The sequence below is a fragment of the Convolutriloba macropyga genome, chromosome 13, assembly GCF_964194025.1.
Source record: "Convolutriloba macropyga chromosome 13, txConMacr16.3, whole genome shotgun sequence".
NCBI classification, from domain to species: domain Eukaryota; kingdom Metazoa; phylum Xenacoelomorpha; order Acoela; family Convolutidae; genus Convolutriloba; species Convolutriloba macropyga.
In genome coordinates, this window is record NC_134480.1 from 18,275,571 (window position 1) to 18,563,928 (window position 288,358).

The 288,358-nt window shown below is 37.7% G+C and overlaps 7 protein-coding genes across 18 annotated transcripts in view; 5 read left to right on the plus strand and 2 right to left on the minus strand.

The window, feature by feature from the left end:
* Positions 1–92,920: 92,920 nt before the first annotated feature.
* LOC142352073 (aconitate hydratase, mitochondrial-like) lies at positions 92,921–103,476 on the plus strand. The gene is made up of 4 exons (XM_075404429.1): positions 92,921–93,494; positions 93,611–94,014; positions 101,507–102,142; positions 102,482–103,476. The coding sequence occupies exons 1-4, from the start codon at positions 92,924–92,926 to the stop codon at positions 103,181–103,183; spliced, it is 2,313 nt and encodes a 770-aa protein (XP_075260544.1). The 5' UTR covers positions 92,921–92,923; the 3' UTR covers positions 103,184–103,476.
* Positions 103,477–106,337: 2,861 nt separating this feature from the next.
* LOC142351986 (small ribosomal subunit protein eS25-like) lies at positions 106,338–235,254 on the plus strand. 2 transcript variants are annotated; one of them, XM_075404281.1, is made up of 4 exons: positions 106,344–106,348; positions 233,678–233,828; positions 233,974–234,099; positions 234,760–235,254. In XM_075404281.1, exons 2-4 carry the CDS (start codon positions 233,684–233,686, stop codon positions 234,858–234,860), a joined length of 372 nt encoding a protein of 123 aa, XP_075260396.1. In that variant the 5' UTR covers positions 106,344–106,348; positions 233,678–233,683; the 3' UTR covers positions 234,861–235,254. The 2 variants fall into 2 exon arrangements, with proteins under 2 accessions (XP_075260397.1, XP_075260396.1); XM_075404282.1 differs by lacking the exons at positions 233,678–233,828; positions 233,974–234,099; positions 234,760–235,254 and adding exons at positions 115,973–116,159; positions 121,932–122,267 and having other exon boundaries at positions 106,338–106,348.
* On the plus strand, positions 107,635–110,665 carry LOC142351985 (tRNA-queuosine alpha-mannosyltransferase-like). Its single transcript, XM_075404279.1, has 2 exons — positions 107,635–109,548; positions 109,979–110,665. Exons 1-2 carry the CDS (start codon positions 108,979–108,981, stop codon positions 110,558–110,560), a joined length of 1,152 nt encoding a protein of 383 aa, XP_075260394.1. The 5' UTR covers positions 107,635–108,978; the 3' UTR covers positions 110,561–110,665.
* On the plus strand, positions 128,764–143,699 carry LOC142351762 (adipocyte plasma membrane-associated protein-like). Its single transcript, XM_075403909.1, has 5 exons — positions 128,764–129,000; positions 129,379–129,644; positions 139,418–139,691; positions 140,161–140,379; positions 142,816–143,699. Exons 1-5 carry the CDS (start codon positions 128,769–128,771, stop codon positions 143,127–143,129), a joined length of 1,305 nt encoding a protein of 434 aa, XP_075260024.1. The 5' UTR covers positions 128,764–128,768; the 3' UTR covers positions 143,130–143,699.
* LOC142352000 (FACT complex subunit SSRP1-like) lies at positions 153,537–195,824 on the minus strand. The gene is made up of 15 exons (XM_075404316.1): positions 195,764–195,824; positions 195,267–195,650; positions 195,007–195,203; positions 194,617–194,752; positions 194,441–194,544; positions 193,608–193,736; positions 184,484–184,679; positions 183,911–184,068; positions 180,647–180,664; positions 179,485–179,752; positions 178,893–179,138; positions 169,954–170,012; positions 166,677–166,893; positions 154,264–154,412; positions 153,537–153,984 (listed from the first exon to the last, which is right to left on the minus strand). Exons 1-15 carry the CDS (start codon positions 195,815–195,817, stop codon positions 153,897–153,899), a joined length of 2,403 nt encoding a protein of 800 aa, XP_075260431.1. The 5' UTR covers positions 195,818–195,824; the 3' UTR covers positions 153,537–153,896.
* Positions 235,255–238,649: 3,395 nt separating the features above from the next.
* Positions 238,650–257,968, plus strand: LOC142351511 (uncharacterized). The gene is made up of 2 exons (XM_075403569.1): positions 238,650–239,329; positions 251,780–257,968. Exons 1-2 carry the CDS (start codon positions 238,879–238,881, stop codon positions 257,482–257,484), a joined length of 6,156 nt encoding a protein of 2,051 aa, XP_075259684.1. The 5' UTR covers positions 238,650–238,878; the 3' UTR covers positions 257,485–257,968.
* Positions 257,969–265,163: 7,195 nt separating this feature from the next.
* LOC142352289 (high affinity choline transporter 1-like) overlaps positions 265,164–288,358 on the minus strand; it is a 119,714-nt gene continuing 96,519 nt past the window's right edge. For all 11 annotated transcript variants that reach the window (XM_075404792.1, XM_075404798.1, XM_075404791.1 and 8 more), the window contains exons 5-10: positions 285,814–285,960; positions 285,104–285,261; positions 282,588–282,713; positions 274,441–274,597; positions 268,946–269,169; positions 265,164–265,873 (exon numbers count right to left, since the gene is read on the minus strand). In XM_075404792.1, the coding sequence (XP_075260907.1) occupies positions 265,253–265,873; positions 268,946–269,169; positions 274,441–274,597; positions 282,588–282,713; positions 285,104–285,261; positions 285,814–285,960 (1,433 nt within the window). In that variant the 3' untranslated portion in view covers positions 265,164–265,252. The remainder of the gene's footprint in view (positions 265,874–268,945; positions 269,170–274,440; positions 274,598–282,587; positions 282,714–285,103; positions 285,262–285,813; positions 285,961–288,358) is intronic.

The following is a 288,358-nucleotide window of genomic DNA, read 5'->3' on the forward strand; positions in this document are numbered from 1 at the left end:
TGATGGATCTATGACACGACTAAGTGTCAATGAAGCTTGTAGGAGGCGCCTACTGGAGCTGGCGATGGCAGCTGGGGTGTGGGAGTGCGTTGGCGCACGGTTGATGGAGCTATGTCACGAGTAAGTGTCAATGATGTCAGTAGGAGGCACCTACTAGAGTTGGCGACGGCAGCTGGGGTGTGTGAGTGCGTTGGCTTACGGCTGATGGAGCTTTGACACGACTAAGTGCCAATAAAGTTGGTAGGAGGCGCCTACTGGAGCTGGCAATGGCAGCTGGGGTGATGGAGTGCGTTGTGGAACGGCTGATGGAGCTATGACACGACTAAGTGTCAATGAAGTCAGTAGGAGGCGCCTACTGGAGCTGGCGATGGCAGCTGGGGTGATGGAGTGCGTTGGCGCACGGCTGATGGAGCTATGACACGACTATGAGTCAATAAAGTTGGTAGGAGGCGCCTACTGGAGCTGGCGATGGCAGCTGGGGTGATGGAGTGCGTTGTGGCACGGCTGATGGAGCTATGACACGACTAAGTGTCAATGAAGTCAGTAGGAGGCGCCTACCGGAGCTGGCGATGGCAGCTGGGGTGATTGAGTGCGTTGGCGCAGGGCTGGTGGAGCAATGACACGACTATGAGTCAATGAAGTCAGTAGGAGGCGCCCAATGGAGCTGGCGATGGCAGCTGGGGTGATGGAGTGCGTTGGCGCACGGCTGATGGAGCTATGACACGACTAAGTGTCAATAAAGTCGGTATGAGGCGCCCAATGGAGCTGGCGATGGCAGCTGGGGTGATGGAAGGCGTTGGCGCACGGCTAATGGAGCTATGACACGACTAGGTGTCAATGAAGTCAGTAGGAGGCGCCCAATGGAGCTGGCAATGGCAGCTGGGGTAATGGAGTGCGTTGACTCACGGCTGATGGATCTATGACACGACTAAGTGTGAATGAAGTCAGTAGGAGGCGCCTACTGGAGCTGGCGATGGCAGTTGGGGTGTGGGAGTGCGTTGGCGCACGGTTGATGGAGCTATGTCACGAGTAAGTGTCAATGATGTCAGTAGGAGGCACCTACTAGAGTTGGCGACGGCAGCGGGTGTGTGAGTGCGTTGGCGCACGGCTGATGGAGCTTTGACACGACTAAGTGTCAATAAAGTTGGTAGGAGGCGCCTACTGGAGCTGGCGATGGCAGCTGGGGTGATGGAGTGCGTTGGCGCACGGCTGATGGAGCAATGACACGACTAAGTGTCAATGAAGTCAGTAGGAGGCGCCTACTGGAGCTGGCGATGGCAGCTGGGGTGATGGAGTGCGTTGGCGCACGGCTGATGGAGCAATGACACGACTATGGGTCAATGAAGTCAGTAGGAGGCGCCCAATGGAGCTGGCGATGGCAGCTGGGGTGATGGAGTGCGTTGGCGCACGGCTGATGGAGCTATGACACGACTAAGTGTCAATGAAGCTTGTAGGAGGCGCCTACTGGAGCTGGCGATGGCAGCTGGGGTGTGGGAGTGCGTTGGCGCACATTTGATGGAGCTATGTCACGAGTAAGTGTCAATGATGTCAGTAGGAGGCACCTACTAGGGTTGGCGACGGCAGCGGGTGTGTGAGTGCGTTGGCGCACGGCTGATGGAGCTTTAACACGACTAAGTGTCAATAAAGTTGGTAGGAGGCGCCTACTGGAGCTGGCGATGGCAGCTGGGGTGATGGAGTGCGTTGTGGCACGGCTGATGGAGCTATGACACGACTAAGTGTCAATGAAGTCAGTAGGAGGCGCCTACTGGAGCTGGCGATGGCAGCTGGGGTGATGGAGTGCGTTGGCGCACGGCTGATGGAGCAATGACACGACTATGAGTCAATGAAGTCAGTAGGAGGCGCCCAATGGAGCTGGCGATGGCAGCTGGGGTGATGGAGTGCGTTGGCGCACGGCTGATGGAGCTATGACACGACTAAGTGTCAATAAAGTCGGTATGAGGCGCCCAATGGAGCTGGCGATGGCAGCTGGGGTGATGGAAGGCGTTGGCGCACGGCTAATAGAGCTATGACACGACTAAGTGTCAATGAAGTCAGTAGGAGGCGCCCAATGGAGCTGGCGATGGCAGCTGGGGTGATGGAGTGCGTTGAACCACGGCTGATGGACCTATGACACGACTAAATGTCAATGAAACTTGTAGGAGGCGTCTACTGGAGCTGGCGATGGCAGCTGGGGTGTGGGAGTGCGTTGGCGCACGGTTGATGGAGCTATGTCACGAGTAAGTGTCAATGCTGTCAGTAGGAGGCACCTCCTAGAGTTGGCGACGGCAGCGGGTGTGTGAGTGCGTTGGCGCACGGCTGATGGAGCTTTGACACGACTAAGTGTCAATAAAGTTGGTAGGAGGCGCCTACTGGAGCTGGCGATGGCAGCTGGGGTGATGGAGTGCGTTGGCGCACGGCTGATGGAGCAATGAAACGACTATGAGTCAATGAAGTCAGTAGGAGGCGCCTACTGGAGCTGGAGATGGCAGCTGGGGTGATGGAGTGCGTTGTGGCACGACTGATGGAGCTATGACACGACTAAGTGTCAATGAAGTCAGTAGGAGGCGCCTACTGGAGCTGGCGATGGCAGCTGGGGTGATGGAGTGCGTTGGCGCACGGCTGATGGAGCAATGACACGACTATGAGTCAATGAAGTCAGTAGGAGGCGCCTACTGGAGCTGGAGATGGCAGCTGGGGTGATGGAAGGCGTTGGCGCACGGCTAATGGAGCTATGACACGACTAAGTGTCAATGAAGTCAGTAGGAGGCGCCCAATGGAGCTGGCGATGGCAGCTGGGGTGATGGAGTGCGTTGACCCACGGCTGATGGATCTATGACACGACTAAGTGTCAATGAAGCTTGTAGGAGGAGCCTACTGGAGCTGGCGATGGCAGCTGGGGTGTGGGAGTGCGTTGGCGCACGGTTGATGGAGCTATGTCACGAGTAAGTGTCAATGATGTCAGTAGGAGGCACCTACTAGAGTTGGCGACGGCAGCGGGTGTGTGAGTGCGTTGGCGCACGGCTGATGGAGCTTTGACACGACTAAGTGTCAATAAAGTTGGTAGGAGGCGCCTACTGGAGCTGGCGATGGCAGCTGGGGTGATGGAGTGCGTTGTGGCACGGCTGATGGAGCTATGACACGACTAAGTGTCAATGAAGTCAGTAGGAGGCGCGTACTGGAGCTGGCGATGGCAGCTGGGGTGATGGAGTGCGTTGGCGCACGGCTGATGGAGCTATGACACGACTAAGTGTCAATGAAGTCAGTAGGAGCGCCTACTGGAGCTGGCGATGGCAGCTGGGGTGATGGAGTGCGTTGGCGCACGGCTGATGGAGCTCTGACACGACTAAGTGTCAATGAAGTCAGTAGGAGGCGCCCAATGGAGCTGGCGATGGCAGCTGGGGTGATGGAGTGCGTTGACCCACGGCTGATGGATCTATGACACGACTAAGTGTCAATGAAGCTTGTAGGAGGCGCCTACTGGAGCTGGCGATGGCAGCTGGGGTGTGGGAGTGCGTTGGCGTACGGTTGATGGAGCTATGTCACGAGTAAGTGTCAATGATGTCAGTAGGAGGCACCTACTAGAGTTGGCGACGGCAGCTGGGGTGTGTGAGTGCGTTGGCTCACGGCTGATGGAGCTTTGACACTACTAAGCGTCAATAAAGTCAGTAGGAGGCGCCTACTGGAGCTGGCGATTGCAGCTAGGGTGATGGAGTGCGTTGGCGCACGGCTGATGGAGCTATGACATGACTAAGTGTCAATAAAGTCAGTAGGAGGCGCCTACTGGAGCTGGCGATGGCAGCTGGGGTGATGGAAGGCGTTGGCGCACGGCTAATGGAGCTATGACACGACTAAGTGTCAATGAAGTCAGTAGGAGGCGCCCAATGGAGCTGGCGATGGCAGCTGGGGTGATGGAGTGCGTTGACCCACGGCTGATGGATCTATGACACGACTAAGTGTCAATGAAGCTTGTAGGAGGCGCCTACTGGAGCTGGCGATGGCAGCTGGGGTGATGGAGTGCGTTGGCGCACGGCTGATGGAGCAATGACACGACTATGAGTCAATGAAGTCAGTAGGAGGCACCTACTAGAGTTGGCGACGGCAGCGGGTGTGTGAGTGCGTTGGCGCACGGCTGATGGAGCTTTGACACGACTAAGTATCAGTAAAGTTGGTAGGAGGCGCCTACTGGAGCTGGCGATGGCAGCTGGGGTGATGGAGTGCGTTGTGGCACGGCTGATGGAGCTATGACACGACTAAGTGTCAATGAAGTCAGTAGGAGGCGCCTACTGGAGCTGGCGATGGCAGCTGGGGTGATGGAGTGCGTTGGCGCACGGCTGATGGAGCAATGACACGACTATGAGTCAATGAAGTCAGTAGGAGGCGCCTACTGGAGCTGGCGATGACAGCTTGGGTGATGGAGTGCGTTGGCGCACGGCTGATGGAGCTATGACACGACTAAGTCTCAATGAAGTCAGTAGGAGCGCCTACTGGAGCTGGCGATGGCAGCTGGGGTGATGGAGTGCGTTGGCGCACGGCTGATGGAGCTATGACGTGACTAAGTGCCAATGAAGTCAGTAGGAGGTGCCTACTGGAGCTGGCGATGGCAGCTGGGGTGATGGAGTGCGTTGGCGCACGGCTGATGCAGCTATGACACAACTAAGTGTCAATGAAATCAGTAGGAGGCGCCTACTGGAGCTGGCGATGGCAGCTTGTGTGATGGAGTGCGTTTGCGCACGGCTGATGGAGCTATGACACGACTAAGTGTCAATGAAGTCAGTAGGAGGCGCCTACTGGAGCTGGCGATAGCAGCTTGGGTGATGGAGTGCGTTGGCGCACGGCTGATGGAGCTATGACACGACTAAGTGTCAATGAAGTCAGTAGGAGCACCTACTGGAGCTGGCGATGGCAGCTGGGGTGATGGAGAGCGTTGGCGCACGGCTGATGGAGCTATGACACGACTAAGAGACAATTATGTCAGTAGGAGGCGCCTACTGGAGCTGGCGATGGCAGCTGGGGGGTGGGAGTACGTTGGCGCACGGCTAATGGAGCTATGACACGACTGAGTGTCAACGAAGTTAGTAGGAGGCACCTACTGGAGCTGGCGATGGCAGCTTGTGTGATGGAGTGCGTTTGCGCACGGCTGATGGAGCAATGACACGACTAAGTGTCAATGAAGTCAGTAGGAGGCGCCTACTGGAGCTGGCGATAGCAGCTGGGGTGATGGAGTGCGTTGGCGCACGGCTGATGGAGCTATGACACGACTAAGTGTCAATGATGTCAATAGGAGGCGCCTACTGGAGCTGGCGATGGCAGCTGGGGTGATGGAGTGCGTTGGCGCACGGCTGATGGAGCTATGACACAACTAAGTGTCAATGATGTCAGTAGGAGGCGCCTACTGGAGCTGGCGATGGCAGCTGGGGTGTGGGAGTGCGTTGGCGCACGGCTGATGGAGCTATGACACGGTTAAGTGTCAATGAAATCAGTAGGAAGTGCCTAATAGAGCTGGCGATGGCAGGTGGGGTGATGGAGTGCGTTGGCGCACAGCTGATGGAACTATGACGTGACTAAGTGCCAATGATGTCAGTAGGAGGCGCCTACTGGAGCTGGCGATAGCAACTGGGGTGTGGGAGTGCGTTGGCGCACGGCTGATGGAGCTATGACACGACTAAGTGTCAATGATGTCAGTAGGAGGCGCCTACTGGAGCTGGCGATGGCAGCTGGGGTGTGGGAGTTCGTTGACGCACGGCTGATGGAGCTATGACACGATTAAGTGTCAATGAAATCAGTAGGAAGTGCCTACTGGAGCTCGCGATGGCAGCTGGGGTGATGGAGTGCGTTGGCGCACGGCTGATGGAGCTATGACACGACTAAGTGTCAATGAAATCAGTAGGAGGCGCCTACTGGAGCTGGCGATGGGAGCTGGGGTGACGGAGTGCGTTGGCGCACTGCTGATGGAGCTATGACAAGACTAAGTGTCAATAAAGTCAGCAGGAGGCGCCTATTGGTGCTGGCGAGGGCAGCTGGGGTGTGGGAGTGCGTTGGCGCACGGCTGATGGAGCTATGACAAAACTAAGTGTCAATGAAGTCAGTAGGAGGCGCCTACTGGAGCTTGCGTTGGCAGCTGGGGTGATGGAGTGCGTTGGCGCACGGCTGATGGAGCTATGACACGACTAAGAGTCAATTATGTCAGTAGGAGGCGCCTACTGGAGCTGGCGATGGCAGCTGTGGGGTGGGAGTGCGTTGGCGCACGGCTAATGGAGCTATGACACGACTAAGTGTCAATGATGTCAGTAGGAGGCGCCTACTGGAGCTGGCGATGGCAGCTGGGGTGATGGAGTGCGTTGGCGCACGGCTGATGGAGCTATGACACGATTAAGTGTCAATGAAATCAGTAGGAAGTGCCTACTGGAGCTGGCGATGGCAGCTGGCGTGATGGAGTGCGTTGGCGCACGGCTGATGGAGCTATGACACGACTAAGTGCCAATGATGTCAGTAGGAGGCGCCTACTGGAGCTGGCGATGGCAACTGGGGTGTGGGAGTGCGTTGGCGCACGGCTGATGGAGCTATGACACGACTAAGTGTCAATGATGTCAGTAGGAGGCGCCTACTGGAGCTGGCGATGGCAGCTGGGGTCTGGGAGTTCGTTGGCGCACGACTGATGGAGCTATGACACGATTAAGTGTCAATGAAATCAGTAGGAAGTGCCTACTGGAGCTCGCGATGGCAGCTGGGGTGATGGAGTGCGTTGGCGCATGGCTGATGGAGCTATGACACGACTAAGTGTCATTGAAATCAGTAGGAGGCGCCTACTGGAGCTGGCGATGGGAGCTGGGGTGATGGAGTGCGTTGGCGCACTGCTGATGGAGCTATGACAAGACTAAGTGTCAATAAAGTCAGTAGGAGGCGCCTATTGGTGCTGGCGAGGGCAGTTGGGGTGTGGGAGTGCGTTGGCGCACGGCTGATGGAGCTATGACAAAACTAAGTGTCAATGAAGTCAAAAGGAGGCGCCTACTGGAGCTGGCGTTGGCAGCTGGGGTGATGGAGTGCGTTGGCGCACGGCTGATGGAGCTATGACACGACTGAGTGTCAATGAAGTTAGTAGGAGGCGCCTACTGGAGCTGGCGATGGCAGCTGGGGTGTGGGAGTGCGTTGGCGCACGGCTAATGGAGCTATGACACGACTGGGTCTCAATGAAGTTAGTAGGAGGCGGCTACTGGAGCTGGCGATGGCAGCTGGGGTGATGGAGTGCGTTGGCGCACGGCTGATGGAGCTATGACACGATTAAGTGTCAATGAAATCAGTAGGAAGTGCCTACTGGAGCTGGCGATGGCAGCTGGGGTGATGGAGTGCGTTGGCGCACGGCTGAAGGAGCTATGACACGACTAAGTGTCAATGAAATCAGTAGGAGGCGCCTACTGGAGCTGGCGTTGGCAGCTGGGGTGATGGAGTGCGTTGGCGCACGGCTGATGGAGCTATGACACGACTAAGAGTCAATTATGTCAGTAGGAGGCGCCTACTGGAGCTGGCGATGGCAGCTGGGGGTGGGAGTGCGTTGGCGCACGGCTAATGGAGCTATGACACGACTGAGTCACAATGAAGTTAGTAGGAGGCGCCTACTGGAGCTGGCGATGGCAGCTTGTGTGATGGAGTGCGTTTGCGCACGGCTGATGGAGCTATGACACGACTAAGTGTCAATGAAGTCAGTAGGAGGCGCCTACTGGAGCTGGCGATAGCAGCCGGGGTGATGGAGTGAGTTGGCGCACGGCTGATGGAGCTATGACACGACTAAATGTCAATGATGTCAGTAGGAGGCGCCTACAGGAGCTGGCGATGGCAGCTGTGGTGTGGGAGTGCGTTGGCGCACGGCTGATGGAGCTATGACACGATTAAGTGTCAATGAATTCAGTAGGAAGTGCCTACTGGAGCTGGCGATGGCAGCTGGGGTGATGGAGTGCGTTGGCGCACGGCTGATGGAGCTATGACACGATTAAGTGTCAATGAAATCAGTAGGAAGTGCCTACTGGAGCTGGCGATGGCAGCTGGGGTGATGGAGTGCGTTGGCGCACGGCTGAAGGAGCTATGACACGACTAAGTGTCAATGAAATCAGTAGGAGGCGCCTACTGGAGCTGGCGTTGGCAGCTGGGGTGATGGAGTGCGTTGGCGCACGGCTGATGGAGCTATGACACGACTAAGAGTCAATTATGTCAGTAGGAGGCGCCTACTGGAGCTGGCGATGGCAGCTGGGGGTGGGAGTGCGTTGGCGCACGGCTAATGGAGCTATGACACGACTGAGTCACAATGAAGTTAGTAGGAGGCGCCTACTGGAGCTGGCGATGGCAGCTTGTGTGATGGAGTGCGTTTGCGCACGGCTGATGGAGCTATGACACGACTAAGTGTCAATGAAGTCAGTAGGAGGCGCCTACTGGAGCTGGCGATAGCAGCCGGGGTGATGGAGTGAGTTGGCGCACGACTGATGGAGCTATGACACGACTAAATGTCAATGATGTCAGTAGGAGGCGCCTACAGGAGCTGGCGATGGCAGCTGTGGTGTGGGAGTGCGTTGGCGCACGGCTGATGGAGCTATGACACGATTAAGTGTCAATGAATTCAGTAGGAAGTGCCTACTGGAGCTGGCGATGGCAGCTGGGGTGATGGAGTGCGTTGGCGCACGGCTGATGGAGCTATGAGAAAACTAAGTGTCAATGAAGTCAGTAGGAGGCGCCTACTGGAGCTGGCGTTGGCAGCTGGGTTGATGGAGTGCGTTGGCGCACGGCTGATGGAGATATGACACGACTAAGAGTCAATTATGTCAGTAGGAGGCGCCTACTGGAGCTGGCGATGGCAGCTGGGCGGTGGGAGTGCGTTGGCGCACGGCTAATGGAGCTATGACACGACTGAGTGTCAATGAAGTTAGTAGGAGGCGCCTACTGGGGCTGGCGATGGCAGCTTGTGTGATGGAGTGCGTTTGCGCCCGGCTGATGGAGCTATGACACGACAAAGTGTCAATAAAGTCAGTAGGAGGCGCCTACTGGAGCTGGCGATGGCAGCTGGGGTGATGGAGTACGTTGGCGCACGGCTGATGGAGCTATGACACGACTAAAAGTCAATGATGTCAGTAGGAGGCGCCTACTGGAGCTGGCGATGGCAGCTGGGTTGTGGGAGTGCGTTGGCGCACGGCTGATGGAGCTATGACACGATTAAGTGTCAATGAAATCAGTAGGAAATGCCTACTGGAGCTGGCGATGGCAGCTGGGGTGATGGAGTGCGTTGGGGCACGGCTGATGGAGCTATGACACGACTAAGTGTCAATGAAGTCAGTAGGAAGTGCCTACTGGAGCTGGCGATGGCAGCTGGCGTGATGGAGTGCGTTGGCGCACGGCTGATGGAGCTATGACACGACTAAGTTTCAATGAAGTCAGTAGGAGGCGCCTAATGGAGCTGGCGATAGCAGCCGGGGTGGAGTGAGTTGGCGCACGGCTGATGGAGCTATGACACGACTAAATGTCAATGATGTCAGTAGGAGGCGCCTACAGGAGCTGGCGATGGCAGCTGTGGTGTGGGAGTGCGTCGGCGCAAGGCTGATGGAGCTATGACACGATTAAGTGTCAATGAATTCAGTAGGAAGTGCCTACTGGAGCTGGCGATGGCAGCTGGGGTGATGGAGTGCGTTGGCGCACGGCTGATGGAGCTATGACAAAACTAAGTGTCAATGAAGTCAGTAGGAGGCGCCTACTGGAGCTGGCGTTGGCAGCTGGGTTGATGGAGTGCGTTGGCGCACGGCTGATGGAGATATGATACGACTAAGAGTCAATTATGTCAGTAGGAGGCGCCTACTGGAGCTGGCGATGGCAGCTGGGGGGTGGGAGTGCGTTGGCGCACGGCTAATGGAGCTATGACACGACTGAGTGTCAATGAAGTTAGTAGGAGGCGCCTACTGGAGCTGGCGATGGCAGCTTGTGTGATGGAGTGCGTTTGCGCACGGCTGATGGAGCTATGACACGACAAAGTGTCAATAAAGTCAGTAGGAGGCGCCTACTGGAGCTGGCGATGGCAGCTGGGGTGATGAAGTGCGTTGGCGCACGGCTGATGGAGCTATGACACGACTAAAAGTCAATGATGTCAGTAGGAGGCGCCTACTGGAGCTGGCGATGGCAGCTGGGTTGTGGGAGTGCGTTGGCGCACGGCTGATGGAGCTATGACACGATTAAGTGTCAATGAAATCAGTAGGAAATGCCTACTGGAGCTGGCGATGGCAGCTGGGGTGATGGAGTGCGTTGGCGCACGGCTGATGGAGCTATGACAAAACTAAGTGTTAATGATGTCAGTAGGAGGCGCCTACTGGAGCTGGCGATGGCAGCTGGGGTGTGGGAGTGCGTTGTCGCACGGCTGATGGAGCTGTGACACGATTAAGTGTCAATGAAATCAGTAGGAAGTGCCTACTGGAGCTGGCGATGGCAGCTGGGGTGATGGAGTGCGTTGGCGCACGGCTGATGGAGCTATGACACGACTTAGTGTCAATGATGTCAGTAGGAGGCGCCTACTGGAGCTGGCGATGGCAGCTGGGGTGTGGGAGTGCGTTGGCGCACGGCTAATGGAGCTATGACACGATTAAGTGTCAATGAAATCAGTAGGAAGTGTCTACTGGAGCTGGCGATGGCAGCTGGGGTGATGGAGTGCGTTGGCACACGGCTGATGGAGCTATGACGTGACTAAGTGCCAATGATGTCAGTAGGAGGCGCCTACTGGAGCTGGCGATGGCAACTGGGGTGTGGGAGTGCGTTGGCGCACGGCTGATGGATCTCTGACACGACTAAGTGTCAATGATATCAGTAGGAGGCGCCTACTGGAGCTGGCGTTGGCAGCTGTGGTGTGGGAGTGCGTTGGCGCACGGCTGATGGAGCTATGACACGATTAAGTGTCAATGAAATCAGTAGGAAGTGCCTACTGGAGCTGGCGATGGCAGCTGGGGTGATGGAGTGCGTTGGCGCACGGCTGATGGAGCTCTGACTCGACTAAGTGTCAATGAAATCAGTAGGAGGCGCCTACTGGAGCTGGCGATGGGAGCTGGGGTGATGGAGTGCGTTGGCGCACTGCTGATGGAGCTATGACAAGACTAAGTGTCAATGATGTCAGTAGGAGGCGCCTACTGGAGCTGGCGATGGCAGCTGGGGTGTGGGAGTGCGTTGTCGCACGGCTGATGGAGCTGTGACACGATTAAGTGTCAATGAAATCAGTAGGAAGTGCCTACTGGAGCTGGCGATGGCAGCTGGGGTGTGGGAGTGCGTTGGCGCACGGCTAATGGAGCTATGACACGACTGAGTGTCAATGAAGTTAGTAGGAGGCGCCTACTGGAGCTGGCGATGGCAGCTTGTGTGATGGAGTGCGTTTGCGCACGGCTGATGGAGCTATGACACGACAAAGTGTCAATAAAGTCAGTAGGAGGCGCCTACTGGAGCTGGCGATGGCAGCTGGGGTGATGGAGTGCGTTGGCGCACGGCTGATGGAGCTATGACACGACTAAAAGTCAATGATGTCAGTAGGAGGCGCCTACTGGAGCTGGCGATGGCAGCTGGGTTGTGGGAGTGCGTTGGCGCACGGCTGATGGAGCTATGACAAAACTAAGTGTTAATGATGTCAGTAGGAGGCGCCTACTGGAGCTGGCGATGGCAGCTGGGGTGTGGGAGTGCGTTGTGGCACGGCTGATGGAGCTGTGACACGATTAAGTGTCAATGAAATCAGTAGGAAGTGCCTACTGGAGCTGGCGATGGCAGCTGGGGTGATGGAGTGCGTTGGCGCACGGCTGATGGAGCTATGACACGACTTAGTGTCAATGATGTCAGTAGGAGGCGCCTACTGGAGCTGGCGATGGCAGCTGGGGTGTGGGAGTGCGTTGGCGCACGGCTAATGGAGCTATGACACGATTAAGTGTCAATGAAATCAGTAGGAAGTGCCTACTGGAGCTGGCGATGGCAGCTGGGGTGATGGAGTGCGTTGGCACACGGCTGATGGAGCTATGACGTGACTAAGTGCCAATGATGTCAGTAGGAGGCGCCTACTGGAGCTGGCGATGGCAACTGGGGTGTGGGAGTGCGTTGGCGCACGGCTGATGGATCTCTGACACGACTAAGTGTCAATGATATCAGTAGGAGGCGCCTACTGGAGCTGGCGTTGGCAGCTGTGGTGTGGGAGTGCGTTGGCGCACGGCTGATGGAGCTATGACACGATTAAGTGTCAATGAAATCAGTAGGAAGTGCCTACTGGAGCTGGCGATGGCAGCTGGGGTGATGGAGTGCGTTGGCGCACGGCTGATGGAGCTCTGACACGACTAAGTGTCAATGAAATCAGTAGGAGGCGCCTACTGGAGCTGGCGATGGGAGCTGGGGTGATGGAGTGCGTTGGCGCACTGCTGATGGAGCTATGACAAGACTAAGTGTCAATGATGTCAGTAGGAGGCGCCTACTGGAGCTGGCGATGGCAGCTGGGGTGTGGGAGTGCGTTGTCGCACGGCTGATGGAGCTGTGACACGATTAAGTGTCAATGAAATCAGTAGGAAGTGCCTACTGGAGCTGGCGATGGCAGCTGGGGTGATGGAGTGCGTTGGCGCACGGCTGATGGAGCTATGACACGACTTAGTGTCAATGATGTCAGTAGGAGGCGCCTACTGGAGCTGGCGATGGCAGCTGGGGTGTGGGAGTGCGTTGGCGCACGGCTAATGGAGCTATGACACGATTAAGTGTCAATGAAATCAGTAGGAAGTGCCTACTGGAGCTGGCGATGGCAGCTGGGGTGATGGAGTGCGTTGGCACACGGCTGATGGAGCTATGACGTGACTAAGTGCCAATGATGTCAGTAGGAGGCGCCTACTGGAGCTGGCGATGGCAACTGGGGTGTGGGAGTGCGTTGGCGCACGGCTGATGGATCTCTGACACGACTAAGTGTCAATGATATCAGTAGGAGGCGCCTACTGGAGCGGGCGTTGGCAGCTGGGGTGTGGCAGTGCGTTGGCGCACGGCTGATGGAGCTATGACACGATTAAGTGTCAATGAAATCAGTAGGAAGTGCCTACTGGAGCTGGCGATGGCAGCTGGGGTGATGGAGTGCGTTGGCGCACGGCTGATGGAGCTCTGACACGACTAAGTGTCAATGAAATCAGTAGGAGGCGCCTACTGGAGCTGGCGATGGGAGCTGGGTTGATGGAGTGCGTTGGCGCACTGCTGATGGAGCTATGACAAGACTAAGTGTCAATAAAGTCAGTAGGAGGCGCCTATTGGAGCTAGCGAGGGCAGCTGGGGTGTGGGAGTGCGTTGGCGCACGGCTGATGGAGCTATGACAAAACTAAAGGTCAATGAAGTCAGTAGGAGGCGCCTACTGGAGCTGGCAATGGCAGCTGGGGTCATGGAGTGCGTTGGCGCACGGCTGATGGAGCTATGACACTGCTAAGTGTCAATGATGTCAGTAGGAGGCGCCTACTGGAGCTGGCGATGGCAGCTGGGGTGTGGGAGTGCGTTGGCGCACGGCTGATGGAGCTATGGCACGACTGAGTGTCAATGAAGTCAATAGGAGGCGCCTACTGGAGCTGGCGATGGCAGCTGGGGTGTGGGGGTGCGTTGGCGCACGGCTGATGGAGCTATGACACGATTAAGTGTCAATGAAATCAGTAGGAAGTGCCTACTGGAGCTGGCGATGGCAGCTGGGGTGATGGAGTGCGTTGGCGCACGGCTGATGGAGCTATGACACGACTTAGTGTCAATGATGTCAGTAGGAGGCGCCTACTGGAGCTGGCGATGGCAGCTGGGGTGTGGGAGTGCGTTGGCGCACGGCTAATGGAGCTATGACACGATTAAGTGTCAATGATGTCAGTAGGAGGCGCCTACTGGAGCTGGCGATGGCAACTGGGGTGTCGGAGTGCGTTGGCGCACGGCTGATGGATCTATGACACGACTAAGTGTCAATGATATCAGTAGGAGGCGCCTACTGGAGCTGGCGTTGGCAGCTGGGTTGTGGGAGCGCGTTGGCGCACGGCTGATGGAGCTATGACACGATTAAGTGTCAATGAAATCAGTAGGAAGTGCCTACTGGAGCTGGCGATGGCAGCTGGGGTGATGGAGTGCGTTGGCGCACGGCTGATGGAGCTCTGACACGACTAAGTGTCAATGAAATCAGTAGGAGGCGCCTACTGGAGCTGGCGATGGGAGCTGGGGTGATGGAGTGCGTTGGCGCACGGCTGATGGAGCTATGACAAAACTAAGTGTCAATGAAGTCAGTAGGAGGCGCCTACTGGAGCTGGCGTTGGCAGCTGGGTTGATGGAGTGCGTTGGCGCACGGCTGATGGAGATATGACAGGACTAAGAGTCAATTATGTCAGTAGGAGGCGCCTACTGGAGCTGGCGATGGCAGCTGGGTGTGGAAGTGCGTTGGCGCACGGCTAATGGAGCTATGACACGATTAAGTGTCGATGAAATCAGTAGGAAGTGCCTACTGGAGCTGACGATGGCAGCTGGGGTGATGGAGTGCGTTGGCACACGGCTGATGGAACTATGACGTGACTAAGTGGCAATGATGTCAGTAGGAGGCGCCTACTGGAGCTGGCGATGGCAACTGGGGTGTCGGAGTGCGTTGGCGCACGGCTGATGGATCTATGACACGACTAAGTGTCAATGATATCAGTAGGAGGCGCCTACTGGAGCTGGCGTTGGCAGCTGGGTTGTGGGAGCGCGTTGGCGCACGGCTGATGGAGCTATGACACGATTAAGTGTCAATGAAATCAGTAGGAAGTGCCTACTGGAGCTGGCGATGGCAGCTGGGGTGATGGAGTGCGTTGGCGCACGGCTGATGGAGCTCTGACACGACTAAGTGTCAATGAAATCAGTAGGAGGCGCCTACTGGAGCTGGCGATGGGAGCTGGGGTGATGGAGTGCGTTGGCGCACTGCTGATGGAGCTATGACAAGACTAAGTATCAATAAAGTCAGTAGGAGGCGCCTATTGGAGCTGGCGAGGGCAGCTGGGGTGTGGGAGTGCGTTGGCGCACGGCTGATGGAGCTATGACAAAACTAAAGGTCAATGAAGTCAGTAGGAGGCGCCTACTGGAGCTGGCAATGGCAGCTGGGGTCATGGAGTGCGTTGGCGCACGGCTGATGGAGCTATGACAGGACTAAGAGTCAATTATGTCAGTAGGAGGCGACTACTGGAGCTGGCGATGGCAGCTGGGGGGTGGGAGTGCGTTGGCGCACGGCTAATGGAGCTATGACACGACTGAGTGTCAATGAATATAGTAGGAGGCGCCTACTGGAGCTGGCGATGGCAGCTGGGGTGTGGGAGTGCGTTGGCGCACGGCTGATGGAGCTATGACACGATTAAGTGTCAATGAAATCAGTAGGAAGTGCCTACTGGAGCTGGCGATGGCAGCTGGGGTGATGGAGTGCGTTGGCGCACGGCTGATGGAGCTATGACGCGACTAAGTGTCAATGAAATCAGTAGGAGGCGCCTACTGGAGCTGGCGATGGGAGCTGGGGTGATGGAGTGCGTTGGCGCACGGCTGATGGAGCTATGACAAGACTGAGTGTCAATAAAATCAGTAGGAGGCGCCTATTGGAGCTGGCGAGGGCAGCTGGGGTGTGGGAGTGCGTTGGCGCACGGCTGACTGAGCTATGACAAAAGTAAGTGTCAATGAAGTCAGTAGGAGGCGCCTACTGGAGCTGGCGTTGGCAGCTGGGGTGATGGAGTGCGTTGGCGCACGGCTGATGGAGCTATGACACGACTAAGAGTCAATTATGTCAGTAGGAGGCGCCTACTGGAGCTGGCGATGGCAGCTGGGGGATGGGAGTGCGTTGGCGCACGGCTAATGGAGCTATGACACGACTGAGTGTCAATGAAGTTAGTAGGAGGCGCCTACTGGAGCTGGCGATGGCAGCTGGGGTGTGGGAGTGCGTTGGCGCACGGCTGATGGAGCTATGACACGATTAAGTGTCAATGAAATCAGTAGGAAGTGCCTACTGGAGCTGGCGATGGCAGCTGGGGTGATGGAGTTCGTTGGCGCACGGCTGATGGAGCTATGACAAAACTAAGTGTCAATGAAGTCAGTAGGAGGCGCCTACTGGAGCTGGCGTTGGCAGCTGGGGTGATGGAGTGCGTTGGCGCACGGCTGATGGAGCTATGACACGACTAAGAGTCAATTATGTCAGTAGGAGGCGCCTACTGGAGCTGGCGATGGCAGCTTGTGTGATGGAGTGCGTTTGCGCACGGCTGATGGAGCTATGACACGACTAAGTGTCAATGAAGTCAGTAGGAGGCGCCTACTGGAGCTGGCGATGGCAGCTGGGGTGTGGGAGTGCGTTGGCGCACGGCTGATGGAGCTATGACACGACTAAGTGTCAATGATGTCAGTAGGAGGCGCCTACTGGAGCTGGCGATGGCAGCTGGGGTGTGGGAGTGCGTTGGCGCACGGCTGATGGAGCTATGACACGATTAAGTGTCAATGAAATCAGTAGGAAGTGCCTACTGGAGCTGGCGATGGCAGCTGGGGTGATGGAGTGCGTTGGCGCACGGCTGATGGAGCTATGACACGACTAAGTGTCAATGATGTCAGTAGGAGGCGCCTACTGGAGCTGGCGATGGCAGCTGGGGTGTGGGAGTGCGTTGGCGCACGGCTGATGGAGCTATGACACGATTAAGTGTCAATGAAATCAGTAGGAAGTGCCTACTGGAGCTGGCGATGGCAGCTGGGGTGATGGAGTGCGTTGGCGCACGGCTGATGGAGCTATGACGTGACTAAGTGCCAATGATGTCTGTAGGAGGCGCCTACTGGAGCTGGCGATGGCAACTGGGGTGTGGGAGTGCGTTGGCGCACGGCTGATGGAGCTATGAGACGACTAAGTGTCAATAATGTCATTAGGAGGCGCCTGCTGGAGCTGGCGATGGCAGCTGGGGTGTGGGATTGCGTTGGCGCACGGCTGATGGAACTATGACACGATTAAGTGTCAATGAAATCAGTAGGAGGTGCCTACTGGAGCTGCCGATGGGAGCTGGGGTGATGGAGTGCGTTGGCGCACGGCTGATGGAGCTATGACAAGACTAAGTGTCAATAAAGTCAGTAGGAGGCGCCTATTGGAGCTGGCTAGGGCAGCTGGGGTGTGGGAGTGCGTTGGCGCACGGCTGATGGAGCTATGACAAAACTAAGTGTCAATGATGTCAGTAGGATGCGCCTACTGGAGCTGGCGGTGGCAGCTGGGGTGATGGAGTGCGTTGGCGCACGGCTGATGGAGCTATGACACGAATAAGTGTCAATGAAGTCAGTAGGAGGCGCCTACTGGAGTTGGCGATGGCAGCTGGGATGATGTAGTGCGTTGGCGCACGGCTGATGGAGCTATGACAAGAATAAGTGTCAATGCTGTCAGTAGGATGCGCCTACTGGAGCTGGCGTTGCAGCTGGGGTGATGGAGTGCGTTGGCGCACGGCTGATGGAGCTATGACACGACTAAGTGTCAATGAAGTCAGTATGAGGCGCCTACTGGAGCTTGCGATGGCAGCTGGGTTGATGGAGTCAGTTTGCGCACGGCTAATGGAGCTATGACACGACTGAGTGTCAATGAAATTAATAGGAGGCGCCTACTGGAGCTGGCGATGGCAGCTGGGGTGTGGGAGTGCGTTGGCGCACTGCTGATGGAGCTATGACACGACTAAGTGTCAATGAAGTCAGTAGGAGGCGCCTACTGGAGCTGGCGATGGCAGCTGGGGCGTGGGAGTGCGTTGGCGCACGACTGATGGAGCTATGACACGATTAAGTGTCAATGAAGTCAATAGGAGGCGCCTACTGGAGCTGGCGATGGCAGCTGGGGTGTGGGAGTGCGTTGGCGCACGGCTGATGGAGCTATGGCACGACTAAGTGTCAATGAAGTCAGTAGGAGGCGCCTACTGGAGCTGGCGATGGCAGCTGGGTTGTGGGAGTGCGTTGGCGCACGACTGATGGAGCTATGACACGATTAAGTGTCAATAAAGTCAGTAGGAGGCGCCTACTGGAGCTGGCGATGGCAGCTGGTGGGTGGGAGTGCGTTGGCGCACGGCTGATGGAGCTATGACACGACTGAGTGTCAATGAAGTTAATAGGAGGCGCCTACTGGAGCTGGCGATGGCAGCTGGGGTGTGGTAGTGCTTTGGCGCACGGCTGATGGAGCTATGACACGACTGAGTGTCAATGAAGTCAGTAGAAGGCGCCTACTGGAGCTGGCGATGGCAGCTGGCGGGTGGTAGTGCGTTGGCGCACGGCTGATGGAGCTATGACACGACTGAGTGTCAATGAAGTCAATAGGAGGCGCCTACTGGAGCTGGCGATGGCAGCTGGGGTGTGGGAGTGCGTTGGCGCACGGCTGATGGAGCTATGGCACGACTAAGTGTCAATGAAGTCAGTAGGAGGCGCCTACTGGAGCTGGCGATGGCAGCTGGGGTGTGGGAGTGCGTTGGCGCACGACTGATGGAGCTATGACACGATTAAGTGTCAATAAAGTCAGTAGGAGGCGCCTACTGGAGCTGGCGATGGCAGCTGGTGGGTGGGAGTGCGTTGGCGCACGGCTGATGGAGCTATGACACGACTGAGTGTCAATGAAGTCAATAGGAGGCGCCTACTGGAGCTGGCGATGGCATCTTGTGTGATGGAGTGCGTTTGCGCACGGCTGATGGAGCTATGACACGACTAAGTGTCAATGAAGTCAGTAGGAGGCGCCTACTGGAGCTGGCGATAGCAACTGGGGTGATGGAGTGCGTTGGCGCACGGCTGATGGAGCTATGACACGACTAAGTGTCAATGAAGTCAGTAGGAGGCGCCTACTGGAGCTGGCGATGGCAGCTGGGGTGTGGGAGTGCGTTCGCGCACGACTGATAGAGCTATGACACGATTAAGTGTCAATAAAGTCAGTAGGAGGCGCCTACTGGAGCTGGCGATGGCAGCTGGGGGGTGGGAGTGTGTTGGCGAACGGCTGATGGAGCTATGACACGACTGAGTGTCAATGAAGTCAATAAGAGGCGCCTACTGGAGCTGGCGATGGCAGCTGGGGTGTGGGAGTGCGTTGGCGCACGGCTGATGGAGCTATGGCACGACTAAGTGTCAATGAAGTCAGTAGGCGGCGCCTACTGGAGCTGGCGATGGCAGCTGTGGTGGTGGAGTGCGTTGGCGCACGGCTGATGGAGCTATGACACGACTAAGTGTAAATGAAGTTAGTAGGAGGCGCCTACTGGAGCTGGCGATGGCAGCTGGGGTGTGGGATTGCGTTCGCGCACGGCTGATGGAGCTATAACACGACTAAGTGTCAATGAAGTCAGCAGGAGGCGCCTACTGGAGCTGGCGCTGGCAGCTGGGGTGGTGGAGTGCGTTGGCGCACGGCTGTTAAAGCAATGACACGACTAAGTGTCAATAAAGTCAGTAGGAGGCGCCTACTGGAGCCGGCGAGGGCAGCTGGGGTGTGGGAGTGCGTTGGCGCACGGCTGATGGAGCTATGACAAAACTAAGTGTCAATGATGTCCGTAGGAGGCGCCTACTGGAGCTGGCGATGGCAGCTGGGGTGATGGAGTGCGGTACATGGCTGGCGCCAAAGAAACATCATGCTCGTCTTGGTATTGTAGTCTTTGAAAAATTTCACAGGACCCGAATGATTCAAATTTTTTTTTTAATGACAACAACTACAAAATTATGTCACCAATAAGACTTTGTTTTTGCAACCTAGTTTTTTCTCGAAAATTTAAGCTAAAAAACGGTCTTCAATTTGGCATATAGTTCCTCAAACCAATATTCGAATTGTCTATCAGTCAGTTCGTTTTTTTAACCCACTACCAACTTACAATAGGCCCCGAAGCTTATTTTATAGTTCACCGTGAAAAAACGGCTTATACATTTTCAACTTTCAAATTGTTGCTTCCTCCTGGCCTTGAAAATGAGCAAACCATTTGACTACTTCCCGACTGTTATTTTCAATGTTTTGTACTCACAGAGTTGACGTTGACCAAAAAAAAGTTGACCGGTTACCAACAGTTGTAGCACTCCTATAACACATTGATGAAGAACCACTTCCTTGTTGTCTCATCTCCTTGAGGTAAACTTGCTTCATTTGTTGGTGGAATTCATCGAAGCGCCAATATGATCACGACGTTGTCTTTCCTTTCTTCTTTGTCGTATCATGTCTCTTTTGTTCCCATTATTATAAGTTTCAATTGTTTGGTTTACTTGTTTGGTTTCATGACATCAAAAGTTACAACTCATTTTCCTTTTACATGACCTTTCAAAACCTATTAACATAACAAAGTGATTCAGAATCAACAAAACAGGGCATGCACTTTACACAAATTAATGGAGAAGTTAATACTGGGCATTAACAACATATATATATATATATATATATATATATATATATATATGCGTTTGTGTGTGTGTGTGTGTATGTGTGTGTGATGTGATTAAAGAAGAACCATTTGGTGAAAACCAAGTTTAATACACAATAATAAATATCAATTCTTATGATAAAGAAGTAATCGCAGCCGGAACAATTCTATACTGCGACCTTACATGAGTCAATTAAACCAGGTAATTGTATTGGTTAACTAGTGGCTTTTCACAATATCAAAGGATGAAGGAGCATGGATGATTAATACATTATCAGCAAGATTGAGCAATAAATTGCAAGCAATTTTTGCAATGTAAGAAGTATGTTAATGAAACAATTCTGCTTGATCCATAAATTGATAATTTAAAAGAAACAGCACATTTTGGTTGGGTTAAAAGGCATCTTAGAAAATTTTTGTCAAGCATTAGAAAATAGGGTCTAGTGAAAGTTCGGTGTACGAGCTAATGTTTTGAGCCAAAGTCAAGCTGTTCGCTGAAGTCGAGCTTAAATCATTTTATGGGCTTTTTTCGGGTCAAGCAGGGTCCTTTAATGCCATTTTTCTATTGAACAGGGTTTAATCATAAATCTAGTCTTAAACAAGGGTATCGTTTCCCATCGTGTCAAATGATTATAGTGCCTATATTAATGGCACAAATTATACATAGTAATACAATCGGGGTGAAAATATAAAATGATGAAATGATAAGGGGTTGAAAAGATAGAGTGGTGAATTGATAAAGGGTGTTAACAAAAAAAAGTGGAAAAACGGGACACTCATTGGTTACACTCCTGTACGTCGCATCCAAATTTGCTCAAGTTTGTGAATTATAACTTATGATTTAAGATTGGCCATAGAATATTAAATTGAGTTCAAGTCACTGTGTTTGTCTAATAAATTTAATTTCTTCTTTCGTTTTTCTTATGTGTTCATGTGTATCTTTTGGACTCTACAAATATCACAGAAAATCAAAATCAGTAATTTAAGAAATTTAAGTAATTTAATCAGTTTTAAAGTATGGAAAAGTGATATGAATAACTAGGGCAACTGATTGCCTTATTTTTGTCATATTCAACAATATAATATGTTGTAGTAATTTTTCATCATGTTATTTACCAATCATTGTCGTTTACTTGACGACATGTTTTAATAAGCGCTCTCTATAAGGAGAATTTTTCATAACACTTACGAAATTTTGAACTGCACTTGTTATTTTTTGCAAGTATTTTTCAGTTATATGACAAAAAACCCTTTGCCCGAATACCCAATTTTCTAGTATATCCATCGCCATTATGCTTAATTGATTCCTTTTTGATCTTTTTGTTCAGTAATTCAATAAAAAGTTAACACCCGCGATTACAAGCATACCTTGATTACAAGAGCTAATAAACATGGCTTGTCACCGGAACTCAGAGAAATTATAAATCAAAGATAACTTTTGGAATGTAAAGGCAATAATAATTTGGCATATAAACTAGACAATTTTTTGTGCCTCTTTTCCATTTTTCGTCTGTCATCAACAGTATTTAAAACTTTTGATTACAACATTTATCTCCGCGATTGCAGTAGCTGATTATCTTTCTGGTGTGCATAACTTGTTACAACAAACCTACTTGATTTTTTATTCAAGAACTGCCTAACTTGCTTCTTCCTTTGTAAGACTAACTATAACTTCCAACAATTACTAAGGAGAATCGTGAAAATTAGGGTTAACTGCAATTGCTGGAGCCTTAAATTTGAAATCAACACACTACAATAAACCTACCACTGTTTTGCACAATTTTTACTGCTTATGGTTAAAGAGAAATCAGTGCTCATGCATTTGAAATTTTTCAACACAGAAAAATGGTCAAGTGTCGCTCAGAGGGTGAAAAATGTTTTCATGATATGTTTACCTAGTATGTTTTTTTTAAAAAAAATTTTGAGGTTGTTTTGAATTTCAGAATCAACAGACTTCTGATTCTTTGCTAATTACTTGCAGCGTTGAAAACAGAGAACTTTGCAATTTCTACAGGAAATCAAGACACATTGCAGCAACACTATCAATACCAGACAGATATTATTGTTCCAAACAACAGCAAAAAAGGTTGAAATAGAGATTACTCGAACACTACCTAACATCCTTACTGCGACAAGATAAACTTACAATATTTATTAAAAAATTCTTCGTTGTGAAGACAGAAAATTATATCAGTGTAAAAATTATTCGTTGTGAACTGAAAATTATAACAGTTCAAGCAAAATGATTCAAATTGTAGTATAAAAACTGAAACTAAGCACGTGTGAGGACCGTTAATGGTATCTATCAATTTTGACCAATTGATGGATGCTAAATGACCTCAGAAAATCATAACACTAAAAAGGATTGTGTTTCAAATACAATAAAGAGAGATGACTCTATCTCTATCAGTCCAAGAAAAAGAACGAATAATGCCGATAGGTCTTTATCAAAAAAAGTTTTGAGCTCGGGACAACTTAATTACCGAAAGGCAAAATAATTCAGGAAAATTTTTTAAAGCAAAAAATGGCACTGCAATTATTTTTGTTAAAACTTCCTCGAAAACCAAGTCAACAGATAGAGATATTAGATTTCCAGTCAATCAAAATGACGAGAGAGAAAGTTTGGCAATAAAGAAAACAAAAATATTCGTTAATTATTCCTTGCAAACAGAATTTTGACAATATGAACTAGATATCAGCCCATGAACAAGAGAGTAATATCTAAATCAAAAGAAGTCCCAAGAGTATCTATAAAACTTGTCACGAAGTTTTTGCAGCCCAGTAGCCACACTTTAAGTTTGAGAGCTTTGCGTTTGAGCAAGAACACTAGGATTTCAAGCTGGAACTAGTCCGACAAGCAATGATTTACGGGGGAAAATGTCCAACTGTCAAAGTATCAGCAAAATACAACCCTGTGACCAGGTGGGAAAGGGTAACGATCGGCGACTGTTCACATCATAATTTCGAATAAATTAGTACCGTCATAACATGTACAAAAATTGCTCACGTGAAATCAAAAGCAGAAAAATGCATTTCTTACACAAAAACAGAATTAAGGGATATTGCGATAAATTAATTACATTTAAAGTAAGACAAAATTACCTTAACAAGTTAAGCTGAAAAATTTTCAGCTACACTTACACGAAATTTTCAGGTAAACACAACCTTACTGGAAATCCACTGAAATCAATGAAGATAGTGAGAACTTGTCGGAAATATTTCCTCTTATTAGTTTATCAACCAACTATTGAGGAAACTTTTTCCAGTATTTTATAATTCTTAAGTGAATCTCAGCCGAGTGTGCACAGAGTACACAACTTATACAAAACCGCCAGCAAGAAGGCGTCCACTAGGATGTACAGAAGAAAGATGTTCAAAGTTAACAACCCTCGGCAAGTTAGTCTGCGAGGTGTAAAGTTTCCCGTATAGCACTCGAAACCGTTTTTGGAGACTAATTTACATGCCGTTTGAATTTGATTGGTCCATACTTGTTCTTTGAGAGGATGCATATTATTTACCCTACTTTCCAGTTTTAACGAGAACCAGTGTCCCATATTTCAGACACATTTACGAAATATTCAGAATTCAGATTGCGTTTGTTGACAAAAGAATCCTTTCCGTTTGTCCCCTCCCCCTCCCCCCAAGACGCTATGCAACCCCCAGTTAGAGAGCACGCGCTATTAGTAAATTATCATTTAAAAACAAAGAAGGAGCCGTCGAGGTGGGGTGCAAATAATATGCACCCAATGAGATGGGAGGGGGGCAAAAACGGAAAAAGATACGAAAAAATTGATCATAATATTGTTTATAATGTTTCAGTTTTACTTCAAACCAGAGTTGTGATGTGAAACCTTTCTCGCAAATACAAATTGGCAGATTTCTCAACAACGGACACTTTCATTTCACACCTCATCATGAATTTGCGAAGAAAGTTCTAGAATATTTCAGAGACACATATGACCCAGATAGTCCACTAATGGTCCATATTTATGGCCCAGTTGCGAGTGGAACTGTCTTCAAAGAAATGTACAAGATGCCCGAGGTCATAAATGGAGTATTCGAGTTAGGGCAAGGTAACGTATAATTTATTTTGCTTTTTTGTTAAGGCTATAACCTAATATATGAATTACAGACGTACTGAAATTTCAATTGGAGTTAATTAAGAACTTCTAAGAAATTCGGGATCTTTTCCATTTGTGCCCCCCAAGCTTAGTGGGCGCATATTATTTGCGCCCCCCCCCCCCGACACACGAGCAATATTTTTACATGATGATTTACTCTGTAATGACACGAGCTCTGTAACCGGAGGGATAACGTACTGGGGCGCACAAACGGAAAAGATCCGAAATTCGGCACGTGATCAAAATTTTGCTAACGTAGCAAAAAATTTATTGTCAGTTTTGTTTTTCGCTCACACTCAGCTAGGGATATGATCGAACGGGTATATGAAATAAGCCATGACGGAAAAAACTACCGAAATAAGCCCCAACGGAAATTAACACCCCATGTAAATATAAAAATTCGGTCGTTATAAGTTGCTCGGCTGTGATAGTTTCGTTTCAAGTCGCATGGGCTCGAAGTCCTGGCAACGGCCAGGAAAGCATGGCCAAATGCGCTACAGCGCAGCTCTTTAACATTCAAACAGGGAAGGGGGTTTCATTGGGGGTATTTTTTTCTTACTGGTATATTTGCTATCTAAAAGAGGGTTTCTAATTTTTGCGCCATTTGACTGATAAAAAATAAGATTTTGAGTTAGGTCTCAGAAAGATATCCTCTACAACTACAGTAGGGGACTGTAAAGTTGTAAAACCACTCTTTCATATAGATTTAATTCACTCAAAAACGATATAGTCAGTCTGTTATAAAGCAACGTATGAGCTCATCGATGACAGCAACAAGTGAGAGTTTAGACGGTAAGGTTTTTTTGATGCTCTTTTACAGGTTTTTTGTCTGATGTTATTGACGTCAGAATCGGTTCATATTTGATCAACATTCGTCTAAACAACCTAAAAACATTAAGCCAAAAACCACCTTAATCCGTTCATATCATGGTTATATTTACTCAAAATTAGGTTATACGAACCTTTTTGGAACTTTGCATGTATATTAGAACGTATTTAAATGCGTAGAAATTCTCGTTTCTGATTGGATAATAATCTCGCGCTTTACTCAGTAACATCCTCTGGCCCTGACGAAGATGTTGGGAGAATCGGTACTAATTTCACAAGTGGGCGAACAAGAGATCCTGAGGACGTGCGCAATACGACGGAGCGTGCCACGCTGTCTGAACCGTAACAGAGTTCAGTGATCCGAGCGGTAGGGTAGTATCCCCTAGGATTGATCTCCTCAACTACCCAAAAGAGTCACCAGTCTTTAAGTGTTGCTTGGCAGGCGTTTGCCACTTAGAACGTCGGTTCAGCGCCTGTACGTACTCTTTGAGCCAACAATAGCGTTAGCGTAAGACTATGCGCGGGCGTAACGCTTACTGTGATCAAACTCATCTACGCCAATGATGGAAGGAAGACTGCTTGCTTGGTTACCGAGGAGAAAATGATGAGGTGTTAATGCGTCTAGGTCGGACGGGTCGGCGCTTAAAGGTGTTAACGGACGTGAATTAAGTGCATGATCGACCAGACAAAACGTTGTACTTAAAACTTCATCTATGAGGCGACGTGTTTCAATGATTGTGTAATGTACGCGCTTTAAACTACGTACTAGCCTCTTCCAGAGGCCACCTTGGTGTGGCGCACTGTGCGGAATGAACCTCCACGTAATGATTTTGTGGGCAAGTTCCACGGCGATGTTGATGGTCTTCCACTTTTCGATGTTCTCGCGTAGTTCTCTTTCCGCAGCAACAAAGTTAGTACCGTTATCAGATCAAATAATGGCCGGTGTACCCCGACGGGAGACGAACCGCTCCACTCCCATAACCCAAGAACTGGCGTCCATGAACGGAACAATTTTAACGTGAACGCCACGAATAGTTAAGCATGTGAAGAGGAAACCCCACCTCTTCTCGGTAGTCCTACGTTCAGTAACGTAAAACGAGCCAAAGTAGTCGACCCCGGTGATCGTGAAGGGAGGAGACTGGTATGCGAGTCTTTCTACTAGGAGGTCAGCCATGATTGGTTGGATAGTCGCAGCTTGGAACTTTCTGCACGTGACGCAGTTGGATTTAATTGAACGCAGTGAGGATCGCAATTTGAAGATGGTTTAACTTTCTTGTACTTTAGCCCGCAGGTAGTCATTACCTTGATGACGACGTTTAACGTGGTTGCGCCTAAGGAACAACTTTACAATTGCAAGTCAACTTCGACCAACCATTTGATGCGGCCGGCCGATCGGATTAGACGATTTGGTCCAATAAAGGAAGAAAACGGAGCAATACGGCTACTCCGTTTAACGGGTATGTTTTTGAGGAGATTTTTTTCTCTCTGCGTTGAATGACTCTCCTTGAACAAGATACTGGAGATGACGCTCGGCTTCCTCAAGCTCTGTAGGGTCTATCATGCTACCATCGCCATTACGCTAACATTCGTGAGAAGGTAAGGAGCGCAGTGCGTACGCTGTTATCCGTAGCAACTTCTGATAAGAACTGTACTTATCGACGAAATTAGTTGCGGGGGCGGCTCTTTAGTTGACTGGGTTACGGATGCAGCCAATAATGTAATGGTTTCGTCAATTTCCTTAGCTACCTAACCAAGTTTGATGTTTTTAACTACTTCGGTGCTTGGACTGAACTGGAATTCCATGATTCTTAAGAAATCTGAACCCCTCGTCCGGCTACTTGATTGCAAAACCTCAGCGGACATACCACGAGTACTGGCATCTGCCGGAGTATCGCTTGAGGCAACGTGGTTCAATTCGTCAACGCTAGCGCTAGTGTGTTATAAAATCTCGAATACACGGTTTGTAATAAATATTGGCTTGCTTGTGGAGTGAAGCCACTGTAAGACAGTAGTGCTTTCAGTCCACATAAAAACTTTGTTAACATGCACGGTAAGGGCTCGACAGGTGTCTTGTTTCAACCGAGCGGCCAGTAAAGCAGCTGGGAGCTCTAGCTTTGGAATTGTCATCACCTTTATAGGAGATTTACCCAAGACAAATGCAAGCTCTGTTTTTGGCCCATTAGAAGTGTCTACCTGAGCTCAGAGAAATTCAACAGCGCTAAAGACCTCTTGAGAACTATCGCCAAACATGTGTAACTCCAAGTGTTCAAAGTTTTCCAAAAAGTAGCTCCTCGGTATAGTGATTTCGGCAAGCTTAGGTAGTTCTGCACTCCATTCGAGGAACCTTTCAACAGTGTCTTGTGGTAATTTTTCATCCCAGTGCTGCCCGCTGACACGCCAGATGTCCTTTAGTAACAATCGGGCACCAACAGTAAGTGGTGCCACTAGGCCGATGGGATCAAATACCTTAGACAATAGGCTCAACACAATAGGCCGTGCGTTGCAATGAAGTTAGTTAGCGCATAAGGGCGAGTCTTTAGCCCCTAATATATGGCGCGTATAGTGATACACTACAACATTTGTTGTGGGGCCCTCTCGCCGCAAAAATCAAAGTAATGGCGTCACAGTCAGGGACACCCACTTGGAGGAACACACTCTCGATATCTGCAGACACGGCGAATTGATGTTGACTGAACATAAGTGGTACTTGATTTAGGTTTCGGCGCAGGTCGGGGCCAGTGAGCAGAGATTTATAAAAAGTACTGTGGAACTTTGCTGCACCATTTAATACCCTACGCACTTTCTCCTGTTTGGTTAGGCACCACTCTTTATCCGACCACTACTCGACCTTGTGATTATCAAGGACTGTAATTAAGTAACCTGTTTCCAAGTCTTCACGGATGGAATTAGCATAATTTTCGTTTAATTTTGTGTTTCTCGAGAGCCGTTTTTTGAGAGATTTGAGCTGTACCAGTGACGAAAAATAGTTATATGGGAGCTGGATGTTGTCATCAGCCCATAAAATACCGACAACGTATCGTTGGTTTTTATGAAAAGTTGTTGTTTCAAGTAATTCATGCGCGTGAGCATCCGCTGCGGATCGTGGGTCAACCTGCTTGAACTCGCCGTACGATTCCATATCATACCAAGACTTAACCTGACAAGCTAATTCATAATCTTGTTCGTCATTGGCCTTGAAACACATAGTGACTAAACTTGAACTTGAGGGAAGTGGACCGCTTAAAAACCAACCTATGGGCAAGCCAACGCGAACGGCGAACACTTTTCGTCGGCTGCAAAGTACTTTAACGGGAAGATGGCAGGGTAGACATCCTGTCCAAGTATCATCTCAAGTTCCCATAGCTATACTTTACTGGATCTAGGACGGCCAGATGTGGGTAAGTTTCTTGCACGGACTTGACGTCAATGATGCCGGAAGCTACGTTTAATGTTTCCCTCACATAGGGACGAACAGTGAATGCTTCGAAGTCTTGATCTTTATGAGGTGTGACAGTCAATTAAGCCACCTTTGTGTCGATGAGTTCTTCCGTGTTTATACCCTTCAAGGTCAGTTTTAATGCGTTACCCTGCAAACCGAGCCTTGTTGCGAGACTATCGGACACCCAACAGTTACTGCAAGAGGCATCGCATAAAACCAACGCCGTAGTACTAGCACCAGAAGAATTAATCAGTTTCAATATAGTGTCCTGAAGGAGGCTCCTTTGACATCCGTCACAGAAGACAAAGTGGTTGTTTTGCTTGGTTGCTGTTGACCGGTAGTTGGCCTACTAGTACCTGCATTCGACTTCGAAGTATTGATGTTGTTGTTTGTTGAGGGTTTAGCTGGAAAAACCGTTTCAGCTCCGTGAAGTAAGGTGATATGGAAGCTGTTGCAACCACCTTTCATACATTTACGGGAACGTGGGAATTGCCTGAACATGTGTTCATCACGCAAACAAGAGAAACAGAGCATTGCTTTAGCCACGGCCTTGGCTCTCTGCGTGGGGGTTTTTTCCTTAAAGACACGGCATTCCCACAGCCGGTGGCTGCCTTTGCATACAATGCAATTAGAGATTGATGTTGACGGAGAACTCTGTTGCGGCTTAAGGTTACTCTTGTGTTGCGTATTTGCAGCAAATGCCTTCAAAGCAATTTTGATCTTGTTACTGAGTTGTTGGTATCCTCAGTCCTTGCTTTAGTTGCGGTATTCTTCATTAAACTGTGCGCTTCGGCCTTCTCTTTTAACCAGTCGTTGAAATCAAGAAGAGTAGGTTTCACCCAAAGGTTTTTGACCATGACTCCTTCATATTGGGTGGTAGCTTCTGTACGGCAGTGTTGAGAAGCGCAGCACTCTTTAAATCCGAATCGTATGACAGCGATATACATACCCTGCCAAAACTTGAAATGCACCCCGGGTAGATAATGATGTTATCGCTATTGTGTATCTTCAATGGTGGAAAGCTGTTAAGTTTTTCCAAATGGGCACTTACGACCGCCTGTGGTTGGCCAAATTTACGTTCTAAGGGCCTCAGTGCGTCTTTGTACATTGAGCCGCAGTAGGCGAACTCAGCTATAGCTGTTTTAGCTTTGCCTGTTACGAGGGTCTTAAGGTATGTCAATTTCATATCATCAATTAAGGACAGAGAATCAATTGCGCTCTTAAATTGACCATTCCATTCGTGCCACTGTAGAGGATCCCCATTGTATTGGGACAACTTCCATTGGGGTAGGGGGTCATTCCTCTTGCTAATTAAGGCGTCAGTTAATGCCTTAATCAAGCTTGCATTTTCAGATGCTGGCTCTGGAGGCGTGGGATGTGGTGGACCAACCCAGCACAATGGTATCGGAGCAGTATGCCCGTATGTTGGATGTATAACCGGCTTGACAAAAGGTGGCGTGATGTTAGTAGTTGTACTAAAGGGGTTAACAGGTATGCTTCAGGTTGCTGCGTGGTTGCTATTAGGATTTTGTTGTGCATTCATTTGCAAGATGGGATGGCTGATGGTGGGGTTAGCTGTCCTTGGGGGTAGGTACGGTTGAATGTTGTTGAAGACGGTTGCATTATTTGTCGCCTGGTTTACTTTTGGGGATTTATTCTGAGGAAAACTCCACAAATTTAGATCAAGTTTACAGTTCAGGGGAGGTATTTTCGCGGTAGGACACGGTACCAGGCGGGCTTGAGGCGATTGGACAATTTTTTGCTGTGGAGTGTTTGGGACGTGTAGGTAGTTTGTTGCGCTCACTGGAATGGGCGACGGAATCACGGGAGGCTGAAGATTAGGTAGTTATTGAGGCGGGATTACGGGTGGCGGGTTCACGATTGGGTTTATAGGTTGACGGACATTATGCGGGAAATGGGCAATAGGGAGTTTTTTTTGGTGTGCAATGTTCTTTTGAGGTGAATTCTGTTGTTGTGGAACTTGATGGATGGACAGATGTAATTGACCAGGCACACTGGAGGTTTTTGGACCCAAGAACTGATTTACCTGTGGGTTTTTTTGAAAAATCAGGTACAAAAATCGAGTTCGTTGGTGCCATAACGGGTGTCGGTAGCCGGGGATGTTACATAGATGGCTGAAGTAGTGGGAGTGCAACATTTTGTACGTCGACTGGTATTTGTTTCACTGGGTTCACCTTACAACAGCCTGAGGGACTGTGTGCCTGCTCGACCCGTTGATTACTGGTTGATTGCTGCAGTTGAGCCTGGAGATATTCTCGATACAACGCTTCTTGCTGAGCAACAGAAATTGCGATTCCCGGCCGTGTGTACTGAGAAAGCATTTCAAGGTGATTCAAGTTACCGGCAACCTTACTTGTGTTTTCTGAAGGATTGCTAGGGGGCAGTATCTTGAACAGGAGGGTCAGCGGTTGCTGAACCAAGACGAGAAAAATTTAACTCACTTGCAGCACTCAGTGAATTACCTGTTGAAAACGAATTTACACAATCCTGAGCAAGTCTCCGACTTCTATCTGATCCCCTATCTTTAAGCAAATTCAGTTCATTTGAGTGGTGACTAAACAATAAACGATTGCCCATTAATTCAGCCTCATCTAGTTTAGCTGCGGCAACACGCTGGCAGTCGTCTTCCTCTAATTCTTGAAGTGCCATCTGCTCTATTTGTATTTCAAGCTCCTTTTTTCTCATGGCGACTAGGTGTTTTTGTTTGGCGAGGCGCATGGCAGCTTGTTCTTGGTTCTCAGCCTTTTCGGTTTTTAGTTTTGGCACGAGAAAGTCATGTTTACGCTGGCTAGACATTGATGACGTTGTTTGTCGTGAACTTCTCTTAGACTGCACTTGAGGATTAACCCCCTCGCATACGGTGTCTCGGTCAGCAACTGAATCAATATAGCTTCCTGCCGCAAACAAGAATTTATCATTGTTCTTAATTACATCATCCAACCATTGCTCAAGGACAGGATAAATTGAATCTGAGTTCTTGGTTTTACTGGCCTAGTCAAAAAGTTCTTCATTTTTCTGCACCAGTTTACTGAAAACATCCTTCAACTTAGAAACCAAGCGTTCAACTTTAACCCTCCTGTCTTGTCTATCTATGGCATCTGTGATGTCCTTATGGATGTTACGTAACTCAGATTCTAGATTAGATCGTGCATTAAAGAGTTTTTTCAATTTCTCTTGCTGTTCGGCCATGATATTGGAATGGCTTTTTTATATATGTAGAACTTCTTTCAACCAAACACGTGGAATGAGGGTTATACCGAACCCAAACGACGGCGACTTGATAATCAAGACGTCGAACAGCAGGAAAGAAGTTACCGAGTTACGAATTACTCGGCAAAAGTGAGTAACGAATGGGAGAGGGCATCTAACGTGCTTCTTAGCAACGTGAGACTAAACAGAAAGACGGGCAAACGGCGAAAGAGGACCGGGTAGTTGAAGCACGACGAAACGGGAAACGAGACGGACGGGGCTGGAAAGACGGGCAAACGGCGTGCAACGCAACAGGAGACGGAACGGAACTGGCAAAAAGGCGAGTAGAAAACGGGCAACGCAACGGAAGGGACAGAAACGCTGAACAAGCGACGCACAAAGAAACGAGAGACGAGACGAACGGAACGGAAATGTCGTGCGACGGGTTCACGACGCGACAGGAAAATGGACGGTTAGAACGGAAGAGTTAAACAATTAGCGCTTAACGAAACGGAAAGACGGGAAAGAACGGGCGAAGACGATTATGCAGCGAGCGGAGACTTTGGGAAGTACTTTGCTAGCAGACCACAGCAACAAACTCAGCCAAACAAACTAGCCGTAACTCCAGAACAAACTTAAGTCACACCCCTGGGTTGAGGAGAGATGCTACTGCAACACAAAAACTAGTACAAGCCATTATATGGCATAACATATGAAAATAACAAACTAATTTACGGCAAAACAGTAGTATGCTAAAAAGATGAAAAGAGCAAGAAATTTACTTGCCGTGACTCTTAAGAATAAACTTAAGTCACACCCTAGCAATATTCAAACCTAAACAACCGATCAGCATACCAAAAATATTAAACAAACTACAGCAAAAGTTAAGTAATATGCAGTGTTTTTGTAGTCTATGAAAGCTGGAAAAGTTAAGAAACAATCTAGTCGTAACTTCAGAATAAACTTAAGTCACACCCTAGAAGGCAAAAACCCAAACCAACTAACAATCATAGAATTACACGCAAACATACAGCAGCAAAAATCAATATACTACAACAGGGGAGCTAGTATCTTAGTAAAGTTAAAAAAGTCAAGAGACACTCCAGCCGTAACTCATGAATCAACTAAGTCACACCTTAAAAAGCTACAAGACCAAAACAACAGACCAGCATACCAGCATAATCAACATACTTAAACAAAAACAGAAACATACTTCATCACATATGACAACATACTACATCAAAATCTGGAAAAGTAGACAGAGAAAAGCAAATTTTTGGGAGAGCAACGTTATTGAAAAAAACGTAACACGGAATGTTGAAGAGTGAAAGGACGAAAAAGGCGCGTACGAAACGGTACATAAACGAGCGACGAGAAAAATTAACTGAATTCGATAATTTTAGTAGGCCGGAGGTTGTGAGTTTTTCACAACTTTTTGTGTGTGTTGAGTTTCACTCAATTGACGAACCTTCTAGTTGAAAAAATCGTATTTTTGACAAATTTGTCAAAATTTTATGCTTTTGTCTTTTTTTCAAAATTGAACATTTTAGCATAATGTTCTCTCATTAATCTTTAAATCAGAGGTCATTTTTTGTTATGCAAACCGACTTGATCTATTTTTTCCAATTTTTTACAATTTAACCAAAAACTTCCAAAATCGATGGTTTTTTCCAAAGAATTTTGTGGGGGTAAATGGTGACTGATTGCCATATTAAACCATTAATTTATATGCTATATAACTCGTTTAGAAATTTTGACTTGTTTAAAGGGATGGATTTTTTTGCCGTCTAAATTTATCGATATTAATTCACAGCAAAAAGAAGACTAACAAAGCGTTTCGGTTCTGTCGTACATATTTTTTGTGGTTTGTTTGTAGTCAGTGGTCCACCACACTGAATGTCAGACTCTACTTTTTACATCGAATTGTAGCAGCATGCGTCTAGTTGGATTCCGGAACCCAGCCACAAAGCCACGTGCACCCCCTTTTTAGTAAATTCTTAAAGTTAACAGCTCCTCAGCCTTGATTTGCTTTTGCCTCGAAGATGTTTGGTTTTGATTTCGATTGCCGGCACCTCTCGTTTTATATTAATATAGATTTCCTGTATTAATGTAGATGTAGTTTCGTCGTCATTCGGAATAGTCTAAACTTCAAAGCTATTCCAAGATCAGAGCAATTTTGAATGGTATAAACCATCGTCGACTCCACTGTTAAACTCAGACGATCGTTAATATAAATTAGTAAAGTGATCGACAATAGTGACAATGCTCAAAGAGTTGGCTCGTTACGGAATGGCTCCAAATATAAAGGTGTAAAACCACTCTTTCGTATCGATTCAATTCACTCAAAAACCATATAGTCAGTCTGTACAAACAATATAAAGCAACGTATGAGCTCATCGATGACAGCAACAAGTGAGAGTTTAGACGGTAAGGTGTTTTTGATGCTCTTTTACAGGTTTTTTGTCTGATGTTATTGACGTCAGAATCGGTTCATATTTGATCAACAATCGTCTAAACAACCTAAAAATATTAAGCCGAAAACCACCTTAATCCGTTCATATCGTGGTTATATTTACTCAAAATTAGCTATTACGAACCTTTTTGGAATTTTCTATGTATATTAGAAAGTTTTTAAATGCTTAAAAATACTCGTTTCTGATTGGATAATAATCTCTCATTTTACTCAGTAACAGGGACAGTTAAAAACTAAAAGAATAACATAATGTAAATTTCAATACATTTTACAGGCCAATACAATATTGGCTTCAAGACAAATTTTTTTATTTTTTGTAAATTGAGGTTCTTGAATGAAAAATGGTTTAAGCAGCTCTAAGGTGTTTTTTTTGGAATCGAATATTTGTCTGAATAAAATTTAAAGTACTTAAATTTGTTCAGTTATTTTTAGTGCATATCAGAAGGAACACAATGGTTCAAAAACTCGGAGCACAAACTGACTGACGTGAAAACTTTTCTGATCGCTTAGTGCTTTGGTGAATGTTATTTTACTAACAGAAAACAACTTTTGGTTTTCTATCAGTTTTTGCGATATGAAGGTGAGTATTGGATTTCGGTGGGTGTTTTCGTGTTTTTTTACAAAACAAAAGTAAAAATTTATTTTTTATACATCTTTTTTTTCAACTCGAAGAAGAGTATTAGTTTTATACACGTTCTGACGGCTTTTTTTAGCTCAATAATGTTTACTCTTGACTTGTACTTCGACTTTTGTTTACCAACACGGACTTTTGTTCTAGCATATTGACCTTCTGTTTTCAAACATTGGACTTTAATTGAAGCTTAGTTAAATGAAATTTGTAATAATAAACTGCTAGTTGTACTGAGGGTGCAAAAGTCATTTTGAGAAATGTTATTCCCATGGCAATTCCCCCTCTCTTTTCCGTATCCAAACTACAGACACCCAACTGCCACCTAGTTGTCAAACGCTCTAAGTTTTGTGGAAAAAATGTTGTAATACCTTTCTTTTATTTCAATAACTTTTTATTTTGTTAGTTCTTTTCTTTGTGATATTTTTATGACTCTTGCAATTTTAGTTTTGATATTATACTGCAGGAGTCTTTGAACCGTTTCCTGTATTCTGCCGCGAGCTTTCCATTTTCTAAACCAGTATGAGCTTCATCGGGCATTCGAATTAGATGGGTTACCTGAATTACTTCACACCATGATTTACTTCAATCGGAAATTTGACTTTTCAAAAGCTAACCCAATTTCAATTGAGGACAAAATGTCGGCAATGTTTTTGATAAAAAGGTAAGCTTAACGAGTTCTTGATCTTTTTTCAGCCCCTGTTTTTGTATTGAACATACCCTCATCTAAACCCCCCAACCTACTCCAAATATCTGCTAAGCTTCCACCTAAACACCCCAAATATCTGCTAAGCTTCCATCTAAAATAGAGAAAATCAAGCTCGATTATGCAATTTTGCTTTCTATTTCAAAGAAATGAGTTTTATGATGGAATGATAGCTTTTCGGAAACTAATGTCAGTCATTGGAGTTTTGTTGGCGTTTTCTTTCTCAATTGTTTTTTGTGATATATTTACTTTGGGCTCTCCGGTTTTATTTAACAATTTAATATCAGTTACTATCGTTAAAGTTTTACACAAAAGATAAAATAGAGTCAATTTTCGTACTGATTCTTAGTTCAGTTCAATGTTATCGCAGCAGACTTATTTCGTGAAAGCTGATGTCAACCCTGGATTCTCAAAAAAGTTATTGATTTCTTATAGTATAAAGATATGTCGAAATTTGTGAGGTAGTGCGAACTGTCGGCTCGTTTTTAGCGTATGGTGCGCAATTTTTTATCTAAAATCTGAAATTTGGTTTGTAATAACAACCAAAAGCGGCATTTGATGCCTATCTGTAAACATATTGCTTCTGACCACAATTATTCTATATCAAAATATTTTACAAATCTCATCTCAGCAAATTACAATCCAATTGAGTAATCAGAGATCAATTGGTCCGACGTTGTAAGCTTTGTTTTCAAATTGTAAACACCAGGTTGGATGATAATAACATTGTCCCCTGAGTGATAAAAAAAGTCTTGATTTCCTGCTTTGTGCTTTCAACCCGCACTAAAAAAGTAGGGAATTGATAATTTTCTAAAACATTGTGCAAAATTAGCCATACATGCAGCGACATTTGGTAAAATCAAATTCTGCATTAAGAATGCATGGTCTTTTATGGGAGTCTTGCATTATTCTATACACAAAATTGTTTCGGACTTCGTCATTTGACGTGGTGATTTTCATTTTGTTTGCATTTTCCAACGTTATTATGAAACTCTAAGCTTCTGCAGCAGCTTAATTACATCCGATTGGCTTTGACAAAGAGGTAGGCAAATGTTTCTGAACGTCTCAATTTTTGGATAAAAGAGGACGCATCAAAAATTTCCTGATAGTTTTTGCCGCTATCCGCCTTTCAAAGAAAAGGCGGATAGCGGCATTTCTTTGAAAAGCATATCCCATATTAAATTGAAAAGCATATCCCATATTAAATTTGAACAATTTTTGACTGATAAATTTGCCTCTTTTCACGTTTTTTTTATACGTGCAATTTTTTCTCATAAATTTTATCGTTGTTATTTGTTGTACCTTTTAACAATATGACGGTTACAGAAACAAACAATAGACAAAGACAGTGTTTTAAAACATTTTTGTTGTAAAATGCTTGTTTAGCGTCTCGGTTAATCTCCAATAATTTGAGTAAGAATGCATGTAGCAGTTTCATAAAAATAATGTCAACAAGTTAGTGTCAACAAGTTATATAAAAGTGATACATTTTTTAAAAAAAAATTACAAAAATCTTCCATTTTGTACGCCTTTTTTCTTTGCTTAGTTGTCATCAGCATTGATTTAAACAGAAAAGATTTCTATTCCTGAATAATTTTGAAAGCCAAAAAAGTCAAAAAATTTTAAGCTAAAATATGATGATTTTGTACAACATTGTACAAGGATTTTTTCGAAAAATAGAAATCTAACAAATGATCTGTCCTCCGGTAATCAGTTTCTTCATTGAGCATTAGCATAGAGATAAGTAACTGAAGATAGATATCTGTGATAAAAAATACTAATTTTTGAATTTTATTTTTTATATATTTTAAGGTTTATGTGCTAATTACACGACTGATCCTCCTTGTTCAAGAAAGCAGCCCCTTTGATTACAAAAATTACCATGAATAATTTTTTAAAATGTGAGGATTTATAAGATCCTGCGACGTCATTACAGTGTCTCAAACAAAAATAAAGTAAATTCTTGACGAAGAAAGCTAAAGCAGAACTTGCAACACATAGCAACTTAGTCTTCAACCCAACATTAAATTAGTCAAATTTAGAAGATCAGTTTAAATGTCATTAAACTATATGAGAACAATTTCCAGCGTCAAATAAAAAGGTAGTTGGTTGTTTGACTGATTATAGGCAGACTTTATGGAGGGCGTGGACAAAATTTTATATAGTTTTATAAAACGAACGTTCCTGTAACTTAGATTATTCTACTTTTCCACGTTAATTGCTCCGCAGAATGTACAAAATTAAGTTTCGTAAATTTTGGTACAGTGATTACTTTCCTAACAACTCGTTATATTTCGTACAATTAGTTATCTCGTGAGCTAGGTATAAAAGATATTTCAAGTCAAAAAATCACTTTCGGGCAGTCTTTTTGCGGGCAAGAGCTGATACGACCCTATGCGATAAAATATTGTTGATGTAATCAGAGTTTGATAGAAAAAAATATGACAGTTGCAAAAAAGTTGGTTAAAAAAACTTACATTTATTAAAGTTATTCATCACCACCCAGGTTGAGGTGCCAGACCGAGAGTCGATATGTCCAGACCAGAATGAACGCACAAGGGGGTCGTCGTGTTTTCAAAATTACACGGTGTGAGAACCGGAAAAGAACGCACGATATTCTGGACATAGGTAACTCTGAACGCACGAAAATCCAGACATAGGCAACTTTGAATGCACGACAGTGTAATCATGAACGAACAAAAATAATTGTGCGTTCGTCATCAGAATATCGTGCGTTAAAGTTCCATGTGTCCAGACTTTCGTGCGTTTAAATTTGGGCCGGATTTGAAAAACTCTCTGATTCGTTAAAAAATCAGTTTTTAAAATCGGACATTTTTAAGGTTTCCGAATTTTTTTAAGAATATCTGAATTTTTTTTCTAGATGAGCCAGAACAAAAATTCGCGTTTCAGACTTCAATTACACTGGGGAACTTCAACATCAAGTTTAGTTCGATTTCAATCACTCCTCGATCTGATCGAAAATTAATTTTTAAAAGACATTATTCGCTTATTTGAAACTAAAAAGAGACACCTAACTTTTTTTTCCAAGTGAAGCTAGACCAAAAATTCTTGCCGTTTGAAACTGCCGTTAAATAGGGTCTCTTGGTATCAAGTTTGCAAAATGTTGATATCAGCCATGGTTAAGTTTGAAAAACTCATTAAGGATCCAATAAAAGTCATTATTTTGGAGCGCACGAATTTTTTGTGCGCACGAAAGTCTTGACATCGGTAACTTTGAACGAACGATAGTCTGAAAATGAACGCACGGAAATTTAAATTTGGAGCGCACGATTTTGAGTTTGGAGCGCATGAAAATCTCGACATAGACACTTTTGAACGCACCAATGTCTGGACACACGATTAATTTTGAGCGCATAAAAGTCTGTACATAGGCACTTTTCGTCTGGGAGGGTCTGGACATAGACATGTAGACATGTTCCCTCTGGGACGGTCTGAATATATCGACTTTCGGTCTGGCTCCTCAACCTGGGTACAGCTGTTATTGTAATCATATCAATCAAAATTGCGATACCGGATTTAAATTTACAAAACGTATTTGAATAATAAAAATAGTGTTGACTGAATAATATATTATTCAGTCAACACTATTTTTATTATTCAAATACGTTTTGTAAATTTCAGCTGTGCCCAGGTTGAGGAGCCAGGCCGAAAGTCGATATATTCAGACCGTCCCAGACGGAACATGTTTATGTCCAGACCCTCCCAGACGGATTAACCTTATTCTACCAGAACCTGCACTGCATTATGTCTGACTGAAGTAGACGAACTAATGTAATGACAATGGAATAGTTATAACGTCCTCTGTGAGAAAATCATCGAGTACTGAAACAGAAATATTTTGACATTAGTTTTCTGATTCAGTTCACTGTGGTCTTTTCAGTCTCTCTCCGTTTCAGCTGGTAGAGAATTAAACATTCTGCCGGACTTCACTTTCATGCCAGTGCACTGGTCGGAGGTCGCAACCAAGCTCTGGACGAGGTATGACGTGAAATCACCAGAAGAGCATTGGAATAATCTGTTCAGGTGTAGCCCGGCTGTTCATTTTTTTAACTCCCAGTCTCGAAATATACCAGTCACTGGCAACCCCTTCAGAAAGGCCTACTCGTATTTGGGACCTAAATATTGTCCTAGAAGCTTTGTCGACTTCAAACACTTTTAAATCTTGTCTGAATCTGACTTGCGAAGCTTAAAAAATATGTATTTTTGACGACATTTTTAGAGACAATTGTTCAGAAACCAAAGAATTCCTTTGTATAAGATTAAATTGTTTTGTATAATGTTAAAGAATTTAATAAAATATTTTTACAAAAAATTAATGTAATAAATTGTCGACTTGTGAATTAGTTTTCTGTTACACACGTACTTGAAAACAAAGTGTTTCGCGGGTCGAGGTTTCAGAGGGCTTAAGCGGAACGTTGTGCAAGAAATCAGCTTAATTTGCATAAATTAAGAAAGAGGTGTGCTGAATGTGTTGACGGTTTAGTTTCAGGTGCTGAATAATTTTAATAAAATTAAGTTCAGCAATTTTCAATGCCTTCCTTACAGAAAATCAGCAGATACATAATTTCAGCATTTCCAAAACTCCTCAATTCAGCGCTTTTATCCAAATGTTCCTTACAAAGTTTTAACACAATTCTCACAAAACTCTCACAAATTCAGTTCTTTCTTCCAAAAAAATTTGCATGAACTTCAAATATAGAATATTGTACTTTGCTTATGCTGACTAGCGGGGGACGGACTAGCGCCCAAAACTCTAACAAAGCGAAAAGGGGGTTTAATGGCTCTGAGAGATCTGTTGGAGGGCTGTTTTGTCCCCCACACTACTCTTGTATGCTCCTGTCGGCCTTTAGAAACTCAAGTTGAAAAAATGAATTGATTCAAGTAGTCAAATAACATCCAATTGGTAAATGAGAAAAGTACAAAAGATGGTTTGCAAAAGATCTCTTTATTACAGAAGATGGTTCAAAATTCTATCTTTATAAACAAATTTACTGAGCTGAGAGCTACTGCTCTTTATCTCTTACTGCTCTTTATCTCTTAATCTCTCTACAAGTAACTCTCAAAAAATCCGCTTGATCCAAACGTAGCTCTCCGGTGTTCTCAATTTGCTAAATTTGATCACCTCCCTCAACAATGTTTTTGGTTTTCGCAACTTCTCTACATGGCAATTCCTATGCTACAGCTCTGTTGCGGTACTTCAATTGTATTGTAATGGTTCTACTTTTTAGTTACATATGAAGCAACAACGTATAATAATGGTCAAACAATAGGTATTGTTCACGTCGCAACTATGGACTAATTTATTTAAGCATTTCTTAGTAAATTTTGCTATGACTCCACACGAACAATCAACACAATTTGAACGCCTTCTTCATACATTGCTGATATCTATTCAAGCTCTTCAAACTCAACAAAAGGAGTTTTAAACTTTTTACGATACCAATTAATCAATCGTTGGAAATCCCCCAGGGTCCATATAAATCAATTTTGCCCAAAGTGACAACAAAGAAACTTGCCGACAATATGTATTTACTCTCTGCCAAGCTTGACCAGGCTAACGTAAATACCGGACGATAACTGATTTTTATAAATTTGATCCCTCTCAGAACATCTGTTTTGCACTCGCTCAACTTCTAAAGCCACACTATTCTATTCCACATAAATATCGTTCGTGAAATGGCATTGAATTTCAAGCGAATAGTCTTACCAACAATTAGTTGGTAACCGATTGTCGAAGTTCAAGCTTTATCGTTGCCAATTGCGACACTTTGTCATAAAGAGCCTCCTCTCCAAATTCTACATCAAACAACGCTAAGTTTTCAGAACAATTCAAAATTTTTACCATTTCAAAAAATATCACATAATTATAAAAGAAATATCGTTATTTTTCCTACATAAATTAAACACCTGCTTTGATTGAATAAGGAGAGTCTTTATAATATGTAATCTATAAGCGCTTGAAGTTGTGCACAGAAATGGTAGAAAACATAAAACACAGGGCTGCAAAGTGCTATAACAGTTTAAACAAAATGAGAATATATAAGGTAAATGCTGTTGGGTGTTGAAATTGTAAGAAAAAAATGTTGCAAATAATTAAGGTAAGTCTTGATACATTGCTTTAATGGTATAAAGAAAGTGCTGAAAAACTCAAAAAAAATGTGATGAAAGTGAGATTATGTAAGACTGAAAGTACTGAATTTGTCGGAAAAATTTAATGAAACTTCTGAAAATTGTTAAATTTCTGCACGAAATGTACTGAAGAAGCATTTTGAATCACCCTATTTGCCTGCTGACGACAATTGTGCTGAATCCATTGAAATCAAACTGATTGACCTGAAATGTATGTTCTAGAAGAATTCAATTTGTTGTCATATCCATCGTTCATATCTTATCCTCTTGGGTATTTTTGACAAATCAATTTAAGAATGTTGACAGTAACGAGTCTATCAAGTATGTTTTTAGTTTATAGTTTAAATATATATCAGACTATCGGGATCGTACAATGATCAGCTGGTGCAGAACTTTGAGTACTTGCGATCAGACTTTTAAGACTGCTGACTCTGTCGCTTGATCGTTATTTATCCCTGCTGTGATAGTTATAACCGCAATCCAAGTTGGTCTGATTAGAGCCAGATTGAATTCCATTTTTGCAGAAAAATCATTTTTAATCCGGACAATGAGTTCTTTTCAAAAAATATTTAAATTTATTCTCAGAAGTACAATTCAGCATAGCAGTCAGGCATTTTTTTAATCCAAACATTTCTCATATTATTAGAAATCAGTTCATAGGAATTAAACTGCAATTTCTAATCATAACTTTTGGCCAGAGTGGTGGACTGGAAAGTTCAAAAAAGTGGAAGACGAATCTAAAATTTTTTAATGAAATAACGAATTAGAAAATCGGATAGTTTTTGACTTAATGGTAAACTTAGTGTGGTAATTACCTATGTCAGCTAATTTTCCTTCATTTTTAATCTGATTCACTCAAAGATTATAATATTTTATTCAGCACAGTTTTCGAAATAGCCTCGCGCTAAGTTTCTGATGATTATTAGATCGTTCCCCCTCATAAATTTTCTCGCAGAGACTCTAATGAATCGATTTTGTGTCCTGTATTTTTTCAAAATTTTTGGTCATCATTCTTTTGTTCTTCCTTCAAAATTTTTCCAAAGACACGCAATATTGCTTTAGTGAAACTGAGTTCAGAATTGGTTTCTGATAGGATATATTCAATATGTTAATCTAATGAATCATTAGCATATTTTGAAACAATTATTCGCGCATCTTCGCAATGCTCTTCACAATAGAAGAATTTTGGTATTAGTAAAGAATTTCATCGCAGTAGCAAATAAAGCTTTTGTATTTGTGATGAAAAAAGTCCGTATTTTTTGGCCGTAGCAACCAAATAGAAGTATTAATTCAACAATCATTAAATTTCGCTCGCTGGGAGTATTTTTAATTCATTGCAATACATACAGAAATGTCAATGAGAAATAGAATTATCAAATAATAGAAAAAGTTTTGTTCAAATCGTCTTCAAAAGTTTACTTTTTAGTCTATTTGTTTTAATTTCAATTGAGAGCAAAGGAAATTTTACACAAACTTGATGAAACTCGGTTCAAACAATACATTTTCTAATTGAATCAAATTTTAACCTAGAAGTTGAAAAGCATGACTACCCCAGTTGAGAGGTCGACTTTTTGAAAAGACTTATAAAGTCGACATGGGGGGTAATTTCCCTACCTTAAATACACGGTCGACTCCCTTAGTGATATTCGACCTAAAGACTTTTCATAAGTCAGCCAACGGTCTTTTCATACCAATAGTCTGTTCATATCTGATATCGTCGACCTAAACTCTTTCATCAGTCGACCAATGGTCTTTTCATATCCAGTACGGTCGACCATAAGTCTGCTCATAGGTCTTTTTTAGCAAATGCTCGGTGCATTTTTAGGGGTTCATGGGTACTTTAAACTGAGTGTTGAGTACCCCGTATGTACAAAGATAGCATCAAAGGCACTAGAAACATGTCAATGATATGAAATAGAAGGACAATATCTTGGCTCGAAAAAAGATTTAGAAAAGAATTGCCTTTGGCCATAATTTTTTGCAAACTGAAGTAAAACAATTAACACCTGAAACTACATTATATGCAAAAACGTATGTGTCAAAACTCAAAGTCGACCACTGCCGTATCGGTTGACCTATAGTCGACCATGACCATAAGGGCAGACATAAAGTCGACCAAGACTATTAGCGTCAACATAAAATCATTTCATGCCCAACATCGGTCGACCATTGTCTTTCCATACCCGATATTGGTCGACCACGGTCTTTTCATAATTCAACGTCTCAACTGGGTTAGAGAAATAAACAGCTGGTTGTCTCGAAAAAATTGAGATAGTTTCAGCTTTGCATGAATGAAAAGACGTTTTAGGTTTGGTAACTCAATAGAATCTTACTGAGGAACTAATTTGACCAATTGTAAAATCAAAACTTATTGGGAATGTCATCTGAAAAGGGTGGTCTCACGACAAATTGGAGCGAAGACATGATAGAGCGCTGTTTCTCTACACTTTGCATTTGTCTTTCATTTGAATTGTTCAGGAAAAAATGAAAGCGATGAAAGCCCCATGAGAGCGACAAAATGAGAGCGACAAAATATCGTTCTTAGCATTTTGCAAGTTTGATGGTCGAGATTGTTCAAGTCTTTAGGTTTTGATAACTCTGTCTAAACATATTGAGCACAGTTTTTAAAATAATAGCACAAAAAAACCCGAAATTGATTTTGATGTAAATAAATATCCAAAGAAGTAATCAAACCGAAAAAAACTCTGAAAAAACCTTTTTTGGACAACGTAACTACAAGTAAAACAACTAAAAATTTAGTCTTTTAGAAGTAAAACAGCTGAGAAATTAATCAAGACATTATGTTCGTTCCAAAGAATCGCAGTCATATCTAAGAATTCAGGAAAACCCATATCAAAATATAACACCATTTGTGGCAAATCAAAAACAAATATCAATCTCAAAGGATGGAACAACAGAAATCCTTCTGATTGGTGACTAATTGTCCAGCAAAATAGAAAAAATTAAACTGGCCAGCTTGTTCAGAACAAAATCGTCGCTGGAAAAAATTTGTTAGTTCTCTGTAAGCGTGGTTAAACAACAGTGAACGAAAAAGTCAAATTTTTATTGTTAATAAATGTTCCTACAACTGAACTAGATCCCAAAATTCTGATATGAAAATTTTTAAATGCTTCATACGAGGAACGTATAATTACATTTGAGCATTAAAATAACAGAAAACAGTTTTCGATCTGCAACTTATTACCTCTCAAGATTTTAAGAAAAAAAAATTGGTATCAGTTTGAACGTTTTCAATGACAGATATGTAATTACACAGCCGAATTCAAAAACTTACAATTGATGCATAAAAATGAATGTGATTTAGTTGATTTATTAATTCCAAAGATTTTATTTTCCTTAATTTGCAAAAACAAGATGGCCGGCTTGCAAAAATGAGAAAATGTTAAAACTATAGTGGAATTTATCCGTGCAGTTCTAGTTCAACTCAACTGTCTTAAATGACTGAGCTGTAACAACGCTAACAAAACAAACCAAGCATCAAAATTAACCTCACAAAAACCATGTTTGCAAGTTTTCTAAATTCTGTGTCTCTGAATGGAACAACTTTCTGATGAGGTTTTCCTTTACTAAGCACCAGGCTTCAAGTTTACTTGACAGAAAAATTATTTAATTGCAAGTGTTTGTAGAGTCATAGGATGGCAAACTTCGGCAGAAACTGAACCAAATTAACACAGCATTAACACTTTTTCCAATAGTTAGAGTTGTAGAATTGCTGAGTTATTGAAGCCGATCTTGTCTAGCTACCGTTTTCAATCGTTCTCTTCACTATTCTCGGTTTCTTGTACGCTGCTGGCAATCCTCCTAGATGACACTGGTTGTGTTTGCATGAATTCTTGTAGCCACTCCCCTCCATTCAATACAGTTAGCGTCCCTGCCCCGCTCGTAGTAGGTATTCTTTGCAACAGCGTGCTGGCTGTTAAGGTAGTCTGCGCTTGAAAAATCTCCAGAATCACCCGGGGCCTGGAGGACAGTACTTCTGGTGTTTCTTTTTTTCACATCCCGCCAATTTGCTAGCAACAGTCAGCCCTTGATCGCAACAAGTCTTCCACTGCAATGTTGTTTCTCGACCGCACACCTCTGTTGCTCCCCTGACCAACCACTTACTCGTATGCCCAGCTGTGTCTCGTCTGCTCAGCTGGGGTGTTGGCTCCGGTCCTCACCTCTGTGTTGCTCAGCCAGCAACTTCCTGTGTCTTGCAAAAGTCGTCGCCTCGAATAGAAATCCCAGCTCTACTTCCGCTGACTATTTCCTCTTTGTGTCTCTGATTGTTCCCCCGCCGCCTCCTCCAACATACATAAACAAACAGCGCAAAAGATGCCCTCCATGGTGCATCGATTTCCTTGACCTGCCTCTCGCTGCCTTGTCAGTCCACACCACTTGGCCTTCCTGCTTCTGTGGTTGCTGCTAAAGAAAACAAAAGAGAAAGAAAGATTTAAAATTCAAAAGTTGAAATTTGTGTGCTAATACTATCCTTTCAAAAAATACGATCGTTTATACTCATTTGCCATATGTTAGATTCTCGTGGGAAGAGATACGAACCGTCAGCCAATCATACCATCTTAACCGTTGTAATAATTGCATTTTACGTCTTTACTTAGTTCATAGTGTACAGATTGGATCTTTTAACGAAATCTTTTCAGCATATTGATACTAAGACATATTCTTTATAAACTGCTCAACTAAAATGTATCTTTTTTGGAAGATGTACGTTGTTTCCACATAAGTGAGTTTGTACAGAGGAAGGAAATTTCATGCCTGGCAAAAATTGATAGTTTTCGTGATTCACTGATTTTTGATGCTCCACCAATTTTGCGTTCCATTTTTGCACGGTATTTCAAAAAACTCTCATTGGAAAAAGCAAACTACAACAAACAAAAACGTGACCGATTCAGGGAGGATCGCTGAAATATTCTTCAAATGTTACCAACTTTCTCACACCCTTGTTCTCTAGTCCAAACTATTTTGTGCAATAGTTCAAAATGTATAAAAAAGAAAAAAAGCGGACACTAACCACTAGGCCTATTACAGTCTATTATGTCTGAAAAGATACAATCGTCCTGCATATTCGCTGCCCCTTAGCTCGTTTGCGGCTCCTCATCGGCTCGCCGTATTTGGAGTGCGAAATAGGTCGTTGCCAACGCCCAATTGCATTTTTTTTATTCTTGTACCCTGATAGTTTCCATCTTCTGTACTCGGTTTCGGCTCGCGACACGACAGTTGACAACACTGGAAAAACAAAATATTCTTATTCTTCTATAACACTATCCCAACAGTAATCCAAACCACTGCCTGCATTGACAAGAAAGAGCTAGCCGTTGTCCCAATTTTCTACACCGAGTCGCAGGAGTAGCTCATGATACGGTTGTTCTTCCTCGATTATTTTTATCATTCAATGGTTTTGCCAAGTGGATGAGCAATTCATCATCCAGATCGTCGTCGCTCAACTCCTGGATATGTAATTTCAAAACACCGAAAAAAATCTAGGCGAATATATTCTCTGTTCAAAACCAATCGCATCCCCGTTCTGCTCGTCAAAGTGGGTAGATGTTTCTCGCATCAATCTGGCTGACAAAATCTCTGTTATGTCGCTCGACTGGTTTTCACAATGGCCTGGATCCGGATACAAAATCAAGCCTCATGTTGGTAAATTTTAATGACCATTACAGTTAGGTTTTATCAAGCAAGACCGGCAACCAGGTATTGGGACTGCGTTTTTGTTGCTTTTGTTAATGTCCGAGAAAAAATTTATTGTGTTTAGAGGTTAACAGGAACGTCGAATGCTTTAAACATTCGGCTGCTGAATTTGTAGGCAAGGGATCAATAACTTGTGGGCAGAGTCACAAAAACTCGACAGACAGGTTCTAACTTTGAGTTGAGTTTTTTAGAGCAATAGGTGTTTTGCAGAATCTCAGTTAGCTGAACTCCCTTAATTGTGAAAATTGCTGGTTTTTCAGCTCACAAACGGAATCGTTGTATTGTGAAGCAACAAAGTACTTCTTATTGAATTTTTAGGAGGTAGCAGTGCTCGCGCCTTTGATTGGTGGATTTCTGGCTATTACCCTGAGCAAAATAAGCCTTCGATCAGTGTAGCGAATGGATTATGCAACTCAATGTTCACGCCGTTTTGCGTTACTTGGGCTGTCGTTAACAACTGGAACTTGTACTAAGATGAAATCATGATCGTTGGGATGATTGGAGTTTTTGCTGGTTTATTAATTAAATTGAGGTGATCTCCACAAGCTTCGAATGTGGTAAAAGTTTTGCGGGAGTTACGCTCTTCCCTAAAGCTACTATAGCATCACAGGGTTTAGCCCAACTCAATCAGCAAAGTTCTTCCGAAAATGATTACCTTTTTTATTGCGTCTACGTGTTGTTTGAGCTGTTGAACAACCTAAATGAAGTTTAGCCCTGCGTCGTCCGAAACAAGTTTCCTATGTGTTGACATGCGAACTGTGTTTTGAGGAAACAGATGCAAAGAGTCGTTTAATTGTTGTATCGCTTTCAGAAATTTTGCAGAATTGTGTTTTGTTTGCTGTTGAATGTGGCGCATAGTTGAGCGAGTGAAAAACTCCTCGGCAACCAGCACAAAAACATCGCGTCCCGTTGCGTCCTTGAACCACCGGTGATCTTACTTAAATTGTGTGTTTGCGAATGTAGTTTCTCGATAGTTTTTTTATCCCGATGATGACACCCTCCAAATACAGACAGGAACTTACATCTGATCGCTAAATTGTGGCTTCTAAAAAATCAAGGGCCGACACCGCAGCGAAACCCACATGACGTCTTTGTCGGGTGTCGGGGGGTTCTGCCTTGTGAATTTAGTAAAATTAACACGTCTTTCTCGGAATTGAAATCGTAATTGAAATCAGCAATTACTGCTTTGTGACTCTCTTCGAGACTTGAAATCATCTTTTCAGTCAAACTTCTGTATAACTGGGTAACTCATCTTGAGTGCTTGGTTCCCTTGGACAACTCAAACCTCATTGCTGTGACACCGCTTGTCTTGACTTCTCACACGGATCTTTGACAGCTCCATTTGAATTTCTGAGTAGTCGTGGATAAGGGAAAAAATTTAAAATAAGCCTTCCATCAGTGTAGCGAATGGATTATGCAACTCAATTTTCACGCCGTTTTGCGTTACTTGGGCTGTCGTTAACAAGTGGAATTTGTAATAAGATGAAATCTTGATCGTTGGGATGATCGGAGTTTTTGCTGGTTTATTAATTAAATTGAAGTGATCTCCACAATCTTCGAAGGTGGTAAAAGTGTTGCGGGTATTACGCTCATCCCTAAAGCGACTATAGCATCACAATGTTTAGCCCAACTCAATCAGCAAAGTTCTTCTAAAAAGGATGACCTTTTTTATTGCCTCTAGGCGTTGTTTGAGCTGTTGAACAACCTAAATGAAGTTTAGCCCTGAGTCGTCTGAAACAAGTTTCCTATGTGTTGACATGCGAACTGTGTTTTGAGGAAATAGATGCAAAGAGTCGTTTAGTTGTTGTATCGCTTTCAGAAGGTTTGGAGAATTGTGTTTTGTTTGCTGTTGAATGTGACGCATAGTTGAGCGAGTGATAAACTCTTCGGCAACCAGCACAAAAACATCGCGTCCAGTTGCGTCCTTGAAGCACCGGTGATCTTACTTAAATTGTGTGTTTGCGAGTGTAGTTTCTCGATAGTTTTCTTAATCCCGATGATGACACCCTCCAAATACAGACAGGAACTTACATCTGATCGCTAAATGATGGCTTCTAAAACAAAATCAAGGGCGGACACCGCTGCGAAACCCACATGACGTCTTTGTCGGAGGGTTCTGCTTTTTGAATTTAGTAAAATTAAAACGTCTTTCTCGTAAATGAAATCGTAATTGAAATCGGCGATTACTGCTTTGTGACTCTCTTCAAGACTTGAACTCATCTTTTCAGTCAAACTTCTGTATAACTGGGTAATCCATCTTGAGTGCTTGATTCCCTCGGACACCTCAAACCCCATTGCTGTGACACCGCTTGTCTTGACTTCTCACACGGATCTTTAACAGCTCCATTTGAGTTTCTGAGTAGTTGTGGATAAGGAAAAAAACTTTGAGTGACTTTGCTTCTGAGGAACTAAGGATGCTATTTTCAATGGCAAAAACGACTCCACTTTCTTAAAGCTCAGGTTCCCCCAGTACTGAGTGCTTAAAAAAACAAAAATTAAAGAATAATATTTGAAGTTAAATTTTAAAAAACCAACTTTTTTCTCTAGAATCTCAAAACAAAACGAAATTGGTTCAATGTTCCTCAGTAAAAATATGACCGACGGCAATTGTTTTATCCCATAGAATGGTACGCTTTTGCATTGATTTAGAAAAACGTTAATTTTTTAGTTACTAGGGGCACCACAAAGTATTTATATTTTTAAATTAAAGTATCATAACCAAAGAACCCATCACTCCTGTTTTATAAGAGCATTTTAATGGGTAACAGCACTCCCGAAGAATCTCATTGGATTTCAAGACCTCTTTTTTCTCACCAGATTGCCTCTCTTTCCATTGCCTAGTTGTATTTTCTAAGTATGTATTCAAATTTTTCTGGATCAAAGCCGGGGCGGAGCTGGTGGTTCGAGGGGATCTGCTTGTTGGACGACTCCCTCGAGGTCTTCGGCTAAATCAATATCTTGCCATGGGTCTTACTGAGCCGGCCGTACACAGTGAGGTTTTGCAGGCGGTATTCTTCATCACTACTTTGACCGTTGTCCAGTTCTTCCGAACTACGAGGTGCTGCTGCCCTTTTGAGTGGCCTCTGTTCCGGCAGTGGGCTGTCCTTGTTTGCCAGAAAAGAGTTTCAGGTCACTTTAGTTCACAATTTGAATTTTACCTCTGTGTTTCACTTCCTCGATTTTGTAATTCGTCCCTATAAATCTCTTTTTGCTCAGATAGTGTTACTGCCGAGATAAGTAAAATTTAAGTGATGTTGCGCTGTAGGGAGAAACCTGACACAATTTGAATTCTTCACTGAAGCTTTGTCCATGTGTTTTCATAAAGCACGCATCTTTCTGGGGTATTTGAATGTTTCCCGGCAGTTGCCGTGCATGCGAATGAGCGTCATAAGATTGACGTTCAAGCCAGTCAGCAAAATCAATTTTAACTACCTATTTATCGGGAAATTTGAGATAAAGCGGATCTATAGTGAATTTTGCTTGCTATCCAAACACCAGAGCAAACGAGGTGCTCGCTGTTGTCATATGCACTGCTGTTATACACATCTTCTTCATACGGTAACGTAGAGCTCCATTCGGCCATTTTTATTGAACAGTTTTATGAATTTATGTCGGGTATTACCTTATAATGATTCTCTTAGCTTGCCCCTTGCTGTGGGAATGATAAGGAGACGTCCTTGTTTTTCGATTTGCACTAATTTTCACAAGTCTCTAGTAGATTACTGCAGAAGTTAGCACCTTGGTCGGTGTGGATGCTATCGTGCACTGCGAACCTCAGTGCCCATTTTTCCACAAAATCTCTCGTCCCGTCAGTTGCACTGGTCTGCTTCGTAGCACTTGTTATAGGATGAAGCTCGGCTCGAGGAGATCTACTTGTCACACATCTTGCAGCAATTTCTCGGCCGGATTCAAAGTATTTTTCAATATCGCAACTGATTCCTCCCTGGAATATATTAGTAGTCCCTATCTTCCACTCCTGTAAATCTGCTCTTTGCACAGCCGCCAGGGTGATTGCCCTCTGATATGCATTCTCCAGGGTGTCGGGTTCCTCTCTCAAGAGATATTCCCGGATCTTCAGATTGAGGAGACCTCCGATGAAAGCTTCCTTGTATTGACTGTTTCTGGCTCCTTGTGGTAAATCTGAATTTTCTGTATCGTTTATTCTTTGAACTCGGCGGTATTAATATTGATTGCTCTTATAGTTCCCATGTATGAGAACCTTTGATTTGGAACTCACCCAAACAACCACACAAGGCGTTTATCAACCGTTCCAAAGTAGGTAGTGGTTGTACATTCACCACTGTTATATAGGGGTTTGGCAATGACTAGTATTAATCTATTATGCGCTTTATCAAGCAAATAGGTAAGGCAGCCGTCTTTTGTTGATCAATTCAGCCGTTCGCTTGCTTAATGACATTAAGGTGCCGCTAATATCTACCAAAATAATTGAAGAAATTTTTAGGTAGATATGCGCGTCAGCTATCTAACTAAAGATTTGAAGAATTTCTTACTGGGAAGTTTACATGGGGATTGAGCCGGGTTATTAGGGCCTTCCTGATTGCCCTGTTCTGCCAAGTAGCTGAAAATTGGTAAGAAGTGACTCTCTATGGCCGCAACTGAAGAGTTGCTGAGTTTCAAAAGCCGATCGTGTCGAGGGCAAATCTACTGAGAGTACGCTACCGTCTCTCACTCATGCTCTTCACTCTCCCCAGTTTCTTGTACGCTGCAAACAACTCTCCTAGTTGACTCCTGTCGAAGGACTTCTCGTAGCCACTTCGCTCGGATTAATACAGTTCGCTTGCAACAAACTGCTGGCTCTTCTGGTACTCTGAACTCAAAAAGACTCCGGATTCAATCAATAACTGGAGGAACGCACTTCTGGTGTATGTTCCTCTCGATATCCCGCCACTTTACCAGCGACTTTCTACCCCAACAAATCTCTCCCTCACCTGCAATGTTGATTCTCGACCGCACACCTCTGTTGTCCCCTGGCTAATCACTTACTCGTCTGCCCAGCTGTAACTCGTCTGCTGTTCTGGGTTGTTGATTCCCGTCCTCGCCTCTATGTTGCTGACCCAGCAATTTCATGTGTCTCGCGGAAATCGTCTCTTCGAATAGACGTCCGAGCTCTGCTTCCGCTGACCATTTCCACTCTGTGTCTCTGCTTTCCCCCGACGCCTCATCGAAACTACGCAAACAAACAACCTGCAAAATGCCCTGTTTGGCGCACAGATTTCAATTGCCCAAAGACCTCTACATTACCATTTAATCCTGTAGAACAAAACAAGATTACAGCGCAGAAAATAAGAAAATAATCTGCACCTGAATTTCAATGACGAGTATTATCTTCGCCAATCACGGAAAAAAAGCAAAAAAGAGTTTTGTGAAACTGTTTAAGAAATCAATTTAAGTTTTCCGGAAAACATCATTTAAAATTGAACGCCTAGGAAAATAACAAATATTTGTTATAAATATGTAATAGTCCCAGACTAGTCTGGAGATTTTGTTGGACAGCAAAAAAATTTAAAAAGAAAATTTTAGAGATTAAATTAGAAGTTTTTGAAATACATTGAAGGTTAAACGAAAACAAAATTATCCTGATAACACAGGAGCAAATTGAACTGACTCAATTGAGCTTCAACTCTGCTCTCGTTTGAAAAATTTTGCCTTGTCCATCTTATCAACACCTAGGATCTTATCTCTGTAAATTGGTTGTAAAAAAATATCTTTCTTTACAAATATTAATCTTCTCTAAATCTGCGATTGGAGGAAAAGATTTTTGGAATTGAAAGCAGAACCCATCAGTTGTCATTGAAATACATCCGAAAATGCATAATACTCGAAAAAAAATTTCAGCTCTTCATCTGTATTGTCAGGTGGATTTTTAATTGAAACGTTTTTATAGTTTTTGAAGACCACGGGTCTCTGTTTTTAGAGCCATCTATTTTTCCTAAAACTTAAAATTAAATGGGCTATAATTGTTTTAGATCTAAGAAATTTCTTAACGAAGTATTTAGGCTTGCGAAAAAAAATCTCACAATTTTTCAAAATCGGTTATTTTTTAATGCAAATTCATTCGGTTTTAACAAATGGCGTGAGTTTCTTTTAATACCTAATGTTTCAGCACTGCAATTAACCACTTCTTTAATTTTTGTAATATAACTATTTAATTGTTCCGAACCCCACTTTAGTGGGGAGGGAGGAACTATATACTCAACTGGGTTTTTTTTGTTTAGAAAATTTTGGCCGATCGATATATTCGTCGTAGAGAATTGTGAGTGGTATCATTAAAAAGCACGTACATCCTAGAATATGGAATCTATAAAATTTTTTCGATTTTCGTTATTTACAGGGAGTTTCGAGGTTTAAAATTTTGTGAATATTCGACCGTTTTCATTCACATTTTCACTAATTTTTAGTAAAGTTTGGCACAATTTCGCCAATAAAATTTTGAACAAAATAAAATTTTTAACGGTAGAGTCTTATTGTTACGATTAGAGATAGAATGATTTGATTAAAGTCTTTTTGGGTGAAAATTTTGAAACAATTTTCAAAAATTGATCTTTTTTTTTCATCAAAAATAGCACAAAATATGTTCTTTTGGTCCTCTTTGTTGCGATTTGCCATACGTAGTGACATAGAAACATTGACAAGGTCTCAGTAATCTTCAAAACAACCCTATTTGTAAATAGGTGCCCTATAAAAGTCTTCTGGAGTTAAATTTTTGCCCTTTATTGTAGGTTTAACTCTATAATTGTACAATAAAAATCGTTGTTTTTTTAATATTTGAAGAATTTCACTAAACAAAAGGTCTAAATCGCAAAAATTTGGGAAAATGGGGTGGCTTTTTGGGCCCCGGTAAAATTAGGGGTAGGTTTGATATTATCATGGATTCTTAGAATCAGAAACTTTTTAATTTTTATTTTGGAAACTTCAGCCTTTTTTCCAGATTTTTTTCAAGGTATTTTGTTTTGTTTTCTTTAATGTTAATTAATGACACTATTTTTCACAGCTCCCATAATGACAGCTCCCACTTAAGTCAGCAGGAGGTTGGATGTAGCAATAGTTTGTTTTCAGAGAACCAAAGGGTTTTTATGGCTTTGAAAATGTGTTTTAGCAAATTTTGACTGTATTCTTGTGTTTTGCCTTCCATTGTTATTCTTTTTGCAGTCAAATTTTTCAATCTAATTATTCAAAGATCTAAATGGCTTCCTCACGAGGGTTAAGTGAAGTTTTACCATGCATTCGGTTGTTTCCTAACGTCTCTTATGTTATCGAATTTATTTGTTTTTAGGAAATTTATGTAATTTTTTGAACTTGTCGTTTTTTCAATTTCAATTTAGTCAAGTTTTGCTTATTCTCAGTAAATGGAGATCAAATTTTCTTGATTATAGAATACAAATGCTTTTGGTACTACGAGTATTTATACAAAGTATTCGTCATTTTTGTGCATAATTGACTATTTTGCTGCTGTTTTAGTTTCTTTGCTAATTTCTCACTTTATCTATCAATCTCAGTGAACAAACTTTACAAAATTTAGAATTGAAAATAATTATTATTTTGATAACATATGGTTTTAAGGGCTGCGACTCAGTTCGCTTGCAGAATTCGGTAGAGTTTTTTTATTTTTTCCCTATTTGTTGTTAATTATTGTTGTCGTATACCAAATGTTGGGTGTTTAAAGTCTCAGTGGCTAACTGTAGATAAAACAAAAGAAATTATAACTGATATTCGTAAATAGCTAATAGTTTTATTGACTTTAAAACTAAACTTAAAAAGAGTCTAAAAGTATTTTTCATTTTATCCCCTCTTGTTCTGGTTTGCGTTTTGTTCCTACATTACATTGTTGTATCAATTTTTTGTAACTTAACCTTATTTTTGAGAGCTCTTATTAAAGTTTTGTTGAACCAAACTAAATTTTCTGTTGTTTAAACGTTTTGACACATGTCTGCAGGGCTTAGACAAGTTGTTTCTGAAGAATGTTTCTGAAATCTTTTCATTTTTTGTCGCTCTTTTTGCTGCCCTTGAGTGACAGTCATTTTACAAAAAGAAAAAAAGAAAAAAGACTTTAGCATGACTAAAGGAGAAGCAAAAGAAGATTTTGTTTACCTGCGTTTAATATTTTTTATTTTATTTTTTTACACTGTGGTTTCGTAAAGTTGTTTGTAAAGTTTTTTAAGTTCAGCATGTATTTAATGTTATTTCATAGTCTTGTGATTCAGTCTCTAATAACAGGCCAAATTAGATTTTCAAATAATTGTAAGACAAACTGTCTTAATTGCTGTTTTTGTCGAAAGTTTTTGTTGGCTATGAATTATGAAAATTTTTGTTTTTTAGGAAAAGACTATAGATTTTTTGGATTTGCCAATCCCATTTCTGTTAAATTGTAGCTTAGCAAATCTATAGACAAGTAACATCATTTATCTATTGAAATACAAATTGCTCTTCATTACGGTTTTCTTTTTCTCCAATGGTCTTTGATCTTGGTACAACCATTTTTCAAAAAATATTCGCGTTTTTTGCATATTCGCCTCTTTTTTGTAGTTTTCTTTTTCACAGTATCACAACAATGGGCGTCGTTTGATTTATAAATGTTGTCAATTGAAAAAACGCAATCAAAGTTTTTTAATGTTTAATTGGCTGGGACACCGTTTTCGTGAAATGTTTCGTAGATTTATCTGATGCCATTTTGATTTGGTTTTTAATTGTTTTCAAAACTGGACAACGACATTTGCTTGCAATTAATATTTGTAACTATTTGATTTTTGTCTGATGCCATTTTGATTTGGTTTTTAATTGTTTTCAAAACTGGACATTTTATCTGATGCCATTTTGATTTGGTTTTTAGTACTTTTCAAAACTGGACAGCGAGATTTGCTTGTAATTAATATTTTTAACTATTTGATTTTTATCGCCGTCTTTTCTGGTAGTCATATTATGGTACTCACAGGTCTCATAGGCGCTCTAAGGTAGATTGTTTTTACTCATATAGTAATTTGTTGAACGAAATGTTGATTAGCTAATTTTTAAGTGCTTTTTTTCTGTTTCTCTTTTGGTACACAATTAAGAGAAAAACGTAGATGAGAGGGGTCGCAACTTAATGTGCGAACGCAAATTACCGAGCCTCCTTGTTTTCTTCAAAATTCATATATTTAATAAATTGAATGAGATCAAGGATCCTTCATTAAATCACACAAATGACTTCTCAGTCATAAGTACGATTTAGGCAGTCAATTGCATTGACCAGTCTGATTTGTTTTCACGAATGCACAAGACAAAACGTGTGGCAGCGTGATTGAAAGTGCCATGAGTTTGAAAATGAATCTGGAAACAGAGCTAGTTTTGGATCTGCGCGTTTTAGCTAGTATTGCAAATTCCATCTACCAGAAATGGTAACAAAATTTCATGATTTGGTATCGAAGTTGTTCCCTTTAAATAGATTTCCTTTTAACGTATGTCTACTTCATGCATCTTACGGGCAAACATAATTTGTTTTCTTTTTTATTCCCGTATAAACGACATCATTGTAATCGCCCGCACAAGCCAAGTCATTTTTGAACAGCAAAGCCAAACACCTTGCGCGTTTTAAAAAAAGAACACTTTATTAACCATAACAGTCATAACAATTAACAGAGGGTTTAACAATTGTTATAATACTGCCCGGAGTGTGGTTATTTATTTTAGTACATTAGTGTAATTAAATTAAATTTAATTAATTCTTAGCTCGACCAGTTAGTGTTGATTCTTGAGTCATGGTTTAGTAAAATTTTTTAAATCTGATAGATTTCCAACTAACCGACCCATAAGTTGTATATTGTTTATTATCAAAAAAAAATTTAATATAAAATTTTTTCAATTCTTTTGGGAAAGTTTTTTTTTCAAACCCCTTAGTTCTTTAGGAAGTGAATTCCAATCCTTTGATGCAGTTTTTATAATTGAACATTCTAATCTTTGAGTGTGACATATAGAGTCAAAAAATATTTCACAGCTTCTAAGGTTTTGCCTGATGCACCAAGTGGGCAAGGATTCAACACCGGGGGCATCTAAAGGATTAAACGCGGTTAAAAGACAGTTTCTCAGTTTCCACATATAAGTGGTTCTTTTCAATTTGATTAAATATTCAACAGGGAGAATGGAAAGCTTTATCTTGAGATCTTTTGTTGAGTCCATTCTATTTCTAGAGTAACAAACACGAATGGCCCAATTTAGTTGTTTTTCATGCGATATAAGCAGATTTTTGTCTATTGATTAAATTAACAGTAATGAATAGTGTAGATGGCTGATAACAAACGCGTTCAGAACTGTGTTCATTAGAAAGGTTGGTTTACGATTACGGAGTGTATAAATTGTTTTAATTCCACCCGCCATTTTCTATAAAAGACGCTTCTTTTCGTCTTGGAAACTGAGATTTTTGTCAATATGTACCCCAAGATACTTGACGCTTTTGGACTCTGTAATAATTTCGTTCCCGATTTTTATTGATTCAGATTCGCTGAAATTTCTGTTGCGGCTGAATAGTATGAATTCAGTTTTTGATAGATTCAATTGTAGTTTTAGACTTGTGAAAAACTTGGTAGGCAAAATTACATTTTTTTTCTATAATTGTTTTTCACTCTCGTTGTATAGAAGCGGAAGCAAGGAGTAATGTATCATCTGCATACTGTACCATCTCGCAGTTTTTATCAATTTGATCTCGCAGATCGTCAATATAAATATTAAACAATAGAGGACCAAGCACTGTCCCCTGAGGCACACCACGTTCTAGAGTAATCTCATCTGAATTTACGTTATTAATCAGAACTCTTTGTTTTCTCTCCGAGATGAAACTTTCTATTAGTTTTATGGTTTTAGAGTCAACACCTAATCTTCCTAGCTTTTTTAAAAGGATAACATGGTTTATTGAGTCAAATTCTTTTGAAAGGGCTAGAAAGGCAGCAGCTACAATTTTGTTTTGATCTGTTTTATGTCTTATAAATTCAGTAGTGTAAACGAGAGCGTCAGTTGTAGAGTGTTTCTTCCTAAATCCGCATTGAGAGCGACTTAGTAGTTTGTTTTTTTTGTAAGTACTCTCTCAGTTGCTCTTTGATTAAGATTTCAATAACTTTTGAAATGCAGGGTGTTATTGATATAGGTCTGTAATTGTCTGGTTCCTCGGGGTTGTTCTTTTTAAAAATTTGTGTTACATCAGCGGTTTTTAGAATCTCAGGGAAGGTAGAGTTGTTTATGCATTCATTTATAATGAAACATATATGTTTATTGACTAAAAAAACTGCATCTTTTAAGGCCCAGGGGGTAGCGCTGAGGGTCCCTGTGGTTTGTTTCTATTGCGCTTCTTAATGCACTGTAAGCATTCAAATTCTGTAATACATCTAATCGAAAAAGTTTTGGCTGATCTACCCGCAAAGTCTTCAATATTTTCGCAAGTTTCATCTTGTAATATGAACTTTCCTAGCTGTAAAAACCTGTAATTAAGAAGGTTTGCATTTTTTTTGGGCTCGGTGACATAATCATTGAAGACATTTTTTAGACTGTAGATATGGCTTCTTGTTCTAGTTGAGTTTCTTATTTCCTTCATAAGGTTTCAACGTTTTCTGCTATTATTAGATGACATAACTAATGACTGATAGAATTTATTGAAATCACTGTTAAATGAGCAGAAAAATTTCTGTTTCAATTCGGAGAAGGTTTTGAAATTTTTCGATTTTAAACTAGAGTCACACTCTTTTTGTAATTCTTTGTTTTTCTCTTTCAACCAAGTTTGTGAACGAGCAAAGCATGATTTGTCGTTTCTGATGAACACATTTTTTGTGGCGCGTGTTTTTGCAGTACTCTAGTGAATATTTTGTTTGGTGAAAGATTTAAGCATTTCATTTGCATTATTTTTGTTGGTATATGACAGACCAGTTTACTTTTTTCAAATCATCAAGGAATTTTTTTTGTTATATGTATTTCGGCCACAGATTTTTTTCTTCTCTACCAATTTTAATGGGTTTGTTTCTTCTTTCAGTATAGTACACAGGGCAAAATGATCAGATAGAATTGGAGTGTCGCACACAATGGTTTTTTTGACCTATATATCGGAAACAAAGTAATCGATTAACGTTGCAGTCTTGCCCGCCTTGCAAATACGAGTTGCCTCAGTTTTGATATGTATTTTTTAGATGGTATGGTAATAAAATTTTTGTGTTATAGATGGAAATAAAATCCCTTGAGTTCAGATAATTATTGTTGTAATCACCCATGAGTATTATATTATGACCTTTGACTATTGCATTATCAATGTTTGTAGCCAATTGTTCCAGAAAGATGTCCGTTTTGTTTTTGTTGGGAGAATAAGTGACATTAGGTAAGATTGTGTTTTGAGTTTTCCGGTTGTTTACTTTTATTTCTGCCCATATACTTTCAAAGTCAACTGAGAACGTTTTTAGATCCTTTCTCAATTTTGGGGAAAAGATTTTTGGTATAAGCAGCATTACACCTCCACCCTTTTTTGAAATGCCCTCTTTCGCTGGCTCAAATCTAAAACACACATACTGGTCTTTTTTATAGGATTATAAAAGTCATCATGATCGTCGCTAGTGAGCCATGTCTCTGTAAAACAAAAAAATAGTGTTCTCTGGCAGTTCTCCAACAATTTCATTTAATGCCCGTCTTTTATTTACAATGCTTCGACAGCTAACCTGGAAAATTTTAAGGTTTTTTTGTCCGCATTGCATTTTGTTTTAGCCTCTGCAAACGACACAATTGGGCCGGGATTCAACTCTATGTCGCCACAGCTGATCAGTAAGATTAGGATGAAGAATTCGTACAGTATGTTGCAGTTTATTACTAAAAGAGTAAGCACTTCTATTGGAAATCTTTTTTTCAATGCCAATGCATTTTTTAAGCTTAGCGTTTTTGAATTGTACTCGTGTTCCTCTGTTCTTATTGCTGTCGCGGGAAATCTTGAGGACAACAATAAGAAACAAAGGGAAATAAAAATTTTTGGTCGAGCTAAGACAAAGAAAGAAAGCATTTAAAAATACAATATTGTGCGGTTACCTACATCATAAACCAATCAGATACTTTACACTAGAAGCCATAACTGCTGTTAGAACCATTGAATTTATAAGCATAAGAGTTAGCGCGATAACGCAACTGATTATTGTAAGGATTATTATGAGAGTAATTTACTGCTCTTTAGAAAGGTTGGTACCTGTTTTGTCTGGTAAATTGAGCTCTTACAAGTCTCAATGGTTGCCTCGCTTGCGTATTATCAGTGGCTCCTGATTGAGGAGCCCCATAGGACTGAGCAATTCGACCATTGGATGATTGCAACAAGTGAGAAGAAGCCAGTTTTTCAATGAAGGAACGCCATGCTGATAATTGAAATGAACATTGTCATAGAACAAATAAATATAGCTCCAGTTTTTATTGCAGCGCTTTTAACATAATCCTTTAGGGGCAAAATTTTAACCGATCAACGTTGTCATAGTTATCATGAAGTAATGAATTAAATTTATCTATAATAATGTTTTTCTGAGTGTTGTGTTCAAGATCCTTTAAAGGTGGTATTTCACAGAGTACAAATGTTTCTGGTGTGAATTTTTCAACGCAAAGATTAACCAGATGTTTGAATTCTTCAAAATTTACTTTAGCAGATTTAGACGTATGTTTCAGCACGTTATTGGTTCCGTCTTGTAAGACCAAAGTTTTCAATTTTTTGCCTCGTAATCCTTCAGTGCTCTCAATTTTTCATTTGTTGTTGACCCCCGATAAACATGCACCCCAATATGAGCAGGTATTGTTGTATCTTGCTCTAGTTTTCCAATAATGCTGCTCCCAATAACTAAACTTTCGTTAACGTCCTTAATTGAAATTTTTTGGAAATCTCTTACTTGTTCATTGTTGTCTGTTTGGATAGCTACTTCGACCATAGCATGTTCCCTATTGTCTTGACCACTTAGCACCTTGTTGTCCAGTAATTTTTCCGCCAGCTGAGTGATAACTTTTCAGATAAACGTGTCCTTTTCTTGTAATTTTTTGGAAATATCAATATATATTTTGTACATGTCTTGTTTATTTAACCTCAGGAAAGCTTTTTCGTCAAGAAGAGCCATAGCTTTTTAAGTGTTATAGTATCGTCCGTTTTCAGATGTAGGAAAGTTTTGCTAAAAGCTTGTTAAACATTCAAAGATACGTTTAAAGATAGGGACTAATCTTCAATAGAGAAGTTTGCGTTGGTGACGTAATAAACGACTGTTTTGAAGAACGCTTTGTTGAAGAACGCTCTGTTGAACGCTTTGTTGAAGAACGCATAAACCTATTTAATAATTTATCACAACAATTAGGCATCTCCAACAACTCGAACATCGTTAAAGTCATCAAACAGAAACGGCAAATATTTTTTTGGGAGTCTAGATTTGATCAAGCACAAATTTTATGTAAAATTATGGTTAAAATAACTCACCGTTGCGTGAAACGTTCCCATGCTGAGGTCCCAGACGGAAAGTTGATATGTCCAGACACATATGAACGCACGGTGGGAGTGTCGTGCGTTCAAATTTACATAGCCTCGATACACGGAAAAACGCACCAAAGTCTAGACATGAACGCACGAAAGCTCTAATGAACGCACGCGAAAGTCTGTTCCCGGATGTAGGCTGATATTCGAATTGTCAGACCGGCTTGAAAATTCATCATTGCGGAGAGGGGGAGTGCTCATGCGGAGCAGTTCAAGATTCCAGCATGAAATCCTTGACAAAAAGCAACCCATTAACTGCATCTTGACAAAGTAACGTACAGTTATTTGAAATTTTATGACTCAAACATTAGATCTTGAGATTCGGGAAAAACACACTGACGATGGAAAGTTATATGAAAAACAAAGTTGTCATTAAATTGGTACACAAAAAATCTGCGTGAGAAACCGATAGACACAGGGGTTAAAAAGTTCATTGGATTTTGATTTTGAGAAATCAGAAATCATTAGCTGTATTGCTTGATGTGTTTGGATTTTTTGTTATGGAAATGACAACACAATTTGAAACGAAAAGAGACCCTAGGAGCCAATCAATATGAAATATCGTAGTGGGGAAATTGACGTTCTTATTATAAAAATAGAGAAACAGATCGACAGCATTTGGAAGCAACTGATGAAGCAGGAAAAATATAGTTTTAAAAAATTCTTCTGAGGTTTTTGACAACTGGATTGCAACCGGTCAGATTTCATGGACTCGTTAAAATAGACAAAAAAGAAACTCTTCAATATGCTATTCTGTCGCAGTAAGCTTGCATGTAGCAGCTACAGGAATCTGAATAAAAATCAACCTTCTGTTTTCTAGAGTTCTCAAATGCAAATATTGAGAATAACTCAAACGATGCATTTGCCGCTTTAGAACATATCACTAAAGAAGTTGAGCAAATTGTTTTGCTCGCTACCAAAAATTTTACCAATGTACTTATAGCCGAAGCTGTTTAATTTACTCTTGAGATACTGTGCCCTTAAAAGCTGATTACGTTCCGGTGATTCAAATATCAACTATTAGGAACAATTTAAGAGTAGCTGTAACGAACATTTCTTTTAACTGTCCTAACAATTGGTACGAACACTTCAACGGTTCAGCCCTGTGTGCTTCGGTGTCCATAATTCTGTAAGATTGTGTCTGAAATCATTTTGAAAAGTCCTACAAACAGCGGATGAAGAAGGGAACAGTGAATCTCTAAAAAGAACTGTGCAATAAATTCAATCGAAGCGTTATTTTCAGCGGGAATTTGTCAAGTAGAAATCAATTAAATGTAAATTTAAAGAAAGTTAAAAGTACATCAAGGAGATGAATTCACTTGTGTAAAATTGGTCATATTAGACAAAAGTGGTACAACAGAGGATAAATGTGATATGAAATTGCTTAAATGGTTTTTAGATGAAACAGCGGGCACTTTAAAACAGGATCCTCAGTAGCATTTTCTGTCTAGAAGTTCACTTCACAAAACTTTTAATTCACTTTTCAGAATTTCGACGAGAATGGAAACAAGGACTTTGTAGATCTGATAGTAAACGCAAGTGAATGCAGGAAAATAGAGAATTATTGCTATTAAAAGCCTACTGATACAGGCATAATCTGTATTTTTTAATCTGTGCACAAAATTCTTGCAATTTTTTAAAAAAAATTAGAAGACTTGGACAGAAAGCCAGTCTCCAAGTGAGTTGTGATCTTTTAATATTTATGAGACTACGGAAAAAACAATCACAAAAAATTTATTGCAACAAAACCTTTGGAGAAAAAGCAACTTCTCAACACATACAAAATTTTCAAAAAATTAGCATAAGCTGAAGTTTGATGTTTAATACAGACTAACAGCACTAATTTTTTTTGCGATTAGCGCAAAGAATTAGACCAATATTGAAATCCATTTCACAACGAGAAAATTAAGATCCTGCTTGCCCTCATTGATATCTACTCATTATTAGAACTTTAATTTGCATGTGGTGTAAAATGTTAAATAAATTAAATTAAACTCCATTTGTGTTGGTTGAAACAGCCAACTTGTACCACTAGATCTTACGAGCATCAAGCATAAGATTTTCCGGGTCACAGTATCTGACTTATTAGTGTGGTTCAGCAGATCATTTTGAATCGGACTTACTTGACGCACTTCGCAAAGTTAGAAAAAAATGACAGTTGAAGCGATTGTTATCATTAAGTTACAATGGCGACTATATACGCTAACTGAATACCGGGGCTCAAAATGACATTCAAATAATAGTTCAACTGAAAGATGGTCTTTCCATTATTAGAAACGAAAATTTTTCTCCTCGTTAATTGAAAAATTTATCCCAAAAACCTCCAGGACAATAAAACAGATTTGAGGACCAAAAAACAGTCCAAGAAAAGAAAACAAGAACTGAAACTTCAAGCAAATCTGAAAAAATTTTAAAATTGGATGCGTGTTTTTAAAAGTAACTGAAGTGTTGAAATTGAAGCTTAAAGTGTAAATAATTATAGAAGTTCATTGTTTTTGTAACTGATTTTGCAGAATTGGAAAAATATTGTCAAAAAATATTTTAGAAAAATGAAACAATTAGAAAAATTTTGTTTTTAAATAACTTGGTAAATAGTTTTATTCAGTTGCTCATCAATTTTATGTCGATGCATGCAAAGCTCAAAAATTGACAATGAACGTAAAATTCGAAAACATTGCTGCTTTAGTATCTATTGTTTTCAAGCATGGATTTCAAGAAGTTCCAGGTGAAAAGAACTTAAAACACTCAAAAAATTACAATATGGTTCTAATTGGAAAGCAGACATATAAGCTAGTAGAAATATAAGCTGGTTTTCACACCAAAATTGTTCGCTCTGTTTTCATAGCGAATTCCCTGACTTAGTTCTTATTGCCTTAAAAGAAAATTAATATGACGTCAAGCTATTACTTCTAGAATATGATCAGGTAAGTGTTACCCGTCAAGATAGCCAACGAGAACCACACATTATCAAAACGAATGTGCAAGGACTGACGAAAATTTCTTCCACAGAATAAAAATTTTGTACAACCTAGTGTTTGAAATCTTTTCTTAATAAGAGAAATGATTGTATAAAAATGTCTTGTAATTTTGTTCCATTATTATATTTGCAGTGGCTACGTAGAGAAAAAAATGTACCTAGCGCAATATGCAAAATTAGAAACTTCAACAGCAGTCAGAGTTTGAAAAACCTGGAGAGTTGAATGACTGCTAGACCCTGAACAACGAAGTTGAAATCCTATAGAACTAGTATTAGTTGCAAATAGTTCTCAATGTTCATCGATTAGAGTTGCAATTTGTTGCAATTTCCATTTCTGGCACTGGTAACACTTGCAACATATTTATTGCAAAAGGGAGCCAGTCGAATATCTGGAAAAGCACGGTCTCTGTATGCTCGCAGATTTATCAGTAGTAATTTAGTGCAATGGATAAAATTATTTATGTTTTGCTAGTTTGTTGATTGCTCGATCTGCAGCCCTTTTGATTGTCAATATTACAAATAATAAAGGAACAATAGAATAATTTGCTATATCCTACCTTCATTATTAAAGAAAATGATTTATCACTTAAAAATTAATTATGAATTTTAAATTTTAATTTCGAATTTGACGTCCTTTGTCCGGTTAAAAATGTTTTACCGGTTAAATAGGTGAAAGATAAAAAAGAAAAATCAAATAAATTTGTCTCAGCCCACAGTGAATTAATTTTCAGGATATATCTAAAAAAAACAAATATTGAACATTCTTTACATAAACTCAACTTTCAGCTTACTTGAAACTTCATAATTTTATCTGCTGTAATTTTCCTTGAAACTTATCTAGTTATTCTATTTCCAGGAATAAATCAATGGTTGATTTTGTATTTCTAGAATATTCTTATGATGCTTTTGTATTTCAAGTATAATTCAGGATGGATTTTTTGCACTTAGCATTCATCCTGTGGGTGCTTTACAGATTTGGTTTGGCATGCACTGAACATTTATCCCTGTTCATTATTATTCTGTAAAAATTACTTTTTTAATTGAAAATTTATCGTGAGTTCCTGCCCTGATATTCTTCGCATGTGTTTAGCATTGTTTTGAAATTGCTGACATACATAGATTGGATGGCAATAAGTTTTTCTATCGTGCAGCTTTCTTACAGAATTTTTCTTTATTTACTTTTTTTATATCACGTATGAATTGCAGGTTTTTTTTTCAAAAAGTGAATTCAGAGTGGTGATGCACAGCCCTTTTTTTCACGATGCGAGAATGATTTGCAAGGCACGTAGATTTTTTATTGTGCTTAGAAACATTTTTGTAAGGTTGCCTCTGTATAGCAGAAAATTGTTGGTTTTTCCTGAGATCTAGTCCCGTTCTCTTTGATGCTATTTTGGTTTTTTTATTTGGCTTCTACTGCTGGTTTTTATCTTTCCTAAAATGTGGTTTACTATATTTGAAGACCATTTATCTGGGACACTGTTTTTTTGGCCCAGCATCTACTGTTATTTTCGAGCAACCGATTGAAGGCCAGACAACTAAGGATCCTTGGATTCGGCCCCTGAATTGCGTTTTTCTTTAATTGAAGCGATGCACAGATGCAGAAAATCAGTATTATTTCCGGTTTGGTTGGTTTTTGATGCCAATGACAGGTAATTGTATCGTTGTTGCTCACCTTTGCGTTGATACCAAGAAAAACCATGTTTCCTGTGTCGTTGAACTTTTTTCAGATGAATTGCATGTATTTGTGTATCAAATGCGCAAATTTTAAGTTTTTGTCCAAGTCTCCACGAACAGTGGAATTAACGCGAACCCCATACATTTGTAACTTTTTTCTCTCATTTTCATCCGCTGTGGTTGGTTACTGCAGTACGTACAGATCCAAACAACCTCCTGCCTAATGGCCATTTCCCGTTTTTTTTTTCATTTTTTGGCCTTTAGCTTGAAATCACTTTTTGCATAACTCATATTCTATATTTTTTCCTCAGAAATGCAGTCTCTTGTTGCAGATATCACAATGCTTGAATTGATCACTATTAGAAAGACTTTTACGGAGCACTTGTTTTTGCAGCGACGCATCAAACGACTAAAACCAGATCTTTGCTGTTGTTTTAGCCACTGATGCAACCATAGCTAGACCACTTGTATCTACATACCAGATGCGCTCAAAACTATAATGAACATTTGTAACTCCAAGCCTAAACAAACTTTTCATTGCAGAGGGACCTTCGGATCTCAGGAGCCTGGGTGGCTGGGAAGAGTTCACTCAGAGCAATATCTATAGTTTACCTTAATGGAACATTGGTTTACAAAATTTTTTCGCGTCATCATAAAGAAACATAGACTCTAAAGCTTTTCTCGCTTCTCGTTTAATGGTTTAATCAGACCATGCTAGACACTAATCATTTCCTTGTGCCCAGACAACCCTTTTCTTGCGTTTTTGGTAGCAGTTTTTGGATTTGTGTTAGACAAATAACCAGAAATTGATTACACTCTCCCTTAATTTTGATTCTTTCTTGATTAAGGGAAAAAAGCTAGGGCGTGACGAAGTGAAATCTTTAAAAAACGCTCTTGCTAACAGTTTAAAACTTTCAGAAATTTAAGCTAATAGCCTTTTAATAGGCTCTGATTTCAAACGATTGACAAATAAGTGATGTAGGAGAAACTGATTTGCCAATTGAAATATAACGAAGATTTCTTTACACAGAGGTTTTTGAAATTTGCGTTCATCGTTCAGTTAAATTTTTCCATGAGTTGTTAAGAAATTAAATGAAAATGTATTTACATTTGTGTGAGACCATAATTTAAACAACTATAGGAAATATCAAATTAAATATATTTATTTTTTTTACGTTTTTACAAAATTCATGAGCTTCTCCTTGTTAAGTATCAGCTGCAATTGTGTTTAATTTTTTGCTTCTGAGTTTTTACTCTACTTCCTAGCCCCCTCCCAGTATGTTACGCACCCTAGCCCCCGTTTTCAGAGGAAGAACGTGCCAATATTTAGTTACTCATTGTATGCAAATGGCACATGCGTCGGGGGGGGGGGGGTGCTGCAGATATTATGCACTCGTTTCACTTAGGACTCAAGGAGAAAAGATCCGAATATTTCTATGAATTATATTATAAATTTACTCAAACGAATAGCTCTGTCGTATTTATCGTTCTTTTCGATTTATTGCCACTGTTAGTCTTCTAGTTGTTATGGTCCTTATAAAATTGTAGCTCAACAGATTGAAAAGGCATTTTTTGTGAGGCACACTTTCTTCAATTTGTTTTTGTTTTTAGTTGCTGTAAAGATGCTGCCAAATCACTTTATTAAAACTAAGGTAATTTTTAATTTTTTTGTTAAAACTTTTAAGTAGTTTCATGTCTGTTGTGATCTTCGTGATGTTGGCGCACTATCAAGATGATGACTCACTTTTCTTTGACCTGAACTCAAACCCGCAACAAGCAATGACCTCCGACAGACATCATTTTGTACCCTCTTGAAAAATATAACTCTTTGTTTTCGAAATATAATTAGACATAAATGAATTCAACTAAAAATATTTTTAGTTTGCGTTTTCTGCTCTGTTTCAGTCTAGTAGTGCTTGAACCATTTCAAGTCAAGAAGATACCAAGGTGATCAAAGAAACTTGTTTTAGGAATCTCCCGAAGAGCGTTCCTGGCACCCTTAACTGAGAAGTCTTGTTTTCAATCATACGGAGGATTTTGCTTGAAAGTCGTCTAAAAATTTTCTCGCAATAGCCTTCTCAAAAGCTGAAGACTGCCATTGATATCGCAAGTGTTAGGGATTGCAGAAGTTCTCATACTGAGTTCACGAGAGATCCATATTGTGTTTTGGATTAATCATAAATATTAATGTCATTTCGTCAAATGTTACTTTTCCCGATACTAGTTTTTCTTGTAATCAAACCCACATCAACACGAAGCGAAGCTAAACGTCCTTTCTTCTGATTTAGAAGAATTTCTCTTTAATTTTCCCCTCTGTTGATAGCAATAGTTTTAACTACAATTATTACTTCAAATTATTGTGGAAAAATGGTGGACAATTTTTATTTTCTGATAATCAATTATTTTGGAAGAAAATTAATTTCCTGAATCAATACACAGCTCTTTTTCAAACTTCGCAGCTCCCCCGCACAATTATTTGGTTAAAATGTGAGTTTGAGTCTGCATATAAACAACTCAATGATCAGTCAGCGTGTAGTGCTTCCTGGAAGAAGCTACGCAACGGCGGTTTACGACGAAGCTCTTGCGGATGGCTTCAAAAAGGTTTTTGCAGCCTCAAGCATGCATTTGACCGCCTTCCTATGTTACATTTTCTACGTTGTCAACATCGACATCTCTCAAACCACACTCGAGCAGAACAGCCCACTACACAACTTCATTCGCTTTCGGATGCCAGATCTGCAGATCATATTGAAGAATTAGACACAGCAACCAACACTTTACCGCAAATAACCTTGCCAAGAGATGAAACCCTATCCAATGATGTTAGCGATTTCACCCGCGATGGTTAATTTCAGCAAACTTATAAAAGTCTTTGTGATTGGAGAACAAACTTCATATTTTCTCAACAAAAACAAACCGGTGTAAGAATTTGTTGATTTTCTGGACAAAGAATTCAAAACTTTTGCAGAGAAAGCAAAATCTGCAGGATTATCATTAGAGGTCACAAAAAATTTTCCACGTTTAATTCTCAAATAAGTGAATGCTGTCAAAAAATGCTTTCTGAGGAAAACGCTAACCAGGCTGTATCAACAGTTGTCAAAAGGTCAACTAGTTGAATCTTTGCCTGAAACCAGAGCCTTGCAAAACAGCTTTTGTAGAAGAGGCTCAACCGGAAAGCAAGATGAGCTAAAAAAATCAACAATATTATGAAAACACGTAAAATTGAACGTAAATAATTGTGTTTAACAGGAGAAATCTCATCGCAAAATCTTTTAATGGAGTTCACAATCAACCAAAATACTGTACTTGAGATACTCAAACAAAAACTGTTTCTAGGCAATTCTAACTCTGCTGTTGACCCCTAAGCATTCAATTCTATTCCACACTACAGGTCTATATTTGAAAATGTAATCGCAACGAAATTATGAATATTGGGCGTGAAAACAGATGGCATCCGCCCAAGACCATGGCATTCAGACCAATCGGAGTTAGCAAAGTCTGGCGCTCGTTTCTGAAAAATGTACCATTATACGCTAGAAAAAGAACTGCGGTTTCTTGGAGGCAATAGGCAGCTCTGGTTTGGCAAAAAAACACTGTAGAGAACGTAGAGAAAAAATTTTTAGTAAGTCTTTTTGCCACACTTCTTCGACTTGTCCGTCGCCAATTGTATTTGCTACCAACCTGGGAAGGTGGAATCAACATTAGGGAGCCAGCCTAATAAGAATTTGGCTACGCTATATCAATCGCTGCGTTCGAGTTTTTTGAAATGAATATTTCAAGAAACTCACCTCATTCTGGATTGGATTACACAAGACAAACAAAGCAACCGACTTAGGAATTTGGAAGCTCGTAAAACAGATTTTTCCTGCACGTTACCAGAGACAAACGTCATATTGTTGGCTTGACATTAGAAAAAAAAATTTTCGAACAGTCTCAGCCTTGCCACTGAAACGCTACCATTCTACGTTCACAAAAGCGGAATTACATGACGGTTTGTGCTTTGGTGCAATTTTGAAGCAATATCCTCATAGATTGTCCTTGCTATGAAGTCGAGCTTGAACAATTGCTTCACTTGCTGGAACGCTTAAATTTTACAAATCTAGCAATGACGACAACGATTGATTTGACAGCAAACGGCTTGTAGGGGCCGATTCAGCAGATCTTGCATTGTCGTGAAAATTTTTTATCCACTGGCCAAGTAATGCAAAAAAAGCCAATGAAGCCTAAAATTGTTTCGGGGCAATTAATGTTTCAAATATGAACGACAGAATTCTGAAAATTATAAAAACTGTTTTCGTTTCCCACGTGTTCTCTCGCCTGAGATGCCAAGTGCCTGCTGCAACACGAATTACAGAGCAAATAGCAATGAAAATTTCTGGAAGGAAGAGACGACACATTCCGACGCAGTAACATAAAATCGAAGGAAGTTAAATTTCACATTCCTGTGTAGCGGAATCGTTTGTCTCAAAAGCTGCTGTGGTACTAAACGTGTAACTGAGGTTCAGAATTCGAATAAAGTTGAGTCCTAATTGGTGCAGTATTATTTCAACTCTCAGACGCGGCTCCTAGCGCCTAGCATATCGATATCAGTTTAAAATACAATTGGTTTTTTTTTGAACGCCCCGAAGTGTCAATTAATAGTAAAAGATGCACCAAAAATCAAACGTCCTCAGTTTGTTTGAGGGGACGGCAACTGAAATTGCTAATTGATGCCGCGTACAGGGATCTGTAATTGGCAATGAGAAAGCCTATGAGAACTCTAGTGTAACCACAGCTGGAAAGGGTTCCAAATTGTTTAAAAAGCAGGAGCAGGTAGCGAAAACATCCCTTCAGAATGCTTACGGTTGCCCCAAAAAAGGCGTGCAACAAAAATTATATTTGTTGTCACGGACAACGCCAGACTCAAGGAATATCTTCACAGACGCAGAAGCAAACGTCCAAACGCACGTCCTACCGTCGTTCTTTAACTCTCCGTTGTCTCAATCAATGCGGCGATTGTACTCGCTACCAACCCGGGAGGCCGGACAATACATCATGGAGCCAATAGATTAAGAAACGGAGGACACTGCTTCGCTGAGCGCATGCGCTTCTCTTCAATATGAGGATCGAGTAAATTCTCATCTCACCCAAGAACGCATGACGCACGATTAGCGAATTGCACTCCTGAATATCATTTGATCGCGTAAGAAAGATCTTATGGAAAGCCTTCAGACTAAGCAACGCCACGTAATGGAAATGGTTCCGGAAAAAAGGAGCCTCGAAATGACTAACAGTTCGACCGCTGAAACTCTACGGTTTTATTCTATTAAATGTCGATTTTAGAGACGGGCTTGGCCCTAGATATAACACTAAGGCCAAAATACACCCAACAATTGTCCATATGGTGAAAAGTTTACCCTGTCAAACGCTCTCAACTTTTCTCGCTAACCTAATAAAAAACTGGCTACGCTGCATCGCTCGCTGTGTTTGGGCTTCTTTGAAATGAATATCTCACGGAAACCACCTCATTCGGGATTTGATTAAGCAAGACGAACAAAACGCTCAACTTAGGATTTTGGAAGCTCGTAAAAAGATTTTATCTGCACGTTGTCAGAAGACAAACGTCACATTGTTGTCTTGACATAAAAAAAAACTTTCGAACTGTCTCAGCCTTGCCAGTGAAACGCTACCGCTCTACGATCACAAAATCGGAATTCTTTGATGTTTTGTGCATTCAATACAATCTTGAAGCAAAAACCACATCGACTGTCATTGCTATGAGTTCGACCTTGAGCAATCGCTTCAGTTGCTGGAATGCTTAATTTTCACGAGTCTAGCAATAAAGGCAACACTTGACTTGACATCAAACGGCTTGCTGGCATTGATTCAGTTGATCTTTCGTCGTTGTGAAGATTTTCAACCCATTGGCCATGTAATGCGAAAAAAGTCGTGGAAGCCTACAATAATCTCGAAGAAAACGTTTTTTGAAAATATGATCAACATAATTCTTGGAACTAAAAACAATTATTTTGATTCCGCTCTTGTTCTCCTGCGTGGGAGGCGCAATGCCTGCTGCAACACGCTCTACAGAGCAACTAGCAACAAAAATATCTAAAAATAGGAGACGACACATGCAGACATATTGAAATACAATCAGAGAAGAATGAGATTTGCACTCCTGCGTAGCGCAATTGTCTGTATCAAAGGTTGCTGTGGTACTAAGCGTGTAACTGAGGTTTATAATTCGAATAGTGTTGAGTCCTAATTATTGTAATATTATAACAACCTTCAGGCGCGTCTCCTAGCGCCTAGCAGATCGATGTCAGTTTAAAGTACAATTTGTTTTTTTATTGGACGCCCCGAAGTGTCAATTATTAGTAAAAGAGGCGTCAAAAATCAAATGTCCTCAGGTTGTTTGAGGGGACGGCAACTGAAATTGCTAATTGACGCCGCGTACAGGGATCTGTAATTGGCAATGAGAAAACCTATGAGAACTCTAATGTATCCACAGCTGGAAAGTGTTTAAAATTGTTTAAAAAACTGGAGCAGGTAGCGAAAACATCCCTTCAGAATGCTTACGCATGCCTCAAAAGAAACGTGCAACAAAAATTATTATCGTTGTCACGGACAACGCCAGACTCAAGGAATATCTTCACAGACCCAGAAGCCAACGTCCAAACGCACGTCCTACCGTCGTTCTTTGACTCTCCGTTGTCTCAATCCGCACGGCAATTGTACTCGCTACCAACCCGGGAGGCCGGACAATACATCATGGAGCCAATAGATTACGAAACGGAGGACACTGCTTCGCTGAGCGCATGCGCTTCTCTTCAATATGAAGATCGAGTAAATTCTCATCTCACCCAAGAACGCATGACGCACGATCAGCGAATTGCACTCCTGAATATCATTCGATCGCGTAAGAAAGTTCTTATGGAAAGCCTTCAGACCAAGCAACGCCACGTAATGGAAATGGTTTCGGAAAAAAGGAGCCTCGAAATGACTAACAGCTCTACCGCTGAAACTCTACGGTTTTATTCTATTAAATGTCGATTTTAGAGACGGGCTTTGCATTAGATATAACACTAAGGCCAAAATACACCCAACAATTGTCCATATGGTGAAAATTTTACCCTGTCAAACGCTCTCCACTTTTCTCGCTAACCTAATAAAAAACTGGCTTCGCTGCATCGCTTGCTGTGTTCGGGCTTCTTTGAAATGAATATCTCACGAAAATCAGCTCATTCGGGATTTGATTAAGCAAGACGAACAGAACGCTCAACTTAGCATTTTGGAAGCTCGTAAAAAAGATTTTATCTGCACGTTATCAGAAGACAAACGTCACATTGTTGGCTTGACGTCAAAAAACAAACTTTCAAACTGTCTCAGCCTTGCCAGTGAAACGCTACCGCTCTACATTCACAAAATCGGAATTCTTTGATGTTTTGTGCATTCGATACAATCTTGAAGCAAAAATCACATCGACTGTCATTGCTATGAGTTCGACCTTGAGCAATCGCTTCAGTTGCTGGAATGCTTAATTTCTACGAGTCTAGCAATAAAGGCAACACTTGACTTGACATCAAAAGGCTTGCTGGCATTGATTCAGTTGATCTTTCGTCGTTGTGAAGATTTTCAACACATTGGCCTAGTAATGCGAAAAAAGTCGTGGAAGCCTAAAATAATCTCGAGGAAAACGCTTTTTGAAAATATGATCAAAAAAATTTTTGAAACTAAAAACAATTATTTTGATTCCGCTCTTGTTCTCTTGCGTGGGAGGCGCAATACCTGCTGCAACACGCTCTACAGAGCAACTAGCAACAAAAATATCTGAAAATAGGAGACGACACATGCAGACATAATGAAATACAATCAAAGAAGGATGAGATTTGCACTCCTGCGTAGCGCAATTGTCTGTATCAAAGGTTGCTGGGGTACTAAGCGTGTAACTGAGGTTTATAATTCGAATAGTGTTGAGTCCTAAATATTGTAATTTTATATAAACCTTCAGGCGCGTCTCCTAGCGCCTAGCAGATCGATGTCAGTTTGAAGTACAGTTTGTTTTTTTATTGGACGCCCCGAATTGTCAATTATTAGTAAAAGAGGCGTCAAAAATCAAAAGTCCTCAGGTTGTTTGAGGGGACGGCAACTGAAATTGCTAATTGATGCCGCGTACAGGGATCTGTAATTGGCAATGAGAAAACCTATGAGAACTCTAATGTATCCACAGCTGGAAAGTGTTTCAAATTGTTTAAAAAACTGGAGCAGGTAGCGAAAACATCCCTCAGAATGCTTACGCATGCCTCAAAAGAAACGTGCAACAAAAAATGTTATCGTTGTCACGGACAACGCCAGACTCAAGGAATATCTTCACAGACCCAGAAGCCAACGTCCAAACGCACGTCCTACCGTCGTTCTTTGACTCTCCGTTGTCTCAATCCGCACGGCAATTGTACTCGCTACCAACCCGGGAGGCCGGACAATACATCATGGAGCCAATAAATTACGAAACGGAGGACACTGCTTCGCTGAGCGCATGCGCTTCTCTTCAATATGAAGATCGAGTAAATTCTCATCTCACCCAAGAACGCATGACGCACGATCAGCGAATTGCACTCCTGAAAATCATTCGATTGCGTAAGAAGGTTCTTATGGAAAGCCTTTAGACCAAGCAACGCCACGTAATGGAAATGGTTTCGGAAAAAAGGAGCCTCGAAATGACTAACAGTTCGACCGCTGAAACTCTACGGTTTTATTCTATTAAATGTCGATTTTAGAGACGGGCTTGGCCCTAGATATAACACTAAGGCCAAAATACACCCAACAATTGTCCATATGGTGAAAAGTTTACCCTGTCAAACGCTCTCTACTTTTCTCGCTACCCTAATAAAAAACTGGCTACGCTGAATCGCTCGCTGTGTTCGGGCTTCTTTGAAATGAATATCTCACGAAAATCACCTCATTCGGGATTTGATTAAGCAAGACGAACAGAACGCTCAACTTAGCATTTTGGAAGCTCGTAAAAAAAATTTATCTGCACATTATCAGAAGACAAACGTCACATTGTTGGCTTGACATCAAAAAAGAAATTTTCGAACCGTCTCAGCCTTGCCAGTGAAACGCTACCGCTCTACATTCACAAAATCGGAATTCTTTGATGTTTTGTGCATTCGATACAATCTTGAAGCAAAAACCAAATCGACTATCATTGCTATCAGGTCGACCTTGAGCAATCGCTTCAGTGGCTGGAATGCTTAATTTTTACGAGTCTAGCAATAAAAGCAACACTTGATTTGACACCAAACGGCTTGCTGGCATTGATTCAGTTGATCTTTCGTCGTTTTGAAGATCTTTAATCCATTGGCCTAGTAATGCAAACAACGCCATAAAAGCCTACAATAATCTCGAGAAAAACGATTTTTAAGAAATGATTAACATAATTCTGGGACTTAAAAAAAATAATTTTGATTCCGCTCTTGTTCTCCTGCGCGGGAGGCGCAATGCCTGCTGCAACACGCACTGCAGAGCAAATAGCAACGAAAATATCTAATAACAGGAGACGACACATGCAGACGCAAAGAAAAACAATCAAAGAAGGATAGGATTTGCACTCCTGCGTAGCGCAATTGTCTGTATCAAAGGTTGCTGTGGATCTAAGCGTGTAATTGAGGTTTATAATTAGAAAAGTGTTGAGTCTTAATTAAGGTAAAGTTATATCAACCTTCAGGCGCGTATCCTAGCGCCTAGCAGATCGATATCAGTTTAAAAAACAATTTGTTTTTTTATTGGACGCCCCGAAGTGTCAATTAATAGTAAAAGAGGCGTCAAAAATCAAAAGTCCCCAGGTTGTTTGAGGGGACGGCAACTGAAATTGCTAATTGATGCCGCGTACAGAGATCTGTAATTGGCAATGAGAAAGCCTATGAAAACTCCAATGTAACCACAGCTGGAAAGTGTTTCAAATTGTTTAAAAAACTGGAGCAGGTAGCGAAAACATCCCTTCAGATTGCTTACGCATGCCTCAAAAGAGGCGTGCAACAAAAATTAAATTTGTTGTCACGGACAACGCCAGACTCAAGGAAAATTTTCACAGACGCAGAAGCCAACGTCCAAACGCACGTCCTACCGTCGTTCTTTGACTCTCCGTTGTCTCAATCCGTACGGCGATTGTACTCGCTACCAACCCGGGAGGCCGGACATTACATCATAGAGCCAATAGATTAAGAAACGGAGGACACTGCTTCGCTGAGCGCATGCGCTTCTCTTCAATATGAGGATCGAGTAAATTCTCATCTCACCCAAGAACGCATGACGCACGATTAGCGAATTGCACTCCTGAATATCATTTGATCGCGTAAGAAAGATTTTATGGAAAGCCTTCAGAACAAGCAACGCCACGTAATGGAAATGGTTTCGGAAAAAAGGAGCCTCAAAATGACTAAAAGCTCTACCGCTGAAACTCTACGGTTTTACTCTAATAAATTTCGAGTTTAGAGACGGGCTTTGCATTAGATATAATACTAAGGCCAAAATACACCCAACAATTGTCCATATGGTGAAAAGTTTACCCTGTCAAATGCTCTCCACTTTTCTCACTAACCTAATAAAAAGCTGGCTACGCTTCAACGCTCGCAGTGTTCGGGCTACTTTGAAATGAATATCTCACGAAAAACACCTCATTCGGGATTTGATAAAGCAAGACGAACAAAACGCTCAACTTAAGATTTTGGAAGCTCGTAAAACAGATTTTCTCTGCACGTTATCAGAAAACAAGCGTCACTTTTCTGGCTTGACATCAGAAAGAAGATTTCGAACTGTCTCAGCCTTTCCCATGAAACGCTACCGCTCTACATTCGTAAAATCGGAATTCTTTGATGGTTTGTGCATTCGATACAATCTTGAAAAAAAACCACATCGACTGTCATTACTATGAGGTCAACCTTGAGCAATCGCTTCAGTTGCTGGAATGCTTAATGTTTACAAGTCTAGCAATGAAGGCAACACTTGATTTGACATCGAACGGCTTGCTGGCATTGATTCAGTTGATCTTTCGTCGTTTTGAAGATCTTTAATCCATTGGCCTAGTAATGCAAAAAACGCCATGGAAGCCTACAATAACCTCGAGGAAAACGTTTTTTAAAAAATGATCAATATAATTCTGGGAATTAAAGAAAATAATTTTGATTCCGCTCTTGTTCTCCTGTGCGGGAGGCGCAATGCCTGCTGCAACACGCACTACAGAGCAACTAGCAAAGAAAATATCTAAAAACAGGAGATGACACATGGAGACGCAATGAAATACAATCAAAGAAGGATAAGATATGCAATCCTGCGTAGCGCAATTGTCTGTATCAAAGGTTGCTGTGGTACTAAGCGTGTAACTGAGGTTTATAATTCGAATAGTGTTGATTCCTAATTATTGTAAAATTATATCAACCTTCAGGCGCGTCTCCTAGTGCCTAGCAGATTGATATCAGTTTAAAATAAAATTGTTTTTTTATTGGACGCCCCGAAGTGTCAATTAATAGTAAAAGAGGCGTCAAAAATCAAAAGTCCCCAGGTTGTTTGAGGGGACGGCAACTGAAATTGCTAATTGATGCCGCGTACAGAGATCTGTAATTGGCAATGAGAAAGCTTATGAAAACTCCAATGTAACCACAGCTGGAAAGTGTTTCAAATTGTTTAAAAAACTGGAGCAGGTAGCGAAAACATCCCTTCAGATTGCTTACGCATGCCTCAAAAGAGGCGTGCAACAAAAATTAAATTTGTTGTCACGGACAACGCCAGACTCAAGGAAAATTTTCACAGACGCAGAAGCCAACGTCCAAACGCACGTCCTACCGTCGTTCTTTGACTCTCCGTTGTCTCAATCCGTACGGCGATTGTACTCGCTACCAACCCGGGAGGCCGGACATTACATCATGGAGCCAATAGATTACAAAACGGAGGACACTGCCTGGGTGACCGAATGCGCTTCTCTTCAATATGAGGATCGAGTAAATTCTCATCTCACCCAAGAACGCATAACGCACGATCAACGAATTGCACTCCTGAATATCACTCGCGTAAGAAAGATTTTATGGAAAGCCTTCAGAACAAGCAACGCCACGTAATGGAAATGGTTTCGGAAAAAAGGAGCCTCAAAATGACTAAAAGCTCTACCGCTGAAACTCTACGGTTTTACTCTAATAAATTTCGAGTTTAGAGACGGGCTTTGCATTAGATATAACACTAAGGCCAATATACACCCAACAATTGTCCATATGGTGAAAAGTTTACCCTGTCAAATGCTCTCCACTTTTCTCACTAACCTAATAAAAAACTGGCTACGCTTCAACGCTCGCAGTGTTCGAGCTACTTTGAAATGAATATCTCACGAAAAACACCTCATTCGGGATTTGATAAAGCAAGACGAACAAAACGCTCAACTTAGGATTTTGGAAGCTCGTAAAACAGATTTTCTCTGCACGTTATCAGAAAACAAGCGTCACATTTCTGGCTTGACATCAGAAAAAAGATTTCGAACTGTCTCAGCCTTTCCCATGAAACGCTACCGCTCTACATTCATAAAATCGGAATTCTTTGATGGTTTGTGCATTCGATACAATCTTGAAAAAAAACCACATCGACTGTCATTACTATGAGGTCAACCTTGAGCAATCGCTTCAGTTGCCGGAATGCTTAATTTTTACAAGTCTAGCAATGAAGGCAACACTTGATTTGACATCGAACGGCTTGCTGGCATTGATTCAGTTGATCTTTCGTCGTTTTGAAGATCTTTAATCCATTGGCCTAGTAATGCAAAAAACGCCATGGAAGCCTACAATAACCTCGAGGAAAACGTTTTTTAAAAAATGATCAATATAATTCTGGGAATTAAAGAAAATAATTTTGATTCCGCTCTTGTTCTCCTGTGCGGGAGGCGCAATGCCTGCTGCAACACGCACTAGAGAGCAACTAGCAAAGAAAATATCTAAAAACAGGAGATGACACATGAAGACGCAATGAAATACAATCAAAGAAGGATAAGATATGCAATCCTGCGTAGCGCAATTGTCTGTATCAAAGGTTGCTGTGGTACTAAGCTTGTAACTGAGGTTTATAATTCGAATAGTGTTGATTCCTAATTATTGAAAAATTATATCAACCTTCAGGCGCGTCTCCTAGTGCCTAGCAGATTGATATCAGTTTAAAATAAAATTGTTTTTTTATTGGACGCCCCGAAGTGTCGATTATTAGTAGAAGAGCCGTCAAAAATCAAAGGTACTCAGGTTGTTTGAGGGGACGGCAACAGGAATTTTTGATTGATGCCGCGTACAGGGATCTGTAATTGGCACTGAGAAAGCCTATGAGAACTCTAATGTAACCACAGCTGGAAAATGATCCAAGTTGTTTAAAAAACTGGAGCAGGTTGCGAAAGCATCCCTTCAGAATGCTTACACATGCCTCAAAAGAGGCGTGCAACAAAAATTATTTTTGTTGTCACGGACAACGCCACACTCAAGGAATATCTTCACAGACGCAGAAGCCAACATCCAAACGCACGTCCTACCGTCGTCTTTTGACTCTCCGTTGTCTCAATCCGAACGGCGATTGTACTCGATACAAACCCGGGAGGCCGGACATTACATCATGGAGCCAATAGATTACAAAACGGAGGACACTGCCTGGGTGACCGAATGCGCTTCTCTTCAATATGAGGATCGAGTAAATTTTCATCTCACCCAAGAACGCATAACGCACGATCAACGAATTGCACTCCTGAATATCACTCGCGTAAGAAAGATTTTATGGAAAGCCTTCAGAACAAGCAACGCCACGTAATGGAAATGATTTCGGAAAAAAGGAGCCTCAAAATGACTAAAAGCTCTACCGCTGAAACTCTACGGTTTTACTCTAATAAATTTTGAGTTTAGAGACGGGCTATGCATTAGATATAACACTAAGGCCAAAATACACCCAAAAATTGTCCATATGGTGAAAAGTTTACCCTGTCAAATGCTCTCCACTTTTCTCACTAACCTAATAAAAAACTGGCTACGCTTCAACGCTCGCAGTGTTCGGGCTACTTTGAAATGAATATCTCACGAAAAACACCTCATTCGGGATTTGATAAACCAAGACGAACAAAACGCTCAACTTAGGATTTTGGAAGCTCGTAAAACAGATTTTCTCTGCACGTTATCAGAAAACAAGCGTCACATTTCTGGCTTGACATCAGAAAAAAGATTTCGAACTGTCTCAGCCTTTCCCATGAAACGCTACCGCTTTACATTCATAAAATCGGAATTCTTTGATGGTTTGTGCATTCGACACAATCTTGAAAAAAAAACCACATCGACTGTCATTACTATGAGGTCAACCTTGAGCAATCGCTTCAGTTGCCGGAATGCTTAATTTTTACAAGTCTAGCAATGAAGGCAACACTTGATTTGACATCGAACGGCTTGCTGGCATTGATTCAGTTGATCTTTCGTCGTTTTGAAGATCTTTAATCCATTGGCCTAGTAATGCAAAAAACGCCATGGAAGCCTACAATAACCTCGAGGAAAACGTTTTTTAAAAAATGATCAATATAATTCTGGGAATTAAAGAAAATAATTTTGATTCCGCTCTTGTTCTCCTGTGCGGGAGGCGCAATGCCTGCTGCAACACGCACTAGAGAGCAACTAGCAAAGAAAATATCTAAAAACAGGAGATGACACATGAAGACGCAATGAAATACAATCAAAGAAGGATAAGATATGCAATCCTGCGTAGCGCAATTGTCTGTATCAAAGGTTGCTGTGGTACTAAGCGTGTAACTGAGGTTTATAATTCGAATAGTGTTGATTCCTAATTATTGTAAAATTATATCAACCTTCAGGCGCGTCTCCTAGTGCCTAGCAGATTAATATCAGTTTAAAATAAAAATTGTTTTTTTATTGGACGCCCCGAAGTGTCGATTATTAGTAGAAGAGACGGCAAAAATCAAAGGTACTCAGGTTGTTTGAGGGGACGGCAACAGGAATTACTGATTGATGCCGCGTACAGGGATCTGTAATTGGCAATGAGAAAGCCTATGAGAACTCTAATGTAACCACAGCTGGAAAATGATCCAAGTTGTTTAAAAAACTGGAGCAGGTTGCGAAAACATCCCTTCAGAATGCTTACACATGCCTCAAAAGAGGCGTGCAACAAAAATTATTTCTGTTGTCACGGACAACGCCACACTCAAGGAATATCTTCACAGACGCAGAAGCCAACATCCAAACGCACGTCCTACCGTCGTCTTTTGACTCTCCGTTGTCTCAATCCGAACGGCGATTGTACTCGATACAAACCCGGGAGGCCGGACATTACATCTTGGAGCCAATAGATTACGAAACGGAGGACACTGCTTTGCTGACCGCATGCGCTTCTCTTCAATACAAGGATCGAGTAAATTCTCATCTCACCCAAGAACGCATAACGCACGATCAACGAATTGCACTCCTCAATATCATTCGATCGCGTAAAAAAGATCTTATGGAAAATCTTTAGACCAAGCAACACCACGTTATAGAAATGGTTTCGGAAAAAATGAGCCTCGAAATGACTAACAGCTCTACCGCTGAAACTCTACGGTTTTATTCTATTAAATATCAATTTTAGAGATGAGCTTTGCATTAGATATAACAATAAGGCCAAAATACACCCAGAAATTGTCCATATGGTGCAAAGTTTACCCTATCAAATGCTTTCCACTTTTCTCGCTAGCCTAATAAAAAACTGGCTACGCTGCATCACTCGCTGTGTTCGGGCTTCTTTGAACTGAATATCTCCGAAAATCACCTCATTCGGGATTTAATCAAGCAAGACGAACAAAACGCTCAACTTAGGATTTTGTAAGCTCGTAAAACAGACTTTCTCTGCACGTTATCGGAAGACAAACGTCACATTGTTGGCTTGACATCATAGAAAAGCTCTCAAATTTGCCAATAAAACGCTACCGCTCTACGTTCACAAAATCGGAATTCCTTGATGGTTTGTGCATTCGATACAATTTTGAAGCAAAAACCACATCGAATGTCATTGCCCTGAGGTCGACCTTGAGCAATCGCTTCAGTTGCTGGAATGCTTAATTTTTTACAACTTTAGCGATGAAGGCAACACTTGACCTGTCAGCAAACGGTTTAGCGCTGGCCAAATAACGCAAAAAAGCCATGGAAGCCTACAATAATCTCGAGGAAAACATTTTTTAAAATATGATCAACATAATTCTGGGAATTAAAAACAATAACTTTGATTCCGCTCGTGATCTCCTTCATGGGAGGCTCAATGCCTGCTGCAACACACTACAGACCAACTAGCAACCAAAACATTTAAAACGAGAAACCACACATGCAGACGCAATGAAATACAATCAAAGGAGGATAAAATTTGCACTCCTGCGTAGCGCAATTGTCTGTCTCAAAGGCTGCTGTGGTACTAAGCGTGTAACTGAGGTTTATAATTCAAGTAGTGTTGAGTCCTAATTAAGGTTAAATAATATCAACCTTCAGGCGCGTCTCCTAGCCCCTAGCAGATCGATGTCAGTTTAAAATACAATTTTTTATTGAATGCCCCGAAGTGTCAATTAATAGTAAAAGAGACGTCAAAAATCAAAGGTCCTCAGGTTGTTTGAGGGGACGGCAATTGAAATTGCTAATTGATGCCCCGTACAGGGATCTGTAATTGGCAATGAGAAATCCTGTGAGAACTCTCATGTAACCACAGCTGGAAAGTATTCAAATATTCCAAATTGTTTAAAAAATTGGGGCAGGTAGCAAAAACAAACCTTAAGATCGCTTACGCATGCATCAAAAGAGCCCTGCATTTGATGTCACGGACAACGCCAAACTCGGAATATCTTCACAGACGCAGAAGCCAACGTCCAAACGCACGTCCTACCGTCGTTCTTTGACTCTCTGTTGTCTCAATCCGCACGGCGATTGTACTCGCTACCAACACGGGAGGGCGGACATTACATCATGGAGCCAATAGAGTACGTAATGGAGTACGCTGCTTCGCTAACCGCATGCGCTCCTCTTGGAGATGAGAATTGAGCAAATGCTCATCTCACCCAAGAACGCATAATGCACGATCAACAAACAGCACGCCCTAATATTATTCTTTCGCGTAAGAAGAATCTTTTGGAAAGCCTAAAGACCGAGCATCGCCACGTAATAGAAAAGGCTTCGGAAAAAGGAGCTTCGAACTGACTCACAGCTCTACCTCTTAAACGTTATGGTTTCACTCTAACGAAGTCCAAGTTTAGAGACGGGCTTGGCATTGGATATAACAATGAGGCCCAAAATACACCCATTATTTGTCCATATGGTGAAAAGTTTACCATATCACATGTTGTCCACTTTGCGGAGGGGGTATACACACATTAGACAGAACGAGATCCGAGACACCTTTGCTAAATCATGCATGAGGTTTACTACGATGTCGAAGTTGAGGCGACTCTTCAGTTGCTTCAAGGCGAGTCATTTACTCACAAAACTACTAGCACTGTTGAAAACGCGCGACTACCCATTAAAGCGAATGGCCTACGGGGGTCGAGGTTCAGCCAATATGTCTTCGACGTGAAAATCTTTAACCTACTTGCCAAGTCATGCCCGAAAAACTCAGTAGAAGCGTACAAGTTTCATTAGCCGTTGAAGTACCTGAAGTATGAGCAACGAATACTTGACGTCGAGAAGTGTAACTTCGTTCCGCTCGTGGTTCCTGCAGGGGGGCGCAGGACCGTCCGAAACGCGCATTAATAAACAACTAGCGAGCAAAATTGCTGAAAAGAGGGACGAATCATACACCGACGCAATATTGTACTTACGCACGAAAGTAAATTTTGCTCTTTTACGCGGCGCGATCATATGCCTCAGAGGTTTCCGTGGGTCCGACATTGATAGTTCTTGCAGTGCCTTAGTGTGGGAGGGGAGACTAGATTCATAACAAATTAGCTTATGTAGAAAATCTATTCTTTTGACGCAGCTCAAAAATTTATAGTGCCTTGTCTTTAAAATTATATACGATGCAGGGATGTTTATATTTCTCATGACGCATCTCTAAAAGAGATGTATTGCTTTGTCTTTGAATCTACATACGATGCAGTAATGTCTCATACAGGGGGATCAATACTCATCCATTGGATTGTCCTACGTGGCTTAAGAACAAATCCCCTTTTGTTTTGTAGAAAAAAAGATAAATAAGAAATTTGTTTTTGCTGGAACTTTAAATACGCTGCTGTGATGTTTCGTAATGGGGGCTCACTGTTCCTTTTATTGGGAAAACGCTCGACTACATATTAAAGCGAATAGCCTACGGGGGTCGAGGTTCAGTTGTTATTTCTTCGACCTGAAGATCTTTAAACCACTTGCCATGTCATGCCCGAAAAACTTAGTGGAAGCATACAAGTATCATAAGTCGTTGAAGTGCCTGAAGTATGAGCAACGAATACTTGATGTCAAAACCTGTAACCTCGTTCCGCTCGTGGTTCCTGCAGGGGGGCGCAGGACCGTCCGAAAAGGGCACTATTAAACAACTAGCGAGCAAAATTGCTGAAAAGAAGGACGAATCGTACTCCGACGCATTATTGTACGTACGCACGAAAATAAATTTTGCTCTTTTACGCGGCGCGGTCATATGCCTCAGAGGTTTCCGTGGGTCCGACATTGATAGCTCTTGCAGTGCCTTAGTGTGGGAGGGGAGACTAGATTCATAACAAATTAGCTTATGTAGCAATTCTATTCTTTTGACGCAGCTCAAAAAAAGTTATAGTGCCTTGTCTTTAAAATTATATACGATGCAGGGATGTTTATATTTCTCATGACGCATCTCTAAAAGAGATGTAGTGCTTTGTCTTTGAATCTACATACGATGCAGTAATGTCTCATACAGGGGGATCAATACTCATCCATTGGATTGTCCTACGTGGCTTAAGAACAAATCCCCTTTATTTTGTAGAAAAAAAGATAAAGAAGAAATTTGTTTTTGCTGGAACTTTAAATACGCTGCTGTGATGTTTCGTAATGGGGGCTCACTGTTCCTTCCATTGGGCAAACGCTCGACTACATATTAAAGCGAATAGCCTACGGGGGTTGAGGTTCAGTCGTTATTTCTTCGACCTGAAGATCTTTAAACCACTTGCCATGTCATGCCCGCAAAACTTAGTAGAAGCATACAAGTATCATTAGTCGTTGAAGTGCCTGAAGTATGAGCAACGAATACGTGATGTCGAAAAATGTAACTTCGTTCCGCTCGTGGTTCCTGCAGGGGGCGCAGGACCGTCCGAAACGGGCACTATTAAACAACTAGCGAGAAAAATTGCTGAAAAGAAGGACGAATCGTACTCCGACGCATTATTGTACGTACGCACGAAAATAAATTTTGCTCTTTTACGCGGCGCGGTCATATGCCTCAGAGGTTGCCGTGGGTCCGACATTGATAGTTCTTGCAGTGCTTTAGTGCAGGACGGGAAACTAGTTTCATAACAAATTAGCTGATATAGAAATTCTATTCATTTGAAGCAGCTCTAAAAGAATTATAGTGCCTTGTCTTTAAAATTATATACGATGCAGTGATGTTTATATTTCTCATGACGCATCTCTAAAAGAGATGTAATGCTTTGTCTTTGAATCTACATACGATGCAGTAATGTCTCATACAGGGGGATCAATACTCATCCATTGGATTGTCCTACGTGGCTTAAGAACAAATCCCCTTTATTTTGTAGAAAAAAAGATAAAGAAGAAATTTGTTTTTGCTGGAACTTTAAATACGCTGCTGTGATGTTTCGTAATGGGGGCTCACTGTTCCTTCCATTGGGCAAACGCTCGACTACATATTAAAGCGAATAGCCTACGGGGGTTGAGGTTCAGTCGTTATTTCTTCGACCTGAAGATCTTTAAACCACTTGCCATGTCATGCCCGAAAAACTTAGTAGCAGCATACAAGTATCATTAGTCGTTGAAGTGCCTGAAGTATGAGCAACGAATACGTGATGTCGAAAAATGTAACTTCGTTCCGCTCGTGGTTACTGCAGGGCGCGCAGGACCGTCCGAAACGGGCACTATTAAACAACTAGCGAGAAAAATTGCTGAAAAGAAGGACGAATCGTACTCCGACGCATTATTGTACGTACGCACGAAAATAAATTTTGCTCTTTTACGCGGCGCGGTCATATGCCTCAGAGGTTTCCGTGGGTCCGACATTGATAGCTCTTGCAGTGCCTTAGTGTGGGAGGGGAGACTAGATTCATAACAAATTAGCTTATGTAGCAATTCTATTCTTTTGACGCAGCTCAAAAAAAGTTATAGTGCCTTGTCTTTAAAATTATATACGATGCAGGGATGTTTATATTTCTCATGACGCATCTCTAAAAGAGATGTAGTGCTTTGTCTTTGAATCTACATACGATGCAGTAATGTCTCATACAGGGGGATCAATACTCATCCATTGGATTGTCCTACGTGGCTTAAGAACAAATCCCCTTTATTTTGTAGAAAAAAAGATAAAGAAGAAATTTGTTTTTGCTGGAACTTTAAATACGCTGCTGTGATGTTTCGTAATGGGGGCTCACTGTTCCTTCCATTGGGCAAACGCTCGACTACATATTAAAGCGAATAGCCTACGGGGGTTGAGGTTCAGTCGTTATTTCTTCGACCTGAAGATCTTTAAACCACTTGCCATGTCATGCCCGCAAAACTTAGTAGAAGCATACAAGTATCATTAGTCGTTGAAGTGCCTGAAGTATGAGCAACGAATACGTGATGTCGAAAAATGTAACTTCGTTCCGCTCGTGGTTCCTGCAGGGGGCGCAGGACCGTCCGAAACGGGCACTATTAAACAACTAGCGAGAAAAATTGCTGAAAAGAAGGACGAATCGTACTCCGACGCATTATTGTACGTACGCACGAAAATAAATTTTGCTCTTTTACGCGGCGCGGTCATATGCCTCAGAGGTTGCCGTGGGTCCGACATTGATAGTTCTTGCAGTGCTTTAGTGCAGGACGGGAAACTAGTTTCATAACAAATTAGCTGATATAGAAATTCTATTCATTTGAAGCAGCTCTAAAAGAATTATAGTGCCTTGTCTTTAAAATTATATACGATGCAGTGATGTTTATATTTCTCTTGACGCATCTCTAAAAGAGATGTAGTGCTTTGTCTTTGAAACTACATTCGATGCAGTAATGTCTCATAGAGGGTGATCAATACTCATCCATTGGATTGTCCTACGTGGCTTAAGAACAAATCCCCTTTATTTTGTAGAAAAAAAGATAGAGAAGAAGTTTGTTTTTGCTGGAACTTTAAATACGCTGCTGTGATGTTTCGTAATGAAAATCTTTAACCCACTTGCCAAGTCATGCCCGAAAAACTCAGTAGAAGCGTACAAGTTTCATTAGCCGTTGAAGTACCTGAAGTATGAGCAACGAATACTTGACGTCGAGAAGTGTAACTTCGTTCCGCTCGTGGTTCCTGCAGGGGGGCGCAGGACCGTCCGAAATGCGCATTAATAAACAACTAGCGAGCAAAATTGCTGAAAAGAAGGACGAATCGTAGTCCGACGCATTATTGTACGTACGCAGGAAAATAAATTTTGCTCTTTTACGCGGCGCGGTCATATGCCTCAGAGGTTTCCGTGGGTCCGACATTGATAGTTCTTGCAGTGCCTTAGTGTGGGAGGGGAGACTAGATTCATAACAAATTAGCTTATGTAGCAATTCTATTCTTTTGACGCAGCTCAAAAAAAGTTATAGTGCCTTGTTTTTAAAATTATATACGATGCAGGGATGTTTATATTTCTCATGACGCATATCTAAAAGAGATGTATTGCTTTGTCTTTGAATCTACATACGATGCAGTAATGTCTCATACAGGGGGATCAATACTCATCCATTGGATTGTCCTACGTGGCTTAAGAACAAATCCCCTTTATTTTGTAGAAAAAAAGATAAATAAGAAATTTGTTTTTGCTGGAACTTTAAATACGCTGCTGTGATGTTTCGTAATGGGGGCTCACTGTTCCTTTCATTGGGAAAACGCTCGACTACATATTAAAGCGAATAGCCTACGGGGGTCGAAGTTCAGTTGTTATTTCTTCGACCTGAAGATCTTTAAACCACTTGCCATGTCATGCCCGAAAAACTTAGTAGAAGCATACAAGTATCATAAGTCGTTGAAGTGCCTGAAGTATGAGCAACGAATACCTGATGTCAAAAAATGAAACCTCGTTCCGCTCGTGGCTCCTGCAGGGGGCGCAGGACCGTCCGAAAAGGGCACTATTAAACAACTAGCGAGCAAAATTGCTGAAAAGAAGGACGAATCGTACTCCGACGCATTATTGTACGTACGCAGGAAAATAAATTTTGCTCTTTTACGCGGCGCGGTCATATGCCTCAGAGGTTTCCGTGAGTCCGACATTGATAGTTCTTGCAGTGCCTTAGTGTGGGAGGGGAGACTAGATTCATAACAAATTAGCTTATGTAGCAATTCTATTCTTTTGACGCAGCTCAAAAAAGTTATAGTGCCTTGTCTTTAAAATTATATACGATGCAGGGATGTTTATATTTCTCATGACGCATCTCTAAAAGAGATGTAGTGCTTTGTCTTTGAAACTACATTCGATGCAGTAATGTCTCATAGAGGGGGATCAATACTCATCCATTGGATTGTCCTACGTGGCTTAAGAACAAATCCCCTTTATTTTGTAGAAAAAAGATAGAGAAGAAATTTGTTTTTGCTGGAACTTTAAATACGCTGTGGTGATGTTTCGTAATGTGGGCTCACTGTTCCGTTCTTTGGGAAAACGCTCGACTACACATTAAAGCGAATAGCCTACAGGGGTTGAGTTTCAGCCGTTATTTCTTCGACATGAAGATCTTTAAACCACTTACCATGCCATGCCCGCAAAACTCAGTAGAGGCATACAAGTATCATTAGTCTTTGAAAAGCCTGAAGTATGAGCAACAAATACTTGACGTCGAGAAGAGTAACTTTGTTCGGCTCGTGTTTTCCTGCATGAGGCGCAGGACCGTCCGAAACGCGAACTATTAAACAACCAGCGAGCAAAATTGCTGAAAAGAAAGACGAATCATACTCTGACGCAATATTGTACATGCACACGAAAATAAGTTTTGCTCTTCTGCGTAGCGCTATCATATGCCTCAGAGCGTGCCGTGGGTCCAACCTTGATTGTTCTTGCAGTGCCTTAGTGCGGGAGGGGAGACTAGTTTCATAACAAATTAGCTTATATAGAAATTCTATTCCTTTGACGCAGCTCTAAAAGAATTATAGTGCCTTGTCTTTAAAATTATATACGATGCAGCGATGTTTATATTTCTCATGACGCATCTCTAAAAGAGATGTAGTGCTTTGTCTTTGAAGCTACACACGATGCAGTAATGTCTCATAGAGGGGGATCAATACTCATCCATTGGAATGTCCTACGTGGCTGAAGAACAAATCCCCTTTATTTTGTAGAAAAAAAAGATAAAGAAGAAATTCGTTTTTGCTGGAACTTTAAATACGCTGCTGTGATGTTTCGTAATGGGGGCTCACTGTTACTTTCTTTGGGAAAACGCTCAACTACACATTAAAGCGAATAGCCTACAGGGGATGAGGTTCAGCCGTTATTTCTTCGACCTGAAGATCTTTAAACCACTTACCATGCCATGCCCGCAAAACTCAGTAGAAGCATACAAGTATCATTAGTCGTTGAAAAGCCTGAAGTATGAGAAACGAACACTTGACGTCGAGAAGAGTAACTTTGTTCCGCTCGTGTTTTCCTTCATGGGGGGCAGGACCGTCCGAAACGCGAACTACTAAACAACCATTGAGCAAAATTGCTGAAAAGAAAGACGAATCATACTCTGACGCAATATTGTACATGCGCACGAAAATAAGTTTTGCTCTTCTGCGTAGCGCTATCATATGCCTCAGAGCGTGCCGTGGGTCCGACATTGATAGTTCTTGCAGTGCCTTAGTGCGGGAGGGGAGACTAGTTTCATAAATAATTGGCTTATATAGAAATTCTATTCATTTGACGCAGCTCTCAAAGAAATATAGTGCCTTGTCTTTAAAATTATATACGATGCAGTGATGTTTATATTTCTCATGACGCATCTCTAAAAGAGATGTAGTGCTTTGTCTTTGAAGCTACATACGATGCAGTAATGTCTCATAGAGGGGGATCAATACTCATCCATTGGAATGTCCTACGTGGCTTAAGAACAAATCCCCTTTATTTTGTAGAAAAAAAGATAAAGAAGGAGTTTGGTTTTGCTGGAACTTTAAATACGCTGCTGTGATGTTTCGTAATGGGGGCTCACTGTTCCTTTCTTTGGGAAAACGCTCGCCTACACATTAAAGCGAATAGCCTACAGAGGTTGAGGTTCAGCCGTTATTTCTTCGACATGAAGATCTTTAAACCACTTACCATGCCATGCCCGCAAAACTCAGTAGAGGCATACAAGTATCATTAGTCGTTGAAAGCCTGAAGTATGAGCAACGAATACTTGACGTCGAGAAGAGTAACTTTGTTCCGCTCGTGTTTTCCTGCACGGGGCGCAGGAAAGTCCGAAAAGCGAACTATTAAACAACCAGCGAGCAAAATTGCTGAAAAGAAAGACGAATCATACTCTGACGCAATAAGGTACATGCGCACGATAATAAGTTTTGCTCTTCTGCGTAGCGCTATAAAATGCCTCAGAGCGTGCCTTGGGTCCGACATTGATAGTTCTTGCAGTGCCTTAGTGTGGGAGGGGAGACTAGATTCATAACAAATTAGCTTATGTAGAAATTCTATTCTTTTGACGCAGCTCAAAAAAAGTTATAGTGCCTTGTCTTTAAAATTATATACCATGCAGTGATGTTTATATTTCTCATGACGCATCTCTAAAATGGATGTAGTGCTTTGTCTTTGAATCCACATACGATGCAGTAACGTCTCATACAGGGGGATCAATACTCATCCATTGGATTGTCCTACGTGGCTTAAGATTCAATCCCCTTTATTTTGTAAAAAAAAGATAAAGAAGAAATTTGTTTTTGCTGGAACTTTAAATACGCTGCTGTGATGTTTCGTAATGGGGGCTCACTGTTCCTTTCTTTGGGAAAACGCTCGACTACACTTTAAAGCGAATAGCCTACAGGGGTTGAGGTTCAGCCGTTATTTCTTCGACCTGAAGATCTTTAAACCACTTACCATGCCATGCCCGCAAAACTCAGTAGAAGCATACAAGTATCATTAGTCGTTGAAAGCCTGAAGTATGAGCAACGAATACTTGACGTCGAGAAGAGTAACTTTGTTCCGCTCGTGTTTTCCTGCATGGGGGGCAGGACCGTCCGAAACGCGAACTACTAAACAACCATCGAGCAAAATTGATGAAAAGAAAGACGAATCATACTCCGACGCAATATTGTACATGCGCACGAAAATAAGTTTTGCTCTTCTGCGTAGCGCTATCACATGCCTCAGAGGGTGCCGTAGGTCCGACATTGATAGTTCTTGCAGTGCCTTAGTGCGGGAGGGGAGACTAGATTCATAACAAATTAGCTTATATAGAAATTCTATTCATTTGACGCAGCTCTAAAAGAATTATAGTGCCTTGTCTTTAAAATTATATACGATGCAGTGATGTTTATATTTCTCATGACGGATCTCTAAAAGAGATGTAGTGCTTTGTCTTTGAAGCTACATACGATGCAGTAATGTCTCATACTGGGGGATCAATACTCTTGCATTGGATTGTCCTACGTGGCTTAAGTTCAAACCCCCTTTATCTTGTAAAAAAATGGGATCTTTTCCGTTTGTGCACCCCCAGCTTAGTGGGCGCATATTATTTGCACCCCCCAGACGCACGTGCAATATTTTTACATAGTGATTTACTATGTAATGGCACTTGCTCTGTAACTGGGGGGTGCATAACGTACTGGGGGGGAACAAACGGAAAAGATCCAAAAAATGATAGAAAAATTTGTTTTTGCGGTAACTTTAAGTACGCTGCTGTGATGTTTCATATTGGGGGCTCACTGTTCCGTTCATTGGGTAGATCATACCCCTTTTTTAAGAAGAGAGAATATGAAAATTAGATATTTAAATAACGATTAGATTGCCAGTAGCAGTTACCAAATACCGCATTTTAGATAATTATGCTAGGACATGTACGGTTTCCACTCTACCTTCGGGCTCCCAAGCGTGCCATGGCAAAAGTTGCCATGAGTCGACATGAACCTCACACTGAACTCTCGTTTGACAAGCTACAGAAAAACCTCGAAATTGTGAAACATCGCTTGGCTCGACCCTTAACGTATTCTGAAAAAGTTCTCTATAGTCATCTTGATGACCCTAGTGGTCAGGATATTGAAAGAGGCGTTAGCTACCTGAAACTCCGCCCAGACAGGGTTGCACTTCAAGATGCCACAGCGCAGATGGCTTTGCTGCAATTCATATCAAGTGGGCTTCCAAAAGTGGCCGTTCCTAGTACCATTCACTGCGATCATTTAATTGAAGCTCAGCTCGGTGGAGCAAAAGATTTGGCAAGAGCTAAAGATATCAACAAAGAAGTTTACGATTTTCTTGCTTCCGCAGGAGCAAAGTACGGACTCGGTTTTTGGAAACCAGGCTCAGGAATTATTCATCAAATTGTACTGGAAAATTATGCCTTTCCCGGAGCGCTGATCATTGGAACTGACAGTCACACTCCGAATGGGGGTGGTTTGGGTAGGTTTTCATTTAAAAAAAGTTGACTACTGAAGTTCGAATACGCTGCTATTATGCTAGTTTATGGCGTATAATTATTGCTGTTTAAGATTTTCAAATTCATTACGCAATTTCAGGAGCTCTGGCCATTGGTGTTGGAGGTGCCGATGCCGTCGATGTGATGGCAGACATTCCGTGGGAACTCAAGTGCCCGAAGGTCATTGGAGTTCACTTAACAGGTGAAATGTCGGGATGGACTGCGGCTAAGGATGTCATTCTGAAAGTTGCGGGAATTCTTACGGTCAAGGGAGGTACTGGTGCTATCGTTGAATACTTTGGGCCAGGTGTGAAGAGTATTTCATGCACTGGAATGGGAACTATTTGTAACATGGGTGCCGAAATTGGAGCTACTACCTCGGTCTTCCCTTACAACGAGAGAATGGACGAGTACTTAAAGGCTACTAACAGAGCCGATATTGCCAATTTAGCAAGCGACAACTACAACTTGCTTTCACCAGATGCAAACTGCAAATATGATGAGGTTAGACGCGTTTCCACAATGTTAGCGATAACCATAACATTTCCGTTGATGGAGGGAGGAACTAACCAAATACTGTATTTTTGCTCAGTCAGTTTGGCCAATCAATATATTAATCGTAGAATGAGTGTTGTATCTAGAAAGTCCGTCAGGCGAAGAATATTTTCATGGCGTTTTCAAATTTCGTCTTTTTCTCGAGGAGTTATCGAGGTTTAATTTAAAGCTTTTGTGAACATTACTTTGTACGCTCTTTTTGTTCACTGAGAGATTTTTGGTCACTCTTGCTTACTTTTGAAAATGAACAAAATTGGGTTAGATCGACCTATATGAGCAAAAAAAATGTTAAAACTGTTGTTCCAGGTTTTAGAGCAGTGTTTCTGAGAAGTACTAAGATTTTAGCAAAATTTTGCAAACTAAGAGCAGAATTTAGCAAAATTTAGCAGAATTTAGCAAAATTTACTAAGAGAAGTACTAAGAGCAGTGTTTCTGAGAAGTACGAAGTTTTTCAAGTCTTGCAGATGGGTTACTTGATTTTAGCAAAATTTACTAAGAGCAGAATTTAGCAAAATTTAGCAGAATTTAGCAAAATTTACTAAGAGAAGTACTAAGAGCAGTATTTCTGAGAAGTACGAAGTTTTTCAAGTCTTGCAGATGGGTTACTTGAAGTAACTCAGGAGAGAAAAAGCAGTTTTGGTCACTCTTGCTTACTTTTGCTTATTTAGGACCAATTGTGTTTTTGAATTCAGATGAAAAGTGTGGCTGATTTTCTCTACTTTTTGTTTTTTCAAACTTTTTGCACTACCTTTGTTATTTCGCCAAAATAAATTAAAATGTGCTCAATGATATGTTATAATTTTTAACAAGACAGGCGTGTTTAATCTTCCAATTTGATATTTAGCCGGAAAATTTTGCTAAAATCTTAGTACTTCTCAGAAACACTGATCTAAAACCTGGAACAACAGTTTTAGTATTTTTTTTTTGCTCATATAGGTCGATCTAACCCAATTTTGTTCATTTTCAGCATCATTTGCATGCAGTCTTTTAGTTTTTTGTTAATTTTTGGAAGAATTACGTATTTTTGATAACCCCCCAGTGATAGTGGGGGTATTATTGATCTATTCTTGGCTGTCTTCTAACCAAATGGTTTGGATTAAATATGACTTTGACACTATGTTTTCATATAAGGTTCAAATATTTGAGATTTGCCAGTATTTTTTTAAATTGCACCAAAGAGAAGCAATTATTGTAAACGTGTCTTTTTATGCAAAATGTTTGCTTGACCGTTTTTTGACTTTTCGGTTGACGTTAACGCCCTTAAATTTCTGCGTTTTGCGTGATCTAAAGTTTTCTCTCATTCACAATTTCAGCTGAACTCAATTGGTGCCAGTTTAATACTAACATAACCGACTAACGTCGGGCGAATTGCTCTCAAACGACCGGCGAGCAGTTGGCTTCGTCAGTAGCTAGCCAAGGTTTATTGAAGCTAGCGTTAGCTGGATTCGGCTCTACAACTTTTATTTTTCTAGCTTTGTTAGTAAACAAATCAAATAGAAAACTGATTTAAAAAATTTGCAAAATTTAAAAGAAAAGCTTCCAGATTTCGCAGTGAAAATGTTAAAAACTGCTTTTTCTCTCCTGAGTTACTTCAAGTAACCCATCTGCAAGACTTGAAGAACTTCGTTAGCCAGTAATGATAGTTAACCTCAGAAGAGGACAAAAACACTCAAAAATTTAAAACAATCGCAATTTTTAAAATCGTGCTAAAATTTAAGACATTAAAATCTTCAAATTCATTTCATTGTCTCAAGAGACTATACAGAATCACCATTTCAAGCTTGAAGTAGTTTTCCCGGCTCAAAAAGATCCATGAACTTGGAAATTGATAAAAAATTTTTCTTTAAATTAAAAAAAAATTAAATTTTATCAAAAAAAGTGCTAAAGCTGGAGTCATTAAAATATTGATAACCATTCCATTAATCTAGAAACTGTGCGACAGCTTATCATAAAGCTTTGGAGGATGTCCATAGGAACCTGGTATCGGAAAAAAGTCAAACAGATTCAAAAAACTTGAAAAAGTTGCAAATATTTTAAAAAATTGATGATCTTAGTCTTGAAAAACCATGCAATACATCATGAAGCTATCCAAAAACCTATGCTCAAACTCTAGAGTGGCTGTTGAGGTTGGAGAAACCAATAAATGACTAAAAATTTTGGACAACTTGAAAAAATTAGAAGTTGTAAAAAAACTGCTAAAATTTGACAAAAGTTGTAACTAATCCATGGTCAACAAACATTTACCAGTAACTTATTTTTGTCAAAAAATTTTGTCAAAAAAAAATGCTGAAATTCGTGGTGTTGAAATCTGGAAAAACAATTTATTACCTTTACAAATTATACAGTACCTTTTTTTGAACCCTAGAGGAGGTTTCTCGAGTCTTGAGGAGGCTGGAGAAACCTTAAAACCGACAAAAACTTGAAAAAAAAAAACAAGTTTTTTTTAATAAAAATGATAAATTTTGTCATATTAAAAAATTGAAAGCTATTCCATGACAAATAAAAATGTATCAGTTACTTATTATCAAACCCTTATTAACGTTTTCTGGCCCCTGCGTCTGGAAAGATGATAATGAAAAATAAATGACAATAAAATTGAAAAAATTTGCACGTTTTGTCAAAAAATGCTAAAATTCGTGATGTTAAAACGTTGAAATTATTCCACTACCACTAGAAACTATGCAGTAACCTAATTTAAAACCCTGGAGGAGGTCCCGTGAAAAAACTCAAAAAATGACAAACATTTTCAAAAAGCTTGAAAAAATTTGTGAAAGTTTGTATAAAATTTTGTGTTTGCGATCGGTTGTTCGTCAGTTGGAGGCTGGGGGGGGGGGGGGGGGGTGAGAGTACACCAAGGGTCTGATGGGGAGGAGGGTGGGCAACAGTGGGATGGTTGAGGGCGCGGTGGGGGTTGAGGGCAATGGGGGGGGTCAACAGTGGGGGTGTCGTCAACATCTAAGAACCGCCCTTCACAACTTAAGTGTAAGTCTCCAGAACAGTTTGAGCTGAAACAGAGCTGAAAGGCTCTCACAGCACTAAAAGCCCGCTGGGCGCTACCTGCTTATCCCGTTTTTGAGGACGAAAAGTCAAAAGCGTCAGACGAAAAATCGGTCAAGCGAAAAATCGCTTAAAAAAAGACCGACACGACTAATATAATTGCTACAAACTTCGTTTGAGAGCAATTAATAAGTCAAATGATAAGTACGACGAAAGTGGTGCCATGTTTTTACTTTAAAGCTTAACAGTGGTATATATTAACCTCTAATGAGGTTATTTGTAGTTCCTAGTGATTTTCTTAGTCCCATTCAGGCTACACTCCTCTCCCCCTGGACCGAAACAGGCCGCAATTGATTAGAGCTCCCACTATTCGTTCGAGAGTATTTCTTCCGACGTTAGTCGATTATGTGCTTATTTTGTCTAATCTCATAAAATCTAGGTTCTTTTGAAGCTTTAACAAGGTCCTTCTGCCTAATGAAACCCATTTAATGTTTTTTATGACTTATGGTATATGGCTTTATCGCTATGTGCATTCATAAAAGTTTTCGGGGTTTTACCCGTAGCTGTTGTTTTTTTGTTAGTCTTGTTGTAGTCTTATGTTTTAGTCTCCCTGCGAAAAGGTCTCTTAGCTTTTCTATAGAAGCAAAATTTAACATGTAGAATAATTTCAGTTAAAAATAAATTCATTTTATTGTCAAAAACTATAGAGTTTTTGTTTTTTTGCCCCTGTTTGTTCTTTTTGTCGAACCGCAACTTAGTCTTCTTAATGACAGGTCCCATCTGTTTATTAGCAAACTAAATTCGAATCTTTTTGATTTGACTTTTTAATCCAACAATTTTTCGACTCTGATGCCGTTTTTTAAATGAAAAAGTCGACTATTTAGATTTTTGCCGAAGTTGCTAACACAGGTATGATTCTCAACTGTCACAGATAATATTGGCCATATCTTGTAGCCTTTCAGTGTTAATGAGTGTTTTCAGTTGACACTTAATGTTGTTTAATGAGATGTCATTTATCTTCATTTTTAATTGCTCTCAAACGAAGTTTTTAGCAATTTTTCTAATCCTGTTTGTCTTTTTTATGCAATTTCGCCTGACCGAATTTTCATCTGACCCTTTTGATGTTTCGTCGGCAGAAACGGGTTAAAGAGGTAACTCCCAGTGGGCATTAAGTTCTCTTAGAGCCTTTCAGCTAACTAGTATCCAGTTATACGATTCACGGACTGTTTTGGAGACATACTTATGGTGTTGAGACCGGTTCTTAGAAGTGGACCCCCCACCCCCACAATGAGATGACCCACCTCGCTGCGGTCACCTCAAGCCACTTCAATTAAGCTAAGCTAGCCTCACTAAACCGTGGCTAGCTACTGACGAAGCCAACCGGTCGTTTGAGTGCAATTCGCCTGACGTTAGTCGGTTATGTTTAAATCTTTCCCTCATTTGCTGCTCTTCATATGCCTTGATGTTTTTGTCATTTTGTGTAGTGTAATTAAAAAACGATGTTGGCCGTTTTTTTAACTTGAAACTAATTTTGATTTATGATGACGTTTGTTCTTTTTTTGTTTCCTTGTTTCTCATTATGTTTGTTAACGAAGCTGGCTTGTGATATTTGCTGCGCTCACCTCACGCCCATTCAATTAAGCTAAAGCTCGCCTCATTTAACCGTGGCTAGCTACGGATGAAGCCAACCGGTCGTTTGAGAGCAATTCGCCCGACGTTGGTCGGTTATGTTTTTGAATCTTGCCCTCATTTGTTGCTCTTCATATGCCTTGATGTTTTTTGTCAATTTGTTAGTGTAATTAGAAAACGTTTTTGGGCGTCTTTTAACTTGAAATTAATTTGATTTATGGTTACCTTTGTCCTTTTTTTATTTCCGTGTTTCGCAATTTTTTTTAACGAAGCTGGCTACTGATTTTCGCTGCGACGCGTATTGTGCACATCATATTGTAAATATGATGTTATTAGTATTGATAAATAGAACAATACTAGTTTTTTTCTGGAGTAATAGCTAGTTTTCTCTGGAGTTATATGCTTCATGTACAATCATCGGTTCTAGTTGCTTTAGAGAATTGGGCTCTCTAATCATCAGTTTCGCCAAATTGTTTTTTTATTCAGGAGTTCCTCGTAGTATTTACAATAATCTGATTGCAAGAAATCAGAGCCACTCTTTTTGGCGGCTTCTACCAGCCATCAAATGAATTTATGTGCATGAGGGTAATTGTTGATGTATTCTGTAGACGAATGTTCTGTAACCATTATACTTTTTTTGAGCCTGTATTAATTGCCTCACTAAAAATGATCTCTGCACCCACTTCTATAATCTGTATTGGGATTGTAATTTTTTGTCGCTTGGTAATTCAGTGGCACTAATGACTGGTGTTGTCTGTCTTCTAGAGAACAATACCTGCATCTCTTTGGTTGTTTTAGCTTTAATCTAACGTTTTTACTTTTGTTATTAAAAAATAGCGAATTTTTAAGTGTTGCTGTTTTTTGTTCAGATTTAAATATGATAATTAAGACCTCATCGGCCCTCTAATTAAGCGTTTTTTAGTTGAATTAGTGTTTTCATTGTATAGCTAATGTTGTTTACTACAAGACCATTATTTTTCGAACACGTTAGGTGATTTTTTATTTGCTTTTCGTTATTTTTCATATGCCTTGATTTTTTTTCGTGTTGTTGCTTAGTGGAGTTAGCGATGTTAGCTGCTTTTTACCAATGAATGATTTGAAATAGTTTATGATTTTTTTATATAGTTACGTGTGCTTTCAACTCTGACGTCACTAATTTTTGAAAACTTGCTGAGTTTTGCAGTGCCCATTTTTGTTGTTTTCTCAAATTTTTTGCACGCTTGGTGTACGTTGTCTGAAGTTATGCTATTGGAATTTTTTAAGCTTGTTGTGTTTGGTTGATTCTGTTTAAACAGCTTGTTTTCAAAAAACGGAGATTTTTTCAGTTTTTTTCTGCTTGCTTCCGTTTCTTTCGCTTATTTAGAATCATTTGATTTGTTGAACACCTAAGAAAGCTATTACCAAAAAAGTGCTGTTTCGTTTTTTGGCAAAATTAGCCGTTCACTTTCTCATTTTTGTTTTTGGCAAAATTAAGCGTTCACCTGCTAAATTTTTTTCTGCTTGATTGATTGTATTAGTTTTTCTTTTTTGAACAAATTGCTTAGGTCACCACTTTGTACGTGCAAACAGTTCAACCAAGAAGTGTGCTTCCTTTTAAGGATCAGCTGAGGAATCTGTGAAGAAAACGTTTTTTAGTTATTCTCAGACGAAATGTGAAACGGTTATTGTAGTCGTGTGCTACAATCTTACGTGCTACGTTTTTGCATGACCGTTAATACTGGTCGAGTGGCTTTTTTTAATCACGCTTGACTTTTTCATTTTTGCGTGATCTAAATTGCTCTGTCATTTACAATTTTAAGTTGAGACAAGATTGGTATTATGTTTCCCTTTAAATCTTACTGGTTGCCTATATAAGCTGTATATAAGTATATGTGAAGAGTATAGTTCTGGGAAGCCTAAGTCAATTAGAGCTCAAAGCCGAGGGCGCTTGCGCCCGAGGCTGAGCTCGAATTGCCGAAGGTTTCCCAGAACTATACTCTAACTTATTTACACCAATTCAATTAAAATTTATAGTAACATTGCAATTCTCGTTCAGCGAATCAATCCAACAATTGAATAATGGTGCAACCCAAATAATTTTTTTTTCTGAATTCCTTTATATTATTGTAGGAGCGAATGGATCGCAGAGGTCGTCAGCCGGCTCTGTTGTGTCACTCTCATTGTCACTCTTTGTGGTTTTTAGAAAAATAAGCAATTTATAAAAATTATCTTAATTTTCTTAAAATTATAGACCTTAAAAAAGTCCTCTTTGCCGAAGTTGTTATATTTTGTTTTCAACTATCCGCTTTAATTATCTTTGAAAAGTGTATGCTTTGTCTGAGAAAAAATAGGGCTTCCAATAAAATTTTCCAAGAAACATGCCTTAAGGCTTCCAAGAATTTTTTCCAAGAAGTTTTCTCAGTTGATGCTCATTTTATACCATTTTGTAAGGTTGAACTCTTCGAGACAATTGTGAAAAGTGTGCGAAAAACTGATTAAGTTCAAAGTCTAGTGTGATATGAAACGTTAAATCTTGAAAAAAAGTGGGACGCTTGAAAAAGTATGAAATAATAACTTCTTGCTTGATCAACTTTCAAAATTAGTGATCGAGCCTAACTTTATTGTTGATTTTCTGTAACAGCGAAATTGAGGTCTGATAACATCATTTAAAGCTTCATGAAAACATATTGTCTCACTACTACCCCTAAGAAGCTATAAGGGAATCAAGCCCACTTCAGGCGTTCAAGAGCAATTCCTCAAACATCAGTCCGTTTTGTTTGTAATTGAAATTAGACTCCTAGAGAGGAAAGAAATGCGGAATGTTTTTACATTTAAGGTTATTGAGATCAACTTGAGCGAACTCGAACCCCTCGTGAATGGACCGTTCACGCCAGACTTGGCGACACCAATTTCAAAGTTGGGCCAGACTGCCAAAGAGAACGGCTGGCCACTGGACATCAGCGTCTCATTAATCGGAAGCTGTACGAACTCGAGTTACGAAGACATGAATCGGTCGTCAAGTATCGCAAAACAGGCTTTGGACAAAGGAGTCAAGTGTAAAACTCATTTCACTGTCACCCCTGGATCTGAACAAATTAGAGCGACTATTGAAAGAGACGGACAGGCAAGCTCCTTGTCTGAAATAGGAGGCGTAGTACTAGCTAATGCATGTGGACCTTGTATTGGCCAGTGGGATCGTAGTGGAACTGATGGAAAGAAAAAGGGCGAGAAGAATACTATTGTGACGTCATACAATAGGAACTTCACGGGAAGGAACGACGCGAATCCGGCTACTCATTGTTTTGTGGCTTCCCCTGAGATTGTGACCGCTTTGTCATTGGGAGGGAGTCTGGATTTCAACCCGATGACTGACGACTTAACCGCAGCTGATGGCTCCAAGTTCAAATTGCAACCTCCGAGTGGTGAGGGTCTACCAGCTCAAGGGTTTGACCCCGGTGTTGATACCTACCAGGTACTGTCCTAATTGTTCAATTGGGTTGCTACTGAAATTAAGTCAGCATACGACTAAACCTTCACATGGTTAGTTTGTAAAAGCGGTTTTATATATCGGCTCAAAGATTCATTGGAACACGCTCTAGATAATTGTCTTTATGACAAGAGAAGTAGAATTTTTGGTCAATAAAGTAGCGAGAATGTTCTTGGAATCCTGAATAATTATCGCAGAAGCATTTCGAAATTAACTTTTTGAAGATGCTTGCTGGCTGAAAACCTGGGTGAGTTGATAATTCAGTGCTAGAGCTGATTCAGAACTATTTAGTTGTATAAATTAACAAAAAATCCAACATTTTAGGGACCTCCTGAGGACGGTTCAGACTTGACAGTAGACGTAAACTCTGAATCACAGAGACTGCAACTTCTATCCCCGTTTGACAAATTCAGTCCCACATCCTACGAAGACATGACAGTCCTCATCAAAGTCAAGGGGAAATGCACAACTGATCACATCAGTGCTGCTGGACCTTGGTTGAAGTACAGAGGACATCTGGACAATATCTCGAACAACTTCATGATTGGGGCTATCAACTCAGAGAACGAAGAGGCAAATAGTATCAAGAATCGACTGACAGGAGAATTCGGAGCCGTGCCAGATACTGCTCGAGATTACAAAGCCAAGGGGGTAAACTGGGTTGTCATAGGTGACGAGAACTACGGCGAAGGTTCCAGTCGAGAACATGCTGCATTGGAACCACGACATCTCGGCGGTCGAGCTATCATCGTCAAGAGCTTTGCTAGAATTCACGAGACCAACTTGAAGAAGCAAGGTCTTCTACCTCTCACATTTAACGATCCAGCTGATTATGACAAAGTCAAGCCCGATGACAAAGTTACGTTTTTGGGTGTTGAGAATTTAACCCCAGGGGAGCAAGTAGAAGCTGAACTTAAACACGCTGATGGAAGCAAAGACGTGATCAAATTGAACCATACTATGAATGCGACACAAATTGAGTGGTTCAAAGCTGGTTCGGCGTTGAACAGGATGGCCATGAAATAAAAATCGGAGTTTTTTTTGTTTTGATACCCGGAATTCACATTCAAATTAATAATGTATATTGTAACTAATTACTAAGCTGCGTGAAGTGCATTAGTAACTGATGTATACTAACGAATGGTGACGCTCAGAAGGCTAATATTGGCCACGTAATACTTAGAACTGTACTATTAAAGAGTGAGCTAACATCGAGTACCCGTGTCACAAAGCTCACAGTCAACTAGTCGTTTTAATGAATAAACCATCACAAATTGACTTTATATTTTTAGCTTTGAATTAAAGATTGTTTTCGCCAATCTTTTGCAATAGTGAATAAACGCACAGTTAAAAGCAGGGAAAGAAATTCTCTCATCTTGTCTCATTTTTTCCTTCCGACTCGTGAATGACTATTCTCTGTGGTTACGAGGATATGTCTTGGTTATAGCAGCGACGCGACAACTGAGCAAAGCTCTGTTGCGGTTTTCTTGGCTTCTATTTCTCGAAGAGGAGAGAAGATATGGCACTAGCCAAAAGAAATTTTTTTTATCACGTGCGGCTTTTTGAAAGCGATTTTTAAGTTTTGTTTAGTCGCCTGACGCTCTTTTTTTGTTTTATATTTGTTCTAGAACACTCTGTATTTCATTTCATTGTCTGTTTGACGCTTGATTTCTTGCTGTGTTGCGCTAGACTTCTTGTTTTTTGATTGCTCTTGAACGAAGTTCATAGCAATTATTATAAACGGGTGTGTCTTTTTAATGCAAAATTTTCGCTTGACAATTTTGACTTTTACGCCCTTGACTTTTTTTTGCGTTTCGAGTGATCTAAAATTCTCTCAATCACAATTTCAAGCAGCTGAACTCAATTGGCGGCAATTTAATACTAAAAGTCAAATGAAATGTGCGCCGAAACTGGTGCCATTTTTTTCTTTAAATCTTAATAGTGGTATATGTTAACCTCTAATGTGGTTATTTGAAGCTCACTATTCAACTTCTTAGTCCCATTTAGGGTCCCCCTCGCTCCCTCCCCCATACCCCCTCCGACTGAAGCAAGCTGCAATTGATTAGAGCTCCCACTAGTCGTTCGAGAGCAATTCTTCCGACGTTTAGTCAGTTATGTTTTTGTGAACTCAATTGCTCGCATTCAGAAAGTATGTGTTGCTAAAGCAAAATGAATTCTTAGATAAACGGAGGAAAGGTGCAAATAGCCGAGTGGTTGATCCTTTTGATTCTTACTCTGGGGTCGAGTTCAATCCCATCCGTTGTCGGAACTTTTTGCGCCCAAAAATTTTCTCATTGATACGCCCACTTCAATTTAAAATTTTTAAGGGGGCCGCGTTAACTTTTTTCCAACTCATTTCTATATCTGTTTCTATCTGCATTTTATGGCACGCAAGTTATTTCGCAGCTATTCGGGTAGTCTGCCGGCTATGTTTTTAAATCTTCGATTTTTTATGCATTTGGGGCCTTCTTTGGTTGAGCGGTTGAACTTAGTTTTTCTAAGTGTTTTGGTTATCTTTCGGTTTGATTGATATTGATTTAAGGCTGTGTTTGCTACAAAAAATGGAGTAATTTGGAACATATCTTGGCCCATTTTCGTCTGTTTTTTTAAAGAATTTTGCCTATTTATTCTTATTTTGAGTTCTTCGCTATTCTTGTTACTATTTACTTCAGAACTATTCAATTGGTATTGTTACTAAGAGGTGACACTATAAGGTAATACAGGGCCTTCACTGAAATATATGGTACAAATTTGTAATTTTTCAAGATTTTTCATTGTTTGCTTTTTAATATTTGGTTAGTGGATGTGACAGGCATTGGGATTAATTGTTTTTCAAAATAATTGTTCATAAGCACCGTTGGGCAATTTGCTGGGATTTGTTTTCAAAATAAATTTTGTTTCCTTTTTGTTTATTAATTTTGATTGTACCGTTTTTGTTTTGTTCTCAATTAGTAGTCGTTTCTCAAGTGCTCTCGAACCAAAGTTTTGCGTGACTGTTTTTTACAACATTCTTTCGATTTCATTTCTCGAGTGTTTTTTTTTCACGCTTGACTTCTAAATTGATTTTAAGTAGTCAGCGTTGAGCATGCATAGCCTTCTAGCGAAAAAATTAATTTCTTTCATCCGAGGGTGCGAACCCCTCCCTAGTCAAGATTTGCACCATAAAAGTTTCTCTGACCTATGTCCCCTTATAAAAATCGGTTTATTTTTTGAATGAGATTTTTTATCAGTTTTTGAAAGATTTGGCTTTTGTCATGATGTTATTTACTGTTTGAAAATGCTATTTATGATTGAGCAGAGGCGAATTTATATTAGAGAGTAGGGTGGTGAGGCCTTAGTGAGTATTTAATTTGAGTGGTTGCAGGAGTCTGGCGGCTTTACAATTCAAAGAATTTGAATTGTATTGGTGCGCTGTCTTTCATTTAAGATCTTTCCACTTTTCTTACTTTGTTGTCAATGAGAAGTCAAATTGGAGTAGCTATTTTAATCACATAGGAGTATGAACAGGAGTGAGAAGCGAGTAGTTTTAGGTCATGACATTTTTTCAAGCTACTTTCAAAGTTATGCCAGAAAATGTTGTGTAAAGAAATTTCGGTTTCGATGAGCATTTTTCCATTTGCTGCGATTTGACTTGTTTCCGCTGGTTTTCTCATTCGTTTCAAAATTTTATTTCCGTGAAAGAATATCCCATTTAATAAACAAAATCTTTGTAAATCCAGTTGAATTTTAAAGCAAAGCTTTAATGAAATCCCCTATGCTCTTAGAATTGCAGTACCAGATCAGCCTTTAAACTTCCGCACTCAAATGAGAAAAATTATTTCAAATTCGATTGTGACCTGAGTGTCGGAATAAATGATTAAAAAAATTTTAATGAACCTGTCAAACGGAAAATTTTTTTCTATACCTGATGTTGACTACATACTTTGGAAAAACCCTTATCTGTTTCAAAAATTTTCTTGTTACCTCGCTTCCATCTTTGCCAATCGGTTTCAAAATTTACGTGCTGAACAAAAATTATCGAAAAGAAAGTTTAGAAGAATTTAGTTTTTTGAAACCTGATAATCATTACAAGTATGATAGTGCGTTACCCTGTCATCATATGTTGACAGAGCAGAAATTTAGGTCCGCCCGCCTGTGAAAACTATGTGGGATGGGATATTTCATCACGGAATATGTCTGTACTTATTAAATCGTCAAAATTTATTGTAATCTTGTCAATTTGTAGTCTTGTAGAAGTCTCCGACAGTATCGGAAATAAGCGTTTAATAGCTACACGGGTTCTTGCTGGTGTTTTGGGCAATTTTTCTTCAATGTCATTAGTTTGTTGCTTATATGCTTGCAAAAATTTGCTCATATTTAGTTGCGAAGAGATATTAGAGAGCATACATTAACTCGAGAGCAAAATATAAACTTAATACGTCAAAAGCAATCAAAACGACAGCAACTTTGTTACGATTATGTACGCGTTTAACTAGATCAATTTTTAACGAGTGAAATGAAGACCATGAAGTTTGCATTGTAACATTTCTGGTGCTACGTGAATTATTTGTGACTTTTAAAGGTGCAAAATTTCACGTTGGGTCATCGCCATCGGGTTTTGTTTTTGCCTAGTTTGAGAACCATACACAAAATAACATTTCAGAATGATAACACAGTTTCAAATGATTGCAAGAAAATTAGTTGAAAGCAATTGGTCTACTTGTCAGCAAAAAAAAAAACGATTCAACAAAACAAAAAGAAACATTTCAATAGAGCTGTTAATGTATTGTTTCCGATAAAGGAAGGATTTAAATGATCGCAAAGCTATTGGAGGAGGCCATTTTTGTTTGAATTGATTTTGACTGCAAACTGATGAAAAAAATTTAGCAAATTGACTTCTCAATTTAATGTTCAACTTAAAAATTATTAAAGCAAATTATAAATGAAAATGTTTTAAATTTTAATTGTAATTAATCAAAAATTTATTGATCATGTACCTCAGACAAATTCTTTCGACCCTTGACGTCAATAGTTCGAAAGCTGGAGAGTTTTGTGAATTTCACCTATTATTTTTTTAAACAATTGAACCAAAAAATTTGATCGAGTCAAATCAATTATTCATGCCTGCAACGTTGCATCTCTGAATAATTGGCCAGCACGTCATATGTATAAAGCTACAGATTTTCAACCAGAATTTTTTTAGTCCTAAATTTGGTGCGCCTTGAAGTTTTGATGCCGTTGATATCTAACAAAATTGTTTGCTTAAAAATTTCGGATGTTTATGTTTCAAACTTCATATTCACCTCAGTGTGAACCAAATCACAATCACTGATAAGAAAATGGTTACAGTTAAAATGATAAAGCGGTTGGACAAATTGGAAAACCTTGATTGTAAAAGTTTCTTTGTTTTACAACACATGTACCGAATCTCCCTTTCATTATATTCATTTAGGTTTTATATAAAATTTAAATGAAATTAGACCCCCAATTTCAGTTTTGTGGTCTATGATTGCGAGCAATTTCTGATCAAAAAGATTTTCAGTTATGAATTTGTTTTGGAGGACAAAATCGGATGCTGTCGAAAAACCGTCTCGACAAAATGTTTCATCACAAACAACTGAAGAACAACAAAACTTAGAAAGAAAATTAGTCACTAATTTATCTGAAAAGAGACAGCCAACTACACAAAATAGCAGCAATGTTAATGGAAAACAAAATGAAAGTTTGAAGAGCGGAAACACATCTTGGTGGAAATTTTGGCAAAAATTGCCAAACAGTACCATCAGTAAAGACACAAAAGAGCCTAGCGGATATACAGATTCAAAACTGGGAACATCTGAACCTGGGAAAACTATTTTAGACACGAAATCGGAAGAGTTAATGAAGGCTGAAAAGAAACGTTTAACACTTGAAGACGTTCCAGACGGTGAAATTGTAAATATGATATTAACCCATATTGGGGTTACTACTGCTGTTTTTGTACCCTTTTCTTACATCACTCAGAGATTTATCAAATACAAAGAAAGCAAAATGAAAACACCTTTCACACGCATGAACAAATTCTTGTTGTTATCTGTCAACTTATTACCTGTGTTGGGGTTTTCTGCAGTGTTATCGGGTGCTTACATTTTGTACAAGTATGAATTTGAAGAGAAAAGTACAAAAATTGGAGAGTATATGAGGCAGGAGAAATTGTATGATGATTACATGGGAACTTTGATCTGGCCCATTGAGATTCCGAAGAAACATCCGGTTAAAAAGGATAATTAAATTTTACCTCTCTCTGCTTGCAATGTGATCCATTTTTACGAATTTAATTTTTCTATATCGAATCATTTGTGGCATAGAATGCTTCATCGAAAAAAAAACTGTTTCTTTTAATAGAAGAGCTTCTATTGCTGAATCAGTATGTGAAAATGAAGTCTCATAACACAAGCTAAGGTTCGTCAAATAACTTCATTAAGAACTGATTATGAAGTACTGCATTGTCAAATTTGGCCTGTCACAGCAGAAAAGAGATGTCTCATTTGCCCGCAATCAAATCATATACGCAATTTTGATTTTTTTTGTTGCAACATTCTTATGATCAATAACAATGCACTTCATTGTTAAATGCTGTTAGATTTTATCTGTATAGGCAATGTCATGCGTATCTATGCAAACCAGCAAATATTTTATTTACGACGGAAAATAAAACATCCTAAAATACAACATTTATAATAGCTATCATAATGATATTTTTGTTGTGTTCTGTTAGCATTTCGCATTCTGTTATTGGCTGTGAGAAAAACTGATTTTCTAACTTAACTTATTGTTTAAATTTCAGAGTATTTTGTTTATTGATGTCTTCATCTGCAGCTTCGTTGTTAGTGCTAGAAGCATTCTACGGCGGATCTCACAAACACCTTTTGAGTCTGGTTCTTAATCTATTTCCCGACAGTTACTACTGCCTGTTGACTCTGCCTGCTACTAAATGGCATTGGCGATCGCGTTGCAGTTCGCTTTACTTCGCTCAGAAAATCCCAACAGATCACAAATTTAAGAAAGTGTTCATTACATCATGCACAAATTTGGGCGAGTTAATTGGTCTGAGACCCGATTTGTCCCAATGTGAAAAAGTTTTGTACTTTCATGAAAACCAACTCGTTTATCCGCGAAAGTCGGATGAGAAAGATCGTGATTACCAGCATTCGTACAATGAAGTCGTATCAGCTTTGGCCGCTGATAAAGTTATCTTCAATACATCTTATAACATGAGGTCGTTTTTGGACAATTGTGACAGTTTGCTGAAGAAGGTCCCAGAAACAAGCTTTGAACCAATCAGAGCGCAGATTGAAAAGAAGTGTGATGTTCTACCAGTTCCAATTGACGTTAGGAGCCTTTGTGGACTGGTTGGAAGGAATTTAGAACAGGTTGTTCTGCGATAAATGTAAGATCTTTAGTTAGTGGTTCGAACATAGTGGCATTACTGAGATTAGAGATAACCATTTTAAAAAGCAAACTTTGCTGTGATTGCTTTTAGCAAAATTCCAGAAGATTGCTTTTTGGTAAATGATAGACTCTTCAAAGATTCGAACGTTTCTTATGCACTCTATTTAGTATTTCACAATTGCTCATTTGAAAACATCTAATTTACATGTGATCTACTCGAACGGATTGGATTAAGAGGTACTGCTTTTTTGCTTAATAGTCTGCGTATAAAATGGTTCTTGTAATTGAGCTAATGTCAGATCGGCTAAATTTGTTCACTAGCAAGAATGTTATTTGAAAGTGAAATTTTGGCAGCTGTGTTTTCATTGTTTGTCTTATGTGCACAGCTGTATGAATCAGGTGACTGTTTAGGTTCAAGCCGATGAAGGAGTGGCGACAGAGTCCAGAGGATCTTCAAATGATGAGCCAATCAGAATTGTGTGGCCTCATCGTTGGGAGCATGACAAAAATCCAGACTTATTTCGAGACATCCTATTCGAACTTGAAAACAGAAATTGCGACTTCCAAGTTTCCATTTTGGGCGAGAAAACGACTTCGATACCGGAATCTATCAGTGAAATTAATTCGAAGTTGAAAAACAAAATCATTCATTTTGGGTTTCTGAGCTCGAAAGAGGAATACTATAAAGTTCTATCTAAAAGTGATATTGTCCTATCAACTGCGAATCACGAGTTCCAAGGCTTGGCAGTTATGGAAGCGGCCATTTTAGGATGCTACCCGCTTTGCCCGAATCGATTGGCTTACCCCGAATATCTTCCTGAGAAATGTCTGTATAACACACCGTCACAAGCTGTTAAATTTTTGGCAAACGCGTGCAGAAATGCGACCGCTTTCAGGAAAAGAAGTCCAACTGTTGATCTTGAGCAGTTCACTTTCAATAGCTTGTCTGCTCGATATGAAAAACTGCTTGGAAATGTAGATTTCAAGAGATGATTTACTTTGAAGATAATTGTCTTTCAATGCTGTAATATGTCAAGCGAGAAAGCTTTTGACCTAATTTGGACCTTCATGTTTGACTATATGACGTCTTCTTTGTTTTCTATCTAACCCACTGCCAACGTGATTCTTGAGGTAACATACAGGGTGTAGAGTCAACTTGAAGTTAATAGCATGAGTAGTGACATGTCTTTCCGTGAATACTACATGGGGACATAAGTGTATTTCAGTAAATATTACGGGGCAGGGTACTTTATATTTCTTTCCCTTATTTCCACTACCAAGCATGAAACTAATCTTGTGACACCATTTTATTATTTCTACCGCTTGCGCGACTGGGGTGTCACTTTTGCTTTTAAACGAATTTAACTTACTGCTTTTGCTTTGAAATTTAATCCGTCAAATGTCTGCATCAGGGTTCTTTAATTATGTTTTGGTATTTATTTCAACAATTCTTTCACTTAAAAACAGAAACCACTCACTACAATCTCACAAATTCAAATGGCACCAAAACGAACATGTCCTTGACAGATTGCCTAGTTTGAAACTCCAAATTTTAAAATTTGGAATATCCTTTTATGAATTTTGAAGAAACAAACCACAGCCAGTTCAAATATCAGTGAAAAATGAAATTCTGGCGTTTAACTGATACAAGATATCACCGCTGTGCAAATTCAGATATTTTTGCGTCCCCTCGATTTTTCGTGTTATAAGGTGTAAAATTTGCATGTGAAAACAACAACATGGAATGACAAATCATGTAAAAACTCAGTCGTAGTGGTATCCCAATAAAACGACGTTTCTTTTGTATAAGGAAGCTTCAATATAATGAAGTTTTAATTTTTACAGTGAGTTGAATTTATTTTAATCTGAATAGTTCAAACATTTTATTCCTGCACTTAACTACATCTACACGAAGTTCAGTTTTCTTCGCTGCTTGAATTGTATATTACAAGACGTCTGCGTTTTGGCAGCGGTTGCATTTTAGGACTACTTCTTGAAGATAAAGCAGACATAACATTGCTGCCTGATTCAAATTCAATTGCTTGTAAATCTTGTCAAGCGCTGGTGGGGATATAGCGTAGAGAGGTACTGATTTTGGCAAAAATTGTTTTTGTATTAAAGTCTTAATGTGAGCTATCTGCTTGTATATGTGAGATCAACCGAAGACATTGTGCAGCATTGCAAGTAAAAAAAAATAAGCACCTGTTTGTTCTTATGCCTTATTTGAACGAGCTGTATGAATGAGTTATTCTAGAGTTATTAAACTATTCAGGTTTTAAAATCCAGACCTACCGAGAGACATCTTATTCGAACTTGAAAACAGAAGTTGCGACTTTAAAATTTCATTCCGGGCGAGAAAGATTCCCGAAACAATTTTTGAGATCAATTTAAAGCTGAAAATTAAAATAGTTCACTTTGGGTTTCTGAGCTCTGACAAGAATACCAGATGCCACACGCTTTGGCGTACCTTGGATATCTTCCTGAAAAATGTCTGTATGACACACCATCGCAAGCTGTTTTTTGGCAAATGCGTGTAGAAATGCGCTTTCAGGGAAATAAGCACAATAGTTGTTCTTGAGCAGTTCAGTTTCAATAAATACGAAGAACTGCTTAGATTATAGATTTCAAGAACTGATTATGATGTTGCTTTTGATTTCTATAATGATTATCATTGAATATTGTTGTTATCAAGCTTGAAAGCGTTCGACTTAATTTGGAGATTTTTTTCTTTGGTGTCATTTTCGTGCGCTGATTCTAATCCACTGCCCATTTTCGTGTGCTTTTTATAATCCACTGCCCTCGTGATTCTTGATGTAATCTCCAGGGTGTCGAATTAACAGGATGCCTGAAGTGATTTCTAAATGATTTTTTTTACGTGAGGCGCTTGGATTTCTGTTTTCAAGTGTTTCTTTTCAGTGCTTTTATTATTATTATTATTATGTATATTTGTTCTAAATACGCCAAACTCATCGGAGGGCAGCTAGGTCTTTTTATTACTTTGAAGCTATTTGTTGTCAAAAAAACATTAGGCTATATTTATTTTCTTACTTTTTATTTGTGTTGTCTCATCATTTAGTATAATTAATGACAGCTCTCATTGGTTCCTACTGAGGTATAAAGGAACCTATTTAATGGTTCGAGTTCTTGGCTATTTGTTTCCCTGACTTAGACAGTTTTTGTTCTCAAAAACTCTCTATGAATTTTTGAGGTTTGCCAGTTAATCTCAATAGGGACAGGTCTCATGGCTTGCTGAAAGGGATCGTTTTTATTTTTTGTTTCAGTTAAGGTAATGCTTTCATTGAATTTGACACTAATGGCTTTCAGCAATTTGAACGAATTTTTGGGTTGCGCAAGTTTTATTGCTCACTGTGTTCTATGTCATTGTCTCTAATGACAGATCTCTATCTGTTGTTAAGGAAATTTAATTTAATCGATTTTAGCTGAATTTAATAGTTTTAGCTCAAAGCTATCGGCTATTGATTCCTATGAATTTCACTCTGTTCGTTTCGTGGAACTGTTCGTTAATAGCGATCTTATCACGTAGTCTTCGTTAATGACAGATCTCAGTGATTGCTAATATGAAGATTCGTGTAGTCAAATTATTGGGTTCAGTCCGTAGCTCTTGCTCTCTGTGACTTCTTTCTATTCGTTGTTCTTCTCGTTGTTTTAACTAACAGTTCTTATTGAACCTTTTTGAGGTAAAGTTGGAAGATTCGTCTAGTCAAATTATTGGGTTCAGTCCGTAGCTCTTGCTCTCTGCGACTTCTACTGTACTCGTTCCCAAAATCATTAGCGGGTTCATCATTTAAACACTTTTTGTAAAAAAAAACATAACATGGTTTTTTAGTCTTGCATTCTTTCGTTGTTTTATCTCTTAGTCTCCAAACTAACAGTTATTATTGAACCTCTAGAGTGGTGTATTTCTGTCCAGTTTATTCGTTCCGACATTCTCAGGTAATGTTCAAGGATTTTGGTTTTTTATGAGGTATTCTTACTTTGACGCTACTATTCTGATTTGGCCATTTTTTTTTAGTTTTTGCTTTTTGCTTTTTTAAAATCATATTTCGATTTCCTCTAGGTTTTCGTAATGTCTACTCAATCTAAGGATGCATAGAGTCGATTTTTTTGAAGTGTTATCTTCAGTAATTCTCAACAATTTTAATCTCGGAAAAAGAAGCTTTCTCATTTTTAATTATTTTGTTCTTTCGCGCATATAAGATGGGTCAAGAGCTTTGCTGTAAAATTTTTAAAAATGTTTTTAGTAGCTGCAAAGTGTTAGCTGAGCCTATTATTGGACTCGTTTTCGGCCTTTTATCTCGTCAAGATTTTCATTACGACCGTATGGCGTCACGATCACTTCAAATATACTTTGGTTTTCGTTCATGCAATATTAACTGAATTACGTGCTTGACGTTATTTTTTACTCTTAGTGGCAAGAGTTTTTCTTCAGTCGCGTGATATTTTGGTCACTTTTCACTTCCTCACTCACAAAAATGACTTCCTCTCTGAAATTGACTTTCTTTAACTTTAATTAAGAGATTAGGTAAAGTTAGTGTGTTTCACTATAATTGAAGGATATTTGAGGGCAGCTATTAGAGGCAGCAATAACTTAATAGCAGCAATAGTAGGTTCTTTATCAAAATATAACATCTCAGCATTTAGAAATGTTTCCTTTGTGGTCTCTTTTTTTTACTATCTTTCGAGATCCGTATCTACGAATCAACTGCGGTAATCTGACAACTATATTCAATTTTTGGCGGCTCTAATTAAATAATACTTCGTAATTCTTCCTAGGGCGTTTTGTCAGATAGCAATATTTTAGATTTTGCTGTGGACATATTTCCTTTGTTGGTTCACGCTAATAGCTTTCTAATCTTATTGAAGGATTATAGAACGAGGAAGCTTGTACCTTTATGTTCATCAAGTTAAGAATGCGTGACTTAAATGATTTGTCGTGGTCGATAACACGGGTCAAAAGAATTCAATGGTTTGAATTTTAAATTAAAATTGGAACTGGACATATACAAAATTTAGCTAGTATTTATAGTACTTATCTATGGGAAAATATACAGAAAATGTAGATTAGCTAAAAATTACTAGATTGTCATGTGAGTTTCTAATCCCGGACGTGATCTGTTTTCATCAACATTTCATGAGAATCATATATGGTCTTGATACAAACGAGTTCATTAGTTGGAGGTCGGTGGATGTTGGAATCTGGTTTTTATGGGTGGGAGAATTTACTTCTGGCATCTGATTGATAGGCCAATAAGATAATGATAGCGCCAAAACAAAATTAGAATCGAGTTTAGTTTTTTTGGCCATTATTTATCGACACCACGGTAGAGTTAGTCAGGCACGTTCTTCTTTCGTTTTTTCATACTTTAATAGAGAAAACTTCTAAGTTTCTTGATGTTTCTTCGAAACCATCACATGATTTTTATTAAAATGTATAAAATTTGAAATAGTTTCCAGTTTCTGAGTTTTTATAGAAGTTTTTTTAATCAATTTCAGGCAGATTTGCAATTTTTCCTAATCGTGATTTAAGCTTGTGGAAATTGATAAATTTTCCAGGTTCAGAACAGTGTCATGATTCCAACTGCCTCGTTTACAAAATTTTATATGACTTTTTTTTACTTTTCACGTTTTATACACTTTTTAAAATAAATTTTCGTTAATTTGTTAAGGCTGGCAAATTTGATCTGAAACATAGGCAAGGGCACTCAAAGGTACAGTCGCATGACTTTACCGGCCTGTTAGCCGGTAAATAGAATGAAAAATAATGTCACATTTGTATCCAATTTACAAGAAATTCTTCAAGAACCAGCAAAATTTTACCTATTTTCTGATCACTAATCTAATTTCATATATATTCAATAGCAAACCACCTTTGAAGTTGAAATACTTTTTGATTTATCGGAAGAGACCTTTCTATTTTACTTCGTGCTATTGTAATTCTTTCTGGAATTTAATCCATCAATTTTCCAGTAATTTAGAATTTGATATATAGATTGGGGGTGCTTTTTTCAAGTATTTTGAAAATAGGGAAAAATAGTTTTCATTTTGCTGCCTATAAAATTTTGCCAATTTGTGTTGGAAACCTTGAAGATAGCCAGGACAAGATAATGTCAACTGGTTAGCTATAGATGGTGTTTCGTTTTAAGCATTTAAAGTATGTTTTCCCCTATCTCGTCTGGCCCCAAACCTAAGCTCTCATATTTTCAATCTCAAGGAACTTTTGAGGCTGAAGAACGTTTTTGGTTTTCCTGTGCACTTTTACCTGTTTTTGGAACTTGTCGTGAGCTTTTTGCCTGTTCCGCCAACTGAGGTCTGTCTGATCTGTACGTCTATACACTTAATATATACCACTATAAGGTGTAAATATTGTGTCCTATATTTTTCTTCAGATATTTTTTGAGTGATGCCTCCCAAGAAGCAGCCTGCGAAGAGTGACCCTAAGAAGTCTCAGAAGCCGACCTCAAGTGGAGGAGGAAAGGCCAAGAAGAAGAAGTGGTCCAAGGGAAAGTCGAGGGATAAGCTCAACAACAGTGTCTATTTTGACGAGGAGACTTACGCCAAGTTCAAGAAAGAGGTCAATTCTCTTTGACTAATTGTGAAAATATGATCAGGATCTATTCTGTCCCCCTTCCTCCTTGTGACGTTTATAACCCCACTAGGTTGAAATTTTATGTATCGTTACAGTATGTGAGCGGTGGGCGCGAAAAATGTATAACCATTGAAAATGGAAGAATCAATCAAATGTTCTGCATTGAAAGTGCTTGGAGAAATGTTACCAATGGCTACGCGGTAATTTTTATTTTCCGGGAAACTTACGCCTAAATGGTGAGTGATATCGAGAGATATAAGAATCGCTTTCAGGCATTTGAGTTTCCTGGCTGGACTTTAATAGTCATGAGGCGTGAGATTATGTTAACATAAAGAATTTGTCGTTTCTTAAATCTGATAGTCAGCATTTAATTGTGAGAGGGGACATTTCTGGAATGTATTCTCTTATTCAGTGTTTTTTGATACCCAATTAGTCTGTTATGCTTGCTCTGCCTTTTACAATAAAATTTACGCGCTCTTCGTTTAATAACTATTTTTTTGAGAAATATTCAGAAACTGATTTGTGCCATTAGACGTTTTTGAGTACTCAATTTGTCTGAAAAAGCGCTCTAACTCTTCAGGCATAATTTTAAAATAATACAATAGGCCATGCCGGTTTTTGGTTTTCTACACGTGCAGATACTACTTGTGTTTTAGTTCAACGTGTCTTACAAACTCATTTTCAAAAGACTTGTGCTGTTTGTTCTGTTTTGAATATTTGAGGTTCAATTGAAGGTGGTCAATCTAAGAGTTTGGCGAACTTTGACCAAAGCTATACAATTCTCAAGCTTGAATTGTTTTTTGTTCTGTCTTAATGACTTAAACATGTTTCGAGATCGTAAATTTCAACGAAGATCAATGCATTGAATATTTTTATAGCTGCGAAGCTGAGCGGAGCTATATTGCGGTGCTCTTGGTTTTCTTACGACTGGAAGTATTGGTTTTCTTAAGTTTTTTTCCGGAAGTACTATTTGTTCAGGCGGCGTTTTGACCTAATAGTGAAAGTGAGAAAAATTGCCGTGTCAACTAACTTTTTCTGAGAGAAATTTTTTGTTCATGCGATGCGTTCAGCGAAGGACTTTTTGACTTTGAATGAAGTTTTCGAGAGATTGGCGCAAATTTTTTACTGTAACTTGGTTTGTTGTAGATTTAAATTTTGATCGAATCTTCAACCATCTGAAATCGATACAACAATGTTTCTGAAAGCTTTATAATGCGTTTCAAGTGCAAAAGTTGGCCAATATTTCTCATTTTTTTAGTCAATTGTTGTCTTTTCATTAATTTCTTCATTTTTGGCTCTTTGAGCGGCGTCTTGTTGATAATTCCTGAATTGGATGCCTCTTTTTGACGTAAGTTGTTTTTGTTTCATAAAATTGTACACAATAATACGATTTTGACGGTTTTTGTCAAAATTTTCTAAGTTTTTTGTTTGTATTTTAAGTTTATTTACCATAAAAAGTCTTTTGGTGCTTCATCGGTGTTTTGGTTTCGTTTTGTTGTTATTTGATTTGTTTTTGGCAATAACTCTTTGAAATTCAGTGAAATTTTTTCTTCCATATTTTCAAATTGTTTTTTGCTGTTTCGCAATTGCTGTTTTACCTTCTTTCTGAGTCTGAGACAGGAAGGTGGCTATGTAATGTTCTTAAAACTCGCTTGCTTAATAAGAAAAATCCCTGTTTATAACCTCACTTTTTCATTTTGATTTTTAATCGAGTTTCCTATTTAGTTTTGATTTTTCAGAAATTGTCGATAAGTTTTTATCTTTTTCACAATTTATATATTCTCCACATTCTAGCATATTTCTTTCTAACATTCTCCTAAGACCTATAGATTTATTGGCCCTGCTTTTATTAAATTGAAAGTTATCGATTTGAACTTATAGTTTTTGTCTTTTTCATTTGAATTTCTTTAAGATTTTTTTGCTTTTTATTTAACATAATACGGCACTGAGTTTTTGCTAGCTTCATTTTTTACAAATTTTGAACAATACTCTTTTTGCGAATGCTCTTAGAGCTTTGTTTGGGCAACATATGAATTTATGCGTTTGAATATTGTTCTCTTTAGTTTTTTTTTCATGATTAATTTCGATTTGATTAGTTTTTGTCATTGTCTAGTTTCATCGCTTTCATTGTGATTTAAAGAGACAAGTAACGTTTATAGTTAAACCGACGAAGTTTTTTCAGCTATGACTGATTACTGTTTTTATTTTGTAAAATAGTGTTTCGATTGAGAACACTTACGGAAATTGATAAATCGTGTAACAATTTTTTGGCCATTTTTTGATTTTTTGCAGTATTCAGTTTTTTTCTTCAAAAATAAATTTTTGGGTGCTTTACATGACCTGGCTTTTGCTGCTCTTGTACTTTGATATTTTCGATTGCGTACAAAAATTTGGCTTCTTTTATGTATATAGGAGTAATGTAATTTTTTTAGTTCAGTTGGTTTTGTTGGCTGTCTTCATTTTTTGATTGATTTTTTTTTGTTTTAGTGGTAGGAACGAGTTGATTTAATAGGTAATTTTTTCACGATGACGACTCTTCGAGTCGTTTCCGGAATTCTTCCGGCTGTTTTTTGTTTTGTCGTCTGACGCTCTTTTTTGTTTCACATCTGTTCACACAAAGCTGAAAATGTCAAATTCTCTGAATGACTTCTTCCTCTCACTCACGGCATTTGCGCGCGTTACTGTATTTCTCACTCTCTCTCACAAGTGTCTTACCTCACGCAATAAAATTACTTTTGCACTTCAAAATTTAAGATTACTTTGAATTAGTTTAAGGTCAAAGGAACTCATATGTGCAGTAAAGGTCCCTAATAAAAGCTTTCTGCGGAATGATTTTATCAAGTTTTATTAATTTATCGCTGATTGTTTCGTACATAGCTTTTTGAGTGGCGTCGATTTTTTTCAATTTAGATCTGTATCTGTTTCTATCTCTATTATACGGCACACAAGTCTCTTCTTTTGCAGCTATTCCGGCAATCTGCCGGCTAAGTTTTTTTTTTATGTCGCGTAGGTTAGGTTTGGTGATTTAAATACGATTTTTTTTATCGAGAACTGATAAAAAGGTTGACCCGTGAATTAAACTTTTCAGTTTATTATTCTCCCAGCTAAATGAGTCAAGAATGTATAGTCACCCAATTACAGTAAAATTACTTAATTGGTCGCTATTTTTGTGGTGGTTTATAATCAGGAATTAACCAAAAGAATGATTTTGTAGTGGCTGGCAAGCTGCGTATGATCTTAACAGGATCTGCTGTTCTCAGCAATTCACGTGGCTGCATTTTTATTCTATTTTTTCAATAGTTTTATGCAAACTATGGAGTGAATGAGGTGACTGATCGCGCTGCGTGAACGCGCTTCTCACTCCATCTGTTTGGTGGTTATATCGTGGGCGTGGTCTTTCTTAGTTTTGACACTTATTAATGTCCATTTTTCATATTTCTAAAAGTGTATTGGTTTGTCTCGATTTGATCTGACAAAAATTCGGGTTCAATGAGAGCTCTGCAGCAAGTGATTAATTGCTATCAAACGAAGTCTGTAGCAATTATATTAGTACTGCTGGTATTTTTTGTATGCGATTTTTCGCTTGACCGATTTTTTGTCTGACCCAATGGACCCTCAAAAACGGGATAAATAGGCAGCGCCCAGCGGGCATTAAGTTCTGCAGAGCCTTTCAGCTCACATGTCTCAAAGTATGCGATTCACGGACATTGTTTTGGAGACTTAGACGTATGGTGTGAAGGGCAGTTCTTAGGTTGACCCCCCCCCCCCCCGATGCACCCCAGCGCTGTGCTCATCTCACGCCACTTCAACTAAACTAAAGCTATCTACTGACGAAGCCAACCGCTCGCCGGTTGTTTGAGAGCAATTCACTCCGACGTTAGTCGGTTATGTTTTATTTTGTAAACTCACATATACTTTTTGTCCGAATTGATTTATCGACAAATTTTTCTGTTCTACACGACGCAAGAATGACGCTAATAAAATATTTACTTGGATATCAGTGGTTTTTGGGATTTGTTTTCTGGTGCATTCTTTTAAAGTGGATGAAGTCACATTTCATTGGTAATTTATTATTCGTGTCAATTAAATCCTCCTTTTTGCCATCCCACTTCAAATCTGAATAATTTTTTCAGATTAATTGAAAAATGTTAGCTCTCAGTGAAATTGAATCAAGGTTATTCGAGCGGTATAAGTATAGAGTTGTTATACTTAAAAGTGTTTGCAATTTGATTTGAAAATAAAGATAATTAAAGTCGCATCTTTTATTAGGAATCGCAGTTTTGTCTTCGTTATTAGTGATTGCTTTTACCTAGGGGCCCTCAACAGTATTTCGCGGCTATTGTCCGACAATGTTCCGGCTGTGTTAAATCATACACTTCCTCATTTCCAAATTGATCTTTGCTTTTTTTTTAGTTTGCGGAGTCAGTGCCAAGCGAGGCTAGAAACTAATTGAAGCGTAACAAAAACACTATAAATTTAATTTCTTAGGTAAACTGTTTTCATTGTAGTTGAGACGTTGCATCAGTTACCCAGAAACGTGTTCGTGCTTAATTTTCTCAAGTTTTTTCAGTGTCTCGGTGTTGTAGGTCTACAAATCAGTTGCCGCTATTTTCTAACAATCTACCAACTATGATAATTCGATAATTTTTGCTTGATCGTGTTTAAATGCGCTCAAACGAACTTTGTAGCAATTATAGTCCTGTCGGTCTTTTTATGCAATTTTTCGCTTGACTCATTTTTTGTCTGACCCATTCGACTTTTCGTCCTCAAAAACAGGATAAACAGGTAGAGCCCAGTGTGCATTATGTGCTCTTAGAGCCTTTCAGCTCACTAGTATCCAAGTATGCGATTCATAGGAACTGTTTTGGAGACTTATAAGTATGGTGTGAAGGGCGGTTCTTAGAGGTTGACCCCCCCCCCCCCCACCTCCCCGCATCAGCCCTCCTTCTCACTTCACCCGCCCCACAATCCCTACCCCTGCACATCGTTCAGGCCGTTAGGGTCCCGTGCAGCCAACACCCCTTACCCCCTTAGGAAGTTTTACCCCCCTCCCCCACTAGTTTAATCCCCGTGCCCAATTTTTTGCATCTTACGGGGCAATGTTAATCTCCGTAAGCTAAAGCTATCTACAAATAAAGCAAACCACACTCTAGTCGTTAAAGCAATTCGTTCGACCCTATTTAGTAATGTTTTCAGCCGTCCCATAATTGGCAGTCAGCCAATATGACAATTGTTTTAAAAAATAATCCATTAACAATTACCAATGTCTTTAGAAAGTTTGAAAGAGTATTGTCCCCTTGCAGCTTGCTTGGGGCTATTACTTGCTCTCAAATGAAGTTTTTAATAATTACTACAGTTCGTTTGGTCGTTTTATCCAACCTTTTATTCACTGATTTGACTTCTTTACCAGTGACTTTCTTTCTTCGCACTGTTTGTTGACTGTTGGGGAATTAAAGTCACCTTAATTCAAAATATTATACAGATGATCTCAACTGCGTGCTACGTGTGGACAATTTACAACTGCTAGAAATCAAGTCAAAATTTCATCACTACTTAAATCAACTAAATGAATAGCAATGATCTCTAGCTTTCAGCGTCTTAGCGCCCTGTGGGAATGCACACTGGTAGGCAACTGTCTTGAAGACCTGTTGCTTAATGAGATTACGCTAGAATCTTTAATCAGGGCCAGTAGAATCTTTATTTGAGAGCAAGATTTTGTACCCACAAAGAGGCAATGTAATCGGAGATTTTTTTCAGGTGCCTAATTACCGTCTCATCACTCCCTCTGTTGTGTCTGAACGAATGAAGGTGCGAGTACCACTTGCCAAGAGGGCTCTCAGGGAACTGGAGAGACATGGCCAGATCAGACTGGTGTTCAAACACGGAGCTCAAATTGTCTATACAAGAAATACCAAAGCTGCTGCCACTACAGGTGCTGTGGAGGCTTAACTTGACGTCACGCGATGGGAAGAATTTTCCGGTGACGTGGCTGACAGTTGATGATAGTTGACTGATTGGGGACGATGCAAGCATAAATATTTGTAAAGTTTGATGTCCCCGTTTATTAACTTCTCAATTTAAGCTTCATCGGAACCTTTTTTAATGCAAGAGAGAACGATAGACTTGAAGAACAAGCCCTAAAGTTATCATATTTTTTCGTAACTTAATAGAATCCTGGATTCCTCGATTTTTGTGTTCATAGGTCTGACCTATAATCAAACCGAATTGTAAGAGTAGTAAAAGTGTATAAGCGAGCGATGCTATATTGCGTTGCTCTTGGTTTTTCTTTTCATCGTCTGACGCTTTTTCGTTTGAAATTTCTGCACGCCTCAAAGCTCAAGAGAGCGGTTTCTGATCACGTTTTTATGCCACTTTCGCGGTTTTTATGTGCACGACGTCATTTAGCGGTAGATTTTCATTAGCGGTTTTCTCGCTCATTAGCGGTAGGTTTTCAGTGAATTGTGTGATTAGTTTTATCATTACATCAAATTATTTACTTTAGACTTTTTACATTCTTAATAACGTTTTAAGGCCGCTTGAGGTTACTCTGAACCATTTCAAGGTAATTAAATGATAACCGCTTAATGAAGATTGGTGACTGAAAACCTTCGGGATTGAATTGAATAAGGAATTCGAGGTTTTCGCCAAAATAAAAAAAATTATGTTTTAAAATTGTTTTAAAAAATTATGTAAAATTTGTTTTACAATTCTATCAGTTTGATTCAAACATGCGGCTATGAACATTATTTGGCGAGTAAATCCATTTCACAGCTTGTTCATTATTCTACTGGATATGTTTATTTTAAGTCTGTTAGCTCGATTTGATAGCACCTTGATTGACATTTCAACAAATTCATTGACAGCTTCGAAATTGATGAAATTCATTGACCGCTTCGAGTTTAAGCCTCTTCGTCGAGATTATGCAAATATGTCAAATTTCTACAAAAATAATATTGCCGGGCTTCCTTTTTCAGAATCAAACGGCGGAGCTTGTTTTCATATCCTTAAGGATTTATTAAAACTTCAGATTTTGCTACGAACAGCCAAGCAAGTTTTTTTGCATATTTGCAAAAGGCTAAATTGATTTGCTGCGATTTAGAAGCATTGAAAGCTTGCTATACTCAAAGATCTTTGCCGATACGTTTTTGATTTTTTTGAGGATCTTTTGATTATTTACAATAGTTTTTTGTGGAACAATAGTGTTCTGAAATTATTTGGTTGGAAACATAAATGGTCTTCCGCTATCACTTAACTTACTCTATATTGATAATATAAACTCTTGTTGAATTTAAATAGATGTCACCTGAAACATGATGATTAGAAAGTTATGTTGCTTGAATGACATTCGTGTAGAGAATTTGACATGACCATAAATAACTATATAATTTGAAATCAGAAGCATTTTTGATATGCAGATTTTTTGCTTGTCTTTTTGAACTAGTGATCTCAACGGTCTATTTTCGTGGCTATTCTCTGGCCCTTTATAATTTTTGATGGTTTGATGCAGATCGGATAAAAAGGTTTTTTTCAGTTGAAGTGTTTGAACCAGGGGCCTAATTTTTACGTAAATTTTTATCAGACTACTACTTCAATTTTTATTCGGTTTTTGTCAATAGTATTGGAGTAGGAATTGGTTGTCTTTTCTGACGAATGGTAATTTTTGAGATTTAAAAAGGTTGTGACAAACTGTTGGATTTATCTCTGTCAAATTTGCTTGGTTGTTATGTCCTCATTAAAAATAGTCCAGTTTTTCACTTTTTTGAATCCGTTTGCATTATTCCGAATTGGAGTTGTGTTGTTTTTTTTTAAAAAAAAATTTGGTTATACATGAAGTCACGCGAACCGGATTTTTTAGTTGTGATTTTTTTTAAAGTAGGGAGAAAACTGTGTTTGAAAAAATGTGCAATTTTCATTCTAATTACGTGTGTCTTGATCTCGTTTTTTAAATAGTTTTCTGAGTCCGTCCCTTGTCTTTTTGAGGTCCATAGTTTGATTTTTGAATGAAAATTATTTGAAATGTAAGTAAGGACTTGTTCTGCTATATTTCGTCGTCTACTGTAGTGGCGTCACGTTCACCGTCGACTCTTTTTTTCATTTATTCAATTTGTTGACTGAATGCTTGCGTGACGTTATTTTCAATTTTTATTGGAGCATGTTTTTATTTGCGTCGGTAATTTTTGGTCACCATTGCGACTTACCCTTCTCTCAATTGAATTTTTATTTACTTTACCGCGATTATATAAATTCAAGTAGGGATATCTCACTCTAAATGGAGGTTAATCGATGGAAGTTGTGCGATACACAAGTCTAAATTAGTCGAATATATCGCAACGATTAGTAGGAAAACGGTTTTTTCATTTTTAAGGATGTTCTCAATTTTTCCGTTGTACTTGGAAGTTACAGGTCTGCGAAGCTACTGATCTTTTATGCTATTGCAGCTATTTTCTGGCAATCTACCAATTATGTTTTAATATATTAGTGCATCTACATTTAATCACCATACTTGTGTGTTATTGGTGTGCACGTCAATGAAGACTTTGATTGATTGCTTGGGAACTTATCTAATGTGGTAATAGATAAGTAATTCAATAAGGTCAGTAAATCAATTGAATTTTAAACTGGTGTATAATTCAAATTTGTGTCTTGTATCGAATAATTCTAAATCGTGGTAATTACTATTTGTCCTGAAAACTTGGTTTTGTCTGTGGCGCGAGGTAGTGGAAATAGTTTATTTCTGTAGCTCCTTGAGCTGTAGAAATTAAGTTTGTTTTTTGTACAGTCCCAGGAGATGTTTTTAGGAAAATTTCGGCAATTAGTTGTTTCGCACAAGTGAATGGCCCTAGACATGTTGTACTTGTTTTGCTAATCCGACTGAAAACTGTTTTCTCGGATGGCCATGAGGCAAGTGCGCATGAGGGTAACTTTTGTTCAACCGTTTTAATCCACTGCATTTTGTTGCAAATACTAGCGTTTGCTATTCAAAGTTCTTCAAAAACACATAACACCAATCTATGGGGTCATTGTCATACTCGTTTGAAAAAGGCGTATTTTTGTTCAGACCTTCCAGATTTTTTTTAGTGGTTAGGAGCTTTTCGCCAGCCTTACTTATTTTGTTCAGCCAGTTTTGGCTGATCGATATTTTTTGAGTACAAATACAAAAGTGGCATCATTCGAAGGACCTTTAAAATCTGATTCAATTATTTAAGTGATAATTTCACTCTGTTCGTGGTTTAAAGTTATCAAAATTGTCAGTTTTCTTGCCTTTTCCCGTTCAATTGCACTAATGTATCGAACACATAACGGCAACTTGGAGATAAAAAATTAATTAGAGAACTGATGATACCTGCCATTAACAACATAAACGACAACATAAACAACAAAATAAAAACAGCCGGCATTACTTACGAACAAAAATGACTAACTATTTTTTTCTTAAAAAACTTAATGAAAAAGTCAAAATAGCATCAGGTAAAACAAATATATTAAACCAAGTGATTTGCACTTTGTCAGAAAACATAAGGGATCTGTTGTTTTTTATAATAAATATCAATTAGACAGAAAACAAAAAGGGCAAAGTTAGAAAATGCGTTTACACTTTTTGAAAGCAATTAATTTTAAAGTCATGAAAGCAATTATCTCTCAACCGAAATCATTCAATGGAGCAATTATAGCCTTAATACAAAACCATGGATACCTGTCCTTATGCCGAATGTCATACGAGTACAAAATGAACAACTACACGCAAAAACCAAAAATTCATTTCATTTTTTCGAGGTAACGTTGTGGAAGCCTATAAGATCAAAATCTTTTCACCAATCGTATTGAAAATAATCGATTGCACCTTATTCCAACGCAATTAATGTGATATGCGACTTGTCATTTAATGTGCCACGAATATGATGAGCGGCCAAGATAGCAAAAGAGAACCTCAATAATTTGAAACTGTCAAAAAAAATAAAATTTTTGAAAACTCTTGGCATCAACGCCAAAAAAGTTATTTAAATAATAAAACAGCAATAAAGACTGCAATATAATTCAGTTGATAGTGAAGACGACCTCTCTCTTTGCTGGGACTACGCTAAAAAGTTGAATGAAGAAGTTTTAAAAAGGCAAATCTCAAAAAAGAAATTTTAAAATAATTTTAAAAGCGTAAGACTTAAACGAAAGCTTTCAAAAAGGTCAAAAGTTTAACTTTTTAGTGCTCAAAAAGCCTTTGTTGATGTCATCAGTGGGACTAATTCAAAAGACTACGCCTCAACATTGAATACAGTCAGAACTCAAAATTTAACGAACGATTTCATGCAATTGGAGTTGAATCCAAAAACTGCTTTTCGATTAACCTATTATGAATCTTCATTGGACTCCCTTTTCATTAATTGTCAAGTCGCAATAATTATTGCTTGATGAAAATCATAAAAAGCAGATTTTATGAGACATGAAAAACGGGCAAAGCTTTTTCAAAAAAAAATATACAACGCCCCATTACAATCCGAATAAATTTGAACTTCATTTACACAACTAGACCAACACTAGCCGTACTCTTGGTGCTTTGCCACTTAAAATGTTCCAAATGTTACCGAATTGACTAATTTGACTAAAAAGAAATATAACAAAAATAAAATGAGTTTTGGATACTTATGGAGTTATGTTACCAAAAAAGCAAGTATCAAGTGAAGGCATTAGAAAGTTTTTTACTAGCTTACGAGAAAACGAGTTAGACATTTGATTAATTCGACTCATTCTTACGATTACAAAAAGATAATCAAATGCTGGTAAATCTGAAAAATTCATTAAAAATTTAAACATTTTGTCGGAGCTATAAAAACCATGAGTTACACTCATAAAACTCAATATTGGTTCATTAGACCTTATTGGAACATAAAAAGACCACTTTTTAATTGATTTCTCAAGTGAAAAAAAACTGTTTTGTGATTGGGATGAAAATGCAAAAAAAAATGTTTTAAAAAGACAGACCCAAAATGAAATCCGAATCTTTTTTCTTTGTAAAAATCAACGATGAGACCGTAAACTAGCCTTGCTATCGCTGCGTGGCTGTTAAAAAACGCACTTTTTCTTTTAGATTGCGTAATAGTTCATTTGGCGAACGAAAACTTCATTTATCAAAAATAAACTATGCGTTTTTAAATTAAATTTAGGTTAAAATTAGCGAAAGACCGCGAAGTTGTCACCAGAATAGTGTCTTAGGAACCCGAGGTACAATTAATCCATATCTGAGTGAAAGAAGATTGTGTCAGCAGTTTTATGTCAGCATCACCGATCAAAGTGGGCCAAATAGGCTTATTTTATGCCAATTTTATGGGAAAAGGAATGCTGCTTTTTCAATATTTTAGCTGAAAATTTTAAACGTAAAATGAATGAGACCATCGTTAACAATTTTATCTGATTTTGATCAAAATTTAAGCAAAAGTTAACAATCTCCGCAAACGTTGAACCTCCGCGATTCCCCGCCAAAACCGACATTCAAAAAAAAATTGTTATTTCAAATTCAGCGCTTGACAGGCTTTCTAATGATGCCACTCAGAATCCTGTACGATGAATATATCGATTGGCGGAAATTGACCGAACAAAAAAAAACTAGTTGGGTATATTGTTCTTCCCGCACTAAAGTGGGTCGGAACAAAAATTCTAACTTTCTAGAGATTTTCTTATCCGAAACAACTGGTATCATTTCAAAATTCTTTTTCCAAGTTTTTCAATTTTTTTATCATTTCGATTTGTTTTATCATTCTACAACTCAAAACTTTCGTTTCAAAAAACTAACTTTTTTGGCGAATAGTTTAGAGGAATTTAGGGGAATAGTTAAGCTCAAAACTTTCCGTATGTTTTCACTTTTCTCTATTTTCTTGACGTCAGACCTCTGAACTCGCATAGTTAATTTAAGATGCTTCAAATTTCACCATTTTTTCGTTTTTACAACTATCGAGCTTCATTGAATAGAAAATTAATAGAGATTCATATAGAAATAGAGATAATAGAGATTAATATAGAAAATTAATACAGTGAATTCCTGATATTTTCTGATGCAGTGTTTGCTTTTCTTTGTGATCTAAGTAAAAAATTTTGTCTAGTACAGTTTTTGTCAAGCTAGACTTAAAGTAACTTTGACAAAAACTTTCATTTTTTTCTCTATTACATATATGGTTCGCTGTCAGAGATATTGAATTTTTCAGTCGGCATGCATGTAGCAGGTTTTTGAAATGATTTATGTGGTTTCGTTTCGAAAGTTTTGTCAGCTCCAGTTGTCTGGAAAGAAGAATGCAGCGATTGTTCTGACTCATGGAGGTCATTTTTTAATTCTGAATTTGCATAAATGAGAACGCACATTTTTGATAAACATTTTTTTCTTAACTTTAATTTGTTATAACATTATTTTGTGCGAACGAACATTACCGAGCCTCCTTATTTATAATTACCCTCCTCGTACGTATAGAGAAGCGACACATTTTTTCTCTACTTTCCTTGAAACGTGAGGTCAAATCAGTAAAGGCTTTCTCGTTATTGGTTTGACAACAACACTATTGGTCTCTCAGTAACAAATCAATGCAAAAACGTGCTGTTCTTCAGTTGTGAGTTATGAAAAGTGCCCGGGCTGCGCCCAGGAAACACATTGTGTCTGCCAGAATCAAACCACCAAGTGAGTCATCCTCCGAAGGTAACAGAGGGTTCAAGTATCACCTGTGGAAAGCAATCAAGAGGACTGTGTTGAATGTTCTACTGGTGGTGATCCTGTTTGTTGTGTTGTTCTTCACTGATGGCTTTTGGTTATGCGAATCTCCATTCCAAATCTCTCCAATCAATCTATCAGGCATCTCATTTTTAATCAAGGAAAGTAATGGGATTGAGTTTCTTAGTTCTCTAATTGAAACCAAAAATCATTTGTAATCTTATGGGATGTAAACATGAATAAAAAGAATTGATTTTACTCCTTGTAAACTCAATAACCCTTCTAAGACGGAGTCTAAAGCTAATGATAGCCGCAATTAGTCAGCATGCTGTTTTTAATTTACTAGTGATCTCACATTAGGGCATTCTTAAAATAGTGCTGGAAAAATGGCCCATTTTAGGCTTTACATTACTTTAAGCTGATTAGCTCGAGATTTTTGATTGTGAACCACCAATAATGGATCTTTGTTCTCTCATTTTTTTAAAATCAAGATTTATAATGAGATGTATGATGTGAAAGATGTCGAGAAAACTACTACGTCATCAAAGTCAACGAAAAAAGACGAGTCCTCTCCTCCAACTTCTGCAGCGGGAGAGAACTTCGAGCTAATGTTTGTGGATCATTTGTTTGAGAATGTAGTGAGTGGGCCCGAGAGCTTTGCCTTCTACGGAGACTATCTGATTACTACCTGTGCAGATGGAAAAGTTCTCATGCTCAATCCGAATAACCAATCAGAGCCACCGACTGTTCTGTACAGTAGATGTGACACACCTGTCTCTGAGAAGGTTAGAACAGTTGCAGTAATATCAAAATGTCAGCTGGGGAGAGAACCTATAGTGTAAACTCGTATTTTTGTCCAATCGATTTTTGACAATTTCGACCCATCGATATTTTTACTTCATAGTTCTGGTCCAACACTTAATGTCTTCAGTATTGCGTAGTATAGTAACTACTTTACATAAAGCAAATTTGCAGAAAACTTCAGTTATTAAACGTTAACATTAGTAGGAAGCTGTGGGTGATATCATTAGAAATCCTTTCAAGCTTTGATTTTAAATGGCAATTTTAAGTAAATAGTTACAAAGTTCTTCCGCATGTACGAATTGATACGGGCAGAGTTAAAACGATGCGCCACACCAATCAAAGAGTCAGTAAATCTATTCGAATAAGCTAAACAATGAGTTCTCAAAACTATTTTTTTTGTCTTTCTGAGGAACACAGGAAACTCTCGTGAAAACGGTCGGACAGAGCTAAGTTGCTAACCCGAGAATTATTGAAAGCTGTATTAATTAAGTGGGGGTAGAAAATAAATCCAATTTTAAATTTTAGGTTTAAAATATGTGAACTTAGGAATTTTGGGGACATTTTATGGAAATGTTCAGCCGTCAAGTAATTGCACAAAGGTACAACTCTTATTGATTTTACCCGGGATGAAGAGTTTGGAAACACAAACCCTACAAAAATTTAAATAGAACAGCGCACGTTGGCAATATGTCTCCACAAATGTTGAAGTTCACGATATAAATTTTACTCTAATCTAGAGTCATCAAGTACCGATGTAAAAATTGCCAATTATTTTTTACTCGTCTGAGAGTACTCTTGTTGAAGGATGGCAAAGTCATTGAAGTATCTTGGAGCTCTATTGTTTTGTTATAGAACTCATTAACCTTTTATTTAGCTGGTCTAATCATATTTACATAGTTGTAAGGTTATGATTATACCAAAAGTTAGTTTACTAAACCAATCTTTCTGCACCTGTGATGAAGTTGCTTGCTTCATTGTTCCAACCCCCACTTTAGTGGGGAGGGAGGAACTATATACTCAAATGGGTTTTTTGTTCAGTCAATTTTGGCCGATCGATATAATCATCGTAGAGAGTTGTGAGTGTTATCATTAGAAAGCCAGTCCAGCGTAGAAAAAGGAATTAAAAAGATTTTTTCATTTTTCGCTTTTTATAGGGAGTTATCGAGGTTTAAATTTTTGTGAATAATTGCTGTTTTTATTCACATTTTCAGTATTTTGACCAAATTTTTGTCATCAATTTTGCTTAAAAAATGTAAAATTTGTTAACTGTACTGCTTTTTATTTCCTCTCTAAAGATAAAAGAGGGTTTCTGAGTTGTTCGATCCGAGTTTTTTTGGCTAGAATTTATGCTGAATTTTTCAAAAATCAGACTTTTCGAGAAAAATAGGACCACAATTGCTTTTTTGCCCACTTGCTTTAAATTTGCTGGAATTAAACACCTTAAAACTGCGGTCGAAATCTTCTTAAGCTCAGAAAGGAGCTAGTTGTAATCCCGCTGACTTTATGAGTCTTCTGGATTATAATTTTGCAAGCTTTTAGCAAATTTAAACTCGATAATTACAAAACAAGCATTATTTATTTTTCGACATACTGAAAATTTTGTGTAAAAATTCATCTATTTCGCAATCATTTGAACAATCGAATGTTTTGTTAGATGCGCAGCAATATCTGGGCTGATCTTGCTCCCACCGTGGATCCTTACGATAATAAATTTCTTAGATTTAAATGGGGTGCGACTTTTTTTTCAAAGCATTTCAGCTATGTAAATGTTTTTTTAAATTACTGACAAGAATCTCAAATCAAGGCTCAATTAATTACAGCTACTATTTGCAAAAAAGATGTCCAACGAAATTATAATATGGTTTAAGAGTTTTTTGTGGTTTTTGTGGCTTTGACCAATTGTTTTCCTTGAGTTTTGCTTTCATTTGTTATACTTTTTGTAGCCCAACGACTAAGTGTCTCCAATCAAAGATGCAGTAAAATTTTTAGGATGTATAGCTGAACCTAGACATTTCTTTCTGTTGTTATCTAATGTCTCTTATGACTTTGAATATATTTGATTTAAGAAAAAATCGGTGAGTTTTTGAACTTTGCCACTATTTTATCTTATTTCTCTCAAATTCGGGCGCAGCCTCAGTAAAAACAGGCAAAAACCAATTCCGTTTGAGTAATACTTTATTGTTGGGAATGGTCTTCTATTCAACTAATGTTTTCCTTGTTTTGATACTACTCGTTTTCAAATAATTTTTTTCATTTTCATTTTTGAGCTTTATTGCATTTTTTGTGTCCATTTCGTTTCTTTCTCGAATTATCACATTGTTGGCAAATATAATTGAAAGAAAGCCGATTAGGAACTTTGAACAGCGTTGGAAAATGCGTATCTGTATATATTAATTGTTTTTGTTGAATAGTTTATGCTTTTTGGGCTGAGACCAAGTTATCTCGCAAAATTTTGTGGATATTTTGTTGTTTGTTCCTGTTTTTCTTTTTGTTGCTGTCTGACACATACCTGATAACGATAGGTCTCAATTGCTTCCCCAGGGCGCATAATTCAACCTAGAAAAAGATTTCAGTTTATAGCTGTTTTTAATGACTTTCAAATTAAATTTTTTAAAACAATTTTTTTTCAACTGTCTCTTGCTTTCAATTTGGTCACCACGTAACTCAATCTCACTGATTATAAGTCTCAATTACGTTTGATGATTCATCCACTTTTATTGCGTTTTGTTATACGTTGTGACTGATTGCTTCGACCATTTATTTTCAAAAAAGTTTTTGAGATTTATATACTGTTCAGTTTTCGAGGTTTTTTTTGTTGTCGTGTCTACATTGTCCTTTTTCAGGGAAGGCTCGCTGATATTGGGACGAATAGAAAAAATGATTTACTGTTCTTGCGGGTAACGTCTTATAAAAATAGTGCCTTGAATAGTGTGATGTAAAATTGTTTGAAGTTGTGGCTTCTTTGTGTGTTTGTTGTCTTTGTTATTTTGTGGGGTCATGGCGTGGTCTCATTATTAATAGGCCCAATTGGATTCCTGAGGTGTTGCAACTTAATCCATCGCTTTTTTTTGAAGTCTTAAGCCTGTTATGACTTCTGGAAATATTTTTTTCCACAACAAATTTGGGTTATGAGCTTTGTCATTTTTTAAAAGTTTTTTGGTCAAAGTGTAGTTCAGTCTTGGTAAACACCCGTTTGCAGTGAGCTTTAATTTAAACCTTGTAACAGTTTTAGATGCAAACTTTCTTTCCTCGGCTTTTTTTACTACTTTTACTCCGAGACTTCATAAAAAGTTTGAGATTTTTTATATATTTGTACATTTTAGAGGATTTTTGTTTTCTTTTTGGTTCATAACAATAATCGTAAGTCCTTTTGGCAATTGCGCGATTGAAGATTGGATTTTGGTTTGTCTCAATTGCTTCCTACGGAGATATAAATGAAAATTTCAATGATTTCAGGTAATATCTAATGACATTAATAACTGTGAAGTTAATTGTTTTGACATTAATAACTGTGAAGTTAATTGTTTTCAAAAATAGAAACTTTGAATGAAACGTATTTTATAACTTTGCACCTTTTTTGCTATTTTTTTCACTTTTTTGTCGACCTGTTAACCAGTCGCATTGAGAACTGGTCCCATTTTTTTTCTAATGAAGTATAGGTTAAACTGTTTTGTTTAGATTTTATCTGACGCGAGTTTAATTTTGTTATGATTTTTTTTATTGTAGATATCGAGTTTTGGTCGTAAATAATGTTTGGTTTTTGATTTTTTAATGGTCCTTTTTAGTAGTTCTATTATCGAAAACTCATCGGCGCGCTAGCGTGGCATTATTATATTCCATTGGTTGTTTATTGAACGATATCTATGTTTCTGATGTCTTCATCATTTGGTAGCCGATTAAGTTCAGAACGTGGATGAGCGGGGTCGGAACATTGTGCGTACGCACATTACCGAGCCTCCTTGTTTTATTGTGCAATGAGAATGAAAATGTTAAAAAATCAGCGAAAGTTTTATTAAGCACCTAGTTGGTCTTTCTTTGCGGCGATTCTTGGTGTGGCTGAGACCAAACCTGCAAGATCCAAAGACAAAATCATGCTGACTTTCATATCCTGCGACTCCTCCAAAGTAGTTCTTATTTTTTTAAATCACTTTAGTATTGACAATTTGAAAAATTGGGTACAATTGTCAGCCTCACATTGTTACAAGAATGCTACCTATTCAAATGTTTTAGAAATGTATGGTTTGGAAAATGTGTATGTTTACATTTTGGCATCTGTTTTTTTAAGTTCTTCAGAAACTTGAGATTTTCATTTGGTGTTGGTGACTTTTCAACTAACCATGTATCGTTGCTTGAGATCCTGCAAATTACTTGCTATTTCAATTTTTTTATGTTGGCTAAAATGGTTATCTTTCAGTGTTTGCTACTGTTTTGTCGGTTTTCAGTCTTCAACAGTAACTTTCTTTAGAGTAGAAAACGAGTTCTCACAGTTTAAGTCCTCTCTGATCTAATTTTTTATATCTTAATTGTGTCAGAATTTTGTTTCCAATTTTTCTTGGTGTCCCTGATGTTTTGATTCCGAATACACAAATATTTCAAAATAGAAAATCTTTCTACAGGAGTAAGTTTTGATCAAACATTTGCAACGATTTTTAAAATTAATTTTAATAGAAATTACGCAGCAAAACAACGCACACGATATGGTCATCGGCTCGAAAATTTTGACCATTATTCACGACACGTTTTAAAATTATTAGATTTGTAAGTTTTTATAAACAACAGTGACAGCAAATAGTTCTATTCGCTTCATCACAGAACATTTGTAACTATTACATTATATCGAAAAAGTACATTTGGCCTTTTCTAAATCGTAGGCAAATTTAACAATACCTCGCCATATTTGTCCACGATTTTTGTCACTGCTTTCTACGGTCTTTTCTTCATTCAGTTAGCCTGCAGCTAAAGTTCTCGATTTTATTACCAATGATCGAGTACATAGTTCAGAAGCAAAATTTTGTTAATGACCATATTATGGGCACGTTCAAACCAGCTATTTGCCATTTTTAATCCGCGATTAATAAAATGAAGCACTTTTGTCTAACTAAAAATCGTTCGACGATAGCTCAAAAACACAAAATGTAGACCACTGTGAGGGATATTTCCAAATTTTCTCAAATTTGAACTCAATTCGCCTCACTCTCACTGTTTTCCACGCTCGCTTATTACTCTAGTCTTAAAGCATGGGCCGTAAAAAACCGACAAATTCGAGCAAGTTTGCTTGTTTTCGTGCAAGTTTTGCGTCGTAATGATCCGCAATGCCTATTTTAACAAGTTATTCCACAATCTGTTACTATTCTGTCAATTCTAATTGATGATCAATTGCGTAAAAACACCACTCAATACTACTTGCTGATAAGAAGACGCTGATTAGAAGACACAGCATATTTGCTATCCATATCAACGCGCTTAAGAAGATTTAATTTCCTAATTGAGTCTTTAACTAATTAGTTGTAAGTATTAAATTTTGTTTATTTTATGTGGAAGTTTATTACCTTCCTTGAGAAACTTGTTATCCGTGAAAACGAGTGACGAATTTTATGCAATGTTAGTCACTGTTGTCGACGGTTAACGTATCGATTTTTCCCGATGAGAAATAAAGTGAGAAAATGTGACCAGGTATTGTCATTGTTGTCCACAAAACCCCCTAACAAAGCCCCTTGGCAAAATTTAGGTGCCATCCTAATAGAAATCTCCACAAATGTAATATTAGAGTTTGTCAGTTTCCAGTTGACTCGAACTTGTTGTTCGGACCCCACTTGGGAAGAACTATATGCCCAACTGTTTTTTTTTTGTTCAGTCAATTTTGGTTGGTTGATATTTGTCGTAAAGAGTTGTGAATGGTATCACGATAAAGTCCGTTCAGCGTAGAATGTGAACTTTTTAGAAATTTTGTCTTTTTCAAACTGTTATCGAGGTTTAAACTTTTTGTGAACATTTTACTTGTCACATTGATTTTGTTCACATTTTTGACTTTTAAAACCAAAAATTCTGTTAATTTTTGCACAATTATGTTAACATCTTCAATATTTACCTGTTTTGAGCAGCCCTGAAGTATTATTGCGGCTAATTTTGTCCATCCTGGTTTAGAATATTAGAACAATTTCGGTTTTGGATCTAGATTTTCTGCTTTTTAGAGCCATTTTTTGTTTTTTGCGGCCTTTTGATTTCTGTTTTAGCTTTTCTCACGACTTTCTGGCGTTGAATACGATGCTTTTATTTTGATGCTGAGTACTTGCTATTATCTGAATTGGTATGCGGCAACTAATGCTTTTTTGACTTTAACAAGAAAGTTTTCGTATATATTTTTCTAATTTTCTTGTTTTGTGTTTTATTGATAATTATTCTGAATTATATCAGGTCTCACTGGAGTTCTCAAGAAGCCTAATTGAAGTTAAATGAAGTTCACAGTTGATATTTTATGACATTGATATTTCTAAAACTATTTGTTTTTGTAGGAACTTAAATTATTGAAATGTTTTTTCTTCTGTAGTTTAGTGACATTGTGAGTACTGAAATGTCTCATTGATTTCATTGTTGGAATAAAGGGAGCTCCTCAATGGTTAGAGGTAAATCCTTGTGGTTTTTTTAACTGGACACAAATTGTTTTAAAAAAGCTAAATTTGAGTTCTGCACCTTATTAATTGCTCTTTAACGTAGTTCATAGCAATTATTGTAAACGTGTGTGTCTTTTGTTACGACCCGAAGAGGACTATTGAGGTTCTACAGGTTTTTTGGCAGAAAGCAAGTTTGTTCATGACTTGAATTTTGACTTGTTTCTGTTCGAGCATTTACCTCCGTTTTTGATTGTTGACTTCTGTTTTCGAACATTGGACTTTAACAGTAGCTTTGTTTGTAATATATAGTAATTAGGAACTGCTAGTAATGTTCAAGGTGAAGAGGTCATTTTGAGATTTTTTGTTCATATATAAGTCACCCTAATTATCTAAACTACCCCCTCATTTCACCTAGTTACCCTCACCTGCCCCCCCCCCAAAAAAAAAACTACCCCAGCTTTACCCACCTCCCCAACCTATCTACCCACCTACCTACCCCCCACCACCTACCTACCCACCCCCCTCCCGCCCCAACTTACCCCCCCCCCCCCACCTACCCCTACCCCCAAACTACCCCTCCTATATATATATATATATATATATAAATAACCTATCTACCCACCCACCCCACCTAGCTCCCCCCCGCACCTAAAAAATTGTCGGCGTTTTTAAAACACTTTAAAGTGGTTTGTTGGGCTACTTTTGTTTTTTTTTCTTGTCTATTTTGATGTTCTGATTTCGTATGGTTAGGTTAGAGATTATAATGCACGACGATTCGAGTCGTTTCCGGTATTCTACCGGCTATGTTTTTTATGCAAAATTTTTGCTTGACAATTTTGACTTTTCGAGTGACTTTTACGCCCTTGACTTTTTGCATTTCGCGTGGTCTAAAATTCCCTCTCAATCACAATTTTATGCTGCTGAACTCAATTGGCGGCAATTTAATACTAAAAGTCAAATGAAAAGTGCGCCGAAATAGTGGTATATGTTAACCTCTAATGTGGTTATTTGAAGCCCATTATAGAAATTCTTAGTCCCATTTAGGTTCCCCCTCCTCCGCCCCCCCCCCCCCCCCACCGACTGAAGCAGGCTGCAATTGATTAGAGCTCCCACTAGTCGTTCAAGAGCAATTCTTCCGACGTTTAGTCGGTTATGTTTGGTTTTTGTTGTCGTGCCGATCAACCTCATTTATTAAATTGTTCAAAGGTTATATCTGAATCTAAACTTTGCTTTCAATTGATGGCTAGTCATAGATAAAAAAGACGGCCTTTAATCTTGTGGAAATTTGGTGAGTTTCTTAAATATTTGGTTTTCCACTCATCTGTTTCTTTTTGTATTAAATTTTGTCGTTTATATTTGGACCTATCAATTATTCGAATCGCTTACCAGACCTATTGTCTTTCAAGGAAACATAATCAAAGCTCCTATATTTGTCCATTTAAAAACCAAGGTTAATGAAAGTTTATAAGATCATTTTGAATAATAATAAACATATAAAAATTTTGCGCCTTCATTGTTTTGTTTTTTAATAATCTCTCGAAGTTAAACGAAGTGATCCATTGAGTCTAGCAAATGCCACGTTCGTCCTAGTGGTGCATTGATGCCGTTGTTTGAGTTGGTTTGTGGGCAATAAATGATTTTGTTTACTTTGACAACGTGTTTTGGGCATTTCTGTTCATATATTGTTTTGTTAATAAGTCCCAATGCTGAGAGCTCTCTTTCATGTTATGAGATATAATAATGCCACATGATGTCGCTCATTTACGGTTATTAATTTCGATTTCTCCGAGTCTATTTTTTAGTAACAATTTTGTAAAATTTTTGAGTTGCTGTAGATTGTTTTTTCTGAAGGTTTGATACAGTCTGAGTAATGGCAGATCTAGTTGCAGAAGTGGCATAGGAAAAGCTTTTGAGTGGCTGAAGTTTTTATAGCTTAGAAATTTAATGACTGACACTTTTTGAATAAGTACAAAAGAATTTTGAGTTCTGTGGGTTTTTATTTTTGTTGCCCTCCGATCTCGTTTTAGTTAAGTTTCATCATTGAAAACTGAGTATACCTAAATAAAAATTTGTTTTCAATTGATGGCTTATCATTGCTTCGAAAATGACGCCATTTACGTGAAATTATGAGTTTTGTCAATAGTTTGTTTTTCAATTTCTTTTCTTTAACTTGGTTCTTTTCAATTGTTCTTATCAAATTTTTGATTGCTGATAAGTCCTGTGGGTTTTCTCAGGAGGCACATTTGAGGGGTCTGAATGTGTTCATTCGCCAACGAAAGGGTTTTAATTTTTGATTCAAAAATAATAAAATTTCGGAAAAAGTTCTTTTAATATTGTATTGTCGACTCATAAATTAGCATTATTGAAATGTCACAGCTGCTTCATACTCAATCCTATTGCTCCGTAGATTTAGCTTGTGGAGTGGCTGAAGTTTTATAGCTTATAAATTTAATGACTGACAGTTTGTTTTTGCTCCGTAGTTTGCTGTGAGGTTGTATTTTGTCAGCACTAAAAGTTTTCAAAGAAATTGGGGTTTTTGTTTAGGATCATTGATATTTTTTAAGTTCCATGGTTAGACATGAATTACTGCAATCGTGACTTAAATAGTGATTATATAACTTTGGTCTACTCTATTTGAATTTGATCTGATTTTAGATGATTTTGCATTCTGAATTTAGATTTCTGAGTGATTGCAGAGATTTTTTTTTACTTCTGTGCTCACTTTGTGCTCACTTTCCACTCAATTTTTTTCGGTAAAAACATTTCACGTGACAAAAAGTTTTTTTTTCTATTTATGAGTTGCTAATTAGCATTAGATGTGATTTCTTGTCTGTTTTGCTATTTGTTCTAGTGTTCATTTTACTGAAATAAAAAAATTGATCTCATTGTTATGGACGGCTTTTTTGTATGGTCGGTTATCCTTTTTAAGAAACTATCAAAAAACTAACAAGCGAAAATCTGAACTGCCTTTTACAGAGGCAGTTTATCTCTGCTTCATTTGGTAAACCATCGAGACAATATTTTGGGTGGGCGGGGTCGGAACATTATTTGCCATCGCTTATTAGCGAGTCTCCTTATTGGTTCTACTGGCTAACCTCTGGATGGGACTGTATTTAAATTAATTGATTTGAACGCATTTTCAGCATTGTGGTCGACCTCTTGGAATTGAGATGGTGAACAACAGAAGCATAATATTCGCTGACTCATATCATGGTCTTTTCTCAGTCAACTTGGAGACGAAGAAACAGACTCGCCTATTCCCCAGACACGACGACAACGATTTCGACCTCATGAATTCCACCTTCAAGTTCCTTAACAGTCTGCAAGTGCACGAGGATGCGATTTACATCACTCACTCCAGCGCTGTCTACCAGCGGGAGGAATTCGTCAATGCCTTCTTAGAGCCAGACTGCTCAGGTTGGTTGCCTGAGATTATTTTCGAGGACGGCTTCATTACGGTACGACTGTTGAGTTTTACGCGTCGCAATTGGACTCATTTGATACTGAATTTCACTTCCTATCTTAATACATAAGTTGCTATTTACTTGATTTGGGAGTTCCATTAGTTCCATTAGTTCCATTAGTACTTCATTGGATTTATGCGGGTGTTGGGGATGGGGGGAGGGGCTCGATATTTGAAGGCTCGTCTTTATTTCCAAAATGTTCAAAAAACGTAATTAAAGCCTCTACATGTGCAGTTTTTCACCGCACCAAATAACTCAAGTTAGGCAACAAAGAAAATGGAAAAGTATAAGATACAAGATCAAGGATAATTTAGCATGGTAAGACGCAGAACCAAGAATTGCTTGCAAAGATCCGTGAATGCCGATTAGAGGTAGCTGAAGAGGTCAAAATAATTTGCTGACAAAATGGTCTCTATTCTCAGGTGGAATAATAAAACTGGACAGGAAGAGTCTGGAGCACTCGTTGATACTATCTGGAATTTGTTTTCCCAACGGAATTAGCACGGACAGTTTGGATCCCGACTACTTAATTGTTAGCGAGTTGGCAAAGGCAAGACTGTTGAGAGTGAACAAACACACTGGAGAGTACACTGTGTTCGCAGACGGACTGCCTGGATATCCAGACAACATCAGGACTGACGGTTAGAGAAATTTGATAACTTGGCAGTAGTGGGAGTAGGAGTTTACCTCGTAATTCGTGGGTGTTAAAAAATAGCCGAAAATAAGGCATGGCTGGAAATAAAGCCCAACACAAATTGAATTTTATTCCAGACAGCAGGGATCTTAAAACTGTGGCAAACTACCTATGCTATATTATGCACTTTACTGTGTAGCATACTTGAGTCTTAATTTCTGTGTGAAACTAATGGTATCTTTTCGAATAATATTTTGTAAATTGTTTTCTAAGATTTGATATCAATATTTTGTACTAATTTTGTAATGGTATCGATGAATTGAAAATCGCGAAGTGCTTTTTCACAAAGAATTCTATTAGAAAGTTATAATTCCTCGTCTCATTTTATTTATTGTGCTCAAAAGGACGAAGTTTTAAGTAGTTGTCTTAATGCAACCAGTTTGAATGTTTGATCGACTTTTATGTCCGTCCTTGACGTTTTGTGTTTTGCGTGAATAAATTGCTCTCATTTCCAGTTTTAAGCGGCTACTAATAGTTAACCAAAAAGTACGCCAAGTTAATAGCTTTTTCACAAATCAAAATATATTGGTCTATAACTTCGACAAGGTCATTTTAAGTGAACTTATTGTCCCATCTGATTCAAAATTGTCCTAGACTCATATAATAAAATTTTCTTAACATAATTGGAAAATTTATTTGGCATATGCTCATGATTTTGGCATCTCCATGCTTGCCGTTTAATCTAATCCGGATGCCAGTGTTGGAGGAACTTGCATATCAGCTATAATGGATTCAGTGCAAAAATGTCAGGGCAATTCATAAAAGAATGTCAGGGCAAGTAAAAGAAAAACCTAAAAAATATCCAAGCCAAGACAAAAGTTTGCTTTCCAAAAAAACCAAAATTCTGATTTCAAATTCTGATTTTCAAACTATATTTTTAAAGATTTCATTCAATGCCGTGTAATTATCTAGTGATAGGGTGATCTATTCATAGGTCCTCTACGTATAGGGTGGTCTGTAATTATTGTCACTCCGTTGACATCCTTAATTTTAAAAGAGTTCAAAAGTTATAGCGGCCCTAATTACAATTCAAGAATTGTATTGTATTAATGCTCTGATTTTTTCAATCCAATGATCTGGGTTGTATTGGTGCGCTCGCTTTTATTAAGATCTGTTCACACTTTTTAATGAGAGGTCATATTAGAGTTGTGATATTAGTCACGCCGGTGTAGTAAAAGGAGCGAAATTGGGTTTGAAGCGTATTTTTATTTTTTCTTTCTTCTTATCAGCCAGCCGCGTTAATGGGATGTCCCACAGGTTCCTAATGAGGACTGACTGAATCAAATTAAGTGTTTTAGTTCATTGCTAAATGTTTCTTTGACTTAGACACATTGTTTTCACAAAAAAGTGATTTTTTTTTCAAATTTGCCTGTATGCGTTTGTTTTGTTGGCTTAATTTAGTGTCATTAAGGGCAGGTCTCATCAAGTGCTTAAATGAAAGTATTTTTGAGCCTAATTAAGGAGTCATAAATGAACCTAAACAATGCTTCAAGTTTAGCTAGTAGTTTTTATAAGTTTTACACATTTGTTTTCAGAAAATATTTGCGAACTTGTGAGTATTACTTGTATTTTTATGCATTTTGTTGTCTTATCACTTAATGACGTCTTAGTGCTTGCTCCCGTGGCAAAAGTGAATCTAATTAGTCGCTTGAATTCATACAATTGGTTTTCATAACTTTGACCTTATTTTTTATAAAATTGTCGAATTTTTGAGCTGCACTTTTTAGCCATTAGTTTTCTGATTACTTATTTTCCAATTGTTTTTGAAATATTTCAATAAATTTTTGAATCTTGACGTTCTTTAGTGCTCTTTTAGTCCTTTTTCACCTAATTTAATTTATAGACTTTGAGCTTATATGCTGTGCTGTGGTTACAGATTTTATGTAGTTAAAGGGTTTTTTACTCCTGATTTTCAAAAAAAAATCTGAGTTTTGCCTATTTTTTGCTCCTTTTTTTGTTTCGTCTCATTGATTTGGACGAGGTAGTTCTATGTTGTACGCATTCTAAAGAGCCGTGGTGTCAAGGGTTATATAAAAGTGTTATTTTTGTAAGTCTTCAGTCTTCATTTTATTTGACTATATATGGTTAAACTGTCTCGGACAAGAGGAATCCAGAGGATTGATCAATGCTAGAAGCTATGGGTATATTAGATTCAAAGTTTTTACTCGCTCTCTCTCTCTCTCTCTCTCTCTCTCTCTCTCTCTCTCTAATGTATGATCGAGAGCACTCTTTCGAACATAAAATTTTTGTTGGGGACGGGGCCAAGTAAAGTGTCTGCCATGATGGTGCTGTATAAAAACAACTATGAACGCTTTTTTTACCTGATTTTGTTTCTCAGAGTAGTGAATTTGGAGTTAAAACAGAGCAAATGACGTAATTACAGGTAAAGGATTCTGGATTGGCTTCTCAGCGGTGCGATTCTCGGCGGTATCCGAAATGATCTACGAACGTCCTTTTGTTCGACTGGTGCTGAAACACCTCAACTCAATGCGACTCATGAATCCAGTGAACCTGGTACCACCTTACGGCCTGGTCGGCTATGTGAACTCAAAGGGAAAACTGGTCAGGCTCCTGCATGACCCCTCAGGCCAGGGATCACAGAAGATCAGTGAAGCAGCACCTTATAAAGGGCACCTCTACATTGGCTCCTACCACCCCAAGTTCAAGTGGATATCAAGATACCAAATGAAAACTTAATCTTGATTGATTGGTTGATGCAAAACTAGATCTATCGCTTTTGAGAAGCTACTTCCGAAGTCTTTTCGGAAGCGTTTCAAATCTATCTTTTATTCTATAATCAGTCGGATCTGTTCTTTAAACCCATGAGTGTTTTTATGCCCTCCAAAAACAAATCGTATTGTTATATAGCACGTTACTACTAAAAAATTTAGCACTTGTGCATGGGGCGATAAAGTTACATGCTCACTCAGCGGGGGGGGGGGGATTAAAACAACAGTTCCCGTCGGCTTGTTAAGTCAAGTTGTAAGAAAGTTATTTCCTGCTACTGTTATCCCTTGTCGTCTTCACTGGCCAACTTGAATGCTTTCTGCCTCAGGGTGTACAAACTATAAACAACACTATTGCGTGCTTGAGAGATATTTGCTGTGATATATTATGCACTTACTGTGTAACATATGTGAGTCTTAATTTTGCGTGAAACTAATGGTATCTTTTCGAATGATGTTTTGTAAATTGTTTTCTAAGATTTGATATCAATATTTTGTACTAATTTTGTAATGGTATCGATGAATTGAAAATCGCGAAGTACTTTTTCACAATGAATTTTGCTAGAAAGTTATGATCCGTCTCATTAATTGTGCTCAAACGAACGAAGTTTTAAGCAATGATGGTAGTAGTTTGTCTTTGCAAATTGTTTAACCAGTTTGAATTTTCGATCGACTTTTATGTCCGTCCTTGACGTTTTGTGTGAATAAATTGCTCTCATTTCCAGTTTTAAGCGGCTACTAATAGTTAACCGAAAAGTACGCCAAGTTAATAGCTTTTTTCACATGAGGTCATTTTAAGCGCCCCCAAGTGATCTTATCGCCCCATCTGACTCAAAATTGCCCGAGCCGCATATCATAAAACTACCTTAACATAATTGGAAAATTAATTTGGCATGTCCATTCTTGCCGTTTAATCTAATCTGGATGCCAATGTGTCATAAGTAATCGAGAAAACTTCAAAAAAATATCCACGCCATAGACTGAAGAGGTCCTCTGTTAAAAGATATTATTTGGGCCAAAGAAAGAAATTTGCTTTCCAAAAAAACCCAAACTTCTTATTTCAAATTCTATTTTCAAACTATATTTTTAAAAATGCCCTCTAATTATATATTGAGGGTGGTCTATAAGTAATATCACCTAGATAACATCCTTAATTTTGAAAGAATTCAAAAGTTATTTTCTCGAGTGAGTTCAAAAGTTATTTTCATTTGATTTTAAGAATCAGCAGATGATGTACCTAAAATTAATACGAATTCAGCTGGTGAGTGGAGGTGAGGCGAACTTGTACTTTTCGCTGTGTGATGAAGTGATCGTACCATAGATTGGATGGGGGAGGCGGAAGGCAAGGTAGGCGTGGGGTGAAAACTTCTCAAAATTTAGACTACGAATTTTAAGAACAGCTCAAAAATAAAGTACATTGAAAACAGCTACTGTAAAAGTTGAATGAGCAACAAATTGGCTTTATCTAAAACAAACTAGAATAACAATGCTCCTCTTCAAATCGTTAAAAAAATTTATTTTAGATGCGTTTTACATGAGGTCATTAATCTAAAGTGCGTTGTAACTAACTAATGATGGCAAATGACTTTTTACCCCTGCTCCTAACAAAGTGGGAACATTCAAATTGATCACAATGAAAACGTAACATTCGCACAAACTCTTACATTGCAAAAAAACGACTGCTTATTTCTGGTATTTTATCTGTTTTATATTACAAAAAAATCGCTCATTTAATCTTATATTGATGTCATATTTAGTAGGGCAAATTAACTAGCCACATTTAATTCTGGAAAAAATTTTATAAGCAACTTAAGCTTTGTGACGGAAATCAAAAACTGGAATGTAAATTACAACAACAATGGTATCAGATCTTTCAAGTTAGAAATTCTCGGGCAGGCCCAAACTCAATAGCTCCAGAAAATTAATTTTCAACAACAACCATATAGAACGCGTTTTGCTAGAAGATACTTGAATAGCAGACAAAACGCGAATTCAGTTGCCATGGTCTTCTGAAAAAGGATTAACGCAAGTTCCTAAAAACTCGGTAAAGCTGATTGCTGAGTTCACTCCGCGTTTACAGGGAAAGAGAAAAACCTTGTAACATCAATAAGTGAAAATTGTGATGATTATTATAATTAGGGCTTTGTCTTTATCCCGTTTTAACTTCATTTTTCAGTTTCGTTTCCTTCGTTTTCACTTTGCAAAATACCTTTGCAAATGGGAATATGGTAACACGCAATAACTGAAATTTTTTCACTCAAAACATGCACGTTTCACCCAAAAAAATGGATTATCTAGAAACGCATCTTGAAGCTAAGTAACTAATGAAAAAGCTCCAAAAAGCTTGGACGGTTAATAATATAGTTCAATTAAGCTAAATAGCTAGTTTCGAAATAGAATCAAATATTTTGGCTCTAGTGGCAATCTTCTTATATCAATTTACTTCTTTATCGGGAACATAAGAAAACCACCAATCTTTCTTCTATGATTTTATTTAACAATTAATTGATTGTAAACCGACTAACGATAGATGAAATGCTTTCGAACGACAGGCGGGGGCATTTCAATTTTTATATTTGTCTAACATAAAATTTTTATGGGTGCAGAAAACTCGCTACCAGAGGGACTCGACCTCCAGACCTCAAGGACTGCCGTCCAACATCTCACTAATTAAGTTACAATGACTTTGATTTAATTACTTTGATCGTAAACCGACTGACGACAGATGAAATGCTTTCGAACGACAGGCGGGGGCATTTCAATTTTTATATTTGTCTAGCGTAAAATTTTTATGGGTGCAGAAAACTCGCCACCAGTGGGATTCGACCTCCAGACCTCAAGGACTGCCGTCCAACATCTCACTAATTAAGTTACAATGACTTTGATTTAATTACTTTGATCGTAAACCGACTGACGACAGATGAAATGCTTTCGAACGACAGGCGGGGGCATTTCAATTTTTATATTTGTCTAGCGTAAAATTTTTATGGGTGCAGAAAACTCGCCACCAGTGGGATTCGACCTCCAGACCTCAAGGACTGCAGTCCAACATCTCACTAATTAAGTTACAATGACTTTGATTTAATTACTTTGATCGTAAACCGACTGACGACAGATGAAATGCTTTCGAACGACAGGTGGGGGCATTTCAATTTTTATATTTGTCTAGCGTAAAATTTTTATGGGTGCAGAAAACTCGCCACCAGTGGGATTCGACCTCCAGACCTCAAGGACTGCCGTCCAACATCTCACTAATTAAGTTGCAATGACTTTGATTTTCTGCTTACAATAGCTTTTTTTAGCAACCAACTTTGTTTTAGAAACAGAACAACTTAGAATAACGCTTATTCAAAAATGAGAAACTAAAGCGTGAGAATGTCACTCAAGAAGTCAGAATGTTTCAGGACAAAAGCGCAAGCATAACCGACTAACGTCGGGTGAATTGTTCTCAAGCGACCGGCGAGCGGTTGGCTTTGTCAGTAGCTAGCCACGCTTTAGTGATTCTAGCTTTAGATTAATTGAATGGGCGTAAGGTGAGCGCAGAGTGGGCGCAGCGCAGCGGGGGTGCAAAGTGGATTGAGGGGACTGATATGGGGGCGGTGGGTGGGTGCGGGTGTGGAATCAATTTCTAAGAACCGCCCTTCACACCATAAGTATGGGTCTCCAAAACAGTTTGCGTACAATCGCATACCTGAAGACTAGTTGGCTGAACTTTATGCAAAACCTAAAAGAACTTTATGCAAACTAGACGCTACCTCTTTATCCAGTTTCTGAAGACGAAAGTCAAATGGGTCACGAAAAATCGGCCAAGCGAAAAATTGCAAAAAAGAGACAAACAGGATTACTATATTTGCTGCAAGTTGCTTTTGAGAGCAATTAGCATTGATTTCCTAAACAGTTCTTTTTAGTTTATTTATTAAAAAAAAATTCTAATTTAACTCATTGTTAATGTGGATCAGAGATGATGACATTACGCCACAACAGCAGATGAAGTGCGCCATCAACAAAAAGAGAGAAAGAGATAAAACGTGAACGAGAAAGAGAAGGAAAGAAACCCTAACCGCCAGAGAGAGAGAGAGAAAGAGAGAGATAGGAATATTTTCCATGATGGGATTTGACTCTGCAACTTCTATTTTTCTAGCTTTGTTAGTAAATAAATCATATAGTAGAAAATTGAAAAATGCAAAACAAAAGTTTTCACACTCGCAGTAAAAAACTCAAATCCATTTTTTGTTTTTTCGAAAGATCTGTCAAGTATTCCATCTCCAAGATCTAAAAAGTTTTGTTGGACAGTAATGGTCGTTAAACTCAAAAAGGACAAAAAATATTGAAAAATTTTCAAAACAAGTGCAAAATTTTGCTAAAATTCAAGAAAATAATATCTTGAGAACCATTTCATTATCTCGAGAGACTACTAAATATCTTTTTTTTCAAGCGTGAAATGGTTTGACAGGCTCATAAAGATCCATACACTTGGAACATATAAAATTTCCGAAAAAAAAATTAAATTTTATCCAAAACTTACAACAACTATAGACATAAAAAACATTGATCACCATTCCATTAACTATGGAAACTTTTCAGCAGCTCATTATCAAACCTTGCAGGAGGTCCGAGGGCCCCTGGTTCCGGAAAAGTTCAAAAACATGAAAAAGTTTCAATTGTTTTAAAAAATTGCTTAAATTCGTGATATTATTATCTTGAAGGACATTTCATCACCTCTAAGAACTATGCAGTAACATATTATCAAACCCAGAGGAAGTTCCTTGGCTCTTGAGGCTAAAGAAACCTAAAAAATAAAAAATGTCAAAAAAGGTTAAATAAAATTGCAAGTTTTATTAAAAAAAATTACTAAAAATTGTAACATAAGTTGAAAATAATCCATGACCAGCAAAAATCCCCAGAGGAGGTTTTTAAATAAACAACAGAAAGTTTCAAAATTTTTGAGAAAAAGCAAGTTTTATAAAAAAATTGCTAGAATTCGGGCCACTAAAAAGTTGAAAAACTATTCCATAGCCAATAAAAGTTTGTGAATAACTTATTATCCAACCCTTTAGAAGGTTTTCTGACCGCTGGGTCTGGAATGGCCTGAATAAGGAGAAATGTCAAGAAATTGGAAAAAAAATTTACGTTTTGTCAAAAAAAAGCTAAAATTCGTGATGTTAAAATGTTGAAACCATTTCTTTACCACTAGAAACTATACAGTAATCTATTATTAACACAACCAACTAAACGTTGGAAAAATTGCACTCGAACGACTCGTGTTAGCTTTAATCAATTGCTGCCTGCTTCAGTTGGGGGGGAGTCTAAATGGGATTAAGAAGTTCAATAGTGGGCTTCAAATATAATCATTAGAGGGGAGCATATACCACTATTAAAATTCAAAGTGAAAAATGGCACCAATATTGACGCACTTTTCATCTGACTTTTATTATTAAATTGCCGCCAATTGATTTCAGCTGCTTGAATTTGTGCATGAGAGGAAATTTTAGATCACGCGAAACGCAATAAGCCAAGGGCGTAAAAGTCACTCGAAAAGTCAAAACGGTCAAGCGAAAATCATGCATTAAAAGAAGATACACACGTTTACAAAAATTGCTTCTCTGCGAGAGCAATTAAAAACCTAGAGGAGGTTCCTTGAAACCTAGTGCTTACAGAGTTGAAATATCAAAAATTTTCATAAGACTTGTAAACAAATTGTGCAAAATAGTATAAAGTTGCGTGTTTTTAGCGAGCGGTGTTTCGTCAGTAGCAAGAAATGGGGTAAAACAGTGGGGTGTTTGGTAACAACGCAGGAGGGAGGGGGGAATAGTGGAGGGGTCAACATTGGAGGGGTCTTCGACGTCTAAGAACCTCCCTTCACACCATAAGTAAAAGACTCCAAAACAGATTGTGAGCCACATAAATGAAGGCTAATGAACTGAAAGGCTCTAAGAGTACTTAATGCCCGCTGGGCGCTACCTGTTTATCCAATTTTTGAGGACGAAAAGTCAATTAAAGGGAGAAGAGGAGAAGAGCAATTAAACGTGATCATTTACGGTCATGACATTTTGCCATATAATATGAACAAATAATAATTTCGTAGTTTGATCATTTTGCTGCTTATCTTCAATGCGAACTTCCACTTACAACCATTATATATATTCTTTGCATTTCACGCGCTCACAAATACAATTCGGACACGCTGCTTTTACAAAGCCAACTGACGTCGGGCGAATTGCTCTCCACTTTTTAGTGAGGCTAGCTTTAGCTCAACTGAAGGCGCGCGAGGTGAGCGCAACGGGGGTGCACTGGGGGGGGGGGGGGGGATGGGGAGGAGGCAACAGTGGGGGGCGGGTGAGGGGGGATTGTGGCGCGGGTGAAGTGAGAATGAGGGCTGATGCGGGGAGGTGTGTGTGTGTGTGTGGGGGGGGGGGGTCAACCTCTAAGAACCGCCCTTCACACCATACGAATAAGTCTCCCAAACAGTTTCTATGAATCGCATGCTTGGATACTAGTGAGCTGAAAGGCTTTAAGAGCACAAATTGCTCGCTGGGTTCTACCTGTTTATCCTGTTTTTGAGGACGAAAAGTCTCATGCGTCAGGCGAAAAATTGGTCAAGCGAAAAATCGTATACAAAAAGACCGACAGGACAAATATAATTGCTACAAACTTCATTTGAGAATAATTAAAAACTGTCAGTCAAAAATTTGGCAAAAAAGGACGCACACATTTACAGTAATTGCTTCAAACTACGTTCAAGTATTATCTGTAGGAGAGCTGTTTCACCCTAAATCCGATGAAAAAAAAAATTATCCGTTTGTCATCACTCCTCATCAAAATAATGAGTTGTATAGAAAAAAGTTGATACGCATAGTTGATGCAGCTTTTTATTACCTTATTCACAAAATTGGGATCAAAATTTCGATTATTCCAAAATTTTGATTTTTAATGAGGCGCTAATTCCTTCAATAGCAAACTTTACAAGCTTTTCTATGCTAGTGAGTGAATGTTGGAGCGGCATTAAAACAGCCAGCTATAATATGCGCAGAAGCAATGAAAAATTGCGCTATCAAATGGCTGTCAAAATAGTAAATTGATATCGGTTCCCTTAAAAAAGAAAAAAAATGAACACAGCTATCATTGAGTAGTTCGAAATGCAGCGCTCCATGCCGTGTCTTAGTGCTCATTTTCATTTAAATTTTGTTGCAGATTTTATTCAGGCCAACCACAAGTAACGGGTTTGGCTTTTTGGATGTAGTTGGCATATGCTGAGGCTTAGTGAGCAAGGATGAAGGCTGGGGTTGGTGGACGGTTGTCGACCTCCTCCTCCTCACGAAAAAATCACACATTGCTACCATTTCTGCCACCTGAAGAGCTTCTCAGCAGCTTCGATGAACTGTAGACTTTGTGCTTAGTACTTCTAAGAGGAAAAACTCACCAACTTAATGCCCTCGCGCTCAACCAGTTTATTCATTTTCTACTGACAGTTTCAAACCACTCAAGGGGCCTAAAAATTGTAGTCTCCATTTGCGTGGCTAACAAAAAGCACCAATTTAACTGAACAAAATCACTATTTTCGAGTTGGTAGCATTGTTATTTCAAAATTCGCAAACGTTTTGACCAGTTTTTCACACTTATTTTTAAAAATTGTACTTTGTGTATTAAAAATGAGGAAAACGTTTAGCAAACATCTTGGAAAAATCTTCACACGCCATAAGGCAGCTTGGAAAATTCTTGTTCTCGGAAGCCCAAATACAGCTAAATGTTCTTTTGCTCCATTTTGTAAAACCACCGCTGAATAACATAAGACCACAATTCACTATGGGGACCAACTGCTTTACTATTAAAATCTGGAGATTCATTTCGACACAGCAAATAGAAGTAGGCTTGTAATTTGTTAAATTTCTGGCATCATTGTTGCCTCAATTTTTCACATTTGATCTTCATATGCCACAGGAATCAGCATAATTTGGGTCTAAATGTATTATAATTAGCTCTCGGAATCCTTAAACAATTTCAGCTCATCCTCAGATGCAAACGCGCCGACTCTGAGCTCTTAATTGCCGTAGGCTTCTCAGAACTCATAGCCCTGAACTTATAGCCCTCAGGCTTCTCAGAGCTTAGAACATATATTTCTAGCGCAGAATGGTCGAACAAAAATTTGCATAACATAGCCAGCAGATTGCCGGAAAGACTGCGAAAGAATAGACTTACGTGCCGTATAATAGAGATAGAAACAGATACAGATAAGAGTTGAAAAAGTTATCGACGCTGCTCAAAAAGCTATGTAAAAACATTCAGCGATAAATTATTAAAGCTTGTTAAAATTCATTGCGCAGAAGCCTTTCGATTAGGGACCGTTATTGCACATATGAGTTCCTTTGACCTTAAACTAATTCAAAATAAACAAATTTTGAAGTGCAAAAGTCATTTTATTGAGTGAGGTAAGACACTTGTGATCAAAATATAATTACGCAAAAAAATCGTTTGCTAGAGAGAGAGAGAGAGAGAGAGAGAGAGAGAGAGAGAGATAGAGAGAAAGTAACGCGCGCAAATGCCGTTAGTGAGAGTAAGAAGTCATTCAGAAAATTTTCAGACTTCAGCTTTGCTGTGTGAACAAATGTAAAACGAAAAAGAGCGTCAGACGACGAAACAAAAGAACATAGCAGGACAAGTCCTGACGTACAATTCAAAGAATTGTCATTGCCTAAACAAAACACTAGACCTGAAACGGATAATGAGTCAATTGGGAAAACCATTTCGAAAAAAATCAGATTTCGAAAAAATTAAAAACAGAAAATCAATGTCAAAATGCCGCATGTGAACAAAAAACCACTAGCGAGGAAAAAAATTGGCTGAAACAAAAAACGAGGCCTAGAGTGAACTATGAATGGAATGGAAAAACCATTTAGAAAAAAAATCGGATCCAAAAATCGAAAAAACAGTAACAATCGAAGTGAAATTGCCGCATGTGAACAAAAAACCACTAGCGAGAAACCGAATTTTTGTTCAAACACCGTTTTCTCACTCTACTTTAGAAACAGAGCGAAAAAAATTCACGCCGCAAAATCACTTGCTTTTTCGCACCTTTTCCTGTTTCGGTGAGACCAAAATCATTACTCCAATTTGACTTCAGAATCATGAAAATGTGTGAACAGATCTTAAACAAAAGAGAGCGCCCCAATACAATTCAAATTTTTTGCATTGTAGAAAACATAGCAGGACAAGTCCTGAAGTACACTTCAAAGAATTTTCATTGAATAAACAGAAAACTAAATTCAGAACTGACTATGAGTGAATTGGGAAAACCGTTTAAAAAAAATCAGATTAAAAAAAAATAAAAACAGAAAATCAATGTCAAAATGGCGCATGCGGACAAAAAACCACTAGCGAGGAATCGAAATTTGAATGAAACAAAAAACTAGGCCTGGAATGAACTATGAATGGAATGGAAAAACCATTTAGAAGAAATTCGGATCCAAAAAATCAAAGTGAAATTGCCGCATGTGAACAAAAAACTACAAGCGAGAAACCGAATTTTTGTTCAAACACCGTTTTCTCACTCTACTTTAGAAATAGAGCGAAAAAAATTCACGCCGCAAAATCACTTGCTTTTTCGCACCATTTCCTGTTTCGGTGTGACCAAAATCACTACTCCAATTTGACTTCAGAATCATGAAAATGTGTGAACAGCTCTTAAAAAAAAGACAGCGCCCCAATACAATTCAAATTCTTTGCATTGTAAAAAACATAGCAGGACAAGTCCTGAAGTACAATTCAAAGAATTTTCATTGACTAAACAGAAAACTATATTCAGAACTGATTATGAGTGAATTGGGAAAACCATTTCGAAAAAAAATCAGATAAATTTAAAAAAAAAACAGAAAATCAATGTCAAAAAGGCGCATGCGGACAAAAAACCACTAGCGAGGAATGGAAATTTGTTCGAAACAAAAAACTAGGCCTGGAATGAACTATGAATGGAATGGAAAAACCATTTAGAAAAAAAATCGGATCCAAAAATCGAAAAAACAGTAACAATCGAAGTGAAATTGCCGCATGTGAACAAAAAACCACTAGCGAGAAACCGAATTTTTGTTCGAACAGCATTTTCTCACTCTACGTTAGAATTAGAGCAAAAAAATTTCACGCTGCGAAACCACTCGCTTTTTCGCTCCATTTACTGTTTCGGCGTGACCAAAATCACTACAATTTGACTTCAGAAATCATGAAAGTGTGTGAACAGATCTTAAAAAAAATACAGCATCCCAATAGAATTCAAATTCTTTGAATTGTAAAAAACCAAGAGCACCGCAATATAGCTCCGCTCAGCTTACAGCTATTAAAAAAGGCTGAAGTAATTGCTTTCAGCTTCGTTCGAGAGCAAGGAAAATGATTTAAACAACAAAATTAAATTAGGACGCTGTAATTATTGAGAACAAATCTCAATAAAAATTAAAATCAATGAAAACTTTATCTCACAGTACTCAAACACAGAATGAGCTGGGATATTTGATCATCATTAAAGTACAATTTCGGCACGAACATACACCTCCGCTGTTACTTGACAACCATCGTGATAAATTGACAAAATCTAATTAACAGCAAATTGATTCTTTCAAGTTTAAATCATTCAATCAAACATCAATACATAACAAGTAGTTTTCTATTCTAGTTCAAAAGATTCTTCCAGGTAGTGTCAGAGACAAGTTGCAGTATGCATATTGAGTTTATTGCATTGCATCTGTCAATCTTGTCACTCACTAAGTTCTTCTTCCTCTTCCTCACCATCTTCAGGGAGTCCAGTTGCCAATGGTTCATCTCCACCCCTTCCTCGCGTGGACCTACATCATCAATAAGTTACACCAATTTTCGAGTTGCAAATTTAAGTTCCTACTTGTCGTCTTGGATCCGATCGTATTGATCTACATATTAGTCCAATCGGGATGTGAACACCAATTTTAAGTTGGTGGGAAAGCGGAAGTTTTGCAACTTGTGATTGCTAACAATTCTGAATTCGTAGCATTCACTCATGTCATGAACATAGCACTCAATGGAAATAAAATGAAAAACGCAGCCATGTTTAGACCTGGCCAGCTCTTTTCTGAAATGTCTGTAATTACCTGGTGGATTTGGTGGCTGGAGCGGATGCACCTTCCTCCTCCTCACTATCGCCGCCCTCTTCCTCTTCAGAGTCTTCTTCTTCCTCTTCCTCTTCTTCTTCTTCCACCTCCTCGTCTTCTTTCTCCTTCTTTACCTCAGGCTCTTTTTCCTGTCAAGACCAAATCATTTACTCAACCATATATCTTACATTATTTTTCAGAAAAACCAAAACATAAACCCACTAATGTCGGAAGAATTGCTCTTGAACGAGACGAGGCAGTTTAGTTCATGGGCTGTAGCCTAGATAAATTTTTCTCTATGGGTGCAAAAATAGTTGACTACGCCGGGATTTCAACCATGAACCTCCCGCTCCCTCAACAAAAGCACTGTCCACTCGGCTATCAAGCACTTCTTGTCAGTATGCTGCAATCTATTTTATTTTAGCAACAAGCTTTACTTCGGAGTGAGAGCAATAGAGATCACTCAAAAATGAAGAACGAAAGCGTGAAAAAGCACTTGAGAAGTCAATGTTCTAGAAGAAAAGCGCAAAATGGTCAAGCGACAAATTTGCATAAAAAAGACCCACACGTTTACGATAAATGCTATGAACTTCATTCAAGAGCAATGAAACAACATAGCTGGCAGATTGCAAGAAAATAACCGCAATAGCTTTGTTGATCTGCAGTCCCTAAAAAGTAAAAGACAGACCAAAAAAATACTCTTTTCATTAAAGGATGAGATGTTATATTTTGATAAAGAATCTGTATAAGTTATTACTGCCTCTATAAGCCGCTCTCAATCAACCTTCATTAAGAGTGGAACAAATTCACTTGAAATTATCTCTTTGAATTAAAGTGAAGAAAAGTCCATTTTAGAGTGAGGAAGTCATTTTTGAGAGTGAGGAAGTCACGTGTGACCAAACACTTAACCACGCGAATGAACAAAGCAAACTCACTCCACTAAGAGTCAGAAATGACGTCAAGCACGCACTTCAATTGAAATTGCATGAGCGAATGAACTAAGTGCATATTTGAAGTGGCGACAAAATTCTTGACGATGAAACAAAAACCAAAAGAAGGCCCATAATCGCCCCAGCTATCGCTGTGCGAGCATTGATTACAAAAACAACTGTTAATTTTTTTCATTTTTTGTTTGTAAAGTCACGAAAAACAAAAAGTGGTCGTAAGCCGCCGAACAAGAATCATTACAAGCCAGAAAAAGACGTCACGCACAAAATTCAGTTGAAATTGCATAAACGAATGAACAAAAAGCAGATTTAGAGCGATTGCGACGTCATATGGCCTCAACAAAAATCTAGACTAAATTAAAAAACATAGCAGGACAAGTCCTGACTTACAATTCAAAGAATTTTCAAAGACTAAACAAAAGACTAGACCTAAACTGGGCTTTGAGTGAATTGGGAAAACCATGTCCAAAAAAAACAGATAAAAAATTTAAAAAAAAAAACAGAAAATCAAAGTCAAAATGCCGCATGTGAACAAATATAACCACTAGCGACAAAGAAATTTTGTTTCAAACAAAAAACTAGGCCTGGAATGAACTATAAATGGATTGGGAAAACCATTAAGAAAAATCCGATTCAAAAAATCGAATAAAAACAGTAAAAATTGAAGTAAAATTGACGCATGTGAACACAAAAAACACCGGCGAGAAAGCAAATTTTTGTTAAAACACCGATTTCTTACTGCTTTAAAAGTGGAGTAAACAAATTCACGCCGCAAAACCACTCGCTTTTCTCTCCATTTCCTGTTTCGGTGTAACCAAAACCACTACTCCAATTTGACTTCAAAAATCATGAAAATGTGCAAACAGATCATATCTTAAAAAAGACAGCGCCCCAATACAATTCAAATTCTTTGAATTGTTGAAAAAAACCCAAGAGAAGGCCAATAATAGCCTCAGCTATCGCTTCGCGGCTATCAATAACCCTCTAAGGTAACCCTGTAAATATAAAACTCTAACTCTTTCAAACGACATAACCCTCTAACTCTCAAACGGTAGCTCAATTCTATTGTAGCTTTCATGAGCTTCGTTACAGACCTGCAAAATTATTAAAATTGAAAAATGAAACCAATTCTGTTTTAGTAGTATGACGAGGCCCATTGAGTTTTGCTCAAGATAAATATGCACGAGAGCTTGCTTTAGTAAAAAATCAAAAAGTAACTGACAAAAAAAAGTCACTCGAAAACTCAAATACGCCAAAAAACGACTACAATAATTGCTTCAAACTTCGTTCAAACTTCGATTAATTAAAGATACTCATTTTTTTCTTTGCTACACAAAAAGAAAAACATACCCGGCAGATTGCCGGAAAATAGCCGCCGTTGATTCCAATAAGCATGATTGGGATTGAAATAACAGAAGATATTGAAAAAAAAAGAATTTTGTACAAGAACATTTTTTTTAAGTCCGATTTATTTTGATGGCATTTCGTAGTTGAACATACTTCTGTTTCTTAGAGAGAGGCTACAGGGGCTACTATCAATAACAATAAGCATTAGAGATGCTTATTGTTATCGCCGCCCTCTATCGTTATCGCCTCCTCACTATCGCCGCCCTCTTCCTCTTCAGAGTCTTCTTCTCTTCCTCTTCTTCTTCTTCCACCTCCTCGTCCTCTTTCTCCTTCTTTACCTCAGGCTCTTTTTCCTGTCAAGACATCATTTACTCAACCATATATCTTACATTATTTTTCAGAAAAACCAAAACATAAACCCACTAATGTCGGAAGAATTGCTCTTGAACGAGACGAGGCAGTTTAGTTCATGGGCTGTAGCCTAGATAAATTTTTCTCTATGGGTGCAAAAATAGTTGACTACGCCGGGATTTCAACCATGAACCTCCCGCTCCCTCAACAAAAGCACTGTCCACTCGGCTATCAAGCACTTCTTGTCAGTATGCTGCAATCTATTTTATTTTAGCAACAAGCTTTACTTCGGAGTGAGAGCAATAGAGATCACTCAAAAATGAAGAACGAAAGCATGAAAAAGCACTTGAGAAGTCAATGTTCTAGAAGAACAGCGCAAAATGGTCAAGCGACAAATTTGCATAAAAAAGACCCACACGTTTACGATAAATGCTATGAACTTCATTCAAGAGCAATGAAACAACATAGCTGGCAGATTGCAAGAAAATAACCGCAATAGCTTTGTTGATCTGCAGTCCCTAAAAAGTAAAAGACAGACCAAAAAAATACTCTTTTCATTAAAGGATGAGATGTTATATTTTGATTAAGAATCTGTATAAGTTATTACTGCCTCTATAAGCCGCTCTCAATCAACCTTCATTAAGAGTGGAACAAATTCACTTGAAATTATCTCTTTGAATTAAAGTGAAGAAAAGTCCATTTTAGAGTGAGGAAGTCATTTTTGAGAGTGAGGAAGTCACGTGTGACCAAACACTTAACCACGCGAATGAACAAAGCAAACTCACTCCACTAAGAGTCAGAAATGACGTCAAGCACGCACTTCAATTGAAATTGCATGAGCGAATGAACTAAGTGCATATTTGAAGTGGCGACAAAAATCTTGACGATGAAACAAAAACCAAAAGAAGGCCCATAATCGCCCCAGCTATCGCTGTGCGAGCATTGATTACAAAAACAACTGTTAATTTGTTTCGTTTTTTGTTTGTAAAGTCACGAAAAACAAAAAGTGGTCGTAAGCCGCCGAACAACAATCATTACAAGCCAGAAAAAGACGTCACGCACAAAATTCAGTTGAAATTGCATAAACGAATGAACAAAAAGCAGATTTAGAGCGATTGCGACGTCATATGGCCTTAACAAAAATCTAGACTAAATTAAAAAACATAGCAGGACAAGTCCTGACTTACAATTCAAAGAATTTTCAAAGACTAAACAAAGACTAGACCTAAACTGGGCTTTGAGTGAATTGGGAAAACCATGTCCAAAAAAAACAGATAAAAAATTTAAAAAAAACAGAAAATCAAAGTCAAAATGCCGCATGTGAACAAATATAACCACTAGCGACAAAGAAATTTTGTTTCAAACAAAAAACTAGGCCTGGAATGAACTATAAATGGATTGGGAAAACCATTAAGAAGAAAAATCCGATTCAAAAAATCGAATAAAAACAGTAAAAATTGAAGTAAAATTGACGCATGTGAACACAAAAAAACACCGGCGAGAAAGCAAATTTTTGTTAAAACACCGATTTCTTACTGCTTTAAAAGTGGAGTAAACAAATTCACGCCGCAAAACCACTCGCTTTTCTCTCCATTTCCTGTTTCGGTGTAACCAAAACCACTACTCCAATTTGACTTCAAAAATCATGAAAATGTGCAAACAGATCATATCTTAAAAAAGACAGCGCCCCAATACAATTCAAATTCTTTGAATTGTAGAAAAAAACCAAGAGAAGGCCAATAATAGCCTCAGCTATCGCTTCGCGGCTATCAATAACCCTCTAAGGTAACCCTGTAAATATAAAACTCTAACTCTTTCAAATGACATAACCCTCTAACTCTCAAACGGTAGCTCAATTCTATTGTAGCTTTCATGAGCTTCGTTATAGACCTGCAAAATTATTAAAATTGAAAAATGAAACCAATTCTGTTTTAGTAGTATGACGACGCCCATTGAGTTTTGCTCAAGATAAATATGCACGAGAGCTTGCTTTAGTAAAAAATCAAAAAGTAACTGACAAAAAAAAGTCACTCGAAAACTCAAATACGCCAAAAAACGACTACAATAATTGCTTCAAACTTCGTTCAAACTTCGAGTAATTAAAGATACTCATTTTTTTCTTTGCTACACAAAAAGAAAAACATACCCGGCAGATTGCCGGAAAATAGCCGCCGTTGATTCCAATAAGCATGATTGGGATTGAAATAACAGAAGATATTGAAAAAAAAAAGAATTTTGTACAAGAACATTTTTTTTAAGTCCGATTTATTTTGATGGCATTTCGTAGTTGAACATACTTCTGTTTCTTAGAGAGAGGCTACAGGGGCTACTATCAATAACAATAAGCATTAGAGATGCTTATTGTTATCGCCGCCCTCTATCGTTATCGCCTCCTCACTATCGCCGCCCTCTTCCTCTTCAGAGTCTTCTTCTCTTCCTCTTCTTCTTCTTCCACCTCCTCGTCCTCTTTCTCCTTCTTTACCTCAGGCTCTTTTTCCTGTCAAGACCACATCATTTACTCAACCATATATCTTACATTATTTTTCAGAAAAACCAAAACATAAACCCACTAATGTCGGAAGAATTGCTCTTGAACGAGACGAGGCAGTTTAGTTCATGGGCTGTAGCCTAGATAAATTTTTCTCTATGGGTGCAAAAATAGTTGACTACGCCGGGATTTCAACCATGAACCTCCCGCTCCCTCAACAAAAGCACTGTCCACTCGGCTATCAAGCACTTCTTGTCAGTATGCTGCAATCTATTTTATTTTAGCAACAAGCTTTACTTCGGAGTGAGAGCAATAGAGATCACTCAAAAATGAAGAACGAAAGTGTGAAAAAGCACTTGAGAAGTCAATGTTCTAGAAGAACAGCGCAAAATGGTCAAGCGACAAATTTGCATAAAAAAGACCCACACGTTTACGATAAATGCTATGAACTTCATTCAAGAGCAATGAAACAACATAGCAGGCAGATTGCAAGAAAATAACCGCAATAGCTTTGTTGATCTGCAGTCCCTAAAAAGTAAAAGACAGACCAAAAAAATACTCTTTTCATTAAAGGATGAGATGTTATATTTTGATAAAGAATCTGTATAAGTTATTACTGCCTCTATAAGCCGCTCTCAATCAACCTTCATTAAGAGTGGAACAAATTCACTTGAAATTATCTCTTTGAATTAAAGTGAAGAAAAGTCCATTTTAGAGTGAGGAAGTCATTTTTGAGAGTGAGGAAGTCACGTGTGACCAAACACTTAACCACGCGAATGAACAAAGCAAACTCACTCCACTAAGAGTCAGAAATGACGTCAAGCACGCACTTCAATTGAAATTGCATGAGCGAATGAACTAAGTGCATATTTGAAGTGGCGACAAAAATCTTGACGATGAAACAAAAACCAAAAGAAGGCCCATAATCGCCCCAGCTATCGCTGTGCGAGCATTGATTACAAAAACAACTGTTAATTTGTTTCGTTTTTTGTTTGTAAAGTCACGAAAAACAAAAAGTGGTCGTAAGCCGCCGAACAACAATCATTACAAGCCAGAAAAAGACGTCACGCACAAAATTCAGTTGAAATTGCATAAACGAATGAACAAAAAGCAGATTTAGAGCGATTGCGACGTCATATGGCCTTAACAAAAATCTAGACTAAATTAAAAAACATAGCAGGACAAGTCCTGACTTACAATTCAAAGAATTTTCGAAGACTAAACAAAAGACTAGACCTAAACTGGGCTTTGAGTGAATTGGGAAAACCATGTCCAAAAAAAAACAGATAAAAAATTTAAAAAAAAAACAGAAAATCAAAGTCAAAATGCCGCATGTGAACAAATATAACCACTAGCGACAAAGAAATTTTGTTTCAAACAAAAAACTAGGCCTGGAATGAACTATAAATGGATTGGGAAAACCATTAAGAAGAAAAATCCGATTCAAAAAATCGAATAAAAACAGTAAAAATTGAAGTAAAATTGACGCATGTGAACACAAAAACACCGGCGAGAAAGCAAATTTTTGTTAAAACACCGATTTCTTACTGCTTTAAAAGTGGAGTAAACAAATTCACGCCGCAAAACCACTCGCTTTTCTCTCCATTTCCTGTTTCGGTGTGACCAAAACCACTACTCCAATTTGACTTCAAAAATCATGAAAATGTGCGAACAGATCATATCTTAAAAAAGACAGCGCCCCAATACAATTCAAATTCTTTGAATTGTAGAAAAAAACCAAGAGAAGGCCAATAATAGCCTCAGCTATCGCTTCGCGGCTATCAATAACCCTCTAAGGTAACCCTGTAAATATAAAACTCTAACTCTTTCAAATGACATAACCCTCTAATTCTCAAACGGTAGCTCAATTCTATTGTAGCTTTCATGAGCTTCGTTATAGACCTGCAAAATTATTAAAATTGAAAAATGAAACCAATTCTGTTTTAGTAGTATGACGAGGCCCATTGAGTTTTGCTCAAGATAAATATGCACGAGAGCTTGCTTTAGTAAAAAATCAAAAAGTAACTGACAAAAAAAAGTCACTCGAAAACTCAAATACGCCAAAGAACGACTACAATAATTGCTTCAAACTTCGTTCAAACTTCGAGTAATTAAAGATACTCATTTTTTTCTTTGCTACACAAAAAGAAAAACATACCCGGCAGATTGCCGGAAAATAGCCGCCGTTGATTCCAATAAGCATGATTGGGATTGAAATAACAGAAGATATTGAAAAAAAAAAGAATTTTGTACAAGAACATTTTTTTTTAAGTCCGATTTATTTTGATGGCATTTCGTAGTTGAACATACTTCTGTTTCTTAGAGAGAGGCTACAGGGGCTACTATCAATAACAATAAGCATTAGAGATGCTTATTGTTATCGCCGCCCTCTATCGTTATCGCCTCCTCACTATCGCCGCCCTCTTCCTCTTCAGAGTCTTCTTCTCTTCCTCTTCTTCTTCTTCCACCTCCTCGTCCTCTTTCTCCTTCTTTACCTCAGGCTCTTTTTCCTGTCAAGACCACATCATTTACTCAACCATATATCTTACATTATTTTTCAGAAAAACCAAAACATAAACCCACTAATGTCGGAAGAATTGCTCTTGAACGAGACGAGGCAGTTTAGTTCATGGGCTGTAGCCTAGATAAATTTTTCTCTATGGGTGCAAAAATAGTTGACTACGCCGGGATTTCAACCATGAACCTCCCGCTCCCTCAACAAAAGCACTGTCCACTCGGCTATCAAGCACTTCTTGTCAGTATGCTGCAATCTATTTTATTTTAGCAACAAGCTTTACTTCGGAGTGAGAGCAATAGAGATCACTCAAAAATGAAGAACGAAAGTGTGAAAAAGCACTTGAGAAGTCAATGTTCTAGAAGAACAGCGCAAAATGGTCAAGCGACAAATTTGCATAAAAAAGACCCACACGTTTACGATAAATGCTATGAACTTCATTCAAGAGCAATGAAACAACATAGCAGGCAGATTGCAAGAAAATAACCGCAATAGCTTTGTTGATCTGCAGTCCCTAAAAAGTAAAAGACAGACCAAAAAAATACTCTTTTCATTAAAGGATGAGATGTTATATTTTGATAAAGAATCTGTATAAGTTATTACTGCCTCTATAAGCCGCTCTCAATCAACCTTCATTAAGAGTGGAACAAATTCACTTGAAATTATCTCTTTGAATTAAAGTGAAGAAAAGTCCATTTTAGAGTGAGGAAGTCATTTTTGAGAGTGAGGAAGTCACGTGTGACCAAACACTTAACCACGCGAATGAACAAAGCAAACTCACTCCACTAAGAGTCAGAAATGACGTCAAGCACGCACTTCAATTGAAATTGCATGAGCGAATGAACTAAGTGCATATTTGAAGTGGCGACAAAAATCTTGACGATGAAACAAAAACCAAAAGAAGGCCCATAATCGCCCCAGCTATCGCTGTGCGAGCATTGATTACAAAAACAACTGTTAATTTGTTTCGTTTTTTGTTTGTAAAGTCACGAAAAACAAAAAGTGGTCGTAAGCCGCCGAACAACAATCATTACAAGCCAGAAAAAGACGTCACGCACAAAATTCAGTTGAAATTGCATAAACGAATGAACAAAAAGCAGATTTAGAGCGATTGCGACGTCATATGGCCTTAACAAAAATCTAGACTAAATTAAAAAACATAGCAGGACAAGTCCTGACTTACAATTCAAAGAATTTTCAAAGACTAAACAAAAGACTAGACCTAAACTGGGCTTTGAGTGAATTGGGAAAACCATGTCCAAAAAAAACAGATAAAAAATTTAAAAAAAAAACAGAAAATCAAAGTCAAAATGCCGCATGTGAACAAATATAACCACTAGCGACAAAGAAATTTTGTTTCAAACAAAAAACTAGGCCTGGAATGAACTATAAATGGATTGGGAAAACCATTAAGAAGAAAAATCCGATTCAAAAAATCGAATAAAAACAGTAAAAATTGAAGTAAAATTGACGCATGTGAACACAAAAACACCGGCGAGAAAGCAAATTTTTGTTAAAACACCGATTTCTTACTGCTTTAAAAGTGGAGTAAACAAATTCACGCCGCAAAACCACTCGCTTTTCTCTCCATTTCCTGTTTCGGTGTGACCAAAACCACTACTCCAATTTGACTTCAAAAATCATGAAAATGTGCGAACAGATCATATCTTAAAAAAGACAGCGCCCCAATACAATTCAAATTCTTTGAATTGTAGAAAAAAACCAAGAGAAGGCCAATAATAGCCTCAGCTATCGCTTCGCGGCTATCAATAACCCTCTAAGGTAACCCTGTAAATATAAAACTCTAACTCTTTCAAATGACATAACCCTCTAACTCTCAAACGGTAGCTCAATTCTATTGTAGCTTTCATGAGCTTCGTTATAGACCTGCAAAATTATTACAATTGAAAAATGAAACCAATTCTGTTTTAGTAGTATGACGAGGCCCATTGAGTTTCGCTCAAGATAAATATGCACGAGAGCTTGCTTTAGTAAAAAATCAAAAAGTAACTGACAAAAAAAGTCACTCGAAAACTCAAATACGCCAAAAAACGACTACAATAATTGCTTCAAACTTCGTTCAAACTTCGAGTAATTAAAGATACTCATTTTTTCTTTGCTACACAAAAAGAAAAACATACCCGGCAGATTGCCGGAAAATAGCCGCCGTTGATTCCAATAAGCATGATTGGGATTGAAATAACAGAAGATATTGAAAAAAAAAGAATTTTGTACAAAAACATTTTTTTTAAGTCCGATTTATTTTGATGGCATTTCGTAGTTGAACATACTTCTGTTTCTTAGAGAGAGGCTACAGGGGCTACTATCAATAACAATAAGCATTAGAGATGGTAAATAAGACTTATAGGAACGACGTTCAAATAGCGGGCATCTAAAATTGGGCTTTATGGGTTTATCCCGTTTCTATTTCTGACTTCAATTTTTATACTGACTCTGTTCATTTTGAATTGCTTTGCTGAGCAGCTGATGTTCAAATTCACTTTTAGCAGAATGAGAGAGGAGAGAAACTAGCCTAGAGAAGTCAAAAAGATTTCACGCTAAATGTTGAAAAGGCGGCAAAATGAGGTAAAGCGAAACATTTTTTTATTCGACGAAGTAAAAAAAAAAATAGGAGCGCTATAATAGCCGGCTGAGAAGATGAGGGCGGCTATTAATAACATTTTCTTCAATTCCGTGTTTTAACTCAGAAATCTGTGCCTTAACATTCGATTCAAAAATTATGTCTTTCATAAAATATGAACAAACTTTAGGCGCAAATGGCCGCAAGAGCACACAAGAGATGAAAAGCGGAATCCCTCACTCCACAAAATTGTCGCTTGGAGAATCTCACGAGTTGTCAAATACGACTTAAAATCGAACGACTCAGAAAAATCGAACGACTTAATTCAGAAATAAATTAAAGACTCCCGATATACTACAATACAAACAGCGACGTCGACATGACCAAATTAAAACTAAGAATCAAATCGCTGGAAAAACTTCTACCTTTTAGGCAACAACATCCGTATAATATACAGATGTATGGTTAAATATAGGTGATACCGACGGTGTCAGGACAATTTACCCAATTCCATTTTCCTCAATGCCATTTTACCCAACCTGCCATTTTACCCAATGCCAACTTACCCAATTTACCCTATTGCTAAATTTACCAGAACGACTATTTATCCGACTATATAAACATACCCGGTAGATTGCCGGAAAATAGCTGCCGTTGATTCCAATAAGCATGATTGGGATTGAAAGAATAGAAGATATTGAAAAAAAAAGATTTTTGTACAAAAACATTTTTTAAGTCCGATTTATTTCGATGTCATTTCGTAGTTGACCATAACGTACTTCTGTTTCTTAGAGAGAGGCTACAGGGGCTACTATCAATACCAATAAGCATTAGAGATGGTAACTAAGACTTATAGGAACGACGTTTAAATAGCGGGCATCTAAAATTGGGCTTTATGGGTTTATCCCGTTTCTACTTCTGACTTCAATTTTTTATACTGACTCTGTTCATTTTGAATTGCTTTGCTGAGCAACTGATGTTCAAAATCACTTTTAGCAGAATGAGAGAAACTAGCCTAGAGAAGACAAAAAGATATCACGCAAAATGTTGAAAAAGCGCCAAAATGAGGTAAAGCGAAACATTTTTTTATTCGACGAAGTAAAAAAACATAGCAGGACAAGTCCTGACGTACAATTCAAAGAATTTTCATTGATTAAACAGAAAAACTAGACCTAGAATGGACTATGAGTGAATTGAGAAAACCATTTTAAAAAATCAGATCAAAAAATAAGAAAAAAAAATAAAAAATCAATGTCAAAATGCCGCATGTGAACAAAAAAAAACCACTAGCGAGAAATGAAAATTTAATTCAAACAAAAAAACTAGGCCTAGAATGAGCTGTGAATGGATTGGGAAAACCATTTAGAAAAAAATCCGATCCAAAAAATCGAAAAAACAGTAAAAATCAGTGAAATTGCCGCATGTGAACAAAAAACCACTACAGAGAAACTGAATTTTTGTTCAAACACCGTTTTCTCACTCTACTTTAAAATTTGAGCGAAAAAAATTCACGCCGCAAAACCACTCGCTTTTTCGCTCCATTTCCTGTTTCGGCGTGACCAAAATCGCTACTCCAATTTGACTTCAAAAATCATGAAAATGTGTGAACAGATCTTAAAAAAAAAGACAGCGCCCCAATACAATTCAAATTCTTTGAATTGTAAAAAAAATAGGAGCGCTATAATAGCCGGCTGAGAAGATGAGGGCGGCTATTAATTAAATGACCCATGGGACTTGATATGAAACTATCACAACCAAACATGGGATTATGGCAGGTAAAATGGCAGGTTGGGTAAAATGGCGTAGGGTAAAATAGCATTGAGTAAATTGTCATGTAACCAATGCAGACATAACAAGCATATTTTAACTATGAAAATATTAGATGAGCACGCTCTGATATGGTTACACTAATAATTGCGACTATTGATACAAATCAGAAGTCAGGAAATTATAGCTCTCAATTTTGCCAGTTAAACGAATTCTGTACATGCTCTATTTCATAATGCTGTCTACGTGCATATAGTTACGCAGCCTTTTAGGCTTTTATTTTGGTTTATTAGCATTGGTTAATTCTCATTATGAATATCGCGACACTCCTTTATTACCGGCAGCCGATCGCCTGACTTGACAAAGTCAAATCAGGAAGCAGTTCGGGGCTTGCAAAAAATCCAGACAACACAATACCTGTTTTTTGGTCTCCTCTTTTTTCTCAGTTGTATCTTTTTTCTCCTTCTTGCTTTTGCCTCCTTCATCCCCTGATGAGTCACTGCTGTCAGATATGAACTCTTTGCTCTTCACGTGAGCACCGTGTGATGAGGGTACTTTGGATGCAGAGGCACTACTACCTCCAGACTTCTTGGTACCACTGGATCCCTTGCTACCAGGCACCTTGCCACCGTACCTAAAATTATTACATCATACAACTCAGAAAATACCCTAGAAATGCGATGATTTCGCAGCTAGTAGTGAGTTTAAGTATATGATCGTTGTACATAATCACAGAAGTGACTTATGTAAATTGAAAAAGGTGATGAAAAGGTAAAGAGAATTTAAAAAAGGAAAGCGCCTAAGTAGTAGCCGCTGAGAGGCTGACGGCGGCTATTAAACAAACTAGGAACGTTTTTTGTGAGATTGAAATACCGCAACGAACAGTCTTTCAATTTTAGACGTGGTTAGTTATCTCAGAATATATTTTTTCTAAAAGAACGGCGTCAATAAAGAGTTGAAATCCGCGAACCATTGCTTCTTTCCTAGCAGAAACATACCCGGCAGTTTGCCCGGAAACAGCTACGATTGATTCTCAAGACCCCGATTGGGAATGAATAAAGCGAAGAAAAGAAAATGAAAATTTGTTTTAAAACAGAAATCACAACGGTACTCTTTGATCGCCTTTGTCAATTTTATATAAGCTTACTCTTTCTAATGAGAGGCTAAAGGGGCGGGGGTCCAGCAGGCTAACTACAAATATACCCGGCAGATTGCCGGAACATAGCCGCCGTTGATTCCCATAACTCTATTGGGATTGAAAGAAAAGAAAATATCAAACAAAATTGATTTTTGTATAAAAAACATTTTTCAGTGCGATTTATTTTGATGTCGTTTCGTAATTGAACATACTCCTGTCTCTCGGTGAGAGGCTACAGGGCCTATTATAAATACCAATAAGCATCATAGGTATTTATACTAGACCCTGTAGCCTCTCACTGAGAGATAAATACCAATAAGCATTATAGATAGTAACTGAAACTTATGAGAACAAAGTTCAAGTACCGGGCATCTAAAAATGTGCTTTATGGGTTCATCCCGTTTCTATTTCTGACTTTGATTTTTTAATACTGACTCTCTTCATTTTGAATTGCTTTGCTGAGCAGCTGCTGTTTAAAAGGACTTTGAGCAGAATGACAGAAGAGTGAAACTAGCCTTGAGAAGTCAAAAAGATTTCACGCGAAATGTCGAAAAAGCGGTAAAATGGGTAAAGCGAGAAAAAAAGTTCGAAGTAAAAAATAGGAGCGCTATAATAGCCAGTTGAGAAGATGAGGGCGGCTATTAAAAAGGTTCCAATAAAATTAAGAGTTTAAGTTAAACCTAAAAGTGGCCTTACTGGTTTATCCCCTTCCATTTTTGATTTTGACTCCGTTCATTTCAGGTTGATTAGCTGAAAACTTCTTTTTACATGCCAATTGAACAGTTTGAGAAATAAACATAGCTATTCTAAAAGAGATTCACGCAAATTGTTGGAAAAGCGTCGAAAGCAGATAAAGCGAAACAAACATTTTTAACAAAAAAGGCGCAAAAAAAGCCCTCTGGGGCGCGGCTGTTAAAGAACGCGGCCATTAATGAAGCAAATAGAGCGACTTAGTGTTTACAATTAACGGCTCGAATTTTGCGAGGAGCACGAAGGAAACTCAACTTAGAGAACAAATTTCGTCCCAATTTCCACAACGAAATGTGCAATTGGTTAAATTAACTACTTGAAAGTCCCCAAAACTTCCAGATATTTCTGATCTATCTTCAATGTTGAAAGCCATCGGAAGATCATAGAACCAGAAAAAAATTCTGAACCTTTACTGATTTTTGAACGAAAAATGAAACATACCCGGCAGATTGCCGGAAAATAGCCGCCGTTGATTCCAATAAGCATGATTGGGATTGAAAGAATAGAAGATATCGAAAAAAAGATTTTTGTACAAAAACATTTTTAAGTCCGATTTATTTTGATGGCATTTTTTAGGTGAACATACTTCTGTTTCTTGGAGAGAGGCTACAGGGGCTAATATCACTACCAATAAGCATAAGAGATAGTAACTAAGACTTACAGGAACGACGTTCAAATAGCGGGCATCTAAAATTGGGCTTTATGGGTTTATCCTGTTTCTATTTCTGACTTCAATTTTTTATTCTGACTCGGTTCATTTTGAATTTTTTTGCTGAGCAACTGCTGTTCAAATTCATTTTTAGCAGAATGAGAGAAGAGAGAAACTAGCCTAGAGAAGTCAAAAAGATATCACGCAAAATGCTGAAATGGAAAAAATTATCGCGAGGCAGAGATTCGAACCACCGACTCCCCGCTTAAGCAGCGCCTGCATTACCCACTACACTAAAAGTCACTTATGCACTAGAGTAATACAACCAACTTTGTTTTAGCAACAGAGATAAATCCTGAATGCGATCAATTTAGGTCACGCGAAAAGCAAGAATCAATCATGAAAGAGTGACTGAAAACATGAAGCGACAGAATGTTCTAGAACAAAATGTTAAACGAAAAAAAGCGTCAGACGACGAAACAAAAGAAAGCCAAGAGCACCGCAATATAGCTCCGCTCAGCTTACAGCTTCGCAGCTATAATAAATGAGGGTTGAAACAACCACACTGCTTGCCTGATTGCGTATCATGAATCTAGCAGCATAATGTATTTGCAAAACCCTATCTTACCTGAGAACATTTCCGTACATTATGCACCCCCCAGTTATAGAACACGTGTCACTATATAGTAAATCTTAATTTAAGAATATGGCAACTTCTCATGTGGGGTGGGGTGCAAATAAAATGCACCCAAGAAACAGAAGATCTCCATACCCAACATTCGGTTCGTTAACTCACATTGGTTCCTAACAAACAACAATGAGCCCAATAACAGCCTCGCTATCGCTTCACGGCTGTTAAAATTGAACAGAATTGCCGGGTTATTTTTATTCAAAACAATGTTACGTGAAAGCGAACTTATCGCGCACATAAGAGATAAAAATTTTCTCCGCCTTTTGTAAAATAATGGAAAATAACCGAACTTTTCGGACACGCAACTGATTTGAGATTAGTCTGGAAACCAACACTGCAAAATGCTTGACATTGGTGACCCCCAATTTCATTACTGCACTTGTTTTCATAACTAAGTAGAGTCTTGTCTTAACTGACACGTATTCAGCGATGAGCAGAAATTGGTTTTCTTCCGAAGAAAACTTACATGTTTTTGACGATCTCGTTGTACTCCTCTTTCAGTTTGGCAGCCTGGTCTTGATACACCTAAAACCCACACCATCATTCGCTTGCCGGCCTTCAACTGACAGACAACCTTTCTTACATATGTATAAACTTAATATCAAGTTTCCAGAACCATGTTTCTTATGAAAACGACAATTCAATCAACTTTTTTATAAATTATATTTTTGAAATTATGAAGCGCGAAATTGTTTTAATTGATAACGAATACGTCGTAGTCCGTGAAAGACATGTAAAACAACAACTCAGAAACACTAGAAGGGAACGAAATGTTTGACGATAATATCATCAACGAGCACTGCCAACATTAAAAAAAATTCGATTGGCTGTGCAAGACATCGATGTCCAGATTACATGCAAATTACATGCACGGACCCTGCGATTTATAGCAGCCAAGTTGATTTTACCGCCGGAGAAAACAGATAGAAACAGTTTTGATTGTTAAGCCTTGACAAGGCTAACAAATAATCAACAGATAAAGGTCAGAGGCTAAAGCAAGAACTATATTACAAAAATTAGATATTTCTACTATAATTTCTCTAAAAATTCATGGGTTTTACTTCTTCAAAAGCAATATGTTGACAAATAACAGGCCATCTAAAAACTTGTATAAAATATTGGCTCCATGTACTCACAGACAATTTTTTTCAGTAAATGAAATATCCAAATTTAATGAAATTATATTTGCATTTTTTGATACTTGCAAAACCAGCTATTTCTTGCCCACTTTGAAAAAAAACTTAACCTGCAGATCAGATGAAAACATGCTACATGTTTAGGAGGCATGTAAAGGAAAAAAGTGCAACACACTGTTTAAAATGTAAAAATTAGCAATAATTACTCGAAGGACTCGCGAAATTATTACTCCGAAACATTTTTGTGATGGTATCGAGTCCAAAACCATATGCTAGCCTTAGATAAATTTCATCGGCTCATTAAAGTGCTAAACAAAATAATTAAAAAACGGCAACAAAATTTGAAACAGCCTCCAGATTGCAGGATAATAGCCCCGAAAAAGGCTGTTGAGACCAACAACAGAAAAATAACAAAGCCAAGAAAAAGTATACAAGAGTGTAGAATAGAACAATTTCCTTTTCTTTACGCGCTATTTGAAAAAATTTACTGAACAATAAACCTCCTGAGCATTGGGCCCTATGCTTGTTGCACTCTATTAATTCGCCTTCAAATAACGATCAAAGTTTTTCTGATTTTAATGTTTCAGCGCTTAAAGGTAAGTCACTTATGACAAAAACTATTGACCTAAAAACCATTCTATTGACCTAAAAACCACAAAAAACAGTGAAAAATGAAATAACATACGAACAAATTTAGTTGCGAAGCAGTGGAAGTCGTTAAAAATTTAAATGTCAAAAATCATCGATAGAAACGTATTCAAAATTACTTTTTTAAGTCGCGAGGCGATAGCGAGGCTTTAAGGAAAAGCCTCGATATCGTTTTGCGACTTTAAAAAATGCATCATTTCACAACATCTTGTGTTCAACTAGGCCTTCCTGATAAATATACTTTAAAACACAAAAATATTGCCTGCAAAAGACCTGTATGAACCATGGCCAACATCAATTGAAGGCCATTTAACAAACGCGGTCTTGAATTTCAAAAAGAGCTGTGATGAGGTTTTTTGGGTGGTGGGAGGCCGTGGTGGGAGGGCCAAGTTGGCCGAGATTGCTGGATTACGGGTGGAAGTGGAGAAGGATCAGCAGGAGGGGAAGACAGGGGGTGTTGTGGGGTGGAGTTGAAGGGCTTGGGGGTTGAGTTGTGAGAACATCAAATTGTTAGAGCCCCACTTCACAAAATGAATTTATGTCGCCTCAACATTTTTGGTGATTCCTATACTTAGAGACTATTAACGGGTAACATGTGTACCTGTCGATTCTCTTTTGAGTGATCAGACGAAAAATCAATTGATCAGACGAAAAAAATATAAGGTGAAAATCAGTAGGACAAAAACTCACATAAAAATACCAAACCAACCGGACTAAGATAAAAGCTAAACCTCGTTTGAGAGCAATTAATAAACATAAACCAACTAACGTCAAACCAATTGCTCTCCAAAGACAGGTGGGGCAATTTAAATCAGAGGCCGCTGTAGCCTAGATATATTTTTTTATGTGTGCCAAGAAATCGGACTAGGGAAGTATTCCAATCGAAGACCTACGGCGTGCTAGATTGAAGCATTAAACAGCCGGCCCATGTAACATATTATCTTACAATCACTTTTGTTTCAGCAAAAGAATTAATTTCTGAAACATAGCCCGCAGACTGCCTATTAAATACGAAATCGACTTCAGTGCCGTAAAATACATATAGAAACGGATACAGAAATGAGTGGAAAAAAAGTTATCGAGGCCACCTTAGAAACTTTAATTCAAAGAAGTGTATCAATGATAATAGTTTTGGATGCCAAAATTTTAGGCAACAGAGACGTTCGAGCGCCAGATCCCGGCGTAAGAATCAGAATCATTTACCACTCGGCTATCCGGCCCTTGTTACAGTTTATCTTAAAATCTATTTTGTTTTTAGCAACAGACGTGCTTTCTGAATGCGAGCAATTTAGGTCATGCAAAAAAGCAAGAAATCACGTGTGAAAAAGTCACTTAAAATATCAAGCGAAAGAATGTTCTCGAATAAATGTAAAACGAAAGAGCGTCAGAAGACGAAAGAAAGAGAACCGCAATATAACACCGCTCAGCTTACAGCTATAAAGAAAACAGTGCCACTTTAGGGATAAACAAAAATCGATAAGCGACCATTTTGCCTTGAATTTACCTGGTTAACCCGTTTAGAAAATTGAAGTCATTGAAATAAAATGTGTAAATAACTTACAAAATAAAGACAACACACATACAACCCAAATTCTCTGGATTGTAAAAAGAAGGCGTAAATAAAATCCTTTTGAGCACCTGACAGCGGTTATTAAAAATAAATCGGCGAACATGGGACATTGCTCTCGAACAACAGGCGGAGCAAACTAATTCAGGGGCTGTAGCGTAGATTAATTTTTCATGGGTGCGAAAACTTCCCGCAAAGTAAGGATTCGCTCCCTCGACCACCGGAATTTTCGACACAAGGAGTAACCACTCCCGCATCAGGACCGGGTAAATTCACATCTTACAATCGCTTTTATTTCAGAAACAAACATTATTTCGGAGTTCGCAATTGAGATCACTCAAAAAGGAAGACGACAAGCGTGACAAGTCACCAGAGAAGTCAATGCATGCTTTAGAACAAAAGCGCCAAAACGGTCAAGCAAACACTTTGCATAACATATCCGGCAGATTGCCGGAATAGCTACGAAAGAATAGACCTGCGTGCCATATAATAGAGATAGAAACAGAAACAGATGTAATTTGAAAAAATAGACGCCGCTCAAAATTCTAGGTAAAAAACATTCAGCAATACATTAATTAAGCTTGTTAAAATCATTCCGCAGAAGCCTCTTATTAGGGACCTGTACTGCACATATGAGTTCCTTTGACCTTAAACAAATTCAAATAGAACTAAGATTTAAAGTGGAAAAGTCATTTTATTGAGTGAGATAAGTCACTTAAGAGCAAAATCTAATCATGCAAATAACCTAAAGACTTTTGCTTAAGCGAATGAGAAATGACGTCACGCGCGCAAATATCGTTAGTGAGAGGCAGAAATCATTCCGAAAATTTGACTTTTTCAGCATTGCTGTGCGAACAAATGTAAAACGAAAAAAGAGCGTCAGACGACGAAACGAAAAACATAGCCGGAAGAATTCCTGAAGCGACTCGAAGCGTCAAAACTTCACTAAACAAACCGTAATTGAAGCGGAAGCCACTACCTTTTCTATTAAACCATGAACTCACTACCTCTCCAGTAGCGTCAAAAATTCCGGAAGCGACTCGAAGCATCAAAATTTCCGTATCAAAACCGTAATTGCAGCGGAAGCCACTACCTTTTCCATTAAACAATTAACTCACTACCTCTCCAGGTCTGCTCTTAAAATTGGGGAAACTTAAACGACTGTCAGCAAGAGAAACAAAATGGAGCACAATTTTATATTATTGAAAACGTTTGGTAACGTTAAAAAAATCCAAAATAAATAAGGTGGTCGAAAACCTGATAGTCTGAAAAAGCTGACAAGGTTACCAATAGCCCTCAAATAGTTGATGATTCTAATCTGAAAATGATCGCGAAAGCAAACGGCAGATAATAATCTGAGAAACTAAGTTAAATTTTTTCAAAAAAAGAAAGCTCAAATTTAAGAATCAGAAAATACCTATAATTACACTTCTATTCACTGCAATTAAGACAAAAAACAACACACTCCTGTTCCTTGTTGTGCATAAGCTAGACAACATGATTTTATACCAAATCAAAAATAAAATTGATCATAGAGAAGACATAAGCAGCAGATTATTCAAAGGCAAAAAACCGTTTAAATTATTACCAAGGCCGGAAGAAAGCGGCAGTAAATAGTCATAAACGGAAATTTTGGAAGAAGCTTGCTATCAAACTCTCAGTACTGCCTTATGTTGAATGAAATCAAATGCAAACCAAAAAATGACGAAAATCCCAGAAAAATCCGAAATCATTCATATTTTACAACTGAAAAATGAATTTACAACAAAAATATTAACAACAAAATGAATTTATGTCGCCTCAACATTTTTGGTGATTCCTATACTTAGAGACTATTAACGGGTAACATGTGTACCTGTCGATTCTCTTTTGAGTGATCAGACGAAAAATCAATTGATCAGACGAAAAAAATATAAGGTGAAAATCAGTAGGACAAAAACTCACATAAAAATACCAAACCAACCGGACTAAGATAAAAGCTAAACCTCGTTTGAGTGCAATTAATAAACATAAACCAACTATAGTCAAACCAATTGCTCTCCAAAGACAGATGGGGCAATTTAAATCAGAGGCCGCTGTAGCCTAGATATATTTTTCTATGTGTGCCAAGAAATCGGACTAGGGAGGTATTCCAATCGAAGACCTACGGCGTGCTAGATTGAAGCATTAAACAGCCGGCCCTTGTAATATATTATCTTACAATCACTTTTGTTTCAGCAAAAGAATTAATTTCTGAAACATAGCCCGCAGACTGCCTAATAAATACGAAATCGATTTCAGTGCCGTAAAATACATATAGAAACGGATACAGAAATGAGTGGAAAAAAGTTATCGAGGCCACCTTAGAAACTTTAATTCAAAGAAGTGTATCAATGATAATAGTTTTGGATGCCAAAACTTAAGGCAACAGAGACGTTCGAGCGCCAGATCCCGGCGTAAGAATCAGAATCACTAACCACTCGGCTATCCGGCCCTTGTTACAGTTTATCTTAAAATCAATTTTGTTTTTAGCAACAGACGTGCTTTCTGAATGCGAGCAACTTTTTTTAGGTCATGCAGAAAAGCAAGAAATTACGTGTGAAAAAGTCACTTACAATATCAAGCGAAAGAGTGTTCTCGAATAACTTTAAAACGAAAGAGCGTCAGAAGACGAAAGAAAGTGAACCGCAATATAACACCGCTCAGCTTACAGCTATAAAGAAAACAGTGCCACTTTAGGGATAAACAAAAATCGATAAGCGACCATTTTGCCTTGAATTTACCTGGTTAACCCGTTTAGAAAAATGAAGTCATTGAAATAAAATGTGTAAATAACTTACAAAATAAAGACAACACATACAACCCAAATTCTCTGGATTGTAAAAAGAAGGCGTAAATAAAATCCTTTTGAGCACCTGACAGCGGTTATTAAAAATAAATCGGCGAACATGGGACATTGCTCTCGAACAACAGGCGGAGCAAACTAATTCAGGGGCTGTAGCGTAGATTAATTTTTCATGGGTGCGAAAACTTCCCGCAAAGTAAGGATTCGCTCCCTCGACCACCGGAATTTTCGACACAAGGAGTAACCACTCCCCCATCAGGACCGGGTAAATTCACATCTTACAATCGCTTTTATTTCAGAAACAAACATTATTTCGGAGTTCGCAATTGAGATCACTCAAAAAGGAAGACGACAAGCGTGACAAGTCACCAGAGAAGTCAATGCATGCTTTAGAACAAAAGCGCCAAAACGGTCAAGCAAACACTTTGCATAACATATCCGGCAGATTGCCGGAATAGCTACGAAAGAATAGACCTGCGTGCCATATAATAGAGATAGAAACAGAAACAGATGTAATTTGAAAGAGACGCCGCTCAAAATCCTAGGTAAAAAACATGCAGCAATATATTAATTAAGCTTGTTAAAATCATTCCGCAGAAGCCTCTTATTAGGGACCTGTACTGCACATATGAGTTCCTTTGACCTTAAACAAATTCAAATTGAACTAAGTTTTAAAGTGGAAAAGTCATTTTATTGAGTGAGATAAGTCACTTGAGAGCAAAATCTAATCACACGCAAATAACCTAAAAACTTTTGCTTAAGCGAGTGAGAAATGACGTCACGCGCGCAAATATCGTTAGTGAGAAGAAGAAATCATTCCGGAAATTTCAGAAATCATTCCGACTTTTTCAGCATTGCTGTGCGAACAAATGTAAAACGAAAAAAGAGCGTCAGACGACGAAACGAAAAACATAGCCGGAAGAATTCCTGAAGCGACTCGAAGCGTCAAAACTTCACTAACAAAACCGTAATTGAAGCGGAATCCACTACCTTTTCTATTAAACCATGAACTCACTACCTCTGCAGAAGCGTCAAAAATTCCGGAAGCGACTCGAAGCGTCAAAATTTCCGTAACAAAACCGTAATTGCAGCGGAAGCCACTACCTTTTCCATTAAACAATTAACTCACTACCTCTCCAGGTCTGCTCTTAAAATTGGGGAAACTTAAACGACTGTCAGCAAGAGAAACAAAATGGAGCAAAATTTTATATTATTGAAAACGTTTGGTAACGTTAAAAAAATCCAAAATAATTAAGGTTGTCAAAAACCTGATAGTCTGAAAAAGCTGACAAGGTTAACAACAGCCCTCAAATAATTGAAGATTCTAATCTGAAAATGATCGCGAAAGCAAACGGCAGATAATAATCTGAGAAACTAAGTTAAATTTTTTCAAAAAAGAAAGCTCAAATTTAAGAATCAGAAAATACCTATAATTACACTTCTATTCACTGCAATTAAGACAAAAAACAACAAACTCGTGTTCCTTGTTGTGCATAAGCTAGACAACATGATTTTATACCAAATCAAAAATAAAATTGATCATAGAGAAGACATAAGCAGCAGATTATTCAAAGGCAAAAAACCGTTTAAATTATTACCAAGGCCGGAAGAAAGCGGCAGTAAATAGTCATAAACAGAAATTTTGGAAGAAGCTTGCTATCAAATCTCAGTACTGCCTTATGTTGAATGAAATCAAATGCAAACCAAAAAAATGACGCAAATCCAAGAAAAATCCGAAATCATTCATATTTTACAACTCAAAAAATCAATATACCTAAAATAAATGTAGGTGCCAGGACAAAGCTAGAAAGATACCAACTAGAAGGCGAAGAATATGGGCACAATGTAAGGAACACCGTAACAAAAAGACATTCTTGACTTTTGAAAGTTAAAAATCAATTTAAAAAATTTAAGAAAAACGAGTACATTTCATTGTTCAGCATTCAAGACATAGAAAACATAACTAGTCATCCGATGCAAAGATCTATCCTCCTGAAAAGAACAAAAAAAGGAAAAAGGAGAATTCATAAATACAAAACATTGAAACATTTTGCAAAAAAAAAATGGTCAAAGAACTTTTAAGTTAAGACTGCATTTATGAAAAAGTTTTCTGTTTTTTTCAAAACTTAACGCCAAAAAATGATTGAATTTTTATTGAAACGAAATTAAAGTACCTCTTGTTGCACAAAAAACTATATCTAGCAATAGCAACCAAAATACAAACAAAAAACTGACGAAAATCGGAAAAAACTACCAAAATCGGATTAGCATAAGTAACTTTATGAAACAAAATTAAATCGAGGGAGAAAGAGGCGTTGAGTATATGAATTACCAAAGACAAGTTGCCATTTTAACTGATTTTTGACAAAAAGACGGTTAAAAGATCCAAAAAAGACGGTTAAGAGATCCAAGAAGTTAATAGAAAAAAAGCCAAAAATTAACAAAAAAAATCAAGAATTATGTACCAATTTTCAACTTGAAACGCATTTTCAGGCTCTGCAAATCAACTTCCGAGGTTGACATTTCAATATTGTATCGAATACAATTTATTTCTACAAGAAACCAAATTAAAAGCAAAAAATTGGGCCACTTAGACGAAAAAACGGCTAAAAACGGTTATCTATATGTGCAATTCAATCAAAAACTACTTTTCAAATTCAAAAAGTCATTCACTAAACGCAGCGCATGATCAAAAAACTTCTCTCGCTTAGCGAAAATCTTTTCACCAAGACAGCTTTTCTCACTTTCGTTTTTAGATCAAAATGCCGCGTGAATAAATCTACTTCCTGTAAATAAAAACTGAGAGAAAACCAATACTCCTCTTCGAGTCGTAAAAAACCAAGAGCACCGCAATATAGCTCCGCTCAGCTTACAGCTTCGCAGCTATAAAAAAGACATCTTTACAATACATGCTTCAAACTTCTTTCCAGAGCAATTAATTATAATTCACAACCATTGCATCCTTTGGTTCCCTAAAAAAAGTTAGAGCATAAATCCGAGTCCCCCTCGGGACTTAAGTCCAGCCCTGGGACCCACATCCCCGTGTCAAGGCACTAAGGCTCTCGGCTGACTAAGATTTGCATTCTAACATATATGCGGAGAACTATTTTAATGCCTCATTGATTAGTGCCGGGCTTCGTTTCATTTCGACTTCGCGTTATCGCAACTCTGCTCGGAGCACTGATCAATTCATAAATGCAAAAGCATTTCTGCATTATTTATAGTAATACCTGTTTCTTCTCGGCTGTCATTTCCTGCCACATCTGTCCGGCGATTTTACTCAGCTCAGTGATCTTGGCATCTGGGTTCTTCTCTTTGATATTGTCTCTCTCTGCATTCATGAACAGCATGTATCCACTCATTGGTCTCTTGGGTAGATTAGGATCCTTCTTGCTGCTCGCTCTCTTCTTCGCAGCACCTGCAGATGAATCCCCACTGCTCTTTGACTTGGCTTTCTTCGAATACCCTGGTTCGTCCTAAACATATGATCCGTCCCACTGTCATCAATCCGAGCATAATTCAGAAATATCAAGGCCTTTTCATTTTGACAGATTTTGAGATCATTTTAAATAAGACACTTTAATGTCTGTTTGCTTTCTCCTTCAATGGGAAGAACGTTTTTTGAGTGCTAAATCACTCTTTAAAATAACGTTTTTTTCACGCTTTAGTCCCTCACGAAGTCAACCAACAATCGCCAGACCCAGCGATCCTTCAATTCCAAGACCAAAACAGCGTTTTTTAACAAGAATTTTGTTCGGAAGAAAAAACTAACTTGATCAAGAAACTAATATTTGTGGTCTTCAGTCGCATTAAGCTACTTACAATGGTCGAGGCAATGCGTCGCTCCTTTTTCTTCTTCTTCTCTCCAGAGGCATCCCCGCCTGCCCCTCCCTCTCCCCCCTCCTCATCCTCTGACGTCACATACTCCGCGTGACTGTCATATTCCTCGGCCACATCCTCCTCCTCCCCAGGTGCGAAGTCAGAATCCTCCTCTTCCTCGCTATCTCCGCCTCTTTCCTGCCTCTCTCTTCCCTCTTTTTTCATCTTCTCCAGGTAAGGATCATGTTCACGCTTTCGACCACCTCGCTCTCTGAAATATTGAAAAATCCTGTCCCGTTAAGCCCCTATCACCCAATGCCGCTTTCATCGGTGCATATTAATTAGAACCATGCACACTATTTACAAACTTAATTCCGTGCTATTTAAAAGGATACTTTCCAAAATAGGCCACACAATGGGCAAGGTATTGCATGCAAGCATTTAGAGTATATGATACAAATGCAGGTTTTACAAATCCACCAAGTTTCACTTATTTGTTGCATTTATGAAATTCTCGATATTTTCAAAAGTATAAATTGGAAAATTTTTCCACAGCCGACTGAAGATTAAATAATTTTTGAAGCCTTGATTTTTTTCAGGTTGTTCTAGCATATTGAGCCTCCGTTAAATTCCCTTTTAAGCACAAAATTGGTTTTTATTTGTAGCCCAAAACCTTGTTCTGCTATGAATCAGTTAATGCCAGAATATTTTTACAGAAACTTTTAAGCAAATAAAATTGAGCTATTATAGCTGTAAAATTGACCAAAATTTTGTCATCTGAATAAATACCACCATTTTTGAGGTCATTAGGTTGACTAATTTGTGGCATTTTCGGACAGATACGAATGAAAAGTTGATATCTTCATATAACCGCTATTCATGTTAATTTTTTTTCATCATTCAACCGTCTTTCAAACTCACAGTTTTAAGTGGCAGTTTCGACAGTCCAAAACGTTAGCAAAATAGTCGATAATAAATCAGTGCAGCTACAGCATTCCAACATAAAATCAGAAGCCAAAGAAATCAAAACAACCACGCAAATATATGAAATGAGAAATTGTCCGCATCTTCTCCAGAAAATATTTATTCTTCAGCTTAAATTATGGTCCTAATTTCCAGTTGGTTGTTTTGATTTCTATAGAACCAAAATGAAGTGTCGACTAACCTGGCCCAAGACCTGAAACTGAACTTAAACAAACATCAATTATACACTCCACACAGCAAACATTTCACACTAAAATTTTGTTTGAAATATTGATAAGAAACGCTTTTATAACACCCTCCTGTCGCCATCTGCTCTTTAAAGAATATTTAAAAGCTACCCGGCAGATTGCCGGAAAATAGACGACATTGATTCTTAAAATCCCAATTAGGATAGAAAGAAAAGGAAAAGATTGATTGTAGACAAAAAGAAGCATTTTAAATTCGACAATTCGAGCGCTCGGCATCGGGACTTTGAGATCTAACTGCCTGAGGCTTCTCAGAACTATATTCTAACACATACATAGGCCTGATCACTAATACTAATTACGACAACGTTCGAATACCGGGCATCTAAAACTGGTCTTTATGGGTTTATCGCGTTTCTATTTATTTTTATTTTTTGATTTTGATTGTGTTCACTTTAGAATGCTTTGCTGGCCAACAATCATTTAAAAGCACTCTTAGCAGTATAATGGATGAGTGAAACTAGCCAAAAGTCTAGAAGAGTTCAAGCAAAACGTTGAACAAGCTGTGAGCCAAGTTAAAGAAAAACAAACTTTCTTTGGAGCGTAAATAGCAGGACAAGTCCTGGATTACAATTCAGAGCATTTTTATTGATCAAACAAAAACTAGACCTGTAAATGACAAAAAATTGGATTTGGAAAACCATGTAAAAAGATCAAAAATCTTGAAAAACAGTTTGAAAAAATGTTCAGACGAATTGCTACAAGTGAACAAAAAGCACTACCGGGAACACTCTTTTTCGTTCAAACTGCGTTTTCTCACTAACTTAAAATTGCAGAGAAAACTTTTCACGCCGTAAAATTTCACAATTTTTCACCCCACTTCCTGCTTCGGGGTGACAAAAATCAATACTGAAATTTGATTTAAAACTTAATTGAAAATAATATAGCCGAAAGAGTTCCGAAAACGAATCGAAGACTCTTCTTACCCAAGAACAGTCATTTGAAAAACACAAATACCATACAACAATATAAGACACCACACTGAAACTGAAGCAGACGAAAATAAAATATTAGGCAAAAACAAACATAAATACTGAAAAATTTTGATCAATTCCTCATACAACGAAAATGAACATAACACACAAATTCTTCATTTCTTTCGTTTACCTGGTATCATTCGATGATTGACCCCCAGGCAGTCGGAAGCGGCCAAAACTTCAATTTAAGGGAAAAATAAAAAACTCCGACAAATTGAGGAAAATGGTTTAAAATTTTTATTTTTTTTGTGGTTTTTCTCTCATTTAACATTTGCTTTAACATAGCCGGCAAATTACCGAAAAATAACCGCCGTTGACCAGCTCGACGCACATCGGGGTTAACAAACGAAACCGAAATAGAGACAAAAATTGACAAAAAAATAACAAAGTGTCAAAAAAAGTTCTAAATTGGTGTCTAGTTTCAGTTAGATTATAAACTATACTTGATTCAGCTTTTAAACTGAAGTCTATTAAGCCCTCTACTAAAGCCAGCCAACAATCGCACCAATGAATTTCGATAGCCTAATGTACCATGACTTGGTAATTGGGATTTATAGGTTTATCCCGTTTGTTTTAACTTCGCTCCTTTGACCTTGGCCGTATTCACTGCACTGCGTAACTCAATGAATGAAAGAATTTAATATCTAGTCAGCAGAAACAGTGAACGAGGCAAGTAAAAACTCGAGCAAGAAAATATGACTTTAAAAAACATCGAGTGTTGATACGGATTTTAAAAACTAGCAGGACAAGTCATACCATCCAAATTAATGAATAAAACCAGTAAAAAAAACCCCGGCCTGGCCAGCTGAACAATTGACCACTGCACAACAAGAAGTTTCACGGATTTTTAAAAATCTAGAGAAAACAGTATTTGAATTTCACATTTCTCGGGGTTGAGGCTCAAACAGAACAGTCAGTCGGGACAGTCAAACGAGTTGTGACTTATGTAAAAACGAAAAACGTGATTAAAATGTAAAGCGAATTGAAACAAGGAGAGCGCCTAGATAATAGCCGTTCAGCGGCTGAGATTAATAACACTAAAAATTTAATAACTGGTAGACTGAGATTGCAGAAAAGCAAGTTCTCTATTTTGCTCCCAAGAGATGAAATTAAATGGGACAACAGGACAAAAAAAGTGCCAAAAAGAGAATTTTGCAAAATAGTTAAACCTACAAATTCGGTTACAAGTCTTTTATTACCAAAAAAACTTTAAAACTCAATTACACAAACTTTAATATTATGGCTTTAACCTATCCATACCTGTAAAGCAGAAAACAACAGTAAAAATTAAACAATAGTTAACTACTTGAAAAACCAAACATTAAAAAATTTGACACTGATTTTTTCACACCTCAATTTCTCGCTATCTCAAAACAATCAGTATAAATCAGTTTTCGCCCCGCTCTTCACAGTTGATCAGCAGTTAAACGGTTTTCACTAATTTCACTTCTTGCATCACTTTCTTTCCAGCTGATTATTGATTAAACAAGACACTTTTCTTCGAGTCGTAAAGACAGCGCCCCAATACAATTCAAATTCATTTAACTGTAAAAACACAGCCAACTATCGTTGAAAGAATTGCTCTCGAACGACTAGCGGGAGCTGTAATCTTATTACAGCCTGCTTCAGTCGGTGGGAGGGAGTCACTATATTTACTAAGCGGGCTTCAAATGAAGTCTGAGGTTATTATATACCACTACAATCACTAAACAAATTCAAAGTGAGAAAAGCACCAAATTCGACGCAATTTTTATTTGACTTTTAAGTAGTAAACTGTCACCACTTGAGTTCAGCTGCTAACACTTGTGAATGAGAGAGAAAATAAGATTACGCAAAACAAAAAAAATCGAGGGCGCAAAAGTCACTCGAAGAGTCAAAACGGTCAAGCAAAAATTTTGCATAAAAACATATTTCCAATAATTGCTTCAAACTTCGATCGAGCGCAATTAAAAAGCAGGACCGCTATAATAGCCGGCTGAGCTTGTTGTAGAAATTTTAGGAATCGAGTGTTCCATCTTAATTTAACAGAGTTGACACCGTAATGATGCGATCACAGCTTTAAAAAATAGAGAAACGACCTCGACGAATCCTTCAACGTAAGGAACCTGAAGAAACAACTTGCACTGAAGGTTGTCAATTCTAAATATCTCATCAGTTATTTCCCTCAAATCACCTACTCATTGATACGCCTAACAGTACTAAATGAAGTCCTCGTCAACTCACCTGCTGGTTTCAGTGTCTGACTCGTCCGAACCCTTGAGATCCGAGTCACTGTCACTCTGTGCCTCGTCTCCGATGTTCTTGATTGGGATGTTCTTCTGCTTCACAAAGTCAAACAGCTTGTTGTACTCCCCACGCTCTATCTGGCTGAATGTATAGCTCTGCAAACACACATCGTCACATATTCTTAAGCAGCAGTCATTATACTAGCATGCTTCAACTCACATTGAGTGAACCCTTTGAGTAGTTAAGAGCTTAAATTACCAAGATCATAAATAATGATGAGAAGTTGACTATACACGAGCATTTTGATATAGCAACCAAACCCTGCTGATATCATGTTACTGCTCTTCTTGGAATATGTCAATCCAAAAACCTGAAAACTACCGTTTCGGCATCGCCTAACCAATTTTTGTGGACCAATTGATCGTCTATAATGCTCGACCTCGCTCTATAAATAATCTTTGTCATCTAACAGGGAGGTTCGGAAATCAAAACAATATTCCATGAGTATCGTTCCGAGCTAATTCCTCGTACAACTGTCTGCTATCACCTTTTCACACTTTTCAAACAAACCTGCTCTTGTTTGCTGGTAACTTCGAAGTCAAAGGACCTTAAGGTTCCAGTGCCTCTAGCAAAGTTCACGTGTGCTATCTCATCGAACCTCAAATGAATAGGAGGTCTGGGGACATACAAGAAACCACGTTCAAGTGGGTAAAGGTAGCCTGTGTTGCTCTTGTAACCACAGAAGATTGCGGCTTTGTCCGAATCACTGAAAATACACTAGTTACATACTTTTATAAGCAAGATCCCTGGTACTAATTCCAACGATCCAAATTTAACTGATACAAAAAATATGCGCAAAAATTTGTCATTTTGTATTACCAACTTTGTCTATCTTACAAAGTAAATTGGGTATAGCAATTAGATTTTTCAAAGAGCATCGATATGCTTCATTTTTTGAGAATCAGCCCCGCAAGGCAATCTTTAAAAAAATTACACACCACCCAATTTACCAAAACATGACCAACTGATGTCGACTGATTCGCTCTCAAACGACAGGCCGGGGTTCGTTTCTACTGTAGCGTGCTTCAGCCCTGGGAGTTGATTTTACGTCCTTTAGAAAGAAAGAAAGAATAAATTTCTCCAAATATTAGACAGCAAATTAAATCAATTTAATTAAAACAATTACTTAATCATATAACATAACAACAAAACGTATCTCGGAGAGGACAGATAGACGGGGTTATTAAACCCACCTAGTATCTGCCCTGGCTAAAGTTAAATAGTTACAGTTAAATATTTAACATTCCATGAACAGGTCACCGGTGCCAACGCCTAGGCAAACAAACCTCAGAACGCTGTCATAGAGACATGAACAAGGAACAGTGCTTAATCGGAAGAACGACTAACACTGTGTCTTTGCTAACGAGAGAGACGTTGATTCCTAGCTACTATGTATTAAATAAATAAATTTTTTTTTCTGCAGTTCGATTTTCTTGGTCGATTTTCTATGTGTAGACTTCGTTATTTTGCAAAAATAATACCATTTTTGAAACCTCGGCACTTACGAAGTAAGTGCCATATACCAAAATACCGTATTGAATTATTGGTTTAACATTGCTTTGGTAGTAATCAATTAACTGTTTTCGGGGTACATAGTGACGCAGCTTACATATAATACCACACTGTTTTGAGAGTCTTTTCTTAATATATTCTATATGTGATTGAAAGCTTAACTTACTATCTACCAAGATTCCGAGATACTTAAAGATTTCCAACTTCAATAAAAACATCATCAAACTTAAACACTGATTTGGAAGCATTATTTTTGTTCCCTATATTCATTTGTACGGTTTTTTCCATATTTAGTATTAACTTATTAGCAATCAACCAATTATTGATGTTCTGCAGATCTTCTTGCACTGAATTATTGTCTTTATTGATTGCGGTGAGGTTTGTATCATCCGCAAATAAAATAACATCAAGAGATTTGCAAACTGTTGGCAGATCATTGATATAAATGAGGAACAATAACGGACCCAAAATTGAGCCTTGTGGAACCCCACAAACTATGGAATTCCACGATGAACAGGCCCCATTAACAATAACCCGCTGCTGTCTCCCATTTAAGTATGATGTTATCCAAGTGAAAGCTGGGCCCCTTATACCAGTGTTTTCGATCTTTTTTAATAAGATATCGTGCTCAATGGTATCAAAAGCTTTTTTAAGATCAAGAAAGAAACTGATAACTTTTACATTTTGGCAATTCAATCTTATTTTTTCGACTAATTCAACAAGAGCGTCAATTGTACTGTGTTTGGCACGAAACCCAAATTGCTTATTGAAAAGCAAATTATGATGTTCCATGTAGGCATATATGCGAATGAACAAAGCACGTTCTATAATTTTACTCCAAACAATTAGAAGAGAAATTGGTCTGTAGTTATTTTCATCAAGTTTTGATCCATCCTTGTGAAGGGGAATTTCAGATCATCGGGAAACACTCCTTCTTCAAATGATTTATTGATTATCTGAGTTAGGTATGGAATCGTGATATTTGATGATAACTTTACTATGACATTAGAGATATCATCATCACCAGATGAAAATTTATTGTCTAGATTTTCAATGATTTCTCTTACCTCGTCAATGGTTATTGGTTTTAGATACATGGAGTGGTTAACTTCGTTCATCTCAGGTAAAGGAACATGTTTGATTTTTTCTTTCAACTTCGGACCAACATTAGTGAAGAATGTGTTAAACTGCTCAGCAATGTCAGCTCTGCTGGAATCAGTGCAACGTTCACTACATGAGTTGAGCGCCGGTACTTGCGAACTTTTGCGATTAGTTCCTTTTATATCATTGATTAACTTATATGTTTGCCTTGAGTCTCCCATACATGATTCAAATATTTGTCTATAAAAATCTTTTTTAGCTTTTTTGACACATGTTTCAAATTTGTTGCGTAATAATTTGAATTTTGTCGCTGCCTCATTATTTTGCGGATTTTGTTTCATGTTTCGATGTGCTTTATTTTTTTTGAAGCGCAAGTTTTTAAGTGAGTTGGTAAACCACTTCGGTACCTTAGACTTTTTATCGGTCAAGCATTTCAGAGGAGCATACTTGTTAGTGGTTTCCAGGAAAACGTTGTTGAATTTAGTAAATAATTCATTGGTACTATCAGAATCTAAAAAAGAGCATCGATTCCTTAGGCTCCAGTCTAAGTCAATTAAGTAGTTCGACAGTTGCTCTTGATTTTTTATAAAGCTTATGTCTCTAAACGGCAGATAGTTTTGTTCAGTATCAACATTAAGTGGCCACTTCATTAGGATAGGATAATGATCCGAGAAGTTTTCATGAGTTAGTACACTAAAATCAGAGCTGGCCAAATTTTGATATATAAAGTGGTCTAGACAAGTTGCGGAGTTAGAGGTTTCCCTTGTAGTTACCAGATTGGCAAGCTCAAAATCATTAGAAGATATCGCACATAAATAATTAGATTGTAATTGGTTCTTTACATGAATGTCAATGTTAAAATCACCAGTTACAACGGTAGGGCAATTTAGGGACGTTAACTCATTCAAAAAATTATCCAATTTTTCGACGAATTTTAGTTTATTTGTTCTTGGTGGATTGTAGACAGTAGCCAATTTAAAGCTGTACTTTTTATATTCTAATGAGACAAGAAGGGTCTCTTCCATATCTGTTGAGTGTGTTTCTAACAAGGACATGGAATCCTGAATTTGTATCATCACACCTCCGCCATGTGTGTTTCTATTCTTAATTGCATAATTCTTATAGCCAGGAACCAATAAGGAATCGATGTCATCGTTATCAGTTAACCAAGTTTCGGTGAGACATATTACATTTGGTGGAGACTCAAGACTATGAACAAGTGCTTCCAAATCATTAAGATGTTTTTTTAACGACCGAACATTCACAGTTAATATAGACATAGTAGTTGGTATAATAGCACTAGGAGGGAGAAAGAGATTAGGATCCAGATTCTTGACTTTTTCTGATAAAAACTCGATTATCTTTAAAGCAGCTCTGTACAGTATAAAAGTCGTATCCCAACGCTTGACCACCATCATATAGGGAATTAATTTTATAAACTCTATTGTCACCTCCAGCTTTGACGTAGTGTAATGTTCCTTCTCTTGACCAAACTTTCTCGATGTTGTTGTCACTCCTCATTAAATTAAAAAACTTCAGTCTAGGCGCAGTCATGTCTTCAAAAATTCGAACGTTCTTCAGTTTGTCGAAATTTTCCAGATTTTTCTTGTTTCTTAATAAATTTACCTTTGCAACTCTCCGGGAGAAACGAACAATCAGAGGACGTGGACCTGGCTTCCTAGTCGGCACTGGATGAGCAATTGAGATATCGTTTGCACTAACCTCAGCATCAAGTAAACTAGTAAGATCAACAACTCTGTCCATAACATCTGCAGAACTTTCAGGCATACCAATTATTCGCACATTCTCTCGTCTGTTGTACGATTCCAGCATTTCACTTTCACATTTAGCTTTCAGGTCACTTCTTTCTTCGGCGTAAAAAACTGTTTCTTTAAATTCCCTCGTGATGTCTTCTCTCAAACTTTTAAGGCTCTCATCAACGGCGGCTTTGATTTTCGTAGTCAGTTGATCTTGAATCGTTTTGATAATATCGGGCATTGACGAAGCTACTGCTGCTTGAATTGCTTCTTGAACCGTTTTTCTTTGGTAAGGGAAGGGGCAATAACTTTACCAAAGGGCTTCGAATGATGTAAGATCCTACTACATACTACCAAAAATGATTACATTGAAACGGAGAACAGACTAACGTTGTACTGAGTGCTTTCAAACGACTGGCATCGAGCTGGCTTTGGCGGTTGTATCTACCTTAAGCTTCAGCAGGCTAGCACAAGGGAGTGCGGCACGGGTTCAAAATAACTGAAATTACCCTTTACACCAAAATCAAAGCGTACATTTCAGCAGAATGCAGATCTTTGGGAAGAGTGAGAGAGCAGAAAGGAGTGTGGGTGTAAAAAAAAATTTAATTGCCTTTCAAATAAATTGAAGCCTCCCCAAAAGTTTTGGTGAAACGCATAGCAGGGCTCTTAAAGAAGTGCTCAGCGACTTAATGCACTGGACCTTTGTCAGCTTATTCTAATACCAAAGCCAAAAGTCACAAATTTTATTGTTAAAATCGGTAGTATGAAGACCAACAATTAAAATATTTGGTAAACTTCAGTTAGGAGCAATTGAAAATTTTTGAAAACAAAGACACCATAATGAACCAGTTTTAAAGATGTCAGTATTGGAAACTGAGGTGTACTACCGCAAAGATACCTCCACTTATTAGTCTCGAACCCTCACTGGGAAGGGAGCAATCCTATATCTTTGCGGTAAACCACCCCAGTTTCCACAACTGTTTTCTTTACACCATGCAATTAACTTTCCAGCATTTTCGCTGCTCTTAGACTAATGATGTTAATCTGAAGAACTAAGCCCCACGAAGAAAAAAAATTCTTTCAAAAAAATCTCATTTTCTTCAAAAATGGACTCTCTCCGTTGGCATAAAAACAATTGCTTCCAATTGAAGTAAAAGATGATTTTGGCCATTTTACTGCGGGCATGCTAACAACTTCTCAATACGCAAGAGTAATACTGTAGCAACATTTCCTTTCACATTAAAATGGAGCAGTCAGTACCTACCCTTTGAAGCTTCCTGGCACTGTGATTTTGCGATTAGAGAATGCCTTCATTCCTCTACTGAACATCTCGTATGTGAGTCCATTCATGTTCTTCTCAATCTTCCCTTCATACTTCTCCTTTATCTCCTCTCTGAAATAAAGTTGTTTGTTTAATTGTTCCTCCTCTGTATAAAGGGGGAAAGATCAGAAGCTCAGAGTTTCTGCGTAAAAGCTTTAACTAAGCTAAAGTTGCATTGCTTAGACCTACATTATTGGGGTGCAATCAATTATGTTCGATAGATATTTCTATTTTGCCGACGAAGTCAGGAGCCTACTTATCATTGGAAAGCCCTTCGCGAGCGAATTAATTCAATTCGAGGCTTGCACATTCTTCTTGTAGTTACTGGCATTCAGCCATATCAAAACTTTTGCCCATTTTGCCACTACCTCAATTTTCGATACTTGAAGCCCATTTACTCTCTATTTTCAAATATATTTGTTAATATTATATACTTCAAAAATATCTAATTTTGCTAGTTCAGATTTATTATTGAATTACTAATAGCTATTAAATAAAACTATAGTTTAAAAACTTATTTACCCTTAAGAATCTATGTAATTTTGACATTAAACAGTCCAATTTCACATAAAATTGTTCAATCAGGTTGTTACAATAGGTGGCCAAAATTGTTCCTTTTCTTTCAAATTACATTTGCGAATAAAGGTCCCTGAGTTACGTACAAAATGAGCACAACATAGGTATGGGCTCATTTTAATTTAATTAAAATTTTAGACAAAAACAAAGCACCAGAATCGACAGGATACGCATCTACCAGAAGAAACATTTCCACTTACTCTGTTATCTTCAGTTCTTGTTCTATTTCTTCATCTTTATGAAACTGACAAATGACAAAATGGTAACGTGTAGCTCCAGCTTTTAAGGGAGGATCCAGTGAAACCTAAAACTCAACACATTTTTCAATATGCCTAGATGAAGACAGCTGATGTGTATAACATTATGAACTACTAACGACAAAAAATATTTGATTGCCATCATTGTGAGGTAGCAAAAACAGTCTGAGCATTGAAGTGTATTGCACGATCCAAACATTGGTTTTTCCTCGCATCTGAATACACGTAGGATAGAATTTAATCTCGTGTCTTCCCCTGAAACGTACATTTTCCCGACTCAGTTATCAATATGGAAGGAAATTCTAAGCGCAAACTAAACGTGACCAATTAAACAGATCGAGTTACGGTGCTTAAAAACTAGGTAATAAAACAATCTCGAAACACCTGTAACGGTTAACAGTTTCAATTGAATATTTTTCATTTGAACGATGCACATTCTTATTTTACACAATAATTGCTAAAAGTTTTTAAGTGAGTTGGTAAACCACTTCGGTACCTTAGACTTTTTATCGGTCAAGCATTTCAGAGGAGCATACTTGTTAGTGGTTTCCAGGAAAACGTTGTTGAATTTAGTAAATAAATCATTGGTACTATCAGAATCTAAAAAAGAACATCGATTCCTTAGGCTCCAGTCTAAGTCAATTAAGTAGTTCGACAGTTGCTCTTGATTTTTTATAAAGCTTATGTCTCTAAACGGCAGATAGTTTTGTTCAGTATCAACATTAAGTGGCCACTTCATTAGGATAGGATAATGATCCGAGAAGTTTTCATGAGTTAGTACACTAAAATCAGAGCTGGCCAAATTTTGATATATAAAGTGGTCTAGACAAGTTGCGGAGTTAGAGGTTTCCCTTGTAGTTTCCAGATTGGCAAGCTCAAAATCATTAGAAGATATCGCACATAAATAATTAGATTGTAATTGGTTCTTTACATGAATGTCAATGTTAAAATCACCAGTTACAACGGTAGGGCAATTTAGGGACGTTAACTCATTCAAAAAATTATCCAATTTTTCGACGAATTTTAGTTTATTTGTTCTTGGTGGATTGTAGACAGTAGCCAATTTAAAGCTGTACTTTTTATATTCTAATGAGACAAGAAGGGTCTCTTCCATATCTGTTGAGTGTGTTTCTAACAAGGACATGGAATCCTGAATTTGTATCATCACACCTCCGCCATGTGTGTTTCTATTCTTAATTGCATAATTCTTATAGCCAGGAACCAATAAGGAATCGATGTCATCGTTATCAGTTAACCAAGTTTCGGTGAGACATATTACATTTGGTGGAGACTCAAGACTATGAACAAGTGCTTCCAAATCATTAAGATGTTTTTTTAACGACCGAACATTCACAGTTAATATAGACATAGTAGTTGGTATAATAGCACTAGGAGGGAGAAAGAGATTAGGATCCAGATTCTTGACTTTTTCTGATAAAAACTCGATTATCTTTAAAGCAGCTCTGTACAGTATAAAAGTCGTATCCCAACGCTTGACCACCATCATATAGGGAATTAATTTTATAAACTCTATTGTCACCTCCAGCTTTGACGTAGTGTAATGTTCCTTCTCTTGACCAAACTTTCTCGATGTTGTTGTCACTCCTCATTAAATTAAAAAACTTCAGTCTAGGCGCAGTCATGTCTTCAAAAATTCGAACGTTCTTCAGTTTGTCGAAATTTTCCAGATTTTTCTTGTTTCTTAATAAATTTACCTTTGCAACTCTCCGGGAGAAACGAACAATCAGAGGACGTGGACCTGGCTTCTTAGTCGGCACTGGATGAGCAATTGAGATATCGTTTGCACTAACCTCAGCATCAAGTAAACTAGTAAGATCAACAACTCTGTCCATAACATCTGCAGAACTTTCAGGCATACCAATTATTCGCACATTCTCTCGTCTGTTGTACGATTCCAGCATTTCACTTTCACATTTAGCTTTCAGGTCACTTCTTTCTTCGGCGTAAAAAACTGTTTCTTTAAATTCCCTCGTGATGTCTTCTCTCAAACTTTTAAGGCTCTCATCAACGGCGGCTTTGATTTTCGTAGTCAGTTGATCTTGAATCGTTTTGATAATATCGGGCATTGACGAAGCTACTGCTGCTTGAATTGCTTCTTGAACCGTTTTTCTTTGGTAAGGGAAGGGGCAATAACTTTACCAAAGGGCTTCGAATGATGTAAGATCCTACTACATACTACCAAAAATGATTACATTGAAACGGAGAACAGACTAACGTTGTACTGAGTGCTTTCAAACGACTGGCATCGAGCTGGCTTTGGCGGTTGTATCTACCTTAAGCTTCAGCAGGCTAGCACAAGGGAGTGCGGCACGGGTTCAAAATAACTGAAATTACCCTTTACACCAAAATCAAAGCGTACACTTCAGCAGAATGCAGATCTTTGGGAAGAGTGAGAGAGCAGAAAGGAGTGTGGGTGTAAAAAAAAATTTAATTGCCTTTCAAATAAATTGAAGCCTCCCCAAAAGTTTTGGTGAAACGCATAGCAGGGCTCTTAAAGAAGTGCTCAGCGACTTAATGCACTGGACCTTTGTCAGCTTATTCTAATACCAAAGCCAAAAGTCACAAATTTTATTGTTAAAATCGGTAGTATGAAGACCAACAATTAAAATATTTGGTAAACTTCAGTTAGGAGCAATTGAAAATTTTTGAAAACAAAGACACCATAATGAACCAGTTTTAAAGATGTCAGTATTGGAAACTGAGGTGTACTACCGCAAAGATACCTCCACTTATTAGTCTCGAACCCTCACTGGGAAGGGAGCAATCCTATATCTTTGCGGTAAACCACCCCAGTTTCCACAACTGTTTTCTTTACACCATGCAATTAACTTTCCAGCATTTTCGCTGCTCTTAGACTAATGATGTTAATCTGAAGAACTAAGCCCCACGAAGAAAAAAAATTCTTTCAAAAAAATCTCATTTTCTTCAAAAATGGACTCTCTCCGTTGGCATAAAAACAATTGCTTCCAATTGAAGTAAAAGATGATTTTGGCCATTTTACTGCGGGCATGCTAACAACTTCTCAATACGCAAGAGTAATACTGTAGCAACATTTCCTTTCACATTAAAATGGAGCAGTCAGTACCTACCCTTTGAAGCTTCCTGGCACTGTGATTTTGCGATTAGAGAATGCCTTCATTCCTCTACTGAACATCTCGTATGTGAGTCCATTCATGTTCTTCTCAATCTTCCCTTCATACTTCTCCTTTATCTCCTCTCTGAAATAAAGTTGTTTGTTTAATTGTTCCTCCTCTGTATAAAGGGGGAAAGATCAGAAGCTCAGAGTTTCTGCGTAAAAGCTTTAACTAAGCTAAAGTTGCATTGCTTAGACCTACATTATTGGGGTGCAATCAATTATGTTCGATAGATATTTCTATTTTGCCGACGAAGTCAGGAGCCTACTTATCATTGGAAAGCCCTTCGCGAGCGAATTAATTCAATTCGAGGCTTGCACATTCTTCTTGTAGTTACTGGCATTCAGCCATATCAAAACTTTTGCCCATTTTGCCACTACCTCAATTTTCGATACTTGAAGCCCATTTACTCTCTATTTTCAAATATATTTGTTAATATTATATACTTCAAAAATATCTAATTTTGCTAGTTCAGATTTATTATTGAATTACTAATAGCTATTAAATAAAACTATAGTTTAAAAACTTATTTACCCTTAAGAATCTATGTAATTTTGACATTAAACAGTCCAATTTCACATAAAATTGTTCAATCAGGTTGTTACAATAGGTGGCCAAAATTGTTCCTTTTCTTTCAAATTACATTTGCGAATAAAGGTCCCTGAGTTACGTACAAAATGAGCACAACATAGGTATGGGCTCATTTTAATTTAATTAAAATTTTAGACAAAAACAAAGCACCAGAATCGACAGGATACGCATCTACCAGAAGAAACATTTCCACTTACTCTGTTATCTTCAGTTCTTGTTCTATTTCTTCATCTTTATGAAACTGACAAATGACAAAATGGTAACGTGTAGCTCCAGCTTTTAAGGGAGGATCCAGTGAAACCTAAAACTCAACACATTTTTCAATATGCCTAGATGAAGACAGCTGATGTGTATAACATTATGAACTACTAACGACAAAAAATATTTGATTGCCATCATTGTGAGGTAGCAAAAACAGTCTGAGCATTGAAGTGTATTGCACGATCCAAACATTGGTTTTTCCTCGCATCTGAATACACGTAGGATAGAATTTAATCTCGTGTCTTCCCCTGAAACGTACATTTTCCCGACTCAGTTATCAATATGGAAGGAAATTCTAAGCGCAAACTAAACGTGACCAATTAAACAGATCGAGTTACGGTGCTTAAAAACTAGGTAATAAAACAATCTCGAAACACCTGTAACGGTTAACAGTTTCAATTGAATATTTTTCATTTGAACGATGCACATTCTTATTTTACACAATAATTGCTAAATGAACAAAAAATGAGATGTAAAGCCAAACGCTTGATGTATTACTTACTTTGGCAGTTGGCACATGACTTCTTCGAATGACATGATGGCTGTCCCAGTGGCAGATAGAATGTCAGCAGACGCCATAACTTTGTCGTGGAAATCGGTGACCAAATCAATTTCTGCCTCGGCACTGTTTGGAACCCAAAATCGCATTTCAAACAATTCGACATCTGCATCATCATTTTGGTGGAATTCAATTGCAACCTGCCAAAGGAGAACAATTAAACTGATCTTAAAACCAACAAATTTTTGAGGGAAAATACTGACCTCGTTTTTTCCTGGCGTGTCGCATTTGGTCACATTTCTCAGTGGAATTTCGAACGATGGTTTTTCGTCCACCAAAAACGAAAGCATGTCATGTTCAAACTCAACTTTTCCATGATTCCAACCTTTCACAGACAAATCTTGCTTCTTCAGAGCTACGCCGAACGTTTCGGCAAAAAATGTCTTGATTGGTTCATAATCAGTTTCGCGGAAACCTGCAAATTTGATGACACTTCTGCCTTTCGTAATGAACTGCAATTCATAAAAATATGCAACCCGAAGCCACTTTACGAGTTCAATTTCACTCGGTGTAATATTCTCTACTTTTCCAGTTGAATCATTTTTGAATGATACTCCATTCGAATGAACTTTGAATTTTCCTTCGTACTGAAAAAAATAACATGAGCTTATCTTTAGAAACCTTACGCAACATGGTTATAGTGCAGGTCGGAAAGACGTGAGAAACAAATTGATAACATGTACAGCATTTTTCTACTTACCAGTGCTCCTCGAACAAATTGTTTTACACCACTAAAATCAAGTGTATCAGACATTCAATCTGCAAGCAAAAAATAATTAATCAAAAACACCGCTTCCGAGCACTGGGTGAACAATGGCTGGTACGGGGTCCTCCCGGCTCATAATAATAACCTCTACATATAAATATGAAGACAAAGCAAGGGTCAATTCAATTACTCCCACTACAAAAATTCAGCGCCCTTTTATAGTGTATTCCCGGTGATGAGGGATGGTCCTAAATCAAACACAGGAGAGCGGTTTCTGGACGAGAGCAGTGTACCTTGCGAATCTGTCCGGCAAACATTTCACCTGTGATGTTCAACGCATGAATAACTTCAAAGAACGGCTCACAAGAGTGCACTTCAGATACTTCGGCAAAAAATTTGACTACGGAAACATTTGTACATGGACACTTTCATGTTTGAGCAATGAATGCAGAAATATAAAGAAATTAAACTCTGACTGAAACTATTGACTGAAACGAAAAGTTTCTTTGGATGACCCTAAATTCTTTATTATTATTTACTGAAAAATGATGGGCTCTCGGATCCGCGTCAAAATGTTGAAATATCACTACAAATTAGTTGTCTAGCCTGTCCCCCCCCCCGGATAACAACATAAGTTGGGGTTTTCCCCATCTTAGCCCATTATAGTATATTTACCACGATTGGGGAGGGGCTGTAGGTTATTTGAGCACTAAGCGCGGGGGGTTAATGGGCGACCCTTAATTCATTAAAAAGCTGAGTCAATTAAAAAATTCAATGTACAAGCGTTTTCGCTATAACTAGCATCATCAGGTAGAAAGCAACTAAAATTTATCCTGTTAAAAATTAATATGATTTCAGTTCCATAAGCAAAAACAGTAAAATAAGTTCTTGGAATATTGTTTATCGTGAATACAAAAATTTTCGTAATTTTACTTTCAAATTCGTTTTTAATTTTTATTCAAATTCTTTGAATTTAGATTTTTGAATTTGATCGTGATTTTCTACAGTTTAGGTAAAAATTTTGAGTAATGTAATTGGTACTGTTTTGGGTAATTTGGGTAATGTTTTGATTCTTTATAATGTAGCTTTCGAATTGAGTAACGTGGCAACTGTTAACTAGTATTTCAATCACAATTAATGGCTTCAGCTTGCTCATCGCGCCTGTTCATCAATGACTTCCTCTGTTCTACATCAAAACGAGTTGTGCTTCGAGTTTTTGTGGCACATTACGATGTTCTATTATACGCCAATCAAACGCGCATGATGCGTCATAACTTTCAAGCGCATGCTGACGTACCGGTTATTCCTTTTTGATGCTCTTCCATCCGCCTGATTATATGTCTGCAAGTTTACGCAACATAGGTAGGTGGAAATGCATCCACTACTAAGCGTTATTTCATATAACGGTTGCCATCAATGCTGGTCAAAATTGGACTTTAGGGATGGTAAGCAGATTTTTAGTTTCCGTATTGTGTAGATCTTTGTAAGATGAGTTATTTTTTGTAGCTGTTCTTCAAGTCTATTGCTTAATTGGCCCCTCTTATAAGCCAACTCGAATCAGCAATAAAGCCATCAAACTGCAGGAAATGACTGCAGCAGAACAAAATTAGATTTAATCAAAACTCAAAAATGATCAAAATTGAAAAAAAAAATTTAATATTGGGACCGAACAATTGTAAAACCCACGATTTTGGGAAGGAGAAGCCTGAGCAACCCGAGGTTATAGCAAATGGTTAGGTTTATCTCTAAACCATTTGCGGACCCAACTAAGGTTGAGGCATCAAAACACACAATTATTGCTAATAGCACTTAGAGGGTGCAAAAATGGCAATTTTTAATAATTTAACATTTATTGTTAATTATTCTAAATTGTTTTTAATGATACTTTAGTTGTTCATTAAAGGTCGAATACTATAAGGTTGAAGCAATTACAAATGCGAAAACCAACAGTCAGCAAAAGCTAACATTGCAGCAGTTTGACATTTAATTTGTGAACAATGAATAAAATCTTTTATTTGCTTAACCAATCAGAAATAAGTATCAATGATAGGATCAACGATATTAAACTGATTATTCACTCTAACTCAAATGTTTGAATAGCGAAACCATTTTGTATTTAGAACCATAAGAAATTGATGAAAAGAGCAGTTGACTCTCAAAATAGACTCTATTCTAGATTCTTTTTTCAGTCTTTTTCGCCAAGTTTTGTTATAATCAAGGTTCTCCGAGGTCTAGGTTAGTTAAGTTCTCCTGACAAACAATAAGCAACAAAACTAACACTGGATGAAGCGCTATAAAATCTTGAACAAGACGGACCATAGATTATCACCAAGGACCTGTTGAACTTCAATCAATATTAAAGTTGAAGTCCTTTAATAAGTCCGCGCAACTGTTTGTTACTAAAAAAATACTAATTCATGGAAACCAAATTTCAACCAGGCCGGTGTAAAGCTCGAAAACCAGGCTATATATTTCGATTCCGTTGAGATTTTTTAGCCGCTGCAACATCCCGTTCCCCGACCGAGATAACAGAACGAGCAACAACGAATCTTCAAATCAATTGGGTGAGCCAGAAAAAAATCCTTGCGATGGCTGGAAAAGGTCCGGATAGACATTGGAAAACAACTAATTACAATATGTCATGCCAGATCAAGAGACTAGAAAAAGAGAAAACTAAATTGCTCAAAACATTTGACAGAATTTTTGCTGATGTGAAAAGTCACTTGGCTCAGAACAAAACAGTGAGAGCAAAAAGAGCATATCGAGGTTTCTTTAACACTAACGATTATCTCGAGGAAAACAGAGAACAACAGAAACATCTAAAACAAACCAACTATTTGGAGAGTTTCGATGCGGACAGCGAACGAAAGGTAAGAGAAAGAAAGGAGACACTCTATGGACTAGTTGAACAAACACTACAGAAAATTTCAGTTGATTGCAATTCCAAGTTCTATTCCCCTTAAAAAAGAAATAGCTTAAAATTGAAAATTTCTCCGACTCTTATCGTTGCTATTATTTATCTTAGACTTTGACTATTGTCAACAAACGATTGAAAAACGTGGAAAAAATTAGACGATCAGAAAACAAAATGTCCAGAGGAAATTCCTGCAACTGTATACAAAGATGCTCAAGGGCAATCAGTAAATCCTTAAACCAAGTTTTCTACATGATATTAAAAAAATTTGTTATTCTTTTTAGGAGCAAAAATGCAGTTGTTGTTCCAGCTAAAAAAATGTTGTATGTCTGAAGCAGAAAATTAAAGGCAAGGTTCATTGAAGAGTTGCATCAAAATTTATTTAACAATGTTTCTTTTTATATCATCAACGTTTTTTTGAGCCACTATTCAATCTTCAATCCGGACCGCTGTGGTTTTCAAAAAAATTTTATTGCATCGTTCATGTTTTTGTTTAACGAGAATCTATCTATAATCTAATTAATTCAAAAGAAAATAATTAAATTATGAAATAACTTTTGAGTATGTTGATCACAATTCAATCTTGATGTCCACGGGGACCTGATCAAGTAAATGTAATCCTACATAAATGGAAGAACACAAACAGGTCGAATCAACGCTCATGTTGTTGAAAGCATTACTGTTACAAGTTGGGTCCTGCAGGGTTCTTTTCTGGCATCTCTCTGTTGCATTTTACTGCAACAAATTACAAGGACTTGCAGAGCTGTTTTTTTCTGCAACGACAAAGCTAATTTTAGATTGGTTAATAAGTGTAGAATGATTTGTCAAAAAGGATTTACTCGGATGAAGAATTGGACTGAACACCACAAAGTTCCCATAAACATTGAAAATGCTTTCTTGTCTCAATGTCTATTTCTATTTTAATTTATGTTCTTTCGGAGGCTCGATAAAAGAAGTACACAAAAATAAATATTTAGGATTTTGTGTAACACGTAATCAAAATTAATTCAACAATGTTTCTTTTTATATCATCAACGTCTTTTTGAGCCACTATTCAATCTTCAATCGGGACCGCTGTGGTTTTCAAAAAAAATTTGTTGCATCGTTCATGTTTTATTTTAACGAGAATCTATCTATAATCTAATTGATTCAAAAGAAAATATTTAAATTATGAAATAACTTCTGAGTATGTTGATCACAATGCAATCTTGATGTCCAAGGGGACCTGATCAAGTAAATGTAATCCTACATAAATAGAAGAACACAAACAGGTCGAATCAACGGTCATGTTGTTGAAAGCATTACTGTTACAAGTTGGGTCATGCAGGGTTCTTTTCTGGCATCTATCTGTTGCATTATACTGCAACAAATTACAAGGACTAGCAGAGCTGTTTTTTTTCTGCAACGACAAAGCTAATTTTAGATTGGTTAATAAGTGTAAAATGATTTGTCAAAAAGGATTGAAAAATTGGACTGAACAACACAAAGTTCCCATAAACATTGAAAATGCTTTCTTGTCTCAATGTCTATTTCTAATTTAATTTAAGTTCTTTCGGAGGCTCGATCAAAGAAGTACGCAAAAATAAATATTTAGGATTTTGTGTAACACGTGATCTCAGGAGGGATCTTAAATTGGCCTGTCTATTTTTTAAATGCGTTGCAGTGTATCGATTTTTTAAGTTCAGTACTTTTTAAATTATGTTTTCTTAGTCCTAAACTGTATATTAGGCTAGAATAATTTTGAGACTGTCAACTATACAAGGCAAATGTCCGTTACATTAAGAACTAACTATGTGTTAGATGATTATAACTGAATGCTCGAGAAAAAATTTCATCTGATTAGCGACTGTTGACCATGCAGTAAGGTTCTATTTTTCCGGGGCACGCTGTCTATCCGTTTGACCCTCTTGTACACTTTTGAGAATCATTTGTTTTGATCGGCTGGTCTGCATACTATTTCAAATTTGTTGAATGTTGACTGTTTCAGGTGATATGTGGTGTGCAATGTTGTTCTTTGTATGCTAGTGTCTTGTTAAAAACAGCACAGATGCTTCCAGAATCAGCCAGTTCTTAATCTGATTTTGCATAAAGTGATTTTCTATCCACATTTCAATCGTTGATGCTCCGTATCGAGTAATCATCTGATGTCGATATGACAGGAAGGCAATTTTCATTAAAGTCTGAGGTGACTAGTAATTTGATGTCCAGAGTAGTTGGGAATTGTTGTCTTGATTTACGTTTTTGACTTGTTTTTTTTCTCTCTACTAGTGTTTTAATGTGGTGATCTGATCAACCTTTCAAATTGTTTTCTTAAGTAACATTTGTTACATGTTTATCCAACCCTGGGAGAGCTTAATTTAGGATATGTTTCAAATGATAATCATCTGTTTTTTTTAACAAAGTTTTGTGGGTGTCATGGTTGTGTGCTATTTTTCCTGTAAAACAATTTTTGGGTCTCCAGTACCAATACCGTATAAAAAATCAGTGCTTCAGATGTAACTGGTTTACTTTATTTTCTTCGGTAACAAAAAAATTGGTTTTAATGTCAAAATTCTTTGCATATTTTACGATGCATATTCTGGACTAACTGTTCTCTGTTAAATAATTTCTCTGAGTTTCCCGCATTGCTCATGTTCAAAATGAGTGTATCGCTAACTAAAACGCTTTCTAAATATCCAACTTGTAATCTTCTCTGATTTGTAACCGAACAAAAAAACTATTCCATCAACACCTCTTCTTTTTGTTTCTATTCCACGTCGTGACCTATCAATTTTTTTGTTCTGGTAGTGCTGAAAATACGTTACCATAGTTTCTGTGAATATTCTCCAGCAATTCTTTCTATCCTAGCGTATGGGTGTTGTCTATTGAGTTGTCTGAGACCTTCCTTTCCAATGCTGTGAAAGATCAAAGATCATGCTTGATGGCCTGCCATTTTTCACATTTTCAATGCAGATAATCCCAAATTCCATAAATTTCTAACTTCTTTTTTGCCAATTCATCACTTTTTACCTATTACATGCAAAATTTGAAAAGAACAAAGTCAATCAGCTGTGGTTCCAACTTAAAATGTCCAAATTGCTGGTCAACTGTTGTTGAAGTTTCAGATTCAGTTGGATGATAAAATGTAGCTGCTGGTCACACCAAAAGTGGTCACTTATTCCAGTTGACGCGGTATCATATATGTCAAAAGAGGGCGTCTTGCGTTTCTGCAAGCATTTCATTTAAGCACTTAAGATGCTTGTGAGATTGAAAACAATATCAAAGTTGGACTTCCAGTAAGACGTATATATCAGTACAAAAAGAAGTCAAATCAACACTGTCAGATCTGAAAGCTGAGCCATCTATCATTAAATCAACTCGAACCAAAAATGCTTAATGTCAAAAACAAAGGGTTCTCAAATATAGTTACATATTTCAAAATTAAAAAATCATGTCTAACCATGAAAAACTTTGGAAGTTAAAATCACCAGTTATTACTATTAAAAATTCGTAGTTTAGTTGTTCAAGAAAAACGCACTGAGTTCGCTAACTACTATTTACAAGAAGCGTAGAGTTTTCCAAGTTTGCAGTGACGTGCTAACACTGCTCTTTTCATGGTAGCACGCACTTTTTTCAATTACGCTGTTTAGCAATCAAAAAAATGCTGTAAATGACAGATGAAAACACAGAGATTTTCCGACTGCCATAGGTGCTCTAATTGTCTTTTTAGAGAAGAGATAGCTTAGCATAGAACAGCATAGCTAGAGGTGCTGTAGTTTGTTCTCTCATAAATCATGATCGGAAAATCAGTTGTGGTTTTGTGGCCGGAATTTTACTTGTATGTTTTCATGCCCAAACTTGTCAATTCCCGTCTCTAATGTATGTAACCTCCAACTTGATATCAACTTTTTGTGAAATTTTATACACTGTGCTACTTTTCGACAATTGTCTATGGTGACCTCATTTAGCCAAAGATTGATTGGCACGATTACTGAGCCAAAAAACCTGATACACATATGTTTTGGACACAATTAGCTTTTACAGGTCTTAGTAAATTATCTATTTCCCTACTGAATCAGGTATTTTCAACCTTGTTTTAGTCAAATAAAAAACAGAATTCATATCCTGCAATGACAAAAAACTGGATGTTTGTTATCCAATCACGATGCAAATGCCTTAAAAATAAAAAACCTTTAGCTACCCATATCTAGTTTAAATAAGTGCAAATATAAACTACAGATTGATTTAATGGAATGATCAAAAACAAAATTGAACTATCTTTTCTTCGGTTTTGTTGGAATAATATTAAAGCTCTGTCTGGAATTTCAAGAATGGTTTAAGAAAATAACATTTAAGAATTTAAGAACATTTGAAAACGGACAGTGCATCGGTTTCAATTATCGCCATGTTTGAAACTGTTTTCGTCAAACGCTACAAAACGCAACTGATTTTCCGCAAGAAAACGCCTTGAAACAGCAAGAATAAACAGTTCAAACGCAATAAAGAATATACCGATGCCGGAGGTCCATGCTGAAGAGAAGATTCAAGAAGAAAACACAAAAATGAGAAGAATTTAGCGGCAGCCTCCTTTATTGAAAAGCATTTCGAACACTACACAAAACTCCAGTAAATGGCGATTCCAAGTTCTGTCTCCATTAAAATGAAATAGCTAAACATTAAATGTGTCATCCGCTCTCCCCCACTGTTACATTTGTGTTCAGAATTTGACAATTGTCAGCAAACGATTGAAAAGATGTGGTAAAAATTCAACGATCACAAATCAAATGTCCAAACGAAGTTAATGAAACTGTATACAAAGATGTTCAAGGGCAATCATTAGGTCCCTACACTAAATATTCTACAAATTATAACTATCTGTTGTCTTTCCATGCAGCAAGAAATACACAGTTGTTGTTCCCAATTAAAAAATTTTGCATGTCTGATGTAGGGACTTTAAAACAAGGCCCTTTGAAGAGTTGCAACATAAAAACTTAACAATGTTTGTTTTTATGTCATCAACGTCATTTTGAGCCAGTATATAATTCAGATCACTGTGGTTTTCAAAAGTTGCTGTTGCATGGTTCATCTTTCAGTTTAACTAGAATCTATCAACATGTTATTTGATTCAAGAGAAAATATTAACATAATTTTTTACCGATAATGAAATAATATTTGATTAGATTGATCACTATTCAATCTTGGTGTCCACGGGGAAATGATCACTTTATCGTGATCTTACACAATTGGAAGAATTTAAAGAAGTCGACTCCACGGTCAGATTTTTGAAAGCGTCGAAAATGCAATTGGGGATCCGCAGGTTTTTTTTCTGGCACCCCTATTTTGTTTTTTCCGACAGCTAGTTGCAAGAGCTATACCGACGAAGCTAATCCGATATCTGTTAATAAGTACAGACTGATTTGTCAAAAAGAACATTATCGGATAAAAAATGAAATGAACAGCACAAAGTTCCCTTAAACGTTGAAAGTCCTCTCATATATCATTCTCTAATTCTAATTTAATTTTTGTTCTTTTGAAGGCTCGGTCGAATAATCACACATAAAGATAAATTTAGGAAATTACGTAACAAGTGATCTTAGGTGGAATCTTAAATTGGTATGCGTCTACTTTTTTGGGTATGTTGCAGTAATTTTTTTTGAAGTTTAGTACTTTCTAAATGGTGTTTCGATAGTCCTGAACTTGATAACAGGCTAGAATAATTTTGAGACTATCAACTACAGAAGAAAAATTTTTACAAGAAAATAAATCATCTCCAACCAAAAATACTGAATGTCAACAGCGAACGCTTCTCAAATATAGTTACATAATTTAAAATTAATAAATCTTGTTGTTAAAATCACCAGTCATTAATATTCAAAATTCGTAGTTTAATTGTTCACAAAAAACGCAATAAGTTTGCTAACTTGCTATTTCCAAGAAGCGCAGACTTTTCCAAGCTTACATTGACGTGTTAACACTGCTCATTTCATGATAACAAGCGCTTTTTTTCAATTACGCATTTTTATCAATCAAACAAATGCTGTGAATTACAGATAGAAACATAGATGTGTTCCGGCTGCTATAGGTGAAAAATTATGTTGTTAGAGAAGTTCCTCCCTATAACAGCATAGCTGGAGGCAGTGTAGTTTGTTCTTTCAGAATTCATGATCGAAAACCTACTTCGGGTTTTCTGTCCAAAACTTTACTTGCATGTTTATATGCCCAAATTCATCAATTCCCGTCTCTAATGTATGTAACCTCAAAACCGATATCAATTTTTTTGGATTTTTTTACGCTGACAAAATGCTACCTTTCGACAATTTTTCATGGTGACTTCATTCAGCCAAAGATTGATTTGCACGATTACAGAGCCAAGAAACCAGATACTTATAGTTTTTGGACATGAATAGCTTTTACAGTTTTTAGCAAATTATCTATTTCCCTACTGAATCAGGTATTTTCAACCTTGTCCTAGCCAAACCAAAAACAGAGTTCATATTCTGAAAGAACATAAAACTGGATGTTTGTTATCGAATCACAATGCAAATGCCCTTAAAGTAAAAACCTTTAGCTACCAATATCTAGTTCAATTAAGTTCAAATGTAAACTACAGGTTGATTCAAATATAGTTACATATTTCAAAATTAAAAAATCATGTCTAACCATAAAAAACTTTGGAATTTAAAATCACCAGTCATTACTATTCAAAATTCGTAGTTTAGTTGTTCAAGAAAAACGCACTGAGTTTGCTAAATACTATTTAGAAGAAGCGTAGAGTTTTCGAAGCTTGCAGTGACGTGTTAACACTGCTCTTTTCATGATAGCAAGCACTTTTTTCAATTACGCTGTTTAGTAATCAAAAAAATGCTGCAAATGACAGATGAAAACACAGAGATTTTCCGACTGCCATAGGTGCTCTAATTGTCTTTTTAGAGAAGAGATAGCTTAGCATAGAACAGCATAGCTAGAGGTGCTGTAGTTTGTTCTCTCATAAATCATGATCGGAAAATTAGTTGTGGTTTCGTGGCCGGAATTTTACTTGTATGTTTTCATGCCCAAACTCGTCAATTCCCGTCTCTAATGTATGTAACCTCCAACTTGATATCAACTTTTTGTGAAATTTTATACACTGTGCTACTTTTCGACAATTGTCTATGGTGACTTCATTTAGCCAAAGATTGATTGGCACGATTACTGAGCCAAAAAACCTGATACACATATGTTTTGGACATAATTAGTTTTTACAGGTCTTAGTAAATTATCTATTTCCCTACTGAATCAGGTATTTTCAACCTTGTTTTAGTCAAATAAAAAACAGAAATCATATCCTGCAATGACAAAAAACTGGATGTTTGTTATCCAATCACGATGCAAATGCCTTTAAAATAAAAAACCTTTAGCTACCCATATCTAGTTTAAATAAGTGCAAATATAAACTACAGATTGATTTAATGGAATGATCAAAAACAAAATTGAACTATCTTTTCTTCGATTTTGTTGGAATGATGTTAAAGCTCTGTCTGGAATTTCAAGAATGGTTTAAGAAAACAAAATTTAAGAACATTTGAAAATGGACAGTGCATCGGTTTCAATTATCGCCATGTTTGAAACTGTTTTCGTCAAACGCTACGAAACGCAACTGATTTTCCGCAAGAAAACGCCTTGAAACAGCAAGAATAAACAATTCAAACGCAATAAAGAATATACCGATGCCGGAGGTCCATGCTGAAGAGAAGATTCAGGAAAAAAATACAAAAATGAGAAGAATTTAGCGGCAGCCTCATTTATTGAAATGCATTTCGAACACTACACAAAACTCCAGTAAATGGCGATTCCAAGTTCTGTCTCCATTAAAAGTGAAATAGCTAAACAATAAGTGTGTCATCCGCTCTCCCCCACAGTTACATTTGTGTTCAGAATTTGACAATTGTCAGCAAACGATTGAAAAGATGTGGTAAAAATTCAACGATCACAAATCAAATGTCCAAACGATGTTCCTGAAACTGTATACAAAGATGTTCAAGGGCAATCATTAGGTCCCTACACTAAATATTCTACAAATTATAACTATCTGTTGTCTTTCCATGCAGCAAGAAATACACAGTTGTTGTTCCAAATTAAAAAATTTTGTATGTCTGAAGTAGGGACTTTAAAGCAAGGCCCTTTGAAGAGTTGCAACATAAAAACTTAACAATGTTTGTTTTTATGTGATCAACGTCATTTTGAGCCAGTATATAATTCAGATCGCTGTGGTTTTTAAAAGTTGCTGTTACATGGTTCATCTTTCAGTTTAACTAGAATCTATCAAAATGTTATTTGATTCAAGAGAAAATATTAACATAATTTTTTACCGATTATGAAGTAATATTTGATTAGATTGATCACTATTCAATCTTGGTGTCCACGGGGAAATGATCACTTTATCGTGATCTTACACAATTGGAAGAAGTCAAAGAAGTCGACTCCACGGTCAAATTTTTGAAAGCGTCAAAAATACAATTGGGGATCCGCAGGGTTTTTTTCTGGCACCCCTATTTTGTTTTTTTTCAACATCTAGTTGCAAGAGCTATACCGACGAAGCTAATCCCATATCTGTTAATAAGTACAGACTAATTTGTCAAAAAGAACATACTCGGATAAAAAAATGAAATGAACAGCACAAAATTCCCTTAAACGTTGAGAGTCCTCTCATATATCATTTTCTAATTCTAATTTAATTTTTGTTCTTTTGAAGGCTCGGTCGAATAATCACACATAAAGATAAATTTTGGAAATTACGTAACAAGTGATCTTAGGTGGAATCTGAAATTGGTATGCGTCTACTTTTTTGGGTATGTTGCAGTATTTTTTTTTGAACTTTAGTACTTTCTAAATGATGTTTCGATAGTCCTAAACTTGATAATAGGCTAGAATAATTTTGAGACTATCAACTACAGAAGAAAAAATTTTACAGGAAAATAAAGCATCTCCAACCAAAAATCCTGAATGTCAACAGCGAATGCTTCTCAAATATAGTTACATAATTTAAAATTAATAAATCTTGTTGTTAAAATCACCAGTCATTAATATTCAAAATTCGTAGTTTAATTGTTCACAAAAAACGCAATAAGTTTGCTAACTTGCTATTTCCAAGAAGCGCAGACTTTTCCAAGCTTACATTGACGTGTTAACACTGCTCATTTCATGATAACAAGCGCTTTTTTTCAATTACGCATTTTTATCAATCAAACAAATGCTGTGAATTACAGATAGAAACATAGATGTGTTCCGGCTGCTATAGGTGAAAAATTATGTTGTTAGAGAAGTTCCTCCCTATAACAGCATAGCTGGAGGCAGTGTAGTTTGTTCTTTCAGAATTCATGATCGAAAACCTACTTCGGGTTTTCTGTCCAAAACTTTACTTGCATGTTTATATGCCCAAATTCATCAATTCCCGTCTCTAATGTATGTAACCTCAAAACCGATATCAATTTTTTTGGATTTTTTTACGCTGACAAAATGCTACCTTTCGACAATTTTTCATGGTGACTTCATTCAGCCAAAAATTGATTTGCACGATTACAGAGCCAAGAAACCAGATACATATATTTTTTGGACATAAATAGCTTTTACAGTTTTTAGCAAATTATCTATTTCCCTAATGAATCAGGTATTTTCAACCTAGCCAAACCAAAAACAGAATTCATATTCTGACAGAACATAAAACTGGATGTTTGTTATCGAATCACGATGCAAATGCCCTTAAAGTAAAAACCTTTAGCTACCAATATCTAGTTCAATTAAGTTCAAATATAAACTACAGATTGATTTAGTAGAATGATCAAAAATATAAGTGAACTATGTTTTTTGGATTTAGTTGGAATGATATTACAGCTTTGTTCTACAATTTTATGAATGGTTTAAGAACATAATACTTGAGAACATTCGAAAACGGACAATGCATCGATCTCATTTATCGCCCTGGTTGAAACTGTTATCGTCAATCGCTAAAATAACGCCTTGAAACAGCAAGAATAATCAAATAATCGAATATGGGAAATAATCAAATAAAAATTCATGAATAAAAAACAAAGGTGAGAATAATTTAGCGTCAGTCTCATTTATTGAAAAGCTTTTCAAATACTACACAAAACTCTAGTCAATCCCAATTCCAAGTTCTGTTACCCTTAAAAGTGAAATAAATAAATATTGAGTGCTTCCTCCACTTTCCCTTATCGCTACAATGGTGTTCAGACTTTGATAATTGTCAGGAAACGATTGAAAAGACGTGGAAAAAATTAGACTATCACAAAACAAATGTCCAAACGAAGTTCCTGAAACTGTATACAAAGATTTTCAAGGGCAATCATTAAATCCCTAATCCAAATATTTTACAAAATAAAACTATTTGTTGTCTTTCCATGCAGCAAGAAATACACAGTTGTTGTTCCCAATTAAAAAAGTTTGTATATCTGAAGTAAGAACTTAAAACAAGGCCCTTTGATGAGTTCCATCATAAAATTTTAACAATGTTTCTTTTTATGTCATCAACGTCATTTTGAGCCGTTTTATGATCCCGAGCTCTGTGCTTTTCAAAATTTGCTGTTGCATCGCTCAACTCTCAGTTTAACACGAATCTATCAATATGTTGTTTGATTCAAGAGAAAATTTTAACATAATTTTTTACCGATTATGAAATAACATTTGATTAGATTGATCTCTATTCAATCTTGGTGTCCACGGGAATTTATCACTTTACCGTGATCTTACACAATTGGAAGAATTTAATGAAGTCCAATCAACGGTCAAATTTTTGAAAGCGTCAAATATACAAGTAGAGATCCGCAGGGTTTTTTCTGGCACCCCTGATTTATTTTTTCGACAACTAATTGCACGAGCTATCTGCACCTACGAAGCTAATTCCATATCTGTTAATAATTGTAGACTGATTTGTCATAAAGAACATGCTCGAAAAAAAATGGAATGAACAGCACAAAGTTCCTTTAAACGTTGAAAATTCTCTCATATCTCATTTTCTAATTCTAATTTAATTTTTGTTCTTTTGAGGGCTCGGTCGAATAATCACACATAAAGAAAAATTTACGAGATTACGTAGCAAGTGATCTTAGGTGGAATCTTAAATTGGTATGCGTCTCCTTTTTGGGGTATGTTGCAGTAAATTTTTTTTGAACTTAGTACTTTCTAAATGATGTTCCGATAGTTCTAAACTTGATAATAGGCTAGAATAATTTTGAGAATATCAACTACAGAAGAAAAATTTTTACAAGAAAATAAATCATCTCCAACCAAAAATCCTGAATGTCAACAACGAATGCTTCTGAAATAAAGTTACATAATTCAAATTTAATAAATCTTGTTGTTAAAATCACCAGTCAGTAATATTCAAAATTCGTAGTTAAATTGTTCACGAAAAACGCAATAAGTATGCTAACTACGTATTTCCAAGAAGCGCAGACTTTTCCAAGCTTACAGAGACGTGTTAAACCTGCTCCTTTCATGAAAGCAAGCACTTTTTTCAATTACGCTCTTTTAGCATTAAAAAAAATGCTGTAAATGACAGATAAAAACACATAGATTTTCCTACTGCTATAGTTGCTCTAAATTTCTTTTTTTTAGAGAAGATATAGCTTAGCATAGAACAGCATAGCTAGAGGCGCTGTAGTTTGTTCTCTCAGAATTCATGATCGAAAAGTTACTTGTGGTTTTGTGTCCAAAACTTTTTTTTTGTATGTTTATATGCCCAAATTCATCAATTCCCGTCTCCAATGTATGTAACCTCAAAACCGATATCAATTTTTTTGGATTTTTTTACGCTGACAAAGTGCTACGTTTCGACAATTTTTCATGGTGACTTCATTCAGCCAAAGATTGATTTGCACGATTACTGAGCCAAGGAACCAGATATATATATTTTTTGGACATAAATAGCTTTTACAGTTTTTAGCAAATTATCTATTTCCCTACTGAATCAGGTATATTCAACGTTGCCCTAGCCAAATCAAAAACAGAATTCATATTCTGAAAGAACATAAAACTGGATGTTTGTTATCGAATCACGATTCAAATGCCCTTAATTTAAAAACCTTTAGCTACCCATATCTAGTTTAATTAAGTTCAATTATAAACTACAGATAGATTTAGTGGAATGATCAAAAATATAACTGAACTATCTTTTTTGGATTATGTTGGAATAATATTAAAGCTCTGTTCTACAATTTCATGAATGGTTTCAGAACATAGTGTTTGAGAACATTCGAAAACGGACAATGCATCGATCTCAATTATCGCCATGGTTGAAACTGTTATCATCAAACGCTATAAAAACGCCTTGGAACAGCAAGAATAAACAATTCAAACGCAATAAAGAATATAGGGATGCTGAAGGGCAATGCTCAAATAAAGATTCATGAATAAAAGACAAATGTGAGAATCATTTAGCGGCAGTCTCCTTTATTGAAAAGCTTTTCAAATACTACACAAAACTCTAGTCAATCGCAATTTTCAAGTTCTGTTACTATTAAAAGTGAATCTTAAATTGGTATGCGTCTACTTTTTTATATGCTGCAGTAAACTTTTTTAAAAAGTTCAATACTTTCTAAATGATGTTTCGATAGTCTCAAACTTGATTTTAGGCTCGAATAATTTTGCGACTATCAATTCTACTAGAAAATTTGCATTGAATTGAGTGCAAACTATGTGTTTGATGGTCATAACTGAGTGCTCGAGAAAAAGTCTCATCTAATTGGCAGCTGGTGACTTTGCAGTACAATCATATTTTGCCAGAGTCAAGCTGTCTATCCGTTTGACCCTATTGTAAATTTTTAAGAATCAATTGTTTTGATCAGCTGGTTTGCATATTTTTTCGAGTTTGGTGATTGGTAAGTGCTTCAGGTAATATCTGGTGTTGATTAATGTTTTTTTTCTCTTGTTTTGCTAAAAACAGTACGGATCCTTCCAGAATTGGGAAGTGCTCAAATTTCTCAATCTGATATTTGCATATAGTGATTTGCTATCCAAATTTTTTTCGTCGATGCTCATTATTGAGTAGTCATCTGATTTCGATGTGAAATAAAGCAATTTTCACTAAATTTGCAATAGACTGTTGAGTTGATGTTATGAGTAATTCGGAATTGTTGTCTTGATTTACGTTTTTGATTTGTCTTTTTTCTCTTTACTAGTGTATTAATGTGATGATCTGATCAATCTTTCAAATTTCTTCCTAAGTAACATTTTGTACATGTTTATCCAACCTCGGGAGAGCTAAGTTTTGGATTCGACTCAAATAGTAATTAGCTGTTATTTTTGACAATCTTTTGTGGTGGCCATGTTGTGCGCAATTTATCCAGTAATGCGATGATTGGATCCCCAGTGCCAAGACCGTATCAAATGTCAGTAGTTGGGATGTAACTGATTTAGTTACGTTGCTTTAAATAGAAAGCTGATTTTCTTTCAAAGTTCTTTGCTTTTTGAATTAATTCTTCCGGACTAACTTTATTTTAAATATCTCTCTCTGAATTTCGAGACGAAGTTCCTGAAACTGTGTACAAAGATGTTCAAGGGCAATCATCAAATCCCTAAACCAAATATTCTACAAACTATAACTATCTGTTAACTTTCCATGCAGCAAGAAATACAAAGTTATCGTGCCCAATTAAAAAAGTTTGTATGTCTGAAGTAGGTACTTAAAAGCAAGGCCTTTTGATGAGTTGCATCATTAAAAAAATTAACAATGTTTCTTTTTATGTCATAAACGTTATTTTGAGCCAATTTATGATTCAGAGCGCTGTGGTTTTCAAAAATTGGTGTTCCATCGTTCATCTCTCAGTTTAACAAGAATCTATCTATAAGCTATTTGATTCAAGACAAAATATTAACATAAATTTTCACCGATTATGAAATAAAATTGGTTCGGTTTAAATTGATCACTATTCAATGTTGGTGTTCACGAGGAATTGATCACTTACCGCAATTTTAAGTAATTGGAAGAATTTAATGAAGTCAAATCAACGTTCATATTTTTGAAAGCGTCAAAAATACAAGTGGAGATCCGCAGGGTTTTTTCTGCCACCCCTGTTTTATTTTTTCGACAACTAATTGCACGAGCTATCTGCACCTACGAAGCTAATTCCATATCTGTTAATAAGTGTAGACTGATTTGTCATAAAGAACATGCTCGGAAAAAAATGGAGTGAACAGCACAAAGTTCCTTTTAACGTTGAAAATTCTCTCATATCTCATTTTCTAATTCTAATTTTTTTTGTTCTACTGAGGGCTTGATCGAAAGAGTACACGAAAAGAAACATTTAGGAGTTTATGTAACAAATGATCTGAAGTGAAATCTTAAATTGGTATGCGTCTACTTTTTTGTATGCTGCCGTAAACTTTTTTTTAAAATTTCAATACTTTCTAAATGATGTTTCGATAGTCTTAAACTTGATATTAGACTAGATTAATTTTGCGACTATCAATTCTACTAGAAATTTTGTGTTAAATTGAGTACGAACTATCTGTTTGATGGTCATAACTGAATGCTCGAGAAAAAGACTCATCTAATTGGCAGCTGGTGACTATGCAGTACAATCATATTTTGCCAGAGTCAAGCTGTCTATCCGTTTGACCCTATTGTAAAATTTTAATAATCAATTGTTTTGATCAGCTGGTTTGCATATTTTTTCGAGTTTGGTGATTGGTAAGTGCTTCAGGTGATATCTTGTGTGGATTCTTGTTTTTTTCTCGAGTTTTGTTAAAAACAGTACGGATGCTTCCAGAATTGGGAAGGGCTCAAATTTCGTAATCTGATATCTGCATATAGTTGTTTGCTGTCCAAATTTTTTTCGTCGATGCTCTTTATTGAGTAGTCATCTGATTTCGATGTGAAATAAACAACTTTTCTCTAAATTTGGAATAGACTGTTGAGTTGATATTCTGAGTAATTCGGAACTGATGTCTTGATTTACGTTTTTGATTCGTCGTTCTTTCTCTCTACTAGTGTATTAATGTGGTGATCTGATCAATCTTTCAAATTTCCTCCTAAGTAACATTTTGTACATGTTTATCCAACCTCGGGAGAGCTAAGTTTCGGATACGACTCAAATAGTAATTAGCTGTTATTTTGACAATCTTTTGTGGTGGCCATGTTGTGCGCAATTTATCCAGTAATGCGATGATTGGATCCCCAGTGCCAAGACCGTATCAAATGTCAGTAGTTGGGATGTAACTGATTTAGTTACGTTGCTTTGAATATAAAGCTGATTTTCTTACAAAGTTCTTTGCTTTTTGAATTAATTCTTCCGGACTAACTTTTTTTTAATTATCTTTCTCTGAATTTCGAAACGAAGTTCCTGAAACTGTGTACAAAGATGTTCAAGGGCAATCGTTAAATCCCTAAACCAAATATTCTACAAATTATAACTATCTGTTGTCTTTCCATGCAGCACATACAAAGTTATTGTTCCCAATTAAAAAAGTTTCTATGTCTGAAGTAGGGACTTAAAAGCAAGGCCTTTTGATGAGTTGCATCATTAAAAAAATTAACAATGGTTCTTTTTATGTCATCAAAGTCATTTTGAGCCAATTTATGATTCAACGCGCTGTGGTTTTCAAAACTTTTTGTTGCATCGTTCATTTCTCAGTTTAGCAAGAATCTATCTATAAGCTATTTGATTCAAGACAAAATATATATATCTGTTAATAAGTGTAGAGTGACTTGTTATAAAGAACATGCTCGGAAAAAAATGGAGCGAACAGCACAAAGTTCCTTTTAACGTTGAAAATTCTCTCATATCTCATTTTCTAATTCTATTTTTATTTTTGTTCTATTGAGGGCTTGATCAAAAGAGTACACAAAAAGAAAAATTTAGGAGTTTTTATAACAAATGATCTTAAGTGGAATCTTAAATTGGTATGCGTCTACTTTTTTGTATGCTGCAGTAAACTTTTTTTAAAAGTTCAATACTTTCTAAATGATGATTCGATAGTCTTAAACTTGATATTAGGCTAGAATAATTTTGCAACTATCAATTCTACTAGAAAATTTGCGTTAAATTGAGTACGAACTATGTGTTTGATGGTCATAACTGAATGCTCGCGAAAAAGTCTCATCTAATTGGCAGCTGGTGACTTTGCAGTACAATCATATTTTGCCAGAGTCAAGCTGTCTATCCGTTTGACCCTATTGTACACTTTTAAGAATCAATTGTTTTGATCAGCTGGTTAGCCTATTTTTTCGAGTTTGTTGATTGGTAAGTGCTTCAGGTAATATCTGGTGTGAATTGTTGTTTTTTTCTCGAGTTTTGTTAAAAACAGTACGGATGCTTCCAGAATTGGGAAGGGCTCAAATTTCGTAATCTGATATCTGCATATAGTTGTTTGCTATCCAAATTTGTTTCGTCGATGCTCATTATTGGCTAATGATCTGATGTCGATGTGAAAGAAAGGCGATTTTCATTAAATTTTAAAGTGACCGTTGTGTTGATGTTCTGAGTAATTCAGAAATATTGTCTTGATTTACGTTTTTGACTTGTCTTTATTTCTTTCTATTAGTGTTTTAAATGGTGAGCTGATCAACCTTGCAAATTCAATTGCTAAATAACATTTTGTACAAGTTTATCCAACTCGGGAGAGCTAACTTTAGGATACGGCTCACATAGTAATCAGCTGTTATTTTTGACAAACTTTTTTCGGTGCCATGTGCGAAATTTTTCCAGTTATGCGATGAGTGAGTCCCCAGTGGCAAGACCGTATCAATTTTTAGTGATTGAAATGCAACTGATTTAGTTGAGTTGCTTTTAATAAATATCAGATTTTCTATCAAATTTCTTTGCTTTTCGAATTGATTCTTCCGGACTAACTTTTTATTAAATATCTCTCTCTGAATTTTGCGGTTGCTCATGTTCGAAATGAATGTATCTCTAATAAAAAACGCTTCCCAAATGTTCCAAATTGTAATTATCTCTGATTTCTATAACCGCTCAAAAAACCGCCCCATCCACTTCTTTTCTTTTTGGTTGTCCGTTCCACATCGTGAACTATCAATTGTTTTGTTTTTCTAAAACTGTAAGTACGTTACCTCAGTTTCTATGAACCTTTTTCTTCAGTTGTTTGTATCCTTGCGTGTGGGTCCAGTCTATTGAGTTTTCTCTGACCTTCTTTTCAAATCTTGAGAATGATCAGCGAACAAGCTTTGTGTTCTGCTATTGTCCAATGTTTTTCAACGCAGATGGTCCCAAAATTCATAGTTCTCTTTTTTGCACACTTATGCACACTTATTGCACACTTATTCCCATTGACGCGTTGACTTGTACGTCCAACGAAGCCGTCTTCTAGTTCTGCACGGATTTCACTAAAACACTGAAGATCCTTGTAAGATTGAAGACAACTTCGGAGGTGGACTTCAAGTAAGAGATATTCATCAGTCTACAGGTAGTCTAATGGAAACTGTCAAATCCAAAAACTGAGTCAACTCAAAATATAAATCGTCTCACACCAATACTGCTGAACGTCAACAACTAATGCTCCTGCATGATAGATATATATTTGGAAATCAAATTATCAAGTATAACATCCAGTCATTACTATTCAAAATAAGTATTTTAATCGTTCAACAAAATCGCACACAGTTTAATAACTACGTATTTCCAAGAAAAATATTCTTTTACAGGCTTGCGATAGTGACGTGTTAAAAATGCTCCGTTCATGATAGCGAACTTTTTGATCTCAATTACGCGTTTTTTCAATAAGAAAAAATCTAAAAACTTTAGATCAAAACACAGAGGTGTTCCGATTGCTCTCAAGAAAATTTATGTCGATTGCTCTCAAGAAAAGTTGCTCTCAAGAAAATCGATATAATTATTTCGTGGAATATTTTAACTGCCAAAGTGCTACCTTTCGACAATGCGTGTGGGTCCTGTCTATTGTATTGTTTGTGACCTTGCTTTCCAATTCTCAGAATGATTATTGAAAAAGCTTTGTTGTCTACAGTTATTGTGATTTTCAACTCAGATAATTCCAAATTGAAGAACTTTTATTTTCATTTTTTCCCAATTTGTCAGCTTTCACATATTGTATTCATCATTTGGTAAGTACAAAGTCAATCAGTAGTGGTTGCAACTTAACAAATCCTCATTGTTTGTCAACAGTTGATGAAATTATAAATTCCGATGAAGGGACAATTGTGGCGGCTGGACACAACAAAGATGCGCACTTATTCCAATTGACGCGTTGAATTGTTCGTACAACGAAGGCGTCTTCTTATTTTGCAAAGATTTCACTAAAGCACAGAAGATGCTTGTGAGGTTGAAAACAACATCGAGGTGGACTTCAAGTAAGAGATATTCATCCTTCAACAGGTTGTCTAATGGAAACGGTCAGATCCTAAAGCTGATTAAACTCAAACTATAAATTGTCTCACACCAATACTGCTGAATCTCACAACTAACTCTCCTGCATGGCGATTTTAATTTTGGAAATCAAATTATCAGCTAAAATGTCCAGTCATTACTATTCAATAAAAGTAGTTTAATCGCACAACAAAATCGCACAAAGTTCAATTACTACCTATTTCCAGGAAGCGTAGTCTTTTCCAGGCTTACAGTAGTTACTTGTTAACAATACTTCATTCATGGTAGCAAGCACTTCATTCTCAAATAAGCGTTCTTTTCAATCAGAAAAAATCTGAAAACTGCAGATCAAAAAACAGAGGTGTTCCGATTGCTCTCAAGGACATTTATGTCTTCAGAATAGTTTTTCCTGATAAAAGCATAGACGGAGGCGCTGTAGTTTGATCTCTCAGAATATATTACCGGAAAATTAGTTGCAGTCTTGTGTTCGGAATTTTACTTTGTGTTTTTTGCCTATACTAATCAATTCCGTCACTAATCTATGTAACCTCAAAATCGATATCATTTTCGTGTGGAAATTTTTAACTGTCAAAGTGCTACCTTTCAGCAATGCGTGTGGGTCTTGTCTATTGTATTGTGTGTGACCTTGCTTTCCAATTCTCAGCATTATTATTGAAAATGCTTTGTTCTCTACAGTTATTATAACTTTGAACTCAGATAATTCCAGATTGAAGATGTTTTATTTTCATTTTTTGTCCATTTTGTCATCTTTACATATTGTGTTCAAAATTTTGTTAGCACAACGGCAATCAGTAATGGTTGCAACTTAACTTGACCTCATCGTTCGTCAACAGTTGATGAAATTATAAATTTTGTGGAATGTACAAATGTGGCTGCGGGACACACCAAGATGCACACTTATTCCCATTGACGCGTTGACTTGTACGCCAACAAAGGTGTCTTCCAGTTCGGCACGGATTTCACTAAAGCACTGAAGATCCTTGTAAGATTGAAGACAACTTCGGAGGTGGACTTCAAGTAAGAGATATTCATCAGTCTACAGGTAGTCTAATGGAAACTGTCAAATCCAGAAGCTGAGTCAACTCAAAATATAAATCGTCTCACACCAATACTGCTGAACGTCAACAACTAATGCTCCTGCATGATAGATATATATTTGGAAATCAAATTATCAAGTATAACATCCAGTCATTACTATTCAAAATAAGTATTTTAATCGTTCAACAAAATCGCACACAGTTTAATAACTACGTATTTCCAAGAAAAATATTCTTTTACAGGCTTGCGATAGTGACGTGTTAAAAATGCTCCGTTCATGATAGCGAACTTTTTGATCTCAATTACGCGTTTTTTCAATAAGAAAAAATCTAAAAACTTTAGATCAAAACACAGAGGTGTTCCGATTGCTCTCAAGAAAATTTATGTCGATTGCTCTCAAGAAAAGTTGCTCTCAAGAAAATCGATATAATTATTTCGTGGAATATTTTAACTGCCAAAGTGCTACCTTTCGACAATGCGTGTGGGTCCTGTCTATTGTATTGTTTGTGACCTTGCTTTCCAATTCTCAGAATGATTATTGAAAAAGCTTTGTTGTCTACAGTTATTGTGATTTTCAACTCAGATAATTCCAAATTGAAGAACTTTTATTTTCAATTTTTCCCAATTTGTCAGCTTTCACATATTGTATTCATCATTTGGTAAGTACAAAGTCAATCAGTAGTGGTTGCAACTTAACAAATCCTCATTGTTTGTCAACAGCTGATGAAATTATAAATTCCGATGAAGGGACAATTGTGGCGGCTGGACACAACAAAGATGCGCACTTATTCCAATTGACGCGTTGAATTGTTCGTACAACGAAGGCGTCTTCTTATTTTGCAAAGATTTCACTAAAGCACAGAAGATGCTTGTGAGGTTGAAAACAACATCGAGGTGGACTTCAAGTAAGAGATATTCATCCGTCAACAGGTTGTCTAATGGAAACGGTCAGATCATTCATTTTTTTCCATTTTGTCCTTTTTCACATATTGTTTTCAAAATTTGGTAAGCACAAAGGCAATCAGTAATGGTTGCAACTTGACTTGACCTCATTGTTCGTCAACAGTTGATAAAATTACAAATTCCGATGAATGGACGAATGTGGCTGCTGGGTATACCAAAGATGGACAATTATTGCAATTGACGCGACGACATATATGTCCAACGGAGGCGTCTTATGTTTCATCAAGGATTTCACTAAAGCATTGAAGATGCTCATGAGATTGAAGACAACCAAACAGTTGGATTTATTTTAGGAATTAAAGATCAGTCTATAGCAAGCCAAATAGACTCTGACAGGTCTGTAAGCTAAATCAACTAAATCTAAAAAATGTCTCCGACCACAAAAATTTGAATGACAACAACGATCTCTTGTCAAAGATTAAGTAGAGTTCCGTCAACGTTACAAGTGGAGTTCCGCAGGGTTCTCTTCTAACCTCTCTCCATTGTTTCCTACGACAACAATCTACCAGAACTTGCCAAGCTGTTTTTCCTTTGGTTCTTTCGGGGGCTTATTTTTGTTCTTGCGGGGGCTTGATAGAAAGACACACATAGAGAGAAAATTCGAATTTTATGTAACAAGTGATCTTAAGCAATATCTTAAATTAGTATGCGTTTACATTTTGGTGGATCAGTTTCACCTGATTGTACACTTTTTAAGAATCAATTGTTTTCATCAGCTAGTTCGCAAATCGCTTAAAGTTTGTCAAATGATAAGTGTTCCAGGTGATATCTGGTGGAAATTGTTGTATTTTGAGTGCTAGTGACTTAATAAAAACAGTACAGACGCTTCCGGAATCAGCCAGTGCGCAAGTTTCCGAATTTGATTTTTGCTTATAGTAATTTGCTATCCAAATTTTTTCAGGTGAAGCTCATTATTGAGTAATCATCCCATGTCGTTGTGATAGGAAGGCAATTTTCACAAATTTTTTAAGGTTAGTGTAGAGTTGATGTTCAGAGTGTTTTGGAATTGTGGTCCTGATTTGCGTTTTTGAATTGTTGTTCTTGTTCTCTACTAGTGGGATTAATGTGATGATCTGATCACTCTTGCGGAGTGATTTTTGAGTAATATTTTGTACATGTTTATCCAATCGTGGTAGAGACTAATTTAAGATACGTCATAAACAATAATCCGGTTTTATTTTTGACAAAATTTTTTGGGGGTCAAGGTTGTGTGCAGTTTTTCCTGTGATGCGATGATGGGGTCCTCATGGCACGTCCGTATCAAATGTCAGTACTTGTGATGTAATTGGATTATCCGAGTTGCCTCAGATTAAAACTTGGTTATTATTTGATTCGAAATTTTGAGGTTACTCTTCTGGACTAACTGATCTTTTTCTTTACTTTACTCTGATTTTACCGTCTGCTTTACCGGTAAATAAAGATATCTCTAATTGAAACATTTTTTATTGTTCCAATATGTAATATTCTTTCTCTGATTCTTTCTGTCTTTTCGTGTGGGTCCTGTCTATTGAATTTTCTGTGACCTTGCTTTCCAATGCTCAGAATGATTAATGAAAAAACTTTGTTGTCTGCTATGCTTATGATTTTTCAGCTCAGATAATCCCAAACTGCATAGTTTTTAAGTTCAGTTTTTTTTCAATTTGTCACTTTTTACACATTGTGTTCAAAATTTGGAAAGGACAAAGTCGGTCAGTAGTGGTTGCCATTTAACATGTCCTCATTGTTTGTCAACAGTTGATGAAATTACAAATTCCGTTGAATGAACCAATGTGGCTGCTGGGTACAACAAAGTTGCGCAATTACTGCAATTGACACGACAACATATATGTTCAACGGAGGCGTCTCCTGATTCTTCCAGTATTTCACTAAAGCATTGAACTTGCTCATGAGATTGAAGACAACCAAAGAGATGGATTTCTTGTAGGAATTTAAGATCAGTCTACAAAAAGCCAAATTGACACTGACAGGTCTGTAAGCTAATTCAACTGAATCTAAAAACTGTCACCAACCAAAACTTTTGAATGACAACAATGAATGCGTCTCAAAGATGGTTGTTAATTTGAAAAGTATAATATCAGGTATAATAACCAGTCGTTACTATTCACTTTACGTAGTTTAATCAGTCAAAAAAACCTTTCTAAACTTGGTAACTACGTAATTTTCAGTAGACTTTTCCAGGTTTACAATGATTTGCGAGCATCGCTGATCAGATATTTTTGCCCTTGCCCTAATCAACTCAAAAACAGAAGTTATATACTGCAAGAAAAAAACTGGACATTGGATCGTTCATTGTCGAATCACGATGCAATTGCCTTGAAACATCGAGAGTAAACAACTCTAACCAAATAAAGAAAATAGCAATACTAGCGGGCGTTGCTAACACAAAGATTTAAGAGGAAAACGCAAAATGAAGTATAATTTAGCAGCAATTTTTCCAAATAAGAAGTTTTTCAAATGCATCAGAAAACTCTGGTTGATGGCTATTATAATTTCTGTCACCCTTGAAAGCAAAATAACTAAAAATTGAGTTTTTTTATCACTCTCCCCTGCAGCTACCTTTGTGTATAGACTTTGGCGACTGTGAGCAAGCAATTAAAAAGATGTACGAAAGTTTAGACAATCACAAATCAAAATGACCAGAGGAGGTTCCTGCAACTGTATACAAGGTGTTCCTGGGCAGTCAGTAAATTTATCTTCTCATGTAGCAGCAATAACACATTTTTCGTTCATAGCTAAGAAAAGCTCTGTGTCTGAAGTAGGGAATTGAAGTTAAAGCTCTTCGAAGAATTGCATCAAAAATAATTGAACAATATTGGTTTTTAAGTCAGCAACTTCATTTTAAGCCTGTTATACATCCGGAATGCTGTGGTTTTCAAAAACTTGTTGTTGCACCGTTCATCTCTTAGTTTTACAAGAATCTGTCTATAAGTTAACTGATTCAAAAGACAATAATAAAATTATGAATAACTTTGAGTATGTTGATCACTATTCAATCTTGGTGTCCACAGTGAATTGATCTTTTCAACGCAATTCTACATAATTGGAAAAACACAACAAATTCGAATCAACGGTCATGTTTTTGCAAGCGTCAATTGTACAAAAGGAGGTCTGCTGGGTTCCCTTCTAGCATCTCTCTCTCTCTCTCTCTCTCTCTCTTGTATTTTACAACAAGAAAGCACTAGAACCTGAAGAGATTTTTGTGCTATTTTCTGCGCCAACGAAGCTAATTTTACATCGGTAAATAAGTTTGAACTGATTTTCAAGGGGAACCTAATCGGATGAAGCACTCAAATGAAAAACACAAAACTCCCTTACGCGTTGAAAATGTTCTCATATCACAATGTCTAATTCAGTTTATATTTTCGTTCTTCCGGGTGCTTGATCAAAAAGTGAACATGAAGAAAAAAATAGGAGTTTATGAATCACGTGATCATAAACGGGACATCCACGTTAATGGATCGCATGTTTACCAGGAACTCACCACACCAAACTCTGTCAGGTAAACTAATTTTGTACAAATCTATGTTTTTTTGGTATTGAAATACGGAAGTAATTTTTGATTTGCTAATTTAGCGAACACAAAAGCACTCATAAATACTCAAAAATGGTCGTTGAAATTAATCAACCATACAAAACCATTCGAAACCACGCCTTGAAAATTGCCAGCAATGGTTCTTCATTAGTACTTCTGCTCTTGTTAATCAAATACAAAACATTCAGTTCGGAATAGTGCGGCTTTGAAATTTTTGCTGCTCATTATTTTCTACTGCTCAAATATAACCATGGTTGAAACTGCTGCCGTCAAACTCTACTAAATGCCTTGAAACAATAAAAGTAAACAACTCAAACAAAATAAAGATCATAGTAATGCTGTAGGGCATGGCTGAAACGAGGATTCAAGATGAAAGCACAAATTTAAGGAAAATTCTGCAGAATCCTCAATTAATGAGAAGCTTGTCAAAGTCCAGAGAAAATTCCAGTCAATTGCGATTCTAAGTACTGTCTCCCTTCAAAACGAAATTGAGAAAAGAAACAATAAAAATTGAGAATTTCTACCACTCTCCCCCACCGCTATCATTTTGTTTAGACTCGACGGTTATTGGAAAACGATTAAAAAGATATACAAAAATTTAGACGACCAAAAAACAAAATGTCCATACGAGGCTTCTGCAACTGTTTACGAGGTATTCAAGGCAATCATTAAGTCCCTAAATCAAATTTTCTACGAAACATAACAAGCTGTTGTCTTTGCATGTGGCAGCAAAAACACAGCTGTTAATCCCTCCTAAAAAATTTTATATGTCTGAAGTAGGGAATTAAAGGCAAAGTTCTTCGAACAGTTGAATCGAATATAAATGAACATTGTTTGTTATTATGTCAATAACGTCATTTTGAACCAGTTTTCCATCCAAAGGGCTGTGGTTTTCAAAAAAATTTTGTTGCATCCTTCATCTTAATTTAATAGGAATCTATCTAGAAGTTAATTAATTCAAATGAAAAGATTAAAATCATGAAAATCAATTCTACATAATTGGAAAAAATCTAAAAAGTCAAATCAACGGTCATGTTTTTGAAAGCGTTAATTTTACTAGTGGAGTTCCGCTGGGCTCCCTTCTAGTATCTCTCTTTTGTTTGTGACAACAAAAAGTTATCAGAACTTATTGAGCTGTTTTTCTTGTTTTCTTCACCAACAAAGCTAATTTTATATCGGTTAATAAGTGTAGACTGATTTGTCAAACAGAATCTACTCGCATGAGGAACTGGAGTGACCAACACAAAGATCCCTTGAAAGTTGAAAATGCTCCATATCTCAATGTCTAATTCCAATTGTTTGTTTGTTCTTTTGAGGGATGGATAAACAAGTACATATAAAACAAATTTAGGAGTTTTTGTAACAATTGATCTTAAGCGGGATCTTATATTAGTAACCGTCTACCTTTTTGGTGTGTTGCAGGGGATCATTTTTTAGTTGAGTACTTTCTAAATGATGTTTCGATAGTCCCATCACTGAAACTAGACAGGAATAATTTTGCGACTTTCAACTACACAAAGCAAATGTCATTTGCATTGAGAAACAACTATGTGTTAGATGGTTATAACTAAATGCTCGAAAAAAATTCTCATCTGATTAGCGGCTGATTTTGCGTTACGACTCTAAATTTCCAGAGTCACGATGTCTATCAGTTAGACACTTTGTACACTTTTCAGAATCAAATGTTCTGATCAGCTGGTTTGCTTAACTTCTTAAGATTGTCAAATGATAAGTTTTCCAGGTGACATCTGGTGTAGATTGTTGTGTTGTGAGTGCTTGTAACTTGTAAAAACAGTACAGTTGCTTCCAGAATCAACCAGTGCTTAAGTTTTTGAACCTGATTTTGGCATATGGTGGTTCGCTTTTCAAACTTTGTCCGTTTATGCCCAATATTGAGTAATTATCTGCTGTTGATAAGACAGAAAGGCAATTTTAAGGTGAGTGTTGAGTTGATGTTCGGTGTTGTTGTTATAATTTACCTTTTTGACTTGTCTATCTTTATTTCTACTAGTGGATCAATGTGATTATCAGACTAACCTTGCAAAGTGATTTCTTAGGTAATAATTTGTAAATGTTTTTCCAACTGTGGGAGAGCATAAATTAGAATAGATCTCAAAAAACTTGCTTTTATTTTTGGCAAAGTTCTGTGAGGGTCAAGGTTGTGTGCAGTTCTTCCTGCAATTCTTTTCTCGGATTTTTCCGTTTGCTCATATTCGAAATATAAGTATGTCTAATTAAAAAGTTTTCTAAATGTTCCGATTTGTAATTTATGATCTGAAACCTCACAAAAAGTTTTCCCATCAGTTCTCTTCTTCTTGTTGTCTGTTTCACTTTGTGAACTATCAATTGGTTTTTTAAGAAAAGTACTTACCAGAAATTGCAGAGCTGTTTTTGCTTTCTTCTGCACCGACGAAGCTAGTTATATATCGGTTAATAAATCAAACAGAACTTACTCGGATGAACAACACAAAGTTCCCTTAAAGGTTGCAAAATGCTCACAAAACTCAATGTCTAATTGCAATAATATTTTTCCGTGGGCTTGAAGGAAAAGGTACTCATAAAGAAAAGTTTTTGTAACAAGTGATCATAAGCGCAACATCCACTTTAAAAGATCTCCGAACAAAGAACTCGGAGTTCATTTCATGTTTACAAAGAACTCACGACGCCAAACTCTGTCAGGTAAACTAATTTTGTACAATTCTATGTGTTTTTGGTATTTTAATACGGAAGTGCTTGTTGGTTTGCTAATATAACAAACATAACAGCACTCATAAAGTTTCAGAAACAGAGTTTGAAATGGATCAATACCAATTGTAAAAAGATACCTATTGCAGTCGCATGTTATTGATTTCTCTGTATCTGTTACAGGAATTTTTCAAAAGATTTTTCTGCTAATCTATTAACGAATTACCAAATTTTTCGCTTGTGCTCTTGTTAATCAACTGCACAGAGTGTTCAGTTTGGAAGGATTGTGGCTTTGAAAATTTCGCTGCTCAATATTCTGTGGCATTTAACGAACTAGTCATCGCTGTGTGGAAAATGTAACAGCAACCACCAAAAGATGCGCCCGACTATACCGATATGCCGAAGAATTTTTACTACAAATTGCACGTGCGCTTTTCGGATAATGGTGTTGGGTCATAAATAGGTTCTTTGTAGATAGATTCTGAATGTGATGTGTTTAGTGATTAAGCTCAACGTCGAACTTTATAAGTAATAGTACGTTAAATGTTAGCCGAAATAGCTCTCTAAGTTTTATATAATATTATAATGAGAATGCAAGAGTAGTAAAAAATGGAATAAATATTGTATTAGTAACAAAAATTTACATCAAAACAAATTGTACTTCATATTTAAAGAGATTTGTAGTCTGAAGAGAAGTAAAAACTTGGGCAGAAAGCTCCAAAGATAATGAGTTCAGAACCAGAAAATCTAACTATTTGAATTTAATCATTCGTTTTATTAATAGCTGGGGCTGCTTTTGGCCTTCTCTTGGTTTTTTACAATTCAAAGAATTTGAAATGTATTTCGGCGCTGTTTTTTCTGAAGATCTGTTCACACATTTTCATGATTTTTGACGTCAAATTGGAGTAGTGATCTTGGTCACGCCGAAACAGGAAGTGGAGCGAAAAAGCAAGTGTTTTCTTGGCGTGAAATTTTTTCGCCAAGTTTTAAGGCAGAGTGAGAAAACGGTGTTTGAAGGAAAATTCGGTTTCTGGCTAGTGGTTTTTTTCACATGCGGCAATTTCAATTTGATTTATACAGTTTTTTCAATTTTAGGGATCGGATTTTTTCCTAAATGATTTTCCCAATCCATTCAAAGCCCATTCTAGTCAACAAAACTGTTTTGAATTGTACATCAGGACTTGTCCTCCTATGTTTTTTATTTTGTCGTTGCAATTTCTGTTACGACCATAAACTTGTACAGATTTCAAATCAAAAAAATAACATCTCATCCTTTAATGAGTAGAAGATTTTTTTTGATACGTCTTTTTTACTGTTTTTTTTTCGAGACTGCAGATCTACGAAGCTATTGCGGCTATTCTCTAGCAAATTCGCCAGAAATTTTTTTGATTGCGATATGAAAATAAGTCAATTGAGCAGAATCAACTGAATGGCAGGGGTTCTGAATCAAAATAAACAGGAAATGCAGATCTCTATCAAAATGAGAGACATTTTCATAGGATAGGTCAAAGAATCTTGTGCCTGGAGAATCATCTGTGGCCCTTCCAGCTTCACTAATACTAAAAGACTCGTTTTTGACTGAAACTGCCTAGGCACTTAAAACGTTATTCTCCATAAATTGACAAAACAAAAATTCACAAAAAGCCACAAAAGGCCGAAGATAAGGAGAACCGTCATATGAAGGGTCCTCGCAATGATGAAGAAACTTTGTTTGACAAAAGATGGCTTTAATCTAAAATTTTTCTTGAACTGAAACCTAAAATGAGTTAACTGAGATCGATTAACTTGAAAACGAGTAATCTGCAATTAAATTGAGGTAAAACAAAAGGTTGTGACAAACAAATGATGAAACTAATGAAAATCATTAAAAAATGAGTGAAACTAATAGAAGAAATATGGAAAAATATAAGTCTTATTGTTTCAAAAGCCTGATAACTTGACACAACTAGAGTGCACAGAACTAAAAGATTTTCCCTCGGACAACAGTTGTACTACGAATTCAATTTTTCAATTTGAATCTGGATAATGCCAGTCAACAGTGACATTCGATTTGGATTTGTGCTTCGCTTCCCGGTTCGAGATTTTTAATTAAATTTCTTTTATTAGCCTAATTGTTGTGATAAACTTATCAAATAGTCTCCATGTGCACACGGGAGGCTATTCAATTCTGTTTCAGCACTTGACTGTTGTTATTTACTGTGGTATCAGAGGCCGGATTTCGTTTGGGTGGCCCCAGTTACAGGGGATTTCAAATTTCGTCGGAAGACAATATACGGGAATTATATACAGTTCCATATTTGGTATCAAGCATTTGGCAAAGGAGTTCTCCGCATCTGCTTGACTGTTTCCCTACATTTTTGGCCATCCCAAATATTTTCCTTAATCAAGCATTTGGTGTGAGGGCTCTCAACATTTGCTTGACAAAGTAGTTTAGGCCACTAGCGGCCACTTCCCTTAGTCTCGTTTTTATCCCAAGTTAAAATGGTGCCCCTACCACCGCCGCCACCGCCCGAATTTCCCTGCAATATTTGTCACGAGCCTTGCCATGTACAAGTGAGGGCATTTTGTGTAAATTGTAAGAAAATATATGTTCACTTTAGTTAAGTGGGAATTTCAAGTATCGCAAAGAAATGATCCACTGGTCCTGTGCTGGTTGTACTCCTAGCTTTACTGCAGAACTATCTGCGCTGGACAGAATTACGGTCGTTGAGAAGAAGCTCGATTGTGTTTATTCTTTGATCCCCGAGGTGAGAATGCTACGCAATGAGATAGCGTTGATAAAGAAACCGGAAATCCCTTTTCTAAAAGCTGCAAAAAGTGGACCCGGCAGTAACCGAATTGACAGCTCATCCGGCTATCACATTGCGACAGTTAACAAAAAGAGGAAGGCGGATGATTTTGAATTTAAAAATGTACAAGGAAAAGTACGATCACCTAAGGAGGTAAAAAAGGGAGCAAACACCAATCCATCAGTCATCAAGGGTGTCAAAAAGCCCCCGAAGCGTCGTCATTTATATGTAGGTTGATTGAGTCAGAACATAACAACATCAGAAAGGGAGGAGTATTGTGTAGAAAATAATGTCGAACTACTTCATATTTGTCAAACTTCGTAGTCAGAAGCTCACCTGAAAGCCGTTGTGTATTTAACTCTGATAAGGTGAAAGTTGAGATAACTGATTTCTGGCCTGAAAACGTTACGATGTCAAGATTTTACCTGAATGAAGCCGCCTGTGATTGGCTAAAAAAAGTAGACCAAAACTGACTACTAGCCAGTCCTCCATTAAAACAAAGACTGACGAAAAAAGATCTACAGGACTAAACATTTGTCTACATAATGTACGCTCTGTCAGGAAAAAAATGAAAGGTTTAAATGCACTCTTGGATGTAAATGAATTAAACTTGGGAGTATTTACAGAATCGTGGATTACGAACAACTCAGATATCGATTGTATTCAAAAGCAGTGTTTTCCCCTGGGGTTTCATTTCTATAGTGCACCAAGGGTGAAAAAAGAGCAGGTGGAATTTGCCTCTTTTACAGATATGATCTCCATTTGGAAGGTTTTGAAAAGTTTACCTCTGATATTTATGAGTGCTGGTATGTCTCGTTAACTGTTGAGGCTACCAGTTATTTAGTAATCGCTGTTTATCGACCACCTGGATTAAATGTTAAATCTTTTATTGATCACTTTACTAGTGTTTTTTATAGAGAAAAGGCTACATACAATTCGTCAAGATTCTTCTCTTAGGTGATCATTTCATTGAATGTAAAAAACGATTCATCAAAATTTTGAAAAACATTTTTGAAGATTTCGGCCTTACTCAGTGTGTCTCACGGAAAATTCATAGTAGTGATGGGATTCTTGACCATGTTATTGCGTCAAACAATATTTCAATTAATGTTAAGTCGAATAGCTTCTTTAATTCTTCGGACCATTCGTTCATTTGTTTCTCGCTCAGCAGTTTAAAACAACGCAAATCTCAACAACGTTTGATGTATAGAAATTGAAAACATTTGACTCTGAAGGTCCTGTTAAATTATGGAAGTCGTGTTTAAAGTTTGATGTTGCCTCAAGTAGTGGTGATGCATGGGATATGCATCTAAGTTTCAAGGAGAATATTTTGGATTCCGTTCTATCACACAAAATAAAAGTTTGTACCAAACATCAATGCCCATTTTTTGACGACACGCTTATGAGATTGAAATAAAAGAAGAAAAAAGCAGAGCTTAAATAAAGAAATTCGGAAAAATCTGTACTGAAGTCTGAATATGAAAATGTTACCCATATTAAATTTGAGAAACTCTTAAAGAACCGAAGATTATACATTGAGAATGGAGAATTGATGGAAAATTGTAGCCGTAAAAAGTTTGCCACCTTAAAAATGCTTCCTGGTCAAGATATACAACAGCTCCCGAATTATGAAAACAAAAAACATCTTGCGAACGATTTCATCAAGTTCTTTATATGTAAAGTGGAAAGTATTATTGCATCAATTCTCACTGGGATAGGTCCTGAAATTTTGAAAGCTAAAGTTAACTCAATGTATTCATTCACAGAGTTCTGGATAAGTCAGTTTAAAGATTTGATTTCGGCGTTGTCAAACACTACATCTCCATAGGACATCATTCCGAAACATCTTAATAAGTCATTTCCAGAATAATTATTTCTCGACCTTCTGACACTTCTTAATCTTTCGCTGAAGACAGGATGTTTGCCTCAGTCCTTTAAAATGGCCATTGCTAAGCCCCATTTGAAGAAAGCAAATTCTGATACTGACGATTTTTCAAACTATTGAACTATCGCAAATCTGAGTTACATTTGAAAACTATAAGAACGAGCAGCTTTCATGCAAAAACGAGAACACCTTGAAAAGAATAGTCTTTTTAGAATTTATCAAAGTGCCTACAGGAAGTTTTTTCTACAGAAACAGTGCTCGTTGAGTTGACAAATGATTTGCTCCTCAATTTAGATAGGACAAAAAGCACTTTTTATATTGGACTTGATCTATCAGCTGCCTTTGACACTCTCGATCATGAATTACTTATTTCAATTCCTGAAGCAAATTTGGTTTTCATAGAAAAAGTGCTTTGTTTTTTAAATAGTTATCTGAGTAGTAAATCTCAAAAATTGTTGATTGTTGTTGAATATTTGATGTCAAGAACTATGAAAACGGGTTTTTCTCATGGATCTGTTCTAGGACGCGTTCTTTTTTTATTCAATCTTTTTCATCTGGAAGTTGTATTTCAACGTGTTGATGTCAATTATCATTTTCTTGCCTATGACACTGTTTTCTATTTTGTTTACCAAGCTTCGATAAATCAGGGGGATTTTGATTTGATACTTATGACTCTGCAAAAGTAGTTCAGTGGTGCTAAGCTCCACTTAAACTCGAATAAACCTGAATACATGTTTATTAGTAGAAAGAGTAGTTTAAACACCGATATTGAACTTCAAACATAAATTCAATATCGCTGTTCAATATCATGAATTCAGTTATAGAGGTATTAACTGTGAGATGATGTTCATGAAAATATCAAATAAATTTGTTTGCAATTTGCTCTAACCTGATATTGCTTTTGTCAGTGGAGGTATCAAAAGTTAAAATAACGGTATCGTCAGCACATTGTATAAGTTCAGTTTCATTGTCAACTCTTGTTGCAATGTTAACATTGTACGGATTAAAAAAGAGCTGACCAAAGACTGTCCCTTGTGGTACACCTTTATGAAGCATTAGTTCATCTGATATGCAATCTTGTAGTATAACGGATTGGCGGCGGTTTGTAACGAATATTCTCAAGAGTTTTTTTGAGCTCTCATCAAAAACTAAGTTGCCTAACTTGATATCCAAAATGGCGTAATTGATAGAATCATAAGTTTTTGATAAGTCAAGAAATGTTGCTGTGACAAAACTGTTATTGTCAGTTTTGTTTTTGATGAATTCTGTGCGAAATAATAGGGATTCAATGATTTAAAATTTTTCCTCAAAACCATACTGATTTTTACTTAGTAATTTGTTGTTGTGAAAGTACTGACAAACTTGATCCCTCAAGATGTTTCAATTATCTTAGAAGAACAGGGGTAAACGAAATTGAGCGATAGTTATTATGTTCCTCAGGGTCATCTTTTTTGTACAGTGGAACAACATGTGCTCGTTTAAGCTCATTGGGGAAGCAAGATAATTTGATACAGTATTTCACAAGGAAGTTTAGATGAGGAACAACGACAGAGCTTGATTCTTTATTAGCCCATGCAGGAAGTTTTGATGGTCTGATTGGTTTATTTCTCCCCAATGCCCTAATTGCATCATGAAAGTCTTTTTCCGTTACATAGTAAGAACTAAAAATTTTTTGTTTAGGATTGCATATCCCAGAAATCTGTAGTAGATACTGAGGATCTTGGAAATTACCATGTGTAGAGAAACGATAGTTCAACCGGTTAGCAATATTTTTTGTTTGGGTAACATAATCACCAAATAAATTCCTCAAACTATAGATTCTGGATTTGATTTTTTCAGAGTTTCTCACTTCATTTATCAGCATCCACGGTTTTCTGTCACTTTCTAATGCTTCAATAAGACTTCTATGAAATCTGTTGAAATCGTTGTCATTAGAAATACTAAACTGGCTATTTAGATCAAAGAAATTTTCGTAGTCTTTATCATTCAAAAACTCATCTCGATTGACCATCAATTGTCTGATTTTCTAGTTAACCATTTGTCTGTTAATGTAAAAAAAACTTTTGTCATTTCGGATAGAACTTTTGTTAAGCGGAGCGTCTTTTGAAAGTGCTATCGTAAAATTGTCGGTGAAAACTTGTAGCATGAATCCAAGTTGTTGTACATTTTTTGCCAATTTTATTAATCTACGCAGTGATTAAAATCAAGTGCATTATAGTTCTTTTTTTAGAAAAATTTTTTCTGGACTGGTAATTTTTTAGCTTCAACATGCAGCCCTAACAGAATTAGAGTGCCAAAGTGGTCACGTTTTACTATGCTATCACAATTTATAGTGTCGTTTCTTGTTGAACAGTCAGTAATAATGTAATCAATAAGGCTTTTGGTATTGTTTTCCCGGTTTAAATGAGTAGGAATTGTTTTGGTTCTCTACATGTAAATCATAGGGAAAAATTACTGTTTCAAGCCTAGTTCTTTCCAAGGTATCCAAATAGTTAATGCTATAGTTACCCAGAAGTATTATCTTTTCCTTTTTCGTAATAGCATTATCGATGTTAATTGCAATTTGGTCCAAAAATTCAGTGCTATTTTGTTTTTAATTGGATTATAGGTAACATTCACTAGTAGGGATGGACAAGTTGGTGTTTTCAATGAGGCCCATGCATTCTCCAATTTCCCCGTAAAAAGATTCATATCATTACAATTTTTTGGAGAAAAAACCTTTGGAACAAGCATCATTACTCCTCCACCTTTTTTTCGTTTTCGCTCCTGCCGGTCAGTTCAGAAATAACAGTATCTTTCTATCTTTCTTTCTCAGGATTGAAAACGTTTTATCATCAAACTCACAAAGCCAAGTTTCTGTGAGTTTCTGTCAAACTCGCAAAGCCAAGTTTCTGTGAAACAAAAAATACAGATTTCTGTGTTTGCTGCCGGAAAAGCCAAACACCGTGATTTTGTTCGCGATTCATTGTATCAGTCCTTTGAGAGTGGATTATATGCTCCATGTTGTTTTTTGTTGAGCCTTTTCTGTGCACTTATTTAGTATATAGCACACAATTTTTTCAAGTTGAAGTTTCTTTTTATAGCTGTAAAGCTGAAGGTAGTACAAATTAAAGCACTGTTTGTAACAAATAAAAGCCCTGTTTGTACAAATAAAAGCCCTGTTTGTTGCCGGCAACTACCTGTCATTGTTGCCGAGGAGGACTACACATAAGCAAAATTCGACTATTAGGGACTGACGAAAATTTCTTCCGCCGAATTGAAATTCTGTACAACCTAGTGCTTGAGGTGTATTCAAAAATTGGGTAGTTTTGTAAAATTCTGTTTCTAACATTTTTGATGTAACATTTTTGGATATCTAGCATTATTACTATACTCGCTACACAGAGGAAATCAAATGTACCTTGCACTTTATATGCAAATGTGAAAACTCCAACAGCGATCGGAATCTAACAAACTTGGACAATTGAATGGTTGTATATCCTGAAGAATTAACTTCAAATCCTATTCTACTATACTACTTCCAATACCTGCTGGAAAAATCTTCAATTTGGTCATTAACTAATTGACGGGGCCGAGAAATCAGTGTTTTAAAGCAATGCAATCAATAATTATCGTTTATTTTATGATTTTTGGTTAACCATGCCTTTGCTTGCAAGTATTTATACATTTAACCAAATTCAAGCGTCTTTTCTCTCTTGGTTCTCTTTGCAGTTAGTTACCGCGTTCTTCTTGGGTCTTGGATAGTATCGGAAATTTTGCTCTGTTTCAGAAAAATGCCTGAAAGTGAGGGAAGTAAAGACAATAAAGCAAGCGCCCAGTCGACGGCAATTCCTATTAGATACTTCAAAGATGAGTCAGAACTGCCGAACAACGTTTCATACAGTCTTGGTGGCACTATCTATGGAACCACCCCGGGTGGTAAGTCCATCAAGTGAATCAGCAAATAAGGTAATGGTTGATGAATAACCTAACAGCGAGTCATTGACTTTAATGCTCCGTATAAGTAGGGACTTCATACGGCGATAACAGATTTTTGTACGGTAATTAAAATCATGCTTTTTAGGAACCCGAATTATCTACTCACGAGATACGCTAATGAGATGCAAAGATTCTCCACTCGCGAAGACGCCTCCCAAGTTCCTCAACGATATACCTGAGGAAATTTTGCGTGATCGCAGCCTTAGACCAGGTGGGGTTTTTTCCGTAAACACGAAATGATTGAAATCTTGGATCTTTTCCGTTTGTGCCACTTTTCCGTTTGTGCCACTTTTCCGTTTGTGCCAAGAATTTGTTTTTTATCAAGAACTTCTTGCGATTTTGAAAGGAATAATTGCCTTTTCTCAGTACAAAGGAAAGATTGCCATATCAAGTCGAAATTGTACGCTTTCATAATTTGCTTTATGATAGTCACCTTCTTGTTCAGCAGCTTTGTATTCAAACAAGTTACCAAATGCAATTCGTTGAAAAACTTTAGGAAAGCGCCACAAAGCGGTTTTAAATTAGACTAATAGTTAAAAGAACGACAGTGTTGAAGGAGCCGCAATTTTTGAAAAGTTTGAGTGGTCTTAGCGTACTAACTGCCATTTGAAAACTAATTTTAGAAAGTTAGCTTTGAAGTTAACGGAAAAAACTTTAAATTGCTCATTGTTGGTAACCTGGAGTTTAACCTGCTCATTGTTGATATGGGAAAAATTACAGAGCTATTAATTTAATGCTTATCAAAGTTATAGCACCTCCGTGATGAATGAAAAAAGTATAATCAAGTTATTCAATTAGTCACGCTTCGAGTCTACTCTAGCTAGCGCATCCCACAATTCGTTTCACATTCTTATTCTAGCGGATGTTTCAGTGGCCAATGGACAAGAGAAGGGGACTACGGAGAGTAAAGAAGGAGGCGAAGGAGCCGCGAAGAGTGCAGGAGATGACATGTTCGATATGGAGCAGGACTAGCCAGAGAACTATCTGGATTGTGCTTATCACGTGACTGGTGTGCCTCAGGGTTGAAACTTGAGAGAGTTAAAAAATACTTTTACAAGAAAGACAGGACCTTATTCTTCTATCAAAGCGTGCTTCTCTTGTAGGTTCTTTCTATGAAGTCGCTATGAAGGAATAGTTAGTTTTATTTAGCTAGAAGATGATTCGTAACTAAGATTTGTTTATAACTACGCTATGCTTTTACCTCCTATTTTGCTCATCTTATTGTCAATTGATGTGCAACAGTTGTAACTGTTCTGATAGCTTTGATGTTGATGAAAATATTTAACTAAATTCTTGAACGGGTATTGTTTGTATACGCCAAGCTGAGTATGACGGTTTAAAACTGTAATAAAATATCAAAAATAAATCTTTTCTCGCTTTTCAGATTTCTATATTTGCCGACGGAAAAGCCAAACACCGTGATTTTGTTCGCGATTCATTGTATCAACCCATTGATGGTGGATTATATGCTGCATGTTGTTTTTTGTTGAGCCACTTCTGTGCACTTATTTAGTACATAACACACAATTTTTTCAACTTGAAGTTTCTTTATAGCTGTAAAGGTGAAGGTAGTAAATAGATTACGTCTATCTTACGACTATCTTGATTACGACAATCTTGAGATCTGTGAACACATTTGATGATTAATTGCTCTTGAACGAAGTTCATAACAATTATTGTAATTGTGTTGGTCTTTTTTATGCAAATATTTTGCTTGACAATTCTGCGCTTTTCTTCTAGAACATTCTTTGACTTCTCAAGTGACTTTTTTTACGGTTTCGTTCTTCATTTTTGAGAGATCTCGATTGCTCTCACTCCGAAGTAAAGCTAATATAAAGTCGGTTGCAGCATAGCAAACAAAAGGGGTAAATAGTACAGTCGGCAGTGCATAGGGTTAGAAGAGGGAGGTCAATGGTTAGAATCCCGGTGGGGTCAAATGTTTTTCTGCCCGCCTGTCGTTCGAGAGCAATTCTTCCGACATAAGTCGGTTCATGTTTCAATTTTGTTCTTAATTGTGCTCAAAATGAGTGTAGCAAACGACGTCCTGCTTGTTTCGAAAAATAGTATTGGTATTCTACAGGTTTTTACGACTCGAAAACGAGTAATGTTATTCTACAGGTTTTTTCAGCTGAATAAAGTTTGCCCATACTTGAATTTTGACTTTGTTGTTTTGGAACATTGACTTCTGTTTTTGTAACGTTGACTTCTGTTTTCAAACTTCGGACTTTAACGGTAGCTTATTTTTTAATGTATGGTAATTAGGAACTGCTGGCAATGTTTACAGTCGGAAGGTCATATTGAGACTTCCCATAACAGGCCCTCCCCTTATTCAAACTAAAGACACACTCCATACCTAATTAACTACCCCACCCACCCTTCCACTACTCACCCGTACCTAGCTACTCCCCCCGCGGCAATCACCCCCACCCACGCATTCCCCTGAAAACTCATAAATTGCATCTGCAATTTTTAATTGCTCTCGAACGAAATTACTGTAAAGGTGTGGTCCTTTTACTGTAATTACTGTAAAGGTGTGGTCCTTTTTATGCACATTTTTCGCTTGAACGTTTTTGCACTTTCGTTTTTATACTTCTTTCGTTTTTGCGGTCGTTTGGGAGCAATTCCTCCGAAGTTAGTCGGTTATGTTTATTTTTCCAAATCGTTTTACGAATGCATTCCAAGTCTAGGTATAGTTTTTGTCTGGTCTGAATAATATTTATTTAGTCCCCTGACGTGTCCTGTTTTTTTAGAGAATTTTTAGTGGTTATCGAACAAAGCGAAAAGTGTATTGACTTCTTAGCTAGAGTGTTCTCCTGCATTCTTTCGATCACCTGATTGATGTGTAGACTTTCCGTCTTCAAGAACAGGATAAAATGGTAAGGCTCTAGGGTATTAAATCTCTGAGCAGATCTCTTGGAGCTTTAAGCAAAGGGGGCTCTCTAGGGCTAGCTTTCCTGTGCTTTATTTAGCGGGAACCAAGGACAGCCCCTCACTTGTTGTTCGAGCGCAATTCATCCGACGGTAGTCGATTATTTCACAAAATTTTAATAATTTTTGAAGTCATTAGAGTGGAGATGATCACGAACAACAGGAAGTTGAACAAAGCAGCAAATGAATTTATGGCGTGGTATTTTTTTTCACTCGGTATAATGAAAAAACTGTTCTGGAGAGTGGTTTTGTTCTTGTTCGGTAATTTGACTTGAATGTTTTTTTTCTAAATCCATTACTGGTCATTGCTTTGTCTAATTTTATATTAAGTCAGGGAAAATCCTGTGAACTGTAGCTCGACTTGTTTACTGTGCTTATTTTTCATATTAAATTTTTCACGCAAACTCAAGACATTAGTTCTGTTCATCTGTTCATGCTGTGCTCATTATACTTTTATGCGATGAAATTATCTGTTTGCACTCATTAGAGTTGACTTCAGCGGAGTTGCGTGATCAATTTGATGAGGATTAATGACTTCAATCTCTAATTTAGCACCCAATATTATGGTGATTTGATTTAAGTACTGTAAACCTTTTCAACGTCAAAAGAGGACTTTCTGATACAACATGTTTCTAATAAAGCATCGCAACAAAATTTAGCACAATAGTTTTCTTTAAATGTTTTTAAAAAAACTATGAAAATGTATTTAGAAAAAATGTAGTGTTTAAAATAGGTTTCAATTGATAGATGTACGTGATTTTTGTGTACTTTAATGGAATTATAAGAGATCAAATTTATATGAGTTATTGTGTTAGAAAGCAATAATTCTCTTAGTGCAATTTAAGACTCTTGGCGTTTTTAACATTGAGTCGCGACGCACTACAATTTCCAATTCACAGGGAATTAGAATGCGCCGGTTAAAGCACAATATTTTAATTTTTATGGTAGTAACAGCCGAACTTTCCCTTTTTCGATTTTGTTTGTCTCCAGATTTAGTATGTAGCCGATGATAAATTTGTATCGTGTTGTGTAACACTGGTACAAGTTTTATATGCCGTCTAAAGGGATCATTGATTCAAACTTCTCATGGAATATCTCCTCTTTTATTGCGTGGAGCAGTACATTGCTTTTTTTTCATAATTGAAAAGTAATTTCCCTCAACAAGTAACACCATTATGCGGAATCGTGAAGTCTTTGTGTTTAATGTCAGCAGTCAAAAGCAGCCGAGTTTGAAACTATTTAATGGTCAGATATATACAGCGCTTGTTTATTACCGACCACTTATAATTGTCGTTTCAATTGAGTTTCCGGGCCGTATTTGAGATTTTGTTTTAACTTGTTTTTGATTATTTATAGCTTGTTTTTTTCATCTCTGAAATTTAGTCAGCTTTTTGCAAAAGCTAATGGTCATTCCTTATAGAGTGATGACTTTAAAATAAGACTTTGAATAGTATAGGTCGTAACTTGCTGTGCAAACGCAGCGCATTACTGAGCCTCATCTGTTTTTAAATGGTGGCTGCTCACTTTAATTTTAGGAGCATTTGGACCACATAGAGTGACGAGGTGTACTTTAGAAGGGCAATATCTAATGCTACTAAAACATACAATTATTCGATTCGAAAATATTTTTTACCAAGTTTTTATTGAGGTTGTCCCCCCTTCTCACCCCCTATTGGTTTCCATTCCTGTCATTTGACACCTTTCTCATTTCAACCACAGTTAATTTCCTTACAATTAACATTCAAAATAAAGGGTAGGGAAGGTTTGGGCAAAATGTTTCGTGACAAATTGAATACATACAAATAATCGATTCAAAGCTTATTTTTGCGGTAGTTTTTCTAAAAGTATCCTCAAACGTCGATCAAATTCTTTCAGATTCTAAATTGTTGTCCTTTAATAGTCCGAGTACCTCATAGTGTCAATTTCAGGTGCAAAATGTAGCGTTCTTACATAGCAGAGCATAATCTACTTTATTTTGACCTTCTCCTCAAGATCTTGTTCACCGATGTCGAGCTGCTTTCTGTAACATCGAGACAAGTCAACTTAGTCCACAAGAGTAGTCATGAGCGACAGTGAAGAGACGAGATCCACAAAACAGCCAAAGAGGGCTGAGGAACATCGTGAGACAATCGTATGTGTTCCGCCGGCTTCTGAGGAACCAATCCAGCCTTCAGCCTCGGATACCGAAGTTGAATCATCGTCTGTCCAAGTTGCTGTCGCCAGCTCTCGTTTTGAAGCACAGCCAGTAGTGAATAGCATGCTAGCAACTGGGCCGCCTCGCTCACCGAACAATATTCGGCAAGTGACTGAAAGTAACATGTCTGATGAATCGGCAAATGCAGTTGCGGCAGCTCAGAAAAGGGTTTCTATTTGTCTACCCGAGGATGATTCCGTATTTGGAAATGCAGGAACAGCTGCGTCATCAGCTGCAGCCCCTGGTCAGCAGATGAATGGAACTCTCTCTGTTTCAACATATGCAGATGCCGTGATGAGCAGAACCAACGATTTCTCTGGTTAGTTTTAATCGCTTTTGGCCATTTCGGTGATTTTTAAGCCCCAAAAATCTAAAAACCCCAAAAATCACGCAAAAGTCATCAAAAATTTTAAACACCAGTAGCTAAAATAGAATAATGTTTGAACCTGCTATTCTGTGTTATTAATAGCCGCACAGCGATAGGTGGGGCTATTATTGGCCTTCTCTTGGTTTTTTTTTACAATTCAAAGAATTTGAATTGTATTGGGGCGCTGTCTTTTTACGACTCGAAGAGGAGTATTGGAGAAGTCCTTTTTTTAATCACTTTAGTTAGAGTGAATTTTGAAGCAGGAAATTAAAAGCGTGAAAAATTTTTGAGTGGTTTGGGTGCTGAAGAAAATTGAAGAAGGGAGGCGAAAAGAGAGTGGTTTTTTGTTCATTCCGCTGTTTTCGAGAGAGCGAGAAATTGAGGTGTGAAAAAAATTTCTGTAAGGAAGCGAAATTTTGTGTTCACGTGCGGCTTTTTAAAACCGTTTTTTTGTTAATTTTTTTTGGTTTAGAAGTCTGATTATGATATTGTGTGATGCTGAGGGTTTTTTTAATAGTGGTTCGTAGGTTTCTGGTCTTTAATAAGAATTTTATACTATTTTGCTGGTTTTTCAGCTATTTTGCTGAATTTTAGGCGAATTTAAGCAATTTTTTTGCGTTTTGTTTTGTTATAATGCTTTCTATGGGCTTTGAATAGACGCATGTTAGTTACTAAGTCTTTAGATACCAAGTGATTACATTTTCTTAAGTTTTAAACGATTTTTTTTGTTTAGAAAGATGACAATAAACTGAAAAATATTTTTTTTGCTGTTTTTTGCTTTTTTTCTAAACTTAGAAATTTTTCAGCCTATTTGACTTTCCTACTGTTTTAGAAATCTTCCAGTACTATATTTGCTCCAATTAACGATTTTCGGGTCTATGTGCTCCCGTGAAATAGAAAACGCTCAATTTTGTTTGCCCTTTGTGTTCTTCGATTTTTTATAGCATTTGGGGATGCCTATAGTCCAGATTAGTTGTTTTTGATGCGTTTTGATGATTTTGATTTTATTTTTGAGTCATTTTGTTAAAGATAATTGAGTAATTTTTATGAAGATTTCCGGGAATTTTCGTGTCTTTTTTGGAATTTTTGCTGAAATCTTCTGATTGTCTGCTTTTTGCTACTTTTTAGTGTTCTAGCTTTTGATAGGAGCTTTTCTAGAGGTTTTGTTGGAATATATTTAGTGCCTTTTTCAATGACAAATATAACTAACTTTCCTTAATCTCAATAGACAATGATTTGGATTGGTGGACGCTTCACCGGATGTAGTATTAAAAGTTTCTTAAAATAATGATTTGAATTCAGCATAATGGTTCTTTGATTCATAATTTTTGGCCAATTTTTTTGTTTTTCTACAGAGAATATTTTTGGTTTTGTTTTTCATTTCCTTTCTTTTACCTTCGTTTATTCTACTTGAAAGTTTTGTTGGGTTTTTGTCTCAATTTGCAGTGATTAAACGAAATAAAACTAAACCTATTGCATTGGTTTTCGCCAAAAGTTGTATTTTTTAAACTTGCAACTCATTGTAAATTTTTTATCACGTGCTTTATCGCTTTTTCTGGTCAGTTATTTTTTCATTGTTCTTTTTCATTTTCTTGTTTTGAAGTGACAAGTGTTATTCAGTAGGATGAGCATTATGTTAGTTATTGTGGTCAATCAGTAGAATAAGTTTTATGTTTGTTAGGGGCGTTAGTTTTTTCCTTCGAGTCGTTTCCGGAATTCTTCCGGCTATGTTTTTTTTAAGATCTGTTCACACATTTTCATGATTTTTAAAGTCAAATTGGAGAAGTGATTTTGGTCACGCCGAAAAAGGAAATTGAGCGAAAAAGCGAGTGGTTTTGCTGCGTGAATTTTTTCCGCTCTAAATTTAAAGTAGAGTGAGAAAGCGGTGTTTGAACAAAAATTCGCTTTCTCGCTAGTGGTTTTTTGTTCACATGCGGCAATTTCACTTCGATGTTTTCTGTTTTTTTTTCGATTTTTTGGATCGGATTTTTTTTCTAAATTGTTTTCCCAATCCATTCATAGTCCGTTCTAGGTCTACTTTTCTGTTTAGTCAATGAAAATTCTTAGAATTTTACGTCAGGTCTTGTCCTGCTATGTTTTTTTATTTCGTCATGATTTTTGTTACGACCATATGACGTCACAGCCACTTTTTGTTCATTTGTTCATGCAATTTCAACTGAATTGCATGTGTGACGTCATTTTTCGCTCTTAGTGGAGCGAGTTTTTTTTGTTCATGCGCCTGATTAAATTTTTGGTCACACTTGACTTACCTCACTCTCAAAAATGACTTCATTTTGAAATTGACTTTTATTTACTTTAATTTAAAGATATAAGGTGAAATGGGTGTGTCACTCTAAATGAAGGTTATTTGAGATCAGCTAATAGAGGCAGCAATAACTTATACAGATTTTTAAATCAAAATATAACAGATCAGCCTTCAATGAAAAGACGAATTTTTGGTCTGTCTTTTTTACTGTTTTTTTAGACTGCCGATCTACGAATCTATTGCGGCTATTTTCTGGCAATCTGCCAGCTATGTTTGAGAATTGAGTTTGAAAGTAACTAACTACCTTTGCTCAAAGAGACTTGGAGTCATACTTCAAGATAAAGATGCAGTTTCCGGCCAATAGATTTCTAGGCTCTTCTGAAAAAAAAATTGTCCGAAGCCGTAAACGGATGAGTAGTTCAAAGACGTGAAATTTTCTCACATGTCAAGCATGTGGTAAGTTTTTTTATACGTTCTTCTCTCAAAATATATTTTCTGCACTCAATCATTAAATTTAAATTGAGATGAGCTACAATAAATAGCCGTCCTCGTCTTCTCAGCCGGATATTATTGCGGGCTTTTTATCGACTCGAAGAGGAGTTGTGGTGATGCATTTTTTAAAAATCGTTTGTTCTCAAACAGGATGTAGAAGTCATGCCTCACCTGACAAAACTTGTAATTTTATTTTGTTGAACTAAATTAAATAGCAAAGAAAAGAGAGAGGAGTGATTATTTTGGTACTGTTTTTCAAAACAGTCTGAAAATTAGGTGTGATAAAATGTGAGCAAGCGAGTGGCATGCATCTTTTTCAAAGCAGTTTTTTGTTATTGGGCCTAAGTGGTTTTTATCACATATACGTACAATTATTGGTAGGTCTGGGAGCAGTTCTGACTAAGAATATATTCGATGTAAAGATGCAATTTTCGCTTTTTGTGCTTGATCTGTTCATATGTTCAAGTTTGCTTTTAGCTGTTTTTACTGCAGAAAATTGACTAAATTGCATCAATTTTTACCTATTTATTTTAAATTTCCTTTTAAACAGCAGCTGCTCAGTGAAGTAATCGATAGTGGACAGTATCGGTAGCCAATTTCCGAAATCAAAAATACAAAAAGGCCCTGTATTTGAAACTTTCTTCTAATTTGTGTAAGTTACCTGGTCTAAAGTTTATCAACATTAATACCAATCCATGTGTCCTTTCATTACGAAAAGGGGTTTTCTTTTCGTCTTGTCTGCCAGCTATGTTTCTTCCTGTATTAGAGCGCAAAGAAATCTTTGCTCTTAAGCGAGGAAATCTAGCCGAGGGTTAAATTTTGCTGTCCTGGACTAATTTATGCTCACCTTGTCTGTGAGAAAATGTCCAGTGGGCGATAATTCTCAAAATTTTTTGTCCTGACCCCACTTAGTGGAGGGGGAGGGATTGAGGGACTGTGCTTAACTGTTTTTTTGTTCAGTCAATTTTGGTTGACCGGTAGATTTGACGTACAAAGATATGGGTGTTATCATTATTAAGCCGATTGAGCTTAGAATTGTAAATTTAAAAAAGATTTCTTTATGAAGTTTTCCAGGTTTTAAGTTCTTGTAAACATTCGACAGATTACTGTAATTATTTTTCACTATTAGCGTAATTTCGTACCATTTTCTTTTTTTACTCAAGTCTGTTAATATCAGCAAGAATATCGAGTTGTTAATTAACTGCGCGAGCGAATAGCGAGCCTGTTATTAGTCTCATTGTGGTTTTTATAATGGAAAGGATTTAATTTATATTGGTGAGCCATCTGTTCTTAACATCGCAAATGTTTTTTTCATAAAAACCTCATAAGTTTTTGTAACAACTAATTTTTTTTACTTCGACTCCGTTTTGCCGTTATTTTTGTTGTGCCTTTGTTTCTTTAAAAACAAGCTCCCACTGACGGTTTAAAGGGGCATCGATTAAGCGGTATGTTTTATTTGAACAGCTTATTTGTTTTCACGATTTTGACTTTAGGGTTTTGTCTAGTTTTGGCGAATTTTTGAGTTTGTTCCAGAGCAATAAACAAGAAATATAGGCAAACTCAAAAATTCGCCAAAACTAGACAAAACCCTAAAGACAAAACCCTAAAGTCTATATTTCTTGTTTATTGCTCTGGAACAAAGATTGTTGCTCAAGTATATTCCTCCGGCAGTTTTTTGCGATTTTTTGCTTGACTTTTATATCCCCTCAAAAAGGGGGGTAAACTGGTAGTCACAAATTTTCTTAGAGCCTTTTGGCTTAATAGACAATGTATTGCGATTCACCGGGGACATAAATTTATTTGCGTGAGGAGCGGTTCTTAGTTTGACTCCCCACTTTAAGTCGCCGATGCTTGTCGATTGTTTCGTTTTGTAGTCTGATTAATAAGGCGGATAAACAGCGCGCTATTGCGCTCCCTAAGTAGGGATAAGTGATTTGTCTGGGAATCCTTATCGTTTTAAGTCAACAGTTTTTGTGGCTTTTCCGTGAACTTTTGGTGAATTTGCTTCTATTTGTTGTTCTTTTTAATTGCTCTTGAACGAACTTCATAGCAATTATTGTAAACGTGTTGGTATTTTTATGCAAAATTTTTGCTGGACCATTTTGCGCTTTTTTCCTAGAACATTCTTTGATTTCTCAAGTGACTGTCTCTAGTGTCTTTTTCACGCTTTCGTTCTTCATTTTTGAGTGATCTGTATTGCTCTCACTCCGAAGTAAAGCTTGTTGCTAATATAAAGTTGCTTGCAGCAGAGCCACAGTAAGGGCCTAATAGCCGAGTGGTTAGTGCATCTGGTTATGGATCGGGAGGTCGGCGGTTCGAATCCCGGCGGGGTCAAATTTTTTTCCACCCGCCTGTCGCTCGAGAGCAATTCTTCCGACATTAGTCGGTTTATGTTTGTTTTTATTGAATCCTATGACTTTCCATTGGGCTTTCTCATGAGGTAGAAAGGGTTTTAGTAGCTTTTTGAAACATTATCTGGTTTTGTGAAGCTTTTTCGTTTCGACTGGTTCTGGTTTTTCCATTTTTGTTTTTTTTATTTGATCATTGTCTCATTAATGAAAGAGCTATTTGGCTTTTTTGGAAGCCATAAATATTTTTTTAATATTATTTCAGGTCAACAGCTTTGGATTTTCTGTTGTGAAATCGTTTGTCTTCAAAAATTTTAATGGATTTTTTAATAGCCGCGAAGCGATAGGCTATTATTGGAGACATCGTGGTTTTTTTTAATTCGTCGTCTCCATCAATGATTCTTACTACCTCACTTTTTGGAATAGACTTTTTCAATGTCTCCAATGACTTCTACTGATTTGCAGTTAAATTTTGTGTGCTTGACTTCATTTTTGCTTTTAGGTCAATATCGTGACTTACCTCATTAAAAAAATGACTTCTGAACTCACTCATGGAACTAAAGTATTATGAACATTTACTAGTTAAAGATCTATAGTGTGCATCTAAGTAGTGCCAAACTCATATGCCCGAATTCTTTAGTATCAGTCTTGATTATTTGATTTCGAATATCAATTTTGAAAAAGCTCTTTTAGGGCTTTTTCCTTGTAGACTGTATGTATCATAAAATTGACAGTCCGAATCTAACCCGAAAAGTCTAGTGGTCTATTAAAGTACTGGTGGTCGATCTGTCTATCTTATCTTTTCTGCTGTTTCAATTTATTGATGGCCACAAGCGTCTCCCACGGCTATTTTCCGGCAATCTGCCGGCTATGTTATAACTTTGCTTTTTTGTCGTTTTTCTTCGAATTTTAAATTAGTCCCTTTAATGGTACCTCCTAGCTGCTTTTCAGTGAAACCAAGTGTATCTGTTCAGTGTTTTGGTTCATTCCTTCGATTCCGATAGAAAAACTGGATTTTGATTTTTGTAATTGTTTTTTTGTCTCTTATTCTCTCTAACAGGTCTGATCAGATTGCCAAATTAGTCATAGTGGCTTATTGATTTTAGTTTGTAGCTCAAATTGCAGACTCACATCATTCGCATACGGAAACTTAAAATGATTTATGACTCTTGCCTTCATTTACTACTTTTTTCATTGGATTTCAATTTGGGACCAGTGCAATCAGTTGTCGTCCTCTGTTTTAGTTACGACCATTGCATCACGCTTCAAGAAGTCGGCGAGCAATTTTTGCTGAGTTTTGGTTACTCCTGAACTACAATGTGCCCTTAACGTCATTAAGAGACAAATGCTGTATAGGTTTTTTGTCCTATCGAGTGACAATTTTTTTCGAGTGCACTTAATAAATCTTATTGGAGGATTCGAATCTAAAATCAAATTGAGCTTAGCCAAGCTCTTTAATCATAGAACTTTGTTTTTTGGAGGACCGTCGCATTTGAAGTTTGGTCTTAACCCTGGATGAAAAATTAGCCTAATTATTGTGATAAACTTATTAAATAGTCTCCAAGTGCACCCGAGAGGCTTTTTAATTCTGTTTCAACTCTTGATTGTAATTTTTTACTGTGGTGTCAGAGGCCAGACTTTGTTTGGTTAGCCCAAGTTACCGGGGATTTAAGATTCCGTCGGAAGAATATATACGAGAATTATCTAAGGTTCCATATTTGGCATCAAGAATTTGGCGAGAGAGTTCTCTGCATCTGCTTGATTGTTTGACTACATTTTTGGCCATACTAAATTTTTTTTAGTCAAACATTTGGTGTGAGCGTTCTCCATTTTGTTTGACTAGTTAGTTTAGGCCACTAGCGGCTACTTCCCTTAGTCCCCCTTTTATTCTAAATTACAATGGTGCCCCCATCGTCGCCCGAACCTCTCTGCAATATTTGTAACGAGCATTGCAATGTACAAGTGAGTGCATATTTTGTCAAATTTAAGAAAATATTTGTTGACTTTGGTTGTTGGGAATTTCACGTATCGCAAATATCAAAGCAATGGTCTACTGGTCATGTGCTGGTTGTATTCCTGTCTTTACTGCAGAACTATTTGCGCTGGGCAGAGTTACGACCGTTGAGAAAAAAGTCGAACTTGTTGATTTTCTGATCCGCGTGACGACAATGCTACGCAATGATAACGTTGATGAAGCCGGAATTCCCCTTTCTAAAAGCTTGAAAAAGTGGACCCGACAGTTCATCCAGTTACCATAGTGCGACATTAAACAAAAAGAAAGGCGGATGATTTTGATTTTGAAACTGTAGAGAAAAGTAAGAGCAACAAAGGTAAAAACGGGAACGACACCAATCCAGCAGGTGGGAAAAAACCCCGAAGCGTCGTCATTTATATGTAGATCGGTTGAGTCGGAACATAACGGCATCAGAAATGAAGGAGAAAATACTCTGTAGAAAATAACGTTAAACTAATTCATTTTCGCCAAATTTCGAGGTCATAAGCTTACCTGAAAGCTTTCTATTGTATTTAAGTTTGATAAGGAGCAAGTTCAGAAAACTGATTTCTGGCCTGAAAACGTTACGGTGTCTACATTTTACCTGAATGAAGCCGCCCGTGATTGGCTAAAAAAAGTGGATCAAATTTGGCTACTAGCCAGTCATCAATTTAATCAACGGACGAAACAAAAATCTACAGAATTTAACATTTGTCTACATAATGCACGCTCTGTCAAGAACCACGATTTTATTCTAAAGCAGTGTTGTCCCCAGGATTTTTTTCTATAAAGCACCAATGGTTCATAAAAGAGTTGGATATTGCTACTTTTGCAGATGTGATCTCCATTCGAAAAATTTTGAAAAGTTTGCCTCTGAGTTTTCTGAATGCTGTTATGCCTCTAACTGTTGGGGCTACAACTTATTTAGTATTCGCTGTTTATCGACCACCTGGATTAAATATTAACTCTTTCATTGATCATTGATCAAATTTTTCATTGATCTACTGTTTTTGAAGAAACAAGGATACAATCCGACAAGATTGTTCTCGTGAGTGATTTTAACATTTCACTGATTGTAAATAACGATGCATCGAAAATGTGGAACTTTTTTTTTGAAAAATTCGGCCTGACTCAGTACGTCTGCGAGGAAACGATTTGAAGTGGTGGAACTCTTGAGCATATTATACCGTCAAACAATCTCTTGAGCATATTATACCGTCAATCAATATTTCAATCAATGTTAAATCGAATAGCTCCATTGCTTCTTCGGACCATTCGTTTATTTGCTTCTCGCTCATTATTTTCAAACAACGCAAATGTCAGCATCAGTTGATATATAGAAATTGGAAGAAGTTTGACTCTGAAAGTTTTAGTAAGTTGTTGAAGCCGTGCTTGAAGTGATTTTGCCTCAAGTATTGATGAAGCAGGGGATATGTATCTAAGGTTTGAGTATTTTTTAGATTCTGTTCTGCCACCCAAAATAAAATCAGTTACTAACAGCAACGCCCATTTTTTGATGACGAGGTTTTAAGTTTGACGACGAAAAAAGGAAAAGCAAAGCGTAAGTATTGAAAGTCGAAAACATCTGAACTAAAATCTGAATATAAAAATGTTACCCCGAATGTATTTTGAAAAATTCTCAGAGAAGCGTAGAATTTTCATTGACAATGCGTTGATGGAAAATTGTTGCCGTAAAAAGTTTGCCACCTTTAAAATTGTTTCTTGGTCAAGATGTACAACAGCTCCTGACAAATGAGGACAAAAAACAGCTTACAAACAACATCAAAGAGTGTATTGTTAAAGCTGCGAAGCTGAGAGGAGCTATATTGCGGTGCTCTTGGTTTTTTCTTCGTCTGACGCTTTTTCGTTTTACATTTGTTCTCACAGCAAAGCTGAAGTCAAGTTTTCTGAATTACTTCTTCCTCTCACTAACGCCATTTTCGCGCGTGACGTCATTTCTCATTCTCTCTAGCAAAAGTTTTTTGCTTGATTAGATTTTGATCATACGTGACTTACCTCACTTAGTAAAATGTCTTTTGCACTTTAAAATTTCAGTTTAGATTGACTTAGTTTACGGTCAAAGGAACTCATAGTTCAGTAAAGGTTACTAATAAAAGGCTTCTGCGGGATGAATTTTAGCAACCTTTATTAATTTATTGCTGAATGGTTTTTGCATAGGTTTTTGAGCGGCGTTAATAATATTTTCAACTCATGTCTGTATCTGTTTCTATCTCTATTATATGGCACGCCGGTCTATTCTTTCGCAGCTATTCTGCCAATCTGAAGGCTATGTTATCTAAAGTGGAAACTATTTTTGCATCGATTCCCACTGCGATAGGTCCTGAAATTCTGAAAGCGGAAGTTAACTCAATGAATTCGTTCGCAGAGTTGTCGATAAGTCAGTCTAGGTATTTGATTTCGGCGTCGTCAAACAGTACATCTCAACTGGACATCATTCTGACACATCTTGTTAGGTTATTTCCACATTATTATTTTCTCGACCTCCTGAAACTTCTTAAACTTTCGCTGAAAGAGGCATGTTTTCCCCATTTCTTTAAAATGGCCATTGTTAAGAGCCCCACTTGAAGAAAGCAAATTCTGATAATGAAGATTTCTCAAATTTTTGACCTATCGCAAACCTGAGTTACATTTCGAAATTTTTAGAACGGGTGGCTTTTATGCAATTCTGTGAACACCTTGAAAAGAATAGTCTGTTTAGTAAATATCAAAGTGCCTACAGGCAGTTTTTTGTAAAGAAACAGCTCTCGTTAAAGTGACGAATGATATGCTTCTCAATTTAGATCAGACAAAAAGCTATTTTTATATTGGACTTGATATATCAGCTGCCTTTTGAGTCTCGATCATGAATTATTTCTTTTGATTCTTGAAAAATTTTGGGTTTCAATGATAAAGTGCGTAGCTTTTTTAAAAAGTTATCTGAGTAGTAGATCTCAAAAAATGTTGATTGATGGTGAATATTAATTACCAAGAACTATAAAAACGGGTGTTCAGGGATCTGTTCTAGGTCACGTTCTTTTCCATGCTATGTTTTTCCTCGGGAATTCTTTTTGAACGTTATGATGTCAATTATCATTTTTATGCCGATGACACTATTGTTTACCATGCCTCGATAAATCGGGGGTTTTTGATTTGATACTTACGGCTCTGCAAAAGTGGGTCAGTGGTGCTAGGCTCCGATTAAAATCGAATAAAACTGAATACATGTTTATAAGTAGGAATAGAGTGAATAGCGATATTTAACTTCCAGCAGACGCTAATTATTCTAACAATGTTACTTTGTTGGGTTTGAAATTAGATTCCAGATTTTCATATACGAAACGAGTTAGTTCTGTGTCTTAGAGGTTATTATTTCCTGCGAAAATTTTATTCCATCAGAGATACAGTCGACAGAAATTTTTTGATCGAGTTAGTTCGGGTAATCATTCTCTCGCGACTAGATTACTGCAACTCATTGTACTATGGACTACTTGTGTATAGTATACAGAAATTACAGCATATAATGAACTCAGCATGTCTCATTTTTAGGCTATCACCTGGTTCGCCAAAAGCAGATTATATCAAACAGTTTCATTGGCTACCCATGAAACAACGTGTCCTCTCCATGTACTTTTTGGTCTCGTTTGGTTCACCATCCGTGGAAAATTCCCGTGTATCTTGGCGCATTAGTTTTCCGAAATGATGGGACTGGCTGGATGTCAATATGTATGCAACTTGAAGCTTCCTAATCTCAGGACTGTATTTGGGCGAAGATCATTGTTTTGTTGTTCATTTTGATTTGAATAAATTTTCTTCTGAAATGAAACTAATACTCCAGGAGTTTGATTATCGGAAAAAAATTGAAAACTTTCTTCTTTTATCTTTGATTTTGAAAGCCTTTTTGAGTTTGTAACTGGTGCTTAAACCTATAATAATAAAAATTGATTTCATAACCTCATGTTTGCTGTTTGACAAAATTAGGTATTCATTGGACCAAATCTTTGTTTTTTTCCTCTGGTATCGAATTAATGTTGATTTCTTTCAACTAAATTTTAAATGTGTGACTCAGTTCGTCTTGTTTATTCCGGCGAAGAAGTGATCATACTTGTTTTTATCCTCATTGGTATATATGTCTCCTAGTTTGAGAATCCTGTAAGTATTAAATTACAAAACATGATCTTCCCTTTATTGCTTTCAATTTTTCCAACATCTGCTTGATTTGGACAATATCTAAGCCAAGGATGTGGAAACTCCAATTACCGAGCCGCCTTGCTTCTATTATATTATCGAGACAAATTTTTATCAAAGATATAGTTAGGTTTTAAGAACTATTGTGAAAATGACCAATATAAATTCAATCCAGCGTCGTATATCAGCTATTTTGAGCTTATTTTGGATTTTTTTTTGTTTCTTTTTATTTGGTATGTCGCGCTCAAAAGATCTTTATTTTCGGCTTGTTCGATTGTTGTTGGCAGTTTATGACCACCACCTTTTGTTTTTCATGACTTTGCAACCAAAAAATGAAACAAATTAACAGTAGTTTTTGTAATTAATAGTCGCACAGCGATAGCTGGGGCTTTTATTGGCCTTCTCTTGGTTTTTTAATTTCGTCAAGATTTTTGTTACGAAAATATGACGTCACAACCACTTCAAATCTGCTTTTTGTTCATTCGTTCTTGCAATTTCAACTGAAGTGCTTGCTTGACGTTATTTCTCACTCTTAGTATATCGAGTTTTCCATTCATTCGCGTTATTTATTTTTTGGTCACACGTGACTTACTTCACTCTCAAAAATGACTTCCTCTTTGAAATTGACTTTTCTTTATCTTAATTCAAAGAGATAAGGTCAAGTGAATGTGTGTCACTCTAAATGAAGTGTAATTGAGAACAGTTAATAGAGGCAGTTAATTTATATAGATTCTTAATCAAAATTTAACATCCCATTCTTAATAAAAAATTTAATAAAAAATTAATAAAAAAGAGTAATTTTTTGGTCAACTTTTTTTGAGACTGCAGATCTACGGAGCTATTGCGGCTATTTTCTGGTAATCTGCCAGCTATGTTTTTTCATTTACTTTTTGCCGATAGTTTTTTGCCGATGTGTGGTAGTATTTGGTGCATTAATTTCTCTGATGAATTAAAGGCTAAGTTATTTTTAAGTTTTCTAATCGTGGCGTTTTACCGTGACGTCTGGATTACTTCATCTATATAGACGATAGAAGCAAATGCTCGAGATACGAGTTGTCAATTTCTTAGAAATTTTTCAATACTCGTTCTGGCTCAGCTAAGAAATTGTCATTTTTTAGGAGTCACTCCGACATTCGGCAAATTGACGGTTCCGAGTTCTTCTGTGGATACTATCACTCACCAATTGCGGCTTCCCAGCAGTCCCACGGAACCGAGGATCTTCGCGGACAATGACGAGGATCAAGTAATCGAGTGGAGTCCCTCAAACAGGTTCATCAAAATTGCTCAAGAGGTTGGTAGAGGAAGCTTTAAGACTGTCTACAAAGGGCTTGATCGGGATACAGGTGTTGATGTGGCTTGGTGCGAACTGCACGTCCACAAATTGACCAAAGTCGAGAGGCAAAAGTTCAAAGAGGAGGTCGAGATGTTGAAGACTTTGCAGCACCCCAATATCGTCAGGTTCTACGATTCCTGGAATGTTGACGTGAATGGTCGAAAGTGTATTGTGATGGTAACCGAGTTGATGACTTCGGGGACCTTGAAAGCGTACCTGAAACGATTCGTGGGTGTGGCTATTAAGAACAAAGTTTTAACCAATTGGTGTCGACAGATCTTAAAAGGACTGCATTATATGCATACACGAGAACCGCCAGTCATTCATCGGGATCTGAAGTGTGATAACATTTTTATAACTGGAACAACGGGATTGGTCAAAATTGGGGATCTCGGATTGGCTACTTTGAAAAACAAATCGTTTGCCAAAAGCGTGATAGGAACCCCAGAGTTTATGGCCCCCGAAATGTACGAAGAGCGCTATGATGAAAGTGTGGATATTTATGCATTTGGAATGTGTTTGTTAGAAATGGTGACTGGAGAATACCCTTTCAGTGAGTGCCAAAACCCGGCTCAGATTTACAAACGGGTGACAAACGGGATTAAACCTCAATGTTTAGAACGTGTTTCGGATCCAGTAATTTTGGAAATTATTGAAGGGTGCACTCGGTCGGAACGCAATCTGCGCTACACTGCCAAAGATTTACTTTTACATGAATTTTTCGAAGACGCCACTGTGAAAATTGAGGTAATTCCGCAATCGGAGATTGACAGAGGTGAAGTTCAATTGGGTAATATCATTCAGCTGAGGTTGAAAACTGAGGATTTGAAGAAGAAGAGAGGAGGGCATCATCAAATAGGGCACAATGAGGCCATACATATTGATTTTGACTTGAGCAAGGACATGCCCGCGCAGGTTACAAATGAGATGGTACATTCGGGCTTATTGGACGAAATAGACCAGAAAAAAGTGACGAGGGCTATTGATGAAGCTGTTAATATAATGAAAAAGGAACACAATACGTCATCGTTAGCGGGCCCCGGGGCTGTGGCGGCAACAAGCACTGCGCTAGTCAAGGAAGCTACCATAATGTCTGCGGGTACTGCTTCTCAATATACTTCGCATCAATTAGCAGCTAGTGCTGTAGCTGCTACAATTGCGGCGGCCGCCTCCGCTGCTTCAAATAGTGGCGCAACTGGAGCAGTTCAGCCCATTGAAGCGAATCAGAATTTACTCCACTCAACGTCACAGCAGCAGCAAAGTGTAGCAATTGTGGCGGCTGCTGGAGCCCCACCCCCATCAATAATGGATAGCGGGATAAAGACTTCCTCCTTCGCTCAGCAGTCGTCGAGAACACCTCCCCAACTACAGCAGCCTCAGATTTCTTCTGTTTCCTCAATGCACGGCAGTAAGAACAGCGGTGGGAACATTTCATCGGCTGCTGTTACTTTAAAAGAGCAGCACCAAACAGCCCCTTCTTTATTTAGTGGTAACACTAATGCTAGTAGTATTGGTGGTATTAGTAGTAGTAGCAGTACTGCCCTTCCTCAATCACTGAATGCCAACAACGCACTCTTACTTCAGTCGTCACGTCTCACTTCTGACGGGGCATTACAGCCTTCAAAAGGTGCTCTTAATTTTAATGCCACTGTTGAACAGCAGCAGTCCTTTTCACCCTCAATATCTCTGTCTGATTACCATCATCCGACCTCAGTTGCCCAAGGTGCTTTAATGGGTTCTACGAACTCCACTGGATTCCACCCCGGAATGCCGCCTGAAAAGAGGAAGAGCAAGCAGAAGAAGGATAGAGGGATCAAGGCTATTCGACTGCATATAATCAGGTCTAGTTCGCTGGACTGTAGTGATAGTAGCTCAGCGGCCGCCGATGCTGCAATGATCGAGTGTGCATTTGAAGCGTACAATCAGAAAAACGTGCAATTCAAGTTCAGCTTAGACGAAGACACGCCTATGGAGATTTTCGAGTCGCTTTTAGCAGCAGATCACTTAATTTTGTCCCAAAAGGACGAGTTTTTCACCCAATTGGATTCCTTGATCAAACGGGAAAGACCCAGCTACTCTGGCGAGGAGGGTGAAAAATTACCAAGTCCTACTAAAACGATTGATAGCAGCTCTAACATTGTAACGCCAATCAGAACGGGCAGATTTCAAGTGAGCAAGGTCAACGAACCTGCTGCCACTGTTCCTATCGAGGAAAACGAAGAAAGCAATGAAAGCTTGACTGAAGTTAATCTACAATCTCAGCTTGGACAAACTTCAGTGGCGAGAGCAAACTTATCAGGGACTTTAATTGACTCTGCTCCCAATACTGCCAGGCCTAGATCAAACATTTCTGACGTTTCTGTCCATTTACAGAGCAATGAACAAGCTTTGACGTTTTCGAATCCTGTCACTTTTACAAGACCTAGTGCTACGTTAGCTTCAACTTCGACGGGAGGCAACGTATTGAATCAGTCGCAAGCAACGGAAGAGGAACGTGAACGAACTTCCGTTTTGGACGAACATGTGCCATTAATGACAGGGTCAATGCCAGTGGCTGGTATCAATGCAGCTCCTGGAAATATGTCGGCGGTTCCTGTCACAACTCATTACGTCACTGCTGTTAGCTACAGTCAAGGCACTGCTGCAACATCTACAGTGACTGTCAATCAAGGGCAAGATGGTTTGACTGGACCTCAGCTTCCTATTCATGTGACTCCCAGCACACACAAAGTGCCGGGTACCACCTCAAGGTCTGGGCACATCAATCAACAAACAGATATCTCGCTTTTGGAGCAGAAACTGATCGGCTTGCATAACATGCAGAGATCTCAACGCTCGAGTGCTTTCGGACATCAGACTTTGAGTTCGGTAATGCCTCCGATGTTTCCCGATACCCATATACTATCTGGAAGCAGTAGCCTCGGAAATGTAGGACACTTTTTCGGGTCGGCCCAGGCGTCACTGAGCAGCCAGTCAAGTATGCCTACTGGACCTTCCACTGGAGTAGCTGGCCCGCACGCCAGTGCGCAGCAGTTTGTTCACGCGGCCCCTTCAGCAATTCCTCAGAGCAGTGAAATGATGCAGCCAGCGCAGACTAATGTACATTGCAATGTGCGATCTCACCGATTGGTGAGCATGTTGATGTCTTCCCAGTGGGAAATCCAGACCCTCTTGATGCATATGTATCATAGTACTCTCATGATATCACAAGGAACCAATATTGCAATGGGAATCAACAATTTGGAAATATTGCAACAGATAATGAATCAATTGCAGTTAGCCTACAGCAGTGTGTGTAGGAAAATGAATCAAATGATTGAGGAGGCAACTACGCAGACAGTGAACCAAAGTGTTCCACCTGTCCTGAATTCCTCCGCTGCAACAACGTCCAATCTGCACCACAGAAATGACGAAGAGGCATCGTCTGAACATAGTTGCGAACCTCACAGAAATTTAGCGCATACCTCGCTTGGCTCTAATACAAGCACTGTAAATACGTACACAAGTAACAGTTCGCATGTTGCCTCAGTTACAGTGCAGCAGTCCAACTTGGTGGCACCTCAGATGAGATATCAATCTTTGGAGTCGTTGACCAATGTCAGTTCTGCCCACAGCACTACTCATCGCTCCTCTGTTAATACATCTGGCGCGTCTGGACTCCATGCTGTGAATTTTGGTGGTCAAATGAGTGGAAGTCCTAATCTGAATGAAAGACCGACAATCGGAATTCAACCTCACGAGGACTCAGCATCGACTGGTAGTAATCCATCCACAATTACTAGCACTGAATCGCAAGCTGTTCCTCCGGTGACATCGCAAGCAACTATTGCACCAAGTTGTATCGTAATTCCTGAAGCCGAGGCACCATCGACTTCGTCGGCCTTGAGTGCTAAAGATGTCACTCCTACCAAAGTTGGAAGATTCTTCGTGTCAAAAGTTGCGGACAACGCTGAAAAGATGGATGCCAGCTTAGAGACTCCTAGCTCTGACTCGACCATCGTTGTTAACTCTGAAAACTGTCAAATTTCAACCAATGAAGCATTCAATTCAACTTCTAACAATCTGCATGTTAGCACAGGTGCTGATAGTGAATCATCGCCAACTGCAAGTTCGTCTAAAGTTGGTCGCTTTAAAGTGACATGCGTTAGTCCAATTGTCATAGATGAAGAGTCCATAATGACCAATGCTGGCCATAACCAGCCATCGTCCTCTGCAGCTATTCCGACATATCCGCCATTACTGAAAACGAGTGAAGTCGTCCAGCATCAATATACAGCTTCATCCATTGCACATGTTCCGACATCTATCACTCCTACCGTCATTTGCGAGCAATTCAACGGTCATCTTTCACAGGGATCTGACGAATCAACTTCCACGAGTATGGATTTTACACCGCCTATAAGCCCAAGATCTTGCGCGTTGGTGCTGCCCCAAAACTCCGCTACAAATACAATGGCCGGAAGTCAAAGACCACGTAGCATCTCGAAGTCGCCATCAAGAAGGTTCCACGGGACTGGCAAGCGGTCCAACCTATTGTCGACTGTTGATCAAATGCAAACAGTCATTGGTTCGCCAAACCCTCAAGCACAATCAATGGATGCGAATTATCAACATGCTTTGATGAAATTGGCCGATAGACATTCAAGTGAACTCGATGATCATGTTAAAGATTTCAAACGCAAAGAGCAAGAGATTCGTGCTAGGCATTACTTCGAAGTGCAACGATTTTACGCAAAAGAGAATGTCTCTGGTGTTGAACAGGAACCAACGGGATCCGAACCACCAGATTTTCCTGGTCCTGGCTTACCAACGCATCCCGAATACCCAGTTAATCATCCTCTGATCGACGATAACCTTCCACCTTTAACAGATAATCATTCTCATGTATTTGGTGCGTTAGCTTCTGATATTGTGCCATCTGAACACAATGTATCAAATTTCATAGCTCAGAATTTGCTTTCACCAAGGGTCACGCGCATGCATCATTCCAGACCCTTGAATTCGGAACTCTCCAGTGACCCGATGACGTCCAGATCTTTCGATGGAAACCGGGCAAGTTTAAACTTGAGCGCCTTTTACCAGCCGCATGCTGCTTTCATTCACAATCCTTATTCAGCTCCTTTGAACTCGTTCGCTGCTTCATCGCATTCTCTGTTGCCACCGGGAAGCGTAAGTCCTGTAATGTACAGAAACGCGGCTAGTGGAGATAGCACAGCTTTAAGAGACGCCTCGATTCCGAGAATGGGAAGCATTTCTAACCAAAACTCTCCTACCAGTTTAGCTACCAGTAATATTAGTGTTAGTAGTCAACATCAGACAAGACCAAATCAACAGCAAGTTTACCACACTTATCACGCTAACACCCCAGCCGACCACCAAATTTATAAACGGAAGAAAATTAGCAGTCCCCTTACTCCCAGTCCTACGAAACCCGAACAACAACAATATCAACAACATAAACAGCAGCAGCTTTCTCCTAGAAATGCGTGAACGCAGCGTGAATTAAACGGGATGTTATGTGACACTTGCCATCTTAGAGCGCATCACTTTGTCATGTTGGGACAACAAATTTTTGTGGATGTGACATTTCTGACAGTTAACTCTTATTAGAATAGTTTAACAATTTTCTCCCAAAGTTTCTTTAGTCATGTTGGTTTAATATTCAACAAATAATGCCAGCCTGTATGCTTCTGCTGTTGTATAAATTTTCAACAAGTAATAACAAGCATAATGCAGCTTCTGCAAAAATGTTCAAAGTTAGATGCTGTTTCTAGCCGTAGGCAATTTATCGATCTGTTAGCAGCAAGCATATGGTCGTTTAAGAAATATTTAAGAGTATAATTGCTTTTGGACTTGGTGTAGTAAATTATAGATACATGCGCTTTTATGTGCTTCATTTCATGTTCAAACGAATGGAGGACTTTAGTGCTTGAATTTTATCATTATTTCATCAAATAAATTTAGTTCTATTTCAGTGCTTTTTGAATGAACAGAACACAGTCATGTTTTTTGTTACTGAGTTTAGCGTGAAATTGTTTTCCAGGAATTTTAATTTCAATCAAGACAATTTTAAATAAAATCATCTCGAATAATAACTAGCGTTTTGAACGTGAAGGTCGAACATGGGATGGGTATTGTATTTCCTCCACTGTTGCAATTATTATTTTTTAAATATTTCTCGTAATTGGAGAAACAACTCATCAAAATGTGTTTTCATGTTATTATTTCCATCAAATTGTCTGCACCCAAAAATAATGAATTTCGTTTCAAGTGCTGAGATGGAAATAGCAATTAAGCAAACCTGTATTCTTTAGTGGTCCCAGATCGACCGTATTCGAAAATAATTTTACGAGATGTACTTAATTATTGCAGAAAATTTTAATCCAAAGAACTGTTATTTAATGGGAGGTATTAATGATGAGATCTTTGTGACGTAAGGATAAAAACATTTGTTTCTTTTTGACGGAAGGAGTTGTAATCATACTGAAAAGATACTGCATTGTCCAATTAAATCGGCTAAGTATTATTTTCTCACTGCTCGCTTGATCGGAGGTCAGGTATTCCCAACAAAAAATGATAGCAAATCCTTCAATTTTTTGCGCTAAATGATTTTTTTGAAGTGCAGTATATGCTATTGAACTAAAGACAATTTTTATTTTTCCGGGACTATATACTCAAATGGGTTTTTTGTTCAGACAATTTTGGCCGATCGATATGTTCATCGTAGAGAAATGTGGGTGGTATCATTAAAAAGCTCGTCCAGCGTAGAGGTAGGAATAAAAGAGATTTTTTTGAATTTCGTTTTTTCCGAGGAGTTATTGAGGTTTAAGGTTTTGTGTGAACACAGGACATTTGACATGATTTTGTTCACTTTTAGCCTAATTTTTGTTCAACTAAAGATTTTTTCTATAAAAATATCAGTTCAGGACAACATTTCACGCTACTAAATGGAAAATTTTTCCATTTTTAATTGACGAAAGACGACAAAAATGTTAGTTTTGGTCTCATGGGTAAATTACTATAAAAAATCAAACTCGAACTTTCGAGCTGTTTTTTTTTAAAAGATTTTTGCATTTTTTTTTTGTATAAGTAACTTATAGACTAGTCACTTTCCATATGAAGATTCCGTTAAGTAAGAACCTCACTTACAGTCAAATGAAACCCAATGAACAAAAAATTTGTTTTCAAGGGATCGCACTTGTTCTCTTTCGGCTTATACTCTGACTTTTCGTAATTTTTAATGAAATATTGATTTTTTTTTGCGATTTTACTAAATTTTTGAAGTCCTGTAGCATAGAATCATTGGGAAAAAGTGTAATAGGTTCCTTAATGAACTTTAATTGAACCTTGTGCAATCTTCTGCTTTGAGTGGACAGCGAATGGCTGTTAAGACATTAAATATAATTTTCCGAATTTTTTTTTGAACATTAACCCACCTTAAACCAGTTTTTGTTAACTCTATGCCATTTTGAGTCTCTCATTCCCTGCCTCCTGTCTACTGCAACCAAAATTAATCTGGATAGCAATTTTGACATCTAACTATTGGTTTTTATTACTTCGATGCCACGAGTTTTCATAATTTTTTTTTCAATTTTTTGATATTTTTTACTCATTATTTTGGTTCTTTTTGGATTCTTATAAATTTATCTTTGATTTGCTTAGATATATGCTTAGATGTTTTATTGTGATGTTTTTGATGAATTATGAGTGAAAAATATCACAGTCTTTCCATCGAGGCATAATTTCCTTTGATTTCCTTTGAAAGCTTTTGAATTTAATGCGCTGTTATTACGTGATTTTCGTAAAAATTTCGTGGTTTTGATATACGTTCGCGTTTGTTGATTTTCTGAAGTCATTTTTTGAACAAACAAGCATCCCATTGCTGTTAAAAATAATTGTAGATAGAAAGTTTTTACAGAAAAGTTCACTTTTTACGACTTGACACTTTTCTCTCTTTTTTTACTTTGCTGTTTTTGACTGTTTTTTTCTTTTGTCGTAAAACGCTGAGAGGTCTCATAAGCTTCTAATTGAGGATTGAATGAATGATGTTACACAATGCAGTCAGTTTATATCGAATAGCCTTAAAGTTCATGATATTCGTTTTCAAAATTTTTTTTTTAATTTTTCAGTTTTCGTTCTTTTCTAGAATGATGTTTTTTTTTTAGCATATTCGCGTAATAACAAATCCCAATGATTTGCAAATAAGGACCAAGTAAATTTGTTTAATCATTCAGCATAATTTTAGCTGAATTAGTATAGATAACAATTGAAATAAGAGAAACAATATTCAGATAAAGCTATTGATTTTAATGGCTTCAATTATTTGTGTTTTCGCAATCTGTTTTTATTTAAAGTTTTTCTACAACTTTAGTTCGTTTCTATGGCTTGGTCTAAACAGATACAGGTTTTATTGGTTTCATGGTGACTTGTTTGTTACTTTATCAAAAATTTTTTAAAGGCTAAGGCTTTTTGAGACGTAAGAAGTTAGGAAACGTTTTTAAAAATGTTGACTTTTGAATTTTTCCTCATTATTTCTTTTTATCGACTTGTTACCTAGACCCATTAAAGAAAAATCCCATCTGCTGTGTAGTTAAAAGAGTAAATTTGTGTTGCTAAGATTTTTCTGATTGCATTTTGACGTTGTTTCAAGGTGCTTTTAAATTTAGATGTTCAGTTTCGCCGTGAAATTTTGGTTTTTGCTGATTTAGTTGTTTGTTTTTTTCTCGTAGTCTTTTTTAATGGCAGATCTTGTGAGCGCTTGGGGCATGGCATTACGTAATTTAATTATTAGTTTGGGTGTGTGAAGATTTTTCTAACTCAAACATATATTTTTGATTATCTCTTCATTTGGTTGACAATTAAGTCAAAAATGTAGATTGTCTCGGGTTGGAACATCATGTGCGAATGCACATCAACGAGTCTCCTTGTTTACTGCCAATTTTTAATGGTTGAAGGTTTTCGAAAGCTGTGGAGGAAAAATCCTTAAGTGTTAGGACTTCCTATACATTCCTGAAATTGCCAAATATTATTTGAGCTTGAAGTTATTAATAGAATGTTAATATTGTGCTGATGTCAAAGTGTGCATCAACTGTCCTGTCTGCTTTGTTTTCTTTTAAAGCTGTATGGAAAATGACTTGCTAGTTTTTGGAAAAGCATGTGGTCACGACACATTTAGCAGACTACTTTATAGGGAAGAATCTAAAAATTTCTTAGATTACATTTATTCTGGGATGAAAGGTGAAACCATTTGTAAGCTAGATTAGAAGCATCTGTTTGATATGCTCTGTGTACCTGTTACATACATTTGTTAAATGTTAACTCAATTTCTAACACATCTTTGTTTTCAACTTGGTCTTTTAACTTGACCAAATTCTTGAATTGAAATCATGCGTTCACATGAGCAATCATTAACAAATTTTAACGCAAAATTTCAATCTGACAATGTTAACTGCCTTTTGGAGATGATTTTCATAGGCTTTGACGATCAAGTTTGTTTCTACTTTTGTATCATTTGGGAAACAATTGATAGATAGCATTGCTCTGCTACGCGCAGCTGAAGTTGCCAATCTGAGGAACCTGCTCTCGCTTTTGACGGGCTGTCTCAATCAATTTCTGTAGTCTTCTTTTGTGGCGCAGCTACAATGGTGCTTGCGCGAGCACCTTACACAGCAATCGTTACAAATGGAGACAAAATCATTTACTCACATAACTATTATTTGATTTGAGGGTTGCCACCATTAGGACCATAAATTGAAAACACGATTGTGTGGATTCGTTCGCTCATTGATCACCCAATTGTCTGGGTAGATCTGCAGTTATGTTGACGTCGTTGAATTGCTGTTGAGGGATATTCCATAAAATTTAAGTTCTCAGATTCAACCATGAGTTATATAATCAAGTAATTTGTTAATGAACGGTATTTATCTTGAAAATTTTGAAATAGTTTTGAGAAGTCTTATCGAAAACCAGTAGTATAGAATAATTGACAATTTAACGTTCAGTTTATCAAAGAATGCTCATCTGTTAGGATCTTGTATGGCCTTCTTATATCTAACTCAAAAAACATCTGAATAGTATACTTAATATCAGCTTTGATTGACAGAATTAGGGTTCGTTTATCGAAGCTATTAAAGTATGCGATTTTGAACCTGATGGAGGGAACCAGCGAAAACATCAGATGCAAATTTTTTTCTAGACTTACATAATTTGTGATGAAGTAGAATTGTATCACTATAGACAAAAGCAAGAAAAACAAATGGTTAAAAACAAACAAAAGCTGGTGCGATTTAAAGTGCAGTTTGTTCATGAAATTAAGTTTGACTGACAGTGAAACCCTTCAACAATCAACCGGAAAAACTGAAAGAGATGGAACAGACATTTGTCAAATTTTTTCAAAACAAGAAGTTTCTAAAAAACAGTTCTCTCAATTGTGCACTTTGTATCAAGAAAATTTAAACTTTTTTTCATGGCATGAAAACAATATGCAGTAATTATTTCGTTTGTCTTAATTGTCATACTCTCGCAATGGCAAAAACTAAACAAACTGTATAGTTGACTAAGAATTTTTGAAGTTATTTTGCAATTCAATAGTTCGTGATTCCAGAGAATTGTAAAAATTCACGATTTAAAAAAACGGCAGGTTGCGCATTTGATTTGCTGAGATTTTTCCTGTGTGGTTTATAGGGCTGTTTTGTACATCCCCGAACCTTAAAAAGTTCACAGCAGCTATATCTTCAGCAGGATGATTGATGGCAGTTCATATAAAAAAGTTTCCAGAAATGAAAATAACGAAAAACTATGGTCAAAACCAATTAATTGCTCGGACTTATATGGTTTTTAAATATAACGGCCGATGTATTATAGGTAGAAAAAGAAAATATGTTCGATTGTTGTAGAAGTGAAAACCGGTCAATCAAAATGGTCTAATTTGTTGAAATCAGTCAGATCTCAATATTTTTTATCATAGCTCGACCAAAAAGGAGTCATTTTGGTTTCACAAGTATTGAATTTGCAAATTTTTAAACGAACACATAGAACTTTCCTTTTAAGGGTACCGATATAGTGCAATCATTTGCTACTCAGCGTATCCAGCTTGTTTCAAACAAGTGAACCTAATTAATCTTTGGGGCTGAACAATGCTCAGTTTCCTGATTTTTCCAGAAAACACTGAATCTCACATATTTATAATAATGAACAGCTGTTTCAATATCATCTTGACCTTGAGTAAGACTTTGTGTGCCCCAAACATTGAGATCTTAGATGTTCTAGAAGACACGGGATTATAAGATCACTGGATTAAAAGACATCACGAGAAAAATCACAGAAACTAGTTCAATGCACTTCAAAATGGTACGTTGAGAGCCTCAGATTTACACAAATGAACAAAACTGCTCTTTGAAGCCAAACAAAAATTTTTGCTTTCAATGCAGATTTGATTGCGATCCTTGCATATTCTACAAGAAACTTATTAAGAACTAAAGAGCTGAGTAAAGACAAGCAATTTCGCAAGTAGGAACCATGCTTTCGTGAAGTGTGTCACCAAATTCCACTAAATGGTCAAATACTTTAAAATGAGTTAAAAATTTCAAATTACTCTTTGATATCAGAAGTGTCTTTTGCACAAAGTTCGATTGATGTGTTGAAGATGCAGATTATTTTCTTACATAGCGTCGTAGTGTCATTACGGGACAGGATCCCTGCCAAATAACCTGAACCATTGGGTCAATTTGACCTCTTTAATTCTGAAGAGCGAATCATAATAGATGCGAGAAGGGCCTCACAGTGTGTGTGGTTGAGCGACAAAGGAACGTTTATATTTTTAACTAAAAGTATTGTAAATTATACCATAGTTTAAACTTTTTAATTGGTATTATACTTTACAATGTCTCTGTCACAAAATTCCACAAAATCGTGCAAACTAGACCACAAAGATGCTGCCAAAAAAATTCAAATGATCAGTCTGATAAGCTGATTGGAAGAGCAGAAAATTCAAATTTTGGTTTAATTTTAGTTTGAGGCATCAATAAATTTTGACATTAAATTCTGGTTGTAAGATACTTTGTAATTTTTTCAGTCCTCTTGAAAAACAGATCCAACTCTCCATTGTTTTTCCCTTTCCCACAGACAACATAGATGGAAGCAGAAAGCCAAAAAAAAATAAACAAAAGCAAATTTTGGGTACTTCACAATGTTGAAGTCCTCATGAAGTCTGGAATTTTTCCCTCAAGTAAAGTATTTCTAAAGAGGACGGTGAAGCCATCAGTGGACTCCTAGAGCTGTGTACTTCTGGAGTTCTGAAAAACGTTTTTTTTAAAGTTGATCCAATTAATATTTACTGGCCACCATACGATTAATTTTGCCTTTCTCACAGCGCTGAAGCGTTTCTTAGTTTATTTTGAAAATTTTCAGTCTTGGACACGACTGTACTTTACCTCAAAGCAGGTTTCCTTGAAAAAGTTTTGTGGGTTATTTTAAATTAAGTAGATGCAGTTTGAGAATAACAGAATGGTTTGTACATCTATTAATGAGAGAGGATTACAGCGTTTATATACACTTCAATAAGGGAGCAAAACTTGGATTTGTACCAGTGTTGGGATATAATTGCAAAAAGGACATCAACAAGAAACGTTTCTTTCTTTCTTTCGACCACCATTATTTATTATTTATTTTTAATTGCTCTCAAACGAAGTTCGTAGCAATTATATTAGTCCTGTTGGTCTTTTTTTATGCGATTTTTCGCTTGACCGATTTTTCGTCTGACGTTTTTGACTTTTCGTCCTCAAAAACGGGATAAACAGGTAGCGCCCAGCGGGCATTAAGTGCTCTTAGAGCCTTTCAGCTCTGTTTCACAGCTCGAACTTTTTGGAGACTCTCAAACGACCGCTCACCGGTCGTTTGAGAGCAATTCGCCCGACGTTAGTTGGCTATGTTTGTTATTTTCCGTTATTGTCTCCTCTTTTCCCACAGTTTATCATAAGCCCGTTCTCCAGGTTATAGAATACGAGCCATTACATACCCAAATGTGTTTACCTTTACCACACATGTATTTGGGATTTAGTAAATAACATATTGGAGATAACGGGAAAGGGGTTCAAAGCCCCCACCACACCCTCATCCCCCCTAAAGCTTAGTGTTCATATACCGTATAACGGTTGGATGTGATGGGATGACCAAATGTGAGGCCCCAGATTATGAGAAAGAAACGGTTCCCAAGAGCAGTACCGTCATAAAGATAGTTTTAACATATAACAAAACATAATTAGCATATAGAAGATTGCAGTTGTCTATGCGAGCGAGGTTCTCTGTAGCTAGAGGTCAGATTTTGGCCTGGTGAGGAAACTGAGCTTCCGATTGCGTCACTGTCCCGTTTCTTGCACGAGCCAATCACAGCTTCCCGTTTGTTGTCTGCGTGTTGCTCACCGTGCAAACCTTCCTTATATGGTCTGGGATTGTAGCAATAAAAGACGTCACACGAGGGCGAAACAATTTTCTTTTCAAACAAAAATTTGGTTAAGTAGGAAATTACCGCAATCGTGATCAGGCTAAGAAGCATTGAAAATGTTCGGAAAGGGAAAAGTTGTTCACCCTTTTCCTCGTCAAAGTAGGGGTACTTGATAATCGTGGGAACCCCGAACACTTTTATTCCTCCCAGGGCACGGAAGAAGAATCCGACACAATACCCACAGAAAGACCCGTATGAGTTGGACTGTGGAATATATATGACCGCTACTAATTGGGGGAACAGTATGACGAATACGAAGTCTGAACACATGACCCAGAGGTCAAATATGGAGTTAATGGAGAGGGCGAAGATCATGGCCAACACTCCCACGGTCAAGATGGAGACTTTCAGAGCTCTCTCCATTTCCTCCTCCTTGGCCTGAAAAATTGATTTAATATGACAAAAAAAACAAAAAAGATCTCACCAAATGAATCTAAACCCAAATTTGGAGTATCAAAATGTTTATGATAACTGTATTTATGAGATCAATTATAAGGGCTGAAAAATGAGTTGTTTTCCGCATTGATGATCTATACAGACTTCCGATTGACACAACTATAAACTTTAATTTATAGAGGCGCCCATTTGAGCATTAGCCTCTAAAAAGAACTAAACATTGTTTTTGTAAGTCAGCAGGCTTTACAATCAGGCCATTTAAATTCGGAAGTTTTTGGAAAGTTTTCCTCTACTTGTGCAAACTAAAAGTCAAAAACTACAATAAAATTGTAAATTTCAACTTGAGTGTGAACTCGAGCTCATTGCGGGTGTTCTTATTTCTAACAGCCGAGGGCTAGTATTGATCTCCTCGTACTTTTTTCCATTTGCTGTCAATTCTATAGGTTACTGTATACTGATATTTATAGGAATACATATCAGTATAGGAATACATATAGGAATTATATACTGATATGTATAGGAATACATATCATTATATGATTGGTTTTTGATTATACAAAAAAAGAATATTAAAAAAACGCGTAGTTATAATGAAGATAAAGCTTATTAGCGAAGTTAACTTCAAAAAACAAAACAACCATCATCTTTCAACTAAACAACCCAGATAGACTCATATGTAACTCCCTAAATAGCTAACAGGACAACGGAAAAAATTGGAAAAACAACAAAATGAACCTCATATTCAAAAATTCACAGTTTTATAAAAAAAAAATTCAAAACCAGTACAGACTAACGATTGCTTCATTAGAAAGAGCATAGAAACTGTCATAAATGAGACTAAAAACCAGTTGACAAAAAGCATAACAAAAATTTTAAACAAAAACATTCAAAGTCAATGAAACAGTGAGCTATGAACTGAAGATCGTTTGAAAGTTTAGTATAACTCAGTGTGCAGCCACTAAAACATACCATTATTCAGAATACAAATGACGAAGAGCAAAAAATTATCAAAATTTCTTAGAAAAGTGTCCAAGCCAATAAAGCCGAAAGTTTTCATGAAACGTCATATAACTTCAAGTAAGCTCCTTTTGACGCAAAAAATCCGGTATTTTTGGTATTATGTGATAAAAGACAAAAATTAACGGCAGATATAGGCAAATATAAAAAAAACTGAAGTCCCGTAGACTATAAGTCATAACACCAATAGTTGAGACAAAACTGCTGAATTGATTGACTTGTGCTTCATTGTACAGAAGAAAGTAGGGGCTGTGAATAACAAAACAGAGCTCTAAGAGGTTGACTGAACAAAGGTTGAAAGTGATAAAAATCAGAAACTCACAAATATCTTCTTTTGAAACAAACATTTTCAAAGTCAGAGCAATTAGTAAACACAAAACAGCTATAAAGATTAGTTTCTGTTTGACTAAAAACAGAAGGGATAAGTCATTAGTGAGACTAAACAATAATTTGAGAAAAAAATGTTATAAAAAATGGTAAAAAGCTAAAAGAAAGTTTAAAAGAAAGACGCCAGAGCCATTAGGTTTCAACTATAAGCTTTAATTAGGTTCAACTAACATATATCAATATTTGGTTGTTGCAATTATATCATAAGACGATAAAAAAAACAGCAAATGCAGTCACAAGAAGAGTTCATCAATAGTTTACAGAACAACATGTAGGAGCCAGAAAAACAGAGTTTTTCTAATTAAAGATAATATTTTTTCATCGAACTTGATTTTAACCATATTTGAATTTCTCAATAATAAAACGTCTAATTGAAAACCTATTTATCTGTATTTGATATGAAAGAAAATTGCAAAAGAATTTTAAACAGGACATGGTTTTAATAGATTCCGAATCCTTTTGATTGCAGAATTCAAATTTAAAATCAAAAACAGCCTTGCTATTGCCGCACGTCTATTAAAACGAGTATTTGTTCTAGATTGCCAATTTGCGGCGTACTACATAATTTGGCAAACTTATGTCTTCATGTCAAATACAATTTAGATAAAAATCGATTTAAATTAGCGAAAAGAAGCGGAAGTAAAAATAGATGTCATTTCAGTACAAGAAGGTTGTGTCTGCAGTTTTAGGTCGGAAATTTTTGGTAAACTAGGCAACAGTGGGCTAAAGAAGCAAATTTTAGCCAATCAAGTCGCATCAAACAATTCAGCATCGCTATTCTATCCTCTAAAGTAAAACCAATAACACAATAGTTAATAATGGTATCATTTTTAAAGCAAAATTAATCGAAATTTGAATAAAGTACGGAAAATGTGATGAAAACAACGGAAATCAGGTCAAAGTTCATAGAGTTTTATAAATCACAATATCGTCTTGGAAAAACTAATTTTATGAAAAAAATGATATTGCTCGCAACTCTGTACAATTAATATATCGATCGGCTAAAATTGACTGATTAAAAAACCAAGTTGAGCATATAGTACCACCACCAAGGTGGGGTCGGAGCAAAAAAGGCCAAGTTGACGGTTTTTTTTCTACAGCGATAAGCTAGTCGAATTAGCGGAAGTGAAGGTCGCCGCAAATTTTGCACATCATCCTAACTTAAATCAAAGTCGTTTACTGGTAAATTGTCTGCGATTATCTCCAAACTCAACAGCTGGGGGCCGTTCTTTTTCTCATCTGAAATGTATTCTTAGGGAAAAAATGTGGGCCAACGTAAAGATGTAAGGAATATGGCATATCTAATTCTTAGATTTACGATAAATCACTGCTTTGTGCTGCCAAAATTTACTATAAATCAATAAAATAGAAATTTGATGTTTTTATATCATTTTTCCCAGGTCAGCCAACAACAATAACATCGCTCAAAATGAAAATGAATGATAAATAAAGATAGCTTGTGAACGAAATTCAAGAATGCTCTCTTGGACAGGCAACTGGCAGTCTTTCATAGTCTTGGCGGCTCGAATTTAACTAGGATGCTAGACCGTGTTTTTACATTCAATCGGGACCCTCTACTAGACTTTTTATAAGTCTTTTCATAAATCGCGGTCTGGACTAGCTAAAAAATTGGGAAAAATTTTATCTCACCTGTGGCCTGATGACAACTTTGTACACATTGCGAGTGAACATGGAGCTGGCTGAGAGTAGAGATGAGTCGGCTGATGACATCACTGCGGCTGACACTGCACCTAGTCCAATCCAGCTGACCAGGGAGGGGGTGCAGTGGTTGATGATTAGAGGTAAGATGGTCTTGCTCTGTCCTTTTGTAAGGGGAGACGTGTTGTTCGGGTAATTGCCAAACTTAGACCAATCTGAACAAATAACCGAGTGAACAAATGAATCTTGTAATATTAGTTTGCGATACTATTTCGACAAAGAGTTAGCGTCTCAATAATGAGTAAAACTCCAAGCCGAAGTAGGTTGGAAACTAATCATGTTCATTTTTCAGAGCCAAAATAAAATAATATTCCAAATCTTACTATGGAAACCCAGTCAATTGACATAAAATAAATGTGTTGTAAAGATATATAAAAAGATCATTTCAAAGATATATAAATAAATGTGTTTTGAAGATTTAAAACGTATGCCCTGGAAATGTCAGCATGGGAAGCTGTTTGCGTGGGATAAAATCACAATCGCCCAGGAACCATCAAATAAATATTTGTGCTTTTAGTGACAATCTCGCGTTTTTGAGTACAATCGTTTTAGTGACAATTAATCGCTTGCATATAATCTAACGAGGCGGCTCGTTAATGTGCGTTCGCACATGATGCTCCGACCCGAGCTCATCTACATTTTTGACTTAATTGTCAACCAAATGAAGAAATAACAAAAATAGATGTTTAAGTTTAAAACAATCGTTACACAACCTACCTACTAATTGAATTACATAATGCCATACCTTATTACAGCGCCAATGAGATCTGACCTTAAAGAGACTACGAGACAAAAAAACCACCAAAAAAATTCGCAAAACAAAAATTTCACGGCAAAAACTGAATATCTAACTTTAAAAGCACATAATAACAACGTTAACGACTCAAATTTAAGTACTCCTAATCATTCATCGGATGGAAAGTTTTCTTAATGAGACTAAGTTACAAGTCAACAAAGAGAAGGATCAATGAGGCGAAATTCAAAAATTATTCAACATTTTTTAAACCAAGATATTTCAAAAGCCTTAGAAATCATCAACTTTTAACTAAAAAATCTTTGGTAAATTACTAAAAAATTACTACAAAACCAAAAAGCCTTGTTTTTGGGTAGTTTAAGACATAAAAACGAACTAAAGAGAAACTTAAAAAATTAGAAACGATTTGCGAAAACACAAAATATTGCTACCATTAAAATCATTTGCTATTATCTGAATATTATGTATTTTTTTCAGTTCTTATTTCTACTAATTCACCAGCAGGAATTATACTGAGAGATTAAATAAATTTGTTTGAGCCACATTTGTAAACCATTGGGATCTGTTACTACGCGATTGTTCTGAAAGAAGAGAAAAAGAAGCGCAAAAAATGACCACTCAAAAAACTTTTATAAAAACACATATTGTCCAACAAACAAAGCATCAGTGACAAATATTATCAGTAGATATGTTATTTTTTGAAAAAAGGAAGTTGGATGTGACCTCTCAAAGATGAAAATAAGTTGCAATTTGACGAAAAAAACAACAAAAACTGAAAAGTTTGAAAAATGTTTGAAAGTGTATATTATAAACTTTAAGACTCAAGGCTATAAACTGACCAACTGATTCGGGTACCATCATTAATTCAAATCTCAACTTCAAGATTAGGAGATTTGTCAGCAATTTACAGCTGCCTAAAGAACAAAAACAGGCAAATACAGCAGCTTCAAGAAAAAATTGAGCGAGAAATGTGTCGAAGGCATTAAAAATGAACTTTTCAATAAAAGCTTTTCTATGTTCAATTAACTTTTCAACAGCAATATGATTCCTCTATTTTACCAATATAGTTTCAAAAAAGCAAATATGAACAAATACTTTAGTACCAGGAAATTTTTGAGAAAACTCGTAGTATCAATGCCATTAATTTCATTAGCTTTCAACGGAATCCAATAAATACGCTAAATTATGCCTTCATGGGACATCAACTCTGTTTGCCAATCATTTTTGGTCAATATGATCTTAAAACAAGTTATTGAAGATGAAAACAACAACAAAGACGGGCAAAAACCGAAATTTCAATAGAAAAGTGCCAGAAGAAAGTGACGAAGCAATTTAAATCATAAGTTCTTCTCTGAAAACTTTATACATGATCTGTCAAACGTCTTCCCTAAACCAATGGGAACCATCAGTATTAGGACAATGTGATAAGATTTCAAAAGGATCCAAAAAAAAAGTACCCAAAAGTTTTAAAAAAATATGAAAACCTGTGGCATTGAAGTTTTAAAACTAATAGGTAGAAGATGAAAACGCTAACCAGATTAAATTTGGATGCAATAGAAATACAAATGGATCATTTAAGTATTAAGACTCACCAACAGTCCACGAAAAAAAGTTTAGAATCGGTTAATGTTCAAAAAAATTTCGAAAAACTTTTTTCAAGTCTTAACAGCCATTAAACTAAAAAGCTTCTAACGGAGGCCAATAACTACGCTCAGAAACAACACGATGGCAGTAAAAACATGTTTGTCATACGTAGATATTCAATAAGAGATCAGAATAAGTCTTAAGTCTATGGAAACAACAACAAAAACAGGAGAAAACCAAAACTCAGTAGAAAAGTGCGAGAAGAAAAGGTCGAAGTCATTTGAAACCATAAGCTCTTCTCTGAAAAATTTATCTGCTATCCACTGAACGTTTTCTTTAAGCCAATAGGAGCTGTCATTTTTAGGATAATGCGATAAGATTTAAAAAGTAACCAATAATACGGAAATATCTAAAAAAAATTTAAAAACTTTTTGAAATCGTGTGTCATTGAAGTCATATTACTAAAAGTTTGAAGATAAAACCGCCAAGTAGATCAAATTTGTTTACAGTAGGACGGAAGAGGGTGCTGTCATCACAGAGAATGACTTACAGTTCAAGATAATAGTTTTATGATTGAATAATGTTCGAAAAAAATTTCGAAAAACTATTTTTAAAGTCCTAACAGCCATTAGCTGTCCGCTCAAAGCACTAGATATGCTCACTTGAATATCATTACGGAACATATTGCACTGTTAGTCAATGAGTTCATGCCATAAGACTCCAAAAAATTAGTAAAACTTCAAAAAAAATTCAAAATTTTTTTTAAAATTACGAAAACTCAGTCGAATTCAAAAAATCATGAGCAATTCCTTGAAAACGATTTTTTTTGTTCATTGGGCTTCATTTGACTGTAAAAGAAGTTTGTCATTAACGGAACCTCGATATGAAAAGTGACTTGTCTCTAGGTGACTTAAAAAACAAAAAAAGTAGAAAAGTTTTATTTGATATTGAAGCTCCCTATGAGACCAGAACTAGTCTTTTTTATCGCCTTTAGTCTATTAGGAACACGAGATTGGTTCACTTTTTGGCCAGAAATTTAAGTTTGAAATAGTGTTTTTATAGACAATAACTTAATTTGAAGAAAAATAACACTAAAAGTGAACAAATATCCCGTGTTCACACAAAACTTCAATCCTCGATAACTCCTCGAAAAAAAAAACGAAAATCAAAATCTTTTTCATTTTGAATTCTACGCTGCACTCAGCTGTTTAATCGGTCAATATATCGATCGGCCAAAATTGACTGAACAAAAAAACCCATTTGAGTATATAGTTCCTCCCCCCACAAGTGGGGTCGGAACAAAAAAGTTAGTTTTTCTTTATTAAAACCAGTGAAAACGCAAGAGGCGCAAATGGCACAAATATTTCCCAAAATTTAAATTAACATGTGATAAACCTAAAGTTACTGTACTTGGTTTCACTTCAAAATAAAAATCAGACAACAACACAGCTAATTAGTTTTTAGGAATCGCTTTGAATCGCGATATGGAAACTCAGTTTGACGATTCCATTTGGTTTATTCCGTTGTGTTTATTGTTGGGTCACGCCGAGGTTGACATGGTCCTTGGCACACTTGCAATCGGTACTATGGGAGAAAGACTATTTGCAATTTTCCTCTATCAAAAGCTTTCATTCAGTGACGTTTTTCTCGAGAGCATTCCACTTTTGTCTTGATTGGTTGTCAGCCCTGCATAAGGTACTCGCTGTCCCCTCTGCTTGCTACAAAAATTATTAATTGCTCTCAAACGACGTTTGTAGCAATTATATTAGTCCTGCGGTCTTTTTTATGCGATTTTTCGCTTGACCGATTTTTTGTCTGACCCATTTGACTTTTCGTCCTCATAAACGGGATAAACAGGTAGCACTCGGAGGGACCTTACTAATCTCTAACTAAGAATGCAATTCACCAAAACTGTTTTGAGGAGACAATTTCATGGTGTAAAGGGCGGTTCTTAGTCTTATCCCCTCAGTCACCCCCCCCCCCCCATCAGCCCCATCCCCCCTCAAAACTGCCATTGTCCACCCTCTTCCACCTGTCAATTTGAACCCACCTCTCATCTAGCATTCGGAACACTAACCCAATCGCTTAACCCCCCCCCACACACACACACACACACACACATACACACCGAGTCCCCTAATGCTAGCAACCCTAAGCCCCAGCTGGCTACTACCGAAGTCAGCCGGTCGTTTGAGAGCAATTCGCCCGACATTAGTCGGTTATCTTATGAGTTCTACTAATAACCACTCATTGAAGATGGCGTATGTAGCTGTTTTCATATTTCAGTGATAGCATTTCTGGTACAATCTACGGTTTTTACGATTTTTGAATTTTGTAATCCCACGAGCGCATAATTGCCACAACAGTAGTATTTCATCAAACATACGAGGTCTCAGACAAACGTCACGGTAAAGCATGGGAGCCCACAACAAGACACAGATTTAGGACTCATATTTTTGTACATCTTTGAGGTCCTCGGACAAGCTAAAGGTGAATTTTATTACTATTTTTATTCAATTTTAGACAGAAAACTTTATGAAACGAAATTATTTGGATGAAAAATCTGCTTACACTGAATGCAGACCAAACAGAGCTTTCAAATTGTAAAATAAAGAACTCTGAACAAATACCAAAAGTTTTTCAAAGTTAAAACTGAAAAATCTTCTAGTTTCAGGTATCTTGATAAAAAATTTTTCAAAATAAGTGTTGTAAATCACGAGATTGATGGCGCACAGTCATATTCAAATTAGTAATTTTGTAAATAAACAGTTAATTCATGATGATCGAAGATGTTTGTGAGTCTCTTTGTCTAATGTGTTACGCATTTCAATTTACATGGTTCTTTCTCAGACAAATCAAATCAACGATTAACCTTAAAATTTAATTTTTCATTCTTTGCCTATATATAGGCAATTTGGGTCTTTTCAATTACAGACCCCCCTTTCCCACCCCCATGAAACTATATCCCCCATCATGGTATAATTAATATGATGGGGGGGGGGGGCTATAAGTTATCTGGCCACTAAGCTGGGGGTGGGGGCTATAATGGGAAAGACCCGGCAGTTTCTATGAGAGAGGAGATGAATACCTTTAACAGATGCTCCGATACATCCGATGAGTGCTGCTGGTAGTGCCATGAATATACATCCGATTGCAGCCAGCATGGATAGAGCCACAGCTCTCCTGGCACTCTTGGCACTCAACACCCTTTGGAAGTACACCTGCCACGGGATGCCCCCAAACATCTACAAACAGACAAAACGGAATAACATAGGACGGATTGCTCTCAGATGACAGACCGATGTGTGAGAGGGCGAGACTAAGTAGGACCAGAAAAATTAGAAATTGTAAGGCAATTAAGTGGATAAGTATATGTTAGAGTATAGTTCTTGGAAGCCTAAGGCAATTAGAGCTCAAAGACGAGGGCGCTTGCGACCCTAACTTATTGAGACCCCAATTTCGCTGTTCAAAACTCAAAGAGAGAATTCAATTAAAATTTATAGTAAGATTGCAATTCTGCATGTTTCCAAAGAACACTTTTTCATCCAGTCTTTTTCTTAGAGATATTTTAATCAGTTTTATCTTCTATTTCTAGTACCTTATGTTCTTCCTGCTCGTTTATTGGGGGCCTGAAATTTGTTAACAGGCTCTTCAAATTGCACTTCAGAAGTTCTGGTTCGCACTCGTGCAGCGAATCAATCCAACAATTGAATAATCGTTCAACCCCATTAATATTTTTTTTCCGAATTCCTTGATATTATTGTAGGAGCAAATGGATCGCAGAGGTTGTCAGCTGGCTCGGTTGTGTCACTCTCATTGTTACTCTTTATGGTTTTTTTTTTAAAAAAAATAGCAATTTATAAAAATATCTATTTATGTTGACTCAAATATAGACCTTAAAAAAGTCCTCTTTGCCGAAGTTGTTATATTTTGTGACTGTTTCCTGTTTTCAACTATCCACTCTAATTATCTTTGGAAAGTGTATACTTTGTCTCATGAGAAAAAATTGGGTTTCCTAAAAAATTTAGGGCTTGCAAGAATTTTTTTCAAGAAGTTTGCTCAGTTGATTGCTCATTTTATACCATTTTGTAAGTCTGAACTCTTCGAGACAAGTATGAAAAGTGAGCGAAAAACTGATAAAATTCAAAATCTAGTGTGATATGAAACGTGAAATCTTGCAAAAGTGGGACGCTTAAAAAGTATGAAATAATGATTTCCTGCTTGATCAACTTTCAAAGTTATTGATTGAGCCTAACTTTATTGTTGATTTTCTTTAACAGCGAAATTGAAGTCTAAAGACTTAGAAAACACAGGGTACCTTCTCATTTTTCACCAATACATCGAGGCAAAGAACTTATTGCGAAAGATTGAACTTAGACTTAAAGAAATAAAAGTCTAACTTTTTGTCAAACTTGGTGTCTTATAAAACACTAATTTATGGACCAAAAATAGATTTGGACTTAAAGTCAAAGTTCAATTGAGTTAAAGTCAAAGTTCAATCTTTTAAACCAAGAAACCTATTTTTTGGCGCTTAAATCAAACCGCTATAACTTTTGCCTGCTTCGCTATCGGCGATTGAGACTTTTGTTTAATTTCAACTCCGGTAAATTTTCATGCTGAAATCTTTTTTTCACTAAATTGCAGAATTGTACTCAATTTCATTTTCAATTGAATTTCAACACTTTCGTTCACTTTGATTATTTAAATACGTTAGAGCAGAATCTTAGTCACACTCGAGCCTCGTGCCCTAATTGAATAAGTTTGGCTAATTGAATAAGTTTGGCTGCCATCAGCTTCCAGTGCCTTATTATTTTATACCCTATTATTCTCTGAGCAGTACCTGTGGTTAACGATTCATTAATAATTTAGAGACTATTTCAGCACTAAAATAACTGTACAAATACATGAGCTTTTCTGGTTTAAACTGTGTATCCTGGTTCTCTCGATGAAAAGAAAACGCAAATCAGCCAGATAAAAAACTGCCAATCAATAAAGTACCAGGGCTGAAATTATTGCTATAAACATTGATTGAGACATATTCATGCTCATTCAACGGCAGAATTAAGTAGTTGAAAAGTATCAGTACGAAATGCTGTAAAATGAAAAAACCGCCATTCTTTAGCCACATTTTTGGCTAGTGATATCTGTTAACTCCAACGTTTCCAAAAAAATATACAAAAATTTAAGACAAATAGCACTCTTTTTGTTTGACTAAAGGCCAGAACCTGCAGCCAGAACGCAGATTAGCATGCAAAATTGAGTTAAAATTTTGAATGAGATCTGTCAAATAATAGGACCTCATAATTTGGATTCAGACCCCGTAAAGTACCATTACAGCCTAAGTTAAGTTCCTAAAAAACTTCAAACACGACCTTTAAAACGGATACAAAAACGAAAAGAGGTTTGTTTTTTCTCAGAAAGGGATCTTATCCAGTGACGCACACCATTTGACTGGAGTAATAAAACACGGTAGGAGTGTGAAGTCAAACGCGATCGTTTTTGTGAACAAATCCAAATCGATAAACATTTATTTGTAAAGTCTGGATGTTTCTCCCTGAAAGATGTCAAAATAGGGTGCACTGGACCACAAATATTTTTATGCAGATCAACAAGAACGTCTGTGGTCATTTAAAATTAATTTTGTGAGTAGATGCGTAAAGAAACCGTTAGAATTTTCTAATGAGCTCTAATAAATTTTAATATACGTAGAAAGCTCCCAAAAAATTAGTTCAACCTAATTAAGTAAACATTACCACCCGCATTCTGTACATGCATCAGGCAATTCTTCCCTACCAATTCAACAGCCCGTTTCACATCAGCCATTCGCAACCCAACTAAACAAAACAAATATTTCCATCTCCCTTCAGGCTCACTACTTCGAAATTATGCAGCCATGGGACATGAAACATCAGGTCTGCTTCACAGACTTGAGAACATTTCACAACAACGCAAATGTCTCCGACAACATTTGAATTTTGTTCCACAAGCTCCAAACGCCACTCTCTCTCTCTCTCTCTCTCTCTCTCTCTCTCTCTCTCTCTCTCTCTCTCTCTCTCTGTTTCCGACAATGATTGTTCAGCCATCTCAATCGAACAGTTTTCAGTTAAACCTTCACAGTCTTCATAACAAACAGGTGCATAAAATGGTATGCTCCGCTGCTCCTCCGGTTCAGAATATGCCCAACGTTCACTTGGTCAACAATTTGCACCAAATATGAGTCTGCACCTGCATCGCCGATAACAGATAATGCGTCATTGATTATAGAACTGGCTGACGCCATAACAGGCAAAACAAGATGCTTTAAGGACTTTAGAGCGTAAATTTGGCCAGCAAAAGGCATTCATAAGTGTCCAGTGGATAAATTAATCAATTTTCGCCTATTAAAGTGAAAGTGTACCGTAGTGTTAACATCATAAACTATTATGCGGCAAAATCTAGCCATACCGGGTTTTCACGTCACTCTCAAGTAACTCTGACTTATAGAGTGCTTCCTTAATTAACCAAGCGCTACAGAAGTTACAACCAACGTACCACATAACGGAGTTTTGGTCCATCTTTATGTTTAAAAAGCACTGACTTAAGCCGCCTCCCCTTGACTTCGACGATTGGCTGGAAGAAAATACTGAGACAACCTCATGAAAAAAAGCGCAATTAGGGCAAAAATTGAAGACAACAAAACCTCAGCAACTAAGAACAAAGTGGCTTCAAGAGTTCTTCAGTCAAATACGCAACAAAAGGCAACAAAGAAATAAGCGCATCTACTAGAACACCATATCCTTGCTGTTGTGTATGCAAGACTAGACATTGTTTATGAGAGCGTCGAATTTTCAAGGAAAAGAAACCAATAAGGGTGCAATAGTTTGCATAACACGCTACTGCATGGAGCAGATAGTGTCTTCCTATCCAAACCCTCATCGAATTCCAATACCATCCAGCCATATGGCAGCACAACTAAAACCAAAGCAACTACTATTCAAAAGCCCTCTAATGAGACCACAACGTTGTTACCTGTTACTGGCATTAAGGGAAAGATTCTTTCAGGTGACTGAGGTGCAGCTGGTCATTTTTTTCGCTTAGATACAAAAAAAATTTAGATACCAAAAAATAATTTCACATAAAACTTGTACTAGTTTTTCTATCATCTTCTTCCGGGCCGGAGGATGTTGACTACGGCTAAATGACGTCATACTGAATGCGTATAGAAAACGCTCCAATTTGCGTAATATTTTCTAATATACGTAGAAAGCTCCAAAGTTTCGGTTAATCTAATTTTAGGCAAATAAAACCACGTTATGTACATATTAGGGTGGTTTTTGGCTCAATTTTTATAGATTTTCTAGACGCTTTTTGACAGATTATGAAACGATTTTGACGTCAATATCATCAGAAAAATGACCTGTTAATTGAAAACCGAGAAAAGTTTTGCTGTCTAAAATCTCTTGTTACTCTGAACGTTTTAAAGCTTATACGTACTGTTGATATGACGTTCCTTTCTACCTGTTATCTAGAAGCCTATAATTGAATTCACGTTTGAATTACTGATCGTTTCATCAGGGTTTAAACACCGTTCAAAACAAAACGCAGAATTAAAACTATGAAATCTAAGGTCTGGATTGTCTGACTTAATTGATGACTACTTTAAATGAAAATCAATTATCTCTAAATGTCGAATTAAACCATTTTTTTAACTGTCAGCTGGAAACGGAAATATATGCCACAACCATTGAAAACAATAACTGAAACATTGAAACAACAGTCAAATCTGTAGCTCGGACTGAATATCTGTTTTGCCTATAAAACAGTTTCCGTCATCCTGTAGAACTTATGTGCAGCCAATTATAGACTTAATTGGTTTAGTTTATGGAACAGGCAAGAAAACAACTCTTTTTACACTTAGAAAAAATTAAAGAATCTGCGATAATTATCTTTGCTGTGTCTAAATCAATGTCCACTTCGCCAGAATGAGAATCTCATCAAATGTACTCCGCTCTCTGCCAAAACGGTGGCAGAATAGAGACAGAGGAAGAGAAACTGTCCAACGAAAACACACTATCTCAAGTCACGTGAATATCGGTATTAAATTAACTAACCTAAGACAAAAAAGAAGGGACAACTGCCTTCAAAATACGTTCAAGGACAATTATTCGATAATTAGGGTGCATTTCTTACTCTCATCTGCTAAAAAATAACTTTGCACTACCGCTGTCTCGTTCTCTTTTTTTTATCTTACCCTCTTATATACTTTTCTTAGTACTGCTACTGATCATCACTTGACTAGGTCCACTGGGACCTACTGATCACCTGTCAGGTAGGTTCTCTTTCTTCTTAGTTGCATAGCTTGTTCAGAATACTAATAGCCTACATGAAAACAATTTTTTAACATCATTATTATACATCAAAGTGTTACTTGAAGGTAATTGAATTTGTTGAGACAAAAAAGCGCATCAAAAGGTTTGATTGAATTAGATTAGAATTAAATTTAAAACTCATGTAAATCAGGACATCGCATGTCAGACATTCAAACAGGGTGTCTCTTGGCAAGGACATTGAACATTTTGACGATTGGGTGTCTGAGATCGTGGCCGCATAAAACTAGGGTACCGCAAATTTTGAGAGGTAAAATGTTAACATTTCTGAGGAATGCGTATCAATTTTTCCTTCGCATGGTTGAGAAAGTATTTAAAATCTGTTTACTTTTGTGTGGTGGTCCGATTATAACACTGGATTGTGTGAAATTTGACAGTTAATTCTGCAAAAACCTTTATTTACTATAGGTTCAAAATTCATAAGCAAAATTTTGGTTCCACTTTCACTTTTTTTCTAATTGAGGTCATCCTAATTACAAAAACATTATTCCGAAAAGTAGAACTGACTAAAATGCTAACTGCAGTTCTAGGGCAAAAACTGTCAAAACCATTAGTTTTTGGACGCTCTTGATCGAAATGACCGGCTTTTGAGAGACGTAACTAGAAAGCGCTTTCGAGTACCAATTAAACGGAATGATCCCTTTCAACGGTCTCCTCAAAATGACAAACTAGTGCCCTTGAGCGTTCTTTCAAGGGAAGACACAATTGTTTTTGATAAAGGTCAACAAAAAGACTGCTCTTTTAAACTGTCTCTTCATAAGAACCTATTACTTGTTTTAATCATACTGAACTATAGGGCTTTGAATGTTTCTCTTGTTGCATACTAAACATATACTAGTATTCTAGTATATTGAACTTCAAATGAAAGTTAGCACCTCCTAACTTTTTTTGAAGCACATGCTAGACCTTGTTACACCGACTAAGAACATATTAGAGAATCAAGGAACAAAATAATCTGTTAAGAGATTGAGAGAGCAACGCACTGTAAATTGTGCAAAAGATAAGCTTGACCTAGCTTTGTTGAATGCATACTTCGCTAGGGAGATGAAGCCCTGAGGAAAAAGAAACAACAGGAGAAGGGTGTTATAACCCAGCTCGAGGTGCTAGATGGAAGTGAACTCTGATCAGACTCAAATCAAAAGCACACGGTGTGTTCCAGATAAAACTTACAGGGTCTTTGAATTGGTTCGAGCGCGCGAAAGTCTGGACAATGGTCTGATTTTGGTCTGATCAGAGGTCAGTTCCGTCTAGATCAGTCTGATCAGAGGTGGTTTTAAGCGCGTGTTATTCTGATAAAAAGAACACAATTGGGTCTGATCAGAAATCATTACCTGCACATTTTTTTCTCTCATTTTTGTAATATTTTTGACTGAGAGATATTAGTTCTGAAAATAGGCAACAATAAAGCGGTGTGTTGACGCTGATCTGATCTGAGCCGAGGGGCCAAATCAGAGCAACTGCCGATCACCTTTACAATTAATAGTTACAGATCAAGACCTTTTTTTATGAAAGGTTGTTTAAGTTCATCTTTTGATCAAGGAACGTGCACCAATGATATACTGCACAAATTATGATGCCAGCACTTTGTCTCTTTGACAATACTCTTAAATTAAGCTTTTCTTTAGTTGAGGATAGTACTGAAAACATCAATTTTTTTAAAAAAAAATATTATGACAATATTAAAAAAAATGTTCAAACTTGAGGGCACTTTCAAATCAGACTATTTCGAGCGGACTTGAGTCTGATTAGAGACATTTTCGAGCAAACTTGAGTCTGATAAGAAGTAACTTCGACCGCATTTGAGTCAAAAGTGATATCCAGCGCACCTGAGTCTGATCAGAGGCAACATTGAGTGCACTTGAGTCTGCTCAAAGGAGGACTCGAGCGCACACTAGTATTATCAGGATCGACTTTTGAGCGCATGATGGGAAGGTACTTTTGAGCGCACAAACGTTTGGACAATCACCTTGAGTTGGCCTGGGCTACAATTGCACAAAAGTTTGGTCAATGGTCTGATTTCGGTCTGATCAGTGTACACTTGTGTCTGGCAATGTCAGATCAGTGACAGCTTCGAGAGTAGTTCGAGCACACACAAGGTTTTGCGAGCGCAGACATCTGTCTAATCAAAAGTTACTTCGGTCTGGAATGGTCTGACCAGAGATTACATTTGTGTTGTCAAACTGCGCCGAAATCAAACTGTATGATCAGAGGTCACTTCCTTCTATTCGTGCTCAAGTACAGTTCGTGTAAAGAATAGCACTCTAAGCTTGCAAGTAAGAGACGCTTGTTTGTATCCAGCACTGGTCCATTTTGACAGTAGTCGTGCCTGCTTAGACAACCCCTCTCCCCCCCCCCCCTCCTCCAACATGATCAGACAACACTGCGGCGAAAACATGAGCTTTCTGCTCTTTATTAGTAGTAGCTAGCGAGGGCTATCATTGATCTGTGCGTTTTATAATGTTGAAATGCACTCAGGTCGCCAAGAGCGCTAATGTATATCTGGACAAGTTGAACAGACCGCTGGATTAAAGGAACCATTATGATGAATGCGACAACATGGACTGATAGATGTGATGTTAAATCAGAGTCTAGTTGTGATAAAGTGAGTGTCAAAAACTAGAAAAGTGCACAGTGCACCATTATTATATCCAGTAGGAAATTATTTTAAATTATAAGTATCCATTTATTTTCCCTTTTTTGGCCACTTTTTTAGTGTTTGTTTAGCCTTTCACTATTTTTTAGAGCTGATTTTCGAGAAAGAGGATTTAAGAAAAAATTACATATATTAGTTTAAATGAAAGAGGATTTTTAGTTAAATAATATAAGAACCGCATGATGTCATGAGATAATAATATGGTGTTATACTCACAAGTAGTGCGAGGTAGTCGATCCAGATGCCAGTCTGTTTGGTATCCCATTGTCCCACCCAGGAGGAACTGGTCTGGCTGAGGGAGGCCACGTTCTCATGTGTCAGGGCGAATGGAACCACCAACCACTTTAACACAAACGTATTTTTATTACACATTTTATACCGTACAACCTGTGAGAAAGCATCAATATTGAGATCTTTGAGAGGTGCAATGGTGTCGTATTTCTACTTGGGTTCTAGAAAGATAGAAGTTTCATAATTTTATAGTCTTCAAAATGTGGAATTCCATGAACTCGTATCTTAAATTTAATTAAATGTGTCAGAGTATACACTCTAGTAAATAAGTTGTGATCATAAGATGGAGCTTGAAATGATAGCTCAATATCAGAGAGCATAGTAAGACTCTCGCAGTGTGGACCAGTTGGCTCAGTGGAGGGCACAGGATTGCAATCAATTAAGGTATTGTGGGGTCGCAACCCGCAAAGGTCCCAAACGTTACTCTCACTATAATGGTGTTGACATAAAATCAAGATAACGAGCAAAGAGTTGCTCTAATAAAAATAATATAGGAAGGACTATAGTGTCTTAACATATTTTCTCTTCAGGATTCAAAAAGTCAGATAAAAAACAAATTTCTCTTCGTTATAGAAACAATCCAACATCCCAACATATTAAAATGGATCTGATCACAAATTTAGCTTTTGAATATCTTGAAAGCAAGTAACTTACCCATGGAGCTTCATAGGTCAGCGCATTTTTCAAAAATTACATTAGAAATGTAAGATATTGGCTGTTTATTCTCCTATTATGCTGAATTTCCAACGCACCTCTTACATGATTTCAGCACTTGCCAGCACATTATGTATATAATTATGTAGGAGTTTTGAAAAAGATTTTTTTCAGTGGCTTTCTTTCAAAATTTCTACACTTTTATCAACAAATGATAGAGGATAAATATGTATGACTTATCCAATGGTAATTTTTAATGGCTATCAACGCGTTTCTGACAAACAATCAGCACTTCTTAGACTATTTCCTTTTTCTCACTATTCTCCCACGATTTAAATTTTTTGCACAGCTTTTACACAACTTTTACGCATTTCAGCGCATTGCTTACAAAACTTTTGCACGCACATTTCTCACAAATGAACTTTCAGGCTTCATCTTTCATTACGTCATTTTCGGCAAAAATCTAACCACATTTTGTGTTTTGTAAAAATGTTTTTAACACTCTTTATTATCACATTACTAAACATGCTTTTAATTTTCTAACAATTTTATTTTTCACAGGCAATTTAATAACTACTGTAGTGTGAACGATCAAACACAATACGTCAAAACTAATACTTTTTTGTCTTGGTGATGCAAAAACGTAGCAAATTTAAACAGTTTTATGAGCTTTAATTTTTTTCGGCAATTAGCAGAAAATTTGGGCGAGTGTGGAGTTAATATGAGAGATATGCTGAAAGCGCTAATTTTTTTTAACTTTTTTGTATTGCTGAATTTAGGTAAGGATTGTGGTAATAAACTGAGAAGCTTTGGGAAACGTTGCACAAAATTAAGGAAGAGATAAGTTTATGTTTGTATAAATTTTCAAAATTATTTTAGTTTCATTGTTAGTTCAGAAAAAAGCGCTGAATTTTTGTGAGAAATGCATTGACGAAAGCTAAAATTTTTTAATCAGCGCATTCAACATATAATTTATACGTTAATTATTTGTTTATATCCGCTCAAACGTCAACCCTGTTTGTATTCATCTCAACCTGGGCGCGACCAAACAATAGATCGAAAGGACATTAGATCGAGAACAATAAAATTAGGGTCGTAGATAGAAAATAAACTTATTTATTCTTACTGGCATTAGCGCATTCTGCCATGACTTAGTAGCCCGTGGGAGAGCTAGGTATTAATTAAAGCCGAATCGACGCAGAGTCGGATGATAAAAATGAGAATCATAGCCAGATGCTTAAATTTGATTGGCCAAATAGTCTGATTGGTTGAGGTCAAAGTACAAAAAATCCTGGAAATGACGAATTAATGAGTTTTCGTCTCTTAATTCTTTTTGGCGCACAGTCAGGTTGTACTCCATCCGGCCTCTCTCCACCGCAGTTCAATGAGGTCGCGACAATAGATAGAACATCTTTGCGCTAGTTTGTAAGTAGTTTTTCTCAAAAACTGTCTTTAAAGTAATGAGTTTAGGATCAGCCAATGAGATTACGGGAAGTATTCGGTTTCAAATTTTTTGCATTCTGCTGTGCGCTCGTTCGGCTCCACCAGAATCCGCGTCCAGGGGACTTGATGTGACTCTATCAAACCGTAACATATCATCAGGATCGAACATGTTATACGCTGAAGCATTTGTGAGTACTCAAATCTGATTGGCCAATGTAAATTTGAATAATTTTTTCGTTTTCGATCTATTGTCCTATCACCCAACCTGGGTTGCTGGGACAGAATTGTTTCTGAAAATGCTATTTTCCGCACTTATATTCCTGCAAAATATTTTTAACACTTACGAGTCCGATGAATATGAGCATGAGCTGTACTACATCAGTGTAAGCGACAGAGTATAATCCTCCAAATATGGTATACACAATCACTACACATGCAGAACTGATGATACTGAGGTGGTCACTCAAATCCATCATCACTGTCACAGAAGAACCAAGAGCAGCTGGTAACACAACATGGTTATATACGTTTAACTACAGAACATATATCAGTTTGTATGAAAGTTCTAAGTTTTTTAAATAGAAAATTCAACTAAACTCAAACAAATTTTTACAAATTATATCGAAAATATGTAAAATGTTACAAATTATTAGTGAAATTTGCAAAAAATAATGCTTTAATAGACAATTACTTGCAAGCAAATTAGTAAATTTTTGCAAACTATCTATATTATTTTGACTAGGGTAATACTGTAAAATCATTAATCAGTTTCAGAAATTATTGCAAGATATCTAGCTGAAATATCAGATATCTTTCCAAGCGACAGATATATAATACTTGATTGATTATAGTGTATCTTACCATTAGAAAACGGGTCTATTCTGTTTTGCCCCCCCCCCCCGTGTTTTTACGTCCCCTATGTAAAATAATAGCACGTGTGCCTGGGGTGGTGGGGGGGGGGGCGTAAAAAATATAAGCCTACTAAGCTTGGGGCAAAACAAAATAGATCCTAGAAAACTTTCCCTCTAAAATTGTTTGATATTTGGCAGCATACCTAATATGGCGGCTGACCAGAGTGTCTCAGCTAAGAGGGCTGGAAGGAACAGGAGCACCCCCATCACATCCCCGTACTTCTTCTGGAATGGGTCTATCATCGTGATGAAACCCTCACCCCGCATCACACTGGCAAACCCGAATCCACCTGAAACAACAATCCATTCGGAATTATCAAGTCTACCTCGACACTTGATCTGCTTCCTCGTCATTTCTTGCCCAGGCTGAGGTTTCTGATCCAGATGAAAACAATCTCTGATCCGACCATTTTATACTGAATTGCCTACTGATAAGACCAATCTAGACAGGAATGATCTCAAACCAGACTGAACGGCGCTCGAAATTTTTTCTACGTCTGAATACCAGAATCAAATAAAATAGTCTCTGCTTAGACTATCCTGCGTCTTTGAGGTTGTCCATGCCATCTAATTTAGAGAGTTGTAGTATAGGTGTGCGCTTGAGTGAGTCTGATCAGGAATCAATTCGGTTTGGGACCGCAGCTTTTCCCCCGGCTATTGTTCTACATTGATGATTGAACTAAAAACTGATATTTTGGAAAAAGCATGATTCGAGAAAAGTTTTCCTTGATTTTTTTAGCCGTTGCATGTATCAACAGTTAGATCAGCTCTGAGTATGTGGATTTCCCGGTTGACCCCATAATTCAAAAAGTTATAAAATTACAACTTCATATTATGGCGTCTATGAGAAGTTGTAGTCATAGAACTTTCATAAAATGAAAGTTGTAATTTAACAAATTTTAAGAGGCCTAAAACAAAGACCAAATGAAGTGATTCAAAAAATTAGTGAAAAAAATCGGAAACTATTACTTTTCAGTGACAACGTATTTATTAAAAAGTTGTAGTCACAGAACTTCATACAAAACAAAAAAATTGTCAACCTAAAATTTGTTTGGTGCATATTTACTCTTTGTAAGAAAATGTGTTTGTTAGCACCGGCGGGTGCTTTTTAATTAGTATAACTTGGAACATGGCACAGGGTCTGATAAGAGGGCAAAGTCTTGAAGATGGTCTGATCTATATTTTTTAAAATATATCTATAATAAATAATCTTTAATAAATAATAAATAACATTTAAAACAATCTATAATAAAAGATTATTATTCATTTTAATTCAAAAATATTGATTGAATTTCCAAAATCTCACATTAGTTTTTTTCACGAGATCGTTTAAAGAGTAGGTTAAAAATGTGTTGGTAAAATCTAAAAGCGACGAAAGAAAAGTTCTTACACGCAAACAGATTTCAATTTTTTGGCTTTAGAAGTAGTCTCAATCTGGTGCATTAAACAAAAAGCTGCTAAAACTCGAATGGACATATAATTTGCTTTTATTACTTGAGCATAATTTGATTTTTCAATTCCACTTAAGAAGAAGTCCAAAAAGAAAATAAGATAATAATGAGCAAACTTTTAAATCAAAACTATTCTTGAGATAACAGATCGTTGAGCTGGGCAAGAAAGAGGATAACAGGGGCAAAAACATTTAACCCTGATAAAATTTTAAAATTTCAAGATTTGTAAAATTGTGTTGGTCATTACTGGCCTTGACATAATCTCAATACAATTCATTACAATTCAATATTTACCAGAAGAATTTCATTGATAGGCTAAAATAACTGAATGGAAATCCCGAAACCCTTTTTAGTATAAAATTACTAAACTTTCTAGATGGAATTTTGGGGTTGGAATTTTTTTGGACAATTCTTCCAAACTCCACTCTTTGTAAGTTGCCTTTCAATCTGTTGTTGTATAGCCAAACGTTTTTGTACCTGTGCGACACAGCCATTTTCATTTCTCACCAAATTCGCTTGTTAAAAATTTTGTTGAAGCGAATTATGTAACAGCAACATAATGTTTGCAAACTGTCAACCAGTAGAAATCTTTGTTAATCTTTTATTTTGATTTATTGATATGGATTTTTTGGTTTCTATGAAATGGTCATGAGTCATTGCTGGGATTTACTTTTGATTGAAATTTTTGATCCATCGATGGGATGTCTGTTTCTATGAATTTTTGGATCTATTCTGTTTCGGCCCCCAGCTTAGTGAGCATAAATCTTTTATGACCCCCAGGCGCACGTTCTTACATAATAACGTGCTGTATAACAACATATAATTTGTAACGGGGGGTCATAAAAAACACTGGGGGGGGGGACGAAACAGAATAGATTCGAATTTTCCCAACAATGGGATCCCAATCCGGGATTGCGTAACAAGAAGACATAATATATAAACTTTTCGAAAAATTCTTTTGAAAATTTAAAACTTTCATAGAATTACTGAAGCATTTTTTTATATTAAGCTTAGGTTTTTATTATTTCGCGATCCGTGCTCAAGGCAGAAATTGGTATTTGAAAAGTACACGTGCGTTTTCGTGCAGTCTCCCCCCCCCCCCCCCCCCCCCCCAGTCATGGTAACCATAATGGGGGCTGTAATTTCATGAGGGCTGAAGAACCGCCTTATCTCCCAGTTTCTTAAACAAATTCAAAATTTTTGGACCAAACAACCTTTTCAGGAACGATTCCTGATC

Excerpts from the sequence above, each read along its gene's own strand:
- LOC142352073 (XM_075404429.1), top strand. The coding sequence starts at position 92,924 with ATGCTAGGACATGTACGGTTTCCACTCTACCTTCGGGCTCCCAAGCGT. Across the intron at positions 93,495-93,610 it reads TCCGAATGGGGGTGGTTTGG|GAGCTCTGGCCATTGGTGTT; the intron begins GTAGGTTTTCAT and ends ACGCAATTTCAG. Across the intron at positions 94,015-101,506 it reads CAAACTGCAAATATGATGAG|GTTATTGAGATCAACTTGAG; the intron begins GTTAGACGCGTT and ends TTTACATTTAAG.
- LOC142351985 (XM_075404279.1), top strand. The coding sequence starts at position 108,979 with ATGTCTTCATCTGCAGCTTCGTTGTTAGTGCTAGAAGCATTCTACGGC. Across the intron at positions 109,549-109,978 it reads TTGGAAGGAATTTAGAACAG|GTTCAAGCCGATGAAGGAGT; the intron begins GTTGTTCTGCGA and ends GTGACTGTTTAG.
- LOC142351762 (XM_075403909.1), top strand. The coding sequence starts at position 128,769 with ATGAAAAGTGCCCGGGCTGCGCCCAGGAAACACATTGTGTCTGCCAGA. Across the intron at positions 129,001-129,378 it reads CTCTCCAATCAATCTATCAG|ATGTCGAGAAAACTACTACG; the intron begins GCATCTCATTTT and ends ATGATGTGAAAG. Across the intron at positions 139,692-140,160 it reads CTTAGAGCCAGACTGCTCAG|GTGGAATAATAAAACTGGAC; the intron begins GTTGGTTGCCTG and ends CTCTATTCTCAG.
- LOC142352000 (XM_075404316.1), bottom strand. The coding sequence starts at position 195,817 with ATGTCTGATACACTTGATTTTAGTGGTGTAAAACAATTTGTTCGAGGA. Across the intron at positions 179,139-179,484 it reads GACGCATTGCCTCGACCATT|GACGAACCAGGGTATTCGAA; the intron begins GTAAGTAGCTTA and ends TCATATGTTTAG. Across the intron at positions 153,985-154,263 it reads CCAGCCACCAAATCCACCAG|GTCCACGCGAGGAAGGGGTG; the intron begins GTAATTACAGAC and ends TTGATGATGTAG.
- LOC142351986 (XM_075404281.1), top strand. The coding sequence starts at position 233,684 with ATGCCTGAAAGTGAGGGAAGTAAAGACAATAAAGCAAGCGCCCAGTCG. Across the intron at positions 233,829-233,973 it reads CTATGGAACCACCCCGGGTG|GAACCCGAATTATCTACTCA; the intron begins GTAAGTCCATCA and ends CATGCTTTTTAG. Across the intron at positions 234,100-234,759 it reads TGATCGCAGCCTTAGACCAG|TGGCCAATGGACAAGAGAAG; the intron begins GTGGGGTTTTTT and ends CGGATGTTTCAG.
- LOC142351511 (XM_075403569.1), top strand. The coding sequence starts at position 238,879 with ATGAGCGACAGTGAAGAGACGAGATCCACAAAACAGCCAAAGAGGGCT. Across the intron at positions 239,330-251,779 it reads CAGAACCAACGATTTCTCTG|GAGTCACTCCGACATTCGGC; the intron begins GTTAGTTTTAAT and ends GTCATTTTTTAG.